Here is a 288,358-nt window from a genome sequence, read left to right as displayed (position 1 = left end):
GTATTAAATAACGAAGTCTGGATATATGGACCACATCCAGGCACATCACAGTTCAAACGCTAAAGCTAAGCATAACATTCATGTCTTCAAAGTAACGGCAGAGTGCTGAGGACACCGCTGCCTCATAGGCACCTGCTTGGCATGCATGCATCCTGATTTGCTCTCTAGTGCTCCTCCCTCCTCTCCCCTGCAGCTAATGGAAGCAGCTGCAGAAGAAGACACACTGCATGTGCTTGCAACAGCACCAGGAAATGAAGAGCTTTGGTGTACATCTAGCAAAATTTCTGGAGGATATGGGAAGGCTATAAAGTGCAACGTATTGATGAAAGCGAAGATTTTTTTTTTATTCGATATAATTTTTTATTTACATTTCAAATGATTTCCCCTTTTCTAGCCCCCCACTCCCCGAAAGTCCCATAAGCCCCTTTCTCTTCCCCTGTCCTCCCACCCACCCCTTCCCACTTCCCCGTTCTGGTTTTGCCAAATACTGCCTCACTGAGTCTTTGCAGAACAAGGGACCACTCCTCCTTTATGAAAGCAAAGATTTAAATGAATAGATATACCACGTTCATGAACTAGAATTCTCCAAAATGTCTATCACCTAATTCATTCTGTAGATTTCAGGAAATCTTCTTGAGTCCATAAAGATCAATCAGCTAATTCCAAAATTAACACTAAAATCCAAAAGAGCTAGAAAAGTCAAAACAATTCTGAGAAAAAGAACAACATGCCCAAAACTAACTATAAAGCTATAGAAACCAAGGCCATATAGGACAGGCAGAAAGGACACACTGGACAGACACTGGACACTGTGACCATCCCAGAAGTATATGTTGTGAAACCAGTTGAGCTGTCTTCAAAGTTACTCAAAAGCAATATTCAAAAGGGTGTGGGATGGCTCAGTGGATAAAGTGCTGACTCTGTGTAAGCATGAGTACCTAAGTTCTAATCCTCAGCTCCCACCTAAAAGCCAGATACTGTAACACCATGTCTGTAATACCAACACGGGGTGATGGAGACAAGTCGATCCCTGGATCTCACTGACAGCCAGTTTAGTCAATAGGTGAGCTTCAGAGTCAGTGAGAGGCTGTGTTGAAACAAGAAAGTAATAAAGTGGAAAGCAACAGATGAAAGAAAACACAGGTGTCAACCCCCTACCTCCAAACCCATGCATGCGCGCGTGCACACGCACACAGAGGGAGAGAGAGAGAGTCATGTACACACACATACACACACATATACACATATGCCCCACACACTGACACACACATAAACAAGTACCACACACAATAAACTCTTTAAGAACAATTCAATGAGAAAAGAATATAAGCTTTTCAACAAATGGCACTAGAACATGTGGAAACTCACATGCAAAAACAGTAAATGTCAACATAGGCTTTATAGATGAAAACAAACTAAGCTACAGTACCAAAAATGAGATGGCTAGTGGCCTGAGTTCAGTCCTCATAGCCTAGTTAGATTTCTTGCTGCTAAGATAAACATGACCGAAAGCAGTTGGGAAGGGAAGAGTTCATCTGACTTACACTTTCCAACTTCAGTCCATCATGGAGGGAGCCAAGGCAAGAACTGAAGCAGAGAGCACATAGGATTTGTTTGTTGGCTTGTGTCCATGGCTTTCTCAGCCTGCTTTCTATACAGCCCAGGACTACCTGCCCAGAGGTGGAAACACCCCTCCTACATCAGTCATCAGTCAAGAAAATGTCCCACAGGCTTGCTTACTGGCCAACCCGAGAGAGGAAATTCCCCAGTTGAGAGTCGTTCCTCAGGATGAGTCTAGTTAGTGTCAAACAACAACAACAACAACAACAACAACAACAGAACTAAGCAACACACCATGGAACCCAGTAAAGGATGAAGGCTAGAACCAATTCTAACTTCTACATTCACACACACACACACACACACACACACATAAACACACATAAACACACACATATACACACATAAACACAAACACACATATAAAGAGACACATGCATACACATATATACACATAAACACACATATACACACAAAAGCACATGCACATACACACATAAACACAAGCACACATGCATACCATGTATGTACTGGCTGATTTTGTGTGTCAACTTGATACAAACTGGAGACATCATAGAGGAATGAGTCTCATGAGGAAATGCCTCCATGAGATTCAGCTGTAAGACATTTTTCAATTAATGACCAATGAAGAAGGACCCAGCTCTTTGTGGGCAGTGCCATCTCTGGGCTGGTGTTTCTGGATTCTATAAGAAAGCAGACTGAGCAAGCCATGAGGAGCAAGCCCATAAGCAGCGCTCCTCCATGGCCTCTAAATCAGCTCCTGCCTCCAGGTTCCTGCCCTGCTTGAGTTCCTGTCGTGACTTCCATCAATGATGAATATCAATATGGAAATGTAAGCAAAATAAGCCTTTCCCTCCACAACTTGCTTTTGGGTCATGGTATTTCTTTGAATCAATAGAAACCCTAATTTCAATAATGTACTCACACACACTTGATAAGTTTCTAAGTTAAACCTTAAAATAGTGAAATTAAAAAAAACTTTAAAAATAAAATGAAAATCTGTATAATCTTAGGTCTAAGAATTCTTTAATACAACACCAAAAATATTGTGCGTGCTTGTGTGTAGTTTAGGTTTGATCAAAATTAAAGGCAATAGAAGCTTGCAAAGACTCGTTATGTTTTAGGAAAATATTTAGAAGTCACATACTTGGTGATGAACTATCTGTACCTTAAACATGGAAGAAACCTGTTAAAACTCAACCATTTTTAAAAACAAATTTATTCATTTACAAAAATATATTAACAGGTTCGTTGCTCCCCTTAAATTTGTTTATATGTGGTGTGGAAGATTGAACCTAGGGCCTCATCTATATAGGCAATTATGTATCACTGAGCGCTGTCACCAGCTCCCCCAAAGCTTTTTGAGAATCTTTTTATAGTTGAGTCATCTTGTGTATTATATGTGCACATGTATGTGTGGCCTCATAACTGCATTATGGAGCTGTGGGAAGATGTCTGCTGGGCTGCCTATTATAACTCTATCCTTTATCCCTTGATACAGGGTTTTCCTCAGCCATCCTCCTGCCTCTGTACCCTACAGCTCTGGGGTTAAAGGCAAGTGTGTTTCTGTCCAACTTCTTACATGGGTGCTGGGATTTGAACACAAGTCCTCCCACTAGTGCACCAAGAGCTCTTACTCCTGAGTCGAGTCCTTGGGTTCCAGCAAGAAAGCAACAGTGAAATATTCCATGTCCATTGGGATGGCTAAATTTAAACAAGACACTAAGTGCAGACAAGGAAGCATAGCAACAGGAATTCTGAATTCTTGGAGTAGTTTTAAAGTACAGACACTTTGGAAAACAACTTAGTAGCTCTTTGTTAAACTACATATATATTTCCCCCTACAAGCCAGCAAACTGATGTTCACATACTTGCCAAAGTGAACTGAAAATGAATGTTCACTGAAAAACTCATGTGTAAATGTTTCCAAAGCTTTATTACTAATCATTAGTGATTGAAAATAAGATGTCGCTCAAATGGTGAATGAATAAATGAAATGTAGTATAGCCACAGAATGGAATGTGTGAATGTATTTATCATAAAGGAGACTGAACTACTGATGCATGGAAAGTGTGAATAACTGTGTGTGTGCATGCACGTGTGTATTTATGCATGTATGTGCACATGTGTATATGCATGTGTATGTGTGTATACATGTGTATTTGTGTGTCTGCATGCCTCTGTGTATTTTTGCATATGTGTGCATGTACATATGTGTGTATGTGTGTGCATCTGTGTATGTGTGCATATATGTATTTGTGCTTATGTGTTTATGCATGTGCCTATGCTTGTGTATGTGCTTGTGTATATATGCATGTGTGCCTGCATGTGGAGGTATGTGTGCATCTGTGTGTGTATTTGTACATGTGTGTGCACATGAGTGCATCTGTGTATTTGTGCATGTTTGTGTGCATGTGAGTATCCATGTGTATATGTGTGTGCATGCATGTGTGTTTGCATTTGTGAAGGCATGTGTGCATCTGTGTGTGCATGCATATTTGCATCTATGTATATCTGTGTGTGAGTGTGTGTGTTTATGCCTGTGAGTTTGTGTGTGCAGGCATGTGTGCATCTGTGTGCATGCAAGTGTGCACGTGCATTTGTGTATTTGTGTGCGCATGCAACATGCATCCATGTGTATTTGTGCATGTATGTGTGTATGAGTGTGTGCATGTACATGCATGTGTCATGTGGTGTGCATGTGTGAGGGTCAGATGCTGATGATGAGAAGGCCTATTGCTCAGTCCGGAACTCATCTTCTAAACTAGATTGACTGTCCAAGCTCCCAGGATCTTTCTATCTTCTCTCCCTCTCTCCCTCTCTCTCTCTCTCTCTCTCTCTCTCTCTCTCTCTCTCTCTCTGTCTGCTAGGGTTACAGACTTACTGCTGCACCCAGCTTTTGTATGAGTGCTGGATAACTCAGATCCTCATACTGTACAGGAAACACTTTACAGTCTCAAATCTCCACAGCCCCAAACACAGAGATTCGAAATGTACTTCACTAAGCTCAAGAACCCAGACTGACTCAATTTATGGAGCATCTTGAAAATCCAAAACTTTAGACTAAGAAGCAGACTATAAATTGTTTCCTTGGTGCTGAGGGAGAGGAAGAGGTAGACCACACAGGGTCTGTACTGCAGACTTTTGTTCTGTTAGCTAGGATCGCACTATGTAACCCCGGCTGGCTTGGAATTCTTTATGATAACCAGACTGTACTTGGGGTCAAGAAGATCTGCCTGTTTCTGCTCCTGAATGCTAGCATTAAAGGCATGAGCTACCATACCCAGCTACAGTGGAGAAGTTTAAGGTGGTAGAACTTCAATATTTGGTACTGTGGTGGTGGGTATACTAGGCAAAAATCCAAGGACATGAGTACCAACAAAAATGGACTTTACCAAATATAAATTTAATTTAAAAACATTCAGTAGTGAAAGAGAAATCCCAGAAAGGAATGCCTGTAATTAATGTATTATTATTACAGGCAAATATATTAATAATGCATTGTGTTACCCTATTAACGGGGACGCTAGAGAGATGATTCAGCTATTAACAGCACTTACTGCTTTTCCAGAGTACCCAGGTTCTCTTCCCAGCTCCCACATGGCAGTTCACAACTATCTGTAACTCCAGTTCTAGGACATCTGAAATTCTCTTCTGGCATCCATGACATGTACATAGTGCACAGTTCATGCATACAGGCAAAGCACTGATACACATAAATTGAAATAATAAAATAATAAAAGTAAAATCAAGGAAGCAATAAAAAGACTTGATTGAAGTAACTCAGAATAAGAATATTTTGACCCCTCTGGCAATGGGCAAAGAGACATCTTGTTGGTGGTAGTGTTCTCATATCAGTTGGGGGTGGGTGGGTGTGCAGAGCAGATGGCAGTCCTTGATTCGTCCTAGTTTGATGTCTGGCTTGGTAGCCAATGCTGTTTTATGCCCAGGACTCATAAAGATCAAATAAATCAAATCAAAGCCACACAGCGCAGCACAGGAGGAGGAAGATACATAGAGACATGGGGATACCATGCCACCCTCAGACTCTCTGCACATGGCACAGGCAGGCCGTAGACCCCCATTTCCCACTACACCATGATGCTGGATGTAGGATGCTGCCCAGGGGCATGGCCAACCTGCATCGGGACCACCACAATGTGTGAGTATGTGGTGGTCAGATGGGAGAGAAAGAGAAGTGGAGGATGAGGGTGGAGAGGAATAGCCTGTTATGGATGACCAGCCCCACTCCCCGGGGCCATGGCGAGGTCCCAGCTGGAGCCGCCACTGAGGGCCATGTCTGAATCTATGCAGTGGCAGGGTTTGATGTAGCTATCCCTAGCTCATATTACTACTAGAAGACACAGAGATATACCTGATCAGGAGAGCAGGGAGAATGGCGGGGGATGGCACATAGTAGACGTCCCAGGGCTGTGCATAACAGTCCCGCCCCTCTCTGGATGCAGTGGTACTTGGGAGAACTGGCCCCATCTCTCTCTGGTGGTAGCATTCGGGAGAGCAGGCCCTGCACCTCACCTGGGCAGCACAATGGAGCTGACCCTGATGGTGAAGGCATGGGTGAGCCAGCCCTGAGTGTTTGAGAACTAGAGAGCTATCCCAGCCCCTCACAGGCTGTAGGACTTGGGAGAGTGGGCCCCCAACCTTGTCTGAGTAGCACAGTAGACCTGGCTCTGGAGACATGTGTACTGATGAGCCAGCCTGATGGTGTGAGAGCAAGAAAGCAGGAGAGTTGGCCGACCCTGCCTCCTGCTGATGGTGGCACTGGGTGGCCTAGCCAGAGCAGTGTCGGAGAGCTCACCCTGGTGGTGCAGATAACGGAGAGCTGGCAAACTGACCAACTCAGCTACTACCCAGGCCCAGATCCGGGCTCTGCGTTGGCCACCCCAACATCTACATCATCTGCAAACAGTTGGAATGTGTGAAGGGCCAGTTCTGCTGTTAAAACTGCAGGATCTCCATGACATAGGGCAACAGCAGGGTAACTGGGAGGAGTCCTGATGAGGAGTCAATATTGATGATGTCACAGAAGCCAGAGATCTTGAATCCAATGACTCATTGCAATGAACATTTGCAAGGGAAGATGTGTGGACAGAGGGATGCACTGTGGGACGCACTGTGACACACTACAACTTCCACGACAACATGTTTTCTATGCTTTGTTTTGCTTTTGTCTGTTTGCTTGCTTGCTTGCCTGTGTGTTTTATTTTGGGGAAGAGATCATAAGGGTGAAAGGCAGATACAAAGGGACAGGGAGATGAGCAGGACTGGGATGCAAGATGTGAAATCCACAAAGAAGCAATAAAAATATTTCAAAAAAAGAATACTTTGACTGGATGTCGTAAGGCCAAAAGCAGAAGAGACTGTATGTAAACATGAATCAAGCTGACAAATTTACCTCATATGGGAATATAGATTTGCAGTTCTAACACTACCCTCCAGGTGTAGTCGGGTTGAATAAATAAATCAATAAGCTGCCAATAACAGAGGCTGGTTTCTCACAGAGAGTGGGCTACAGTCAACTCTGCTATACCCTGGCTTTATGTGTTCTTTAAAAAAAAAAAAGTGCAGTGTGCAGACATGCACAACAAAAACTGTATGGGTGGCGGGGAAATGAGGTTGCAGGCACCACTCTCCACATCCTCCACAGTACACTAGACGTGACAAAACTCCCTAGAAACATCAGGTTTGCTCAGCCTAATGATTGCAGAATATTGTTCTAAAGTTTTACATTACATTATTGGGGGGGGCACACAACACAGTGTACATGTGAGGCCAAAGGTCAACTTATGAGAGCTGGTTCTCACCTTCTATTATGTGGGTCCCAGGATCAAACTCAGGTTGTCAGGCTTTTCAGCAAACACCTTCAGTAGCTAAGCCATTCCACTGGCCCCTAAACTATTATAATTAATATTATGATGTTGTAAGTCATCTGGCTTTAGAAATATGGGAAATTGGTCTTTGAACTTGGTCCTCAGAAATACTGCAACTTTTGTACCCTGGTGAAGCAATGGGCAGGCTTTGAGGACCTCTGAGGAGAAGCTGCTCCCACCACCTGTAGATGAGCATAGCTTGGAACTCAAGGCTTGCCAGCTGGACCCCACCCACAGCTCCTCCCTACCTCTCATCCCCTTGCTAGTCATACTTTCCCTCACTTTGATTGGCAGCTCTCTCAAGAAAAGCATTTAAAATAAAACTGGAATCTCAATATACCATATAGCCTTCTTCTGTTAAAATTTTAATTATGTTTATTTCTTGTTGGTCTGTGTGTGGATGCACACACTATAGCACACGTGTTAAGGGAAGAGGACAACTTGTGAGGACTGATCTGTCCTTCAACCTTGTGGGTTCCAGGGGAGGGTCAAACTCAAGACACCTGGCTTGGTGGCAAGTGCTTTTCCCCAGTGGGCCATCTCACTGGCCCTTCAACTTCAGTATCTATTTCTATTGGCAGTTCTTCAGCTACTCTGTTAGCTCTACTCTCGCTGTGCAGACAGCTAAAGGCTTTGGGCATCAGCCGTGCTTACATCCACTGACCTGGCCACTCCTCAAACTGGAAGGACCAATTCTACTGAGGTTCATAGGTGGTGTTTTCCTTCTGATAATGGAGAAGAATTCTCCTGACTTTTTCTACTTCCCTTCCATCCATTTACCTCGCCATCTTCTCATTTCCCAGCAGCCTCTAGGCCTCTTTCTCTTACAGTTTCACTACTTTCATTTGTCTTCCTGCATGAATTGTTGCCGAGGGTCCTCAAGGTAATTCACTTCGGTTTCTTGCTTGCTTGAGAGACCCCATGTTGTTTCTCCCAAAAACACTTTACTATTTCCCACAGTTTCCAGCTTGTCTTTCACATGATGTTTTCCTTTTGCATTGTTTGGTTGGTGCTTGTTAACTTGGACATACAGTTGTATTAAGAATACTGAAGGGTGTGTGTGTGTGTGTGTGTGTGTGTGAATCTGTGGGTTTAGTTTTTTAAAACACCTACTTTAATAAGTATACTTAAATGCTTTAACCTCCCTTTAAGCCCACCACCCACCAGAGGCAATGTTTCCATTAATGAATAGGGCATAGGAGGATGGGGACCTGTTTAGAAATCAGGTTTTTTTGGATCAAATCTTGTCAGGATATTAGCAGTTTAGTTCACAGTAATCAACAGTGCTTGCTTGATCCAGCAGAAACTGAGGCTCTGCTAATCAGTCTGAGTCCACAGAAGCAGAACAAACCCACCAGAACATCGTCAGAAGTTCTTTGGTGCAGTTCTCTCTACAGAATCATGACAAATGAAGACCAGCAAAAAGTGGCAAGGCAAACCAATACCACACAGCACCATCCATTGTCTCTTGGGTTATATTTATATCCTTTTCAAACATCATGTGTCTTCTCAAGTATCTGCTCTAGCAAAACATCACATGCCCTTTTTCAAGACTGCTTCTCTCAGTTTCTCTGGAATTGCTGTGCTTGGCTTCAAACTAACTCTAGCAATCTGTTCTGATCTTCTGGCTCCTTCTTATTCTCTGGCTTGTTCTGTCTTTGACTGTGTCTAGCCTGTCTCTGTACAACTGTATCAGTAAAACTGCTTCCTCTCTGTGTCTCTGCATTGCTCCCTCTTAAGAAGCTTCCCTTTCCTCTCTCTTCTTGTGAGAGTTGAGCATATCCTATTCTGTCAAATCTTTCTCTGATTCATCACTTTGTTTGCTGATCAATTAGACATCACTTTTAAATGTGGGTGTTTCCTTCACAAATTAAATTTACCTTCATTGTTTAGGATTAAAGTGTGTGCTAACCGCATGTCTATATTTCAACCAGAGGGATTAAAGGTGTGTGCTAAGGACTGAGCCACACCACAACTAGAAATGTTATTTCGGTAAATAACACAATCTCAAGGTTCATAGTGTGATCAAATATCCTGCAACAATGGATGTGACTCAGTTGGTAAGATATTGGCTTCTCAGACACTGGGTTCGACCCCCACTATAAAGCAGGCATAGTTGTGCACATCTGTAATGCTATCACATTGGGAGGTGGAAGACAGATAATCAAATCCTCAAGGTCATCTTCATCCATATAGTGAGCTTGTGCCCAACCTGAGATACATGAGACTTTGTCTAAGAAATGGAGGAGGGGAGATGAGCACTACTAGCTGAGGAGTGGCATTTAATTTTTTTTTTAATTTGGTATATGTGGGGGGCAGGTGATGTACACATGAGTGCAGTGGCTCTTGGAAGGTGGAAAGACCTGTCAGATATCCCCAGAAGCTGGAGTTAAAGGTGCTGGGAAACTCTCATTCTCTGGGAAAGGAGCACATGCTATTAACTGCCCAACTCTCTCTAACCCCCAGTTCATTTCTATTAATCTAAAAATCAGCTTTTTTTTAACATACCTTGGTGGTTTTCCTTTATTGTCATGTTAATTTGTCTTATTTAAAGCTCCTTAGAAACTAATTAATATAATATATATATATTAGTTTCTAAGGTTTTATATATATATATATATAATATTCATGTACAAACCTTACATATATCTAGATACTGAAAAAAAGACCTTGGAACTAAGTAAAATATACTATGAGCTACTTTGATAATAATTTGAGTCTCAGTAAGGTAATACACACCAATTTCTTTTCAGAACTATAGTAAGCACAGTGTGGAGCATTCATTCTTGAAATGTGTGCTGGATGTTTTCTCTATCAATTTGAAATCAAATAAGTCATTTAGTGTGGAGCCTAGAAGCATACAAGTAACATGGCAAAGGTTTATACCTTAGGATATTTTTCTGAATTAGCAGAGTCGGAAACATCAGAATTGAAGAGCTTGCCTCTGAAGCTCTTTAAAAAGCTGAGCACAGAATTCCAAAATATATAGGCACAGGTGAGAGCAAAGTTAAAGTTTATTGTGGTTAAACTGGACAAGAAGAGACAATGGGATCTCATTGCTGCCACGTAAGATGTCTTTGAAAAAGGCTTCTTTATTTTTAAGTTATTCATATGGGTCTTTTGCCTCTCTCTCTCTTCTCTCTCTCTCTCTCTCTCTCTCTCTCTCTCTCTCTCTCTCTCTCTCTCTCTCTCTGTGTGTGTGTGTGTGTGTATGCACCATGTGCTCAAGGAGGCCAGAAGAGAGGGTTGACTCTCCTGGAACTGGAACTTCCGTTGTGAGCTGGCACGTGGGTACCAGGAAGAAAACCTGGGTCCTCTGGTGGAGCATCAAGTGCTCTTTATTGCTGAGTCATCCCTCTAGCCACCTGTGAGGCTCTGTGGTGAGATTCTTAGTTTTAGCACATGGAGGGAAGAAGGAAAGATGCTTCTGAGGGACTCCTGCCATTTCAGTCTCGGAATTCTGAGGGTGGGGCTCACACCTGTCACTCTAGCACTTGGAAAGCTAAGGTGGGAAAGTTTGCAACAAGCCTGAGGCCAACTTGGGATATGTAGCAAGTTCTAAGCCAGCCTAGACTACAGAGTAAGACCTTGTCTCAAATAACAAACAAGGTAGGTATGGTGGTGGATGTATTCCTTTAATCCTAACATTCAGGAGGCAGAGGAAGGCAGAAATTGGAGATTAAGACCATCCTAGTGTTTATGGTGTATGTAGTGGGATCCTGTCTCAAAACCAAACCAAACCCTTAAGTGATTTCATAAGTCTCTCTCTCTCTCTCTCTCTCTCTCTCTCTCTCTCTCTCTCTCTCTCTCTCTCTCCCCTCTATGTGTGTGTGTCTTTCTCTGTGTCTCTCTGTGTGTATATGTGTGTGTCTCTGTCTCTGTGTGTGTGTGTGTGTGTGTGTGTGTGTGTGAGAGAGAGAGAGAGAGAGAGAGAGACAGAGACAGAGAGACAGAGAGACAGAGAGAGAGAATGGGGAGAGAGAGGGAGAAGAAGAGGAAAAGAGAATCAATGAGCAATTAATCTATTGATGGAGATCAGCAGGACATATTGACAACTTTCAATGCTTACAAAAATATTTCTGATGAACTATTAATTCCAAGTCTTTCTTTAAGAGATGGCGTGGGTGTTGGGTCTGAAAGAAACCTGGGACAAGTCTCAGAACCCGTGGTCCTTCCCAGCACTTCTTACCCCAGCCCTACCCTAAACCGCTCCAGCCCAGGGCATTGGTTCCCTCCCCCAGCCTCTGATCCCTATATAACCTGAGCCATTTTGGCTACCAGGCTCCTTGGTCTCTTGGTCTCCTGGCTTACTCTTGGCTCCTGGTTCCTCTCCTGGCTTCATTCTGTCACCTCTCCTCTCTTCTTCAAGTGTGCCCCACCCCTCCTCCAATGGCCTGTTTAGTCTGCTAGCCATGTTCAGTCTAAACCCTTCCAGATAAATCCAGCTATGTTTTCCCTCATACCTACAATAAACTCTTCCCATAAACCATACCTTGGAGCAATCATGTCTTCACATTTTAATTCAATAGGAAATTGTATTATTTGAAAACTGTGTGGCAGTTTAGCAGTATCCACTCAATAAGAACAATCTAGAATGCCATCAGCAGAAATGGACGTAACCAACCCCAGAAGCCTCCTTTTCACACAATGAGGCCGGCAGGGAAAATGGTAAAATGTTTTCCCCCAAGTATACTGGAAAATGAGCAAAAGTGTGTACCAACAGCAGCCGTGTGTTCAAGAGAACTGCCTGCACGCTGGGAAGAACAATGTGCTTTTTGACAATGTAACTCACACCACCCCAGGCCTATCTCCTTATCTCCACAGTAGCCTTCAAGGTCCTTTGGAACCACAAGCCCTAAATCACAGGGAGAGCAGCTCCTAGCTGCTCTAGAGAGCAGAGATGAGTCCCAGCTCCTCCACAACCCTTCCCAGAGCTGTGTTTAGTTGGCCTCTCCAGAGTTCGTTCATTTGAACAATCACCACAGAAACCTTTTTTTTTTAATTCAAAATCAATTGGCAGCAACATAAACATTTAGGGCAACCAAGAAGTTACCCAAATGAGTGATTGACAGGTCCAAAGTAACATACCACTCACTATATCCCTAGGAATGCAGACAGCCGAGTATAGGTATGAGGAAACTGGAAGAGGGCCTCAGGTAGAAACTTCCTGCAAGGCCTTGAGGCTCAGTGTAACTTGAAAGGAAAGATAAGGAAGGCATTATAAACAGCCACCTGAAGGTTTGGAACTCCTGGTGCAGCATACACAGAACCTCCCTGCAAAGGCTGGGAGGCAGGCTTATTGGCTTAAGTCCTGTAAGGCAGTCTTTATGATCATTAGCTGGTCAGTGAAGTAATCAAGTAGCCACTTCATCAGTCACACACTACTACAAAGAATGAAACCTGAACAGATTAAAATCAAGGATAAACAACAGTCATGAGCAGCATTAACGATAAACCCGGGAGGAACAGACAGCTTTCAGTTTCCAAACATGATAGTGAGCGATTTCATTCATGCTTATTTTGAAACGGGATCTCAGGCAGCACAAAGATGATCTTGGCTTCTGACCCTCCCATCTTAGGCATCGGCACACCTTGTTTCATACAGCGGTAGGGATGCCATGGGGAGTCATACATGCTCCACAAATGTTCAGCCTACTGAGACACATCTCCAGCTCCACACGCTTACTTTAAACCAAGCTTCAGCAAACTACTACAAGACAGTCACAAAAGGACCACACACAAGGCACAGAAACAGTCCGCATTCTGTTCCAAGAGAAAGACATTGTTGATTGTTAGCTGACAATCCAGAACATATTCAAAAAACTTAGCAGCACAGTGTCTAAAGGCATGTGTATCACCAAATACAAACTTTGAATAAGAGATAGAATTTATTAAAAGAGAACCAATAGAAATTCTGGAGTTGAAAAGCACAGAGACAAAAAAAATCTAAGCTTTAGACCCAAACTGAAGACTGAGATAAAAGAAGAGTGAACTAGCGAGCCCGGATACAGGTGTACAGTATCAAAATGGGGATGAGTAAAAACAAGCAGACACCAGGCTGTTGGAGGACACCACAGAGTCTGCATACATGTATGTTTGTGTGTGCACATGTGTGAGAGTCAGTGTGAGCCCCTAAAGGGAACTGGGCAATGTGGTGCATGCCTTCAATCCCAGCACTTGGGAGGCTGAGGCAGGAGGATTGCTGCAAGTTCTAGGTCACTCTAGGGTAACTAGTTTAAGGAAATTCTAAGCTACAGTAGCAAGTAAGACCATGGCTTTGAAGCACAGAAAAAAAAAAAAAAGAAAAGAAAAAAAAAGCCTGGCCTGGTGGTGCACACTTTTGATTTCAGCAGGCTGATTTCTATGAGTTCAAGGCCAGCGTGATGTAGTTGTAGGAGTGGTTCTGTTGCTAAGGTTCTATTCTCCAATTGGTTCATGATCTGCCAGTAAAGAAGCCATGGGCTAATTGCCGGGTGGAAGGAATAGGCGGGACTTCCGGGTCCCAGGAGGCAAGCGGGAGAGGTGAGGAGAGCAGAGACAAGAGTTCACCATGTTTCAGAGAGAAAAGCCAAACAGCCTTGTGAGATCTCCGGAGAAGTAGTGGCTGTGGCTGCTCCTACAGGCAGGTGGTCAGGGGTGTTTATCAGGGACTAGATAGAACTGAGCAACTAAAATTTAGGGCGAGTAGAGAGGCGCAGAGATAAGAATTTTGATAAGGGCATGCTTTTCTAGGTGGGAGATAGTAATGCCCAGCAATTGTGTGTGTGTGTGTGTGTGTGTGTGTGTGTGTGCCTTTTATCTATGGATTCAAGGGAAGCTGGGTGGGGGCTGGTAGCGCAGCCCATTCCCGGAGCTTAGGTGGGGTTTCAAAAGCCATACACAACAGGCACAGGCTGGAGAATCAGAAATTCAGGATCATCCTGTCGCCACATAGCAAGTCAAGAACAGCCTAAGCTAGAAACCCTGTCTCTAAAACAAACCCAAAAAAAGAATTTTGTATCCAATACAACTATCCCTTCAAAAAATGTCAGATATGTTGGGATTTCGCATGTAAGAAGCTTGGAAGTTATTCATCTATCTATGTGAACAAACTAGAAGAAAAGCTGAGACACTGAAGAAAACTTACCCTCTCGCCCCCAAATCAGTGAGCAGCAGGTAAGTAAAGAGAGTTGCTGCTGTTTATTGGAATAGAAGCAAGGAACAAGATGTCAGAGTGAAGAGCGAGATTAGGAAAACTGAAGCTGTATCTGATGAATTAATACATGAACAGCTTGAGCCTTAAAACTGCAGGTGGTGGTCTTACTGTAGCTTATGCCATGTTTGGTTGATGTCTCTGGAAGGCCTGCTCTTTTCTGATTGGGGGGGGGGAATCTGGGGAAGAGTGGGGGCAGAGGAAGGAACAGTGGTAGGGATGTAGTATATGAAGGAATAATAAATAAAAAATAATTTTTAAACAACACAATTTCTTAGGTTTGGATCCAGGAGTAATTTTTTTTTAGTTCCCTAAGTGACTGGCATGCAGACTAAAGACCAAAAACTATTGGTTTTAATTGCTCAGAATTTAACTTTTTTTAAAATCATCTTTTAAACCATTTTTAATGTACGTATGGAGAAGTGTATGTTTTACAGTATTATTTTCCTAGAAATCTATGTTCCACAAAATTCAGTGGTTTACATTAAAGAAAAGATAACTGGCAAAAACAAAACTTTAGGTAGGCCCAGTCATGGGCTAGGGGAGGGCAGCACACATGTCTTTAACTTCTGCCATTGAAAGCCCTGAAAAATTCTCACAGTAAATATTAAAAGCCCCATGCAGTTGCATCATGGGAAGCCGGGGGTAGCCATTTTGAAATACCGCCCAGCACATTCGCTTCACCTCACAAGGCTTTCCTTCAAAGGAAAGCATTTGAGCAGAGTTCAACCCACTAAGATGTGATCAGAACCCAAGTGACCAGGGAGTGGACATAGCCAACTCTGACCATGAAGAAGGGACTCAGCAGCCTCCCTTAGCATCTCACTTGAGAAAGGGAAACACTAGTCCCTTCTCATCTGTATAAGGTCATAGGCTAGAGGCACAGGGGTGCTGACAGAAGAATGCCTAATTGTAAGACTATGAAAAGTCTTCCCTCCCCCACCTGATTATCAGCACTTCTACTCCTCAGAACTCCTGAGTGTTAAGGGGTTACAGTGAGAATATTCCATGACTACTACTGAGTTAAGAAGCCTTTTGAGAAATCCATAGACATCAGAAAAGATCAAGACAAGGGCATATCCACCCTTAGCTTCAGACACATACTGCTACAGCTTCTAGTCAGACAAAGCTCCTATTAACCCCCTGATTATTCATTGTGAATATTTTAACCTACTTACTAAATGATGTTTAGCTTTGAACATAAAAAGTAACAAGGGATCAAAAGATCAAAATCCACGCATTGTAAAGAAGCAGAGTAAACATCAACTGATCCATGTGTGTGGCTTATCACACTGAGAATTCAGGTAACCCACAGGGGTGTGGGTGGGGCAAAGGGGTGTGGATGGGGCTCAAGGGTGTGGATGGGGTGCAGAGGTGTGGGTAGAGCCCAGGGTGTGGGTGGAGCCCAGGGTGTGGGTGGAGCCCAGGGATGTGGTGGAGCACAGACAATGGAGAGCACTGTAATGGTTCTCTTCATCATCAACTTGACTTGACTGGAGTCACTGGGGACACACATCTCTGTGTGTGCCTATGATGATGTTCCCAGAGAGACTTAACTAAGAAGGAAAGTCTCACCCTGATTGCTCCTGACTCTACACTGTGCGTTCAGACTTTACGTGGGAGGTGGGCAGATGAGCACCAGCATCTATTTCTTTGCTTCTTTACAGCAGACGTGGCGAAAGCAGCTGCCTTACATTCCAGTCTGCACGTGCTCCCAACTGTGATAAATTCTATCTCATAAAGTCACAAGTCGAGATAAATCCTCCTTGCTTTAGTTGCTTCTTCTCAGAGGTTGGTCACAGCAAGGAGAAAATGAATGTACACAATTGGATTTCTATGAGTGTAGACGCTGTACACAACTATAGACAGGGAGTGGTCCAATGGGAGGTGTTGAGCTATAAAATCAACGCATCTATAAACAAACCCAAATAGAAAGCACATAAATAAGACTACAGCAGTAATTCCTGGTGTATATAATTAACATATCAGTAAGATTAAGTGCCCCCCCCCCACCCCATGCGTGCTTTGGAGATGTAAACATCACCATCAATTCAATCAGACCAAACAATGGCCACAGCATAACTTACCTTGCTAAATAGAAGCTTGTATTGTTTTTCTGTCTCAGCGACTAAAACTAATCAACCCTCATTCATAAAGGGAGCATAACTCTGATTGAATATAAACTCTGGATAGGAAGGGTCTGTTATACAAGTCCCTGGCTGATTGGATACGTAGGTGCAATCTTGCTACTGACCCCTTCCCCTGGCTCACTTCATCAACAGGGAAAATGAAGACAGACCACTCACTGATTGGGGGCAAACCTGGAAAGGATTAAACACTTCGTGTGGCATTCTAAAACACTGTCATTACGGTGCAATTAACCACCCTGCATATTAACGTGCAACTCTGAAATGTGTTCAGACTCCCCAATTATAACTAGTTATTCTTCAAAGAATTTAGCCGCCCACATTGAATTTCTCTGGTGCTTCTTTGTTACAATTCAGGTGTGACAGTCACTAATATCTCTAAAAGGACAGTTAATAAAAAGTAGACATTCTTTACTGTAAACCTAACACATGCATTGCCAGGTAATACCCAGCCATTAGGGCTAATCATCATGTTTCAGACAGGCAGGTCTATTATGAAATTGGACTTTGCCCCCCCCCCTTTAAAACACACTTAATGGTCAGCTATAAAGAGACAGTGTGACTGAGGCAGGGATAAGGCCCAGATGAGAGTGTAGATGTCCATTTCTGTTCTGAATTTTCTTAACTGAGTAAGTTGCTTAGGTTGGTCTCAGTTACCTCATCAATCAATCGTGGATCAATCAGGTCTATGCATCACTTGAGGGTGGGTACTGGGAAGGTGACTTGATAGTCATGCAAGCATGAGAACCAGAGTTTGAACCCAAGAGTCCATAGGTAGATCCCTGGGACTCGCTGGCCTGTCAACCTAGCTGACAAATCCAGCAACTTCCAGGCCAGTAACCAAAAAATTAAGGGTGGCCTCTTGGGTAACAATACCTGAGCTGACTTCTATGTACAAGCACATGCACATGCATGCAATATATGCACATGCATGTGCATGCATGCATGCACAATTCCGCTCTAGTATACATGCATACGCATTACAAGAGAACTATACAAAGGTTAGTCATTATCTCAGTTTCTTTTCCGGTTATGGTGATAAAATACCCCCAACAAAAGCAACTTAAGAGAGAGAGTGTTTAGTTCAAGGTACAGGCTAGCATGGTAAGAAAGTCAATTCAGTAGGAGCTTACAGCAGCTGGTGATGTCACACCCACACTCAGGAAACAGAATAAGTCTCATGCTAGCTCACCACTGGTCAGTTTCCCTCTCCTGTTTACACAGTCCAGTATCATTGCCCCAGGGAAAGTCCAACTTACAATGAGCAGGTTTTCCCACATCAACTAACATAATCAAGATAACCCCTCATAGGCATCCTTGTACTTCATCTTCTAGGTGCTTCTAGATCCTGTCAGGTTGACAGCTTACCCCAACACCACAATCATTCCATCCAACTCTGTGGTGCAGTATTCTGTGGTAGGTGTACTGGCTGGTTTTATGTGTCAATTTGACACAGGCTGGAGTTATCACAGAGAAAGAAGCTTCAGTTGGGGAGGTGCCTCCATGAGATCCAGCTGTGGGGCATTTTCTCAATTAGTGATCAAGGGGGAGGACCCCTTGTGGGTGGTACCACCTCTGGACTGGTAGTCTTTGGTTCTATAAGAGGGCAGGCTGAGAAAGCCAGAGGAAGCAAGCCAGTAAGGGACATCTCTCCATGGCCTCTGCATCAGCTCCTGCTTCCTGGCCTCCTTGAGTTCCAGTCTTGACTTCCTTTTGTGATGAACAGCAATGTAGAAATGTAAGCTGAATAAACCCTTTCCTCCCCAACTTGCTTCTTGGTCATGATGTTTGTGCAGGAATAGAAACCCCGACTAAGACAGTAGGTATAGATTGTGCTTGAGAGATGGTGCAAAGAGCCAGAGGGGATGGATGGCATCCCAGAAACAATGTCTTCCAGACACATCAGGACTGACGTACCTATGATCTCACAGAATCTGGGTGACATACACAGGGCCTACACAGGTTCAAGCTATACAGAGTCTAAGGACTCAGGCAGGAGAAGGGGGCATTATCTCCCATTCCTAGCCAAGAAGCTATCTGCAAAGGCAGCTGCTTGCAAAGGAAAATAATCAGGTTTTACAATGGAGTCTCACTGATATATAAACCACACTCAAGAGCAGGCCCTCTGCCCAGCAGATGTCCAACAGTAGAGACTCAGCAGTAGCTAGCCAACACAAAACAAACTTGGTGGTGATTTGTAGATTTTTTTTTAATCTCATACTGCTTTGTTTGGGAATCTTGCTGGTCTTTTGGTCTTGTCTTTTTGTTTCCAATTTTGTGTTTTTATGGACTTTTTTTATATGAGTGTCTGATGTATGTTTTTCTTTTGTGCTTTTCCCCATTTTTTTCCTTATTTTAGTTTGTTTGATTCTTTTATTTGCCTATTTGTATTATGAAGAGAGAGCTGGGATATGGCGTCAGATGGGTAGGGAGATGGGGAGAGTCTTGGAGGAGATAAAGGGTAAACCATTATCAGAATATATTGTATAAGTTTTCAATTTTAAAAAAAGCAGGGATAGTCACAGAAATATTTGGTATCATAGCTCTATTAAAAATATCTGACTATAACTCAAACCAAACAGGAGAAAGGCAGTCTTAAGCAACTAATATACTCTATGTATCGATTTTAGTGGAGACCCACTAAAGGTCACCCTATGTTTCAGTTTCAGGCAGCAGAGAGATTGAAATAGGATAGAAAATAGCAGGATATATGAGAAAACGATAATAAAAATTTATGGAATTTTCACTAGCTTTCTGATAGTGGCAGGATATTTCTACAAAGACATGGGCCATGCTCACCTTTGAAATTACTGGATAAATTATGTTTTATCTTCTGCCAGACAGAGCCACAAGAAGAGATAATGTCTTGTTTTAATCATCTTCAGTAAGCACAATAATTTTTCCTTTTTCCTTTCCTTTCCTTTTTTCCTTTCTTTTTTGGGATAGGTTAAGAGGGGGGTTGAGACAGGGTTTCTCGGTGTAGCTTTGGCTGTCCTGGAACTCACTCTGTAGACCAGGCTGCCCTTAAACATATAGAGATCTACCCACTTCTGCCTCCAGGGTGCTGGTATTAAAGGTGTCCACCACCAATACCCAGCAACAATTCTTGATGTTCAGAAGTCTATGGACCCAGCTTACCTCTTTCCTTTCAACCTTGTCAGCCTTCCATTAGAGCCCATCCCCATTCCTTTGTGTCAGTATCATCTCCAAAATGGTTTCTACCAGAGACCCCCAGTGGACACACCATACTGGGAGTCTGGTAGGCAATTTTCACTATTCTTCCAAATCTCTATTACACTCTATCCAGACCTGCTCTTAGTCCTGTACTAAGGAGCCCCTCCTCTATCCACAACTCCATTCACTGGAGACCCCACTCTTGGTATAGATGCTGGGCCCTTCAGTCATTTCATCCCCTATCTCAAGACTCATTCTTTGTTCTACTGAAGTCTACTTGCCAGAGCTGCTCTTCCAACCACACTTCCACGCCCTAGGGAAACTACATCATAGCATGGACCCAGTTCCCTGATTTCTCTCCCATAGCCCCTCTCTCAGGCTTTCCTACTCGCCTGGCTCCACTCTTTTCTGCCACCCACCAACCTACAGAAGCATGCTCTACTCCAAAGCCATCACACTTGCTTAGCATCAGAGAGGACAGCAGCAGAAAAAGAATGAGGCAGCCACGATCAAAGACAATACCAGATGCCGGTGCTCACCATCAAAGACACCACCAGATACCAACACCCAGCAAAGACACCACCAGATACCAACACCCACCAGCAAAGATACCACCAGATACCAACACCCATCAAAGACAAAACCACATACCAACACCTAGAAGCATCCAACATCATAATTCCAGAGGACTAGACAGCAGCCCAAAAACATGGACATGACTAGCCAAGACAATCTGCCTCCACCAGAACCCAGTTACTCTAATGTAGTAGGTCCTGAGAAATGCAATATAGCTAAGCACAAAGCAGGGGCTTCAAAATAATTATTAAAATGTCTGAGGACCTTTAAGAGAATATGAATAAATCCCTTAATTAGGTTAATGGAAACACAGACCAGTGATTAAAACAATGAAAACAACTCAAGACACAAAGATAGAACTTAACAAAGATAGAGAATCACCAAAGGAAATCCAAACTGAAATAAAACTGAAAAATTAGGAAGTCAAACAAAAACCTCAGAGGCAAGCATCACCAATACAATACAAAACATGGAAGACAGAAGCTCTGGCTCTGAAGACAAGGTAGAAGAAATGGATCCCTCAATCACAGAGAATGTTAAATATACAAAAAAAAATTCAGGCACAAAACAAACCTGGGACACTATGAAAAGATCAAATCCATAAATAATGGGGATAGGGGAAGGAGAAGGGATCTAGGTCAAAGCATAGAAAATATTTTTAATAAAACAGAAGAAAGATTTCCTAGCCTTAAAAAAGAGGAGAGAGAGAGAGAGAGAGAGAGAGAGAGAGAGAGAGAGAGAGAGAGAGAGAGAGAGACCTATTAAGGTACAAGAAGCATACAGAACAACAAGTAGACTGGACCAGAAAAGACATTTCCCACAACACAAAATAACCAAACTGCTAAGCATGCAGAACAAAGAAATATATTAAAAGGTAAAAAGACCAAGTAACATACAAAAGTAGGCCCATTAGATTGACACCCAACTTCTCAATGAAGACTCTGAAAGCCAAAAGGGCCTAGAGAGTAAATGTTTTATAAACGTAGAGACCACAGATGCTAGCCCATACTACTAAATATCGCCATTTTAATATCTGACAAAATAGACTTCAAGCCAAACTAGTCAGAAGAGATAGGGAAGGACATTGCATAGTCGTTTAAATAAAGAAGTCCACCAAGAGAACACTGCAATTCTAAACACTTATGTACTAAACACAAGGGCATCCAAGTACATAAAAGAAACACTACAACAGATATACCCAGTTCTTGCCAATAGATAGGTCATCAAGACAAAACCTAAGCAGAGAAATGATGGGATTAAATAACATCCTGAATCAAATGGACATAGCAGATATCTACAGACAATTTCACCCAAATACAAAAGAATACATTTTCTACTCATAGGACTATTTCCAAAGCCGACCACATAATTGGACATGAAGCAAATCTCAATAGATATAAGAAAATTGAAAAAAACACCCTGAATTCTGACTACCATGGATTAAAATCAGATATCAGCAACAGAAACAACAGAAAGTATACAAACTCATGGAGACTGACTAACACATTACTGAATAAAAAATGGGTCAAGTTAGAAATCAATAAGGAAATTTAAAGCTTTTAAGAACTGAATGAAAATGAAAATACAGCATACCCAAACCTATGGGACACAATATAAACAAGTCTTATGAAGCAGAGGTATTTGAATCCAGCAGCACGGCTGCTCTGGCAAGGGATTCCAGCCAAAGACATATAGGTCTGTGTGATCTGGCTAGAATAGAGACATGCAACACACTTTTAATTTCTCTGGCTGGAACACAGCATACCTTTAGTACATACCTTTAAGGTAAAATTATTTTGTAGATGGAAATAGTCATGTTTGAAACATACATTTAACTGAGGGGCAGACAAATAAATGAATCATTGAAAGATTTGACAGAATGAGTCAGAGATAAAATATGCCCAACTCTCATGAGAACGTCACAGGAAAGAGGCTATTTAACAGCAGCTCAGGGAGAGAGAGTCAGTCAGTTGGGAGTCAGTGCGGTGAGTGCAGTGCAGTGGAGTTGAATTTATTCATGAGTTCATGCAGTTCAGTGCAGGGCAGCAGAGGCAGTTGAAGCCAAGGAATAAGAAAGACCCAAAAAGTTAGAACAAATTGTCAGAGTTACTTTGAGGCCAAGCAGAGCAATTCAGTGAAAAGATGAGAAACGCCAGATTGAATCAGTCAGCTTGAAGATGAGTTTGAGCCAGAACAACTGAGTTAAACCAACCAACCAGGGTTCAGAAAAATCTAGAAAGTGGGAGTTTATTCAGCAGTAAGCCTTTGAGATGACAATTAATTCTGGCAAAACAAAACAAAAACTTGGAGGCAAATTCATAGCCCTAAGAGCGTACATTTAAAACTGGTGAGATCTCATATTAGTAACTGAAAACTCTAGGACAAGAAGAAGAAGACATAATACCCCCAAAAAGTAGATGGCAAGGAATAAGTGTACTCAGGGCTGAAACCAATGAAATAGAGACAATACACACACACACACACATAAATAAATACATATAAAAATTAAAATTAAAAATAATGAAACAGTTGATTCTTTAAGAAACATTGACAAACTCTTAGTCAAATTAGCTAAAAGACAGAGAAAGACTATCCAAAATAATAAAATTAGAGATGAAGGAGGACAACAGACACTGAGGAAATCCAAAGAGTCATAAGGACATGTTTTAAAAATATGTATCCCACCCAACTGGAAAACTGAAAAGAAATGGATAAATTTCTTTATATACATGATATATCAAAGTTAAATCAAGATCAAATAAGACAAGGATGTTCACTCTCTCTTTACCTATTCAATACAGTACTTGAAGTCTCAGAGCAAGAGGATAAGGAAGGAGAGCAAGGGCTACAAGTGGAAAAGGGATATGTCAAATATCTTTATTTGAAGATGATAAGATTTTATACACTAAAGACCTTGAAGACTGTAGCAGCTGACAAACACTTTCAGTAAAGTATCAGCATACAAAATTAACACAGAGATACAGTATCGATCTATATAGAAATAACAAAACTGGCTGAGAATGATATCAGGAAAACACAGATACATTATCCATCTATATAGAAATAACAAAACTGGCTGAGAATGATATCAGGACAACAGATACAGTATCCACCTATTTACAAATGACAAAAGAGACTGAGAATAATATCAGGAAAACAGTAACTTTCACAATAGCCTCAAAAGAACAAAAGAATCAAGGATAGCCCTAACCAAGTGAGTGAAAGACTTGTATTATAAAAACTTTGTATTTTAAACTTTATATTATAAAAACTTGTATTATAAGACACTGAGGAAGACATCAGAAGATCTTCCATATCCACGGATCAGTAGGACTAATACTGTAAAAATGGCCATCCTACTATGGTGTTTTGAATAGGTATTGTCCCCGTAGACTGATGTGTTTAAATGCTTGGCCTATAGGGAGTGGCACTATGGGGAAGTGTGGCCTTGTTGGAGGTATGGTGTCACTGTGGAAGTGGGCTTTGAGGTCTCATATATGCCCAAGTCATGCCCAGTGAGATAGTCTCCTTCTTTTGCCTGAGGATCACGTTATTGAACTCTCAGCTCCTTCTCCAGCACCATGTCTGCCTGTATGCAGCCATGTTTTAGCCGGGACCCTAATGGACTGAACCTCTGAAACTGTAAGCCAGCTCCAATTAAATTTTTTTTAGGTTGCTGTAGTCTTGTTATCTCTTCACAGCGATATAAAGTCTGGGATACCTACCAAAAGCAATCTACAGATTAAGTTCAATAATTCTAACACAATTCTTCACAGAAATTGACAAAAAGAAAGTTTTCAACTTCACGTGGAAACACACACATACAAACAACAACAAAGATGTCTAAATCAATCCTGAAGAATACAAGGACTGTTGAAAGTTTCACCATCCAGATTTTAAGTTGCATTACAGAGCAATGATAACCAAAGCAACATGACATTGGTGTAAACACAGATGTGCTGATCAATGGAATAGATCTGAAGATCCAGACATAAGCCTTCACACCTGGTTTTTTGTTTTTGTTTTGTTTTGTTTACAAAGAAGCCAAAATTACACACTGGAGAAAAGACAGTATCTTTAACAAATTGTCCTGGCTCTTGGTGGCTGCTTGAAGAAAAATGCAGATAAATCCATATCTATCACCCTGCACAAAACTCAACTCCAAATAGATGAAAGAGCTAAACGTAAGGTCAAGTGTCATGAATCTGATAGGAGAGAAAGTGGGGAACTCATTTTTGAACTCACTGACACAGGAAAAGACTTTCTGAACAGAACATGGATAGCACAGGCACTGAGATCAATAATTAATGAGACCCCATGAAACTAGAAAGCTTCTGTACGGCAAAGGACACTATCATTTGGACAAAGTGATGGGCTATAGAATTGGAGAAATATTTACCAGTTACACATCTCACAGAGGCAATGAATGACTCCCAGGATGCAGCTTCTCCCAGACACAACAGGACTGGCTCACATAAGACCTCAGAGACTGTGGCAGCATGCACAAGGATGGCACAGGTCCAAGTCAGATGGGGTCCCAGTACTGAGAAGGGTAAGTAGACATGGGCTCCCACCTCTAGCCAAGAAGCTATGTGCCCGTGATACCACTAGCAAAGGGAAAATCAGTTCTTGCCAGTATAGTCTCACTCATTTACAATCACACCTTGGGGCAGCCCTGGTGTCTAAGAGTAGTTAGCCAACTCATTAAAAAAAAAAAAAAGTAAAAGAAAAAAACCTCAATGCTATTTCTGTGGAGATTTTGTTTTATTTTGTTTGGTTTTTAAATTAAAATAACAAATAGAGTTTAACACTCATCACATAAGCCAATATATTTATATTGATGTTTAATTGCTAAATAATCAGTACACCATTGATAACCCACCTAAGACTCAAAGACACACCACAGGAATTACAAATGTTGAGAGCTTTAAGAAAATCAATTTCCAGAATATTTCTGGATGCTAGCCAACAGGAATTCAAAATTTTGGTATGTATGAAATTTCTTTTGGTTGACACACTGTTTGGTTGTTTGCTTGGTTTTTTTTTTTTGTTTTTGTTTTTTGTTTTTGTTTTGTTTTGTTTTGTTTTGTTTTTTTAAGAAAATGGCTTCAAGGAAACATGAGGTAGTCAAAAAAAATTCTGTCTATATGTCTATACTGGGGCATCTAGCCTTCTCAGGACCGAGGGTCTCTCCTCCCTTTGATGTCCAACAAGTCCATCCTCTGCTACATATGCAGCTGGAGCCATGGGTTCCTCCATGTGTACTCTTTGGTTGGTGGTTTAGTCCCTGGGAGATCTAGGAGTACTGGTTGGTTCGTATTGTTGTTCCTCCTATGGGGCTGAAAGCTCCTTCAGCTCCTTGGGACCTTTCTCTAGCTCCTTCATTGATGACCTTGTGATCACTCCAATGGTTGGCCAAGAGCCACAGAACACTTCTAAAAGGAAATTTAAAAGAGCTAAGTGGGAAGACATCTATGTTTATGTACTGAAGCTCAATGTCCTTTAAGACCACAGCAATCCCTGGGCTATCTACATTTTGAATTGCCATTTAACTAGTTTTAAAACCCCAGATACTTCTCTCTCAGCAATGACGAAACACATCTGTATTTGTTAGTTTTTGCTCTGATATGACCTGGACAGAAACAAAGGAAGGGTTTGTTTTAGACCCATGGGGTCGAAAGTACCAGTCCATATCCACCATGGTGGGGAGAGCCGGAAGAAGCAGAGCAGATATGTGGTGAGCTGGGAGCAGAGAGAAGGGTGGGCCAGTGCTTGGATGGCTTTTTGATTTCTCCCTTTCCTTCTGCCCATGTCTTTCAGGCTTTGGGTCAGTGCTGCCCACACACAGGGTGAGTCTTTCCCATTCAGTTAATCTTCCCTGGAAATATCTTCACAACACACTCAGAGGGCAACTCTTCACTCCCCTGTGTCCCTTTAGATATGTTGACAATGTAGACTTAACCATCACACCATGAGTTTCCATGGCATTGTAGTGATCCAGTGATTCCACTTCTTTTTCTTTAAATAATTTTTATTAGATATATTCTTTATTTACATTTCAAATGATTTCCCCTTTCCTGGTTCCCCCTCCCCAAAAGTTCCATAAGCCTTCTTCCCTCCCCTTGTTCCCCAATCAACCCCCTCCTGCTTCCCTGTCCTGGTATTCCCCTACACTGCTGCATCGAGCCTTTCCAGGACCAGGGTCCTCTCCTTCCTTCTTCTTGAACATCATTTGATATGTGAATTGTGTCTTGGATATTCTGAGCTTCTGGGCTAATATCCATTTATCAGTGAATACATACCATGTGTGTTCTTTTGTGATTGGGTTACCTCATTTAGGATGATATTTTCCTGTTCCACCCATTTGCTTCTACCCATTTGCCTAAGAATTTCATGAATTCACTGTTTTTAATAGCTGAGTAGTATTCTGTAGTGTATATATACCACATTTTCTGTATCCGTTCTTCCATTGAGGGACATCTGGGTTCTTTCCAGCTTCTGGCTATTATAAATAGGGCTGCTATGAACATAGTGGAGCATGTGTCCTTATTACATGCAGGGGAATCCTCTGGGTATATGCCCAGGAGTGATATAATGGAGTCATCTGGTAGTATCCCAACTCAATTCTTCACTGAGTTAGAGCAATTCTCAAGTTCATCTGGAATAACAAAAAGCCCAGAACAGCTAAAACTATTCTCAACAGTAAAAGAACTTCTGGGGGGAATCCCTGGACCTCAAGCAATACTACAGAGCAATAGTGTTAAAACCTGCATGGTATTGGTTCAGTGACAGGCAGTTAGATCAATGGAATAGAATTGAAGACCCAGGAATGAACCCACACACCTATGGTCACTTGATCTTCAACAAAGGAGCTAAAACCATCCAGTGGAAAAAAAGACAGCCTTTTCAACAAATGGTGCTGGTTCAACTAGAGGTCAGCTTGCAGAGGAATGCAAATCGATCCATTTTTATCTCCTTGTACTAAGTTCAAGTCCAAGTGGATCAAGGACCTCCACATAAAACCAGACACACTGAAACTAATAGAAAAGAAACTGGAAAAGAGCCTTGAGCACATGGGCACAGGGGAAATTTTCCTGAACAGAACACCAATAGCTTATGCTCTAAGATCAAGAATTGACAAATGGGACCTCATAAAATCACAAAGTTTCTGTAAGGCAAAGGACACTGTCAATAGGATAAAACAGCAATCAACAAATTGGGAAAAGATCTTTACCAACCCTACATCTGACAGAGGGCTAATATCTAATATATACAAAGAACTCAAGAAGGTAGACCCCAGAGAGCCAAATAACCCTATTAAAAAATGGGGTACAGAGCTAAACAAAGAATTTTCACCTGGGGAATATCGAATGGCTGAGAAGCATCTAAAGAAATGTTCAACATCATTAGTCATCAGGGAAATGCAAATCAAAACAACCCTGAGATTTCACCTCACACCAGTTAGAATGGCTAAGATCAAAACCTCAGGAGACAGCAGGTGTTGGCGAGGATGTAGAGAAAGAGGAACACTCCTCCACTGCTGATGGGACTGCAAGCTGATACAACCACTCTGGAAATCAGTCTGGCAGTTCCTTAGAAAACTGGGCGATTCCACTTCTGATACACAACCAAGAGAGAGGAGAGTAGTGTTTCACAGAGATATTTCTAAACTCATGCACTATGTCCATGAGAGAAAAAAGGTAATCCACCTGTCCATTGGCAGATAAAGACAGTACATAAGTACTCTGGAATATCATTCCTTAGAAAGGAAAGAAGGAAAGAAGGAAGGGAGGGAGGGAGGGAGGGAGGGGGGCAGGAAGGAAAGGAAGGGAAAGGAAGAAAGTTCCAACAGGATGCTATAATACAGACAAACCTTGAGTAGCTATGCTAAGTAAAGCCAGGAAGTAAGAAGTACCATTGGTTCCACTTCTATGTGATGTCTACATAGTCCCATTCACAGATCCAAAGTAGCATGTGGTTACTACAGGCCAGAGGAAAGAATGTGTCAGCAGCTGATTAATGGATACAGAGACACAGTCTTGCTAGTTCTGAGGGTTTCATGGATCCCAGACCTACATCAAGCTCACCACACAGTCAAGGATAACCTGTATAATTCATTTTAATTCTTTGTTTTTATTTAGTGTGTGTGTGCCTGCTTGTGAGCATGTGCACTATGCGTGTGTGCCTGCTTGTGTGCATGTACCCTATATGTGCATGACTGCTTGTGAGCATGTACACTATGTGTGTTTGTTAGTGTGCATGTATATATGCGGGTATGCCTGCTTGTGAGCATATGCACTATGTGTGTGTGCCTGCTTGTGTGTATGTGCACTATGTTTGTGTACCTGCTAGTGAGCCTGTGCACTATGTGTGTGCTCCTGCTTGTGTGCATGTGCAATATGTGTGTGTGCCTGCTTGTGAGCATGTGCATTATGTAAATGCCTGCTTGTGAGCATGTGCACTCTGTGTGAGCCTGCTTGTGAGCATGTGCACTATGTGTGTGTGCCTGCTTGTGTGCATGTACAACATGTGTGTAGTTTTTGTCAAGGCCAGAAGAGGGCATCAAATACCCTGGAACTGGAGTTATAGAACTTTGTGAGGCTCCCTGGTATGAGGGCAAAACTGAACCCATACCACTATAAGAAGAACAAGTACTATATTACTCAGTGAGCCATCACTCCAGCCCCAACCATTTGAACTTCTGATCCTCCTACCTCCATTTCCCATGCTAGGATCAAAGGTATGCACCACCATGCTCAGCTAATGTGGTGCTTGAGACTGAATCCAAAGCCTCATGTAATCTTGGCAAACATCTCTTAACAACTGAGCTATATCCTGACTGCAAGATTTAGTTTTGTAAGATGAAAAGAGCTCTGGAAATGAATGCATAATGTAATAGTTGCATAACAGTGTGAGGTAATAAATACCACCAAAGAGTACTCCTATAGACAGTCAAGATGGTAAGGCCTATGTACCTAAGTAAAAAAATAAAAATAAATAAATAAATAAATAAATAAATAAATAAATAAATAAATAAATAAATAAATAAAACAGAAGAAAGGGTCTCTACCAAATAATAACGTTGAGTGCTGGTGAGGATGCAGAGAACATGGTGCCTTGTAGGTGTTGGTGGGATGGTAAACTAGTATAGCTGTGCTGAGAGGTGGCCTAGCTGCTTCTTACAAAATTATTTCAACTATCACGTAACCAAGCAATTTATACTCCTGGTATCTATTGCAGAGAAACCAAACTTACCTTTATAGAAAAAACAATTTTACTCATGACTTAGGGTTTCTATTGCTGTGAAGAGAAACATGACCAAGGCAACTCTTATAAAGGCCGACATTTAATTGGGGCTGGCTTACAGATTCAGAGGTTTGGTCCTCTATTATCACAGCAGGAAGCATGGCAGCATGCAGGCAGATATGGTGCTGGAGAAGGAGCTGAGAGTTCTGAACCTTGATTAGAAGGCAACCAGGAGAGACTGGAATCCTCAGGCAGCTAGAAGGAAGCTCTTTTCTGCGATGGGTAGAGCCTGAGCATAGGAGGAAAACTCCAAAACACCCCCCACTACCACCATGACACACTTCCTCCAACAAGGCCACATCCCCTAACAGTGTCACTCCCTATGGGCCAAGCATAGTCAAACTACCTCAGCTTAACAATGACATTTGTAATAGTAAACATAAACCCAAGCATCCATAGGTGAGATGCAGATTTAAGGAGATCTGTTTGTCCCATGGAGTGTTGCTGAGCAGTGAAAAGGAAGTGAAAAGGAGTCACATTCTATGACTCAGATGAAAAAAGCCAATCACGAATATCATACACTGTATGAGTCCATGTCTTAGTTAGGGTTTCACTGCTGTGAACAGACACCATGACCAAAGCAACTCTTATAAAGGACAACATTTAATTGGGGGCTGGCTTACAGGTTTAGTCCATCATCATCAAGGAGGGAACATGGCAACATCCAAGCAGGCATGGTGCAGGAGGAGCTGAGAGTTCTACGACTTCATCTGAAGGCTGCTTGCAGAATACTGACTTCCAGGCAGCTAGGATGAGGGTCTTATAGCCCACACCCACAGTGACACGCCTACTCCAACAAGGCCACCCCCACTCCAACAAGACCACACCTACTCCAACAGGGCCACACCTTCTCATACTGCCTCTCTCTGGACTGAGCATATATAAACCATTACAGTCCATTTATGAAGTTCCTGAAAAAATTATAGAAATGGAGGACAAATTTGTGGTTGTTAGGGACTGTGACAGAGGCAGAAGGAAAAGGGCAGTCACAAAATTGTCAGTCACCAAACTGATCTATATTTACCTATATCCACATTAGAATCCTGAATGTAATATTATATTATAGTTTTCAAAGATTAAACCATTGAGAGAAACCAGAAATATTGTTATTATTTTTACACAACACTTCAAATCTATAATTATCTTGAAATTGAAATTTTCACTTAGACCCCTGATTTATGTTTCTGTTCAGTGTGCTTATTGCTGCAATTTTCAATAAAATAAAACATAAAACAATATTTTACCTTTAAAAACGTTTAATTTCTAATCAAGTAAACATTGCTAGATAGTGTTGTGTTAGCTTTTCCTAAAGACACATGAGCAAATATCCAATTACCCAGACAGGACGTCAATGACAGACCAAAGTAATGACTCATCCAAGTCTTGCTTGGTAAACAGACAACCCTAGAAGAGCTATATCACTGAAAAGCTCACCCTCCACGGTGACTTCACCTTTGCAGAGCTCTTCATCATCCCCTGGGAGGGGACGGCACAGAACCAGGATCTCAGGTGAGCACCTTTCTATGAGAGATGCTAACAGGCCCAGTCTTAAAGATCTCTTTCAGGTCCTCACAACTGCCCTGGTTTGTGGTGACAGCTATTCTGTCATGCTCAGAGGACAGTTTTAATAACGACAACTCCCATAAAGAAAAATGGCTGTGGGTCTGAGAAGACACAGCAGGCAGGCACCTGCCACCAAGACTCACAACCTAGAGTTTAATCCTGTGTGTTGGAGAGAGAGAACCAGCTTCCACTGGTTGTCCTCTGGCCCCCACATGCATGCGCACACAAACTTAATTTAGCAATTAATTACTTTGAAAGAACTCACACGAGAGACACCATGATATTTAAGAAAGGTGTTTGGCAATATGCAGAGAAAGAGGAGGAGAGACTTTGGAGCGCTCAGCCCTAAGTGGGATGCCTTCATCAAATCCCTTTCCTCCAGGCTAAACTCGCACCAAGGGTCAGTCACGACCTAGTTTCTGACCTCCCCAGTGATTTCTGAAGCTTCTTCCTTCTTCTTCCCATTAGTCCAGCAGATACAGATGACAACATGGGCCAGGGTGTGGACTCTACTGAGAAGGCTGAAGGTGCTTCAGGATTTGTCTCTAAACCTGGAATGAGGCAGGCAGACTAATCTGGTTCTAGGAGCAGATGTCGTGCTCCCTGTGTGCTGTTAGGTTCTGTGTGGAAAAGGAGACAGAAAGATTCTAAGAGCCATAGGCGTTGTTGTTGTCGTTGTTTTTTGTTGTCGTTGTTGTTGATGATGATGATGATAATGATGATGATGATGATGATGATGATGATGATGGAACAGTACAAAATGTTATACAGCCAATGTGGTGGAGGCCACCTTGCCTGGAAGGGAAAAGAATTCTCCGGGAAGGAGAACTGAAATTCCATATTAGTCCCTATCTGACCCCTTTTTGAGGTTAATAGCTATGTAAAAGCTAAATAGTGTTTCGAAATAATTTAAATCTGAAGCAAATCTGTGAAACACCATTATATTCTCTCTACCGTTCAATTCAGAGAGAAGCAGTGCACATGCATTAGTAAGATAGTGCTGCTTGAATTGAAGCAGAAATCGTGTTGTGTAGGAGGCCAATTGGTTGGTGCTGATGGTTGTGTTTCTCTGAGACTTAAGTGGTGTGGCTTGCCCTTTCCATAGAAAACTCTATTGAAAAGAGAACGGTTATCTAGGCATAAACTTTCAGGCGATATAATAACGGGGGATTTGTCTTGAATATGCATAATAATGGTGGATTAACATAATATGAACAATGCCGGAGGACCTTGACTGTTTGTCCCTCCTTCCAAACCAGATTCCTATGCTCCTCCGGTATTTGCTGTATTTCTCATTTTTCAAAATTAGAAGTCAAGGTCTTTAGTAGAGTTGTTCTATGCAGAGGTATCTGCTTTGGGCAATGTCAGGTTGTGAAGTCAGTCCTTCTTCCTAAGGTTCTTTGCTCCTTCTCACACTATGAGAAGCAATTTAAAACGCTGCAGACCCTCTGTCCCATCAATGTCAGAGACCCCAGCTAGGTGCTGAACTTCAAGGCAGAACAGCTATCAGGAAAACAGCTCTGTCTGCTCAAGGTTTGAAGCCTTTTGTATTCCATGTTACCCACCCAAGGTGAAGTTCTTGGGTATTGTGCATGTGTCTGCTGGCTTCTTCATTGTCACCCTGCAGGTGGATGCCTTAGAGACAGACGGGGCAGGAAGCCACAACATTTCAGTTTATTAATGTTTAGAAGTCTCCTAAATTCTATGCTAAATACATGAATGTTCCCATCTTTCTACAGATGGAGAAATAATTCTAAATCCACTGGGCTGGGGCTGGGGGACAGTTCACAAATTATGTGAGGTCGTCCTCCTCCTCCTTCTCTTAATGTTTAAATCTTGGGTAGTTAATTTTTTCCACACAAAATATTTTGTTTATATTCTTGCCCCTCCTCAGCTCTTCCCAGATCTGCCTGTCCTACCTCCCCTACCCATCCAACTTTATGTTCCCTCACTTAAACAAAACAAAACAAAACAAAACGAAAACTGAAACTAAACTAAAATGAAGAAAAAAAAACCCACACAAAACCATGGTATCTGTTTTGTGTTAGCCAAACTAACTACCCCTGCACAAGGGGCCTGCCCTGGTGCATGTCTGAGTTTCCCCAGTGACCCTCCACTGGAAGAAACTGCTCTCCCTTCCCAGCAGGCATCAGTTACTGAGAGTTTCCCGGTTAGGGGTGGGACTTTGCCCACTACCTCCTCTCAGTGCTGGGATTTCTGGTTTGAATCCATGCAGGTCTCCTGTGCTCTCACAGTCTCCGTGCATCACCCGTGCATCAGTCCTGCTGTATCTGGGAGGTGCTGTTTCCTCAGAGTCCTCCTCCACCTCTGGCTCTTACAATCTTTCTGTCTCCTCTTCCACACAGAATCTAACAGCACACACAGGAAGCGACATCGGCTCCTAGAACCAGCAAAGTCTGCCCTGTTCATTCCGGGCTTGGACACAAATCCTGAAGCACCTTCAACCTTCTCACTAGAGCCTACACCCTGGCCCATGTTGTCATCTGCATCTGCTGGACTAATGGGGGGAAGAAGGAAGAAGCTTCAGAAGTCACTGTGGAGGTCATTAACTGGGTCATGACTGACCCTGGGTGCGATTTTAGCCTGGAGGAAAGGGGTTGATGAAGGCACCGCACTTAGAGCTGAGTGCTCCAAAGTGTCTCTTTCTCTGCACATCGCAAAACACCATTCTTAAATATTATTGTGGCTCTCCCATAAATTCTTTCAAGAAATTAATTACTAAATTTAGATTGTGTATACATGCATGTGGAGGCCAGAGCATAGCCAGTAAAGGGGGGGAGGCTATATTTTATGTCCTTTCTATCAGGAGAGCTAATTGATTTATAGACAAAAGTAAGAATAATGCACTTTACAGTAACAACATCCCCCCTCTGTGTTTTTAATCTTTACTTGTTTTTTAAGGGAGTAGCCCAGGCTAGCCTCCAGCTCACAGCATAGCTGAGATGACCTTGAGCCTCCTGACTCTGCCTCCTAAGTACTGATATTATTGGTGTGTGCCACTATGCCCACTTTATGTGGTACTGGAGGTCCAGCCAGGGCTTCTGTGAAGTTTTGTTGGTAGAGTGCTTGCCTCTACCAACTAGGATGCATCCTCAGTCTCTCCCTCTTCATCACCATTGGGAAAACGAAACACTGTCTGCAGTGTCTGTTCTTCAGATAACCTAAGTATGAAATTGGACATCCATGATTAACTCACATCTGGAGATTCATGTGGAAGGGCTCCCCAGCCCATATTCCAGAGCCCTGAGGTGGATGCTATGCTGGGATGGTAGAGCTTTGAATTGAAAAATACAAGATCGAAAGACAGCACCGACATGTGTACTGGTTGGTTTGTTTTGTCAACTTGGCATGGCCAGAGTTGTTTAGTAACAGGGAAGCTCGACTGAGAAACATCTCCATATGACTGACCTGTAGGCAAGTCTTTGGGGAAATCTTCTTGATTAATGATTGATGTGGGAGGTGCAACCCACTGAGAGTGGTGCTGTGCCTAGACAGGTGGTCCTGGTTCTATAGGAAAGTTGGCTGGGTTTGAGCCAGAGGGAAGCAAGCCTGTAAGCAGCATCCTTCCATGGTTTTCCCTTCGATTTCTTGTCCAAATTCTTGCTTGAGTACCTGACCTTTGAAGTCAGCCTATAACCTGTAAGATGAAATAAGCCCTTTCCTCACAAGTTTTTTTTTTGGTCATGATGTATATCACAGCCACAGACAACAAAGTGGGATGAGATCTCTACCAGCCATGTGTGGAAGGTTTAGCAGGAACCCAGAGAAAATTATTTAATCTGCCTCCTCATTCTCTATTCTCTGTCTTGGCATTGTGGGTTCTGTCTTGTTTGTCTCCCTGCTGGAGAAAAAAAGACATGAACAAACATATAAAAGAGCTACACAGAGAATTAAAATCAGCACACATGACAGCAAATAGGTGAGTACATTGGATTATATGACTAGGGAGCACCCTTAGGGAGCACCCTTCCTCAGAGGTGATAATTACACTGGAGTCTAAATCATAAGACACCAACCTGATGGTGATATAAGACAACAGACTTAGGTCCAACAGATATCAGGACACAGAACAGCACATGCACACACACACACACACACACATACACACACACACACACATACACACACACCTGCACACACACTCATGCATACACACAGGCACACATGCAGGCACACACGTGCACACATACTCACTCATGCACACATGCATCCATGCACATAGGCACATACACACATGCATGCACACTCGTGCACATACACAGGTGCACACACACACGTGCACACACCACAATCACCTTATCATTTTCAACTGTTTTTCTGAAAATGCAACTGAGTTTTATAAGGCCCAGATGCCACATGTTTGTTACATTTGCTTATTTGCTTATCTATTTATGTGTGTGTGTGCATACATGTGTATGCATGTGTTCCACCGTGAGGGAACCCTAGGATTGAACTCAGTCAGAGGCTTCAGGCATCTCTCAGGCCCTGGCTGCATTAGTAAATGAATGCTCATCATTCAAATAATAATATAATGAATATATACCATTCAAATATTTCCTAGGCTTCTCAGCAGCCATCATTCTCCTCTCTCTCTCTCTCTCTCTCTCTCTCTCTCTCTCTCTCTCTCTCTCTCTCTCTCTCTGTCTCTCTCTTTGAAAACAGATTCTTGCTCTGTAGCTCAGCCTTTCCTACAGACCAGACTGAACTTGAACTGGTGGTGATTTTACTGCCTTGGCACATTCCCAGAACTGAGATTGTAAATGTCATCCACAACACTTGGGTCAGATGCCAGTTTTGACACTAAGACAACCACCATAAATAAATCAGAAAGCAGTGAACAGTCAAGCAATTACAAACCTGTGGAAAGCAGATCACGAAAAGATATAACCAGACCCTTCCAGGTGACTCAGCATCAGGCGCCTCTCTCAGGCTTGGGGCCTAAGAAATGCTCAGGGCTGTGAGACAGGCAAGGAAGATGAGCAGGACACAAACCAACAGGGGAGGGTGAGGAAAACTGAAGGAACATTCTGCATAGGAGGAACAGCAAATGCATAAGGCCCAAGTTAAGGAAGAACACAGAGCCAGGGAGAGGGCTTTGGGTAAAGGTACCAAGCCCCGATGACCTGAGTTTAACCCCTGAGACCCGCATGACTGAAAGAAAGAACTGACTCCCAAAAGTTGTCCTTTGACTTCCACACACATGCCATGGTGCGCATGTGCCCCCCATGCATGCACATGCAGACATACACATGTGTGCACATACAAATGCACACTAAAATGTAACCAAAAATGTAAAGGAAGGAAGAAAATTCAGAACCTCACAGGTATCTGGAGGCGTCTGAGAACCTGCTCAGGTTCTGGCCACTGGAAGGCTTCATCAATTCAAGTGTGTCCTGAAGACAATAGGAGCCACTGGAGGGCTTTTAGGAGGATCTGAAAAGACCCTGTCAAATACTGGAGCTAGAGCTGGTGAAAAGACTGATCTAGAAGCAGGAGCACTTACACCAGAGGAAAAAATGGCGGCTTGAACAGTGGCTGGAACATGGAAAGAGGGACTGGACCTATGTGCAGGAGATGGAACCAATAGTACTGGGGTGATGATCTGGGTGCAGGAGATGAGGTAGAAGGAGATTAACAGATAGATGAATTCCTACTTGTAGTGCGAGAATTGGGTGGGCAAAGTGTGTTACTTGCTGAGAGGGAAGCAAAATTAAGAAGTTTCTTTGAGGCCAAAGGGAGTGAAGTTAGAGAGAGGTGCCACTGAAGCCTCTGGGACCAGCCATCAGCACTCAGATACTGGTACAGAGCCCGAGGAGGTCTGACTGGGCGAGGCTATGCATGGGGACATGCTCAAGAGGTATCAGCTCTGAGACAGGTAAGGTGTGAGTACTGGGGCGGGAAGATCTTTTTAGCTTTAGGAGTTCAAGTCCAGTATGGGGTAAAATAAGACCAAAAGATCTGACTTTAAACAAAAAGTCGTCAACCTCTTGTTCCAATCTGGATCTGATGTCATTACTTAATTATTAAGTAATTGCTGTAAATGCTGCTTAAACCCAACCTTGATATGGTCGCTCAAAAGTCCCAATGGATTGTATATTGAAGTACAGAGGGTATGTGCTATGCTGGTAAGGACTGCAGCTGAGGGAGGGGCGTAGGTACATTAATTAAACTAGCATCTCTGTTTCTCTTATGTTTGAAACCTCTAGACATTTTTTAAAAGAGCCTTTCACTACTGAAGAAAGATTGAGAGTGGTCATGACTGCTCTGGGCTGAGAAGAAAGGAAGGGAGAGAAAATGGAGTTGAAGAGATAAGCAGTCTTGAAACTTAAGGAGGGGGAGTGGCAACAGGAGTGACTGGAGGGACAGACACCGTTGGAGATGTAAAAGAACACCCAGGGAGGGTGACGTCCCAGAGACCAAAGTACAGTTTCAAGATTTTGAGATGGAATGTCATACTGCTGAGCCAAAGTGGGTCAACGAAGGGCTCCAGTGTCCACCGCACCGAGGAACCAGCTGAAGCAACAACCTTTCCTGCGGGCATCCACTGATGGTGACTCCAGGGAGCTGGGATATGAGGGGAAGGGGGATGTGAGGCTGGGAAGGGGATCTGGCTTCTTCACAGGAAGGAGATGAGTCTGATTGAAGGATAGATGGGCTAACCTCAGTAATCAGGAGCTTTGTCGTGTTACCCAAACATGCTGGTCTCAACATCCGAAATGAAAGGGAACAGGCTTGCTTCTAGAGTCAGCTTCTCGGTGGCCTTAAACAGCATGTGACAGCTTACCAGTAACATGTGTATTTCAGGCCTGTTCCCCAATAGGGGTTACTATTGTCCCCAGATATAGAAGTGCCTGCCGTGGGAAAGACAGCCAGAAGTTCAGCTGTGGAAACTCGTCCATGGAGAGACAGCTTCAGTCCTGCTGACTGCCTCGGTTTCCCCAGCTGGTTTTCACCGGATGTTGTGAGCACCGGGTTTGATGTTATGGTCTCTATCTGATACTTGTCCTTTTACTTGAAAGCCTTATGGGGTGGGCTGCTGAGAACTCTCTTGAGGGAGTTACAGATGTTTTAACTAGGCTGATATTTTGTGCCTGATGTTTATAAGTCCCTGATTGGTTCATGTTTCTTTCTCAGTCTATCTCCTGCCATAGTTTTAATTTGGTTTGCTATACACTTAATAAACTTACTCATTAACAACCAAAAGTATAACTATCATAGATTGTTCCCCACACCCTACAGAACAAGATCCCATTTGTAAAGTCGGGTGATTAATATAAAAACCTTTCAGAATTTGAACAAGATCATTCAAGGGAGGGTTCTAAATGAGCCGTCAAGCATCACCTCACTTTTAAGCTGACTGACAACCACTGTTAAATATACAAAACCCATGAAGTTCTTCACTTCCAAGCCAACTATTGATCTACTGCAATGAGGCAGGGAGAATCAGGGACCCCTCCTGGGATGCTTAGCTTCATTAACAAAATAGAAAAGGACTCAAACAGAAGCCTGAGTACAATTTTATTTATACACACACACACACCATCACCACCACCACAACCAACAACAACAACAACAATAAACAAACAAAAAATGAAGAACCTAGGACAGCAGCTTCCTAGTGGATCAGAACGGAAAAGGGAACAGAGAAGAAGCCGTGCTGTGTAAGCAGGCAGGAAGGTCAGTAGATACATGGTGGTCAAGAAGAACCTGCCCAGTGAAGAGGAGAGCAGAAGGATGGAATAAATATTGGGGAAAAGCTGAAGCGCTAGAGAAAGTGTGCTTAGGAAACGATAAAGGAAGAGAATGAATGCTTTTCTCCATAGCTACAAAGACTTGTGAAGCTGTGTGTCTGTGGCTCGGTTAGCAAAAGGGATTCTGGGAAGGGCAATACAGTACCTTATTAAGGGACCAAACATTCTTTTTAGTGTGGCAGGAGATGAACCCACCTTCCCAAGCGTGTCCTCAACCAGGTGATCTACCCGGGGCTGGATGGAATGTTAGGTCTCTACCCAGACCAAAGATTCACTCCCTTGGTCAGAGGGTTTTTTTTTTTCCTTCTTAATGGGCTTTTATTGCAACTCTAACAGTAACTAATGTAGAGGAAAGGGGGAGATCTGAGCAAAATAGCTAGTAAGTATAATCAGGAGATAATTCATGCCATTTTTCTGTTGGGCACATAGGACCTAGTGATGTCTTTAGCAAAGCAAATGTTTATTAGCAATAAACAGGAAACATATTTAAAGCTTAGTAATAGGTAGCCAACAGATTGTACATGTTACAAAGGCAAATGCAATAATAAAGGAAGGGGAGTTCTATAAAAACGAAATAATCAAAATGGTATTCAGAAACCCATTAGCAAGGAGCCAGGGTGCTAGGAAAAGTAGCGCTCTCAATGTAAGCAAAAGACCTCTGCTTTTAAAATCCGTAATGAGGATGTATCAAAAAAAAAAAAAATACTAAAAGCTTACGGGAAAGTCTTCAATATCAAACTGTCAAAAAATAAAAAAATAAAAAATTCCAGGCTGCTGCCTTGATGTCCATAATGGGCTCTGGAGTTGATCTTCTGATGCTCCTCAGCTCACCCCTCCAAGAAGGTGGAGGAGGGTGCGGAGGAGGGTGCGGAGGAGGGTGCGGAGGAGGGTGCGGAGGAGGGTGCGGAGGAGGGTGCGGTGAGTTCACGTCTGCGCAGTGGGTTCAAGCTGGTGCCCTTGGTCCCTGCGTAAGCCATAGTCAATGCTTCAAATCCCAGGTTCTGGTTCTAGTTGAAAGCCACAGTGGAAGATCTATTTCCAATTTTCTGAGGATCCTCCAGCTTGATTTCCAGAGCGGTTGTATCAGTTTGCAATCCCACCAGCAATGGAGGAGTGTTAATCTTTCTCCACATCCTCTTCAACATGTGTTGTCATCTGAGGTTTTGATCTTAGCCATTCTGATTGGTGTAAGGTGCCAAGGTCGTTTTGATTTGCATTTCTCTGATCACTAAGGACTGTGAACATTTCTTTAGGTGATCCTCAGTTGTGAAATCTCAGTTTAGTTATATACCCCATTTTTTGATTGGGTTTTTTTTATATTAATTTTGGATATTAGCCCTCTATTGGATGTGGGGTTAATGAAGATTTTTTTTCCCATTCTGTAGGTTGCATATTTGTCTTATTGACTATGTCCTTTGCCTTACAGAAGCTTTCCAGTTTTGTGAGATTCCACTTATCAACTCTTGATCGTAGAACAAGAGCCATTGGACTTGTTTAGGAAGTTTCCCTCTGTGCCAATGAGTTCAAGGGTCTTTCCCACTTTCCCGTCCACTAGATTCAGTGTATCTGGTTTTATGTTGAGGACCTGGATCCACTTGGACTTGAGCTTTGTACAAGGTGACAAATATGGATCTATTCTCATTTTTCTACATACAGACAGCCAGTTAGACCAGATGCCCCACCATGCCACAGGGGCACATGTTCCACTATGTTCATAGCAGCCTTTTTTGTGATAGCCAAAAGCTGGAAACAACCTAGATGTCCCACGACAGAAGAATGGATACAGAAAATGTGGTTCATTTACACACTGGAATACTACTCAGCTATTAAGACCAAGGATATACTGAGCTTTGTGTGCAAATGGATGGAACTAGAAAATATCATCCTGAGTGAGGTAACTCAGACCCAAAAGGACAGGCATGGTATGTACTCATTAATAAGTGGATATTAGCAAAAAAAAAAAAAAAAAAAAATACAGAGTACCCAAGATACAGTCCACAGAATTCAAAAAGGTCAACAATCTGAAGTGCCCAAGTGAGGACACCTCAGTCTCACTTGGGAGGGAGAAGAAAGCAATCACAAGTGGGGAGGGAGGGAGGGACATGGGAGGGAAAGTAAACAGGGCCAGAGAGAGTAGGGAGAGGGGAGCGAGGGGAACCCGATCTGGCACTGGGGGAGGGAAAAGTACTGAAGCCCCAAGGGCCAGCAGAAAGAAGGGAAAAACAGGCAACCTCGGAGACAGGAGGTTGGGGGGACCCTCCAGAATGCACCAGAGACTAGGGAGGTGAGAGACAGAGCTAAAAGTGAGGGATCTTAGATGAAATGCCTGACAGTAGGGAGAGAAAACTTATAAAGCCATCCTCCTACAGGAAGACAAGGCTTCAAATGAGGGAGAGGGGCCCATCCTGCAGTCATTACTCTGACCCATAATTGTTCCTGTCTGAAAGAATTACAGGGATGGAAATGGAGAGGAGCCTGAAGAATAGAAGGTCCAGCGACAGTCCCAAAGTGGGATCCAGCTCAAGGGAGGTCCCAAGGCCTGACACTATTACTGAGGTTATGGAGTGCTCACACAAAGGGACCTAGCATGACCGCATTCCAGAAGACCCATCAAGCAGCTGAAAGAGTCAGATGCAGATATTTGCACCCAACCAATGGACAGAAGCAGCTGACTCCTGATGTTGAATTAGATAAGGCTGAAAGAAGCTGAGGAGAAAGGCAATCCTGTAGGAGGACCAGCACTCTCACTTAATCTGGACCCCCGGAATCTCTCAAACACTGGACCACCAAACAGGCAGCATACACCAACTGATATGAGGCCCCCAACACACATACAACAGAGGACTGCCGGGTCTGTGTTCATCCAGGATGATGCACCTAACCCTCAAGAGACTGGAGGCCCCAGGGAGTTTAGAGGTCAGGTGAGGTGGGGGGCAGGGACATCCACATGCAGACAGGGGGAGGGGAGGAGGAATGGAATGTGGGACAGTCAGAGGGTGGACAGGGGTTGGCGGGGTGGCAAATAAAATATGGAGTGTATAAAAATAATAAACTGAAAAAAAGAAAGGCACAGTGGAGATCTTTGAGCTTCCTGTTACTGGAGGTTGCCCCGCTCTTTACTGGTTCCCAGGAGCTGCTTGGGTGCCACATGACCTCCAAAAAAAAACAAAAAAACGTAAGAGTCTCAGTCCTATCATGCTTGGTCATGATTTTTGGATGCTGAATCCTTTCTCAAGAGATGCTTGCCTTCTCCCTCCAGCAATACAGAGTCAGTATGCAGGTGATGTTCTCTCTGTCTCTGTCTCTGTCTCTGTCTCTGTCTCTGTCTCTCTCTCTCTCTCTCTCTCTCTCTGTGTGTGTGTCTGTCTCTGTGTGTGTGTCAGTCTCTGTTTCTCTGTTTCTCTGTTTCTTTCTCTCTCTCTCTCTCTCTCTCTCTCTCTCTCTGTCTCCAACCCTCCTTCCCCCTCCCTTTCTTCCCCTCTCCCTAGAGAGTTTTAGAGAAAACAGAACTATATTTGGGCTTTTTTTAAAGCATTATATTTTCATTTTCCTCTCTTCTATAACAACAAACAGCAATTATCTCTCATGAATAAAAATGTCACTTAATATAACTTCTGTTAAATGTGACATTTTACAAAAAAAAATTTAAGCAAGATGAATGTTGTAAAAATTCACTTATTTTTCAAAGTAGTCCGCTGTGCTCTCTTGGTGTCAGTTTATTGCTGTTTCTTCTTATTTAGCACTTTGCATTGATGAAATGCTTTATGTTATTGGATTTGAAAGTGTGTGCTCAGTGTCTCCTCTTTAACTATAGTCAAAACAAAATCTGTTCCATGGGGCCTGCAAGATGGCTCAGCTGGTAAAGGCCCCCAGTTCAATTCCTGGAAGCCACGTGGTGGAAGTAGAAAACTGACTCCTGTAAATTGTCCTCTGATCTCCACAAGATTCCAACACCCTCTCTTGGCCTCATCGGGTACACACACACACACACACACACACACACACACACACACACACACGCAACCCATACTCGCACGAGCAAACATAAATAAAAATATTTATTCATAAGAGAAAAAATATGCTAGGTGTGGTGGCACCTGCCTTTAATCCCTGCACCCAGGGAGGCACAGGCAGGAGGATGTCTATGAGTTGGAGACCAGCATGGCTTATGAGGCAGATTTCAAGCCTGCCAGAGCTACACAGTGAGACTCTGCCACATGATCATCATTGTAATAATAAAAAGAAGAAATACATAAATAAATGTCTTTGAGAAGCAGCTGCTTTGTGACCTTATGCATGTGGCAATGCAGTGTACCAGGCACCAGGAAGGATTTTAATAGCATTGCTCACTGGTTTTGTTTTGGGTGTAATATAGGGGCACAGAAAAAGACCATAAGTGGGGTTATCCCTCCCAGGCACACATAAGTAGTGCGTTCTGGAAGTGGGAGTATCCCTCTCCTTCCTTAAGGCCCTTCATTTTTCCACATCTATTGGTGAACTTAAGATTTGCATCATGAGAATAGGCATGGGCTTTGGGGGAACCTCAGGTAATAAAGACGGGCCAGCCTGGTGGCTCAGGCCATAGTTCCAGAGTAAGAGAATTGCAAGTTCAAGCATTGCCTGGCTACGAAGTGAGCTTAGGGCCAGCCCAGGCAATTTGGTAAGAATTTGCTTCAGAATGAATGTGTGTGTGTGTATGTGATTTGTGTATTTATTATAATACATATATTAATACATTATATTAAACATTTTATTATAATGTGTTATATATTAAATACATTGTTACATCTTTAAATTTGTTATATATGATAAATGATATAGTAATATGTTGTCATTATTAAATATGTATTAAAGTATAATATGGCCAGGGATGTAGCTCGGATGTAGAGAGTTTGCCTAGCATGTAAGAGGCCCTAAGTTCAGTCCTTAGCACACAAAAACACAGCACAAGAAAACAAGATAATAGCAACAGTCAAGTAGCCAAGCTCTTGTGATAATGTCTTACTCTTCTGCCAGAAAACGAGTGGGTTTTTATGGGACCTGAGATTTTGCATCAAAATCTACTCTTAGGGCCTGTGAAACAGCTCAGCATGTTGCCTTGGAAGCCCGGTGCTCTGATTTTAACCCCTGGGACCCATTTACTGGTAGGAGGGGAATACTGAGTCTGCAACATTGTGGCCTGACCTCCACATGCCCACACAGGCATTGTGCACACACATTGCCCACACAGGCATTGTGCACATGCATTGCCCACACAGGCATTGTGCACATGCATTGCTCACACAGGCATTGTGCACATGCATTGCTCACACAGGCATTCTGCACACACATTGCCCATACATGCATTGTGCACGCACATTGCCCACACAGGCATTCAGCACACGCATTGACCACACAGGCATTGTGCACATGCATTGACCACACAGGCATTCTGCACACACATTGCCCACACAGGCATTCGGCACACGCATTGACCACACAGGCATTGTGCACATGCATGCCCACACATGCATCATGCATACACATAAATTTTTAACAAACCTGAATATTGCACATGTCACACAATTATATCTGAGCTGATGAGATCATGGATTTCTTTACTTCAATTCTCTATGGTATTCTTTTGAAAAACCACAATGTGTCAGCTCAAGAATGATGTAAGCATGTTCCAAAGGTGTCCTTCTATGAAATTAGTGCCCACTGCTTGATTCTGGACAGAAAATCTTCAATTTCTACCTAAATGTGGATGCCCATAAGCACACCATACTTTCAGCCAACTGTGGTCACAATACACAAAGCAAACACCCATTCAAATACCTTTTATAGAACAATAGAGCCAATTAACAAACCAATCCAGCACTTATTCATATGAAAATTATCTTTTCGATCAGGCCTTATCTTCTCCTAAAGGTGTGACACACAACATGCTATAGAGTTCCCACAGGAAGCTTCGAGGGACTGGCATGTCTCTAGCTCTTGCCAGGATTAGTGCAATAATTAAGCAGTGGGACATGGAGGGAACAGCTCAGTAAAATGTTTACCTTCCAAGCATGATGACCTGAGTTCAATCCCCAGAACTTACACTAAAAATAAAAATCTAGACATGGTGATATGGTCTGGAGAGGCTGAGACTAGTGAGTCGTTGGGACCCACAGCCAGCCTAGCCCTCTTGGCAAGTTCCAGGCCGGTTAAGGACCCTCAAAACCAAACAATGATGAGAGGTTAACTGCCTGCATGTGTGTTTTTTTTCTGGCCTCTGCATATACATGTGCACATGCACATGCACACATGTACATGAAGACACACATTTGTACTTGCATACAAATTTGTACATGTACACACATGTGTACATACACACACCTATGTGTGTTCATGCACACATTTGTATATGCACACACATTTGTACAAGCACATACATTTGTACATACATCTATACACACATGTATATGTACACACATTTGGACACATATGAGTATACATGCAAACACATTTGTACAGGCACACATTTGTACATATATACATACATGTGCACATGAGCACACACAGTTTCTACAAGCATATACATGTGTACATGTACACACAATTTCAACATACACATATATTTTTACATGCATACATACATGTGTACATGCACACACATATGCACACACATATTTGTGCATGCACAAATTGCACACATGCATTTTTACGTGCATACACACATGTGTGTGCACACACACATACAAAGCAGTGAGTGGATGGACTGTCTTTTCCTTTCTCTTCCCATTTATAGCTTTTACACCAGAGAAGAATCCCTGGGTATGGACAGCCCAGAAGCCCTGCAGTCATTTCCCAGTAGATCAAAATTTGGTGATGAGGGTAGAGAAAGGTAGAGGAAGTCATAGGGTAGAGAGGGTGAAGAAGGAAGGTCACCCTACTTTTTTTTTAAGTCCTAGGGTTTGGGAAATATTAGTTTAAAGCACATAGTTCCCACTACTACCCCCCTTTAGCTCAATTTAGCTAATTCTCTCTTATTCTAATGGCACATCCATGTGCTTTCATTAGAAAGTTAATGGTCTCAAACCACTCTCCACACACACCGAATGACCTTGCTCTGCAGTCCTAACAGCCTTTGCGCTAGCAGTGTCAAAACCAGTGTCAGTGCAGACAATCAGGCTCAGGGAGGGGTGCACTCCTCGGATTTTTATTTCATTCTTAATAACAAATCCACGGATGTAAGCATCTCTCGTACTTCTTATCCTGTGGTACTCAAATCTCGGAACCGAGGAGAGTACTTTAGCAAACACAGCTAGCAGAGAGTCTTAACCCACAAGCCCTCTGGAACTGCGCGCGCATGCGCACATCTTTCTGGTGGGGGAGGACAAGGACCCATAACTTTCAACTGATCCTCAGAAACTGCAGCTCTCCCCATTCTCGAATTACTGAAGTTCTGAGACACCATTACAAGTCTTCATTTGATTCCTCCAAATATCAACCAACGAGCATGGGACACCTTCATGCCAGGTATTTACTAGACATTGAGAGCACAAGGGTGCCCAAGACAAGCACGGTCTGGCGCTTTGTGCATTTCTAGTAGGTCATACAAACTACGACACAAAATGCTAAGTACTGTTGTGGTAGTGTTTAGGAGGAACAGGGGTTAGAGGCCATATTAAAAGAGAACCTATATCTGACCTCATTGGGAGCTATCAGGAAGACAGCAGAGGAAGTGAGGGCTCAGCTAGGACCTGAGACGTGAATGGAACTTAGTCAATAAGAGCCAGAGGAAGAACGCAAGTGTAAATGGCGAATAGCAATGCTAAATGTTACAACAGTGTTGGACTACGTAGGGCTACGTAGACAGATGAAGTCCGAGAAGGCTCCGCTGTAAAGCCTGGGTGAGTCATGCTTTTGCAAGACTTCAGGCGCGGTAGGCACCGGCCACTCTACAGTTCAGAAAAGTAGCTTTGGATGCTGCAGACAAATGGGCCCAAGGGAGCCAAGAACAAAGGCAGAGTGGCCAGGAGCTAGTTAGTAGTGGGTGACAGAGTCTAGTTTGGAAATGTGATCAACAGAAGTATAGAAAGAAGCAGTCGGTGCACTCCCACAGGGAGGGCCAAGGTGCCGAGTGTCTGCTTAACTCGAAGTGTATACAGAAACAGTGAACACCATTGCCTCAAGAGAACAGAGCAGGACACCTTATGTCCCTCTTTGGCCTCCAGGGGCACATTCAGAGGTTTATGCATGTGCACACCAGGCGTGTGCCCGTACTACACGTTGATATACATTCACACATTAAAGTTCTCAAAAATACACACTCAGATACCTAAACAGAAACACATGTGAACACTCTCGCACTCAAACTACCTATTCACAGTATCATGTATACATTACACATTTACTCATATAAACACAAATATCCTACACACACTCAAATATATACACTAACACCTACTCCTACATACCCATACTCAAACTAACACACACACACACACACACACACACACACACACACACACACAGGACTTTCCCTCTCACACACACGCAAATAAAAACAGATTTTTAAAAAGTTATTTGCATGTAATACAAAATTTTCATTCAGCTACACACAATTTTATCCACATAAAATTGTACCTGGCTGTACAGTGTCATACAGGGAAGCACACAAACATGGACTGCTACCCTCAGTCAGCCAGCACAACCCTCCTCTGTGTTTTGAGTCCATTTGCATTCAGATAGGTTTCTGGAGGCTTAGATTTTTCAAAACCTACTTTAATTAGGGTTCTTAAATGCTTCAGCCTCCCTTATAGTCCACTGACCAAAGGCAGGGGAGGAAAATGGCTCATAGAACAAAGGGATGTGGACCTGTTGGGGCAATTCCAATCTTCGTTATCAGCAATCCAATCCACTAGCAAAACACCAAACACTAATCAATAGCAGCATCTCAATTCAGAAGAAACTGTGAGGCTCTGCCGACTGGCATGATTCTACTCAAGCAACAAGAAGCAACTGGAACACCACCATAAGTACTTTGGTGTGTTTCTCTCTATGAAGTCACAGCAAGGGAAGTCCAATGAAAAAACAGCAAGGTGAACCAATGCTAGGCTATCACCAGCAAAGACCAGCAGTGTCAGCAAAGCCCAAGGAAGACCAGCAAGGCGAACCAATGCCAGGCTGTCATCAGGGACATCAGCGAGGTGAACCCCAATGAAGATCAGCAAGGTGAACCAATGTCAGAACATCGTCCACTGTCTGGGTTATATTTATACTCTTTGCAAACATCTCAAGCATCCACTCCAGCAAAAGATCACATGCCCTTTCACCAGACAGCATCCAAGAAAACATCACAGGACATAACTGAGTTTCTGATGAAACTCGAAATTCCCACTTCACCTTTCTTCCACTACCACACCGAATCTTTGCTGCCCTCCAGTGCCCACTTCCACAGGCAACTGGGGTTTTGTTTTTGAGGCAGCTGAATATTGACCTTGTAATTTAGTGACTCTACTCCAGTGTAGACAGCCGAAAGAAAGCACTTTACACTTGCAGCAGGAGACTTGGTCATGAACATTGTGAGCATAAATACTTAAGGGAGGAACAGTACAAATGACAATGGCAGTGTGGTAATAAAGAAGAATATGATGTTGTGCAAAAGAATATTATACAAAAACTAAAATGAGGGCTGGAGAGATGGCTCAGAGGTTAAGAGCACCAGCTGCTCTTCCAGAAGACCTTAGTTAAATTCCCAGCACCCACACTGCAGTTCACAACTGTCTGTAATTCCATTTCCAGAGGATCTGACACCTTCAAACAGACATGAAGGCAAAACATCAATGAATATAAAAATAAATATGACTTTATGTCCTTCTTAAAGTCCTCTATCAGCATCATGAAATGATATTTTATATCCAACTCTTGCTTTTCCGGTGTGTTGGGATATCCAGGACATACTGTGGTGGGAGAACTGGGTTCTGATGTTGCCAAGTAGCCTTGGTTTCTGTTGGTAGGCTTCTTGTGCTTGCCTTTTGCCATCTGGTTATTTCTGGTGTTAGTTGGCCTTGCTGTCTCTGGTTGGAGCTTGTCCCTCCTGTGGGCCTGTAAGCTTGTGTCCATACTCCTGGGAGACCAACTCTCTTCTGGCAGGGTCTGTGCACAGAAGACTGTGGAGCTGCCTGGCTCCCTGGTGCAAATGGTTGCTGGAAGACTCCTGTCCCAGCAGCTCCGTATGCCCCATACACTAACTGTCCCTCTCCAGAGAGAAGGTAGAGATCTCACCTCAGCCCTCAGAAGTAAAAGCACTGCTGGGAGATCACTCTCTCCTGGCGGTCTGTACAGAGAAGGCTGTGGAGCCTCCTGGCTCCCTGGTGCAAATGGCAGCTGGAGGGGCTAAATATGTCTTTTAATAAATAAACAAACAAATAAACAAATAAGTGAAATGAAAAGCATGCGTTTAGGACAGAAATAAAGACAAATCACAGAATACTGTATGGAGCATATCAAAAGCATTAAATGATGCTCTGCTTAAGAGTGTGTGTGCATACATGTGTGCTATAACTTAAAGACTTTTGTTTCTTTGGTTGGTTTGATTTTTCAAGACAGGGTTTCTCTATGTAACAAAGCCCTGGCTGTCCTAGGCTCTCTTTGTAGAACAGACTAGCCTTGAACTCACAAAGATCTATCAGCCTCCACCTCCCAAGTGCTGGGATTAAAAGGTGTGCCACCATGTCCGGACAACTTAAAGACTTTTAAAAATGGTTGGTTTGGTTTTGGTGTGTGTGTGTGTGTGTGTGTACTTGGGTATGGGCACCTGATGAGGCCAGAAGAGATCATTAGATTGATTCCCTGGAGCTGGAGTTACAGACTGTTGGGAGCAGCCATATGTGGCTGCTGGATACTGATCTTGGGTCTTCTGCAAGAGAGGTACACACTCTTAACCACTGAGCCGTCTTTCTCTTCAGCTTCCATTATAACTTAAAATTTAAAAGACAAAACCTATATGAAGAAAAAAATTTAAGATGACAGTTGCCTCTGTAAAAGACAGGAAACTGGATAATGAAAACCACTCGGGCAGAGTAATCACACTCTAAGAATTTCTAACTCATACACTAAATATGCACTAAATTCATATTCATTAAACTAATCTAAGTTTGTTTACTTGAGCACAAAATACAACGAATAAGGGAAACACATTTCTTCAATAACGCTTTTACTTTAAAGGCCATTTACATTTGTATTGTTTTAAAACCATAGCTAAAGGTACTTTAAAAGAATAAAACATTGCCTTGATCCTAGTAAGATGGTAACATTGATTCATAGCTCATTAAAATTCAGGAATGCTCTATTAAAAGGAGTTGCCTAAATCTGAATGTTAGTAGAGGTGGTTCAGGTAGATGCTACTTTTTGAACTGTAGCTTCTAACTTCATTTCCCTTTAAGGAAGTTTTCAGTAGGCTGTAAGGTGAGAGAAAAGCACAAAATATGAATGCTTCCATTAGAAAAGAAACTAAAATTATAGCCTAGAGGGAAGAAGGCCCTGAGTCATTCCCAGGAAGATGAGCTATGCTTTTTTCACAGAGGCAATTTCCTTCCCCCTTAATTTGTCAATTTCATGGCCATCCATTAAGAAGTCAGAATGTCTTCGCTCAGCAAGTCCTCCAATACAGGTGTGCAGATGGTAGCACCTGTAGTGTGGATGCTGTTTACTCTGCAAGAATGCCCTGTATGGCAGTACTGCTGTGTGTCTGGAAAGTCTTTGATCAAATTCACTCAGGTATGGACTTGCTATAAGTCTGCCACTAAAACACAGATGCCGAAGGTCTACTTTTAGGCAAATTTCCTAGACCACACACACACACAGAGGTCTTGTCTGGGGCACTTTAGGTGAAGAGTACAATGGGGATGTTAATAGACCATGACAATGTAAGTACCATGTTGCTATCCGTCTCTCTGAGGTGCACATTATTGACTAGTATTGGTGTTAAAGGCACTGTGGAATTCTATCTCTGGTACACAAAGAGGATTGCATAGCTCTACAACCAATGTAGGTGGAAGGCATGAGTTCTGGACCCAACTGATCCTAAATTACTGATAGACAAGTATGTCAACCTCATCTCTTTGATGAAATAGTTGGTCTTAATCTTCACTTGAATGTCCCCAAAAGTCTAGAATTTGATGAGTTGAATCCTACTGATTTAATCAATTCCCATGAATCAGTTAACAAATTCAAAGATAGACTATACCATTTACTGTGTAGTGTCATGAACACATGGAATATGGGTTATTGTACCTACAGGACTTACAGCTCCAAGGACTACACAGAAATGTGAAGTCTCTGCAGTAGTCCATTCAATTTTGTCAGCAGAATCAGAGTTCTGTTTGTCAGAGTTCTGTTCACATAAGTCTGTAAGTCTAGAACTTCAACTTCTTAGAAGAGACTCCAAACTTACAAGTATGCACATCAATTGTGAACTAATTTTCAGCTTTTAAAAGGTAATGGCTAAAAGACAATATTTTCAAATAGCAATGAAGCATTGGATTTGGGGAGGGGACAGGGAGCAATTCCTACTTCATAATATATAGCAAAGTTTACTCAAAATAGATACAACTTAACTTTAAAGAGTTAAACAAAAATTTCTCAAAGAAACAATGTCAAGACTTTTCCCTTTAGTAGTATTATGTGGATTCATCCTTTCTCTTCCTTCCTTCCTTCCTTCTTTCCTTCCTTCCTTCTTTCCTTCCTTCCTTCCTTCCTTCTTTCCTTCCTTCCTTCTTTCCTTCCTTCTTTCCTTCCTTCCTTCCTTCCTTCCTTTCTTTCTTTCTTTCTTTCTTTCTTTCTTTCTTTCTTTCTTTCTTTCTTTCTTTCTTTCTTTCTTTCTTTCTTTCTTTCTTTCTTTCTTTCTTTCTATTTTCATTATTGAGGATTGAACTTACAGTCTATGCTCACATCCCCTTGTTAGGCTAGGAACACCAAGCACAACATTTGACCTTGTTTGTTTTCTGTTTGTTTTCATTTAGAGACAGGGACTCTTGAGTTATTCAGACTGGCCTTGAACTTGTGATCCTCCTGCCTCAGCCTCCTGAGTAGATTTCAAACCTCTCTACTTATAGTCACATCTTTTGTGAAATCAATTTTAGTTAGAAAAAAATTTTAAATGGAACAAAAAGTCACAAATCATAAAAGAAAAAAAAGTATATACAAGACATTTCTCCAAGAAAGGATAAGTAGCACTAAAAGTATTTTAGGATTTGTCATCATCTCTGCTTCTGAGGGAAATACAAACCAGAGCTACAGTCACACAAGGTATGAAAATGACTACTATTAAGCATGACACAAACAGAAAGCAACATGTTAGCAACTACAGAGAACCTGGAACCTTGGCTGCTGTTGGTGGGAATGTGAAATGGTACAGTCATCATGAAAACACGGCGGCATTGCCATTGATGTAACAGACACTGAGGCAGGAGGATCATAAATTCAAGGCCTTCCTAAGCAGCTTAACAGCATCCTATCTCAAAATAGGATGTGAAAAAGGTGAGGTGGTGTGGAAGGGGGCTGGTATGGCTCAAAGGTAGAGCACATGCTTAGCATGTACAAAGTCCTGATTTCAATCCCCAGCATCAGAATGAGTATGCTCGACATTAAGTATTAGTATGCTACGACTATTAAGCCGTAAAAATGGTTTTCAGTAAACTTTATGTATATTTTACAATTAGAACAAACACAGCTAGGCAATCCTAGTGCTTGGGAGGGGGGAATCTGGATGAACAAGTGCTCAGGGTTATCCTTGGCTGCATAGTAAGTTTAATGATAGCCTGGGAAGTATACGATCATATCTCAAATAAATTATTGATCAATTAAAACAATCACAATTAGGTATGTTCAATCAGGAGTTCAGAGTTCAGAAAAGGATAAAGGTAATCCGACATAATTGTGTCTGTTGCCTTGTCTGTTGATGAGCAAGCATGGGCTTGAGATCCCATTTACCATCTGTTCTCTAAGTACTCAACTTCAGGCAGAGTAGGACAGAGGCAGGAAAGGATGGACAGTAAGCCAGGAGAGCCAGAGGAAGAGATGGAGGAGAGGAGGGAGGACAGGTGGGTTGCCAGATGGCTCCATGGGAAGGCGTTTGCTTCTAAGCCTGTGGACCTGAGTTCAATTCTCAGGACCCATGGAGTAGAGGAAGAGATTTTGAGATGGCAATATTTATCTAGGATATTTTAGGATATAGCCAGTCTATGATGTAAAAGGAGATTCTCAAAACCCACAGTCATGTTAACTACTGACAGAGTACTCTTCTCAGCAGGAACACTGAGGAGGAGAGTTCTCCTCTATATCAAGAGTCCTGCATATTGTCCTCTGATCTCGGCATGTGCTTGGAGTGCCTGGGGTCTGTGCTTCCTTCCAAGCTACGCCATTGGCACCTGCAGCTGCAGTAGGCACTCTGAGGAAGAACAGACAGGAGCCTCAGACTGCCTTTCTCCTTCTCTCACTGGCCTCTGTCCCACAAAGGTAGCAGCCTCCAGCAAAACAATCCCACCAGTCATTTTCCGAGTGTCCCTTCGGGGGTGGGGGGGGCACTCTGATTTTAGAGCATCTCCTTCTATATCATGGACTAGATTATATCCTGAAATATCCCAAATAAATATTATAATCTCAAAATCACCACCCACCTCAGGTGTGGGGTGTGTGTGTGTGTGTGTGTGTGTGTGTGTGTGTGTGCATGTGTGTGTGTGTGTGTGTGTGTGTGTGTGTGGTGTGTGTACTTGTGGAACATATTTGGGTGTTTTCTCAATCACTTGTCCACCTTATTTTTTGAGACAGGGTCTCTCACTGAGCCTGGAGCTTGTGTATTCAGTTGGTTATCAAGAGAGCCGCTGGGGGGGCTGGAGAGATGGCTCAGTGGTTAAGAGCACTGACTGCTCTTCCAGAGGTCCTGAGTTCAATTCCCAGCAACCACATGGTGGCTCACAACCATCCATAAAGATATCTGACGCCCTTTTCTGGTGTTGGAAGACAGCTACAGTGTACTTACTTACATATAATAAATAAATAAATCTTTAAAAAAAAAAGAGAGAGAGAGAGCCGCTGGATCTATTTGTGTCTATTCTAGAGCTGGGGTCACAGGTTTGAGATTCCATGCACAACCCCTTATGAGGGAGTTTGGAATCCAAATGCAAGTCCTCATGCTTACACGCAAAAGCGTCTCTGAACCATGTCCCCAGCCTACTCTGGAGGTTTAGAAGTTCCTGTCACATGTCACTGTGCATTCCTTTGTGTTGGCCTCTTCGATGGAACACAGTACCCTTCCCCACTTTCCCCCACAGGATTCTGCTGTGGTCCTCTTCAGAAACCCTCCTTCTCTGGCTTGTGAGAAGGAGCCTAGATCACTCACTGTGTTACTTCCCCACACATCTCCCATGTTGTCCCCACACATCTCCCATGTTGTACCCACACATCTCCCATGTTATACTCAGTGCAGGAGCTTACACATGACGCACAGCACACACTGCTGACCTGATACGAAGCCATTGGCTTCAAAGTTCCATAATGCAGATTTGTGTGAGGAAGTTAGCTGGTGAGCTTGGCCTTCCCCAGCCACCAAGCTCTGTCTGTGGCAGTCACACCAGCCTGCAATGGATGCCTCTGTGAGTGAGAAGCTATGGCTCTCTTGCTTCCCATACCCCTCATCCTATGCTTAGAGTTTTCAACAAATAAGATGGTTTGTCAGAGTAAAATATTCCTTTGTCTTTAAAATAAACCAATCCATGCAAATGTAGGCACAGTATTTAAAAACTGTAAAACTTATTTCCTTTGGGGACGAATTAACTAATCAAAGGGGGAAGAGGGCATTTTCTAGGCCCATCTGGCTATGCCCAGTGTAGGATCTGCCAATCATCTGGCATCAGTTCCCAGCTGGTCTGGGGCATTGAGCAAAGATCTGCATACAGACAGCCTATACACTGGAATAAAGCAAGACAAGCAATTACCATTTTCTGGGGAAGAGTAGACTTTATTCAGGGTAAGCGTCCCCCTGTTGCTGCTTTTGGAGAAAAGAATCTTACACATGAGGATCAGACGATGGAAACACAGACTGAAGGATTTCAAAGGGCAGGGACTCATGCAAAAAATGCTCTCTAACCTCCTCCAGAGGAAAGGCCTGGCCTGGGAGCAGGTTCTTCCAGGTCCCGCAACATGACATGAAGAATTTGCTGAGCAAAAATTCAATAACTTGGAAGGTCTTACAACAAATGCATCCTTGACAGCTAACCTAAAAAGTGCTTGGGAAAGCTGGGCACAGTGGTGTTTGTTCACCTTTAATCCCAGCACTTGGGAGACAGAAGCAGGTGGATCTCTATGAGTTCAAGGTCAGACTTGTCTACATAGTATACAGCCAGGGCTATGTAAAAAGAAGAAAAAAAATTGTCTCAAAAAATTTAAAAATAAAAGAAGAAAAGAAAGAAAGAAAAAACACTGGTGTTTCTGACTCTACGTGATGTGAAGCACATAAAATAATGCACATTTTTTATTTTAAATTAAAAACATTTGTGTGTTTGTGTATGTCTGTATTTGTGTGGGTGTTGGGGTGGGGTTACCTAAATGTATGTCTGTTCATCATGTGCATGCCTAATGCTCGCAGAGAGCAGAAGAGGGTGTAAGATTCCCTGGAACTGGAGTTACACTCAGTTGTGAGCTGCCATGTGGATGCAGAGAATCAACCTGGGGTCCCCCGAAAGGGCAGTCAGTGCTCTTAACTGCTGAGCCATCTCTCCAGCCTTGATATATACACACTTTTCACACAATGCCTGCTTCTGAAATGAAACATGGGTGTTTGTTATGTGTATCATCATCGTGCTGACACTGTTGATTCATTCATTCCTCATAGTAGCACTTCGAGGACAGCCGCTATTTTCTCATGTAATATGTAGTATGTGCGGCTCCAAGCTCAGGCAGGATAGGTTTCTAGCACAAGCAGACAAAAATGCAAAACAGAGGTACTGCTGACAAACTGCTCCATGCAGCAGCCTTTTCTGTAAAACAATGGCACCCACCTAGGATACCAGATCTGCCACAATCACTGCTGTGCCATTTTACATGTGCATGTGTGTGCTTTTATGTGTATGTATGTGCACATAAAGGTATGTATATGTACTGCATGTGTGCAGATGCCCATAGACGAACAAGAGTACAAACATTGTGAGTCCCCTGATGTCAGTGCTAGGAACTCAACCCACATCCTCTGTAAGAGGAGCAAGGACTCTTAACTACTCCAAACCCACCTCATTATCTTTTTGTTTTGTTTTGTCTCTTGAAGTATGGTCTCAGACTACAGAGCCCTGACCGGCCTGGAACTCTCTCCATGTAGAGCAGGCTGGTCTCACACTCAGAGATCTACCACCCCTGCTGCCCAAGCACCAGGATTATTGTTGTTTTGTTTTGTTTGCTTCACTTTTGTTATCTTTGATGACAAATCCTGCAAACCAGTATTGCTGCCTCTTCTTAACATAAAGGTTTGGGCTGGAGAGATGGCTCAACAGTTAAGAGCATGCACTGTTCTTACATAGAACTAGAGTTTGTTTCCAAGAACTCATGTTTGGCAGCTCACAACTGCCTGTAATTCCAGCTCCAAGGGATCTGATGTCTCTAGCCTCAGTAAACACTGCACTCATAAGCACGTGGGCATGTGCACGCATGCACACACACCAACACATACACCGACACATACACACCAACATATACGCCAACACACACTGATAGACACATGCACATTCACACACACCAATACATACACAGCGACACAAACACTGACACTCAGAGACATACAGATACACACACATAAAAATAAAATAAATCTTTTTTAAAAAGCAAATACAAGGACACAGAGTTTTAAAAGAAGCTACCCAAAGTAAATATGGAGCTGAGAATAGATGCTAACTCAGATCTGACCTCAAAAGCACAATTATTTTGGGCATCTCTACAAAACCACAGTTGATGACAAACTGGGACTCATACATGTTGGGCCTTCACTGTGTGGATGCTGAGATATGATATTCTACAAATAAGAAGTGCACAGGAAGCCAAAAACTAATTATGATTTTTTTTTTTTTTTGGGATAGGGTTTCTCTGTGTAGCCCTGGCTGTCCTGGAACTCACTCTGTAGACCAGGCTGGCCTCGAACTCAGAAATCTGCCTGCCTCTACCTCCCAAGTGCTGGGATTAAAGGCGTGCACCACCACTGCCCTGCCCAATATGATTTTCTATGCATAACTATAAATCCAAAAAGCCAGTGAAACCCTGGGGTCCTCCTGTCTTCTCCCTAGCACTGGGCTTACAAGCACAGGCTGCCCAGCTCTTTGGGAGGCGGGGGTTGAGTAGTGGACTCATTCACTCCCTGCAAGCACCTTATCCACTGAGCTATCTCTCTAAGCCAGAAAGGCACTATATTTGAGACTTAAATGTTTACCACAGGGGACTGAAGTTTGAAGGCAGGACACTGTGCTTGCTAACCACACATATTTCCTCTGAGCTCTACCTGGAACTCCAGAGTCACTACTATAAGGGACTCAGGATATGTGAACTTCTCTGACCACAAATACATCACGGCCCAGACACAGCTCTGTTCTTTGACCACTCCTCTGGGGCACTCTACTGTTTCAATGGGGGAAAAGTTTACCCTCAGGGAGGGAGAAGGGGAGAGAGAGGGAGAGGGATGGTGGTGGGAGAGAGAGAAAACAAGGAAATATTCAAGAGGCCAAGCACTGCAGTTTCATCCTTGGATGACCTACATCTACATACCTTAGCTCACGTGGACACACTAGCCCTGTAAGAAATTATGGGTTTTAACTCACCAAATAATAATAATAATAATAATAATAATAATAAATAATTGAATTTCAGTCCAGTCTGTTAATTTTTCCAAGGATTAACCTTCTGCCGTGTTCCCTAGAGGAGGGGAAACCATTTCATTTTTAACCAAGTTTGGTGTTTCTCAGGGTAACCTGGTAAAACTGTATCTCTTGACACGTGTCTCTTTAGAACACGCAGGTCTGTCATCTAATTAAGAAGTTCTAATGACATTCTAAACAATTGTTCTGATGATGGCAAAACATCTCAGAAGTTTCCCCAAAGATCAGCAAAGTTTCCTAGTTTTTCTTCGGTTTGAATTCTGCAATGTAAATAAATGTAAATCATGAAGTGAGTTGTGATTTTTTTAATTACTGAAAAAAATGTGATTAATTCCGATAAGGATCACTCCAAAGGTAATAAAGATAAAAGCTGTCAGAATTAATTAAACACATATTCATTAAATCCAAGGTAGCTTTGGATTCTTTATTGCACAAATACAATTAACGCTTAATCTGAATCTTGGTGAGTTACATAATCATGTGCCTTAGAAATAAAGGGAGGGTACAACCTTGGCCTTCTCCGGTTTACATGGGAAAACATTAATGACGCTGACATCGGAGACAATTAGACAGTGTCAGCCGATTGTTTTTCGCCAGCTTTCTCTCACATCTGTGGTGTCTACAAGCAAGAAGGCTCATTGTTTGCACCGGCCTCCTTCGGGCCTTGGCTTTTTGTGTAAACCGTCAATCTCTTGGCGAGTATCAAAGCCGTGAGGAAATTAGACCGGACCAGCTCTGCTGCCCCGCACTAAAGCTTAGCAGGGAGCATCCACTATTCTTCTAATTAGGCAGTGACCAACAAAATAACCTGTCAATGTCCGCTAGCCATTTCCCACACACCTGCACTGCATACCCTAATAAGCGTTCAGCAAGAGGGAGAAAGGAGCAACTGCTGAAGGGTGAAAAATGAACAAAATATAACAATGTTTCCATTCCACCTGTGCCTCCGGCAATTTCCATGTAACATTAGGGGTACTCCGCATGTCTGAAGACTCACAATACAGTATCTGAAATCTGAGCCCAGGGGGGAAAGCCACACAGTGAGACTGTATTAAGGTTTGCTTCGAAAATATTATACCAAGAAGAATCTAGAGCTATGTATGAAACCCAGGAAACTGAAAATGACCATAATTTATATTAGGTACCAAGAGGTTGACTTAGAAAAAAAGCAAAACAAAACAAACAAAAATCATTTTCCAATGCAGTCTTTGAAGGAGAGAAATGCATGCAATTTTATTTATCTCTTCTGTTCATGAAACACAAAAGGTGACAGAGACTGAATACAGCACATCCATGTTTCCAGCCCTCCCCATCCTGACTCAGGAAGCCTGTAATCCCCAATCATCATGTGACCTACCATACATTAATTAATTTCTTTTACAGACCTCTGGATTTCCATGGGTTCCCACTGTCATCTTCTAGAGACATTTCCGCAAACAGCATACTACTACTACTGTCTACTACTGTCATTCACGGAGAAATGTCTCTGCCAGGCTGCCCAGGAAGCCACAAAGGTGCAAAATCAGACTATGGACACTCAGATTACCCTCCTGCTTTAAAATGAGCCTGAAAACTCCAACTACAGAAACATCCTGTAACAGCTTTAACAACAGTATTCTCAGAAGATGGCAACTAGATCTCAGTCTGCTTAGTTACTTGGGTCCTGACATCCTCTTTAACATTAGATTGTACTGACATCAGTATTTCTGAACACAAGATATACTATCTCGTACACACACACACATACCAAAGAGCACAGCAATTGGTAGCTCTACTTGAAATGGCAGTGGCCGTAACTCTAACTTAAGGACTATGAAGCAAGCAAAGACACTTTGTACAATACCTCTCTCTGCTTTATTCTGCCCCAAACAAAGACCTTGTGGTACAGGTACCTATGTGACAGAGTCCTTATGAAAAGGCTTTTAAGACCATATATGCTTTGCAGGAGCTCTTTTCTGTGCCTTAGAGGAGAGAGAGAGAGAGAGAGAGAGAGAGAGAGAGAGAGAGAGAGAGAACACAGAAACATAAGTACAAAATTGTTAGGGAGGGACATCTTTGCATCTCAATGCACCAAGGAACAGCTAGCTACATTGTGTCAGCATCTTCCTGGACCCCAGACAATGGAAACCAAGGTGCAATTGGCCTTTGGTAGATTCTTCTGAGCTAGACTTTGCTTTTCATTAGAATTTATCCAAAACCAGTATTTCCAATTATAAATAAAAACTTTCTCCACCTCTTCTTACTTGAAGCAAGTGCAGAAGGCCCCTGTTTAAAATGCAGCCCCTGCGCCACCACCAGCCTGCGTGTTCAGCTGCCAGTGGCTTTTGTGTACAAAGATGTTAATTGGTGCTAATCCCCTCGTAGAAGCTGTTTTGGTAGCCTGACCTGGCACCCTGAAGAAGGACACCTTGGTGTGGAAAACTAAAGGGTCCATTGAGGAGGGAGTGAAAGGCAGGAGAGCATTCCAACACATTTTAATTTTAGGAATTAAAAAAGAGGAAGATCATGATGGAGACTCTAGAGAAATTTTACAAAGCTTTAATGCTGGTCCTACAAACACCCAGGCTACACACACACACACACACACACACACAGAGAGAGAGAGAGAGAGAGAGAGAGAGAGAGAAAGCTCCTAAAATGGGGACAAAGAGGGACTCAGGATCTCAGTTTCTCCACTTTATTGTTTTAGCTTATGAATCAGTTTTCTGCAGTCAGAAAATTGAATGTCGTTTATGTAATTTACTGAAGTGTCTGGCTAGTCCCATCTTAGCTGAACAGACCAACACGCTTATGAAAATCAGATTCGGATCTTTTCCAGCTCCCAAGGACTCTGCTGGAGGCTTCTTTTGGCTGAAGGACAGCATCTAACTAAATGGCATCAGTTAAATTTGTGTGAGAAGTCCCTCTCAGGAGAAAGGTTCAGAGAAATTAGTAATTCTTAATGGCAACTTTTAACTCCCTCTACTACAGTGGCAAGGAAACTGTGTCTTGATGTAGGGCACTATTCTACACAGCAATTTAGAGATTACACACTCACACCTTGGGTGGCAAATTATGCTAATGGAATGCATGATGGACAACCGTGAGGTTGGGAGGTTTTTGACAGAGTTCATAGATCAACTTCTGGGGTGAAAGGAGCAGGTCTTTCATCTACCAAAAGCGGAAGGGCATGAAGGTGTTAGATGGCTAAAATCGCACTAAGGGCCAAACTTTCAGTCACGACCCAGTGTATAACCTCCACAGTGATTTCTGTAGCTTCTTCTTTCTTTCCCCGATTAGTCCAGCAGATGCAAATGGCAACATGGGCCAGGGTGTGGGCTCTAGTGAGAAGGTTGAAGGTGCTTCAGGATTTGTGTCCAAACCGGGAATGAGGAGGGCAGACTTTTCTGGTTCTAGGAGCCAAAATCGCTCCCTGGGTGTGCTGTGAGATTCTGCGTGGAAGAGGAGACAGAAAGATTGTAAGAGCCAGAGGTGGAGGAGGACTCCGAGGAAACAGCAGGACTGATGCACGGGTGATGCACGGAGACTGTGAGAGCACAGGAGACCTGCATGGATTCAAACCAGAAATCCTAGCACTGAGAGGAGGAAATGGGCAAAGTCCAGCCTCTAATCGGGGAAACTCTTAGTAATTGATGCTTACTGGGAAGGGAGTGCAGTTTCCTCAAGTGGAGGGTCATTGGGCACCTAAGCCACATGCCAGGGAAGGCCCCATGCGCAGAGGTAAAACTGGCCAACAAAAAATGAAATTCGTGTTGTGTGTGTGTGTGTGTGTGTGTGTGCGAGTGAATGAGTGAGTGAATGCGTGCACGCGTGTTTGTGTGTGTGTGTGTGTGTGTGTATGTGTGTGTGAGTGTGTGCGTCTGTGTTTGTTTGTGGTGTTCTGTTTTGTTTTGTTGGGTGGTTTGTTTGGGGTTTTTTTGCTTTTGTTTTTGTACTAATCTTTTTTTAGCTTGTTTTGATTTTCTTTTTTGTTACTCTTTTGGTTTTGTTTTTGAAAAAGTAAGAGAGCCAAAGAACATGAAGTTGGGTAGGTAGAGGAGGTGAAGAGGATCTGGGAGGAGCTGGGGAGGGGAAAGAACATGATCAAAATATATCATCTGAACATTTTGAGGTGATGCAGCACTCAGAAGGTATCATTTGAGTCTGGGCTGCAGCTCAGTAGTAATGCAATGAACTCCTTACCTGACATGATCAGAATCCTGGGTTCTGCCTCCAGCACCAACAACATGCTCAAATTTATTTAATTTAATTTAAACATTAAATTAAACTATTAGTAATTAAGTAATATTAATTAAATATTAAATTATTAAATATTTAAATATTTTAAAATGTATATGTGTTGCATGTGCAAGAATAAATGGGTATGCTGGGTGGTGGTGGCACACGCCTGTAATCCCAGCATTTGGGAGGCAGAGGCAGGCAGATTTCTGAGTTCGAGGCCAGCCTGGTCTACAGAGTGAGTTCCAGGACAGTCAGGGCTACACAGAGAAACCCTGTCTCGAAAAAAGCAACAACAACAAAACAAATGGGTGTATACATGAGGAAGCCGGGTATCCTTCTCGAGCACCCTCCACCTCATTGCCTTGAGAAGGGTCTCTCCGTGAACCAAAAGTTTACCTTTCTGGCTAGGCTGGCTGGTCTGGAGTTGTTTATCTTTGCCCCTCAAAGCAAGGCTTACAAATTACAGCTAGTGCTCTACTAAAACATCTCTACAGCCCTTGAGGTACTAAATTATGAAAGCAGTCCTTAATATAACAACAGTTAATTTTTAAAAATGACTATCACCTATAGTCAATACTGAGAAAACCAAACTCTACTCTAAATATGAGTCCTTCAGTATAAACTATTTCAAAATTATTTGCTGGAGGACAAGCATCATCCACACCACGTCATTTTTTTTTGTGTGTCCAATTACTAAAGACAGAATTTAAATATATTTACCAATTCAAAACATTGTTAAGTTATGAGGTAATAATTCATGTGTAACTTTAGCACTCACATTCACCATACAACCATTATAAAATCATACCAGATAATCAAAAATAAATTAAATAAAGGCTGGAGAGATGGCTCAGAGGTTAAAAGCGCTGGCTGCTCTGTTCTGAGGACCAGCGTTCTGATCCCAGCATCCCCAACAAGTAACTTAGACCTGCTTGAGACTCCAGCTCCAAGTCACTCATCAGGTGCTCTCTTCTGGCTTCCCCAGGCATCTCCACACATGTGTGGACACATGTTCACACAGGTATACACATGCTATAAATGAGAAAAATTAAAAACCAATCTTTAAATATTAAGTAAAGTATGAAGGCACTTGTGTTTTCAAATGTTTTAATCCATAGTAGATGTTCAATTAATGTTTGTTAAACTTTTGACCATTTCCTGTGTACATTAGAAGCTTAACTCTGTCCCTACACAGAAGGAAAGGCTTTGGACAGTTACTTTATCTCTCTTACCCAGCAGGTTGTTCTGAAATAAATATGCATACAGACCTGGCATACACAGGTCCAAGCCTGGGGAGGGAGATGATCAGGTAGCTGTGTCCCACCATCTTACTGTTATTTTAATCTTGCAACATCAGGGATTGAATCTAAGATCTGACACATGCTTACAGGCTAGGCAGGTGCTGTGTCTCCCACTGAGCTGTAGCCATGGCCCACATTCCTAGACATCCTTGGTTTGGAGCCTGCAGAGATAAAAAGAGTATGTTGGTTCTCATGAAGTTATAGGTGACTGTGAGCTGTACAACGTTAGTTGCTGGGAAATGAATTCTTAAGTGCTCAAGTACTCTTAACTGCTGAGCCTTCTCTCCCCCATCCCCCCAGTTCTGTTGTTTGTTTTTAAGATTTATTTATTTTATGTATGTGAGTACACTGTCACTGTCTTCAGACACACCAGAAGAGGGCACTAGATCCCATTACAGATGGTTTTGAGCCATCTTGTGGTTGCTGGGAATGGAACTCAGGACTTCTGAAAGAACAGTCAGTGCTCTTCATAGCTGAACCATCTCTCCAGCACACACACGCACACCAGCTCTGTTTTTTAATCAATAAAGTTTTATTAGATTTTCAGACTCATCTTCCATGCCTGTCTTATGGATACTTTCTTGCTACAATCAAGTCATTGCAACAGAGATGAACAGGAACTGAATCCTGAAGTAGATATCCAATTCACAGGTTTCTCTTGTTTCTTGTCCTTTGCTGACAGTGGTGGCTTTGGGTTCAATAAACCAAAAAATATTTTTCCAATGTTTTAAGCTCCAGGTGCAACACTATTAGCCAAAAGGCCTGCATGGCCAGATTGATGGACCTTACAGACCACAGAGGCAAGAGTCAGATACGAGCTATATACCCAACCTAGAGATTCAGGGTTAGCTAGGCAGAAAGTGAGACTAGAGGTTCAAGGACAAAATGTGGCTTCTGCTCAGTTCTGGCGCACAATGATATAAAGGAATGGTTACAGAGTGAGACAGGAAATGGAATGAAGGTGACTACTCCCGGGTTCCACTCCTTATCCTTATCCGGGCTCCACAATAGACTCCTCCCCTCTCCACAGGCTCCACCCCTCTCCACAGGCTCCACCCCTCTCCACACCTCCAGCCCTTGAGGCCAACTCTTCATTTCAGGAGCCAAGCATCCAACACCAGATGAGTGCAGAATGGTAACACATGAAGGGGTTTGGATAAACAGAAAGCAAGAGTAGGATTAGCGTGATGGCACCACACCCTCGGAGGCCCTTAATGCTCAGTAAAGAATTTGGATTTATACCTCGGACTAAGTAGGTAGTGAAATCACTGAAGGGTTTATAAGTAACACGATGCAATTTCTATGTAAAGACATCGGTGGCTGTTAAATAATGAAATGGGTAGAGGACTATGGGCTGGAAGGAGACGCTATGACTGAGAAAAGACTAAAATCCAGGTCTCCTAAATCTGCTGATATACTTTGTACTCTGGGCTGTTTCGAGAAGAGAAGGCGAGAAGGCAGCTTATGTAACACTGGGTCTCAGTCCTCTCCCGAGTGAGCATAGACAATTTGATCATCTGAATAAGGCTTCAGTCACAGGCAACTTCAGAGCAGTGATCCGTCATGGGGCTCACAGGCAGTCTGTGAAGGTCTTCCCTCACGGGGCTCAGGAAGTGAATTGAGTTAGAGAAATCGAGGTCAACATTTACAAGGCAGCTGGAGAGTGCACGACCTATGGAGGATAGGGGAAGCCGGCCAATAAAAGGTGTCCATTCTGTGTTTTGTTTTTTTTTTTGTGGGAGCATTTCAAGGTGCAGCGGCTGGGCCTGGAACTCAGAGAGATCTGCCCGCCTCTGCCTCCTGAGTGCACGGATGAAACTTGAGCCTCGGAACCCAGCTAATGCCTCAGCGCTTAACCCTGAGACGTGAGTGGTGAGATTCTCAAACAGAAGGGGAAGATGAACCATTGGTTAGGGTTCCAAGATGAGGGCTCAGTGGGTGACAGGCTGAGCAGGGTTCCTGGGGTAAGGAAATGTAGAAGATACAGATTTATTCCTAACATGGAGTAGAACCTACCAGAGCAGAGGGGCTTGAAGGAGGAGTGTGTTGCTGGCTCGCTGGCTGAAAGCCCTCAGCCTCATTCAGATTCAGAACTAAGCAGTAAATACAAGCAAGCTCCTCAACTCTGAACACTGAGCTCAGCGGCCACAACGCCCCTTCATGGTTATCACGAACCTGAAGATGTTCATATACCAAGGTACACCTCTCCTTCGCTTTCAGTTACAAAAACAAACAAACAAACAACAACAACAACAACAAAACTATTCTAACGCGATGGAAATAAAGCTGCCACCAGGGAAGCAGAGCATTTTCTCCTTTTTAAAAATCACACCTTGGTCTGGAGAGCCAGCCTAGTTGGCTGGCTTACAGCACAGGGATGGGAGTGTATGTAGCTCAGTGGTAGAGCACTTGCCTACCATATGTAATGCGCTGGGATTCAGTCTCCAGTTATACACACACCTACACGCGTGTGCACACACAAGACATGGATGAAAGATTGTGTTATAATCAATGTTCCTGGTATGACAATGCCCAAATACTTACATTGCTAACTGAACTTTAATACAATATCCTTTCCCTCCCATAAGCCAACTCTCAGATACCAAACATACTTCTTTATTTAGTTATTCAGTTCTGCGAATGCCGAAGCAATGCTGCTTAAATCTTCCCTGCTACAATTAATTCAGCGGAAGATTCTCACCTCAAATACCTGAGGAAATGGGCAGCGGGTGAAAAGCCCTGTATTGTTAGCAAATCCGCTGCTCCTCAGCCTGCTTCCTGGACTCTGAAAATTAGCAGGGGAGACCCCAGCTTCCTGCCCTGGTGTTCTCTTGCTTTCCCTCCCCTCCACCAGGTAGATCCAGTTACCTTTGTTCCGCCCCTCAGATATTTTGGCAATTTCCCTTTTTTTTTTCCAAGGCAAGAAGAATTGGGTGCCTTTTCTTAAGAGTCCAAGGCGAGAAGAGCAGGTGAAAAAGTTAACTAGGAAGGGAAAAAAAGGCAAAACAAAGCAGTGCCAGAATAATTACCCAAGTAGTATAAAGCTCTATTCTCTAAAGCGGGGTAGGGTATTACACATGTAACTCCCATGGACATTAATGGGACTCACCTCCAAACTCCCCAGGGCATCAGCAGGAGAATGGCCTCAGAGCGACCACTAACCCCTTTTACCCTTTCAGCTCTCCTATTATCTGTTTAAAGGGCAAGGTGACCAGAGTGCTTCCAGACCAGGGAAGCTTCTTACACGAGATTTATTCTCTCGTGCCTCCTCCCTGGCCACATTGACATCTTGCAAAAAATAAAAATAAATAAATAAATAAATCTAAACCCTCCTCCCCCTCTCCTGCTTCTGCAAAGCTGAGTTACAGGAGACTCTAGCTGGAAGGAAAGGGAGGGAGGGAGGGAAGGAGGGAGGGAGGGAGGGAGGGAGGACAGATGGGAAGGACAGACTTAAAAAAATAAAAAAGCAAAGAGCTGCATAGTAATAATGGTAGAGATGGTAGACTAGGGGCCAGATAAATCTGGATTTGACTTGTGGTTTGACCAGACATGAGCCCAGAAAGAGTCTCTGTCTTACCTCCAAATGAGAGAATAAAAATATTTCCTTCAAACACCCATTGAGAATGTAAATGTGGTCATCGAGAAAGTTGCTAAAAGCCTCAACCCCAAGCCTAGTGCTATTAATTGCTCATTAATTCCTAATTAACACTGAAACGATTTGTCATAAATAGCCTCCTAATTCTTTTCTGTTCACTAGTAGCCTGAAAGAGTTGTTATAATGAGCCTCCAGAGTAAAAGGTTGCTGTGTCTGGCAATCACATGAACTGGACTAGATTTCGGGCAGGCTCGACTCCCTTTCCTGAAACACATTTTCTCTTCTAGCTTCAGGCTTCACCATACACCTTTCTTCCAACTTCAGGAGTACGCACTTCTACACAACCAGTTTCTCTGGCCTTCACAGCCCAGATCCACATCCTGTCCCAGAGTCCACCCAAACCCACTGTGAAAGCCAAACTTCAAAGATCATCCCAGCAGATCTTGTGTTGGGTATTGTACTGACTGGTTCTGTGTGTCAACTTGACACAAGCTGGAGTTATCACAGAGATAGGAGTCTCCCTTGAGGAAATACCTCCACCAGATCCAGCTGTAAGACATTTTCTCAATTAGTGATCAAGGTGGGAGGGCCCATTGTGGGTGGTGCCATCCCTGAGCTGGTAGTCTTGGGTTCTATAAGAAAGCAAGCTGAGCAAGCCAGGGGAAGCAATCCAGTAAGCAGCGCCCCTCCATGGCCTCTGCATCAGCTCCTGCCTCCAAGTTCCTGTCTTTGTTCCCAATTTGCTTCTTGGTCATGATGCAGGAATAGAAACCCTGACTAAGATAGGTGTTATTACAGCCATGTCAATAAACCATGGCCTCAACTACACAGCCAACTCCCAGAGACAGAGCCTGGTCCTTTACCTCAGAAGCCTCAACATTACAATGTTGTCTAACAGGTGCACATAATCATACCAAGAACACATAAATGACATCATATCAAGCTAAAAAGCTCTGTATAGCTAATAAGCAGAATTCAGAGACAGTCCTTTACTAGATATTCGACGGGGATTAATATTTCAGAATATATGAAGAACTCAAAACATTAAACAAAAGAGAAAATACTCTAACCAATAAATGGGCAAATGAATGAAACTGGCCCTTCAGAAGGAAGAGCACAAATGGCTAATAAATACACAAAGTGTTTGACATCTTTAATCAGCATGGAAACACAAATCAAAGTTGCAGTGTGATATTCCATCTCACTCAGTCAGAATGTTATCATCCAGAAAACAAACACTGCTGAAATGGCTCAGGGGGTAAAAGTGTCATACAAGTCGGACAACCTGAGTTTAATCCCCAGAATCTACATGGGGGGGATGGTTCTCTGATGTATGCATGCAGGTATGTATATGAGCTAAGCATGAACGCATATTCATACACATACACAAATAAATAAATGTAAATATTTTCATAGAAATACATTACTGTGCATAACTAACCTATATACCTGTGCATTGTAACCTCCACAGGGTCGAGTATCAGATATTTACATTACAATGCATAGCAGTAGCAAAATTACAGTTGTGAATAGCAGCAAAATAATTCTATGGTTAGGAATCACCACAACACAAGGAAGTCTATTAAAGGGTCTAAGTATTAGGAAGGGTGAGAAGCTCCGATATATACTAATAAAAAACTAAAAGGTAGCAAATAAAAATTTCCTGTTGATAGGGCACAATAAGAAACTGTTATAGGGGGCTGGAGAGATAGCTCAGCAGTTAAGAAAACTGATTACTCTTCCAGAGATCCTGAGTTCAATTCCCAGCAACCACATGGTGGCTCACAACCATCTGTAATGGGATCTGATGCCCTTTTCTGGTGTGTCTGAAGACAGCTACAGCATACTCACATACATAAAGTAAATAAATATATAAATTAAAAAATTAAGAAATCTCCTTTAAAAAAAGAAAGAAAGAAACTGGTATAGAAATAATTATATCCATCTCTGCATGCTTTGTGGTAAACAAAGGGATTTAGATAGTTTAGATAGTCTTACTTAATATTCCTGATATTTGTATTAAGTAAACAAACTAAGAATTATTTTTGAGCCAAGCAGTGGTGGTGCACGCCTTTAATCCCAGCACTTGGGAAGCAGAAGCAAGTGAATCTCTGAGGACACCAGTCTGGTCTACAGAGTGAGTTAGAAGACAACCAGAGCTACACAAAGAAACCTTGTCTCGAAAAACAAAATAAATCAACCCCCCCAAAACAAAAACAACAATGAAAAATTATTTTTGAGATAAGATTCACACTGTAGCCCAGACTAGCCTTAAACTTACTTTATAGCCAAGGGTGGCCTCGAACTTCTAATCTTCCTGCCTTTGCCTCCCAAGTGCTGTTTTACAAGAATTTGTCCTGTATCCTCAGTGTATTTGAGGCTGGTAGACAAAGCCCTGCTTCTAGGGAGATACTAAGCGGCCACTCTACCAACTGAGCTACACTCAAGCCCTGCAATCATTCGTTATTCTTAGTTATGATGAAGTAACCAGAGACAGAATGGTCAAGTGGCTTGCCCAAAGTCACAGGGCTGGTGTTTAACAATCAGAATAAGACCGGTCTTTAGATTCCTAGCCTGTTCTCAGAAATCCAAGTGGGGCTCAGTTGCTCAAGTGCTTAGGAGCATGCATGAGCCCCCGGGTTTGATTCCCTAATGCTACAGAAAAGGCAGGTACTATGGATCACACCAGTCATCATCCCTACCCTAAATCAAATATTCACACTAAAGATGCCCTTAAGTATGGTACAGGAACTGAAAACTTCTCTAGCCTTGACTTATCCCTAGCAATGTGGGTGATAATCAAATTATTAATCAGTTGAGCATTGACTGTATGCTTAACATAGTACAAAACTCCCATGTCGTCCTCATACTGACTCTAAAAAGGAGATCATCAGTCTACACATTTACGTATGAGAGAGGGAACTCAGAAAGATGAGAAGATGCACCCACGCCCCGTGACTAAGTGTGGTCCAGTGAAATATGAAGTAAGACAGGCATTACCTGCCCCCCCATGTGACTTCAAATCCAGCAATAGAGTGTTTGTACTGTTATGATTTATTCTGGATATGTGGGTCAATGTATTTTCATGCGGTGTCAGAACACAGCGGGAGGCAAAGACAGAAAGTGAGTCAGAATGCTTTTGACAACAGCTGTGACTGAGGCAAACCTCTGTGCTACCACATCTCAGGAGATTTCATGGGATGCACTTAACCAGGCAACAGATAGGAAAAGTAAGCAGGAGGGTAGGGCCTCAAATTCCAATCCTGCAACATTTCAGTCCACAGCTATGAGATCACAATTATGAGTCAAAAGCAAAAGGAGTTTTTCCCTCAGCAAATCTCAGAGGTACCTTTTGATGTTGTTATTTGCTGTTTTGTTTTGTTTAAAACCAGTTCTCATGTAGTTCAAACTGGCTTCAAACTCACTACACAGCTGAGAATAATATGGAACTGTTCCTGATCCTTTTGCCTCCGCCTTCCTAGTGCTGGAATTACAGGTGTGTACCACCACATGTGGTTTTATTCAGTCATGGGGACTGAGCATCACCTCCATCTTGAGAAGAATTTCAGTGGATAGTTTCCACCTCCAGCTGCCCAATGCTGGTTACTTACAAGTAATGGGCTGAACCAGGCAAAAATCTGAATTTATGATTACTATTTTGTGGCAAAGGCTAAACCAGGAGACTTTTCCTTAATCACTGTTTGAAAGTGCTCAGAGACAGGAGGGTGTTGAGAAAGTCTGTGTTGCCATGGTTACAGCTCATTTCAAATGGATGGGCATAAATCTAGTGGCACTGACTAAACTGGAGGAATGGAAAAGTTTAGGCGTTGGGTGGACACAGATTCACATCCTGGCTCTGCATGCCTTGGGGTTTTTACCTCGGCCAAATTACTGAACCTGAGTCTTATTATTTTCTTTCCCACATGTAGAAAGCCGTCTCTATATAATCTCCCCCTATATTAGCCAGAGTTCTCTAGAGTCACAGAACTTATGGGTAGTCTCCATATAGTAAGGGAATTTGTTGGTGACTTACAATCTGTAGTCCAACACCCAACAATGGTCAGCAGCAATTATGAATGGAAGTTCAAGGATCTAGCACTTGCTCAATCCCACAAGGTAAGCAGGCGAAGAAGAAAGAGGGCGGAATCTTCCTTCTTCCAATGTCCTCATGTAGGTCTCCAGCAGAAGGTGTGGTCCAGATTAAAGGTGTGTGCCACCATGCCCAGATCTGGGACTTGCTTTGTCCCAGGTGACCTTGGACTCAGAGATCTCCCTGTCTTAATCTTCTGAGATTCATAGCCACCATGCCTCAATATCTCCAAGCCAAGATCCAGGTCAGAGTTCATTCCAGATATAGTCAAGTTGACAACCAGGAATAGCCACTACACCATCCAAATAATTCTTAAGGTTTCCTAAATCAATGGCATCCTTATACCCAGGTACTTGATGGGATTACAGTTTCTCAGACTCTACTGCAGACTACAAAGTGAGGGACTCTAGGGGAGCTCCCAGCTATTTGTGTTTCCATTATGTGCCCTGCTGATAGTGGTGACACCAACGTTTGAGAGCCATTGGCCTGCTGCAGATCTAGCTTAGTTGATAGAGTGCTTGTCTACCATACATAAAATACTGGATTCTATCCCTAATACCAAATAAACCCAAGTGGTAGTGCATACCTGCAATCCCACCACTGGGGAGGTGGAGGATCTGGGGTTTAAAGTCACTGAGGTTACGGTGGGATACATGAGATCACAGAAAGAGGGCACAGACCAGGTTCTACCTCATGACAAATGTTTAGCTTTTGACTGTGTTTTCTTCTCATCTGGACAACACCGATGTCTTAGTCCTTGATGCATACATCATGACGTAATTAATTTGGAGGCATGGCCTTCCAATTTCTAAATCATATCTCTAAAGATGTACTCTAAAGATGCACACCTTTAATCCCAGTCCTCAGGAGGTAGAGGCAAGTGAGTCTCTGAGTTCAAGGCAAGTTGGGTCTACATGGTGAGTTCTAGGTTAGCCTGGGCTACCTAACAAGACACAGTATCAAACAAAAGTGATGCTCCCAGTGCCTCCGGGATGTAGTCAAGCTTGAAGTCCGTATGCCACACACAGTGTTGTTCAGGACCAGCTGAGGTAATGTGTCTCCGGGGATTAGCACAGGCACCAATAGGCACAGCACACAGAACACGAGTGCATGTGTGCCTCCTCCAACTGATGGTAGCTTTGAGACTGAGCTGTTTTCATTACAGTTTAAGGCCACATGGAATTTCACCCGCACCCTGACTTAAGTGGTTTTCTCCACATGGCACAATTATGCTTGGCTTTTAAATGTTTTCCTTTGCTTATCCTGCTTTGAAGATTGGGCACATATTACATCTAAATTACAAAACTCAATGAAGCTAAATCTTTGTTTTTCACTTTAATTTTTTAATTAATTATTAATTATTGCATATGCACATGATGTAGCATGCTTGTGAAGATCAGAGGACAACTTGTGGAGTTGACACTGTCTTTCTACCACTGGGGTTCTGGGAATCAAATTTGAATTGTCGGGCTTGGCAGCAAGCATCCTGACTTGAAGAGCCACCCCACTAACCCTGACTGCAAACCTTAATAGAGAAAAAAAAAAAACTTTCCTCTGAGGTTCTCAGCTTGTGATTATCTTAACTTGTGCAATCACCATGGAAATCACATTATTTTCACTTAACAGATGAAGGGACTAAATGGGAGGCATCTACTACACCTGAGTTTGTTCTGAGTTCTATGTGACTATGACCATCGTGATAGGCATCTTGGATGGAGTGTCTCTCGTGTCCTCAGGAGAACAGAGTCCATCTGCCCCCTCAGAGCTACCTTGAGCTACTTCAGAGAGAGGAACAGTGAAGTAGCCATGCATTCATGCTCCTCTCTCACCAGTGCCTGCAGTTCTCCAACTGCCCAACTTCCAAGTGAGGCATGCAAGATATCTGATTTATTCTGATATATGTGCCATTCTATTTTCACACAGGACAAACACTGGGAACCAATCAGACTCCAAACACACTTCAAAGCGCCTACCAGCCACTGTCATCACATTGATGCCTCAGGGAAAGAGCAAACCTTACCATGCAGCTCAGATTTATTTACATATCTACTCTGTGTGTGGGTGTGGTATATGCATGTTCCTGTGTTATGAACATGATCTTATGCAGTTATATCTGCACATGTGTGTGCATGTAGAAGCCAAGTCGGCATTGGGTCACCATCATTCTCCACCTTATTTTTGAGGCAAGGTCTCTCACTAGTTTTTCAAGGCAAACAGCCAGTGAGCTACAGGAGATCATTCTGTCTTTCTGTCTCTATCTCTGCAGCACTGGGATTGTGGTTGAATGCCAGCATGCTCATCTTGTTACTTGGGGGCTCAGGATTTGAACCTGAGTTGTCATGCTCAGGACGAAGATATGCCTCCACCCCCATTCATTGATTTATTTAGAGACAGGGTCTCATGTGATCCAGACTGATCTCAAACTAGCTATGCAATCCAGAACAACTTTGAATTTCTGGTCCACCTGCCACTATCTTCTGAATGCTGGCATGATAGGTATACACCACCACACCAGGTTTGTGGAGTACTGGGGATCAAACCCAAAGCTTCCAACATGCTAGACAAACATTCTATCTACTGAGCTATAGCCCCAGCCTGCACCTTATATTTTTAAAATTTAAGTGCTTAAATTAGTGTACAGAGAATTATATATAAAGGCATTGCATTTTTTCAAAATGTTAGTGTGTGTGTGTGTGTGTGTGTGTGTGTGAGAGAGAGAGAGAGAGAGAGAGAGAGAGAGAGAGAGAGAGAGAGAGAGGAATCCCCCTAGAGCTAGCTAGAGGTGCAAGCAGTACATGTTCTTAACCACTGAGCAGTCTCTCCAGGAGTGTACTAACATTTTCAAACCTTATATGTTGATTTTCCTCCTGCATATCCCCTCTTCTGCCCCCTTGTATCCTTCCTGACTTTCTTTCTTTTTTTAAAGATTTATTTTATATATGTGAGTATGCTGTCACTGCCTTCAGACACACCTGAAAAGGGTGTCAGATCTCATTACAAATGGTTGTAAGCCATTATGTGGTTGCTGGGAATTGAACTCAGGACTTATGGAAGAGCAGTCAGTGCTCTAAACTGCTAAGCCATCTCTCCATCCCCCTTCCTGAGTTTCATATCCATGCATTTTTTACACTGTGTGTGTGTGTGTGTGTGTGTGTGTGTGTGTCTGTGTGGTGTGAACAACAGTGTGTCTTGGTGTACTCATGTGGTCTAAGACTACTTGTGGTAGTCAGTTTGCTCCTTTGCCATCTGGGTCTTAGGGGTAGAACTCAGGTTGTTATGTCTGATGGCAAGCACCTTTAATAGCTGAGCTGTCTTGCCAGACTATGTTGCCTGTATTTTTAAGGACTGCTGAAAGGTGTGTACCACAGAAAAAGTAGCCACCACTATGAAGTCTGATTCTGCTTTTAGAGTAGCAGTGTTCTAGAACAACTGTTTTAGGGGTTATTGTGGTTAGCAACAGGCTGGCCTTGAGGTAATGGTGAAGTCAGAAACTTAGAAATGAACCAAACAAGACTGGCAAAGAAGAAGAGGAGAAAGAAAAGGAGGAAGAGGAGGAAGAGAGGGAGGAGGGGAAGAAAGATGGATCAAATGATTCCTAATGATAATTTGCTATACTTATAGATCAGTGCTTTGTCGAGTATCATCTCTGAGTAGCTTCATCCAGCAGTAAATGGGAACAGGTGCAGAGTTCCTCAACCAGACATTATGCAGAATCTAAATTGGAGATCTCCATTGGGTTCCTCCCCTCAGAGCTCCAGGAAAGATGGTAGAAAGTCAGAAGGGATGGAGGACACCAAGAGAACATGGCCCACTAGACCAACTAAGCATGCTCATATGTGCTCATAGAGACCAAATCACTCCCACCTGTGGCCAGATCCTGCTTCTAGAGTAACTGTGGTCACAGACACACTGCTTGTCATACACGCATGCTGACTTGCCATTTCGCAAGGTTGAAAACAGACTCTGAAAGACCACTGTTGCCTCAAGGCCAGAGTTGCTAACCACTGTGATCCCCAAAAGTGTTCGACAATACTGCAACACTCAAACACTGTCCTGCTGGCCATGAAAGCAGGCATTTCACAGGCCGGGAAGATAGACCACCACCAAGATGGACAGTCCATGCTTTATCTGTGGGACCTCATCATGGAAGGAGAGAACTGACTTACACAAGATACCCTCTTGTCTCCACACTCACATGATGGTACATGCCCCAGATAGATTTAATTTAAAAAAAATTAAACAGTCCCTTTAAATGCCTGCAAGTCTTGTCGCTCCACTTCTTGCCTATCGTGGCTGAACTACAGTGCATTACATAGACTCTGCTCTGCCTCTTCCTGTCCCAAGCATTCTTCCACCATCCGCATTGCCAGCCTATCTCTGCCATTCCATGTGCCACTGTCAGTCAAATCACAGACTGGTCCAGCACACTTCTCTGGTTCTCTACAGTTTTTACTCTGTGTCTCACAGAGGCTGACATTGTATTCTAAAGTCTTTTCCTCCTTCCGCCGACAGAACACCTGATCTGCAACAAGCTGAGAGTCCTGTGAGTGAAGATAAGGGATTGGCACTGGTTTAAGATTTACAAAATGCTGCCACATCCCAGCTTTTGCCATGGCTTTAGGATGGACTCTAAGAGACAGCACCTTTTTGCCCGACCAATGACACAATGGTTCAATTAAGCACGGCTGATTCAGCAAAAGCCCCAAAGTTTGTGAGCAACTCAACTTTAGCACTAACTCTTACTGGGATCTCCAGATGCCCAACCTAGACTCTACCACCTCTTGATCCAACTCACAGAAAACTCCAAATTAAAATTTTTCTCCTTGACTCCCTTCTGTACTTAGCATATTAGGAGGAATGGTTCATTATGAGTAAGTAGACGACGAACTTAATTACAGGGCTCTGAGTAGGAATGTTTAATTACATAGCTACACTCATGATTTATCAACCAGTTTTGATCGTTGGCAATTCCCTTTAAAGAATTCTTTCCCCCTAAAAATTAAAATAATGTATTTTTTAATCGGCCCTGGCATGCTTTGTTTTCATCCTAATAAAGAGCTGACTGTTTCTTATAAGTGTCATGGTATGGAGGCAATTGGTCTAATGTCAGACAGGCATTCACTCCCTGGCAGATTGCTCATGGTTCTGTCTGAAACTTCGGTGGCTTATCTATAAGCAATAACATTTTCTAGACTAAGTCATAGAACCTTGGGAGGGGCCAACCTTTAAGAAACTCCTGACCTCTTGACATCACTCTCTTTGGGGAGGAACCTGATAAAAGTACTCAGAGAATCATAGTGACACAGACCTGGCCTTGCCTTATGGAAGGAAAATCTGAGGGCCATTGAGCGAGACAGGCCAAGAATGAGGAAGAAGTCCAATGTTTCTGACTCAAAGGTCTGAATTAGACTGGGTTTCAGAAACACAAGCCACCCGTAGAAGCAGGCTGGACCAGAGCTATCACTAAGGTACTGAGTTTCCCCACGAGTGCCAGCCAACTCCAGATAATCCTTTCTCCTGGGCCTGAGAGGATCTATCTTGACCATCATTGGAACCTGCTGTTTTCCATTTTATAGCTAGTATACCTATTACTGCTCAGAGAGGTTAGGTGTATGTGTTTATGTGTGTGTATGTGTGCATGTGTGTATGTGTGTATGTGTGCATGTGTGAATATGTATGTGTATGTGTATATTGTGCATGTGTGTATAAATATGTGTATGTGTGTTTGTGTATGTATTTGTGTGTATGTATGTTTATGTATGTTTGTGTGTATGCATGTATATGTCTATGTATGTGTGTATATGTATGTATGTGTGTTTATGTGTGTATATTGTGTGCATATATATGTGCATGTGTGTATGTATGTGTATTTGTGTATGTTTGTATGTGTATGTGTATATGTGTTTATATGTGTTTGTGTGTATGCATGTATATGTGTGTTTGTGTATATGTGTGTATATGTGCGTATGTATGTTTGTATGTGTATATGTGTGTATATGTGCATGTGTGGATATATGTGGATGCATGTTTATGTATATATGTGTTTGTGTATATGTGTGTATACATGTGTGTATATGTGAATATGTGTATTATGTGGATGTGTGTTTGTATATATGTGTGTGTGTTTATGTGTATGTGTGTGTATTTGTGTGTAAGCATGTGTATGTGCATGTATGTATGTGTATGTGTGTGTTTGTGTGTAAGCATGTGTGTGCATGTATGTATGTATGTGCGTTTGTGTATATATGCATGTGTATGTCTGTGTATGTGTGTATGTGTGTGTATGCATGTGTATGTGTGTATATGCATGTGTATGTCTGTATATGTGTGTCTGTGTGTGTATGCATGTGTATGTCTGTATATATTTGTATGTATATGTATGTTTGTGTGTATATGTGTGTGTATGTCTGTATATATTTGTATGTGTATGTATGTTTGTGTGTGTATGTCTGTATATATTTGTATGTGTATATATGTTTGTGTGTGTATGTGTGTATATGCATGTTTATGTATGTGTATGTCCATTTGTGTGTGTGTGTGTGTGTGTGTGAGAAAGAGAGAGAGAGAGAGAGAGAGCGATACCAGTACAGCCTATAAATGGTAGAAACCAAGATTTGACACCGAGTAGAATTTTGTTAATTTAGTCAATAAATATTGATGCAGAGACAGTAGGATGCCAACTATAAAAAAGGATCAAGAGTGTAAGTATGGTCTGGGAGTGTAGCAGAGTGGTAGAGCACTTGCCTAGGATGCATGAGGTCCTAAGTTCAGTCCTCAGTACTGGGCAGAACACTACTGAGGCTAAGGTGAGGGGCTGAGGGGAGGGAGGGTATCCTGCAAAGCTTCACAGGAGATAAAATATGCAGAGGAAGAAAGTGAGTCACAGCTAGGCTTCCTTCTATGCCAGTCCCTTCTGTGCCCAGTCAGGGCCTTGGCTGGTCCTCCTAGCATCTGTCCCTACCCTCCCACTTCCTGGATGAACTCCTCAAAGGAAAGGTGACTTACAAAACCATGTACAGTTTCTTGTGTCTGGGAAGGACACACACTAAGGGCTGTTTGGGCCAGTGCTATGGCAGCTCACTGTGAAACATGACATGGATGGAGCCCTACAGTGGAAATCATTTACCAATGGGCACTAGTTTAAACTTGGTCTTAGAAGAGGGAGCTAGTCAGCTCCCTGCCAATATGGCCTCACTGGAGATTCCATCCAAGGCTGTATGATGTTCTGGGCTGCTGCAGATCACCCTCCACCCACCTTCGCATCAGTAAAGAAGACACAATGACTATAGGATCAGGAAGACTGAGCCCCAGTGCTGGCCCAGCCTCTGTGTCTCTGGAGCAGCTCTGTCCCTCTGCTGTGCTGTGTGCCTTTGGTGTCTCAGGTTCTTCTATAAGTTCAAGACACAATAGCTCTTCTTTCCTTTGGGATCACAGATTCTCTGAGAATCTGCTCTGAGTGACCATCTTCTCCAATTGCTGTGATTTTTTTTTTAAAGAGAATTCATGGAAATCCTAAATTTCAAACCAAGATTGTTAGTTCAAAATGAAATTAGCCAGATCTAAAATAAAACCCCAGACTCCTCCTACCTCCCTCTCCTTCTCTTTCCTTCTCTCTCTTCCCCCACCCCTCTCCTTCTCTCTTACCTTTGAGTCTTGTGAAAATAAAGTATCATACCAATGCCACCTATCTTTGAGTCTTGTGAGGGCAAAAGACTGGCTCTGTGATGCAGATTGCTAGAGGATGCAGTGGGTTCTGTGAGAGTAGAGAAGGCGATGTCACCTGCCACATTCAGGACACTCCTTGTCTGTTTTCCTACCCTAAGCAGATATTTGTGCACTTCAGGTGTCCCATAAGATCTTCCATTGACTGTGAGACCTGTCAGGCAATCCTCTCTGGTGATGGGACCACTTGTCCCACTTAGAGGGACTATGGCCAGACCCCACGGCATCTGCCTTCTCCCTCCCATTTTGGTGCCAGGGAAATGGTTTCAAAGTTACACTTGGACCCAATCCTGAGATCTGTCAATACTACCACCAGTCACCCACTGTCCTCAGTAAAATGCCTTGAATCCATCTCTCTGTTGCCTCTGGACCGGCTGACCCTCAGCAACAGAGCAGCACTTCCTCTTCCTCGTGTCTCTGTAGGAGTGGACTCCCCAATGGACCTCTGCCCCAAAACTCTTGCCCTGATGTTCTCACACCAATTCCCCTGGACTTCTCCCCAAACTGTCAGAAAGGTCTTTGTGAAGGCAAGACTCAGCTTCCACCATATCCTCGGAAGGACTTTGCAATGGATCCTCGTCCACCTTTAAGGTAAATTCGGAAGGTTACTTCTGTGGTGGTCCTCCTCTGTCTGTAGGTCTGCTACCATCCACTATTGGCTGTCCTCTATCCTACATTCTAAGCCACTGAGGCTTGCTTGCTGCTGCCTCCTACATGTTCTTTCCAACATGGGTTCTCCAGTTGACTGCCCCAAGAGTGTAAGAGATGAGCACGCAGTAAGGTTGCTCCACAGCGATTCAAGTTGAGCAACAATGGAAGATAGGGAAGGAAGCAGGCTCAGCTGGGGGTCAAACATTGCTGGACTCTCAACAGAAACCTCATCCAACACTTCAGGGAGTTTGAAAGAAAGGACGATCCTGGGAAACCACTGAAAGTTGAAGTGTGAGGTCCACACATATGCACTGCGCCTGCAAGTCTCCTCAGAAGTGGAGCGTGGCTTGGCAAGATGCTCTTTTAGTGAAGGCAATCAGTCACCAAAGGGCAAATAGTTAAGGGTCTCAAGCTGAGGTCCGTCTGCCAAGTCACTGCCACAATTATCCATAATTTGGAGTAGAAAAAGGCTGTGCTCACTAATGTGTGTGGAATTCACTCTAAAAGCAGAAGTGAAATAGCTTATGAATAGGCCAACCATACTCTATGCCCTCACTTATTCTACAGACGGGTAAACTGAAGCCAAGATAGAGTCACCCAGGCTTTTTAAAAATTGCTAGTATTTGAGTATAGGCTTTTTAAACTCCTTTATTTCTTGTTTTTAAGTTTTGTTTATTTTTTATTTTGTATATATGAGTGTTTTGCCCTGTATATCTATGTACCATGTATATGCTTGGGCCCCACAAAGGTTAAAAGAAGGTATTGAATCCTCTGGAGCTGAAGTTATAAACGGTTGTTAGTCACAACTGTACCCAGATCCTGTGCAAGAGCAGCAAGGGGTTTAAACGGAGAAGTCATTTCTCCAGCCTTGAGTGGAGGTTTTGCTGGAGGATTTTACTAGATATGTTCCCTGTCTTCAGCAATCACCCAGGACAATGCTGAGCTGTAAGGACTGTTATTGTCTTCATGTTAGGGTACAGAGACATGTGCTTTGAACAGCTGTCTGAGTACTCCGTCTGAGTTCTAACTGTTCACTGATAAGCCTGAAACTTGAATCCAAGCCTTCCGACTCCAGAGTCACAAATAGTAATCACCAACACACATTGCTTTTCCTTTGTGTGTCAGGTCAGACTCATCAGCTTTGGGATATACACACATCTGTGTTCTTGTTTGTTGCCTTTTACAGTTTTATATGCACATCAGACATTTTCAATGAAAGTTTTTCATATACGGTATTATATAAAGAAAAAAACCTTTATATTAAAATTTTATTCATATGCAATGTGGTTTATTTTATCCAAGAATAGGTAAGCACTACCACAGCCAGCACAATAATTTCTGTTTTCTGGATAAGGGAAAAGGCTGGAACAGAACTCAGGGCTAGGATATTTACTTTGTATGGATGATATACTAGGCATGGCACAGACCTTCCAGGAAGCTCCAGGTTGGAATAGAGGGATATAAGCTGATGTGCCTCATCAGAATTTCTGTTCTGGAAGCCAGAGTCTCTGGTGTCAGCTCAACAAGGGCAAGTTCAACAGACCTAAGGGGTTCCTGTTCTATTTTTTTTAAATCACCAGGCCTGGAAGAGAGCAGGGATGTGTCCAGTAAGGTGGTCAGAGCTGAGCTTACAAAAGACCCTTGCAGAGGGCTGGGAGTCCAGCAAAGGTGGCTCCTCATTCCTCTCCTGCTCCATCGACATGACGATAATTTAAGTAAAAATGCTGTGACACGTAATGATTTCCATGTATAAAATGGTATTACATTACAGTGGGTAGCCCAAGAAACTCTATACTGGGTCAGAAAGGGCGGATTAATTTGTTTAACAAACATTCATTGTATTTGTACCAGATCCTACTCCCTGAGCCACATGCTGGAGACCGTGGTGGTGAGGGTCTGTCATTTAATGCAGTGGTTCTCAAATGTTAGTATGGGTGAGTAAGAATTTCAGTGGAAGCTTGTTTAAAGTGCACAACTGAGGAGATGGTTCAGTGGTAAAGGAACCTCAGTCTGAATCCCCAGGACCGGAGTAAAAAGTCTAGTTTGATGACAACCATCTACAACTCTAGCACTTCGGAGGCAGAGACAAGAAGATCTCTGGAGCACCCTCATTTTCAAATCTTGTTGAATCTATAACCTCCAGGCTCAGTAAGAAATCCTGTCTCAAAAAAGTTCGGTAGAAAGCAAGAAAGGAAGATACTTAACATTGACCTCTGGCCGGCATGTGTGATCTGTGATCGCGCATGCGCAGACACACACACACACACACACACACGCACACGCACACGCACACGCACACGCACGTGCACACGCACGTGCACACGCACGCACTTACAAAGCCCACCCCCCAAGCTTCTGACTCTCCAAATAGGGAAAGAGTTAAAGAATTTTCACTATAAGAGGTTGAAACGGGTGGTATTGAAGTTAAATCTTGGAAAAATTTGACCTAGTCAAGTGTTTAAGTTCTGATCAGCTGTGCAATCCAATCAAGTTCCTGAGACTTGGGATATCAGGGAGTTAGAAGTATGCGCCTTGCCAGGCACTGGTGGCGCACGCTTTTAATCCCAGAACTAAGGAGGCAGAGGCAGGCAGATTTCTGAGTTGGAAGTCAGCCTGGTCTACAAAGTGAGTTTCAGGACAGCCAGGGCTACACAGAGAAACCCTGTCTCAAAAAACCAAAAGAAAAAAGAAAGAAAGAAGTATGTGCCTTAAAAATCCTTCAGAGAACCTTAGAAAGACATTTTTAGAATGGACAGGCTACATAGCAATAAGAGCTAAGGGCTCCTTCCAATCAGGAAAAAGATACAGTGTTCACAAATGATCCGAGTCAGAAGAGAAATAGAGCAAAGAGGTTTCACTGGAACAAGTAAGGAGTGTGTGTGTGTGTGTGTGTGTGTGTGTACAATTCATCCAAATTATATACTCAAGCTACATGTATAGGTGTCTAACTATAATTTTAAAACAAATTTTAAAAGAAAGTTTAAGACCAGTGCCATCGAAGGTATTCCAGAGAGAAAGAGAGGAACAGTTGATATACTGCCATACAAGAACACAGAAAGGAGGAAAAATCCAGGCCCTTCCTTCATTAAGAGCACCTCAGCTGCAACACTGGAAATGGGAGGGGACAAATAGGCTGCAAATTCCAGGTAACAGGAGAGGAAGAAGGGGGCCTGTGAAGGCTGAAGGAAGCTGAGGGAAACTAAAGGATAGAAAAGAAGGCTGGTCCCTAGGAGGAGCTGCGATCTGCTGGTTCTGAGGAAGTCATTTGTTCCAGCCCTGTTTGAATCTTTAAAATAGGGCTGAACCTCCCTCCAAAAATTACCCTTAGGAATAAAAGAACAGTGTGTGTGTGTGTGTGTGTGTGTGTGTGTGTGTGTACACGCACGTGCTTGGGCAACATATCTGGCTGGGGTTAGGCATACTGCAAGAGTGGACGAGTCTGTGGACAACCAAAAGTGGACAATTCCCCAAGCGCCTTACCAGACCCAACCAGCAAACCAGCAAACACAGCTGGTTGGAGGAAGGCTTTCTTCCCTTCCTGTCTGTGAATGATGTGGTGTGCAGGCTTGAGAATGACACCCCTCTTAGTGGCCCTCACCCCAGCTGTTCCTTTACTCCCAGGAGGCCTCCCACCTCTCCCAAGTGGAGCCAGCTGTCACAGAAGCCCCTTGCCTCTTCCCTGGCCTATGTATCTCCGGTTCCAGAGGCCTCCGGAAAGTAAGGCAGCTTGCTGGAGGCCCTTGCAGAAGGAGGGAAAACAAGACAGGAACTAAAATTAAATGGATTGTCTGCAAACGTTTTTTAATTAAAATTGTGATTCATTTTCAGGGGAGAAGAGGCCCTCTAAGAACAATTGTGCTTCCTAAGTGGCGGGCACCAAGCTTAGCAGCTTTGCCCAGAGCCAAAGAGGGAAGGGAGGTGACAGGGAGAGGCATGGGTGGGAGTACTTCCCCTTCTAGGGAGAAGAAAGCAAAGTGGGAAGAAGGGGTGGGGCTGGAAGGAGGGAGCTGGGAAGAAACCTCCCAGGCCTCTGCTGCAGAGGGGCCAAGCATGATGGGGACCCTAAGGCTGGAATTTTGAGTTTTCTTTTGTTCTGTAAGATTATGCCACCTTCTCTCCCCCTTTCCTATCCTAGAAGGGCCCCAACCTCCAGCTTTGAAAGAGAAGACAGAGCAACCCACCCACACAGCCTTGGCTTTGGGGCAGCCAGGGTAGGGGAAGAAATAGAATCTGGGTGAAAGAGGGAGGAAGAGGGGAGGAGTGGAGAGAGAGAGAGACAGAGAGAGACAGAGAGACAGAAGAGAGAGAACTGAGGGTGTGAGGTCTACTTGAAAAGCAAAGAGTGACTGTGTGTGTGGGGGGGGGGGGGGGCTGCTGCTCTGACATCAGCAGAACCCAGAGCTTGAGACACCCCAGGCCCCCACCCCCATCCCCAGGCCTTCCTAGTCACTTCAGTGATCTGTTGTCCATGCCAACATCTCTCCCTGCCTTTGAATTTTTCCACTGGGGAATATAGACACAGCACATGAATTGGGGTTCAGGGACTGGCTTGCACCACCCAGGAACTGTGATCCATGCACTAGTGACACCCACTTGTGGAGGTGCCACCCTGTGTCCACTGCTTGAACTTTTGAGAAAGCCTTGTCCACTGCCACCATTTTCCAGGGCACTCCCACTTTCCCCCAAGTCCAGACTGCCATGCCTTCTTCCAGAGCCACAGCCTATGACCTGGAGGAAGGATGAAGGAGAGACAAACACACTCAGAGAGAGAAATTAATATCTAGTTCGTTTTCTTTTGCCCTGAAAGGTTCTGTTTAGCAGTCAAGAGAATTTTTTTAAGTCAAAAGAAATTAATTAAAATTTAGTTTGTTCAGGACTGCATATTTTCACAGAATCCCAAAGTAGATACAGCTGGAAAATTCTAGAAACAGAGAGCATTAGGAAACAGAAACTTGTGCGGGACAGAGAGGATGACCCTGAGGAATCTGTACTTTTGACAAAGAAGGGGGAAGCCAAAAAGAACTCAAGACCAAATGCAAGTTTCCTTAGGGACAAAACCCACCCCCAACCCTGGCGCCACAAGGTGTGCCCACCCTCCCTCCCTGCACTTCTGGATTCAAACCCTAACCCTGAGACTCACCATTTGTTGGGCCTTCTCTTTTTTGGTAGAGGTGGGGTGGGAGGGTGATATGTGTGTGTGATTTTTTTGAATCTTTCAAATATAAGACAAAAATACACTTTATCGTCATAGATATATATATTTCACTCTCACCACATAAATACAAAAACATCCAAAGAGCCAAGACGTCCAGAACACAATTAGTAGCCAGGATTCAGTGACACCTACCCCGTTTGAATCGTTCGTTATTTTCTTAGCTATTTGCTGAGAGAGAGAGAGAGAGAGAGAGAGAGAGAGAGAGAGAGAACGAAACAAGCTATGGGAAAAAGAAAGATGAAAAAACTTCAGATGTAAATAATTTACAATAAAGTTACTTTGTTCTTTAAAATGTTTTGCGCTTGTTTCAGATGGGTGAATACATTCTAGACACTGAGGCACCTCACTCTCTGGGCCTGTGGTTTTGGTTAAATTGCGAGTGCCCATGGCTCTGGGGGCTGCCGTTGCTGGGAGGACTGGGGCTGCACCCGCGCGGTGGTAAGGGTTTTAACTCGGGATGGGAGGTCTGACACCCTAGGGATGAGACGGGAGAGGAAGTGCTTGTCCTGCCTGCCATACTAGGAATCACTGGCACCAAGAAACTAGGAACCGTGAAGGCCAAGCTGGGAATCCCAAAATCCCTGCCCTTCCTGTTGGGTGAAAAGCCTTTGTAGATATAGGAGTTTAGAAGCCAATATAATGGATGCTGATTTACTTCCAACCCCAGCGATTTTGCTGTAGCTTCGCTTCGGGGAGCCTCTAGAAAGAAGCTCCCGAGACAGAAGACTGATACCAGCCACCCCGCTCTCTCCTGAGAGAAGCAGGAAACTGTGAGGCACCTCCCTGAACAGTCCCAACAAAGATTCTCAGTCTGTCATTGGTTTTTCTTTGCGTTTTCCTCTTTATATTCCTATCTAAAGTCACAGCACTTTAATTTTAATTTCGCACGTCCCGGTAGTGCGTTCCCTAGACCGAATTTTGTACATCTTGCAAAGTCAACTATTTATGAGTATTTAAAAACAGGTGACAGTTCATCTGGTTTTATGTAAAATTACTCTTGCTTTATTGCTGTTAGATCAAATTTATTAACACCTTTGCCTAACAGGACGTTTGCTTGATCGCTTCTCGGGGTCGGGGAGACTGCGATCGTTTTTTTCCTAAAGGGAATAAAACTCATCAGCTCTGTTCTGGACAGGAACTGAGTATGCACCAATTATCCTGAGAGGTCTAAAAATCGGGGCCAGAAATTCTCCCAAAGCCCTGGTTTCCCTGACAAGAGGGTATAGGCCCTTCTATTTGGGTCTAGAAAACCAAGAAGCCTTTCCGGTCCCTGGCGCCCTAAGAACATGTTGCGAATACTCATAGGAGCACTGTGCGGTGCCCCCTCCAGAGCAGGTGTCGGGCCTCCACTTAGGCTCAGTCTGTTCCTTCCTTGGCTAGCAGGGTGGGGGTTCGCTAATTCGGGTATTTCTCCCCAATTCTTTGGATCATTCCTGGATTCAGAAAGAAGCCTGGGTTGGAGGGAAGAAGGAAAAGTAGAGAGAACAAAACAGCCCGAATGAGTTGAAACCAGTAGCTTGTGCGGGGTGGGGTGGGGTGGGGTGCGGGGGGGGCAGTCAGAGGCCTAGTGGGGGCCAGGAAGGCCAGCGCAGGAGCACTGGGCGCCTAACGCGCGCGAGTTCATAAATATCAGCACAAGAGATGTTATAAATATAAATACAGGGTAACACTTAAAATCAGTCCAGCGCTTTTTTCTCGGCCCCTTCTTTATTGTTGGTCCGGGAGTATGGCTCGAAAGCCGAGGAGCTCAGGTAACGGGCTGAGAGTTCTTGCAAATTCCCGGCTAGAGAACCAGCCATCGTTAACGGGGCGGAGGACAGGCGGCTGGCGACAGAGCCTAGCAGCGACGGCACTGGCAGGCTGAAGAGACCATGGCTGGCAGTCGGTGCTCCCGCATGTAGTCCTCCCGGCCCTGAAGGCCCCGGGCCGGGAGCGCCGCCCACGGCTGGTTGGTGCTGGGTCGCCGCGCCCGCGGGACCCGGTGCAGTGGCGGCGGCGGCGGCGGCGGAGCCCGCGGCAGCGCCCGCACCCAGGGCCGGGAGGCTGGGCCCGCGCAACGCCGAGCCCAGAGCGCCGGTGGCACAGGGCGGCAGCAGAGCAGGCAGCCCGGGAGGCGACAACAGGCGACCTTGCTCTAACAGCCGCAGCACGCTGCACGTGGCGGCGGTCTCCGACACCACTGAGCGCAGCTCTGAGTCCTTGCCCTGGTCCTTCTTCTGCTTGGTCCGCCGATTCTGGAACCAGACCTTCACCTGCGCGCAGAGAGGCAGGAGGAAAAGTGGGAGAGAGCAACAGAAAAAAGCAGAGTCAAAAGCTGCAGGGTTTGGGGGGGCGGGAGGGGGTGCCTGGGCTACTGAGACCCTCCCCCAACCTCAGCCCTTGCCGCAGCCCCACCCCGCAGCAGAGGGTCCCAGCTCCTAAGCAGCTAGCGGCTAGCGGAGCAACAGCCACCACGAGGGGGACACCACCGCACTGGGCTAAGCTTCCGGGTCATGCAAGTAGGCCCAGGCCAGCGCGGGTTACAAAAGCAAAGTAGTAAAAATGTCCACGCCACTAGGGAAGAAAGACAGAGCTGTTTCAGTGTGCTGCTGCGGTACCGGTGGAGGAGTTGCGGGTTCATAAACTGGTGAATCGGCACAGGCTGAGAGCTTAATGCCTGAGCAAAGCTGTGCAGGAAGCTGAAGTGGCTAGGGAACAGTGTCTCAGGCTTCCCAGATCCAGATCCTAGATCACCGGCTTCAAATTTAGCACCAGAAAATCTATTTGTGCCTCTTGGAGGCTCCGAGGAACTGCTTGCTCCCTGTTTGTTGGGCCAAAGACTGACAGCTGCAGACAGGGAAAGTCTGGGTGGAAAGCAGACATTTGTGCAGGGTGGACTTCCCATCACCATTCTTCACTAACTGGTTTCAAGGGTCTAAACGTTTCTTTTAATTTATCCCTCCCTCTGCACTCCATTGGAAACTTAGGAATCATGGGAGGAAGGTAGGAGGCTGAGGAAGGCTAAATAAATTCCAACACCGCCTCCTCTTCCTCTTTATGCCTCTTCCCGCCTAGAATGGAGGGTAGTGGCTCTATGGAAAAAAACATACTATTTAGGTTTTGAAAGCTAAACGGGGGTTAATACAGACAATAAAAAACAAAAAACAAAAAACGTTAGGATGCCAACTTAAACTCAGATTTCCCCATCTGTTTTGCCCTCAGTTCTCAGTATTCAGTCCAGATTTTAGGCCTAAAATGCTCTCCACCTGCTTCAGGGATGGGTATAGGAAAAGAAACTAGAAAGAGAATTGACCAAACCCTCAAAAGCAAGGAAGGGGGAAAACCTCTCTCTAGTGCTCTGGGCCCTTAGCTCACAGGGTCAGCTCCAAAGCAGCATGGGACATTATGGTAAGGAGAAGACCTAAAATGCAAAAAACACAATATACACGATAGGCACCAGATTTGTTGTCCTTCTATCCGACAGACACACCCTGTCACTGGCACAGAGGACAGTGCTTCTTAGGATCCCAGAGTGGTGCTCAAAACCGGCTGTCTAAGGGGTGGGGGGCTGCTAGATTTACACAGGCAGGTTTCTGAAAGTTGGCACCGCTTTCTAATCCTCCTTCCTGCAGAATTGATCTAGGTGCTGAGTAAAGCTAAAAGACCCAAAATGGGGTGTTACTGGGAATATAGCCAAGATGGTATGTATCCAAATTGGGGAAACCAGCCTTTTAAAAATTAGAAGCCATCCAAAAATTCCTAAGAGCCCAAAAGAATTCCAGAAGGACAGAATATGGAGCCCCTGGGCCAAGTCAAGATATGCAGAAATTAGACTATGGCAGATTTGTGAACCAGGACAATTTAAAAAAGAGGAGGGAGCCTACGACTTTCGTCCCCATTTATTCCATCTCTTCCAGGACCCTGGGAGGTTCGGTCCAAAGCAAGGTAGACAGTGAGGAAAGGCAAGCTGCCTTGCTGGGGAGGGGGAGAGGAAGCCTGGTGGTATGAGCACCTGGCAGCTGGGTACCTGGGTCTCAGAAAGATTGAGCTGCCGAGCCAGCTCGGTTCTCTCCCGGCCCACCACATATTGGCAGCGCTGGAACTCCATCTCCAGCCGGTAGAGCTGCTCCGCCGTGAAGGACGTGCGTGTCCTCTTGGGCCGGTCCAGGTCCAAGCCCTTGGGCAGGATGATTTCTCGGATAGACCCCTTGGCATCTAGGAAAGGGTAGATGTCAGCCACCAGACGCCCCGCTCCCGGTTTTCTCTGTCCTCTTGGCCCGAGCTAGCTAGGAAAGTCTCCCATGGGCTGCGGCCAGTGTATGGGGGTGGCCACAGCCATAAAGCCGAGACACTCTGGGCTAACTTCATACTATTTACTGGGAGAGTAACCAGACAGTCTTTGAAGAGTTCTCCCAGACACCGGAGGAAGAAAAAAGAAACAGACAACAACAAAAAAACAAGAACAAAAACAAAACACCAAAAATGAATTCCAAATAGGTAGATGCTCCTTCCGTTCTAGGGGGCCTCCGGTGTGTGATCCGAGTCCCCAGTACCCCAAAGGGGTTCTTACTGATAACCCCAGCCCCACGTATGGTCCCAGATTGCAGGGCAGCTTGCACTCCTGTGGTTCCCACCCCTATCCTGGGTCTCCGGCCCACTCCACTCAAGGCAGCGGAAGGAGGAGGGACCGATTGTCGGCTTGCTGGGCCTGGCTATCTCCTAGCGGGGGCGGCGCCGGCTAAAGCCGGGCCTCGGCGCCACCAATGCCCGGGAGGAGCGCATGCCGTTCCTTGAGCAAGGACGAGCGAAGCAAAGAGGTGGCATCCGCAGTCCTGCGATCCAGATCTGCGGTCTCTCTAGGCCACAGCGGCCAGGCCACGAGCGCAGCGCTAGGGCCCTCAGCCCCACCAGCTAAATGGTCGGCGCTGACCCGCGGCGGGAGGCTACAGGTCCTAGCCCAGAGATCCATCGGGTGCGCTCTGCCCTCCACGGCGCTGACGCCTGCAGGCCGGAGGACGCGCTCACATCCCCCTAGAGGAGCCGGGTCCGAGCCCCAGCTTGGTGGCCAGTTCAGAGCGTCTGGGTTCCTCCCCGCAGCCGTCCTGCGGGGCCCCTCTGGGCTGCTAGGACCCAGGCTCAGAGAGAGAGAGAGCGCTTTGAGAGGAGCCCCAGGCACAGGTCCCCGCGGCCTATCGGACCCAAGAAAGAAAGGGCTAACAACAACTTTCTCCCAAGTCCTCGCCAGCCCTAGGCGGCGGCGCGAAGCTGCGGCAGGGGAATTACCCCCATAAGAACGCGTCCCAAAGCCCTGCCCAATCCCTACCTCGGACTAGGATCCGGCGGCAATAATCTGGGTCCGCTGAGGAATTGGATTTACTTTTGTTACAATCTTCCGAAGCGCCAGACGCGGAAAAGGCGCCCTGCGGCTCCTTGAGGAAGGCGGCCGGAAGGCTCCCCTCGGCGCCCTTGATCTCCCGGCTCTCCTTGTGAGTGTTCTTCGAGACCCTGGCGGCCTCGGTGTCCGAGTGGCACCGGACGTCCATTTTGTCTGGTTTCCCGAACATAGGCAAAAAGAAACAAAAAACAAAAAACAAAAAAACACAGAAAAGAAGGAGGGTAGGAAAAAAAGAGGCAGAAAGGGGACAAAACCCCTACAACAACAGCACCTAAGCTTGGTCGCCCGCCAGAATGAATGTCCCCGCGGGGTGGCTTCGGCGGCCGCGGAGGGTCAGCGTAGACAGGAAAGTGGCGCGCTGGTAGAGAGGCGGCTGGTCTTGTCCAGGATCTCGGTGGAGCAGTGGCGAGGCCGCCTCGTCAGCACCCGCGTCCTCTGAGCACGTCCAGTGTCCCCAGCCTGGCGATCAGGTAGCGAACAGCGCAACTCCGAAACGCTGCGGCTCCGCCTGTTACTGAGACGGCGGAGTTGTGGTTGTCCGACACCCGGGGGGGACGCACACTCGCTGTTGCAATTGATTACGGGTAATTTCGCAGCCCCCACGTTTCAGTTACCTCACGAATACACTAAATTGTTTGGATAATATATCAGATCGTAATGGATGGTTTCTGTCCTTGTTCCCAATCAAGTAGGGGTTTAGCCAGTGAATAAACGGAAATGATTGGTCTTGCTTTCGGGAAACACAATCAAAGACCCACACTTCCAGAAAAACTTTTGACAAGATTCATCCTGAATTGTTAGCGCCATTAACAGGCATTACTAACTTTCTCTTTGCCTTTGACCATCCTGCTCACATACTGGCTAAAGGGGGCTTCCTCTAGACTCGCCAGATTGAGCCGGATGGGGGGGGGGGTTACCCCCTCAGTCCCTGTAGCTGAAGAAAGCAGTTGCCTCTGGGTGGGGAAAGAAGTGGGGAGGAGAAAAGTTTTCCCCTACAGTCTCTCCCCAGCACTCCAAAAAAGCCAAGCTTTCTCCCCAAGCGACTCCTTAACACACCTCGACGCTGACAGCCATCTTAAACTGCCGCCCCTCTTCCTGTAGCCCCAGTTGGATTTTTTTCATGCCTGCACCTCCAGCAGCCCTGAGGCAGCCCATTCAAAGGGCAGCTTTGTACTCAGAGTGGGGGGGTGGGGTGGGGAGGGAGGAATAAGAGAGAGAGAGAGAGAGAGAGAGAGAGAGAGAGAGAGAGAGCAAAAAATCTCAACTGTGAGATCTGCTTCAAAAAAAAAAAGTTTCCCCCTAGCTATTTCATTGTCTTGCTACAATGTCTTTGAGAAAAGCAACAGCCAGTAATCCAATAACAGCATTGATTAGGCCACAATGATTCAATTCAAGCGCATGGCCTTGTGCAAGGAGCTTGCTCCAGCCCTTCTCGTCACCTTGTCGGGGCAGAAGCCCTCTCCACGCCGCTCTCCCCATTCATTCCTTTATGGGAAATGCGGAGCAAAAGGAGTGAAAGATGGCAATTATCTAATTGGACTATTAACAAACAGTCCTCTGAGTGCGGCGGTCTGGCGTGGCTCCTGGGCGGGGGAAGGGCAGTATTCCCGGCCCTCATTCACAAAGAGTGCAGGGGCCGCGGAGGAAAGGGGGTTTTTAAAAGGGAGTTGGGGGGGGGGCGAGGAGAGGTGGGAGGTTTGGCTGAGAATTTTTCCTCACAATTCCAAGAATGGGGCGGAGGCGGGCGGGGGAGGGGCGGGGGTCTGGGCGAGAGGGTGGGAGGCACAGAGTGAGTGGGGAGGACAGCTAGTGTGTGTGGCGGCCTCCGAGGGGCTCTGCGCCCGCCCCACCGTCGGGCTGTCACCTCCCGGCCACCACCGCGGTCCCTCGAGACTGTTGGACGTGGAGGGGGTGGGCCGAGCCGGGTAACCGCACTCCTCTCCAAGCCTCCTCCAGCCAGTCTCTTAGGGGCAACCGCGTTTGGTCGGTTCCCAGGGTATCTGTCGCACCCAGGCAGACCCCGGGCGTTGACTTTATATGATTGGGGATACTTGGGGTGATTGTATGGAGTGATGTTCATTGAGTGGGGAGTATCCCGGGGGCAGATTGAGAGCCCAAAGATATAGATCTCTGCGGGAGCTGTCCTCAGGCCGGACGCCTCCGTGCGACCCAGCGGCAAGGGCCTAGAACGTCCACCCACAGGAACATCGCAAGTAAGCTGAAGGAAGAAAAGGGTCTCTCCTTGGCCCGCCAGCCCGCCATTGGCCCCAATTACTACACCTGTGAAGGAGCATTCCTGAGGCTTCGGATGGGTGCCCTTGCTGAGATCCTTCGGAGTACTGCTCCGGGTACAGGTCCGGAATTCCAGCCTAAACACACACACACACACACACACACACACACACCACACCACACCACACACACACACACACACACACACACACACACATACCAGGCAGGTGGGCAAAAATGACTCCAGCGTGAGGAGTCAAAGCTCCTGCTTAGGGGCAAGTTGGAAGTTGTAGTCCCCACTCTGACTTTTAAAACCTTGGAGAATCATTGAGAACCCAACAACAGCCCAGACAGAACTGGTTAACCTTATATGGTTCCAGGACCTTAGGACTCTGCAGCCTCCTAGTTACCAGGAGGGCACCTACTACTCTACTACTCGTGGAAGTCAAAGGCCTGGAAGGAAGTCTTTTTTAAAAATAAAAGTGGCCAGCTCGTTTCTTTTAGATTTCTGGGGAGCTGGCCCTGCTCCTTCACTTGAACCGGGGAGCAGTTGATTGTTTTTGGTACTCGCATGTTGGGTGTCTAATCACATTTAATATTGTTGACCCCTTTCTTGGGAAGGTAACAACATCCCAGGTTAGGGCTAAATGTGTAGAGGACCCAATTACTTGTCCAAATCTTAGGTTAGTGAATACAAAATTTGAACTTCTTTCTGGCTAACCTCAGAAGAGTTCCAGGTCGTTATCAGTTTCTTGGCGCTCTGGCTTAGTTCCCAACTACTCCCTGCTTTGAGTTTCCCAGGTATCCCTGAGGGATGCGGAGTGTTCAGAGACACATGGCTGTGCCCTTAATGTTAATACTAAAACATTTTGAGTATTTAATATTTGTTTTCACTTAATGCCCAAATAACATGCAATGGAAGCAGAAGCATTAAGTCTTGCTTCTGGCCATGCTATTTATTACTAGCCAGGATCATTTCTTAGAAGCCTATCATCCTGCACCAGCCTGATTTGGGGGGTGAACAAAATCCAGTTCTTTGTGTCTTAAAGTTGTCTAATGACTGACTGGGATCAAAGTTCAGGAATTCACATTTCTGCTGGCTAGGGGAGGGGGTGAGTCTTTTAACAACTTTGTTGGAGAAAATGTATCTTTTAAAGTTGGGGGACTCTAAGTCCTGAGAGCAGAGACTCACTACCATCTAATGCTTATTGAATCTACAAATGCTTGCTTGAGAAAGGGAAACAGTGGGACTTTCTCTCTGGCTTGAGGGTGTAGAGATCTATCAAGGTCTGGAAATGTCAAAAGCAAGGTAGCACTCAGGAGGTCTCCAGCACACTTGCAGGCTGTCTTCTACATGATCTAGAACAAAATAATCAGCTATGTGATTTGGCTTTAACGTAGCTCCATTTTGAAAGTACTGATGACACTGTTGCCAGATGCCCATCTAGGCTCCAGGTACTTGAAATAACAAAATTAAGTAAAAGTCACTCATAACTACCAACTACACTTGCTTTTGGTTATGTGCCCCTCCCCTCTTTCTCCCCTCTCCTCTCTACTCCGCCTCCCTCTCCCCCCTCCCTCCCTTTCCTCCTCTCTCTCTCTCTCTCTCTCTCTCTCTCTCTCTCTCACTCTCTCTCTCCCTCCTTCTCCCTCTCCTCCCTCTTCTCCCTCCCTCCTCTCTCTCTCTCTCTCTCTCCCTCCTTCTCCCTCTCCTCCCTCCTTCTCCCTCTCCTCCCTCTTCTCCCTCCCTCCTCCCCCCCCCCCCCCCTCTCTCTCTCTCTCTCTCTCGTCTCTCTCTCTCTCTCTCTCTCTCTCTCTCTCTCTCTCGTTTAAAATTCTGTGGGCATCCATCCAGAAAAACCATGACAGGTTTCCCAGAGGACACAGTGGAGGATGGAAGCCCTGTATGAAAATTTCAGAAAAGCAGCTGCTGCCGCTGCTCCCAGCCAAACGAAAGCTGTGTGTCCATTGGCAAAAGAAAGGGGAGGGGGATCTGCTCAATTATTTGGATAATCTGAGACAAGCGTGTGCTGTGCAGCACACATGAGGACAGAGGGCTGCTCCAGGTGAAAGTGCTTTACTCCCCTACTTGCAGTCTTCTCCCGCCCAGTGCCCCTCCTGCCCCCACATGCCTGTCTGCAGGTGCAGAGAGACCCAGAATAGAACTGTAGAGCTGGAAGGACTTTTAGAGATCATCCATTCCAGAACCTTCATTTGACTTGACAGATGAGGAAAATGAGCCGGGAAAGACAAAGCAACTTATTAAGGATTAGACAACTAGTTGGGTGGGAGGCGAGCTCTGGGCTGCAGTCCTGGTCTCCCCCACCGACTCAAAGCTGCATTCCCATCTCAGTTGACAATGCACTCTTTGGGACATGGTGAGATGATGCTGCAGAAATGAAGTAAACGTTGACCTGAGCCATGGGGATACCTTTCATGGTCTATGCCTCTGCCCATGTTCTCTCACTTGGGGTGTTAGAAAGCAAGATGAAGATGGTGCTGAGCACAGTCCTCCAGCACCCCTTCCTTTTTTTATTTCCAGAAAAAATAGGAGGTGAAAGTTCATTGCCTCAGGAAAAGGTGAGGCAGGAAGTCTTTCTGTGAGTAGGGTACTCAATATAATTAACAACCAGGATAACTGGCATTTGTACCAACTTTCATCTGCAAAGTTGCCGGAGGTGGAAGCTCGAGCTTGTCTAGTTGCTAGTGCCCCCATTCTGCCGGAAGTCATTGAGGTAATGGAAAAATAAATGAACCACAAGCTTCTATTGAACATCTAAAATGGAGAATGTAGCCGTCCATCCAGGTATTTCTGTGTTGTTTCCCAGGAAACAGACAGTGTGCAGAAAGCCAAAATCTTTACTCTACTTACATGTGTAGCAATTGGTTCCACTGGATTCCACGTCTTAGCCTTGCATGTTGTATCAAGAAACTAAGTTTTGTCAGTGAATTAATAGTTTAAATACAAAGCATTCAATTAAAAAAATCTTAGAATGATATTGCTCAGTAACTCTATAGGTTCATTTAAAAAATGGAAGAAAACAAAACAAAGAAATGGAGGGAATATGGACTCTGTAGCCCATCAGGTTACATAATTCATGTGTGCAACTTCCAGCTGCATTTCTTATTAGACACTCATCTTTAAACATTCACATTCTTTCTCTGTGTCTCAATGTTTTGTCTGAAAGAGAAGTTTAGCTGAATGTAGCACCTTTAAGTATTAGATGACTAAAATAAAGTTCTTTAAATGATGCCTGGCAGATGGTGAGCACTGTCAATAAATATTTGCTATCAGTGTCCTTATTTGTGCATCTCAGGGTTGCTGGAACAAGAGATACCAAGAAAGAACCAGGAGCCAGCCAGGATAAGTGTCTGGTTCTGGGAATGGGTAGTGAAGGTGGGTCGTTTGAACACCACATAATAATGAGCATCCAGGATTAAAGACTGACATGATCCCATTAAACTCTCCTAGCCATAAGTGTGCTACCATTCCTCCCATAAAGAGTTGTGGTCTATCCCATCTTTGCTAAGTTTTGGTAGCTTTGTCATGTGCCTTATTCAACAAAATCATATGGAAGTGGTCTTGTGCTCCTTGGGGGTCTTAAAGCAATGTGGTCAGCTTCTGAACCCACCTGCCCTGCTGAAAGGAAGTCAGCCTGGGGGAAAGGAGAGTACTGGAGACTGCAGTGTTTGGACTATAATATACATGTCAATGAGCAGGGAGGTGAGCTTGTAAGGCCATGTGATACTCATGGTAGCTTTATGAGAGATCTTGACATGAACCATTGATGCTGAATCCTGTCCAAAAGCACAGTCTTCAGAAAATAGACAGTGGTAGTTGCTTTAAACTGCTAAGTCTTGGGTGTGTTTGCTATGCTTCAGTAGGTAACTGAAACCCCATATTATGGAGGGAAAAATGAGGCTCAGCCATTTGTCCATAGTTTAAGCTAAAGAGCCCCATAGACTAGAGCCAACCAGAACCATCCAACTCCAAAATCTGTGGTGGTGGTAATCAAGGGACTCTAGCGACTCCCTCAGAGTCACCCAATTCTAAGGGATAGTTGAACATTTCTTTTTTTATCCTTCCATATTTCAGAGTGACCTCCTTAATATGGACTAATGAAGAACTAGTTTGTTAGCCTGATGATGAAAAGAACAAAGATTTTAAATATAACAAAAGTGGTATCTGCCAAGATATTTCTCTTGAGAAGTGAAGGAGGGCATCTCTCCTTGGATCCCAGACCCCCAATTCTGCATTCTCTCTCTCTCTTTTTAAAGACATTTTAAAATGGATAGATAGATAAATAAATAAATAAACAAATAAATGCTTTTATTTTGTGTATGGATGTTTTGCCTATAATCCATGTATGTGTGACACATGCCTGCAAGGGTCAGAATAGGGTGGCAGATCCGCTAGGACTGAAGTTACAGATGGTTCCGCTTTGGACAGGATTCAGCATCAATGGTTCATGTCAAGATCTCTCATAAAGCTACCATGAGTATCACATGGCCTTACAAGCTCACCTCCCTGCTCATCGATATATGTACAATAGTCCAAACACTGCACTGTCTCCTGTAGTCTCCTTTCCCCCAGGCTGACTGAAGTTACAGATGGTTACAAGCCTGGGAATGGAAGAGAAGCCAGTGCTCTTGACCACTGAGCCATCTGCCTAGCTTTCTCTTTAAACAAGTAACGGTACAAAGGAGCAGGTTGGGCTCTCACCTTTAAGAGATAAGAGGCACACTAACTATAAATGGGAAGGGATAGCAGGTGGTTATTTGGCTCCTTGAAATTCTCCAGGTGAAGCATTCTGGGAGAAGGAAAAGAAAGGCTGATTTTTACTAAACATTTTCTAGGTCACAAAGAACTTAAAAGTTTTCCAAGAAGCCTGGTTATAAATTCATATCTTTCTAACAGGGTACATTTGTGTCTCAAAGCATTTTTAAACCCATAATTTTCTAAAATACCTTATGGCCTGAAAAACAGCTGGAGCTGTTTATTCAGCAAGTAGACAGTAACACCTTCTCCAGGAAAGGCTCCTAGATCATAGGAGCTTGCAAAGGTCCCTGCATCAAAAGTGTGAAGTGCTTTCACATGAAGGGTCAGGACAGCTCCTCACCTAGAGTCTCTTATTCTATAAAGCTCACCCCATTCAGCTGTAACTGGAAAAGGAGGAAGGTGCTTCCTGGGCCATGTGCTCAGACAATACCATCTCAGCTCCCCACTCATAGCCTGCAATGCTTATTGTTTTTGTTTTACTGTTATTTATTTACTTATTTTGCAACAAAGTCTCATCTATCCCAGACTGACCATGAACTCACTATGAAACAGAGTATGCTTCCCTTGAAGTTGCAATGTTTGAGCTTCTACCTCTCCTATGCTGGAAATACGGGTGGACAACACTACAAGCAATCCTGGATTTTGTGCATACCGGGCAAGCACTCTATCAAGCAGACACCTATTTAATTTTTTAACTTTTTTTTTTTTTTTTTTTTTTTTGCTGTTGTCGTTTTGTTCTTTTTGTTTTTCTGAGACAGGGTTTCTCTGTGTAGCCCTCCCTGGCTGTCTTGGAACTCACTCTGTAGACCAGACTGGCCTCGAACTCAGAAATCCCCCTGTCTCTGCCTCCCAAGTGCTGGGATTAAAGGCAAGCGCCACCACTGCCTGGCAATTTTTTTTTCTTTTTAAGAGAGTGTCTCACTATGTAATCCAGACTGGCATCCAACATCTGAGCATTGAGATTTTGCACAGAACCAACACATTCTTCCCATAAACCTAATTCTAATGAATGTATCCCTCTGAGCCATCAGATATTTAGAGACAGTATAGGGAAATGGGATTATAGGCTCAGGCAGGAACATTGATGATGGAGAGTGCCCGCAAACAACAAGCCTTGGAGAAGGATAGAAAGTAAACCTGATAATTCTATAAACACCAAAGCCTCAAGTCAAGTCATGACAACCTCAGGTGCTTTTGAGGACCCGAAGGCAGTAGATATCCAGGCCGATAGCCTTCTGGGATTAAGTTAAATTTTGTTTGAAAAGGCAAAGAAGCCCAAACAATATTTGAGAAATACTTTGATTTAAAATAAATACACAAAATCGCTCCCATGCCATAGCTCATTTCTCTAAAATAAGGGAGAAGTCACTGTAGCTGTAGAGGCCCAAACTGCTCCAGCGTGGAAGCAGAACACGTGACACTAGAGGACATACTTCCTTTGACACATAGAGATGATAGGTCGGTGGTTGGAGCTACGGAACTGAGTGTGAGAAGGCTTTTGTCCCTAACAATTTTCTGTGAGCTGTTTTGTAAGAGAGACCAAAAGAATGAAGGAAAGGAAAGTGGAGTGGGGAAGGGAAGAAAAGTGAGCCTAGTGCATTATGGGTTATTAAATTTGCATAGGGAAGGAAAAAAAGTGGGAAGACACACAGTTATTTGTGAGAGTTATTGTGAGTTATTTGTTTTGTTTTCCTGGCAATTCTCTCCTGTAAAAGAAATGGAGGGTTTTGGCCCTAGAGCCACCAAGGACTGTAAGTGACCCTGTGACCCCATGTGACCATAACGAGGCAGAACTAGTCTCCATGGAATGAAGGCCCAGGAAATAAGGGAGATGATCTGGATATATTTTGTTGCACCGCGTTCTTTACATCATGCTCCCTCTTAAAAAAAAAATGCTTTGCAAACATTGACTAAACCAGCACGGCTTCTCAAAGGGAAAATTCAGCTCTTTTAATCTGTTGGAAATTTCTGAAAAAAAAGCTAACAAAGTTAAGGTATAATGTTCTCGAAGAGGAGTAGATAGGACCATAAACAGCATTTGTGAAGGATTAAAAATATTCAAGGGAGGCTGTGGCATTTGATGTCTGTAGACACTGTAGATGGAGACATTCACCCACCTCCGCAGTATGAACCACTGAAGACCAAGACTGAGTTGCAAAGACCCTGGGGAGTCTCTCTGCAAGCAGCCTGTTCTGCTTCCCTGTCCATGAGGCTTTTCTAAACCCTGGAATAAGGAAGGAGCAGGAGGCTACCTCATGAGTCAGTCAGATTCTTCCAGCATCTTGACTGTGAATGTTCTCCTGGGGCATCCGCCAGTCACCAAACATCTGGTACAGAGCATGAAATCCTTGGAACACAGTGTTTAAAAACTGTGTATTTAAACCCATGGCTCTAGGGTCAGAGCCCTAACCCCAACCCATGGCTCAGTTGAGGCTCTGCCATAAATCCCTCAATGACTTAGCCCCCACACTCCATAGTTCTGGGGTCTCAAGCCTGCTATGCCAGCACTTCACCATCAAGATGCACACCCAGCACTCTATACTGTTTTATTTTGAGACACCAACTTTCCTAGGCAGGTTTTCAACTTCCAATCCTCCTGTCTCAGCCTCCTTAATACCTATAGGCTTTTGTCTCCAGGGCCCAGCTTCTGACTGCTCATTCTTTTTTGTCCCTTTTTAAATGTTAATTTTGGGACTCAGTGGTTAAGAGCATAGACTGGTCTTCCAGAGGATCCAGGTTTGATTCCCAGCACCCACGTGGCAGTCCTAGGGGATCCATCCAATACTCTGACCTCTATGGACACACACACACACACAAATCAGTACTTTAAAAAAAAGTTAATTCATTTAAAGATTTACATTTATTTATATGAGAAGGCAGGCAAACCATGTATTCATGTGGGAGGTCAGAGGACAACTTCTGAAGGCACTGTCATTTCTGGTGATAAAACTTGGGCTGCCAGGGTTGAGGGCATGGCTGCCACCACTGGAGCCATCTCACCTGCTGTTTCAATTGGTTTACTTGTTTATTTACTCATTTACTTTGAGACATGGTCTCATGTATCCTAGGCTGGTCTTGAACTCAGAAGAGTATGACCTTGAGGTTCTTCTTGGCTCCACCTTGCATGCTTTATACAGTGCTGGGGGTGGGTTCCAGGCCCTTGTGCAGTCATATTAGGCACTCTACCAACTAGGCTACACCCCTAGCTTCCTCAGAAAACATCAACAACAGAACAGCAAAAGGGGATGTGAAATTGGGTGTGAGTGGAAAGACAGTCAGTGGGCCTGGGAGGAGTTAAAGTAGAAATGGGAGGTGAGGATCAGAATAGCATGTATCGAATTCTCAAAGAATTAATTAAAACATTATACATATGTGAATGTATATACATTTATATACAGACACATATACATTGTAGCAGTTCACAACCTGTGTGCTCTGGCCCCTTTGGCAAACCTCTATCTCAAAAAATAATTACATTATGATACATAATAGTAGCAAGATTACAGTTATGAAGTAGCAATGAAAATAATTTTATGGTTGTAGGTTACTATACCGTGAAGAACTGTAATAAAGGACTGCAGCACTAGGAAGACTGGGAACCACTGAGCTAGAGAGATATCTCAGGGGGTAAGAACACTTGCTTTGCAATCATGAGAACCTGAGTTCAATTCCCCAGCACCCGTGTGAAAAGCAGTGTGGCTATGTAAGCACCGTAAACCCAGGACCATGATGGGAAGAGGGAAGAGGAGTGCTGGGACTTGCCAGCTGCCAGTCTGGCTCCAGGTTCAGTGAGAGAGTCTCACATCCTGTGGCTGAGCCTGGGAAGCTGGCTGCTGAGGTATGGACTACTTACTTGTTTTACTTGTAGTGGTCAGACTACTCTCTCACTCAGACAAGTCTGGCCGGAAGTGTGATAAATAATGTTCCCTCCCTGGGCTGTGGCCAATAGCATCTTCCCTTCTACACTCCAGAACACTTTCTGTGAGTGCCACACTGAGACCACTGGGCTCCAGTAGAGATTCAAGTCAGTTCCAAATAGCTGTAACATCAGACATCTACCACCCACTATGTATCCTTTAAAGCAGAGGCTGGAAACCTGAACCTAAGCTATTCTGTGGCTTTTGGATTTTTCTCGAGTCCAGTTTTTTTTATTTCTCACTTAATTATCAAGGTCGTGTGTGTGTGTGATGCTGTGTGTGTGTGTGTGTATGTGTGTGTGCGTGTGTGTGTGTGTGTGTGTGTGTGTGAGAGAGAGAGAGAGAGAGAGAGAGAGAGAGAAGAGAGAGAGAGAGAGAGAGAGAGAGAGAGAGAGAGAGAGAGAGATGGTATGAGTATGTGTGTGATTGTGTGTGTGTTGATGTGTGTATGTGATGGTGTGATGGTGTGGCCAGAGGAGGATGGTGGATGTCCTGCTTTAAGACAGGGTCTCTCAGCCAGGTGGTGGTGGCACACTCCTGAAATCCCAGCACTTGGGAGGCAGAGGCAGGCGGATTTCCAAGTTTGAGGCCAGCCTGGTCTACAGAGTGAGTTCAAGGACAGCCAGGGCTACACAGAGAAACCCTGTCTCAAAAAAAAAAAAAAATCCAAAAACCAAAACAAAACAAAAAGACAGGGCTAGAACTAGAACCATCTCCCCTCCTCCTCCTTCACAGTGCTGGGAATTCTATCTCCAGCTTTAATGCTCAGTGAGTGTTCTTATCCACCAAGCCATCTTCCCAGCTACCTACTTTCCAAAATTTTTTATAGGTTTTACCTTGAAACATTGAAGTAGATAATCTGGTTGCCCTCATTTCAGTAGCTAGCAGGAGCAGAGAAGTGACAGACGCCTCTGGAGGGGCTGGTCCTGGAGCCTGGCTGTCGGTTGCGCGTGGCTCATTCCCCAGAGGTTTAATACAGGAAATGTGGTCCTATGTTACCTGTTCAGAGGTAGCAGAACCTTAAAGAGGTTGGGGTCTGGGCACTGATAAGTAGGCCACTGGAGCAGAATGCTTTGGTTATTCTGAGGACTGGCTGGTCCCTCCTGCTCTCTGGCTTCCTGTCTCACCTTCACAGCTCACCATCCTGACTCCATCTGTCACAGGCTCTCCCCTGAGCAGGGTCTGTGTTGTTGTCTGTTAGGTTCATGATCTTGAGCCTCAAAACTGGGAGCTCGATAACCCACTTCTCTTTGTAAGTTAGCCAGACTTGGATAATTTATTATGGCAACAGAAAATAGATTAATGCAGACCAGGAAAGTATTTGAACGTAAGACAATACTGAGAAGGGCAGTCACTCTAGATATGTCTGTCAGGTTGAGCACACAAAAACCTGGGACTGGAAGGTGCCTTTCCTCCGGGAAGCTGACAAAGGGCATGCCAGCGTCTGCTGGGGTTCTCTGGGCTTGCGGTTCCATGTGACGTCTTCTCCAGGTTAACCACCTGGGCTTGGGCTGTCCATGAAGTATGTAAACCCATGCTTTATCAGGGAGACACTGTACTTTAGAGAAACCTGAAGCCAACTGAAACTCAAACTGTGTGTGTGTGTGTGTGTGTGTGTGTGTGTGTGTGTGTCTTTGCATCACCATGGGATCAGGGAGAGGATGACTGTAAGAAGTTCCCAACAGGCTCGTGCATCTCAACGCCTGGCTGGTGGACTGATTTTGAGAGGTTGTAGAAGCTTTAGGGGCAGAGCCTACCTGGAAGAAGTGGGGGATGCAGGAAAAACAAAACAAAGCAAAACTGAGAGCCTCTCCTCTCTCCAAAATCCTGGCCCAAGCTGAAAGACTCTGCTTGCTGAGCACACTGTGTGCCCTGTGCCCCTGTGTGCCCACCTCTCTAGAAATGTCTGTCTCTTATCCTCATGCTTTGCCTGTTAGATCAGCATTACCCCATCCCACTTCCCTCCCAGGCGCGGCTTTCTCCTCAAGCTTCTTACTCAGGAGTTCTCATCCTTCGCTCTGACATTAGCTAAGTGTGACTGGACCTGTTCCACGTATGCTGATATAAATAGCTAATATTAGTACAATATCATAAGGGCTGTGTGCATATTAACTCAGTCCTTGGCTATATTCTATGAGCACAGACTTTTTTAGCTTCAGGAGAAGGCAGGCAGGCAGGGGCTCAGTGACCCGTTCAAGGCCAGCCAACTGGTTGGTGATTGGCACCTGTCCCAGTCTGCAGGGCTGTGAAATACCACAGACTTAGAAGTCCAAGATCAAGGTGCCCTCAGGTTGGGGACTCTCTTCTTGACCTTAAATGGCTGCCTCTGGCTGTGTGCTCTCCTGACTTTCCTCTGTGCTCGAGTAGAACATGGGCCTTCTTCTCACCCCATACTTTATTTTGTATTTGCTTCTTCTATTTTTCTTTTTCCTGTTTCTCTTCTTTTTCTTTTCTTTTCACTCTCTCTTTCTTTCTCTCTTTCTTTCTCTCTTTCTTTCTCTCTCTCTTTCTTTCTTCTCTCTCTCTCTCTTTCTTTCTTTCTTTCTTTCTTTCTTTCTTTCTTTCTTTCTTTCTTTCTTTCTTTCTTTCTTTCTTTCTTTCTTTCTTTCTTTCTGAAGCAGGGCAAACAGGGACCTCAGCAGAGAGGTGTTTCATTCACTTCACAAATATTTACTGAGCATCTGTCTGACAGTCGATGTGTAGACACCTGTTTTCATGGATCACAGAACCTTCAGAATCATAAGAGGAGCCTCTGAGGCATTGTGGTCCCAATATAGGATGCTTGTAATGTGCCTTAGTACATCTGTGGGTCAAGACCTCCCCAGAGGCTGAACTTTGTGGTCTAGGCTTCAGGTGGGTTCAAATTTCAGAACACAGGGCAGGCTGACTGGAGCAAGAAGAGTTGGTATATGAAGTGTGGCTTCTATGAATATACAGGATTCACTCTGGAAACGCAAGGCCAGCATAGGTGACCTCCACCCTTCATCCTGAGGGAATGGAAAAGAGTGGCAATGAGGATTTGATCCAAATTTGGGCAAAAGTCTCCTCAAGACTCAAGCATTGCCAGGGTGTATCTTCTGCCTAGCAGTTCAAGCTCTGTAGTGGACCAGAAGAAAAACCAGTCTCAGTTCCACTGTCAGGCAGCTTCTGCCCAGCCAGGAGGGTCAGGGAGGAGTGTGTGAACCATCACACCGCAGACAGTGAAGCTTTCCATAAGAGATTCACAATAAACACTTGGGGACCGGAGAGGAGGGCCTGTGTCTGCTGTGTGTAATAATAGCTATAGGAGGCAATGTGTACACCCACCTCCTAAGTGTGCATGCATGCCTGAAGAACACTTCATATGCTAGAGTACCTTCTTTTAAGTGCCCTGTGAGATATCTGTGATAGAGGTAAAGCTTTCTTAGGCTTGCCTCCTAAAGACATACTCCCTCAGGGAAGTCCCAACCAGGAAACCTAGCCCTCAACCTTGTACATCTCTACGCTTACCCTTCTACCCAAGACCAGGAGTTGCTAAGGAGATGCAGTGGCGCATCAGTCACAGCACAGGGAGAAATGGGCAGACTTTAGACACACTTAGAAGGCATTACTGGCAGAATCTGCTATTAAAGAGAGGAAGCTAGAAGGAGAGGAATCAAGGATGGCCAGGAGACAGAAAAAATAAAAAGATGAAGACAAGGTTTTTTAGTTACTTTCCTATTGCTGTGATAAGACATCACAACCAAGGCAACTTATACAATGATTTATTGGGGGATTGCAGTTTCAGAGGGTTGTAGGTCGTGACCATCATGGTGGGGAGTATGGCAACAGGCAGATAGGCATGGTGCTGGAGCAACAGCTGAGAGCTGACATCTTGAGACACAAACCCAAGGCAGAGGAGGAACAATGGGAATAGGATGAATCTTTTGAAACCTTAAAGCTGGCCTTAGTGACACACCTCCCCCAATAAGGCTACCTCTTCTAGTCCTTCCCAGACAGTCCCACCAATTTGGAACCAAACATCCCAATATGAGCTTACAGGAGCTGTCTTCATTCAAACCACCACAAGGATGGGGAAGACATTCAAAGGGAACATGAGACTAGTTCCCAATATGTCATTTGATTCTCTGCATTCATTTTCCCCCATTGACCTCAGTTTTATCTGCAAAAGAAAGCTTTAAGGATGACTCCAAAGTAACACCATATCTGCGTGTGTGTCACAATATTTAATGAGTAATAGACTAACACTCGCCAAATGAAATGAATGTTTGTATAGTCACCACAGAGCAGCAGCAGAGCACACAGCAGCATCACAGACAGCCAGGCCCATTATGCTATGCGCCTGCACTTTTGCATTCACCTTCCTCCTCGCCAAGCCACCATGCTGCAGAACATACTCTTCTTCATCATGCTGAAGTATTTCTTTCTTTTCTCCCTTAGACTTTTTAAAGGCTGTTTTAAAGTATGTGCCTGTACCTGTGTCTGTGTCCGTCTGTGTCTGTGTCTGTGTGCACGCATGCATCCATAGTGCAGGTGCCTACAGAGACCAGAGGAGTCAGATCTCCCTGGAGCTGGGTTACAGGCAGTCGTGAGATGCCTGTTGCAGGTGCAGGGAACCAAACTCCATTCCTCTTGAAAAGCAGCATGATTCAACTGAACCATCTCCCTGCCCCGTGCTACTCTGTTTCTGAGTTAAATCATTTTGTTACTTTCTTGCATCTTATGATTTAACAAGGCCACCTACTTGTATGTATGTTTAGCAGTGTGTATATTCAAACAGGTTTGTGTGTGTGGTTGCGTGTGTGTATAAATGTGGAGGTCAGAGGTTGATGCTCGGTGTTTTCTTTATGCTCCCCACCTTAGTTAGTTAGTTGGGGTTTTTTGTTTGTTTGTTTGTTTGTTTGTTTGAGACAGGGTTTCTCTGTATAGCCCCGGCTATCCTGGAACTCACTCTGAAGACCAGACTGGCTTTGAACTCACAGAGATCCATCTGCCTCTGCCTCCTAAGTGCTGGCACTAAAGGTGTGCACCAACACACTCAACTCCACCTTACTTTTCTTTTTTAGGTGACTCCCCCTGAACCTAGAGCTCATTGATTTGGTAAGATTAGCTGTCTATCAAAACTTGGGGATCCTTCTCTCTTCACTGTCCACCAGCCTAAGACTTCCACATTGCCTAGCTTTTTGTGGGGTGGGGGTCCAAACTCAGGTCATCATGAAAGCACTTTATTGATTGAGGCACCTCTCTGACTCATTATTCTTATGAGGTTTTTGGTAGGCTTTGTTTGAGTTGGAATTGACAAAAAAACAATCAAATCAAAACAAAACAAACAAACAAACAAAAATCTCTGCATGCCATCTCATGTGATGGTCCCTACCGGTAGGGACTGAATCTCATTTGATCATCACTGTGGATGGAGACTAAATGTGATGTTCAACAGGTGTGCAGTATGGTGTCATCTTACCCTTTCTATCACCTGGCACACTTGCTTTCTGTTAGTCACTCTTCAGGCATCATGCATGTTTTTTACCCCTAGCTAGTGTGGCAGCCTTCGAGAGCCCACTTCTCGTCCTAAATGCACGATCAGTGTGGTAAAGTCACAGGGCGTGGGTGTCAGTCCAAGAAATAGGATGTGGGGCCAGCAACCATGTGACCCGGAGGAGGCTTCTGCTGTCTCTGGTCATAGACACCCAGAACAAAGGATGGAGGGATTGGCTCTAAAAAGTGGGCTCTGCTTAAAAAGATTGCCCTGATTTCAAGTATCCGTTGTGACAGGTTTGGCATAGTTTTGTTTTGGTTGGTTGTTTTGAAGCAAGGTCTCATGTAGCCCAGGCTAACTCATTAGGTAGCAGAGGTGACCTTACCACTCTAGTTTCCATGTACAGGTTTACTGGCTTGTGCAGTGCTGGGGCTCTAAGGCAATGCATCCAGATAAGTATTTCACCAAACTGCAGCCCCCCAGCCTCGTGTTTAATAGTTTTGAAAAACTGTTTCCTTTCAAAGTTGTACTTACTATTTTCATTGTTTGGACTTTCGAATGTGGTGTATACAATGTGTTTTGATCAGATCCACTTCTCCATTCTCTCTTCAGCCCCCCTTCACTCCCCGACCCCCAACTTTTCCCTCCTAACTTCTCATCCGGGTTCTGTTTTGTTTTCCCCACAGAATTCATTCAATTGTGCCCATATGTTCTCTGGTGTGAAACCTCTCAAGATCTGAATCCCTGGAAAATGACTGACCCTCCCCCTAAAAGCCATCCACTGTCAATAGCTTCTCAAACCAGGGAGAGACTTCTTGAGCCCAGCCCCCATCCATGCTGGGATTTCAGCTGGCTTGATCTTTAAGGAAAAAAAATAAAATATGGTAGGCTCCTTAATCTCAACATCTTAGTGGTCAGACTTACTTGGAGCACTTGAGTACTTCAGGGTATTTCTTACAAAAAAGACTTAGGCAAAGATGGAGACCACCGTGACTTGCAATGTGTATTATCAATGTAGCTCTGATCAACTAAGTGAATGTCTCTCGTGCAGAACTATGATTGTCCCAAGATTTAAGAGTAAACTCTGCAACCCATATCCACAGGGTGGACATCGCAGTAAGAGGACTTGAGGGTGGGGTGAGGGTGGGGGTGGGAGACTGGAGGAGCTGCCATCTTCCTTGAGAATTCAGTTCATGTATACACAAATCATGCCCCAGATCATCTCTGAGTAGTGGATGCTGTCCACACACTTTCTAACAAAGCAATGGAACATTGTTAACCTTTCTTTGAGCGATTGAGAGCAAGGCAACGGAAACTCAGAGACACTGATCAGTTGCTCAGCTTCATTCACACCGAGCAGGGTTTCAAACACAGGTCTGTCCAATTCCCTAACCCTGGAACTTCAGCCTTTTGCCATCTCTATCTACTCTCAGACTTCCCAGTGGGACCTGAGCAGTGAACTGTTCTCTGCTGGCCATGTAGGGGTAGGATTGAGCCAGGGCCAATCAACGTAGACCTTGGCCTCATTAGCATAGGACTTAATCGCCTCAGGTAGCCAATTACACTTTTATTATACACAGCTGTTACAGTCAGACTTCTCAAGTTACTCAGAGCTAAACAGGGTAATAAAGTGATGGCAGCAACTGCACTTCGGGTGGCCAACTCTTTTGCCTCAAGTTCAAGGGCAAAACAGTGTCCTACTGACTCTTCAACTGTAGGACAAAAACAGCTTTCAGTTGCTAATGTTGTTCAAACTAGGAAACATTTTCTAGGAGACTCTCACAGAAGGTTGGAACCCTGACCCTCCTGCTTTTTTATAAAACCTTGTGTTTATTAACACCTGTATGAATGTTAGTGATTGACAGGGTATCTATCTATCTATCTATCTATCTATCTATCTATCTGTCTGTCTGTCTGTCTGTCTGTCTGTCTATCAATCTTCTATCTTAGCATCTATCTAATTTACAACCTTTTAATTTAATCCAGCTATCTAGTCTATTATTTACTTAGCTATTATGTATCTATTAATCTAACCTCATTCTATCAATTGATCAATCTATTTATCCATTCATCATGTAATCTATCATATAGCTAGCTTACAATCTAATCTATTATTTATTTGATTTATCCCCTATTAATCTAACCTATCATCACTAATCTAATCTAGTTATCTACTCTATCACATATCTATCTAATGTCATGTATCTATTAATCTAATTAGTTATTCTATTCTCTATCTTCCTATCATCTATTTAATTTATCATTTAATATCATCTAGCTACCTAGTCATCTAATATAATCAATATCTAGCTAATCTATCATCTATTAATAGAATCTTACCTATCTACTCTACAACGTACTTTGATCAAATCCATCCTCATTTCTAACTTCTCTCCCATAATCTACCAATCTAACCTATCATTTATCTGTGTTCCTATTTAATTCACATATATATTTAAAAAGACAGAAAGACCAAGGTCTAATGGAAAATTCTGAGACCTTAAGGTTTCTAAATTTTAGGATCAAATATTCAGCAACACGGTATTACAAACCCTTTTAGCTTTGCTATTCAATAGCACCAAACAAAATAAAAACTAAGACAACTACAAATAAATCCCATCTAGCTGATTTAAACGAAAGGGCCCATGCTGCTTGAGCAGAACCTCTCCCTGACAACAGTGAGACTCCTCTTGATTCAGAATCGAGTTTCTGAGCTGTTTCTCAGAGAATGAAATAACAAAACACAAGATAGTAGATTTAAAAATATATATATTGTCACCAGGTATCTCTGTAGGATGTCCAAGTGACAGGGGTCAGAAACTCAGCCGGCAACTCTGCTTAAGCAGAGTCAGAACAACCCCCCCTGCCTGGGAGGCCAAACAGTGCATTGTTTTAGTTCTGTGGGGGATAATGATGATGGGATAGAACGGTGTCCCGGGTAATGGTCTCCTGCTGGTAGGGAAATGCTGAGGGAAAAACAAACAGGGACTCGAAGGAAAAGCTACCTTCTTTTTGAAGCAAAAGCAAAAGATATTTCTCCTTCTAGCAGCTTTCACTTTGTTGTAGATGTCTTACTTTGGAGGTGCTCTGAGCTGAGGTGTCCTGAGCCCCAAAAGGCTTAGGGTACAAGCTGCACCCTCAGAGAGCAGCTTATGAGTTAAGCTTAGGGAACCATTGTGAATTTCAGCAGCTTCTCACAAAAAAACACAATTGCAGCCTCAGGCTTTGGTCTCAGCCAGAGCTTCCTTCTGCTACAACCCACGCTCATTTCATATCAGCCAGACTCACCTGCTTTTTACCACCTGCACTTTGTACAACAGAGAAACCTGTATTTTACTGCTTTTTGGAAACTAGCAAGTCCTTCAAATCAGCAAATCAGAGCCTTTCTGTTTTCTCTTTTCTCTGGACCGCAGAAGAAAATTTAAATCAGATAGAAAGTGAGAACTTATTTTAAATCCAGATCTGTGGGTGAAATCACAGATGTGTTTTAAACAAACATTTGTTAAGACAAAACAAAATAAAAATTCAGGGCCAAAGTGATCCTTCAATCATCTGCAGCATTGGAGAAGATCCAGTGTAACCTACCACATAGACAGAAAATAGTCCAAACAAGGGCTGGCAGAGTTCTTTCATGACTGGGTAGAGCCAGATCATCCAAAAGTTCAGGTCCAATTTAGTTTTTTTAGGTAATGAGACATTAGGCAAGTTTGTTTCCTCTTGGGAAACATTTTTTGAATGCCATAAAACAAATAGGAAGTGAGTTTAAATAACAGCAGTGTCCTGTGTGGGCTACTGACTAACTTGCTTAAAATTCTCTGGGTGAGCATTTAGTTTTTTAGTAATTGTTATTTCCCCTTGCACTTCTGAGTCTGACTGCTTGGGGGCTGCAGTCTGACCTGCACGGAGCACTCACCACCATATATTGCACCTTGACATTCCCTTTAAGGTCCTGCCATCTGCAAAGAAGGATCCAGGGGCTGGCCATACAGACCTTGGATGATTTATAAGCTTCAGACATCCAGTGGAGCAGCAGCCTGGTCTGGACACTTGTTAGAGGTTGACAACTTACATTTTTATTACAATAATTAATTTGGAATTTCTAATGTAAAAACACACTTGAAAGAAAAAACAAATCCCCAGTTGTCAGACAAAAATGATGTTGTTTTTTTTCTTTTAATACCTGTATTTATATTCTGAAAATCCACCCTTCCCCTTTCTGGACTGACTTAATGGTTCTTTGGTTAAAAGCTACCCCTGTAGGTGAACAGCTGCTGCTGAACTTGCTTTGGAGATTTGGTCAGTAATGGACATTGCTGTCATAGAAATCCTTAGTGGTTGACAGAAAAAGAAGCTAAACGAGGATCCAGTTTATAGATAAAATTAAGGCAGAAAAAGTTTTATGTATATACATACATATATATATATATATATATATATATATATATATATATATACAGAGAGAGAGAGAAAGAGAGAGAGAGAGAGAGAGAGAGAGAGAGAGAGAGAGAGAGAGAAACCTCAACTGGAAAAGCTAGCTGCTAAACAACAGGATGAAAGTAAAATAATTTGGATTTCAGCATCGGTTCAAATTATTACTAAAAACCTTGGGAAGAATTCAAAGCAAATAATTCCTTACAAAGAATTCCAAATGCTGAAGCAGTTGTCCTTGGCGAACCCTCGGGTATCTAGAGATAGCCATGGAAAAGCCCCGACCAACAAATGTGAAAGGGCACAAGTCTTCAAACAATTCTGATCCCAATGCCCACCCCCTTCTCAGACGAAGTAAATGTTCTCCGAGATGACGAACAGCTTTGGATTTTGTCTCCCACCTCTATGATCCTGGCCAGGAGTTTTTACATCCTCCTTAGTATACCCAGTCTGGACCCTCCAAATCCCAGCCACCCACATACACAAGGGACGCTTGAACCTGTGTTAATTCAGTATGTGTCTTAAATCAGAGTTCTTCAGGAATGCACGCTCAGCACACCCTCCCCCCCCCAGACACATCTACCTACACCAGATTAAAATATGGGCACATAAGGAGAAATTCAGTTCTAAGAAGCCGGTGTGAAAATTGATGTCTGTGGTTCTAACCTCTCTTTTTATTTTTAAGAGGAGTCTTAGAAACATACGAATAATGTGAAATTTCTCCAAGAAAAAGTTCAAGGGAACCACGTTCAAGCAGCAGCAAAAGTCTATTTGTAAAGGTTAGAAAGTGCACAACTTCAGAGACTGTTTTTTCTTTAAAAAAAAAAAAAGAACAAAATTTCAATCACTTTAATACACACTTTAAGGGTGATTTATGGTAACTGTAGCCTGCAGTGACTAAGGCTATACTGAACGTTCAGAGCTGAAACATTCAGTCTGTTGTATTCAAGGAAAGTCCTCTCTACAATTTTGGGGAAAAATATTAAAAAACGCGGAAGCAATTGTCAAATCTCTTTCACCTGTGCAATATCGTTTTGTTGTTGTTGATGATGATAAATGTGTCCAATTGCATAGCTAGGGTTACAGATGGCCACAAACAGTTTCATTTTTGATGGTTCGGTGGCTGTAATTCCAGGCTGCGATTTCACTGTATTGAAAGGCACGTGGTTATCTTTGCCCCTTTCTTCTTCCTGACGCTTAAACCACCACCACCCCCCAAAAAACACTTCAAGAAACCAAATAATCAAGGAAAACAAGAGGCAGTGTTTGTGTTCTAAATGCTGAAATCCTCCACATAAGTAAAGGGACGTTTCTGACGTTGGGGGTTACCTCCCAGATTCAGGTCTTGCATCTGTGAAATGGGCTTGGGTTGGGGGCTTCGCGGCAGGACGGTGTTCCCAGGTATCAACAGCCCATTGTTTCCTGGGTGTTTGAAAGATCTCTGGCCTTTGCGGGGAAGCAGGTCCAAACCCTTCCCGGGTCAATTTACCTTCTAGAAGCCACAGGAGACGCACACACATGCACACACGTGCATCTGGCATTTTGGTTTATTGCCTTTACAAAGGTTTTTGGAGGTCTTCTTAGACTTAAAGTAAAGAGCGGTGTCAGGGGAAGGCGGCGGGAGGGGGGGCGTGTGACAAAGTAGAGGGGGAAAGGGTCGGGGAAGGGGGTGGAGAGGGGAGCTGCAGGGTTGACACCAAGAGAAGGAAAGAAAATGACACGGATAAGAATCCTGCCGCTGGAAAAACTGAGGGAAGAAAAGAGAGGAGAGATTGCTTCAGGAGGCACCGGGGCCACCAGGCTTATAGAGGGACTGGGCCTGAAACTAGGCCACCTCCTCCGGGCCCTGCTCCGGGCCCTGCTCCGGGTGTCCCGGGTGGGAGGGTGGGCGGGTAAAAACCGGACCGGACTCATCTAGAGACCGAGCAGAGTTAGGTCGCAGCCCGAAGCTCGTCCGGGCGGGTTAGGGTGGGCACATTTCTCCAGTAGTAGCCTTTGCGGGGGGAGGGAGGAGGTAGCTGGGGAGCGATAGCGCCACCCGGAGCCTCGCGGAGTCCCTGTGGTCCGGCTGGAAGCTGCGGGCCCGGGTACCGACCGCTCTGCGCTCTGCATTAGGCAGCGGCTGAGTCGGGAGCACACCGGTAAGGGCCCCCGAGGTTTTTCCTTGTCTCTCTCCTGGAGATAGTTGAGGCGCTGGTGGCCCGCGCACCGACAAGACCTCCGTGTCACCACCTGGGTCCTGATGGCCTAGGGACCTTACCTCGGCAACTGGCCCAGCCTCAGGACTCAAGTCTAGATGCGCCTTCAAGCCTTTTTCTCCCAGTACAGGGACTTCAAACACCCCGAAATCCCGAGATAGAGCAAAAAGACACTACCTATGCATTCCCGCGCTGGAGGAGGGTCCCTGGGGAGCGCTCTCCAGGCCCTAGGGGCGAGCGGGTTACCTCCCCAGTACCTTTCGAGGGTGGGTACTAGTCTGGGCTCTATAACACCGTCACTGCTTAATTTCTTCGCTTTGCCCCTCCCTTTGGAGAAAGAGGCAGTTTTACCCAAAGATAGCGCTGGATGAGCCGTGGCCTCTGACAGTTAGAGAGGGTCTTCCGCCCCAGAGGAACTTCGCAGCGCCAAAATACCTCCAGGCCTACATCTATTTAAAAAACAAACAAACAAACAAAATAGATTATTTTGAGATTCATTCTCTCTCTCTCTCTCTCTCTCTCTCTCTCTCTCTCTCTCTCTCTCTCTCTCTCTCTCTCATATCGATACTTTGATGATCCCTCAGTGGTACAGAGGGGAAAGGGATTTCTCTGGGTTGGTGTCTAGTTTGCCTAGTTTCATCCTACACGGTCCAAGAGCAGCCAAATGAAATGTGTTTTTTTTTTTTTCCGAACTCTTGCGATAAAATTCAATGCTCCTCTCTGGACGGTTCACGTCCAAGGAGGCAGCTGCGGCAGATTCTGCCAAGGACTGAAGGACAAGAGGGGACATTATCTACACGGGGCACTCTCTACTACTGTTCACAAGCACCGGTGGTGTCCAGCTCTGTGTCTCCAGCTACTTGCACACTTTCTCCGAAGATTATGGCAACAACAGCGTGACAAAGGCCATGAAACAAACAGCTCTTGAGTAGTCATTTGTACCAACCTGTGCTTGGAGGTGAGGCATGTACATAAACAACCCTTTCCGCTCCACTTTTAATTTTTGTCAGAGGAGGTCAGAATTGGCCGATTTAAAAAAAAAAAAAGATACTATTTACAGAGTTATGAATGTCTCCGCAGAAACTATTTTTATCAGACCACTAGTTGTGACAGGGCTAGGAAACCAGTTTAAACTGTTAATCAGCCTCAAAAAGGGCCCCAGATTGACACCTTTCATTGTAAGGCTGTAAAAGCTGTGCTGTACATCGAGATGAAATTAGACAGTGACAAAACCATTACCTTGACTTCCCACAATAAGACAACCTTAAGAGGGGCTATTGATGGTTTCAAATTACATCAAGGCAGTTTGTGGGTTCTTCCTCTAAGCTCATGAAATACAATTTTAAAATGTGGATTCTTCAAAGAGCCGTCGCCAGCATTCACACACGGACAGGCAGCTACCCTTTGATTTTATTTATTGCAAAGTGGAAGTGAAGGGAGGAAAACAAAGACAAACAACCAGAACAAGAAGTTAAAAAAGAATCATGTCCGGTTTATATTTCCCAAGCTTTCTGTGCTCTTTCTTGCAGGGAGACTCAGGATGGTGAGACTGAAAATTGAGGTTTCAGCCCTTGGGAGGGAAACCCCTGTGCATCACCTGATCCCATCTGCCCTCTGCTTTTGAAGATTCTGCGCTCAGACTCTTGGGCTAAAATTTGGGAAAGGCATTTTCCCAAACATGATTCCAGGGCCAGAGTCATTCCGAAACTCGGTTGGCTGAAACTCGGTTGGCCGATGGGCCTGTGCCTTCCACCAGAAGATTCATCCGATGGAGCCTGTACATTGATTAAAAAAAAAAAATCACCAAAATCAGGTGGCCCACCCTCCTCTTTTACTCTCAAAAGCGGTCTCTGCATTTTCAGGAATTTCAAAAAGAGAAAGTCCCTCTCAACTGCCATTCTTAATGTCACCTTACTGTACTCGCAAGGTCTATAAAAAACCAGGGTACCCTGTCACCTCAGTTGGCGCTTCTCTAGGGGCCAAGTTAGCAGCGGAAATCCACGCGGTGTCTGCTATTTTTATCCACTAAGGACAGCCGAGCTGAGTTCTTCGAGCAAAGGGATCATGGCGGGGGTTTGTGCCTGTGCTGGGGCGAATGGGGCTGTTGGGGTCAGGAGAGCCCTGGGGGGAACCTATGCAGCTTCTTTGAGAGAGTAGCCCGGTGTAGGTAGCCGCCGCATTCGCTGCACAGCACTGCCCCCTAGCAACCGGCGCCCAAACCGCTCCCCTCAACCTCAGGGTTTCTTTCCTGAGCACTGGGTGAACTCTGCCTTATCTTTCCAGATCACATTTCTCCCAGCTAAGCCATTTCAGGGGCCTGAAGAAGGTCCTGAACTCAGTTCTGTCCTCCCCAAAGGGATCAAGAATCCAGCTGGAGACGAGGGGCTGCAGGGAGCCAATGATCTCTGTCCAGGAGGGGACAGGAGCACAGGCCCTTGGTGACCCAGTCGAAATGTACCTAAGGAAGGAGAACAAACTTGACGGGAGCTCAGACTTCTAGTTGGAAGCTGCCACAGAGGCTGTGTTCCCTGTCCCCAGCACGACTTAAACACACAGTAGGTCTACCACTGGCTTCGTGGAAGGGCCAGGTGCAAGGGCTTTTGTTAGTTCAGCCCTACTGGATAGTTTGTTTGTTCCAAGCTTTGGGACTGGCCTGTTAAGAGAAGTGTGTTGAGACCAGGAGAGACAGGTTGGCTTTGTGTGTTACTTCGCCTTCCTGTGTACAGGTTTCCTTGTGTGGTTTTCTCTAGTGGTGATGAAGATTAAGTGATATAACATCTTTAAGGGGTACAAGTCACCCTGGTGTCTTTCTTCTTTGCCTGAGGCTGTAGGAACATCTCTCAGGAGTCACCCAGTGGGTGGCTGCATGCAGGACAGCCTAGCTATGGGAGTACCCTGTTCAACAATTATCTCCTGACTAAGAGCTAACTGTACACACAGCCGAGGATTACCATGGGCAACCTCACTTCATCTAATGGTGTCCACACAGAAGTAGAGGTTGGGCTGGGTTTTTTTTTTTAAAGCATTTATTTATTTATTTATTTATTTATTTATTTATTTATTAGATTTGTTTTATTTCATGTGTATGCATGTTTTGCCTGCATATATCTCTGTGCACCACATGCATGCCTGGTGCCTGAGGCTGAGGAAGGGGCAAACCTCAATGTACGTACGTGCTGGGAATCAGACCCTGGTTCTTTGCAAGAACAAGTGCTCTTAACCACTGAGCCATCTCTCCAGCCCCTAAGGTTTTTGTTTTTGTTTTTTTGTAAGATGTATTTTTAACTTGTGTGTGGATACATGTGCACAAGTGTGCAAATGAGTACATGCCCAGGAAGCCAAGAGGAGGGCATCAGATCCCCTGAAGTGGAGTTAGAGGCAATTGTGAGTCCCTTGATGCTAGTTCCAGGAACTGAACTCAGATCCTCTGCAAGAGCAGTACATGCTCCTCACCTCTGAACCCTTTCCAGGACAGAATTTTTCAAGTTTCCTGTTATAAAACAAGCAACAGGCTCAGCAATCAGATTTCTCAAGATTATACAGCTGGAACATGGTGGAGGACGGCTTGAAACCAACCCCTGCTTGAAAAACCAAAGCTCCGAGCCACCAAGTTGTGTAACATTTTAAAGTGGCCAGCATTTTCTGCTTCCCACCTCTTCTACTTTTGTTAAAACTGCAGTGGAGATCTCCAGCACTCAGGAACTCCCGGAACTCCCGGGTGTTTGAAGCCCTCTTGCTGAGACCCCCCTTCTCTGACCCCCCAAGGTGTACTTAGGTTGGGAACCCTTGCTTTCTCCTCTGCAGAGGCTGCTCCTGCAGCCAGTTATGAAATCCTGAGTCCTGTGGAAGACTGAAGAGGTGGAGAGGGGACTTGAGGAAGTTCCCTCGTGGGGACCCTTTCTTGGACCCTCACAGCATAAAACCCGATCATCTCCTATCATAAACTGAGGTCTAGGTCACTGAACTAAAATGCCACTAGCTAGTAGGCTTGGTTGGGGTTCCCCAGAGACTGGCTCCCTGCAGTTACCTCTGGTTTCCTCTGCAGGTGGTTGTAAACCCAGGAGCCAGGCTCTGTACCCACACAGCCCTCCCTCCAGGCACTATCCACACTGTGGGTAGACTTAAGAACCTAAGGATTGAGCACTTGGCCCTAACTCTGATCCAAGACATTTTCATTATGGAGCTAGGGTAAACACTGGATGGAGTTGTCTAGGTTTAGTGAGAAGCACGTGCAAGGGACTCAGCGCCCCCTGGTGGCAGGATTTAGAACTCACCCCTCTTCTTATCACCTTTATCACCAGATACATTTGTTTGGAGATTCCAGGGGTAAATGTCAGTCTGAGAAAAGGAACATGGGCCTCACATGTACAAACATGTACACACACATGCTTCCCTTTACATAACCCTTCCCCCAAGTCAGAAATTAATAAGAAATGTTTACATTTATCTGGATTGTTAAAGAGACTGTGTCACCACCGCTCACTGGTCCATCTGTATTTCTTAGACCTGATTTATGAAATGGGGAGGCAAGTGTGCTACATGAACCTCTCTGCCACGCAGTGTTCCCAGGTGCCTAAAGCTACACGAATAGTGCTATTTATGCTTTGAAAACCCCTTTGGAGAGAGAGAGAGGGTTCCTCTAAACCAAAACCAAGGGGAAAATAGTACTGAGAGTGTTTGAAAATGGGAAATGGTGGATTGACACCTGCCTTGCCTGCAGAGAAGGAAGAGGCTTGGCCACTTTTCTGCTACAAAGTTAGAAAGTCAGTGGGGCTGGGGTCCACTGCAGTCTTGAGGGCGTGATGACTGGTAGGACTGTCCCAGGGAGCACATTGCCTTGAAATTTGATACAGTGACCCAACTGGATAAAACATACTCGATGCCTGGTAATCTGGCTTCACTTCTCATATTTCCAGTTCTCAAAGCTGACCCTCAAATCATCTAATTATGGAGATGAGCTTCTCTGAGAGCTGGGGATAAGGAAACTGATCACAGAGCCTAGCCCAGTACTTGTTTCAGAAAATGTTTTATGAGTTGTTTCAAATGTTACCAGAATGCAAAACAGGATTATAATGATGGGTGTCAAATAACAAAATCATGGCTAATCTGTTCCCAAAAGACAACCCCCTCACCAAAACTTTAGTGCCACTTGTTGTATAGCAGTTTCCTGACTTGATCCATAGAACCTGGAAGGAAGCTCACCAAGACTCTTGATGTTTTAAAGGGAGGTTCCTTAAGACTAAGGGAGTATACAACTCAGAAGCTCTAGGAAGTCCCTGAAACCAACCAGATTCACTAGCTCCTCTCTACCAAGCTTATATAAGCAGGGTGGACTGCTGAGAGACATTGTCAGACACGAGGAACTGCCTGCAACAGGCTCAAACTAGATAAGGTGTCTAAAAAGGCAAAGAACAGAGAAGCTGCCAGGAAGAGATACCCTCTAACTTGTTGAGCTGCCTGCAGGCTATACAGTCTGCTCCAGGTTTCCATCTTTCATTAACAGTCACACGTGCTAGGTGCGCTTAAATGACAGAAGCCAGCTGTCTTTGAGTCATTTGTGCTCCTGCAAGAAACCCCTTGCCCATACTCCTGTAAGTAACCTCAAAAAAACTCATGGATTCACCAAGTTTGAACTTTGGTGGTATCTATACTTCAGTCTGTCTTGGGTTCCCTATCTTGTCTTGGGTAAGTAAATACTTGTTCATATCCTCCTCAGGGATAGCTCAAATGTCAACAACACATCCTTAGACCTGAGACTGATATGCCTAAGTGTCATGGATGTCTACCCAATTCACTAAAGCGTTGTCTGCACCCAGATAACTGGAGAATTCCTTGGTTTTTATGGGAGTTAAGTTGGAGGCTTGAATTCTCTCACTTAGCTGGATGACTTGGGCATGGTAGTCATCTGCTTCTCTGAGTACTAATGTTACTCCATGTGGTTGTTATGAAGATGAGAAATACTTCCTGCAGAGTTCACCATAGGACAATGAAGAAAGAGTATCTTGACTGTTTCTCTCAGGGCTGGAATTCAGTGAGGTGTTTAAATAAATTGTGAAGATTTGAAAACTGGGTTTGAGTTATTTCTTTTGAATTTTGAATTAGTTCTAGGAGAAGACTGGAACCAGAGAAAGGTTTTGCCCATCTTTTGCAGTTCTGGGGGCCAAACTTAGGGCCACCATCTATTATTGAGAAATAGTCCTAGGCATGTGTGGTCAGCCTCTTATCCTGAGTCCCTGGTGCCTTTAGCATATTCCGAAGCCAAAGATAGTCAGAATGAAACAAAGTCACTTAGTTAGGACCCCAAGTTTCTCCAAGGATACACCTGACTTCTCTGTGTTTGGTTGGTTTTTCTGTCTTTGTCAAGGGTCAGGCCTATATTTCTGCATCCAACGTGGAACTACCAGCATAGAAACCAGAGCTGATGGAAGTTGACATTGCCAGATCACATGGCCTTTGCACGGACCCTCCATCTACAGCACCTATAGCTTTCACTTGGTTCAGCTCTCACTGACTTTGAATGGCTCAAGTTTCCACGTCACCCAAGACTTGCCATTGTTCAGACTTTGTTTCCTGGTGTTTTGTTTTCCCCCACTGCCTTTCTGCCTCTGTAAGCTGCATGGGGTCAAAGGCCACAGCTGCTTTCTCATCAGTGTATTCTTAGCCCATAACACAATGAATAATTGTCAAATGATTTGTTTTTATTGGAAGCTGGATTTAGAAACTAGTTCAACCCTAACTTCACCCTAACCAGTAGCTCCTGCAAAGAATTCACAATGCATCATTTCATTGTGTTGTATGTGAAACTGACCTCTGTGTGCCCCACCGGATGAGCTGTTCTAGAGGTGATGGGATAGAAGGGCTCAGATCAAGTTTGAATCACTAGATGCTTGAATTGTATGGTGTTAACGAATAAATTTAAAAACATACGATGTGAGGGAAAAGAGATGGTCCCTAAGTTTGGGGTTATGCAATACTTGATTCTTTCTCCCTCCCCTCTCCCTCTTTTCTCCTCTCCCCCCTCCCTCTCTTGACCTCTCATTTTCTCTCTTATCTGTCTTCATCTTGATTCTAGCATTGTGATTGTTTTATCATATTGGTGGGATTCAGAATTATGGCGTGAACAACCCTGGGCAAGACTGTGAGGGACTGACTACATTAGATTAATTAAGGAGTTATCTTTCCTTGGCCTGGAGTTACAGACAAAATGAAAAGGAGGAGCAAGATGAACACAGCACTCATCACCGTGTGCTTTCTGACTGTGGGTGTCATGTGACGAGCTGCTGGAGCTCCTGCCACCACGCTGGACCCTCAGACTATGAGCCAGAATAAACCCATCTGTAAGTTAGGTTTGTCGGGATATTTTACTGAAACAATAGGACAGGTAGTTAATCTAATCACGCATTATCTCCAATCTCTGTCACAACTTTCTCCACATTAATTTTCCCCTTAGTGATGTGATTACTATAGAAGCCATATCTGAGGGAGAATGAGGGGACCCAGTTGACAGAGGGATTCTGTGGCAATGACACCCACTTTACTTTAGATATCTGTTCCCCTGCTTTGGTGAAAGCATGCCCAGGACTGGATACACACAAGCTTTCTCTTGCTTTTTCCATAGTATGCATTTGGGACCACCATGGGCATCACCAAACGATTGACTGCATTAGGGGATAACATGGCGGTCAGCCTAATGCAGGTGTTTGCACCTTACAACACTGTCTCTTCCTCTTCCTGTACAGTGTGTTCTGATCTGAACTACCATGCATTCTGTCCAATTTGTCTGTCTTTCCCAGTGAGGTCCACTGTATTTCCTGAGCTCTACTGTACACACCCTACACATTTTCCTTATGTCTCATGACCTTCTGACTTGCTTCCTGTTTTTCTTGACTTCTGTATCATAATTAACTCCTATCAAATACAGCGTGTATGATGCAATACACTAATTAAGCACCTACTGTGCACTGCACATTGTGCTAAGCATTGACAGCTCCAACATGACTTCTCTGAAGACTTCCATGGCTCAGCGGTTAAGAGCACTGACTGCTCTTCCAGAGGTCATGAGTTCAATTCCCAGCAACCACATGGTGGCTCACAACCATCTATAATGGGATCTGATGCCCTATTCTGGTGTGTCTGAAGATAGCTACAGCGTACTCACTCATATACATAAGATAAATAAATTGGTTTTTTTTATTCGATATATTTTTTATGCGAATTGATCCATCCTTGTCTCCTTGTACTAAGCTCAACTTCAAATGGATCAAGGACCTACATATAAAGCCAGACACTCTGAAGCTAATAGAAAAGAAACTGGGGAAGACCCTTGAGGACATTGGTACAGGGGGAAAGTTTCTGAAAAGATCACCAATAGGGTATGCTCTAAGAGCAAGAATTGACAAGTGGGACCTCATTAAATTACAAAGTTTCTGTAAGGCAAAGAACACCATCAAAAGGACAAATCAGCAACCAACAAATTGGGAAAAGATCTTCACCAACCCTACATCAGATAGAGGCCTAATATCCAATATATACAAAGAACTCAAGAAGGTAGACCCCAGAAAACCAAATAACCCTATTAAAAATGGGGTACAGAGTTAAACAAAGAATTTTCACCTGAAGAACTTAAGATGGCGGAGAAGCATCTTAAAAAATGCTCAACTTCATTAGTCATTAGGGAAATGCAAATCAAATAAATAGTTTTTAAAAACAAACAAACAAAACAAACAATAATCTCTACAGCTCCATCTAGTGCTCAACAGGGACAATTACAGTGAAAGCTGTAGGAATCTCCAGACTTGGCATGCATAGTGTCCCGAGAAGCTGTCAACTTCTCTGAGACCTAGAAGAGCAGAGGGCTCCAGAAATTTCTCCCAGGTAAACACTAAAATGAAGTAGACTTTTTTTCTTTGCCCCCTCTCAGTTCTGAGTCATATTTCACCCATTTCACCTCCAACAGATTAGAGAACACTCACCTGCTCTGGCCCTTCAAATGCGCAAACATGTTTTATACAATAACAACAGAGAAAACACACCTATTGGCAAAAGACCTGAGAGCAACAGCATTTAGGCTTACAAACGCCTCTAACAGGGACCAACAGCCTATAATTAGAATTTAACAATTCAAGAGAGGAGTAATATGCACCCTGCAGGACAGATTGGAGTCTTTTTCTTTAGTTCTGCAGGTTCGGTGGGTAGATTGGCCCCCAACTCGCCTCCTACAATAACTGCCCTACTGAGGTAAACATGTCACAAACAAGAACAATGAGATCACCAATAATATAACACTAATACTATAAACAAAAGAAACGCCACCTTTGGCTCCAGTGGAATGAGAAACACAGTGCACACTGGCTCACAGAGCTTTTTTTTTTAAAAACAAACAGCTCACGGCCAATCGCCAGGAGCGATTTTCTAAAAACCCAGGTATGGGGAGAAGTCTTTTCCTGAAACGCACTTGATTTTGCATTTTGGATGGAGTTTACACAGAAACAATGAATGTCACAGAGTCCTCGGACACAGCTTCATCAAAGCTGTTCTTCCAAAACCTCAGACTTTACAAACCACAAAGGCTCTGGGATCTCAGGTCACATATCCTTGATAAGTCTTTCTGTATTTTGTTGAAGAATGAACGGGTAGGTGGATGACAAAATGTTAGGGTGTAGATGTTTGGGGATGGCACGTTTTGAGCCCATGATCTTACAGATGAGGAATGAGTGTGCAGGAGAGTTACTTCAGAGGCACTGTGAAAACATACACACATTATGTAAACACACAGACAGACCCGGACATCAGCAAGAGACCTGACTGCTTTCTGATGCTTTTTGTTTTTTGTTTTTGTTTTTGTTTTGTTTTTGTTTTTTTGTTTTGTTTTGTTTTTTTTTTTTTTTTGGTTCATCACTATCAAGTTGATAGAATATGGGGCTGGAGAGATGGCTCAGTGGGTAAGAGCACCGACTGCTCTTCCAAAGGTCATGAGTTCAAATCCCAGCAACCACATGGTGGCTCACAACCACCCGAAAAGAGATCTGAGGCCCTCTTCCGGTGTCTGAAAACAGCTACAGTGTACTTACATATAATAAATAAATAAATCTTTAAAAAAAAAGTTGATAGAATATGGAATTATCCTAGAGAACTAACAGCTCTGGAGATGTCTGTGAAAATGTTTCTAAAGAGGTTTAACATAGGTGGGGAGACCTACTTTAAATGTGGGCGCACCAACCCATGGAATGGGATCCTGGACTGAATTAAAAGGGAACTGAGCACAACACACCTCTCTCTGTGTGTCTTGCCTGAGGATACAATGTGACTAGCTGCCTCACACTCCTTCCATCTTCCTCACCCGGATGGACTGTGGGCAAAAATAAACTCTTCTTTCCATAAATTGTCTTGTCAGGTATTTTGTTGCAACGAGAAACATAACAAATGCAACATTTGTGACATGCAGGGATCAACTTGTCTGTACAAGAGAAAAGCCAGAGTCTGGGACTGGCCTCTAGAGATGCTAAAACAAAGACTAAGTCCACATGGAAAAGGTTGAGGGGCTTCATAACAGGATAGCTGGTGGTGATGGAGAACAGATGTGACAGGGCTTAGGACCTTGCAGCCACTTAAGAACGGCTCCAGAGGAAAGAATGCCTCAGTTGGATGAGCCCCTGACTTCAAGCCCAGCTGAGTCCAGGCACTGATGGAGTCATCCATGCAGTCTCTGTCTTTTAACTCACAGTGACAAAACCGCTCCTCCGAGGTGCAAGCACTGAAACACAGCACTTGTTTCTGAGCATTCCCAGCAGGAATGATTCTGACTGTCTTGAGCCGTTGTTTTATGCTTGTTAATCTTGGTTGTCAACTCGAAAGGCTCTAGAGTCCCTTAAGAAACAAACTCTGGGTGTGTCTGTGGGGAAGTTTCCAGACTGGTCTGCTAGGAAGACCTATCCTAATTGCAAGTGGCTTGATTCCAATTCCGTGGGCTCCAGTCCTGGAATGAATAAAGGCAAGAGGAGCTAAGCACCAGCTCTCTCTCTCTCTCTCTCTCTCTCTCTCTCTCTCTCTCTCTCTCTCTCTCTCTCTCTCTCTCTCTCTCTCTCTCTCTCTCTCTCTCCCTCTCCTTCCAGACTGTGGGAGACCCAGAACATTGCTTAGAGTTTCCCCACCAGAGGCACCTCCTCGATAAAGTTCTGGAATGTAGATACTTACATAAATATCCTCAGAGCCCAAGTTCAGCACTCTGGTCAATTCAGAGTGCCCAAGCCTTGCACCATCTGCCTGGTGGTGCCCTTGGCTCATGAACTCACTGGTTTGGTCTTGGGATTGTCAGTACTGTAGATTTGGAGTCTGGTTCCCGGTTCAGTAAAGACTCTGAGAAGCTTCCGCATCTGAGTAAAAGCAATGGTACTCAATCCGAAGCACTGCACTGGTCTTCCTGGGACAGGGAAATTCAGCCTTGAGGAGAGAAAAAAAGAGAAACAGCTCTCTGGAGCTGTGAACTCTCTCTCTCTGGATGGAAGCCAGTGCTTCCCTCAGATTCTACTGTCAAGCACTGTTTTACTGTTGCTTGTCACCTGCGGACAAGAAAGATGTTTTTGTCCATGGCAACATGTTCATTCTCCCTGAGGTCAGTTGGCTGCCTCCAAGTTTGGGGCCCCATAGCAGACGATCTTAGCTGAACTCCCAATTAATCTCCTCTGCCTACTCTAGTAGATCAAGACCAGAGCTCTGCATGAAAACCAAAGGCCAATGAACTTGGAAACATCCTGATTTCACAGCTATCTGCAACAACAACAAAGGGGCATTTTTGTCTGGGAAGATAGAAAAGTCTTACAATCCAAGAATGAGGACTTGAATTAGATTCCCCCAAAACACACACACACACACACTACACACACACACACACACACTACACACACAAACACACACACACACCCCAAACCAACCAACCAAATACCAAATAAAATTAAAATCAGCCACAATACTTCATGAACCAAAAAAATCACAGCAGTTCATGCTTGTGATTCCAATCCAAGAATATCAAGACAAAAGAATCTTGCTGGCTAGCCCATCTTACCAAATGAATGAACTCCAGGGCTAATACAAGACCCTGTCTCAAAATATAAGATGAGACAGGCTTGTTGGTGCTTGTCTTTAATTCCAGCACTTGGGAGGCAGAGACAAGCGTATTGCTGTAAGTTCAGCCTGGGCTACAAAGAGAGTTCTATACCAGTTAGAGCTGCATAGTGAGACCCTTTCAGCTTCCTTGTATGATAATGAGCGTGAAAAACTGTTGAGTCCCAGTGATGTAGAAATTTCTGGCTGTGTCACATGATGCAGACTTGAGTGATGTTTTGCTGAAGCAGGCCGGTGAGAGGACATGTGATGTTTGGAGAAAGGATAAGTAGAACTTGACAGACATTGACGGCATGCTTGCATAGCCAGCCTTGCAATGCTTTGTTGGTTTCTCATCTACACTGATCTTCACTTCATTGAACAAGGCATGGCATCTCCTGGCATTCCTGTTGGTCCTGGTCACTTCTGCTGACTCATGCCAATTGATGGAGGCCTGGCAGTTTCTGCTGGATCGTGCCACTGCTGCTGATTAATGTTTGGTGTCCCAACACTACTACACTAGAATGCTAGTATCCTAACAATGGAGATTTGAATCTCCCCCAGAGAGCTATTTCTATACAGATTTACTTCCCGATTGTCCCGTTACCCATTTTTCCCCCTACCTTTGGACAGTGGGCTAGAAGCGGGATGGGGGAGCGGAAGCATTCAAGAACCCTTATTAAAGTAGGTTTAAAAAATCTAACCTACATCCCAGCTATCATAATGAATCATCCAGGGTGGGATTTGTTGGGGTTTTACAAAACGCTGATGTGTCTACTTGCAGGACCACACCATCTTCACATCCTTGGCAGCAGGTCATTTCCATATCCATCCCATCCATTCTTGATTTGCTTCTGTTGCTGTGACCAAAAGAAGCAGGGGAGAGAGCTGAGGTTTACTTGGGTCACAGTCCAGGTTACAGTCCATCACTGAGGGAAAGCCAAGCCAGGCACATCATATCCACAGTCAAGAGCAGAGAGAAACAAATGTGCATGTCCTTGCTTGGCTGCTTGCTTGCTTTCAGTTAGCTTCCTCTTGTAGTACTCAGGACCCCTCACCTATGGGATGATGTTACCCACAATGGGCTGGGTCTTCCTGCATCAATTAGCAATCAAGATAACTCCACAGGCATGCCCACAGCTGGCCTGAGCTTGGTTCCTCATTAAGACTCTCTTCCCAAGAGAGTCTAGATAAAAGTAAGCACCATACCATCCCACACCCAGATGAGGGTCTGCAGTCAAAGAGGGATGTACAATCCAGCAGTTGGAAGCTGCTTCTACTTAATTTCATAGCTTATCTGGGGTTACCTGTGGGAGCCAGATCTCCTTTAATGTTTGTAGGTGGCAGGAAGTGGGCTTTAGCTCTGGTTGGAAGAACAGTTCTCAGCCTAGGAGTCCTAGCCAGAGAAGGGAGATAGAATTATGGGACCAAATTCCCTGGAAAGAACATAGGAGACAGAACTTAAAGACAGACAGAGAGACAGAAACAAACACTGGAGGGCAGCTATCCTGTAATCTTGAAGACTCAACAGTACTTCACCATATACCTCTCACAAGCCAGAAGTGATACCAAAATGCTGGGCAATTCTAACTGGAGTTTTGGTCTGTTGGCCACAGAGAACACTGTGGGTACCACCTCCCTTTAACTTAGAGGAAGCAAGGCCCAGACCTGTTCTTGGAGCTCCCTCTGGTGGAAAAGATGGAAATGATCCGGTTCTGGGTTTGGTGGAAGTTCATCTTGCTAGAGGCCTTCTGGGGACTCTAGGGAACAAGAGGAAGACTCTCTTGCCTTTGAAGGGTATGGCATGGGGCAAGCTCTCCCCTCTGTAAAGCAGCTGCCTGCTCAGATTCTAAAGAACTGAAGTCCTCCGATGTCTGACTGCTGATGCCTGTGTGCTTGTGTGTGTGCATGCACGTGCATGTGCATGTGTTCCCCCTTCCTGGATTAGCCTCAGCACTATAATCACATCGTCACACTCAGCACAATGGGAAGGTCCTTAGTTATTTTTGAAGGATACTCCTATTCCTTTCTTTGATCAGTCCAGCATCCGACCAGGCTTGAGACTCCAGACTGACGGCGGCTCACCATGTGAAGCACAGGTCACTTCTGAAGCTGACAGTGGGTGACCAGCTGTTCTAATCACCTCTCCTAACCAGACCAGTGTGTTCTCATAGCCTTCCAGACAATGGCAGCTCTGATCACCCGTCAGCCCTGTGTGGATGCACACTTGCCACACTGCTCTCAGGGGATCAGCTGTAATTTGAAGGTCCAAGCTCAGAGGAGCAAAGGCTCTTGACTGGGAGATGGGGGCTGGCAGTAGGGGAATAGCAGTAAGGGCTGGAGCTTCAGGAGTAGCAGACAGCTGTGCTGCTTAGGCCCGAAGCTTCTCTTGTCTAAAAGCTCAGAGAACCCAAAGGAAGCAAGCGGCTAGTCACAGACAACAGTTGGGCAAGTGCCAGGCCTAGGTCTCCAGAAGGGCTCTGTGGCTCTGGGTTTGTGTAGATCTCTCTGATCTCCTTTCTATATTTGTATAATAGACTGTCTGGAAATGTGGTTTTCCAAACATCGTTTTCCACTTTTATTATCTTTAATACACAAATAGAGACAGACATACACATAGACACATGTATAGACATACACATACATATACACACACCTATAAACACATACACACATGCGCACATATATACAAATACACACATGCACATATAGACACAAATACATGGAGACATACAAATATTCATATATACACCTGACACCCAAACACAGATATACATATGGACAAACACACTTATATACACATAGACACACATGCATAAGCACACATTCCAACTAGCTGATGGTTCTTCTTCATTGTCAACTTCAGTAGATTAAGAATCACTATGGAGAGCCACCCCTGTCTGTAAAAAGTGTTTCTAAAGAGCTTTAACTGAGTATCCTGCCTGCAGGAAAAACATTTGTGGACACTGGGCTCCCACCTGGTGGAAAAATCCAGGTTCCTTCACTTCTGCCTCTTAAAGAGTGTGAATCAGGGTCACTTATGTTACCATCTGTGAATAGTGATACTTTGACTTCTTCCTTTCCAATTTGTATCCCCTTGATCTCCTTTAGTTGTCTTATTGCTCTAGCTAGAACTTGAAGTATTATACTGAATATAAACTGAAAGAGTGGGTAGCTTCGTCCTGTCCCTGATTTTAGTGGGATTGCTTTAAGTTTCTCTCCATTTAATTTGGTGTTGACTATTGGCTTGTTGACTATTGCCTTTATTGTGTTTAGGTATTCTCCTTGTATCTAAGGCTTTTGACATGAAGGCGTGTTGGATTTTGTTCAAGGCTTTTTCAGTATCTAATGAGATGATGCTGATTTTTTCCTTTCAGTTTGATTATATGGTAGATTGCATTGATGGATTTTCCTATATTGAACCAACCCTGCATCCCTGGGATGAAGCCTACTTGATCATGGTGGATGTTTTTTTTTTTTTGTTTGTTTGTTTGTTTTTTTATGTGTCTTGTATTCAGGATAAAGAAGGAGCTGAGATTGAGAGAATGACCAATCAATTACTGACCCAACTTGAGACCCATCCCATGGGAGAGAGCCAACCCCTGACACTATTAATGATGCTCTAATATGCTTGCAGACAGGAGCCTAGCATAACTATCTTCTGAGAGGCCTCGCCCATTAGCAAATGGAAACAGATGCAGAGACTCACAGACAAACATTAGGTGGAACTTGGGGAGTCTTGTGGAAGAGTGGGGGAAAGTCTTGAGGGAGCTGGAGGGGTCAAGGACACCACAAAAAGACCTACAGAGCCAACTAACCTGGGCCTATGGAGACTCAGAGACTAAATCACCAACCAAAGAGCATGCAGGAGCTGGACATAGACCCCCTACATATTTGTAGCAGATGCGCAGCTTGGTCTTCATGTGGATCCCCTGACAATTGGAGTGGGGACTGTCTCTAACTCTAATCTTTGGAGCCTCTTCCTGTAGCTGGGCTGCTTTGTCTGACCTAGATGGGAGAGAATGCACTAAGTCCTGCTGTGACTTGATGTGGCAGGTTGAGGTGGTACCCGTGGGGCCTTCCCCTTCTCCTCAGAGAAGGAGAGAGGGTAGTTGGGGGAGGGTGTGAGGGTAAGACTGGGAGGAGAGGAGGAAATGAAGGCTTCGGTCAGGATGTAAAGCAAATGCGGTTAAAAAAAGAGTGTGAATCAGTGCACGGCATCAGTTATCCAGGCTCTGAAGTGGACAATGGCCTGGAGAAATGGCAATAGCCTATTCAGCCTGTCCAGGCCTTGCATGTTGGCTTGCCTCCTCAACAACTGGGTCTCTCTCACTAATATGAAAACATTAAATATTTAGGATTTGGAGGACAACTTGTAGGAACTGGTTCTTTCCTTCCAACCCGTGGGTCCTAGAGATCAAACTTAGGTGGCTAGGCCAGGTAGCAGCAGCTGTATTCTCTGAGCATCTAATTGGTCCTTGATTTATTTTTAAGATGTATTTTCAGTGCACAGAAAAGCTAAGCAGAAGGCAGACTGTTCAGTTACACTCCATTCCTTACTGTGGAGACATGACCAACGTTCTGCACCCGTGACAGTTGCTGAGCCTGACACACCTCTGCCATGTAGAATCCACAGCAGGGTTCACATATGTTCTGTAGAGTTCATGAGTTTAGAGAAGCAAACTGTGACATGCACATACCATGCAGTACCATGTAAAATAGTTCCAGTTAAAAAAAAAAAAAAAAGAAATCTCTGTGCTCCAGGCTAGAGAGATGGCTCAATGGTTAAGAGCACATATTGCTTTCTTCATAACTACCTGTAATTCCAGCTCTATGGGATCCAACACCTTCTTCTGGCCTCCTCAGGCACTGTAGACACATGACCATGTCCACACAGGACTCAAAAAATGTAAATATATTTTTAAAAAACCTCTGTGCTTTACTCTCCTTTCCCGTCTCCTCTGTTAGTCCTAGAAACCAGTTATCTCTTATGATTCTACAGCATTGCCTTTTCTAGAGTGCCACCCGCTTCTGCTGCATAGTATGCCTGTTCATTGTGAAGCTTGTCAGCATTTTTGGTGCTAAATAATCTTCTACTAACTGGATGTAGCCATATTCATTTATTCATTCACCTATTGAAGGACTTCCTGATTGCTTTCAAGTTTTGGCAATTATGTAAAGTTATTGTGGACATTTGTTTATTTTTAATATGCATATATGTATGTGTGTACAAATGTATATATTTATGTATGTATGTAACCCTAACCTTAGTATGTATGTATGTATGTATGTATGTGTGTGTGTATGTATGTATGTATGTATGTATGTATGTATCTATCTATCTATCTATCTATCTATTTATCATCTATCTATTTGTACATGTGTGCACATGTATAAGTGTACCTGTGTGCCTTAGCATATGTGGGGCTTCTGAAGAAAACTTTTGGAAGTCAATACACTCCTTCAGTCTTGTGGGGTCCTGGGTATTGAACTCAAGTGGTCAGGCTTGGTGGCAAGTGCCTTTAACTACTGACCCAAACTTCAGGCCCCTAAAGCAATCTGTTTATAAGATTCTGTGTGGATAAAGGTTTTCAATTTATTTGAATAAATATCAAGAGAGAGAGAGAGAGAGAGAGAGAGAGAGAGAGAGAGAACAAGAGAGAGAGAACAAGAGAGAACAAGAGAGAGAGGAGAGAGAGAGAGAGAGAGAATGAGAGAGAGAGAGAACGAGAGAGAGAGAGAGAGAGAGAGAGAGAGAGAGAGAGAGAGAGAGAGACATGGACATCACTCCAGCCACAAAACCTTTGACTTGCAACCTGTCCTGCCTGAAAGATATGCTAGGACACTAGTGGCGCAGAACTTATGGGAGCAGTCAAGCAATGTCTGATTTGACTTAAAGCCCACTTCCACAAGACAGAAGTCATACCCGACACTCTTGATAACCAAGAACCAGAGACCAGATTGCCCAGAGACCTAGAGTAAAACCAAAGTGCTAGAACACATGAGCTCTGGGACACATTTCATATTCAAACCCCATGACCTACATTATTCTCTGAGTACACTGGCTGGTACCGGAGGCTGCCCATGTGTGCATTTTTGGCCTGATTTTCCCATCTAGCAGCATAGGTCTAGGGAAGGAACTGGTATTCATGTGCAAAGGTTGTCAGTGACTGCCTTAGTTTTCCTTTCTGGAAGGTGTCATGTCTTAAATTTAAGTATTGTTAATTGAGACAGGATCCTGTAGTCTGGGCTGGCCCTAAGCTCACTAGGTAACTAGGGATGATCTTGAATCTATTCTTTTATTCTCCTCACCAGTGCTGAGATTATGAGCCAGGACATAATGTTTTTGCAAGGCTGGAAACAGGACCCGGGGCTTATCCCCGGCAAGCTTCCTGCCATCTGGGCTACATCTCCAGCCTTGCATGTCTCTTCTGGAAGAACTGTCCTTATCTTGTTAAGCCTGTGGCAGACCACATGACCTCTCCTCAGGGCAGAATCAGAGGGCTACAAGTAGAAATTTAAGCAAGTAGTTCTCCGGAGGCTGCCCATGTGGGTAGGTGGGGTCAAATAAGCCAGCCTCGGAGGTCTGGTTTTCTCTCCCACCCTCTTCCTGCCAACCTTTTATATAAAGACTTTCTTCCTTCCATTCCCACACCCTCCCCTGCAATGATTAAACCTGCAGGATACAAATATAAAGTTGGCTGTACAACTTGATTGTAACACAGCAATTTGATCTTTAAGAATCAATGCCGTGCTTACTGTGGGCGTGTAATTGGCTTCTCATTATTTGTAAAAGAATTTGTGTGTTATTTGTACTTGAGCAGCCTGGCCCCTGGATGCCTATAAAGAGGTGGGAGGGCTGGCGGGGAGAGTGGAGAAGAATATGGAGGCCAGGGTCTTCAGGAGAACTGTGCTATTCCTCCCGTCTTGGTCCATTCACATTAACTCTATCAAAAGCCACATGTTGGATAATTTATAAAGAACAGAAGTTAATTTCATGCAATTCTGGAGCTAGAGGTCCACCTTGACACTAGTCAAGGTGTCGGTATCTGGTGAGGGCCTACTCTGCTGACCACATCTTGTGACATCATCCTCACGTCGTAGCTGCTTATTTCACCATCTGAGTTAGTTCTTCCAAGCTATATATAATGGCAACTAGTTATTTTACTGAGAATTAATAAACTCTAAAAGCTCTTTTTAAAATAGTTTTTTATTATTACATTGTGTATACAGATGTTTTTGCCTGCATATAAGTCTACGTACCATGAGTTGTGGTGGAGCCCAGAAGATTCACTGGATCCCTTGAAGTTACAGACAGCTGTGAGTCCTAGGAATCGAACCCAGGTGCTCTGGAAGAGCAGCCAGTGGTCTTAACTATTCAGCCACCATCTCTCTCCAACCCTGGGAGTTTATTTCTTCATAATTTTTATATTTATTTGTTAGTGTGTGTGTGTGTGTGTGTGTGTGTGTGTGTGTGTACTCGTGCACATTTGTCACATCCCAGGGAACACACATGGAAGTCAGAGGGCAGCTTGCAGAAGCCAGCTTTCTCATTTCACTCTTGGATTTGGAGGATGGAACTCAGGTAGTCAAGCCTGGTGGCATGCACCCTTACTGCTGGGCCAAGAGAGGCTCTCTTTCTAGTCACCTCAGATAGAAGGACAGTGACTCAGTGGAGAGACAGTTCTACCCAAATCCAGCTTGGTGAACCAAGTCTCTTGGAGTCACTCAGAGGTGAATGGGCAGGTCACAGACAGCTACATCACCCAAGAAGAGTCCCTCTCCCCAGCCTCTGACGTATCCTCAGAATTGGGAGGGATCTTGCGGATGTCTTACGTGGGTAATCACAGATGCTCTGATTTCCAGCTAGCAATAGCCACATAGGGCCCAAAAGACAGAGTTCCCCAACAGAGAATTTGGGAAGACAACTATATTCAAGCCATAGCACTTCACTTACCCTGGATTAGAAAGATTTACTTTCCTCTAGAGGAGGAAGAACTCAAATAGTAATTTCAGGCTAGGTAGATGACTTAGTGAAGAATATGCCTTACCAATATTAGTTCCATCCCCAAAATCATCATTTGAAAACAAAGAAAAGGGCAGGGCCTCATCACATCTGTTTATAATCCCAGGACTGGGGGCGGGGCCTAGGCGGGGCCTGGGTGGGGCTTGGGGAGGTGGAGACAGGTGAATGGGTTTCCAGATCAACCAGCCTGGTCTATTTGGCAAGTTCCAGGCCACTGAGAGACCCAGACAGATTCCAGCATTTTGGAAACAGTGGTCCTAGGCTGTGCTAATTCTTATTCCTGTTGCCCAGTATTCCAGGTATGCCAGGGTAAGAGGAGCTTGGACAGTGTTCAGAAAAAACAGTCATTTGATTAAGTACTGCATACCAGATTTGGTACCTGGAAGCTGAAGCTGCAGTTTCAGAATGTGAAAGGCAGAACAAAGTACAAGACAATCTCTGAGGTCCTCCCAAAGCTCCCACCAGAAACTCTGGCGCTGGTCGGGAGAATCAATAACAATTTGGGGCGCTAGCAGGGGCGCCATCCCTGTTGTTTGGATGAGCCGAACATGATGGGTTCCGGCTGCTTCCGAGTCCTCTGGGAAGCTCACGCACCATCCACTTAAGGCTGGAGCCTGGCCATTCTCCGGCCACTCCCACCTTCCTCTCCCAGGCTGTATGCTCAACCTCCTCTACACATTCCTCCTGTCCTGCCTTCAGCTGCTCCAGGAGGATGGAGGCTGAGAAGCCACCTGAAACCAGGGGATGCTGCCCCGAGGCCCTGGGGCAGGCCAGGGGATGCTGTCCTGAAGCCCTGGGCAAGCTTCTGCCGGGCCTTTGCTTCCTTTGCTGCCTGGTGACCTATGCGCTGGTGGGTGCTGCTCTCTTCTCCGCTGTCGAGGGCCGTCCTGACCCAGAAGCAGAGGAGAACCCGGAGTTGAAGAAGTTCCTGGATGATCTGTGCAACATCCTGAAATGTAACCTGACAGGTAGGTGCCAAGGAGCTGTTGCCATCTCAGAGGTGCCCTGGCAGGAGGCTGTGAACAACTTGCCTGTAACATTCTCACTCCTGACAGAATTTAGGCAAATGATTTCTTTGAGTCTCACTTCAGTTCTCTGAGCAGTGGGGAGATGAACAGGCACCCTCCCAGGGGTGCAGTGAGGATAGATAGAGCTATAAGCAGATACTCTTAAGACCCAGCTTTCCCTTCCCAGCTGTGCCTCAGGCTCCCATTAGCCCCACCCGGCCCCCAGGGCTTAGGAGAGGCTTAGTCACTGGAGATTTGGTGGGGTGGGCTGGATCAGCCGTGCAACTCTGAGACTTCAAGAAACCATCCAGACTGGGTTTGGATTCCCCGGGATGAACAACTGATTCCTATTTCAGTCTCTTTGCAGTGGGCTTGTGGGGGGTAGGGTCAGGGGCTGGGACTGGTGATGGCCGGGTTGTTGTTTTAGCTGAGTGTGTGAGCTCTATGCCAGCAGGACCATACTGGAGGGAAGGGGGACCAACCTTCCGAGTCCCACCAATAGTAAGAACCCTTTTAAAGCGGAGATGAGATGCACTAGGTCTCTGCAAGGCAGGAGATGCTCAGCAGGCATCTTTAATGCCTGTCCATCTGTAGTGCATCCCTCCGTTTGGTCCTGCAAAGGTATAATCAACAGAGCACAAGAAGACCAGAGATGAAAGACAGTTAGCAGAACAAGAGAAAACAAAAGAGAAGATGAGATAAACCAAACCAAAACAAAACACAAGAGACACAGGAGTGAGAGACTGCTTCCCTCTGCTCATGGTCCTGCACAGCCTTTGCTGGTGCTCCCCGGGGACATGGTTTGGGAGCAGCTGGGACTGTGTGAAAGCTGGTCCAGAGAAACAGAGTCTGGCTCTGTGGAAGGCACCTCTTCTCGCATCTTTGTCACAGTGATGGTTCTACTCAGTGGCCAGGGAGATGCTTGAGGTGCTATTGGGACACTTGGGGGGGGGTGTCATAAGACTCCCATCTCCATCAAGTTCAGGACTCCCCGAACCAGCCCCCACCTTGGACTCACCCAGAGGATCTGTTTAAAGCATCTCCAAACTTTGTTCTAGATCTACACAACCAGGATCCTTGGGGACTGGAAATTTCATTTGTAAAGGGGATGATCCTGGACACACACCAGCAGAGTGTGCAGTCACAGGGCACCAGGAGTCAAGGGATAATAAGTGTTAGTTAGATGCCGTCATGCATTTTCTCACTTAATACACACACACACACACACACACACACAGGCACCCTGACCTTGGGTAAGAATTGTCTCCTTTTAGATAGAGGCCCTGGAAGGTTACATAACTTTCACATACAAGCCAACGAGATATTCTATCCCAGGCATTTGCGCTGTAGAGTCTGAGCTTCTTACTACCAAGTTACACTGCTGAGGCTCAGAAAGCAGCCTTTCGTCTGCAGCTTTAAGTAGTTAAGGTGAGTCTAGATGCCAGAGTCCCAGGCTGGTACCATTCAATTAAAATGAGTAGTGGCTTCCACCGTGGACCAGGCTCTGTGCCATGCTCTGAGCCCAGGGACCAAGGCTTTCCATCCCAAGAGACAGCTGCAGGTTGAGCTGGGAGCTCTGGGAGCTCATCAAGCCGGTGGCTCCGTGGATTGCAGGAGCCAGGGCGTCTTAACACAGTCAGCCTTGCTGAAAGCACTTTGCTTCCAGTCTAGAACTCTGCAAGAGAGTTCCTTTTTTAAAATGAATAAAGAAGGCCGGACGTGGTGGCACATGACTGTAATCTGGGCACCCACCAGGCAAAGATGGGAGGATTGGTACGATCTGAAGCCAGCCTGTCCCACATAGCAAGTTCTAGGCCAACCAAGGGAATGTAGCCAAGATCCTGCCTCAAAAGATAACAACAGCAACAAAACTCCAAAGACACAAACAGTAATAAAACGAACAAAGCCAAAGGTGAAACAAGGCTTCAAATATTAAGAAATCCTTCAGAGGGTTGAGGCTGCAGCTCTGTCAGTAGAGGGCTTGGCTACCATGCATAAAACCCCAGTGCCGAATAAGCCAGCCTTGATGGCCCATGCCCATAATCCCCACACTTGGGAGCTAGAATCATGAAGATTAGAAACTCAGGGATATATTTGGTTATTATAGCATTGGGGTGGTCAGCCTGGGCCCTCTTTTTCTTTAAAAAAATAAATTAGTTTGGGGCTGTGGAAGGAAGGAAGGAAGGAAGGAAGGAAGGAAGGAAGGAAGGAAAAAGGAAGAAATGAATGCCCCAAGGATGCTGAGCTCACACCCAGACTCCCATGGAACTATCTGACCTCTCAGTCTCCATAGGCACCAGCAGCTGGATCTAAGGTGTTCTAAGGATGGCTTTGATGGCCAGGCTATGGTGTTGCTGGGGACAGTGGGGGTGGGGTGGGGATGCTGCTGGCCCCTGTCCTCTCACTGGGCAGCACTGTCTGGACAGATGGCCCTTTCATCACTCTGGTCTCTCCCCAGTGGTTGAAGGTAGCAGGAAGGACCTGTGTGCGCATCTGCAGCAGCTAAAGCCCCAGTGGTTCAAGGTGCCTGAGGACTGGTCCTTCCTGAGCGCTCTCTTCTTCTGCTGCACAGTGTTCAGCACAGTGGGTAAGTGCAGGGGCTTGTCCTGCTGTGTGGGAAAGAGACATGGGGGCATGTGCTAGCAGGTATGCTGAGACATCCTTGTATCTAGTATAAGGAACTGGTGTCAGGAGCTTCTCCTACACTAGGGGTGTAAGGAGTGAATCCCCAGAGTTGGGGGCAAATCAGAAGATGGCATTCTTCCTTCTTTAGTGGGTGCAGCCTCGTGAAGGGGTAAGGTGAGCAAGGTACAGGCCAGACTGTGGTCGTTCTTGAACCATTCACTGAGTGCTCATGTGAAGCAGTTGACCCACCGTCCATGCCTACATCAGCTGGGAAGAGGGCAGACACAGCTCCGGCCCACAGGCTCCTGGGCATGTTAGACATGCTCACAGGTGATCAAATGGGACTTGTGCTTGACAGTGATGTGCTCAAGGGGTCCTTAAAGTCGAGAACAGAAACAGCTGTGTCAGCCTTGGGTGGGGGGAGGTGCATCCAACCATGAGAATGTTTTAAAGGCATCTTAGGGGTCACATTCTACTGAGCCTGCTGGAGTTCCTGGGTGGAAGGGCAGAGAGGTGGGTGGCTGGTGATGAGGACATTCTAGTGCAATCACATAGTGGAGTCAAAGGCCTGAGAACAAACTAAATACCTGGTGCTATAAGGAGGCACATCAGGAATTAAGAGAAAAAGAAGGGAGGAAGGGAGCGAAGGAAGGGGGAGGGAGAGGGAGAGGGAGGGAGGGAGGGACAGAGGGAGGGAGGGAGAGAGAGAGAGAGAGAGAGAGAGAGAGAGAGAGAGAGAGAGAGAGAGAGAATAAATGCCTGGGGCTATAAGAAAGTATGTTAAGAGGAAGAGAGAAGGGAGGGAGGAAGAGAGAAAGAGAGAATATGCAAAATAAATGCCTGGGGCTATAAGGAGGTATTTGAGGAGTGAAGAGAGATCAGGAGAGAGAGAAGAGAAGAGAGAGAGAGACAGACAGACAGACAGAGATAGGCAAAGACAGAGACAGAGAGAAAGACAGAGAGAGAGAGAGAGAGAGAGAGAGAGAGAGAGAGAGAGAGAGAGAGAGAGGGAGAGAGAGAGACTGAGGCCAGGTCATGGGGCTGAAAAGGCTCCTTATCCTTAGGACCTGGGCCTGTGTTGCAGACTTCCAGCAGGGAAATAGTTGGTAGCTCAGCCTCCCAGAGACCCCTACAGCTTCGGCACGGGACCAGGAAGGAAAATAGCCACATGAAGCCTCTTCAGAAGCCTACGTGAGCAATAATGACAACCTAAGTTAGGACAACTGTGATTGGAGGGCAGGGAAGGCCAACTGGAGGAAGATCTGGAACACAGGGCCACGTGGAGACTCCAGGCTAGCATCCGGGTTTCGGCTTTTATGGATAGGATGGGCAGGCTGGGACAGTAGAGGAGGATGGGGGCTGGATGGCCAGGGCTGCTGAGAACGTGGGCTTGGTTGGAGCTCAGAGCTGGGACTGGAGAGTGGGCTTCAGACCCTTGGCACCTAAGTGGCAGGTGATTTGTTGGGAATGACAGGAGCTACAGAGGAAGGTGTGGTGTGGATGTGGAACGAAGCGGAGTGTGAGTACTGCAGTCCAAACACTATAGTGTGCTTTCTGTAGCTGCAGAAGTTTTTACACAATCCAGGCCACGCCCATGTCTTATGCTCACAGAGGCCCTAGGAATGGGGTGATTTGAGCTCCACATTCTGAGCCCAGTGAGGTGATGTCACAGGCTGAGGTCAGACAGTGAGTGGAATTGGTGCCCACAAATGGACTTTAAGGCTTCATCTTCCACTGTTCCCTCAAGGGGGAGGGGCTGACCTTGTGGGTCTGTGAGGTGCTTCGACCTTTGTTGTCTGCTCAGGAAGCTGTGCTTATGCAGCAGGTTAGCTCAGATTCCTGAGCCCCTCTATGGAGCCTGGAGCACGTAGTGGCCCTAGGAAGGGCAGAGTTCCCAGAGAGGACAGAACTGGCCATATCTGGTCTTTGTACTTGACGTGCACATTCCCTGGATAAGAAGTGATTCCTTGTATGACAGTCATCTAGGGGAGGCTTTTTATAACCAGGGAGGGGTAGGGGCTTGAAAAAGGGATGCCTGTATTGGGAAAGAAGTGCCATAAATAGTCACCCTAGGTGTTCGGGTCTGAGCACCCTCAAAGCCATATGCTCTCTTCTCAGAAGTCACACAAAGGTCAGGATCTTGAATGATAGATGGTCACGGGAGCGGGGACGTGTACACGGTCTTTCCTCTGTCACACCTTTCTTCCTGTTGTCCCACAAATGCTTGGATGCGATTATGACATCCTTGTTCCTCTTTGTGTATGTGCGCGCGTGCGCGTGCACAAGTATAGTTAGACAAGCCCACAGCTTGCTCAGGTGAGGCAAGTACTGCACCACTGAACTCCATCCCCAGCCCTAACATCTTCATGAATATAGTTCTTCTCATGCCCAAACCAGACAGGTACAGTTATCATCCCCATACTCCAGATGGAGAAACTGAGGCTCACTCACACAACTCATGTACACTTGAGCCCACTCCACTCTCTCTCTCTGTAAACCACTTGTCTCCCCAGCACACAGGGACAGGTTGCACGTTCCTGCCCTGGGAAGCCTGTCTGATGGCAGACAGGACAATAGACAACAACCCATGGTCCACTGAGCACTAAGAAACACACAGAGGAACAGCCAAAAAAGGGGCAGGTCACACCGAGGGGACAGGCCTTGGCTTGTTTTGGGAAGGGTGAAGGCTTCTTGTGGACATGACCTGTGAGTTGGAGTCTGGCAGATCAAAGGGAGCTTCCAGGAAGGAGCAGTGATCCCTAGAAAACCTCAACCTTAGTGGCCCTGTTATAGAAAAAATTCCTCTAGGAGAAGGGTGTTGGAGACTTTCTATAGAGCTAGCCTCCAGGGTTATGGGAGAGCTACTTGGAGCCTATGTCCTAGGCCAACTCTGAGAGAACTTTAGTAATGAGGGCAGGTTCCAGGTTAGACAGCCTCTGGTCTGGCCATGTAGCAGATAGGCCTGCTGGGAAGGCCAAGCCAGGAGCTCTTAGGTCAGTCAGAGTTCTCATGAAGAACACGGCCTCTTGCTTAGTCCCTACCTTTCTTGGAGAGCCAAAGGCTTGATGTCCTTGTCCTTTAGATGAGCAGATCCCCATCCTAGGAGGGTTGGGCCTACAGGACCCACAGATATGCTATTGAGTTCTGTCCCTCAGGTCACAGGGTGGTAGACTGCAGTGGTCAGCTGTTCATTTTGGAGCCTGGTCACCAGGACTCAGAGCTGGGTAACCTCTAAAGAGATTTGGCCCTCTGAGCCTGATACCAGGACTCATAGATTTCCCCCAGACCCCCACCAGACTTATCTCTAGAGCATTTGGAAGGTTAGGCTGAGACCATATGCCAATGGCAGTCACAGTGCTTTCAGCAGCTGCCTGACCACCTGATTCAACCTGTGAGCAAGAAGATGACGTCATCCCCTTGCCCCCATACATACCAGGGAGAGACTGGTGGGAGTACGCACAGTTCTGAGCAGATGTTCAGCTCTCATGGCGCTAAATATCAAGCTTCCTTCACCCTCTTGCTCGGTAGGTCCCAAGAGGCCCACATGGTCCACATTACTTCTAGACCTGAAATTTGAAAAGGCCTGACTATCCCTTTCCTTCCCTGAGTTCCCTATAAACAGCAGAGATCTTGTTCTAGAAGCTTCCTGTTTATCTCTTCCTGTCTCCCAAATGACTTTAGCAAGAGATGAACTCACTGGGTGACCAATATCTAATGGATCTACACCTAAGTGGGAGAGGGCAGTTTGAGAAGAACCAGGGCGAGCAGCTGCTCACTGAGACCTCAGCATCTGTCTCTATACCTCAGGCAACTCACAAGCTCCAAGAGAGTTCTCGCAGCCATGGGTCTGGCTGGAGACAGGCAGGGTGGGTAATGTAGGTAACAGTAGAAGCATCGGAACCATAGCTGTACAGCAAGAACCAAGTGATCAATAACCTCCACTAGTTCTTACAAGGGCCCAGGAGTGGGGCCCGTGACTGTTCCTGACCTCAGGATGGCCAGGGCAGGCAGGGCAGTGATCAGTTCCGCTCTTCGTTACCTCTTCTGTCGCTGAAAGGAAATGCCAGACAAGAGCTGCTTAGCGAAGGAAGAACAGGTTAGGGATCATGGGTAGAAGGCGCAGTCAGTCTGTCCTGGTGGGGATGGTGTGTCAGCAGGAGCAGGAGGCAGAGGACGATGTGCATCCAGTCAGGAAGCAGAGAGCAACAGAAGCTGCCGTGCGTGCGGCTCACTGCCTCTGTTCAGTGAGGGAGCCCAGCTTAGAGAATTTAGGGTGAACCTTTAGTCTAGGAAATCACTCGGCCAGGCTCAGAAACTTGTTTCCATGGTGATCCTGAAACACTGACAACTGAGATTAACCATCACAAGGCCCAAGCTAAATCCAGGGACCAGAGTGAAAGAATTGTGGTACAGGGGAGAAGCCATCTTGAGTAAGATGTTGGAGGGAAGCTGAGGGCTGAGAGAACAAACTTAGGTTGTCTTTTTATCCCTCCTTCAAGAACTTAGTCAGAGCTAGCCCACAAGTGGCCCTATGGCTACTGTGACTGGCTAATTCTCTGTCATAGGAGCCCAGCCCATTCACTGTAGGAAGCTATGCAGTATCTCTGTCCTCTACCTGTTTTGACCCAGGAGCACAATTCATGCTGCCCCCCACGCCATCTCCAGGCTTTTCCAGATGGAGTCTGCTGAGAACCACACCAGCCTAATGTAAGGGATCAAGGCATGTTGGACCCGTGGAGTCCGCACAACTGAGGAGTGTGTGAGGAGTGCAGATTAGCGTTCAGCGCCATCAAGTAGGGCATCTGCAGAGTCTTAACCCCGTGGTTCTTAACCTTCTAACACTGTGACTCTTTAATACAGTTCCTCATTGTGGAACTCTAAAATTACTTTCATCGCTACTTTGTAACTGTTAATTTCCATACCGCTAAGGATCAAATGTAAATGTCTGTGCTTTCCAGCGGTCTTAGGTGACCCCTGTGAAAGGGTCATCCTACCCCAAAAAAGGGTCGCAACCCACAGGCTGAGAAACTCCCATCTTAGCCAGCCAGCCTTTCTAGAACCTTGAGCTCTCATCATCTTGCCTCTGCTGTCCGAGTGCTCTGACTCCAGGCATGTGCCACAGTGCTTATACAGTGTGCATATTGATCCCAGAGCTTTGTGTGCGCTACACAAGCACGCTATCAGCTAAGTCACATCCCTGCCCCCTCTGATATACACTAACATTGGAAACCTCGTGCACACAGGCTCTCAGCCCAGCTGCATACTCTAACCTCCTCCCTATCTCCCATAAGCCCCCATGAGCCCTGCCCCAGACCTATTGGAATCCAGGCTCAGGCAGCCGTATGAGCCCTCCAGGTGTCTCTAATGGGAGTCAAGGTCTCGAATCCCTGATGTAGTTGAAATACATTAGCTTGGTTTAAATCTCAGGAACATCAAACCACTCCCTATTGTGTGAGTCAATTAGGGAAGCCTGTGCCTAAAAGTGCCCTGGAAGAGGCTGGGGGGCAGTGTATGTCAGTAGTGCCTGTGACCACTGCTGGGTACAACAGCCTCTCTGCAATGCTTCTTCAGCTCTGCCTCTCCAACTCACCTGAAAGACACCTGGCCCTGGTGCTACAGAAGAGACACCTGGTAGGTGTGAGGCTGATTAGTTCTCACCTGGCTCAGCCCCCTGGAATCAGGAAGAGAAATGCTTGGGCTATTAAATACTTGGCAAGCTAAGTGCAGTGGAGTGATTGTATCGGAATAACGAATGCATTATAGGAAGTGATAGTTTTCCATTCTGCGTTTCAGCATTCGGTAATTGGGGCAGAGAGCTCATTCCCTGCACAGGGCTGTGCTCCCTCAGAGACCTGTTTCCTGGGGTTCTTTTCTGGAAAACAGCAGATTTTCTGGTCTGTAAACACATCTCACTCAGAGGGTGAAGAGGAAGCCCACCTTGGGTTGGACATGTTCCTGGGCAAGGTCTTCAGGTGAAAGGTTCAGGTTCTTGTGGGATGCAGCTATGTGACCCTCCAGAGGTCATCTGCCTTATCTGTTTATTGTTATTAGATGTGGGCAGTAATGGAGATTGCCAGAAGTTCTGCTGTGCAGAGGATTTTGATCCTAAAAGGCACTTTGCAGACTGTGCAAGCAATATTAGATTTGATTCTTTAAATTGAAATAAATTTGGGAGGTGGCTTGTAAGAGAACAACAAAGAGTGAGACTGAATGTTTTGCTTGATATTTATAATTATTGTATCAACTTTGAAGAAGATGACCTTATGTTACTCTTTTTCCAAGATGAATGCTTTTCAAAATCATCACAGCCAATGAACCAGAATCTTACCCTCACCTAGTGTCTGTGCCATCCTCCGAGCAGAACCATTGTTCACTGAAACAGTTGATGAATGACTTCATGGATAGACCATTTAATACACACACCATTTCTTTTTTTTTTTTTTAAGATTTATTTATTAAATGTAAGTACACTGTAGCTGTTTTCAGACACCCCAGAAGGAGTCAGATCTTGTTATGGATGGTTGTGAGCCACCATGTGGTTGCTGGGATTTGAACTCAGGACCTTCAGAAGAGTAGACAGTGCTCTTAACCACTGAGCCATCTCTCCAGCCCCACACACCATTTCTTACATGAATGTAACCTGTTCCCTGTGGACTGAGAATGATGACAATCACTCAAGTCAAATAGCTTTGACCAATGCAGGAAACCTGTACACAAATAATTGTCCCTACAATTCATTCCTTGGTGCAGCAGAACTGTCAACTCTTTGCTTAGCTACTATGGAGGTAAAATCCTTTGGTGATGTGAGGGACATTGAAGTACATCCTTATTACAATAAAGTCCAATGTCTAAAAATTGTTCTTATTTTGGGTTTCTACCACAATAAGAGCCAAGATTTTAAGCTTTACTAAAAACAAAACAAACAAACAAAAAGACTTTATCTTTTTATGCTTATTTAATAATATGTCCATTATTTTTATGATTGGTAGAAAAAGATATATTGTGATGAATATAATAACATAAATAAATAAAAAGAAGTTCTGCTGTGTGGGCAGAACACTAAAAGGTACTTTATAGACTGTAAATTAGATTTGATTCTTAAAATTGAAATAAATTTAACTCCATGCCCTGACCTTGGAAGCTGCGGAGGGGTGACAGTTACTTCTGAAGAGCCTTCTCTTAGCTTCCTGAAGTGCATGAGAATATGGCACTTTTACCCTATCTGGAAAATGAGGTGCTTCTTGTGTGGGCAACTTGTTCATAGCCTGTGACATCCTTAAGAGCTGATGACTCTGAGGAGCCCACGTAACGCTTGGGCATAGGGTCTTTACTGATGTTCCAGGCTCTGAGTCAGCTTTGAACTTCCTATCCTCCTGCCTCAGCCTCCCAAATAATGGAGATTCCAGGCCCTGCTCCAGTACCTTGGGGATTAAGTGCTGCCCTTTGATTTTGCACGGAGGAAATAGAGGCAGCAATTCAGAAACTGCTTTGGCTCAGGTCACAGAGCTGGTGAGTCAGAGTAAAGTGGCCCATTCCCTCACCTCGACTACTTGATCCTCTGTGCCTGTTAACTCTGCCAGACTTCTCTGAATGGGAGCTCACTCAACAATCAGCCTATCTGAGAGGATTCAGATATGCTAGCTCTGGGTTCCAATTCCTAGCACTTTTCATATACTCCAAGGTATCTCCCCCAACTGAGACAGTGTTTCTCTGTGCAGCCCTGGCTCTCCTGAAACTTGACCTGTAGACCAGGCTGGCCTTGAACTCACAAAGATCCACCTGTCTCTGACTCCTAAGTGCTGGGATTAAAGATGTGCACCACCACCGCCCCAGCTGGTATCCCTCCTTTAAGTTCTTAGATCCCTCTTCTCTTCAGAATCACCCCACTACCCTCCCTCTGATCAATGTCTGCTAGCCGCACTAGCTGCCCCAGACCCTGTTCTATTGCTGTGAAGAGACACTGTACCAAGGAGACTCTTAAAAAAAAAAGAAAGCATTTAATTGGAGGTTTGCTTACAGTTTTAGAGGGTCAGTCCATTATCATGGTGGGAACATGACAGTGTCCAGGCAGACACTGAAGTAGCTGAGAGTTCTTTCTACATTAGGATCTTCAGGCAGCAAGGAGAGGGAAGGAGGAAGGAGGAAGGAAGAGAGGGAGAGGGATTCAGAGAAAGAGAGAAACAGAGAGAAACAGAGAGAAACAGAGAAACAGAGACAGAGTGTCTAGCCCTGATTTGGACCTCTGAAACCTGAAAGCCCACCCCTAGTGACACACCCCTCCAACAAGGCCACACCTAATCCTTCTAATCCTATCAAAAAGCTCTATTCCCTGGTGAGCAAGCATTAAATACTTAACAGGGCCATTCTTATTCAGTCGCCACACTGGCCTGTTTTTGATACCTCTGGAGACACTTTGGTTAAAATTCAGAATCCTCTCTAGGGAGACAGCGTCCTGAGCTCGTAGCTTGTTGATTGCACGGCAGGCTGGATTTCAGCTTCCTTGTCACACTTTCGATGTATGTGCAGTACACAAACTATATCAGCTGTGTGGGCTTGCTCTGGGAGCATCGCACATGGCCAGTTTTTGGTCCCTGGGCTAGCTAATCTTGATTGTCAATGTGACACACCGGGGAAGAGAACACCTCAATTGCAAAATATCCTCCATCAGATAATTAACACAAGGGCATGATTATGTATAGAAGTTATGGCTCTATTCTTCCTCCTAGCCCCATGCTTCCAGAAACAAGACTCAGACTCAAAATGCATTTACAATACAATATATTTACATACCCTTGATCATGTAGCTAGGTTCCACTCTGATTAGGTCACAACTAAAGATAACCCATTTATTTTAACCTACATTCTGTCATGTGGATGGTTACCAGTTCTCAGGTATCATGTGACTGTCTCCTTCCATCTTCCCACACCTGCATCTATCCCAGGTACCATGCAGCTGTCTCCTCCTATCCTCCCATAGAGCCTGGCTGGATCCCAGAATTCTTTCTCCTCCTAGATGTCCCATCTCCCATTTCCTGACTAAGCTATAGGCTGTAGGCTTTTTAATTGACAGGTGATGTAGCCATACAATACACAAGATATCCTCTCTACAATTATGGGGCCTTTTCTTGACTGCTGATTGAGGGCCTAGCCCACTGTGGACAGTGCCATCCTCAGGAACCTGTGTAAGGAAAGTGCTGAACGTGAACAGGGAACAAGTCAGTAAGAAGGTTCCCCCATGGCCTCTGCTTCAGTTTCTGCCTCTAGGTTCCTGCTCTGGTTTCCCTCAGCAATGTAACCTCCCGCAGTGGGTTTGGCCAGTGTTTAGTCACAGCAGCAAAAGTAAATGAGGATAGCTCCCCTTTCCATCTCTGCTCAAGTCACCTCACCAAGAAATCTTCCCTGAGCCTAAATCCCAGATGCAGGCCTTCGTTTTAATTATGTTTATAATAGTTGCTGTATTCCTTCGGTGACTGGGCCTCATTTCAAACAGAAACAGTCACTCACAGTCACATTTGATTGACATCTGCTTCCCCTGAACCAGAGGCTCAGCGAGGTCGGATCGTGCAAATGCTCACGTGTCCCCAGGCAGGTGTACACTAAGCACACCGTGACTACTCACTGGATGAATAAACACACGAGTTAACTGTTCTTGCTTGCTACCATGTGGCCCCTGCCCTGCCCCCAGCCTGGGGGTATGTGGTGCTTAGAGACAGATGAAAGGGGTCTGATAAGAACCTTTGAGGACCACAGCTCCCTGCCCTCCCTCCCTAGGTGAGGTGGGCATCCTATGGTCTGCACTTGGGAGACCAGATTTCTAATGGGGAGCCATAAGCAGAGAGACGTGTTCAGCCTGCTAAGAATCACCTTCAATTCAATTTACATAGTTGGTGTATTCTTCTGTATTAATCAAAGATTAAACGCAAGTACCCACAACAAAGTTTTTTCCTTTGTTTGTCAATAGCTATAGAAGCTCCAGTTGCCTATTCTGAGGGGCTGCTGGAAGCTCCTGTCTCCTACAGAAGGGAACACCCTTCTGTGAGTATGTTAGAAAAACAGACCCGGGTGGGCCCTGGCCAGCCAGGTCTCAATGGATGAGATTTCTGTCCTGAGTCTCCTAGCATTTCTGCAGCCTGAAAGACCGTGTAAACTAGACTCCCCAAATGCAGTATTTATCAGACATATGTACTGGGCCAAGCTACTTCAATCCCGCTTGCCTCGGTTTCACCATCTGTAAATAATGAGAACACCTCTCCGGGAAAGCTGGCCACTCGCCACCCACAGCAGGTGCTCACTAAGTGGATGTTAGCTCTCAGGGCATCACATATACTAGCCTACAACATCACAGGTCCCAGCCTGGGAGGATCTTCCCAGCTAGTCGCTTAAAAGAAGGACTGCCCCTTCTCCAAGGTGAAGTGCAGAACATGTAAGCAGTCAGACAGAGGGCTGCAGGGTTCAGGGCTGGGCTGTAAACCCAGGAGGCTCTTTGTGAGTGCTTCATGATGACAGCCTTCCTGTCACTCATGGTCAGCTCCCTCATCTGAATCTCCACAGCTCTGACAACAGTGATTGGTTGTTACTGCTTTCTATTTCTCCTTAATGCAATACACACCACTGCTGTCCACACCACTGGCATATAATAAATGCTTGTTACATAAAGGCAAATATACCAAGTGGTCCAGACACCCTTAAAAGGGCAAAGGGAGGATGCTTTGGGAAGATGAAAAATGCAGTGTGAACTACTACTTCACATCTGTGCTCCTCCAGGTGAGATGACCCTAGCTTCGGGGGAACACACCAAGATAGTTGCAGTAAAATGGGGGACAATTGATTTGTCCCTAGCATGTCCCCTGCCAAAGACATTTTCAGTCTGGATATGAGCTGCCTCGCCTCTCTTCTTTCTTATCTGCCCCTCTGTCAAAATACATGTCGAACACACGGTGGATGCTTTGAGATAAATATTTATTTATTCATGTATCCGTTTATTTTCAGCACTTGGGGGGATTAAACTTGCAGCCTTATGCTTGCTAAGCACAAACTTCCCTGTGCACCTCATCGAGGATGAATTTTTTTTTTCCGTGTAAAGTTTCATGCTAAGGAGAAGAAACAGTAGGTCTCTTTTGAGCCTCTGGTGTATGATGGGAAACTGATACCAACACCAGACTGTCTTGTTTCTCAGGTTACGGCCACATGTACCCTGTCACCAGGCTCGGTAGGTTCCTGTGCATGCTGTATGCGCTCTTTGGAATCCCTCTCATGTTCCTGGTCCTCACAGACATAGGAGACATCCTGGCGGCCATCTTATCCAGGGCTTACAGTCGGTTCCAGGCTCTCCTTTGCCTCCGCCATGATATCTCCAAGTGGTGCTCCCTTCCGCTCTGCCGGAAGCAGCCTGACAGCAAACCTGTGGATGAAGCTATCCCTCAGATCATCATCGATGCTGGTGTGGATGAGCTCCTGGACTCACAGCCCAGCAGGGAGCCCGTGTCTCCGAGCTGCAATGTGGAGCTGTTTGAGAGACTAGTTGCCCGAGAGAAACAGAACGAGCTACAACCACCCATGCGGCCCGTGGAGAGGAGCAACTCGTGTCCCGAGCTGGTGCTGGGGCGACTGTCCTGTTCTATTCTCAGCAATCTGGATGAAGTGGGTCAGCAGGTGGAGAGGCTGGACATTCCTCTCCCCGTCATCGCCATGGTCATCTTTGCGTACATCTCCTGTGCGGCTGCTATCCTCCCCTTCTGGGAGACTGAGCTAGGCTTTGAGGAGGCTTTCTACTTCTGCTTTGTGACACTGACCACCATCGGGTTCGGGGACATCATGCTGGTGCACCCTCATTTCTTCCTCTTCTTCTCCATCTACATCATTGTGGGCATGGAGATCCTGTTCATCGCCTTCAAACTGATGCAGAATCGGCTCCTGCACACCTACAAAACCCTCATGCTGTTTGTTTGCCAAAGGGAAGTTTCACTACCTTGCTAAAAGGCAAGTGCTCTGGCATCTCTAAAAGGTGAGGGCTCCAGCATCTCTGTGACCAACATGAGTCCCGCAGGCCTTCCCCGCCCAGTTTTTGTACAGAGTTAGAACCTGGGCTTTGATAATCTGCCATCCGAGCTATTGGGGTGGGGGAGGACAATTTCAGTGGCGAGGTCCCTCAGAAACCTGGCCACACTGTTACAAAGGACAAAAGGAAAGGTCATCTTCATTGTTCCCAGTCTAATCAGCATCCCTGTCTTCCTGAAAGGCACCATTTTAAACATATGAAAGAACCAACAATATCACTGCTTTGTGTGTGTGTGTGTGTGTGTGTGTGTGTGTGTGTGTGTGATGGGAAGAAAAAAAATGACCGTTGTCTTTGGCATTTGTACTTGGGGGAAATTAAAATCTTCCTAAGTGGCCCCAGCCTCCCCTGATGAGTTGAAGTGAATCTAGGTAACCCGTTTCCCTGAATGACTGCGTGGATGCACTTGTCACCTGCCCCAGCCTGGGCTGCTGGCATCGCGAAGCAGAGTTGTTACCTGGGAGAAGTCTTCACAGCCAGATTCTAGTAGAGTGCCTGTCTCACTGCTTAGCCCATGGATGGTGCGACCTGTATGAATTCGATGGTGACACCGTTGTCACATCAGGGATGGATTGGTCCCCCCTGGACAGAGACACTTGAGAGCTGCCCCTGAGTGACTGATGTGGAGTAGATACACCACCTGTGTCTTGGAAACTTATTCTGTGGACTGTCATCGGCCAGTGAGGTATAAGCCTGTGTTGGACCAACTAGAAATGTCACAGAGGGAGCTGTGACAATGGGTGGACAGATGGCACTGGCTGCCCTGCCTTTCCTATGCAATAGCTCTGGGCTATGCTATATACCATCTCCCCTCTTTCCGGCCAGTTTCAGGTGATCATTATCACACTCTGAAATGGCCTTTCTAGTTTCCGGTTCTCATCGTCCACCCTTCCCCCATCAGGCTCTCTGGGGTCCCTTCCTATAGAACATACCCTAATTCACATCTGTCTCCAAGCAGCTTTTGAGTGACAGATGACACGGAGTCCTGGTCGGCAAGGTTGGGGAAGAACACACATCCCATTTCCTTTATTTGAAGGTTTTCGGAAATACCTCATGGCTGCATCTTGTCTCCATGAGATGCTTGGCTTGCAAGCTCAGGAACCTGAGTCCTGCAATTAGCAAAATTAGTTCCTGGGTAAGTGCTGGCTGGTGTTACAGTAGGGAGCCACAGGGAAGGGTGTGAGGCGGTAGTCTGAAAAGAAAGTACCTGGCTCTCAGGGCTCACTGTTCTCTTAGCCAAAGGCAACTTCTCAGAGGGTCTTTAGTTTCTCCTTCTGGATCCCTCTCCCTCTTCCCTGCTAGGATTAAATTCTAAATTCCTTCAATCCTTGAAGATCTACCTCAGGCAATAGAATCCACTAGGCGTAAGCAAGAACCACTACAAAGTGCCCCAGGGTGAAATTTCACTGGCCAGTGCTCCTGGTTTTGCCAACTGACATTTCCCAAGTTTTGTTAGTACTGGTAAAGTGTGGCAAAACCCTGCAAACCCAAATTCATTGACAACTGCCCCCTCCAAGGGGCTCGTGCTGGGGCTGGAGGTGCCTAGGGGGTCCACAGAAACCCACCAAACACGGGCTGCTTATCCAGAGCAGCACAAGCAGAGCAGAACCAAGTGAATCCTCAGAGCATGAGTGACTTCATGAAAGGTAGCATGAACTCCTTGGTAACCTTTTCTTCTCGGTTATCATCTCTGTCCATCCGTCCATCTATCTGTCTGTCTGTCCGTGTGCATGTGCACATGTGCTGAGTTGTGTATGGGAGGCAGGTGGCAGAGGATAATCTGTGGAGTTGTTCGCCTTCTGTCATGTGGGTTTTGGGGATGTCAATCTCAGTGGCCATTACTTTTGCCCACTGAGACATCTCATCCGCCGTCTGTTGTTTCTGAGACAAGGTCTCATCTAGTCCACAGCAGCTTCGGATATGGCTCATAGTCAGTGATAGCCCTGAACTTTCCATTCTGCCTCTACCTCCTAAAGTGCTAGGATCGTAGGAGTCTGCCACTACACCTAGCTCACACCACGCCGAGGACACAACCCAGGGCTTCCCGCATGCTAGGCAAACACCTTACCTACTGAGCTATGCCCCCAGCCCTGCCTCCTTCTTCTCGGGGCAAGACAGACGTGGAGGCTATCAGGAATGCACATTATGCAAATTAAATAAATGACATGTCTGCTAGCAACAAAACTTTCATGGTTCCGAAGACGTGTATCTGTGTGTCTTCCTGCCCCTCACTTCCTACCCTTGTGTCATGCAGCCCACAGGCAGCGGTGTATCTCTACAGGTGTACTCCAGAAAATAGACTCTCCGAGTTCAAGAATATGAGTTCACAACGCCAAGCCTTCCCTCAACAGCTCCACTCCTTGCTTCAAGCACTTTCTGTTGTCCCTTGGACCCTACTGTCTTATCAGTCTAGACTATGTATTATATTTTATATTGCCATGACAAATACCTAAGAAGGCAAAAAGGCGGAAAGGTTTGCTTGGGTCATGGTTTTGGAGGGCACAGTTACTGGGCTCTTGGCTGTGTGTTTTTGGAATTGTGATGAAGCAGAATAATGTGACAGAAAGGAAGAGGTAGCCAGGGGAGGAGGAAGGAGAAGAAGAGGAGGAGGAGGGAGAAGAAGAGGAGGAGGAGGAGGGGAAAGAAGAGGAGGAGAAGGAGTCAGGGACAAGATATACCTTTCAAAGGCACGCCCCCGTCCCCCAGAGACTTACTTCCTCTCATCAGGCCTTATTACCTAATAGCGCACTCACCCATGGGTTAATTGATGAAATCAGAGCCTTAGGACCCAGTCACCTCTGCACAGAGCTACCAGCTGGAGTCCAGCTAGGATCCAGTCACCTCTGCACAGAGCTACCAGCTGGAGTCCAGCTAGGATCCAGTTACCTCTGCACAGAGCTACCAGCTGGAGTCCAGCCTTCGACACATGAATCTGTGGGGAGACAGTTCAGCTGCACACCACAGCCGCATCCTGAATGACCTAATCACACATTGATCTCTCACCAGTCTGGAGCATGAAGTCTGCACACAGAATGGTAGCATTTTTGAGGGATGCCCTGTCTTGGTTGATGGACACACAGAGATCTCGTGTGGCTTCTTCTGTTCATAAGTGCATTGATGCCCGTCCTGACTGTTCCGCCCTCCTGACCTCATTTAACCCCTAACAGCCTCATCTCTACTGGAAGTTAGATTCAAAACGTGACTCTGGGTGACACATTCAGTCCTTATCACTCAACCCTCAGGGGCCACTGGTCTTGGCAGTGGTGTTTTCAAACATCTCTGATGGGTGCAGTTTGCAGCCAGAGTTGGGGTCAGGCCGTTTGCTCTCTTGGAGCTTTAAATGTCCCTTTCCCCGTGATTTGGGTGAAGATTTGCTCTCTCGGCTCAGTTCTGTATAGTTTCCTCGGAGTGCCCAGATTACCAGAAGTGTTTGTTCGTATCCCCTGCGTGTTCCCACTGCATCCCGTCACCAGAATATAATGAGATTCTAGTTCTCTATTCCCTGTCAAAACGTGGAACCACCTGAGTAAAACCAGAGTGTCCTTTGCACTATCTGCCATGTACAGAGAGCTCAGGGGGTCTCTCTAAGATTGCTATGTGGGAGCCGTGAGGGGTCTCAACTTACCCATAAATTCCTGGGCCCTGGAGCGGAGGAGCACTTGCTCTATCTCTCGCCCTGCCTCCCCTATACCAGGACCAATGGCGTGAGTGCCACACTAGTCCAGAGGCTGTGCCCAGCTTCCGGCAGCCTGACACTGTTTAACTAAAGGATTACGTTCGGGTGAGTTCAGAGGTGGGTGTAAATGGCACAGCCAGTGAAGTAGGGTGAGGAAACAGATGGCAACAACTCGAAAGATCCAGTCCCGGGGGACTCTGAAGACTGCAGAGCTGGCTTGCTACCCTTGGAATCAAGAACAAACCAGGAACAGAATGCGAGCGAGTCCTCAAGTGGCCACCAGGTGGCGCGCTAGACCGTGTCGACCTCGCGCTCTAGGACCAGCAGGTGGCGCGTTTGCCTTTTGGAGCCTCTTGGCTGCTTCAGGTGCCTGGAAAAGCTTCAGGTGGGAGAAGTGCAGCCTCCTGGCCTCGGAGTGTTCTTGATCTCAAATCTTGCAGTCAACTGAAGGAAAAGAGGCCCTCTCACCCAATTTCCGCTGTTCCACCCAGCACATTACCCAGACTTGAAAGACATGTAGTCCTGATTTTAAGTTCTCTGTTGACCCAGCATGTAATAACTGCTTGAAAAGAACTCTCCTCTTGGCTTGTGGGATATGTACCCTTCAAAAGCATGCCCCATCCCCCCCTCCGCCCAGTGACCCCAGTGGGTCCAGGAAGCACTGTTTCACTGTCCTGGTGGAGAAGAAAGGGGAAAGATTGCAAGGTATGAGCCCGAATTTAGTAAAGGCCACCAGAACTCTCCAAGGCCTCAATCCCCACAGCCTGGGCAGCGCGGACAAGCAAGGTGAGATGCCATAGCACCCCGGCACACTTGCTCCCCATTTATGTGGCTCTCTACCATCAGCTTTGTTTGCCTGCCGTCTCCCCTCTGCCTTATGTTGGGTGCGTCAAGCCTGTACCCTGGAACCAATGCACCCATTCTGCCCTCATGGCATGAGAGGAGGATACACAGCCTCCTGCATCCCTCACTCCCACCCCGCATTCTAGGCTCCACCCTCAGCACCCCCCACAACGCCTCCTGACCCCTACGTTCCTCTCATCTCCATCTGAATGCAGATCCAGCATGCCAGCAGCCTAAGCGGTCTCCCTTGGTTCTCTTCCGCTTCCACAGGGTCACGTGTGTTCTGATGTGAGGTCCTGGCTTCAGTTGCTCTCATGAAACTCCCAACAGCTGGCTCCAAGCACATGTGGCATCTGTTCATCTCAAAAGCTCGGGGTTAGTCTGGCAGCATCGACTCGCTCCTCGGGCCCTGGAACACAGCCCTAAGGGAGGGAGGGAGGGAGCTTGGAATGCTCAGCATATAGGACCTGCAGTTATATTATGTCTGCCGGGGAACGGCACAGCCTTTTAGGACAGTGACACAAGGCTCTTTTCCTACAGAACCAGAGCCTTTGAGATAAACTGCATGACTTAGGAGCAATGCAGGGCCCACTGTGACCACTATGTCTCCCACCAGCTCTCTGGAATCTGACACCCAACCAGGCAGGCAGCAGTCATATCTAGGGTGGGGTAGCCTGAGAACCTTGGTTGTTGTCATGGTGATGGATACTCATCGCTAGTCAATGGAAGCTGAAGTGGGTGCAGGACAACAAAGAGCATCCCTGTCTTGGATGCAAATTATGGCTTCTTTTCATCCTCCTTTAACAGCCTCGCTCTGAGCCTTGTAATCTAGATCACAGAATAAAACCCTTTCAAGTACTATAAATTAAAATCATAGGCCATTAAAGAGCCTTTCTGAGGTTTGAGCCCAGCTTGGTCTCTTCAAAAGTTTCTGTAGGAAAGCACAGAGGACTGGGTGAAGTAATCAGTATGTTGCTGAGCCAACACGGATTTACTGAACAGTGATTACTTGCTAGGACGACTGAGGACTTACAGTCAGGACTGTGTCTCCATATCTCAGTTTCCCTAGTGTGCTAGCTGGTTTTATGTCAACTTGGTATAAGCTACAGTCATCTGAAAGGAAGGAACCTCAATTGAGAGAATGCCTCCATAAGATCAGGCTGTAGACAAGCCTATAGGTAATTTTCTTAATTAGCTACCCTTTGTGGGAGGTGCCACCATTGGCCTGGTGGTCCTGGGTTCTACAAGGAAGCAGGCTGAACAAGCCATGATGAGCAAGCCAGTAAGCAGCACTCCTCCATGGCCTCTGCATCAGTTCCTGCCTCCAGTTCCTGCACTATTTGAGTTTCTACCTTGACTTCCCTCTGTGATGGATTATGATGTGGAAGTGTAACACAAATAAGTGGTTTCCTCCACCTCTTGCTTTTGGCAACAATGTTTCATCGCAGTAATAGCAATGGTAACAGTAAGACTGTGGCAGGGGCCCATGTGGTTTTCATGTGTGAAGAGCTTCCTTTCCCATTCCTGTTTCACTTTGTTCTATTTTATATGTTCAGCTACACTGTAACACTTGGTTTGCAAAAAGGAGCCCATGTGTGTGTGTGTGTGTGTACATGCAAGTGTGCATGTGTGTTGATTACAGGAAAACAATGGGAGTTCCCTCTCCCATCCTTTGTGCAGCAAGATCCTATGAATTCAAGGTGCCACTTTCCCCTTAGGGTTTGGTCTGAACTTCAAATGTTTAGTTGAGGTGAGCATCCTTCTCTCTTTGAAGGTCCAGTTTATTCAGTCTGAATGGAAATAGCCCTTATCCAACATTCTGAACATGGCTCTAAGATTTTTCTCCTCTGGCCGTTTGAAGGAACCAAGGCCCCGCACCCCACATGTTTGTGTATGCCCTTCAGCCCCTGGACACCCTAGTTTCAGAGGCAAGCAGCCACTGGAGGTGATGACAGATCCGAGGAGCCTGGGCAGCTATCTTCATGCCAGCTGCTGGCTTTCTGGGCCAGGCAGGCATCAGTGACCTTGGCTGTGGCAGCCTCTGTCTGATGGTACCAGACAGCCCCATAACACTAAAAGTTCAAGGTTTCTGCTTCCCACTTGTCTTGCACAATGTGTACAAGCATGTATTAGTGTCCCAAGCCCCACTCACTCTCTGTCCCTCTCTAAGTGCCACCTAGGTGTGTGGACTTGGACGTCAGACTTTCCTAGACTCCGTTCTAATTATACCTTGTTTAGTGGCCAGGTCTGATGCCTGTCTCCTCCATAGGGTAGAGTAACTGATCCACTCACCACTGTGTCCTCCAAAGCTGGCACAGCTCCTAGCACACAGTATATGCTCAGCAAATGCTGATTAATAGATATCAGACAACACAAGAGAGGTCCTAATTACAAGCCTGATCATGGGACACAAGAAAGCCTCCAAGAACTAGGTACATCTCTATGTCTGGGCTGAAGGCCGGGCCAGCGTTGGGGTTGGAAGGACCCACTCTATTCCTGGGGAAAGGCCTGGGTGAGGACACCTTTGAGAGGAGACCAGTCAGAACAGACCTGTGTTGGGGCAGACATTCTCCTAAGTCTCAGTGTTTCTCTAGAGCAGTGGTTATCAATCTTCCTAATGCTGTGACCCTTTAATGCAATTCCATATGTTATGGTGACACCCTCCCCCCAACCTTAAAATTATTTTCATTGCTACTTCATTATTGTAATTTTGCTATGGTTATGAATTGTAACGTAAATATCTGTGCTTTCTGATGATCTTAGGTGACTCTGTGAAGGGGTCCTTTTACCCACAAAGGGGTGGTGACCCACAGGTTAAGAACCACTGCTGTAGACCCATCAAAGCTGAGCTCCTCCAGGCTCAGAAACCGTGGGTGGCTACAGTGGAGACTGCTCTCCAGCAGGGGGCTCCAGGACCTGTACATTGTGCCACTGTGACAACTACATTTTCTTTTGTTTTGAAACAGAGTCTAATGTAGCTCAGGTGGGCCCTCAGTTGGCTGAGGCTGAGATACTGAAGAATCCTGACCCTCCAGATCCTGCCTCTAGAGTGGCTGAGATTACAGGCCTGTGTGTTTCTAACAACCCTGTTTTGGAAGGTGCTGGGGATTGAGCCAGAGCCTCCGGCATGCTCAGCCTACCCCCAGCCACCGAGCTGCACCCCCAACCACCAAGCTGCACCCCCAGCCACTGAGCTGCACCCCCAGCACCTGAGCTGCATTCCCAACCACCGAGCTGCACCCCCCAGCACCCGGGACAGGGTTTGAGCCATCACATCCTTTTGAGAGGCCAAAACCCGAAAGCTCAAGGGTCGGAGAGAAGTGACAGTTTATTGATCTTGGATCTAATAGTCGGGAGCAGACACTCTGGTCAGTGCCTCCACAGGTCCTGCCAATCATGGCTCTGGGAGTCAGGGAGACAGGCCTTTGGAATGGGCTCCATCCATTACAGAAGGTCTTCTGTTCTCTGATGCAATGTACCACTCCCAGTTGATCACTGATCCTTAGAGTGCACAGGCGTGCACAGGCGTGCTCAGAGGGCCACAGGGCATGGTCACAGGGCCTGATCACTGCTATGTTATCTGTGAGGGGAGCACATAGGGCATGCTCACTGTGGTATTGTCTATGAAGACCAAATAATGGGAATGCCTGTCAAGAGAACAAGGCAGATCAGTGAGACTCATACAGGGCTCTGTATCACTGAAAGTGAAATAAAATTGTTAATATTGCATGATATGTATGTGTATGGGTATTACAGCACGAAGGTAGAGGTCAGAGAACAACTTTCAGGAGTTAATTCTCTTTGTCCGCTGTGTGTTCCAGGGACATGAACCAGGGTTTTGGGCTTGTATGAGCCATTTTGAGGATCCAAACTGTTTTAATTGTCTGATTTTATGCTACTTAGGATAGAAAGAAGCCAGGTCCTCATCCAAGCAAAAACAAGTATTCTACCACTGAGGCACACTGCCCCACCCATGAAAGTTAAACATTTACAACCAACACAAATCATTTTGCAGTGGAAAAGGAACAATAAAAATATTTGGGCTGGAGAGATTGCTCAGTGGTTAAGAGCACTGGCTGCTCTTCCAGAGGTCCTGAGTTCAAATCCCAACAAGCCACATAGTGGCTTACAACCATTTGTGATGGAATCTGATGCCCTCTTCTGGTGTGTTTGAACAACAACTACAGTGCACTCAGATAAATAAAATAAATCTTTAAAAAATATATTTAAGTAGTGGTGGCACATGCCTTTAATCACAGCACTTGGGAGGCAGAGGCAGGCAGGCAAATTTCAAAGTTTGAGGCCAGCCTAGTCTACAGAGTGAGTTCCAGGACAGCTAGGGCTATACAGAGAAACCCTGTTTAGAAAAAAAAACAAAAAATAAACAAATAAATAAATACATTTTAATTCGTAGGCTTATATTTTTCAAAGCCTACTTTAATAAAGTTTCTTAAATGCTTCAAGCATCCTTCTAGCCCACTGACCAAAGATACTGGAGGAAAATGGCTAATAGGACAAGGGGGATGTGGGCCTGTTTAGAAGTAGTTGTTTGGGGTGTGATAACAATCTTCTTTGTCAGCAGTCCAGTCCACTGGAAGCAGCAGCAGTGGCTAGATCTAGAAGAAGCTTCAAGGCTCTGCAGATCAGCAAGAGTCTGCTGAAGCCGCAAGAAGCAGCCAGAATACCTCCAGAAGTTCTTTGGTGTGTTTCTTTCTATGAAGTCATGACAAGGACTTCACAGATCAGTGAAGAAAGTAAGGTGAAGAAATGTCATAGTGTTGTCAGCAGAAAAACCAGCATCAGCAAAGCCCAATGAAAATACGCAAGGCGAACCAATGCCAGAGTGTCATCCGCTGTCTGTTGGGCTATACTTATACTCTTTCCAAATATCACATGTCCTCTTATGTGTCCACTCCAACAAAACGTCACCTGCCCTTTCACTGGGCAGCTTCCAGAAAAACACCACTTGTCTGTTCTGAGCAAAACACCCTATCGCATGTCTGCTTCAGCAAAACACCCTCTCATAAGAAAGCTTCCAGAAAAATGTCATGTGACACAACTGAGTCTCAGACAAAAATTTCCCACTCCATTAATTATTGGATGGTTTGCTGGGGAAGTATGGCATTACCATACTCAACTCCGTGGGTACCAGACAGGAGTAGTCACAAGGGTGACTATGGTAAGAAAGATGCCCTAAGGTCCCCATGGGGCTTTTGCTGGAGGTTGTACCTTGAGCTGGGGAGGGGTCACCTGGCACTTATGGCAACTTATTCTTCACATGGTCAAGATGCATTTGCTGTTTTCTGTAATCACAATCTACCTCGAAGGAGAAATATGAAACATTGCACATGAATCTGCTGCAGACACGTCTTTACAGCGACAAATGGCAAGTAGCAGTCTATCTTCCCACATGCTCTCATGAAGTCACCGCTCAGTTCCCCAGAATGAGTAGCTGTTGGCTCCCTCTAATGAGCTGGTGGGGTCCTTTGAGACCTCACCTGCCTGTGCTTTGTGGCAGCTGTGAGACCTTTGAATGAAGTGGGTAGGTTCACTGAAAGTGGGTCTGTTTTGGCATGCTGTCCTGTGAGCTCTGGGTTCATTCTAGTCTCTAGTTTTTCCATACTGAATGCAGAGATATCTGGGCCTCTCCAGTAGTTCCTCGTGTCCCCAGTGCAGGTGGCCACTGTGGACTGTAGAGGTTCTCCCATACAGATGGCTGGGAGGCTCCCAGGTTGCCCCACTGTCATTTGGAAGTCCTGTGTTTGATGTACAGATACCTGCAAGAATTTTCAAGTGATTTCTCATGCTAAAGTATTGTCTCTTATTTGGGGGCTCTGCTAAGAGTCTGGGTGGGATCAAAGGAGATAGTGAGTCTACTGTCTTCTTTGGGGATTCGAGTTCTGTGCTTTTTCTGAGGATCTGGGAAACCTAGAAGTTTAAGATGAAACTAGGCGAATCACATGTCTGTAATCCAGTGTTGGGAGGCAGAGGTAAGAGGATTACTAGGAGGTCAAGGTCTGTGTGGGCGACACAGTAAGTTCCAGGTAAGCCTAGGCTTATATGGAGTACAGGCCAGTTAGGACCACACAGCAAGGTCCTGTTCTGAAAGAAAACGAATTTTGGATGAAGCACAGGAAGTCAGCCTGTCAATTACAGACTCTCAGGCTGCATACGTGAGAGGGGTGACATAAATGTCCCAGCAAATAAGAGCTGTGCTCATGTGTGCCTGCACGGCCCTGCTGCCCCCAGACAATAGAAGACAGTCAATATAAATCCAATTGGGCATAATGACCGGCTTTCTCTCCCACTCAGAGATGGTGACAGTGATTTCTCAGACGCCTTTTAGTTACAGACAAGTTTCTGAACAACATAATTGGGTTTGGGTCGTGCAGCCTGCTGTACCGGGACTATTGATTGTTTGTAACCATCTCCTGCCCTGAAGATGTCTGGTGTGTGGTCAGCATAGCAAGTGGGTGAAGACAGGCAGTGCTGAGAGGGGGGATGTAGGACAAGCTCTGAGCAGGGCAGAGGGCGGGTGGGGCCTGTCTGAGTGGGGGTGTGGTCGTGGGAGCCTCAGCATAGGAGGGACCCGAAGCTGACATCTACCTGCTGACACCTTCCAAAAGGCACCAATGATGTAAGACTTAAGAGCTGCCAGGCCACCGAGGCCCAGGAGTCAGTCAGAGCACTGGCTATGACCACCCTGCATTCACCAGGACCCAGAACTCTTCTTTCTGGGTCTGCATTTTTGTGGTCAAAAATAATGATGGAACCTCATAGCTTTGTCTAATGGAAGTATACTGTGAATTACAAACACAAACCATGGAGAACTTTCTAGAATCCACATTTAAAAAAATTAAAAAGAGCACAGCATGTAGTTCAGTTGTAGAGCATTTTCCAACATGGGCAAAGTATTGGCTTTAAGCCTGAGCATTTTGAGGAAAAAAAAAAACAAAAAACAAAAAGCGAAAAGAAACTGCTGAAACTAGTTTTAATAATATTTTGCCTAACTCAACTCAATATTATTGAAGCATGAGTAACATAAAAAATAATTATTTTACAATTTTTTACTAAGTCATTGAAGTCTAGCCATTTTCATTCCTGGTACACCTCGAGCCACCCTCTTGTACATCAAGGGCTTCTTGGTCACAAGGCCAAGTTGCTCCTGTTCTGGCCTGTGCAGGTGTGCCAAGCCTACAGACAGGTTCTCTGTGTCCCACGGTTGCACCAGCCTGCCCACGCTGAACCTATAGATCTGCGTGTCTACTCTGCGGGCACCACAGCCTGCAGTCTCAGGAGAGGCTCAGCGGGTAGGCACCGGTTCCTCTGCCTGCGGGGAACAAGGCTGGTCCAGAGAGTTGGCGAAGATGGGAAAGGTGTGCCCAGATGCCCCTATGGTAAGCAGTGCCAGGTGCTTAGTGCCACACGCCCAGGCAGACCTGTAATAGCTTTGAGTTTTGCAGCTGAGCTGGACTCTAGAGTCAGGAATAGGATTTGTAGGGGGCAGGTGGGATGGGAGGAGGAAAATCACAAGAATGAGGATTGTTCCCTGGGTGTCAGGGGTCCAGTCTGATAGAGCTGACATTATATATTCGGAGTGAGTGCATGAAGGTAATATTGAAATCCAGCTAGAAGAATTTACATGAGATATCAGGAAGCTGTATCAGGCTCTCAAACTGGAGTCCACTGCAGGAAATGTACAGGGTTCCTGCATCTCTGATGGGTTAGAGACAGCAGCTATGTTTAGAGGCCAGTGCTATGGGAGGAGGTGACCCAGATGGAGGAAGGGAGGGGTCATTCAGCATGGCAGACACTGGGATGGCTGCTGTGACCCTTTCTTTGACAAGGAAACTATGATCAGGAGATGGCATCCAGGACTTTGCCTCAGGCAGTGCTCCTGCAACCCAGAGCAGAAAGACATCTTGGAAGGCAGTCAGTTCACCCCCAACCCAGAGTCAGGAAGGATTCAGTAGGCAGGGCAAGGCTGCCCGGACCTGCAGCCTGCAGAAAGGGTTGGTAGGCTACTCCACTATTGCATGGCTTTAACAAACAGGACTGGAAATGCTGGGAGCATCAGCCACTGACAGCAGCGGGGTAGGAGATGTTTTCTAAGACCAAACAAAACCAAGTGAGGGTGGAAAACAGGAGATAGAGTGGATATGGCAGGCTCCGAGAGAGGAGGGGCCCATGGGGCCAGCAATCCTGTGAGTCACCCTCAGATGGCAAATGTCTTGCCTAAGCGAGCAGGGAACTTGAGTCATTAGTGACATTTAGCATCCTTACTCTGTCCCTGGTATCCTAAGGCCCTGGGAACAAAGCTGTGAACAGGACACAGGAGGCCAGGCCCCCACTGAGCCAGGCGAAGGGTGAGGAACCCAAACATTAAGTCGGTTTAGTAGTTTCAGGGCATGTCAACACAGTCCAGGATGCATGCGGAGAGGGCAGGGAACACTTCACTGGGAAGAAATACATGTCCACCGTTTTCTCTCAACCTATCTGCGTTTTAATCTAGGGCAGAAGTGATAAGGGCGGGTCAGTTTGGCAAGGAGGAAACAAGACTGACACCACCGGAAGTCACAAGGCTGTGAAAAAAGGTCTGGGGGTGCAGAAAAGCACAGGGTTCAGTGCAGGAGTGAGAACAGGGTAAGCAGAGAACAAGAGCCTACAAGCCAAAGGCATAGGCAGGAGTTGGGGAAGGGAGGGTGCAGGAGGTGATGAAGGCTGTCACCCTTGAGCTCCTCATGCTAAGGTGCTGGGGTTTGTACAGACATCTGAAGCCCTGTGAGTGCCCAAGGAGCTGATCGTAGTTGAGACAGGGACAGGTGACAGTTTAAGATGGACAGTGGACAGGCCTGGAGTTCTAACACTGTCCCAGGTGAAGCCATTGAAAGGGTTTTGACAGTGGCTTCGCCACCAGAGGTCATGCTGCATAAGCATGGGTGGCTGGCGCTGGGACGACTGTGGCGGCTTCTGGAGAGCAGAGGAGGGAGCAAACAGCCCAGGGGGTGTTGTGTGGGCCCTCACAGATCTCAATTCCAGCAAATATCCTCAGACAGGTTAGCGATGCTATTAAAGTCACCAAACCCAGAGACCCTGGTTTGCAGATAATGCTGCACGAAGCAAGTGGATTCAGTGATTGGATTATTAAGTTATAGCATCCGTGACTTAATTTCATTGGCCGTCAGCGAGGCATCCGTCAAGCAAATTGACATTTGCTTTGCCAGTCCCTCTTAACGTCAGAACAATTGATTTGGTTACATTTTCTACACAAACTTTGCTTTCCCTGTGTAAAGGCCTCAGAAAAGCAGAAGGACCTGAAATACACTCTTTTAAAGTTTTAAGTCACCTTATTTATGTGAAACAACTGCTAGAGCTAGTATCATAAGACAAAACAAACAAAACAACAAATACCTTCTTATTAAACAGGGCCGAACCTGGCTGAGACCGACTGATGCCTTGGAAGGAAAGTGAAGTTGGCTACTGTGAGAAGTAAATAAACTCCTCCAAGCTGAGGAAGTTGATACTGTTGTTTCTATTCACATCTGTTGATCGCATGATCTATGATTTTTGAGAACCAACTCCTGGAAGGGGTTCTATGATCTCCACACATGCTTCATACATGCAAAATAAATAAAGTATAAAGCAATTATTTAAAAGATTGTTTCCTAGAGACAGCATAATATTAACATCATTTTGAAAACACTCTCTATTGTTGTACTCTATATTTTAAATTATATGGCTACTGAGTTACATAAGATACTTTCATACAAGTATTTAATGTGCTTTGAACAGTTTTTCCCCACAACACACATTTCCTTTCCCATTCATTCCTCCTCTCATTAGTGGAAGAGGAAATCCCTTTGTCCTCCTAGACAGTTTGGCCTCTACCTGCGCCCAGGTGGCTTCTATACTCAGTGAGATGCTATATGTAACCATGACTGCATGGTGGAAGGCTGAGAACAGAGAACACAGTTCCTAGAGCATTTAGCATAAGCAAATTGTGCAACCAGAGAGTCTGATGTGGAGGTCAGAAAGCACTTACCATGCAAGAGTGAGTCTGGATCTGGATCTTTGGAAGCCACTTAACCAGCTGTGTACAGTGGCTAACACCTGTAAACTCAGGCCACAGCAAGAGACAGCTGGATCCTGGAAGCTCATGGACCAGCTAGGCTGGCCTATGGTCAAAACTCCAAGCTTGTGAGAGACTTTGTCCCAAATGAGAGTAGAAGGTCCCTGAAGACTGGTTGACACTTCAGGTTGTTTTCCTGTCTCCTCAAATGCACCATCTACACATGTTCCCATACCCATGCATGTTCCTGTATCCACACACGTACCCAATCCCATTCATGCACCCTCACCTACACATACACCCACATTTGCACCCATACCTACACCTATGTGCAGGTATGTCTATGCACAGACATACCTATGCATACACACATATATACCTATACATACAGATATACATTCATACCTACACATGTACCCATACCCACACAGTAAACCACATCCACTCATACACATGCAAGAGAAACACGGCCACCTCCCAGCCCATAATATTCTCCTTTAATTTTTATTCTTCTCTCATATATTATATTCCAACTAGAGTTTTCCCTCTTTCCCTTCCTTCCAGTCCATCCTCTCCCAGATCCTCCCTTCTGCCTCCCCTCAGAAAAGAGCAGGCCTCCCAGAGATGTCAACCAAACATGGCCTAATAAGCTGCAATAAGACTGGGTACATACTATCACACCAAGAGGAGGCAATCCAGTAGGAGGAACAGGGTCACACAAGCATACCGAAGAGGCAGAGAGAGACAGCCCCCACTTGCACTATAAGCAATCCCACAAGAACGCCAAGCTACTCAGACATAACTTATGTCAAGGACCTAGGTCAGACTTCTACAGGCACCCTGATGTCTGCAAGCCCCCATGAGAGTCCCAGCCAGTTTGATAGAGTCTCCTTCTTCAAATTGTCCTTTCTCTATTCAGACAGCTGCCTAGTGTAGAATTTTCCAGATAATGACAGAATATCTATTCTAAACAGTAAAGGTTTATAAAGCAAGCAAAGCAAAGAAAAAAATCTACCTGAGTCTTTTGCCTTTGGCCAGATACAGACCTAATTTTGCTTGCGATCCTTCTCACTGGTCTGACTAGACCCCTCGAGGCCTATTTGCGCCTTGGAGATTTCCCTCTGTGTTTCCTGTGTTTAGCACCACCCACTCTGCACATAACACCCTTCAGGGTATCCAGAGTTGAGGGCTCTTTTGGAGGAAGCATTGTGGGCTGTCTTCACAGACAGACAGCTGAGTGCACCACCTGCCTTCCTCCTAAGCCCACCATGACCAAGGCCTGCTTCTTCATTTGCATTCATTCCTTCTCACACTCAAAACTCTCATCCTGCTGCCCCTCCTATACAAACAGGCTCCCTTGAGCTCACTCCATCTGTGCAGCGGTACTCTGTGTGTGTCGCAGGTGCCTGCCGGCCTGGAGACTCTGGGGAGGCTCCCACTGGGCTCCTCTCCCTGACGTGTAAGAACTTGTCCCTTCCTCTCCCTTCATACTCAAATTTAAACTGCAGCAGAGACTTGTGGGTCCAGCATGTCACTTCTGACTTCTCAGTGAGCATCTCGTTTCATTCCCAAGAGTCCCCTCTCTTGCAAAGGTCACATCCCCAAATCTATGTCTTCCCCTCAAACTGTGACCCAGAATAAATTCTTCCTCCCTTAAGCTGTCAGTGTTTGGTCACGAGGTAAGACAAGAAGTAGGTAGGAAAGACATATGCTCTGTATACAGTCTTTTCTTCTCCATGTGTAACTACGATAAGGTTTAATTTTTTATAAATTAAGCATAGTAAGATATTAACAGCATTACCTCATGAGAAATAGAAACATTAAGACAAATGACATCATACATCATCTCAAAAATATCTTATTGCAGGTTCACGTCCTTCTTATGACGATGGTAGTTGCTGCTGCAGGGGAGAGCCTGGTGGCTTCTCTGTGGCATATTTGAATCCCCAGTACTTCTGCTCTTGGACCCTGAGGCCATTAAATACACATGCTATGAGGCTGCTTCTGTCCATTTGATGACTGAGATGTCTATTATGTGGTTGACCATCTGGTGGACAGTGTACACACATAAACACGCTGGGCAAAAGATGACTCAGACCTCGGGCTAGATAAGACTTCATCAAACTTCTCGGAATTGTGGACAACTGAAAACTTATGAGTTGCTTATTTCTGGAAATTTCCACTGAACTTTTCTTTCCAGACCACAGTTGGCTGCTGATAATTAAAACCCCACAAAAGAAGCTTGCATTTGGAGGGACCCCTGCATGTATGGTCATGGAAACTAAAATTAGCTCAGCTCTCCATTTACATAGATACACACACACACACACACACACACACACACACACAATGTCCCCTATGGTATCCTGAACATAAAATGCTCCCCTGGCTCCCAGGCTTGTGCATGTGAACCCTTGGTCTCTAGGTGGCGACACTGTTTTGTGGAACTTTGAGGTGCTAGAGCCTGTCTGGTATATAATGTGTCCCTGGGAGCCAGCCTTGGGGTTTTGTAGCTTGGCCTGACTTTCTGTCTCACTTTACTTGTGAGATACCTGATTTGTAAAATTAAGCAAGTAGACTGACGCTCCCATGCCTTGAACTGCCCACTGCCATGATGAACTGTATGCCTTCAAACTGTGTGCTGAAATAAATATCTCATCCTCCAAGTTGCTTCTTTTTATTTATTGGTCACAGCATGAGGAAAATGACTAATATACCATGGGAGCCTGTAGGTATTTTGGCGGACACAAGTGGGAGAACATTTCTGCTCAGATCTCTGCAGTTCTGTCAGTTTTGAGCAGGAGCAGATGAGAAACTGAGGCACATAAAAATTAGGTAGCACGTGCAAGTTCATTCGTATACATTGAAGCACCAGCTTTAAGTTGGTTCAGCAGATCTCAAATACTGTCTGATTAAAAAAACAAATAAACATACTGTCCCAGTCGGCAATATAATTTACTATCTCTAAATCTTGGGACTTAATGGAAAAGCCAACCCTAGTGGGACTTCTGTGCCCTCTTAATCTCCTGGTAAGAAAATGAGAGGGTTGATAGAAGTTGGAGTGGAAGTGGGGTGCTGAGCCAACCTCTTTGTGGGTGCTGAAGAAGCCAGGACTGTGCTCTGGAACATCGGAGGTGAAAAGGCAAAGTGTCCCCTGGCATGACATCTGAGAAGACATAGGGAGAGTTCATCATGATCATTCATCCTGAGCAGAAGCGCTTGAGAGGAAGGAGCAGCATTGTAAGGGTTTCTCACAGAGGCGGCCTTTATTCAGTACTGTCTGTGAACACATAGCTTCCCAGAGAAGTGGCATTAGGGCTGGTAACAGAGAGCTGGAAGGCAACTAGGAAAAGGGGAAGAACTTCCCAGAAAGAGGGAAAGGAAGAATGTGCAAAGGCCTAAGGCAGAGACACAGGAGAACCAGGGGGCTTGGAGGTAAGTCACCCTTCCTATAGTTCCACAAAATGTCTGAAACAGGAATTTAAACATGTGTAATGGCTATTCCTGGTTGTCAACTTGACTATATCTGGAATGAATTACAATCCAGAATTGGAAGACTCGCCTGTGATTCAGAGCTTGAGGCTGGGAGATACAAGTTTCTGTCCTGGATCTTGGCATAAAAATATTAAGGCACAGTGGCTATGAATTGCAGGAATCTAAGGCAAGGAGATCTCTGAGTTTGAGGTCAGCCTGGGACAAAACAAGTCCCAGATCTGGGCATGGTGGTACACACCTTTAATCCGGGCCACACCTGTTAGAAACCTACACGAGGATATTGGAAGAAGGAAGATTCGCTCTTCGTCACCTGCTTGCATTTACTTGCCAGCACATCTGTTGGAGTCTACTAGCCTCGTGGGACTGAGCAACTGCTAGACCCTTGGACTTCCTGTTCATAGCTGACCATCATTGGGAAGTTGGACAACAGAGTGTAAGTCACCATAGCAAATTCCCTTACTATACAGAGACTATCCATAAGTTCTGTGACTCTAGAGAACCCCAACTAATACAGAATGAAAAGGTTTATTTTGAATCTCTGTCCAGAGGAACGGAGTCCACCATGATAAGAAAGGTGGCGGGAACATGGAGTGTCTATTCACATTGCATCCGTAGATAGGAAGACACGAGATGACCATTGATATTTGCCTTCTACTTATTCAGGACGTCATTGCCATTGATGGTGCCATCCAAGCTCAGGGTAGGGCCTTCTGGGAATGAAATGTCTCTAGACGCCCTCCCAGACTCTCCCAGAGGTGTGCTTCCCAGGTGACACTAAATCCATCAAGGTTCACAATGAAGTTTTGCTTTTGCCGTCACAGCTTGACTTCTTGTCAACTCGGTACCAGATACATCACTTTTAAAATCATGACATTCCACCTTTTGTATGGGGCTCATATACATCTTCTAATAAAAAATATGCATTTGGTTTTCCTACAAATCTCCAAATTGTAGTTGTTTGAATATGATTGGCCTAGGGAGTGCGTTATTAGAAGGTGTTGAGTATTGGAGTAGGAATGGCCTTGTTGGAGTAGGTATGATCTTGTCGGAGGAAGTGTGTCATTATGGGGGTGGGCTTTGAGATCTTCCTCCTAGCTGCCTGGAAGCCAGTCTTCCCCTAGCATCAGATGAAGATATAGAACACTCAACGCCTCCTGCACCATGCCTACCTGGACATGGCCATACTCCTGCCTAGATGATAATGGACTATCAGCCAGCTGCAATGAAATGTTGTTGTAAGAGTTGCCTTGGTCATGGTGTCTCTTCACAACAATGGAAACCCTAATGAACACAAAGTCTTAACAGTTCTAATGTTGTTCAAAAGCCCAAACCCCAAATCTCTTTCAAAACTCAAGGAAAATATTGGGGCCCCTACAAAATTACAAACAAGATGGAGATGATGTAGTGTGTAAACACACTTGCTGCCAAGCCTAATGACCCATCTCCAGAACCCACATGGCAGAAGAAGAAAACAGAATTCCACAAATAGGCCTCTGTCCTTCACATGTACACTGTGGCTGCATGTGTACCTCTATATGTACACTAACTAAATAACTAACCAGCTAAATGCAATGTAAAAAAAAAAAAACCTCTGGGCATGGTGGTACATGCCTTTAATCCCAGTATTTGGGAGGCAGACAGATCTCAAGGCCAGCTTTGCCTGTGTAATAAGTTCTAGGCCAGACAGAGGTGCCTGCCTTTAGAAAAAATTATAAAACAAGTTACATACTTCCAATCTACAATGGCACAGAATAAGCATTTCCATCCAACCAGAGATGAATGGGGCATAGGAAGGAAAGATTGGCCTTTTCCACCCAAAGCAGGACAAGCCATAGCTTGTAGCTGCCACCATGCCTTCCCCACCATGGTGAACTGAATCTAAAAGTGGCCGGTTGTCTCTAAGACAAACACTAAACCCCAAGGCTCCATGAACAATATCTGGGACACTAGTTGGCATTGTCTGGGCTCTGATAGCCTTGGGCGGTCCCTCCCTTCTATTTCTGCCTCCTATAGCACATGAGACTTCTTTCTTAAGACAGCCCAATTCCATGTTTGCAGCTTTTCTTTGTGAACATTGTCCGGGCATCTTCAACATCCAGAAATCCTTATCACAATTTAGACTTAGTGTCCTTTCAAGGCCTCCTTGCAGGCTACACATTGCCTTCCACAATGCTACCTTGTATGACACTGTTAGATTATATTGCTGGTTCAGGGTGCTACCTGGCCCTTCTATCACAGTTGTAGTAGACTCTGTGTGCCTGAAGGCTTGCGATGGCTGAAAATGGGAAAGCACTTGCTTAAATGGTCATTTTGGAACTGGAAACTCTTTGGTCTTAGCTTAGGCCCTCTCTTTTGAAATTAACTTCCTTGTTTACAAGTTACAGCTTTGGTGGGGATGCCTGCCTTCAAGGTACCTCTCCTGTTATCCCAGTGAGGAGCTCTGGGTCAATCTCTAACTTGTAGCCATTTGTCTGAGCCCTCATCATCAGCAACTTCAAATTCAGTCACACTCCTTTCCTTGCTAAGTTTCACATTTCTGGGTCTTTCTGTTCCACTTGCTCCCCTCTCCAAGTGAAACCCAGATACAAGCAAGAAGTAGTAACCATAAAAAATTAGCCCATTGTGATAAAATTTGGCCTCAGTCAATTCCTTAGGACATGGAAAGAACATATCCAGATTCTTTGCCAGAATATAACATGAATGTTCCCTAGTCTCTTATCTAGTAGAATCATTCTTTCAAAAAGTGCCCAAGTCTCCCTGTCACTTGTCTACATTTCCCTGTTCTGGTCTTCTGGGCTCCCACCAGAACGGACCCTGAAGTTCTGCTTATAGGATTCTAGGACTTTACTGGTATGAAATTCAAACTCTTTCACATTTTTCCTGCAAAGGTTTCCAAAAGCTTAAGAACCACATCATCCTGGTTTATAACAGAAATAACCCCACTTCTGATACTAATTTCCTGATACCCATTAGTATTTGCTTTCCCATGACTGTGATAAAACACCTGACAAAAGTGACTTCAGGAAGGAAGGCTTGTCTGGGTTCACAGTTAAAAGTCACACATACAGACCATCATGGTGGGAAGGCATGGTGGCAGAGGAAGAAGCAGTTGGTCTTGGTCATGGTGTGTCCACAGACAGGGAATCCTGGTGCTCCATTCACTTTCCTTTTTAAATTTAGTTTGTGGCTCCAACTCATGGGTTAGTATCACCCACACTGAGGCTGTATCATTCATTCCTAGTTAAAAATCTCTCTGGAAACCTCACACACCGAGGTGTGCCATGGACCTAACTAAACATTCATCCATCCACTGTCTCCCCTGAATGAAATAAAGGTTTACCCCCCACACCCTATATAACTCTGACCATCTTACTATCAAAGTGCTCTAAGTCATAAAAGAACTATGGATATTAAACAAAAAGGACAATATTGGTGTCTCGTTAATCAAGACAACACATGTTATTTATTTAATTATTGCCATGATTTTATTTTGCTTTGGGTTTTGAGGTAGGAATCTCACAAGTTGGCAAGGGTTGCTACTGAACTCTTGATCTTCTTGCATCAATATCCCAAGTCCTGGGAGTTCAGAGCTGCACCACCACATATGCCTAGAGTAATATACTTCTAGTTCAGTTTTTCTTTCTATGTTTAATAATTATTTGTTAAATTTGCGTTATATGCAGGATGCCATTGATAATCAGTAACCACTAATAATTGTAATCACATCATCCTGAAGGGAACTGATATGCTTAGACCCTTATGGCCATAAGAAAAAAATTAAAGTTAATGCATTATTCATATATTTCAGTTTGTATAATAGATAAACAAAGGAATTAAATTACAGAAACATCAAAGTAGGATATGATTTTGTTGGGAGCTAAGCAAGAACACTTTGAAGTTGTAAAGCATATGCTGTCTTAGTTTCCCTTTTGTCACAGAGTGCCATGACAAAGCACTCTGACAAAGGCAACTTAAGGCTTATGGTTTACCCTGTGGGGATGTCAAGGCAGAGGGATGTGAATCAACTGTCACACGACATTGTCATTGTAACTGTCATTGTGACAGTTAAGAGCAAAGAGCAATGAATCCAGGATCCCAACATAGGGAATGGTGCTGCCCACACTGGGTGAATCTTCTCACCTCAGTTAACACAACCAAGACAATCCTTACACACATGCCAACAAGGCCAACAAAATTTACATTTTTTTTTATTGTGATTCCCTTCAGGAGTGATTTTACATTGTCTCAAGCTTACAAAAGTAACCAGCACAGAACACAATGTACATTTTTTTAACTGCTAAAGGGAAGCATGTTTGCTTTTTAAAAACCTATTGAGTGGTTTTGCAGTTTTCATAATATTTATATTCCACTGGATACATTTTTTAAAAATCAGTATGATAGTTTTATATATACATGCTAATATTTATAATATATCCTGAAATATTTTTATTTGTGATTACAGAAACCATTTCAGATACTGACTTAAAAATGGATAAGACAACTTTATTCTTTTAAAGGATTTACTTGGGGTTCCTTTGGAGAGAGCTCAGCAGCTGAGAACACTTGGTTCAGTCCCCAGCTCCTATGTGGAGGCTCACTTTCCAAGAGATCAGCTGCTCTCTTCTGGCCACCTACAGGACCACAGGTGTGTGTGGTACACATATGTAGACAAAACACGCATACACAGAAAAAAACATTTTAAATATTTAAACACAGATTTTGGGGGATATCAGAAAAGTTTGAAACCCCCATGTAGGTGGACCCCTGTGGGTCTGGTGTGCTCCCGGGAGCCACATCTCTCCAGTTCGCTGGGCTGGAGTTTTGTGCGTGTTTTGTGCCTCCTCCCCCTTTATGAAGTGGCTACTAGTTGTAAATGTTTGAATGGGAAGATGTGGCCTCCTGGTTATTAATGTTTCATGAGCACCCACCATGGTGCTGGCTGGAGTTGGTAGTACTCAACTGGCTGAATGGATGCTTGGGCCCTCTCCACGTGTTCCACACACTGTGCTGGGGGCTATTCAGACTAATTCTTGCTGCAACCCAGCAGGAGATCCACTGGATATCCACATTTCAGAGCTAGGAGAAACAACAGCGTGAGGAAAGCCTATATAACTCACCAGAGTTCAGTAATCAAGGAAATATCAGATTGGGGTCAGAAGAGAGTGCTTCTGTGCCATAAATCACTGATTCTGTGGCTCAAGTCAGAGCCTTTGGGTTCTGAAGCTCCAAAGTCAATGGGCTGGGGCAGCAGCCCATTAATTCCACCTCTCCACAGCCACCTTGGTTTTCTGCCATCTGCTTTCTCCTCCTAAGTGGGTCCCTCTCCCTCCCCGTTTAATATTTAAGATACACACATTCCGAGATATCAGAGACCCGTGTCACTGACCTACTTTTCCCATCCACACGTCTTTTATCATGGGGGAGAGGAACGGTGGGAAGCGCAGGGGGTCTCTCTCTAAAGGAAAGAGAAGCAGAGCAGGGAGGAGCACACACCACAAAGCTGCTTCTAGCAGGCTCCTGCTGACAACAGGAGAGCATTAATAAAACAAGGCCAGACCCCTCTGCTGAGAGCCTGCGACAGTAACAGGGATGCTAAGTGGCTAAGAACACAGCTCTGACCCCTCTGACCCCACAGAAGGGCCTCAGAAAGCACTCCTCCTACGTGCATGTGTGTGTGTGCGGGTGTGTGTGTGTGTGTGTGTGTTTCTCTACTGTCCTAACAGAAAATATTGTGCAGGGAAAGTCGGTTGCTCAGGTGCTCTGCCTCTCTTAACCAACTCATTCACACCCTAGACATAGCACGGAGGGCAGAAAGCTCCTTTAATAAGGCGTCCTGGACACGTTGCCCCACACTCGCCTAGTTACAGGCTTTCCTGCCCACCCACAGGTGCTCTCGGTCCCAAGCAGGCTTCTCTCAACTCTGAGAGTCTTCACTCCCCCCTTCCGGTTCATCTTTGTCCCCTTTCCCCTGTTCCCTTCTCATCTGAAGGTTCCCAGAGCTCTAGCCTCCCAGCTGCATTCTGACCCTGGATCAGTCTATAGAGTGGGAAAATGGAGCGTGGTGAGATGCAAGTGTCTGTCCTGGTTCCCAACGTTTTCCTGGGGCACACCTGCAGCCTTCATTCATGTCTTCTTGGGCCGCTTTATGAATATGACAGCTCAGAGACCCACACATTTTCTTCTGAGCATTCTGGCCAGCCTGAGCATGGAATAAAGCCCCAGTGCCTGCACACCCTTGTCTTTGATTCGTGTTAGGACATTTGATTCCTTGTCCTGGGCTCCTGTAGCTGTGTTCTAGAGCCCCTGCGGCTTCCTTCTCAACTCCCCTTCCCCCTCCTCCCCTGCAGAAGTCCCCAGAGTCCGATAGGGTGGGCTCCTGACGACGGCAGCCCGAACTGGGACCCAGAGGCGGCTCTGGGTGGGCGGAGGCCAGTGTCCCAGCTCCCCCTCCTCCGCCCCCTCTCAGCGCTGTCAGTGACGTCAGAGCCGGACTGGGTAAACTGAGCAGGGCTCTGGGGCGCTGGGGCGGAGAAGGCGACCTGGAGCAGCGGGGACGCACGGACTGAGACCCGGGCAGTGTGGCGCTATAACCCCGCAGGCAGTCGCAAGCAAGCCGGAGGTACGAGAGGTTGGGGAGGACAGAGAACCCTCGGGGATCCTCTAAGGCAGTGGGAGGGCTCTGGGGATCCCGGGACTCAGGGCGCGGCTGGGAGGGGCAGCATTCCCGAGTCCCAGGTCTGGTCCCCGACGGCAATAGAGACGCGCTTGTGGTGACTCTGGGACGCTATCCTGGCCCTTGAGGGGAGCGGGACACTCCCTGTCATCCCGGGCAGATGGTCGAGAGACTCCTTGTGCTCCCGGTGGCCGGTGACTCCTGTCAGTCCCAGCCACTGACCGCACCTGCTCCCTCAGCTCAGCAGAGCTATGGCCCTGAGCGATCTGGTGCTGCTGCGGTGGCTGCGGGACAGCCGCCACTCGCGCAAGCTGATCCTGTTCATCGTGTTCCTCGCGCTGCTGCTGGACAACATGCTGCTCACCGTCGTAGGTATGTATGGCTCGGGAGTGTCAGCCCTCGATCTCTGTCTGTGACACTGGGTTCCTAGCACCTCGTCCTCAGCACCAGGCACAGGTCCTCAGGAGCCCTGGCACTGGGTCCCCAATACGTTGTCCTCATCGTCTAGAGCCCAGGCGCCAGCATCCCTGGCCGAGCCTAGGACCATGTACCTCCTCCCGGGAAACCTGTCCTCCGCACCCCATTTACCCCATTTTATCTGAGCAGCTCTGTCTGCCCAAAAAGTTGAAGAACGCACTGTGTAGAGAACAAAACAAAAACCATCCTTGAACACAAGCCCTTCTCGCCTCTACTCCTGGGAGCTGCAACTTGTGGGTTCGTTTTCCTGGAGGTCAGGTCAGCCCCTGTGACATCCGATAAGGCCCAGAAGTTGTGTTTCCTCTTGATAACTGACTGCTTCCCTTTGCCCACTTTCACTGAGATGAAAAAGATTTCTGTAAAAATGGACCTGTGTGCTGAGTTGCTGCTGCCCTTTAGCACCTTGTCTAGGCCACTGAAAGGTGGCTAACAGTCGATGGACCACCGAATGAGCAAGTCGCCATCTACCCCGGAGGTAAAGCAACTTACATCTAAGGGTGTTTGTTCTGAGACTGTTTTGTGATGGAACTGGGAACCAGTGACAGCACAAATCTCCCAAAATGAGAAGTTAGGCCAGGTGGCTCAAAAACAAGCCCCTTAATCTCTCAAACTGAAAGGTATTCCACGCACTCTTTTTGAAAACCAAATTTTCAATGAACAACAACAAAAATATATTGGTTTCCCTCAGACCCCTAAGTGGTGAGTCTTTTCCTCCTTCCCACTTGCAGAGTATAAGAACATCTTACTGTTATTTTCAGCTCTGGAGAGTCAACTGCAGGTTCACATGCAGCTGGGGATCCCAGTTGGCCTTTGTGTTCCTCATGTGCCCAAGTTCCTATAATGTTACCACTTTGCTTTGCTGTGATAGAAGTCCGCGGGATCCTCAAGGAGTGCCGTGAAATCTGCAGGTCACATTCACATAGAGTTGCTCTGTTGAGAATGTCCAGTTTATCACAGGCTGCATGGGTTGGATTCCCCCCCCCCTCAAGTACATAATGGAACTTAGATGTCCACTTCCTTGCTTTATCCATTTAGAAGGTAGTTGAGCCTCTCTGACCCCAGGTCAGCACTGACTTACTTCAGCCAGTGTTTGGCCTTCTATCATACTCCTCTGAAGGAATGCTATAATGAGAAACCCTATAAATGACAGATTTCTCTGTGACCAGTCATGTGTGTACAGCTGCTACTCCATGGGCATGGTAGTACCCTTGGCATCCTCTCTCTCTCTCTCTCTCTCTCTCTCTCTCTCTCTCTCTCTCTCTCTCTCTCTCTCTCTCTCTCTCTCTTTCCCTCCCTGTGTGTGTGTGTGTGTGTCTGTCTGTCTGTCTGTCTGTCTGTCTCTTTCTTACACTAAGCAGTGTGAAACTGTTGCAGCATGTTTCATCTTCTAGGTTTCATTTGGCTTTTCACACAACCTCACTTTTGATGGCTTTTGTCAGAGAAGGTTCTGATGTGCCTCTTTTCTCCCCGCCCTTGTCCCCAGTTCCCATCATTCCCAGCTACCTGTACAGCATTAAGCACGAGAAAAATACTACAGAAATCCAGACCACCAGGCCAGCGCTCACAGCTTCCACCTCTGAAAACTTCCACAGCATCTTCTCTTACTATAACAACTCTACCATATTCACCGGGAATGCCACAGGGGACCTTCCAGGAGGGCAGTCATACAAGGCTACCACCACACAGCACACTGTGATCAACACGACTGTCCCTTCTGACTGTCCCAGTGAAGACAAAGACCTTCTAAATGAGAATGTGCAAGTTGGGCTGCTGTTCGCCTCCAAAGCCACTGTCCAGCTCCTCACCAACCCATTCATAGGACTCCTGACCAACAGGTAGGCTGTTTCTCAGATGGAAAGTCCACACCCGTGTTTCCTGCTGCTTGCCCATCTGTCAGAGTGTGGAGACGGGGAAGCCCATCACCTGAGTCTGATATCTTCATCCTCAATAACAGAATTCCATATTAACTCCATCTGTCCTTCCCTCTGTTGCCTTGAGGGTCTAAGATAGGAAATGTGAGCGAAGAGGGAAGAATGCATAGGTTCTTCTAAATGTTTGACTTATAAGTGCATTTGCAATGGTTGCTCTTGGGTAGCAGAAGCCCTTCAGTGATCCCAGCTATCAAAGTCTGGTGGCTTTCCACCTCTGCTATTGCTAAGAGAAAACTAAGGTTGGGACATGTGTGTGTGTGTGTGTGTGTGTGTGCATACTTGCCTGGCATATACGAAGAAGCCCTGGTTTCAGTATCCAATGCTACATAAACTGGGCACTCTTGACTATAATCTCAGCACTCAGGAGAGAGAGGCAGGAGGATAATACATTCCAGGTCATCTTTTTGACATAGCAAGTTTAAGGCCACCCTCAGCTACATGTGACCCTATTGCACGCGCGCACGCGCACGTACACACACACACACACACACACACACTAGCTGAAAGCGAAGATGCTTTGTTTTGGGACTAGTGTGATGAAGGACCTGCCCTGGTACGGGCATAATGTGGCAGAGATCAGTGACCCTGCTGAGTGGATGAAGCTCTGAGCTGATGTGGAGATTCAGGGCTAGGACCTCTCCCCACTGTTGGTCACTCCATCTTATCCACATGCTCCGAGGAAAGAGAATGGAGACTGTTGTCTGAGAACCCAAGAGGTTCTAACCTGGAGGCTGTGAATTGCTTGGCATCTTTGCCTCTATTGCTGGCAGCTATCCCAGCCAAGGTGGCCTGGGTCTGCCTTGTGCTTGCAGACTCACGGGCAATTCCTGAAGATGTCAGCTGTGAGGAGTGAGAGCTAACGGAGTTGGGTCGTAATTCCATCATTGAGGAGGCTGATGCAGGAGGAGATGAAGACAAGTCTAGGATACATATAGTAAATAGTAGTCTAGCCTGAGCTACATAAGTAAGATTCTGTCTCTTCTTTAAAATGGTAGACAAGGGAGTGGCCATCATTTCAGGACCATAGCTGTAACACAGACCAGAAAAGGCAAGGACAAGAGATTGGAGAATGAGGTGATGCTAAGAGCAGGGGCTGTGGGCAGTGGTGGCGCACGCCTTTAATCCCAGCACTTGGGCAGAGGCAGGTGGATTTCTGAGTTTGAGGCCAGCCTGGTCTACAGAGTGAGTTCCAGGACAGCCAGGGCTACACAGAGAAACCCTGTCTCGGAAAAAAAATAAAAGAGCAGGGGCTGGGATGTGGTCAGTAAGGGGTCCCTAGGTGAAATACAAGGACCCCAGGGCTAGGCCAGAGACAACTGGGTTTGACCGTGGGGCCAGTGAGTTATTTCAGATCCTAGAGGCACAATGGAGAGTCTGAGAGCCCAGCAGTGTGGAGCAGGAGTGGTCAGATAGTTTGTGGGATACTTTGTAAGTGGAAAATGTGGACTCCGTGCTGAAATGTTACAAAACCTCAAAGATATCAACTATAGCACAGAACTAAGCAAGGCCCAGAGAGAGAGGAGCCCTGTGCTTCTTTCTGGTTCAGGGTTTGTGCACTAAGGAGCCCTGGGGTGACCTCAGAGCGATCAGGGAGGGTATGGCAAGTCGTAGTGTACCCCCAGCACCAGCTGTGCTTGGGCATGTAGGCTGCTGCTGCTCTACTCACAGGGGGTCACAGGGCACTCCCTCCTTGTGGACTGGGTACTGCCACTGAGCCTGTGGTAGCAGCCCCAGGCTTCAGACAGCCCTCCTGTCCTCTGAGCAATATGGCTCTCGGCTTCCATGCAAAGCGTGGCGAGCAAATGAACCGGGCATGGCTGATTGTGCGCCCACAGAGCAGCCCCATGATGGAGGTGACATTCTGCTGCTCCTCTGTTCTCCCGCACAAAACCAAACAGAGCTCAGGAGTCAACGGCTTGTTTCTTTTCTTTCTTTCTTTTTTTTCTGAGACTGAGAGCACTTCTTTAAATGCATCTGGTATAATTACGGAAAAACGGCTCGGGGTTTTGTGCTCTGACAGAGCAAACAGCTCGAATGCTATATGGGAAAATTGAGGACATTATCGTAATAATGCCCTGCCAATCACTTGGGTGGGAACGTGACTAGGCACTGGGTAATACTTAGCCAACTTGCTGAAATGAGGTGAATATTCCAGCCTTCCAAATGGGAGCCACAGGCAACTCACTCTTTCAAAATCCCAATCTTGTTTTTAATGTTTTACTTGCATCTCTGGGAAGCAGCTTGTTAAAGTCAGTGAGACCTTTCCCTCTTAAATATTCCCTGCAGATGTACGGCTGAGGCTTCTTACGCTTGTGTCTCAGACTTGCTCCCAAGAAAAGCCTAATTTTGCTTTGGGGTTTGTGAACTGTAGCCTATAATCTTAGGGTGAGCGATCCAGTTTGAAAATGAGCTGGAACATCATCCCTGTTTGCCCTAGCTATACATTAAACTTAAAAAGGTGATTATTTATTTATTTATTTTCATTTCTGGTGTTGCCTGGAAACACAGAAATGCAAATGTTTTTAATATTGACAGATGCAGAACAATCAGGTGAACTCTGTCCTCCCTTCAAAATGATTGTGGTTTGTACTGTCTAAGCTTGGTTTGGAGGTACGGTTTAGAGACTTGCTGCTGTTCCTCAGGCCACTCACAGGCTCTGCTCTGCTCCATGGTTCTGAAGGAGACTAACAAAGAGGAAGACGTTCATTGGTGGCTCTCCCAGCCTCCCTGGAAGGTGCTACAGACAGTTTCCATGTGATTTGTTAAGATTTCAGTTACCAGCAAGAAAAATGAGTCACACTTTCAGTATTGTAAACAAATGTGTCTAATCCCTCATTTTACTATTGACAGACATGTGTCTGACTAAATGTCATGCATAACTCATTTTGTGTTGTAAGCACACACGCCTAAATGGCATTGAACGCCGGTCCAGTATTCCTGGTTAGAAGGCCATGAAAACAGTCTATAGAGTTTATCAGAAGCCTTTGTGCTTCTCCTAGGATTTTAGAGGTAAAGAGGGTTATGGCACAGCAGGAAACAGTACTCACACACAACTATGGTGTGAGCAGCATGCTGGTCAGACACAGACAGATTTCATTTCTAAGATGTCCTGTTTCCTCCTCCAATTCTTTCCTGCTGGCTATGATACAGTTTGTAGTTTTAGCTACTAAAAAGAAACAACGCAGATATAAAATTGTTACTCTTAATCGGTAATTGTTACTCTTGTTACTCTTGATCGCACATTTTTAAATCTGTGGGTAGAGAACTTAAATACTAAGACAGCCTGAATCTTTCCCACCTAGACCTACCGCAGCTCTGGAAAAATAGTTTCTTTTCAGCTTCCAGTGTGAGCTGGTCCAGGCTTAGACATTCCCAAAGATGTGGGGGCCCACTCAAGCCTGGCTGGCAGGAGCCCTCCTCTCTAATACCTACCCATGTTAGCTTAAGATGGACCTACTGTGAGCCCAGATAACTACATTGCACAGAGTCCACTCACACTTCTGTATTCAAGACCAAAACTGTTTTTGCAAACTGTTTGTGCAAAACTTTGCACAGTGGCTTTTATGTGCAAGATAACAAGCTGCTTGGCTATTGCCTGAAGTCATGGGATACTGTCTCACATTGAACTTTAAGAACACTTTAAGGTGACCATTTGGGGCAAGCCTTGGCTACACTTTTTTTTCCGTTTTATTTATACTCGGGCTACTGTATGTTCACTGCAGTCTTGTGACAGGATGGTAAGGGAAGGATGCTTTATTTTGGAACATGTACTTAGTTTTGCATATCCAGTAACGTTGTCAACATCTCAGGGGCTTGGTCCATTTCTCTCATGGAGGCTCATCTGGTTTATTTTATAATTCCAGTTGAACTACTCATTCCATAGTAGGAGCTGTGTATCGAAGGAGACAGCAGGATTCTGAGAGTGAGTTCTGTCGTCCTTTGTGCTAAGTGACTTCTACGCATGAGAAGGTTTACGTTCAGATGCTAAGCCTGAGTGGCCATTCAGCTTCATCCTCAGTCCAAGCGTAGCTGGTCTGTCTTCACATGCTCAGCATCTGGTTTAAGTAATAGTTACATCTTTAGAACCAAGCACTGTTTCAAGCCAGCAGATGGCCTGGGAGCAGCACCTCCGTGCCTGGGAGGGGCTCCCTTCACTTCCTTCATAGCCTGGCATTGTCTGGGTGGTCTGCTTTATTTCAAGCTAGTGTCAGCGGCTTAATTTATTTCCATAGTTACCTAGTATATTTGAAAGCGGTTGTTTTTCCTCCCAGATCTTAGCTAACCCTGAATGACAAGCAGGAAGCCACAGGGCATGAAAGCTTTCTGAAATCTTCTAGTTCCTTTCTGTTTTTTTTTTTTTTTCCTTTAGCTTCAGCCACTTGGTCTGAAGAAGGCTTTGTAGAAAGCGCTGACCTTTTCAGCTCATCTGCAGACAGGGAAACCAGCTGTTTGGGAAAGGGATCTCCCATTCTAGACATCACTGGCATGGGTAGGGAGCGGGGACAATGAGCTCACAGTGGGCTTCTCACACGGAAACCAGAGGGAACCAGGGATGGGAGCATTCCCCTGTGAGCACAGGGACTCACACATAGGCAGGTCTGGTGACCACACAGGTCCTCGAACACATGTAGCCCAAACTCCAGCTGACGCAAAGGCTGGACTTAAGAATTTCATTTCATTTCCTAAATACTGAATAAACTTCCTGCTATAGCAGAGTGGATTTGAGATGTTCCTGTTTCTTGACATTAATTTCCTGTTGTACCTTTTAGGGGTGTGCAGAGATTATTATAAGGGAGGCTGAGCCGCTGCTGGTGACAGATAGAGCCCTACAGCATCCGGTTTATATCTTATTCTTATTTATATCTGTCTACTCTGTCGTTTACAGTGACTGAGGAGGCTATGCTATCACCTCAGCAAACCGAGAAGAGGGCCTGTGGTAGTTTTTCTGGTAAAAAAGGAATTTAGTAGCATTACAGTATATGTATCAACTGTCAGAGAGATGTGCTAGTTAGTTTTTTTGTCAATTTGATACAAACTAGGGTTACCTTGGAAAAGGGAAAGTAGGTAGAACTGTCTCCACCAGAACAGTCTGTGATCATTGCTGTGGGGGCATTTTCTTGATAAGTGATTAATGTGGGAGGACCCAGCTCAGGGCGGGTCATGCCACCTCTGGCCCTGGGTTGGATGTGAAAGCAGGCTGAGCAAGCCATGGACAGCAAGTCAGTAAGCTGTGTCCTACATGGTTTCTGTCTCTGCTCCTGCTTGAGTTCCTGCCCTGACATACCTCCATGGTGGATGATTATTGAGACCTGTAAGCCAAATGAACCCTTTCCTCCACAAGCTACTTTTCATCGTAGTTTCACACAGCTCTAGAAAGCAAGCTAGGCCATTGGGGTTTCTCTGCTCACTAGCTCTGACAGCCAGGATCATACCTATTGTTCTAAATGCTTTCTGAGGGAATCAATATATGATTTTTCAGTCACTTTCAAATTGGATTAATTGTTCCCTGGTGCTATGTAGATGATGACTGTGGTATGGCGTGACTCACAAGGGGTTGATAGCAGGCCATTGGATATAGGCTTGCTGAATCAGATCTAGTCCTGTTAGCAATGCTTTAATTGAGATGGCATTGAGTGCAGACAAGGGAGCAAACTCAGCCAGTTATGACTCATGCTGCTCGAGTCCCTGTCCATTTCAGAGACAACGTGGGGAAGGAGGAAGGCTCTTGTGTCCCCTTCCTCTGCTCAGTGCCATGGACACAGAAAATCTCTTATCCTGAGAGTGTGTGTGTGTGTGTAAAGGGAGGGCTAAAATGTCTGAGGGCGGAGGCCCATCCATGACTTGGATGCCATGAGGCGCTCATTCACGTGTTCAGTCTTCTTTAACTTGGGACTGAGCACCAGCAAAGGGTGTTGCCAAGGTGACCACTTGGCCTCTCTGCCAGCAGCTTGGCCAGTGCAGACTGTGGAGCACATGCATATTGGGCAGAGACAGAAGAGCACCCCGGCCCAGGTGTGTGCACAGCTTCTGGAGTGTATAACTGGCTTTTGTGATTCCCTCCAGCTTGACCATTCTGTCATCCACTACTGCTTTGCTAAAATCTCAAAAGAATTTTAAATAGACAGTAGCTGCTAAAAACAAAAGTAACATCATAATAACTTCAAGCTTGGTGAAAAGACCAAGGTATAGGCACAAAGCTCTGAGTGAGGTTTGTAATGAGACCCTGTGCCCTTCATCCACTAATAATCATTGTCCCTAGGACTTAGGTGCACAGCAGAAAGGTTGTCAGCAGCAGCAGGCTGGGGGCAGACACCACTAAGTCTTATCTTAGCATCATGGGCAAGAGCTGCCCAGGTGTTTACTCAGGAGGGGTTAGGACTCTCGACTTGGATGCAGAAAAGAATTTCAGAATGAGCTAGTATAGATCAGAACTGGGAATTATTAAGAAGAATTTGTAACATAGATTTAAACTTAGTAGGAAGAGAAGTCGTCAGAGAAGAGATAAAATACACCTAAATGGGGGTGATAGGTTGGTTCCTCGGGTACCCTGGCTAGGGTGAGAGCTGATAGGGCAAGAGCTCACTAGTGTCGCATAGGAAGGTAAGATGTTTACACTGGGGACAAAAGTTTATCACCTTTTGTGCGTGTGAGGTTCCCAGACAATGTGAGGCTTATGTCTGGAAAAGGAGTAAGATCACTGCTGCTTGCAAATTCTTGTTTGACAGTCCTTTTTTAAAAAGAGCATTTTCTCTATGTAAGCGGCCTTCAGGGCAAACGTTAATCGTGGTGGAATTGAATCGTGGTGAGAGACTTCAACTGGACTCTGCCATTGGCAGTTCCTTTCCCATCCCACTTCTCTGTAATCTCCCCTGTCCTCCTAACTTACCTCAGTATCCCCATCACATCAATGTAGGCCTGTTTCCTAGCTTCCCTGGGCCAGTGTTGGCTACCCAAGAAGCATATTTACAAATCAGCTGTTTGAGGAATGCACTGAGAACCTCAGGCCACCAGATGTCTGGTTCCCTGGGTGCAATCACCAGAAGACAGATCTCTTAGGCTCCCATCCCCTGAAAGGTGACCTTGGTGACTGGATAGACTATAGACTAGTGCGATATCACTAGTGGTCCAATGGTCACAGAAAGGGCTGTTGTGTTTTCTCAAGTTTTGTCCTAAAACTACCAAGAGCTTCTATTGTAGTCAGTAGAGGGGCCACAGATGTCTTAAGTGGTTGCAGAGATGCTCATGGGGCCCAAGGTCTCCATTAAAAACGCAGTTAGATCCTAGGAGCTCATTGGCAGAACACCTTAACAGAGATGCTGAACATTAAGTTTTGTGAGAGACTCTGTCTCAAGGAAATACAGCAGAAAACGATAGAACAAGACACCTGACATCTTCCTCTGGGCCCTCTGTGGGCACACACATATACCCACATGCATACTCACTCACACACACACACACAAATTGTGCATGCGCACACACACATACTACATACAATCACACATATATATATATACACATACGGGCACAAATTTCACAAACATACACATACCACACACACATCATAGGCACATACACACACAGAGATCACATGCACATACACACATAAATCACAAACACACAAACCACACACAAACACATACACATGTGAGGGAGCAAATGAAGCATTTTTTTTTTTTTTTTTTTTTAGGTTCCCTGGTAGACAGGTCCATATGGATACCTTTCTATATTCAAGTTCAAGGAGTAGCCTTTGTCTCTCTTTGGAGACCAAAGGAGACTTGCCTGGGGCTCGGGGGGTGAAGAAGGGTGGGTATCTAACCAGATACATGCCTTCCTGATACAACATGGCCTGGTACCATAATCCACAGCAAACAATAGGGCTACAAAGCACCTTGGACTTAGACATTTGGTATAAGGCACAAGGCCTTCTAGTATGGTCAACAGGAAGGTAGGCTTTAACATTTTGATTTCTAATACATCTTAGACATGGTGCTGCTGTGTTTCCTGCCTGGTGACTCACTTGATGGCCTTTTATCAAAGCTATTTAAACTGCAATTGTCCCTTGGGGGAACTTCTAGCAAATACTACACTAATGATAACAATAATGGCAGAAGTGGGTTTTTTGTCTTTTAGATATGTTTGGGGTTACTTGCCAATATTGTGTTAACATTTATTCCAGAGAAATTTTCATTCAGAGTGGAGGCCCATAAGTGTATTCATATTCTAAGACAGTCAAACACAAAAAGGTCACGTAGGAAGCACTGAGTATATGAATTTTCAGACGAGTCGGCAGAACACTTATCCAGCTGATCCCAAACGGATCACGGCTGGAAAATCAATATAAATCCTTACAAAAACAGCCAGCCGTCACCAGACTCGCTTTGTGTCTGTGTCTTTCAGAATTGGCTATCCAATTCCCATGTTTGCTGGATTCTGCATTATGTTTATCTCAACAGTTAGTAAGTATCTGCTGTTTGCCCTCTGCATGCGGGTCTCGGAAGGAGCCCTGTCTCCAGTGAGCTGGGAATCAGACTGGATCTGGGGGAGAGGAGGATGTACTAGCAATTGTATAGGGAGGGAGGCCCATGAATCAGCCCATAACGTCAAGCACAGATACACCCATGAGTTTAAGGGAGGGTTCCAGAGTCACACAGTGTTGGGACAGCCCTGTCCTGTGGGCAGGGGCATGGCCTTGATATGAGGGCCTGGCCTGTTCTCTTGGCAGTGTTTGCCTTCTCCAGCAGCTATGCCTTCCTGCTGATCGCCAGGTCCCTGCAGGGAATCGGCTCCTCTTGCTCATCTGTGGCTGGTAGGCATGAAGACATCAGTGGGTAGGGAGCCCAGCTGGGGACTTATGTGGACTGATGCAGGGACTGGAGGGAGATGGGGTGGAGGGAGACTTCTGCAGACTGTGCTCACCTTCCTCTCGGGTTCTCCTTAGCCTCATATTTCAGTAAGTTTCATTGGCTCAGGAAGATAGCCTGCTTGGGGTCTGGGGGGGGACATCATGCGTGATGTTCTTGGTGCTCCCCAGAGCATGGGCACTAACTGGATCTTCTTCTGTTTAGGGATGGGCATGCTGGCCAGCGTGTACACAGATGATGAAGAGAGGGGCAACGCCATGGGGATCGCTTTGGGGGGCCTGGCCATGGGGGTCTTAGGTATGTATTACTCACTGTGCAGGTAAGACCTGTTTGGCATTGAGTTACAATGCTCCTTGCCCATTAGTCCTGGCCATACTGAGCCCATGTCCACATTCCTGTGAACACACATCCAGCCCTCCTCTCTGATTTTTGTCCTCATGGAGCCTTTGGGAATTGGTGGGCAGAGTGTCCTACATGGAGGATCTGGTCTCCAAACCTCCTAGGCTTCCCAGCCTCTGTCTCCAAACTTCCTAGACCCAAGTGTAAAACACAGGATTGGGTAGGATGGTCTGTCAGATCTCTTCCTCTAAAAATTCTGAGTTATAATAAACAAACTTGTAGCTTTCTGTGTCTGCCCTGATACCTATCCCAGCTGACATCCCAGGCCAGGGGACAGGCACTTTCCCTGAAGGTTACCTGGGCCTTTTCCCTTTCTTTCACATTTTCCCATTCATTGCTCTGGAACCCATGGTTCCCATGTCTACTGGCAGCAAAGCAGTGGACCCTCCTGTACAGAACACAGCTGTTGGGCTACATCTTCTGCTTCAGGCCTTTGTTCTTTGCGGATGCTTTTGTGTGTTTTTCCCATTTCTTAGTTGAAAACATTCCTGGGGAGAAGCTCAGCATATTAAGCTGAATGTAGAGTGGGCACCCCAGATATTTTAAGGAACAAAGCATAAGAATCGAATGATGGTTTTCCTATGGGGAGAGACACCCATCGACCATGACTGTCTTGCGGATCTTTCTCTTCCTGTAGTGGGACCTCCCTTCGGGAGTGTACTCTATGAGTTTGTGGGGAAGACAGCTCCCTTCCTGGTGCTAGCTGCCTTGGTGCTCTTGGATGGAGGTAGGTGGCTCTGGCCTTGGACTCTGCAATGGCATGGGCTCAGGCCACATCTGCTTTCCAGAAGGCTCATCCTGTGTTTTCCCTTGTAGCCATTCAGCTCTTTGTGCTGCAGCCATCCCGAGTGCAGCCAGAGGTGAGCAGCTGGGAGGTGAGGGCCCAAGATTGGCTCAGGTAACTCTTTCTAACTCCCTGTTTTTGCCTCACAGAGTCAGAAAGGTACACCTCTAACGACATTGCTGAAGGACCCATACATCCTCATCGCTGCAGGTGGGGGCTCCTGAATTCTTGAAGTTAAGGGTAGTTCTAAGGGGATAGGTGAAAAGACATGGTCAGAGACATGAGATGTCCTGTATCATTCTCTCTTGTTTCTTGCCCTTGTTGTAAAGGCCATCACTACTTGGCCTTGAACTTTCTGGAAGGACCAGAAAGAACTTTCAGATGTCTCGGGTGGGTGTTTGGCCTGTGGGAGTTGGGACTGAGAACCGAGCCCTAGAGGACATCTCTGCTTGCAGAGCCAGAGTCATGACTTTAACTTGGGGTCTAGATGGACTAAAAGAAAACTTTGGAGTTCCATGGCTCTGTCCCAGAGGAGGCAGTTCACTTCCCTGCTGGGCCTCGGCCTCTTTTCCCAGTGCCTAGATACAAGGCCGAGAGTAGCTCTAGTGCCAGGCAGGGAACGGACCTGGCTTCCTGTCGTGCGCGCGCACACAAGCCTGCAGAGTAGCTCAACCCTGGAGGGGAAGATTTGTCTAAGCAGGGCTCCCAGACTACAGGAAAGCTGTAAAAGTATCTGAGACGACTGGGTCTCGCCTTCCGTACATTTGTATTCAGACCTTTTCAGGGCTCCAAGTTGGGGCTGCTGATGTCGCTCAGTGGATAGAGCTTATGTGCTGCACACAAATCCTGGGTTCATTCCCCAAATCTCGGTAAAAGGTAGGAAAAACCAGCCTAGGCTACACAACACTGTGTCAATAAAAAAATAAAATAAAATAATCAATCAAAGCTCCGGGCTGTTCTTGTTGAACCCTCCTGCTGTGGGATTTAGCCAGGGCAGCACACAGGCTAAAGTCTGGGAAGCTAGTGCCCCAACCTCTTCATGCACTGGGCTCTACAGGTGCAAGGAAAAGTCTAGAGCCAAAAGAGCTGGGAAATAGGGGTGTGGGAGGGTGGGGTTGTAACCCCCTGAACTTTGAGCACATTTGGGCCAAGCAGTGTACCCTAGGCCCTTCCTGCTTCTTGGAACCTCAGTGATGCGAAGACAATCAAAGATATACCCAATGCTATTAGACCAGCCATTTTCTGTGTTACCGGGGGTGGTGGTGGTGGAGTTAGGAGTGAGGCAAATGGGAAGAGAGTCCAATCACTCACATGTTCCGCTGTTAAATGTCACCAGGAATGAAGCACGCACACTGTCATCATCATGATTGCACAGCTTTCTTAGAATTTGTTTTAGCAAACTGCAGGCTCTGCAGAGCCCAGCACAGGAAGCTCCTAGAATGATGGAGGACCATTCTGTGTGTCCCTTTTCTAGATGGTTCTATATTTAAAGAGTTTGGTTAGCAGATCAATGATGAAGATTTATATGGATGCTCTATATGTATATGGCTAAAAAACAAAAAAAAAACACTCCCCAGCATGTTTGTATGGGGTGTACCATGACACCTTAAGAATTCTGAAAAATATCCATCCATTGTGCAATAAAAACCACTTACAAGAGTGTGGTCTGTTAGTTTCCTGGCTGCTGGTTGCTTCATGCAACCTTTCTTCCTTAGTAAATCGGAATGCTTTTTCTTCATTTGTAAGGTGGATGGGTTTAAGCCAAAAGAGCTTGTTTTCTCCCTCCAGTTACAGACTGGATGACTTGGGACTGGTCTTGTATAAAACTAAACATTCCTTGCCATCCTCTTGGCTTGTTGTTTAGCTTCTAGTCCTATGGGAGAGAGTCTTTGAGCTGGGACACACAGGGTCTGCGTTTTAAGTGAGCGAAGACACTCAGTATGAAGGCCCAAGCACACTAACACTCTTCCTCCTACACAGGCTCCATCTGCTTTGCAAACATGGGGATAGCCATGCTGGAGCCTGCCCTGCCCATCTGGATGATGGAGACCATGTGTTCCCGAAAGTGGCAGCTGGGTAAGGACCAGGGTGGGTTCCATCTGTGTGCCTGCCCCACCAAACCACCCACAGCAAGGCGATGAGGTGACCACTTCTGTTTGCCTCTTCGTGGAGTCTGTGCCTGAAGTGGACTCAGAGTCGGTTTCAGCTCCAGGTTTTCTTTTGTTTTTAATCATTCCCGACAGAGACTTCAAGTGAAAGGGCAAAGTACAATTAGATATTGAGGATGGAGAGGAAATACATTAATCTTGTTACAAGGCATTGTTAGAATTGTTATATTTCATTGTTATGTTAGTCTCTTCATGTCTGCTTTATAAAATATATATTATCATAGGTCCATACATATAGAGTTTGGTACTATCTCCAGCCTCAGACATCTACTGAGATCTTGGAATGTATCTTCCACAGTTTCTGGGAGACTCGCACTGACATTCTTCAGTGGGCTGGCATTTACTATTGATATTACTGTGACTGCGGTTATTGTCTCCAAGTTGAACTCTGTGTCGAACTATGATTATCTTTTTTCCTTGAGTTAGTCATTGCCTTGTCCTTCTCTTAGTTTTCTGTGTAGCGTCTATGAATGTATTCCTTGGGTCTCTGGCAGAGATGAATGATGCTCCCGGGGTGTGCTTGCAGCTATCATCTGAACAGAGCTTTCTGTGGTTTTGCTCACTGTGGACATTTGTCCTAACTCTCCAATCTGACGTGGCACAGTCTAGGTCACACAGGGACTTCATCATCTTGGTATCTGCTTTGACTCCCTCTCTTTGCCCTTCTGCCCTGTGCAGACATTTGAACACATGTGTGCATGTGAAGGCAAGAGGTCAGTGCCACGGAGATAGAGCTGCTCTCTGAGCTCAGAGCTCGTCGGGTCAGCTGGGCTGGCTCCACCTTCCCAGCGCTAGGATTTCAGGTGTAACCCACCACGCCCACCTTTTTGTGTGGATCCTGGTGACTGAGTTCAGAACCTCGTGCTTGTGCACTAAGTACCCTATGGCTTGATCCATGACCCCACCCCAGTGATATGTATTTTCAAGCAGCCCCTATTGAAGGGTGTGATAGTTTATTTTGCCACTGATCCATATCACAGAATGTGCACGCCTCTCACTCATGTCGACACATATCTGTAGAGCGCCTTCCCAAAGTCAAGCTACTGTTTTCATCCCTGGTGTGCTTTTTTTTTTTTTCCAGTAACATGAGTACTAGAATCAAATAGGTAGGAATGGAATGGAGCCTCTTTTCATAGATTTAATTTTGTGTGTGTGTGTGTGTATGTGTGTGTGTGTGTGTATGTATGTGTGTGTGTGTGTGTGTGTGTGTTTGAGGGGGAGAGAGAGAGAGAGAGAGAGAGAGAGAGAGAGAGAGAGAGAGAGAGAGATATCTATGTAACCCGCACTGGCCTTAAATTCTTGATCCTCCTGCCTTCTGCTGATTACCAGGATCAGAGATGTGTACCACACTTGGCTAGTGCAAAGTTCTAGCTGATATTCCCTATTAATTTTTGTATAGAATTGTTTACCCTTTTCTTACTGATTAAGTGTTTTTATATCTCTTATGAGAAATTTTGCAAACAGTGCCCCCACTTTGCTGTGTCCTCTTACTTTACAGATGATGCTTTACCTCTCAGAACATTTAAAACAATGCTTGTCAGATGTCGTTGTCTAGCTCAGAGAGGTGGTTTCTTTGCCAAGATCATTTAGAAATTAAGTAGCCAGTTTTCCTTTAATGAATTTACATTTTTTCCTTAAAATGCTAGGTTTGCATGGAATTAATTTTGCTGTAATTTTTAGAAGGAGGTGTGATTTTTTTACATTTTTTCCTCTGCGACCAACCATCATCCCTGGGCCATGTCTTTAGGGGTGTCTCTCCATTTCTCTCTGAATGGCCATGTGTTCTTAGGCCCGTGCCTGGATTCTCTCTTCTCTTTCACAGATCTGCCATTGTCCCTGTGTCATGAACCCCTCTTGAATCACTGTACCTTTAGAGCATTCTCAAAAGCTAGTCCCCATCCATTAAGAATTTATTATCTGTCTTAGAGATTTATTTTCATAATTCCCTCAACTCACATGGATAACTTCATATAGAGATGCTTAGTTCTGATTTCATTATACCAACTCTACGTGTGTGCATGTGTGTGTATGCGCACACTCATGCATGCACGTGTATGAATTCACACACACACACACACACACACACAGAGGCCATAGTGCACTTGAGAAGGTTAGGGGACAGCTTGCCTCCTTCCACCATGTAGATTTATGGGATCAAACTCAGGCCATCAGGCTTGGCAGCACATGCCTTTAGCCACTGGGCCATCTATGCAGTACTTGGTTCTGACTTCAGTGGACATTTTCTGTATCCTCAGCCTTTCTTCAGGTACCTTTACTGCCTGTCAGACATCCATCCCTCAACCCAACCCTCCCGTTGCCCTTGCTTTGCTTGCCTCAGGACACTTGTCTCAACAAAGTACCAGCCCCTTCAGGTTCTGTACTAAATGCTTGTATCCGTCCATCAAGCAGTCCCTAAAAGTCTTCAAACAACCCAGGGTGGAGTAAGGGTGTGGAGGATCTCCTAGCAGGTGGGAGGTTTCTTTTTGGGAAAGATGGCCTGGATTCTGCTCATGATAATGGCTTGTGAATATACTGAAGACTACCCAACTGGAAACATAAGACACAGACAACCTGTTTTTTAGGGAAGGAAGGATTCTTGGAGCTAAACTAATTACATTGAAGCTGTAATTCTGACCTTCCTGGTCGGGACAGAAGAGGAAGTCCAAGGGAGCTTCAGGCTCCTGGAGGAAGCCACTGCTAGGTGTTCTTTTTCCCACTCAATAGTGAACAGGCAAAAGATAGTGACACTCCTGCCTTGTGTGGAGATTATAGCCAACACCTTTGGAAGATTCTGACTTCTCCTTCCCTTCGGTCCTTGGCACCCTGCATCTCGGGTGTCCTCAGGACCATTTATCCACTTGGAGACTGCATGGTTTTGTCAAACACCAGGCATTTCCTTCCCATTTCAGCTGAGAAGCTTTCCGACGTTGTCAGTGTCTCCACTTATCTGGCTTATGACTCTAATTGAATGTGTCCTGGCCATGTGCTGGGCACTTAGGCTGCTCTGCTCATGTCCACTCCAGACAGAGCCTGAGGCTTTCTTTTTAAAAAGTCTTTAAGGTCAGCCAGGAGCCCCAGGACCACATGAGATAGAGTTCAGGCTCTGTTGATGTCAGCGAAAGATCATTTCCTGCAGGCTTGTCATTTGTGTAGTGTTTAGCTGACCTACACTGCACATTTCTGCCTGAGGCTTTACCTGCCATTCACGTCAAAGATATGTTTGTCTGTCTGGAGGGAATTTAATTTTAGCTCTTGCCTCAGCTTCAGTGTGAGAGGAAAGATCCTCTTAGTGGTCTCCATAGCTCCTGCAACCACCATGACCTTGAACAAAGGTACCATGGATAAGTAGTGTGGAGTATATTGTGTCTGGAGCCAGTGGCCCTTGTCCTGGAGCTGCGTCAGAAATCTGTCTGCTGGTGGCCAAAGATTTGTGCTATTTCCCTGTCATCTTTAGAGAAAGACTGTGTCTTAGGATTTCATTGCTGTGAAGGGACACCTACCAAGTTAACTCTTATACAAGAAAACATTTCATTGGGACTGGCTTATAGTTTCAGTGGTTAGGTCTATTATCATCATAGCAGGAAGCAAGGCAGCATTCAGGCAGGCATCGTGCTGGAGACGGAGCTGAGAGTTCTACATCTTGATCAGATAGCAGCAAGGAGAGACTACCTATTCTGCAGTGGGTGGAGCTTAAGCTTAGGGCCTCAAAGCCCACCCCTACAGTGACATGCTTCCTCCAACAAGACCACACCTACTCCAATGAGGACACACCTCCCAAAAGTGCCATTCCCTGGGCCAAGCATATTCAAGCCACCACAGACTGGAAGTCAGAGCCAAGCAGTCCTATTAGCTATGTGAGTGACATATGATTGCTTTCATGAAAAAGTTTTGGCTGTCGCTTTAGGGAAGGAAGAGATGGCAGATGCTCCTGTTCCAGAGGCATTGGTTTGAATCTGTTCCCAGCACCTCCTCTATCACATGTTGAACAGGTCTTAAGTTGGAGCTGTTGAGTTGAGGAATCTGTTGTGACCTTTTTACATCAAACTCAAAGGCAAATGATTCTTTTGGACAGCTTTGTGCTTGGGAAGAGAGTTCAGGGTGAGGTCTAACCCCCAAAAGGAAACAACCCTGGTTAATAGCCCCCAGACAAGGCTAGAACCAAACTCTTCTTGCTGGTTATTCTGGAATGTCTGTTTTGAACATGATATGATGATACAGAAGGGAGGGAGGGACATGGGTTTGCCAGGCAGGGAGTCCATCCAGTCCTAGTCAGTTGTGACTTTATAGGACATCCTGTGCTAGCCTGGTAAACAGATATGGAACACATGGATTCCTGACCACCAGTGGTTCTCAGAAACCAGGACTTGAGCCAGCAGGCTTCTCTTGGGTCAGGGCAACATGGGCCTACTGTCTCACTCTAGTTTCAGGATCAGCCATGAGAAACAATCAGACAAGGATCACTTGAGGCCCAGAAGAATTTCCTACTTGCTCCTCAGGCCAAATGTCCAGTATCAACTTCTTTGATGCCGCATGGTAGCACAAGGCTTTCCCTGCTTAGCTGCTCAGAGCTGAGGTGTGCTAGCCCCTGTGGTGGATTTTTCTGGTGTGACAGAAGATGGGAGCATGTGGAGACTCCTGTCAGAGTGACATGCATGGCACTGGATGCTGTGTATAGGCCAGGTGAAACCAATTCATTCAGGTGAGGAGAGTTCTAGAATGAATTGTCACTCTTGCTGATGATAGAAATTTGTGAGGTATAAAGCCAGCTGCCACCTGTGACGTCCCTGTGAAAACCTGTTTTTAAGGAACAGTGTTATCGCTCCAGACACCTAGATCAGACTGGCCTTTAAATCACTGAGCTATTCTTTACTTTGCCTTCGGAGTGTTGGCATTACAGGCATTCACTACCACATCCACCTAAAATCTTTTTCTTTTGATGGCCAGCCATGCTTTGGGGCACCTTGTGCCTGCCACAGAGCTAAGCTATGGGAAAACAAAGGTAGTTCCTGCTTGCTGGGTACTCTTTGTTTATAGTGTGGAGAAGGCCAGCAGGTCAGGGAAGAGATGGGGACATGGGATTTGCATGGAGTCATGTCACTGAAATTAGTCTGGAAAAGCTGTTCTCAGCCAAATGATATAATGTGCCATCCGAGACTCACATCCAACCAGAGAATACAGAACAAGAGCAATGGCTTTTCATGATGCTTTAAAATGATTTGAACCTTGCTACGTTAGGTAGCAAGTTTTAAGTTCAAGCAAATACCTTGTGCATTTTTGCTTGAAAATCATGATGCAGTTTGTCAGTGTAGAGGCCTTGCTTCCATGGGAAACAAGGTCACCACGTTTCTCGATCTTGTGTGAGACTGGCACCTTCTGTCAAGTTGAGAAGGTAAAGCTGCTCACTGGCTTTTAAGGAGTCTGTGTATGTCCCACTTGGGGTTCTAGATCAAGCAGGATATATTAGAATCCTTGGATCCTAGCTGGGCCCTCTGAGATATCTTCTATGACTAGCATCATCAACGGCTGTCTGTGGGCCAAGATCAAGTGGATTATTTGATTGACTGGTACAGTCAGCAATGAGATAAATGAGGATTTTGGTTTTGCTCTTTAACATTTAACATCTCTTCTTAATGAAATAATACTAAAAAAAAGTCATGTAGAAATCTGTTTCATCATTTCTACAAAGAATCGCCTCTAACATCAGGACTGCAGTCCTTCAGGGCAGTGATGTTAGTGGCAGCTACCTTGTCATATGGGATCTGGTCCTCAGTTCCCATAGAACATTCCTTTCAGTTTTGCTTCTCTGACCCGGAGGCCATGGCTGTTTATCCTGCTGCTATTTTTCTCACAGTTTGCATTTATATCCCCATGGACTTTGGTTCCAACTGATCCTGAGGGCAAAGTCAACACAGTTTCTATTTCCAAGTCCAACCTGGTCTGCAGAGGGTGGGCCAGGATTTAATACTGCCTGCTTTGGACAATATGACCAGCTGCAGGTTCAGGGTTCTCGGAACAGTATCTTATGTTCTCAGAACGCTACGTCACAAATCAAACACCATCTTATTCTTTCCTTCAACAACACCATGGTGACAGGACCCATGTTGTCTTTCTTTGGTGCAGGCTGTTGTTGTACTGGGCACATGGCTGTCAGTAAATATTTGCTAGATCAGATTACACTGAATGACTAACTGTTTGGCTTCTGCACATTGCTAGGTGTGATAGAAATACTCCTAGCTAGTTCTGGCATGATTTTGTTTTGTATTTTGATCATAGAATCCATTAACCTGATATTCCTATTATGTTAGAGGCTCAGGGTCTGACAGCGTCTCACACGGTTTACTGGCTTAGTGTCTCATTCTTAAACAGACATACCCATGCTTGCCCATTCCAGAACTTATTGACCATCCACCATGCATAGCTAGCTGGAATACACAGAGACAGATGATTGAGAACAATATGGCTCTTAATATTTAAGAGCAAAGCTTGGAATTAAGTCTAGTATATCTAATTTCAAGGAAACCATGAAATTGAAAAGTAGTCTCTTGTCAAGAGATCATCCCAGTGACAGGCAGTGGAGTCTAGATGTACACCGTTCCCCTGTGCACACATATAGCTTGCCTTGATGGATCTTTTGTTCAGCACTGGCCATGTTCAAGCAACTTCTGTCCTTGTCGGCTGAAAATGGCTCCTACTGCATTGTCTCCTCTTGGAGAGCCATTAATTCCTGGACAAGAAGTATCTGTCAGTCATATTTTACCATGAAAAATGAGCAAGTAGTTTTTTTTAAGATAGTAAGATTTCACAGTTGAGAAAAGCAGAGTGTGGAGCCAAAGGTGTAATGCAGTCATGCTTGTGTGACAGAGCCTTGTGTGCATACATACGTGCGTGTAAACTTACAAGGAAAAGTAACTGTAGTCTTTGAATAGTTCCAATGGCCTTCTTTCTTTTGGTCCAAGTTTTCTCTAATTCTTTCTTGCACTGGCTGTGCCACGTGTGAAAAATTGCGGAGGTGATCGGGACACCTATGTGAATGCCCAGACCGGATGGGTGACCATCGCTAGGCCCCCATGGCTGAGGATTGTCTCTCCAGGTCCACCTGTAATGGTGCCATCAGACTCAGATGGAAATGAGATGCAGTCATTGACAGAGAAATGGTTTCCATTTCTGGAGCATCTAGGCAGCTTTCTGGGATGGATAAGCCACGTGGGGTCCAGACTAAAACCGGATATTAGCTGCTCGGGTGCAGGCCCCAGACTTCCTTTCATCTTCTTGAATCAGCACCGTGGTGTCTGTGATTATTAGTTTTTCTGGTGTGTGACTCCCACAGCACTGATAAGGTGTCCTTTTCATAAATCCACAGGCGTTGCTTTCCTGCCAGCGAGCATCTCTTATCTCATTGGAACCAATATTTTTGGGATACTTGCACACAAAATGGGAAGGTAAGATTAAATAAAAGCATCCAATTATTATGAGAATGATGTGGTTCTTTGAAGAAATTCAGTGTTTCTGTCTTAGCTATTACAAGTAACTGTTGTGATTTTCACTGAAGGTGTCTTGGGAAACACAGTGTGAGTGTTCATTTATTGATGAGTCCTCTCTTTGATAGGTGGCTGTGTGCTCTTCTGGGAATGGTAATTGTTGGAATCAGCATTATATGTGTGAGTAAAAGATTGACCCTGACAGGTGGTTGCGGGGTGGGAGTGTGTAGGACAGAAGCTCTTGTCTTGGGTGAGACTCAAGCCATGTTTTAAAACCATTTGAGTTTCTTAATAATTTGGTTTTACTGTGTCCTTCATTTTACTCCAATTTTTAAAAGTCAATTTAAGCATTTCTGAAAAGACTCCAGTGGATATATTATTTAATTTTAGGTCAGATGCTATTTAAGATATTTTATTATGTAGTTTACCAAGTTATTTTCTTACTATTACCTTATTTTTTTAAAGTTTTATTTTTTAAATTTTTTTCTTAAGGCCTCATTATGTAACTCAGGCTGACCTAGAACTCAAAACAATTTCCTTCACCTCATTCTTGCAAGTGCTGAGATTTACAGGCATGGATGACGAAACATTACAGTGTCTTAAATACTTAATGGCAACTACCCCTAACAACAGCAAGATGTTACCCCAGGATAAACATCGTTTAGTGGTCAATGTCTCCTCAGATATGGCTGTCAAAGCTGAAGGTGGATGAAGCAGTCTACGTGCAGCCATGTAATTAAGTTCACACAGCAGTCAGAGTTTGCATTTCAGGCTTTAACAGACATTTATTGGCTGGTTGCCCTGGACATCAAACCCAGGGTCTCATGCATGGTAGGCAAGTAATTGCCACTGAACACCCTCAATCAAGGTTTTTGCTTCTTTTAAAGATTAGGGTGGCAGCCCCCCTCCTTTCTCTGCTCCCATTTCTTTCAAAGGGGGATAGGTTCTTTAGGCCCAGATAAAAGATATTTTAAGGCTTTTCCCAAGTTGATTTATTAGAGTCTACATCTTTTATTTTAGCACATTAACTTCCTCTTACAGATTCCTTTTGCAAAAAATATCTATGGACTCATCGCTCCCAACTTTGGAGTTGGTTTTGCAATTGGTAAGTCACTCAGGCCCTGTACCTCAGTCTGGAACTGCCTTCTCTCTAGTGGAGATTCTCTTCATGAAGAGTGAACAGACAATAGACAGGTTCAGAGCCTGGGTTTCCAGAAGCTGCTGTGGAGGCTGCCATGAGACCAGCTAAGAACGCCCCATAGTCCAAGTCCATGAAGATGCTTGCTGGAACTCAGGTGGTATTAGCTACACAGCCATGCTCTAGCAAACACACAGCTTCCTTAATATAACACATTTGATTGAGTTCAAACTTGAGAGCAAACCTTCCCAAATGAGACTGGGGACAGACTTCCCATGTTTTGTTTTGGTCTTTTTTAAAAGAACATGCAGGCAGGTGAGGTACCTACCATGCTATGCACTTGTGCCCTGAAGGGATTTTTCACAGGCCAAGGAATATAAAACATTAGAGGAAGTTTGTACTGATGGTATTCTTTCGTTTCTCACTTATAAATCCTGATAGATCATGATCAAAGTAAAGGCCAAATCCATTAGGCCATATTGTCAGGAATTTAGTCTTTGAGTGGGATAGCAGAAAGAACGAATGGAGTATTTTATGACCTTCCAGAGGAGGTTAGGTGGCCCTGGCATCTTATGTCCCCTCATGGACCTTCACAGTAACAGTCCAGTATAATTCCGTCTTCAACTCTTTGCTTAATATCCAACTCTTATGTTTTGCTCCATCTATTCTTTCTCTACAGAAGGCTGCACAAGCCAGATGATCAGCCAATATGAGAGAGAGAGAGAGAGAGAGAGAGAGAGAGAGAGAGAGATTTCTCTTATCTACCTGCTGCTGTGTGCCAAAAGGCACTGGTTTACTATGTTCAGCCACCAAAACCACTTTCAAATCACCCCATTTAGACAGAGGAAAACAGTACTCAGGCATTACATGCTCGCTCATTTAGGATTTGCACCCAGAATTCTGACCACATGTGCTCTTTCTGGTCCATTTCCTTTCCTAGTCAAGAGAAAGCTTGTCATACTGGTGTTAGTTGTCAGTTTCACTAACTAATGAGTCATGCTCTTCAGGTTTTAATTTTCTGAGCAGGAATAGACACACTCTCACCCTTCTTTGAATTCTAATACTCTGGCCCGCTTGGGCACTTTTCTACTTGGTAACTCTCATGGTCTACAGCCTAGTGTTGGGGTGAGTAGGAAAGAGATTGGCTGAGATGTGTGTGTGTGTGTGTGTGTGTGTGTGTGTGTGTGTGTGTGTGTGTGCTAAATGGCAAGGGAAAAGCAATCAAGTAAATAGTGGATCATGAAGGCATCAGCTAGTAGGTCAAGTTCCAGTGGCCTGTAATCTACTAGATCTGAAAAGTGGTAGGTGCGCTGCCAGAGGACTGGGTACCATCCTGTTCCCTTACCCCAAAGATATGACAAGGTGAGGCCAGGGTAGCCTAACAAGGACTCAGAATCCTGAATTCCAGTCCTGTCTGAACCCTTCTGCTGACTATCCACAATGAAAGGTTTGCTGTCAGGAGTGTTGTCATGGAAAAGCATGTGACAAGGACAGAGGGAAAGAGCTGGCAATGTACTGAGTTTAGGACACAGTCACTGACATCCAGCCTGCTTCTGGTTCATACATACCACTTTTTCATACACTTATCCTTGACTATTCACAGGGATGGTGGACTCCTCCATGATGCCTATCATGGGCTACCTGGTTGACCTGCGGCACGTGTCTGTCTATGGGAGTGTATATGCCATTGCAGATGTGGCCTTTTGTATGGGGTATGCTATTGGTAAGAATGCTGGCTTTCAAGAAAACCTTTGCCTTAATGTAGTATAGATAAAACCTCCCAGAAAATACAGAAATCTTTACATTTTCTTGCAATAAGATGTTTGGAGAAAGGGCTGATTTTCTGTTTCCCCAAAGGTCCCTCTGCTGGCGGTGCCATTGCAAAGGCAATTGGCTTTCCTTGGCTCATGACAATTATTGGGATAATTGATATTGTTTTTGCTCCACTCTGCTTTTTTCTTCGAAGTCCACCTGCTAAGGAAGAAAAAATGGTAAGAAAGCCTCCATTTTTTATCATTTCACTATGGCCATCTGGATAGTTTCTGCATAGTTCAATTCTAAAATAATTTCTTCTCTTCAATAGAAACCTCCAAAGAGAAGCAGCAGCATTTCCTTTTCAGTTACTAACACAAGACAGTAACTTCTTTTATTATTGTTACTTACACAGCCATTTCTTTCAAGCCTCATGTTCATAAATTTGAAGAATAAAATTATTCTTGTACATAAATAGTATAAATCTTGTCAATCAAAGTGAACCCTGGAATAAGTCAATCTAATTGTCTATGGTTCTGGAAAGTTGTCCTGACTCCCAGGATATGGTACCAGTTACTTTTAGTCTTACTTCGTTCAGTGATAGTTGCTGTCTTGGTCCTACAGACATATAATTCTAGAAATACTTTTAAGAGTCTTTCCTGGGGCACACATGTGAGCAAATAGAACTATTTATTTTCATGACTAGAAGTGCAGCCATAGACAAGCTATAAAGAATAAGATGTTTTGTTTTTGAACAAATTCAAATTGTTGGCTCTAAATTTGAAGTGAGAGCTGTATGAGTCTTGTGCCCTTTCTAAGGTGTTTACCTTATTCAACAAAAGAGCCCACTGCTGCTGCTCATAGTCTGTCCTGGTAGCAGTGCCTCAGACTAAAAGATCAGATGCTGATATTGTTCAGCTGAAAGGAGACAGTCTGGACAGGATGAAGAAGAGCCCAGGGGATGTGGTAGTCTGTTCAGGGACAGATCTAAGAGCTTCTTTGTTGTGTTCTTTTGGAGTAGATCAGAAGTCATTTCTGTAGGTTTCCCCTCTCTCATAATGTGGATTGTGTGCACCAGGCAAAGCACTCTATTACTGAGTTACATTTCTAGCCCTCTTTTTACCTTTAAAAATGTTTTATTTTGAAACAAGTTCTCATTAAGTTGCCCAGGCTGGCCTTGAATTTACTCTGTAAGAGAACAAACAGCCCTTGAAGTTAGGATCTTCTCTTTCAGCCTCAGAAGCAGCTGGCATTACAGGCATGTACCATAAGCTCAGCACAATGGTGCTTTCTGACATTGGACACTTCTTAAAACTTTATCATTTCTTGAACTACTCTTTGAGATGGTTTTCCTCTAAAGATGGTTTTTCCCATAAAAACAGAACCAAAATTTAGATTCTATAACTTACATTTCTCTGAGGCATTTTACACTCACCTATCTATTTACTGTAATTTAGAGACGCATTGAACTCTGGCCCACTGGCTTTGTGCCCTGAACTATACAAGATAATGACAAGAGACTTCAGGGTTTCTCATGGCCGGGCTCCTAGGAAAGGAGGCAGATGCCTTGGAGGTCCTTGGGTGGAAGCACCTCCCTTTCCTTCTCTGACTTCCTACTCCAGCCTGGTTGTGTGCATCACTGCTGCATTACTGTTTGGCTGACCTGAACCCATATCCCTCAGAGGCAGATAGACTCTCAGCACAGCACTGGAAAGCTATCCTTTTATAGCCATATTATCAATAATTTAATTAAGGCTGAATGAAGGTTATTCCCAAACCTTTTTGACCAGAGAAATTGAATTACCAGTAAATGTTTCTGTCACCCAGGAGACCATTATAAACTCTTAGGGCTGGTGAAGGGCTGGCATGGGCCTGGGGGCAGCTATATTGTCTCCCCACAGAGGACTATGCAATTCTCAGTTTTCTCCATTGCATTTGGAAACGATGACACTTCACAATACTGTAAGAGTTAAAAGAGAGTCCAAGCAGTAACCCAGTAAATGAGTCACCCACACATCCTTCCTGCTTTATCTAAAGTACTAGACGATTATGTCCACCCAGTAGCCCCCAAGCATCTTTACTCTTTAAGGTAAGAGATTCCTTATGCTAGCAAGACTCTGCTGGGTGAACATTGCCTACCAAGACAGCAGATGTTAGTGACTGTTGTATTATCTGCTGGGTGACAGCATCAGGTAGTAGAGGAAATGAAAGAGGTCAGATGACTAGCTGAGATGGTAGTCAGCTGCCACAATGTTTTGAAAAATGATGGTAGAAAACCAGTCTTTCTTCTTCATGTAAGCCACTGCTTTAGTTCATTAAAATAAAACAAAAACAAATAAATAAAAAATGAAGGAAGTAGAGGAAAGAACCCTGGAAGGCAAAGAATGACCGGTTTACAGAAAGTCACTTTACTATAAAATGTCACAATCCTTAAACAGGGCCTGTTGAGATAAATTAGTAAATCTTGAGGTGTGCATTTCTCTGCCTATAATTGATGCCCATAATTGGAGAAATGCCATTTAACTGGCACAGTGGTGACAATTGAGGTGGCACCCAGCAGCTGATGCTTGTTTGTTATGCAAGCAGAGATGTGGGTGGAAGCCGATAGCCTCTAATGATAAAGGTGCATGAGGCAGGATGTCTGCCTTAAGGAAGAATCAGCACTCACATGAGAAACACCAGAACAGTACAAGCACTGAGGTAGAACTTCATCAGCCATCTTACATAGGAAACATGAGGGGCATTCCTGGTGACAGGGTCCTCACCCTGCTGCTGTGTGAAGGAAAGTGGTTTATGTTTTCTGGAGTATGAGTCACAGTTGGTAATGAACTCTTGGTGACCTATGCAATGGTGTTTTCTGTATTGTAAGTCACAGCTAGCTGTGAACTGCTTTTCTTCTGGTCAGATTTCTTTTTAAAATAATGTTACTGATAAAGGCAAAGGAAACATTCTTAGAGGAAGGCATATTGACACTGCCATTTGAGGAACAATGCTCCCTGAGACATTGACACAGCCACTGGCCTCTCAAAATACCCAGGTGAGAACAGAAGCATTCTAAGATAGGTTTTGCTTTTTAAAGGTTTAAATAATTAACTTTCGTGAAGCCAGGGCATTTTGGTCTTACTAAGTTTCTGTTGCCAAGGCAAGAAAGAAGGTGATCTGTGGATAGCATACTCCTATAAGTGTGGCTATATAAAGTCCTTCTAGCTTAGACCCCAGTTCAATGATGAGCCAGGTCAATAGAAAAAAGTACTTGCCTCAAGACGATCTGTGTTCAGACCCCCAGCTCCTATGTAAATGTCAAGCAGGTGTGGTGGTCCACCTATAGTCTCAGCAAGGAAGGACGAGACAGAAGATTCCTGGAGCAAGCTGACTGTAGTAGCCAAATTGGCTAGCTCTGGGTTCAAGTGAGACCCTTCCTCAATATATAAAGTATTGGTCAACCTCTGGCCTGTACACGTACACACACACACACACACACACTCTCTCTCTCTCTCATACCACCTCATCACACATAAAATACATCAAAAGGACTCATTCTTGGGGGTCATGGGCTGGGTAAAGATGGAGCAGCTGTGGCAAGAATATAGTGTACATCATAATCTACTTGTAGACACCTGTTCCTTTTCCAGGTACTTACATAGTGAATTGCTGTTTTTGTTGTTTTTTCTAGTTGTTAAAAAGAGCAGAGCTTTTCTACCAGGATGCATGTCTTCTCACATCTGAGATTGTTGAGCCTACTCTCTATGTGCATTTACTGTCTCACTAACCCAGCACTGACTTTTTTTTTTTTTTAACTTTTCAATGTCATTTGATCTGGTATTTTTACTACCCTGGAATACTACCTCTGTGTACGGTGATGGGAGCTAGGTATTTAGCAGGGGACTGGCTTTGACTTTGGTGCCAGTCACTCCTCTTTCCAGTTCTGCTCTACAGCAGTATGTAGAGAGCTAGCATGAATTCCCTGCCTGCCTCGTGGGCCACTGGGTACTTGTCTTCCATGCACTTGCCTTACCTGCTCAGGGCTGTGTGCCTCTTTTTTCATGGCACGCCATCTAACTTACTGAACCATTTAGAGCTTTAAGTAAAACTAACAGCTTTTGGGAGATGCTTACAAGGCAAACATTTTCTTTACCCATTATGCTATCTCACTGAGTGAGTCTTATCACATCTGGAGGACAAGAGCTGAGAATAACTAGCAGACATCAACAGACTGTCACAGGCAGTATCAGAACATTTTAATCCGTTCAGATTTGCAGACTGCACAGAAAGAAAAATTTTGCTGGATTCCGATGTGTTGCAGGATTTTCCCTGTCCAATTACATTACTCCAGAGAAGGTCTGTGATTGGACAGGGAAAAGGGGAGCAGAGCTAAGGGTTGTAGAGAGAGGGAGTGTCCCAGAGGGGAGAAGAACCACGGCTGCAGATGTGAACCTGCATGGCAATTACTGGCCACAAGGAACTTAAGTTTTCACAAGGTTAGAAATGTTGGGATAAAGCTTTTATCATCAATTGACTCTAATATTATTGTATTGACATCTTGTAAATTGCGATATTATACATAAATCTGATTCATTAATTAAGCCTTGAGAGTCTTGATTCTACCGGGTAATAGGTGGTGAGATGGCTGACCCCGGGGTGCGTGGGGCATTGCGTGGTAGCGAGAGGAACTTGGGATCTCCCCAAGAGAGATGGCAGGCAGAGGGACCGCCGAGTGAGATGCACTGGGCAGGAGCCCTGTGGCCCTGCATGAGGGAATGTGCTGGCCTTCTTTTTTTAATATTTCCCCACAACACTGATGAAGGAGGAAAACTGCCCAGCGATACCTAACTCATTTGGTTTGCACATGCCTCCCACTGCACTTCTCTAGCTGCTCTGGGATGTGTAAAAAGTACAGTCTGTCCTGAGGCTGCCTGGGTTTCTTCCTCTGCACATGACACACAATTTTGCTCTCTGTACTCACCAGTTCTAGCTGTGTAGATTCAACCAAAATGAATCAAAAACCAAAAACAATTATCTACACTAATTTGTAATCACCCCTTAGCTACACTGTGCATTTACATTGTGTTCAGTACTGTGATCTAAAGTTGATTAAAATACACATGGATCTAAATTCTACATAAAGTACTTAACCATCTGCAGATTTTGATGGCCAGGGTATATATTGCTTGGTCAAGTTCTTTTCTTTTCATTTTCTTTTCTTTTTTTATTTCCCTATATATGTCTGTTAGATTGTCAGGTTCCTTAGAAATGGAGTTACCGCTGTGAGCTGCTATGTGGATATTGGGAATTGAATCTGGGTCCATTGGAAGGGGAGCCAAAGTTCTTAACCACTGACCCAGGTCCCCAGCTCTCCCCGATCAAGTTCTTTAAGCCTCTACCCATTCTTGCAACTTCCCATCTAGACTCATTGTGAAAGCTAAGGCTTTAGTCTACTTGTAGCCATGTTCTTGGCAGGGTGTCAGCTGTATTCAGATGACTGGTTAGTTAGGCACTGTCAGAAGGAATGACTGTAAGTACTTCTAGTTAAGGATGCTCTGAAATGAAAGCATCATTTTTGATTTTTTTCTTTGGCAGTTACACTTAGTTTAATTTTCAGAAATAGAAGAGGGCAGAGGAACTTTATACATACACGTGGCTATAAAGTGGGATCTAAAGGGAGATGTCTGATCATCACATTTGTGAACAAAGCACAGGGATGTTTGACCTAAGAAACTAAGGGGCCAAGGCAGAATGTGGTCTTAACATATTGTAAAACAGTCTGTGTAGAAAATAGTCTGTGTAGACAGCTATCACCAGAGCAAGGTCCATGACTAAAACTAATGGAGTGGATCCCAGTTCAGATGTCCCTATACTTCCAACAAGAGCTCTCTTCAAACACCTTCATGAAGTTCCCTGTTGTTGCAGTCTATAAAAATGGAAGTTGGATATAATAAGGTCCACAATTCCACCCTGTACAAAATTCTCAGTTTAACTTTTCTAAAACTTAACCTATCTCTGAATCACAAAACTCAATGTCTATCTCCAACAGATACAATGAAAACCTAGATGGTTTACTTCTTGCCTATTACCCAAAACTTCCAACTGCATGAAGAATGACAGACCTTCAAGGTCAAGGCATGGCAATTGCTCTGAATGACTGTTTAATAGGTTATACAGCTTTCAGAATAGTAATCCTTAACAACAGTAGGTTAAGACCACCTTATCTTTATAAAACAGGAAGTTAATGTACTTGCATTTTGCTTTCAGGCTATCCTCATGGACCACAACTGCCCCGTTAAAACAAAGATGTACACTCAGAATAATGTGCAGTCATATCCCATCGGTGATGATGAAGAATCTGAAAGTGACTGAGTCCCTCTAACGTTGCCAAATGTTTAACTGTGTAGAAGTGTTTCCAGTGAGATGACTCATGCAGAGCTGTCTTAGTCACACCATCCATTGCTGGCAAAGAGTAAAACAACCAAAGGTGATACTTTCTTTTCCATCTGGTTATGATTGACTGCCAACAGCCTTATAAAGAAAAAGCAGCTTTTCTAGGGGTTTGTATAAATAGTGTTGAAAACTTTATTTTATGTATTTGATTTTATTAATATTATACAATATATTTTGACGAAATAGGTATACTGTAAATGTATAAATATTTGAATCCAAATTTAATATAATTTTTAACTTACATTCATCAACACTTGGACAAAAGAAAAATCTTGTATTTTTTTCTGAATACTGGTAATGAGTGTTTAAAGCACACATTATCTGAGATTCTCCAACAAAAAACTAGCAGTCTGAGAAACAAAATCATGTAAGAGAGCGCATTATGTATCAACACTGAATGTGTTATTTAACTTAAAACGAATACAAATGTATTTATAAATTAAAAGCTATTCATCTTAAGTGCAAAGGACAAGAAACTTTATCAGCCATCTTTCAGACTTATTCATAAACCTTTGCTGGCATTAGTTTTCTGTTATAACTACCCACCTGGAAAGGGGTGGCTGTAAATGGTTTTCTGTGTCATATCATTGGCAGCAGTCATTAAAGCCAACAATGGGTAAAAAGTGAATGTTCTGAAAGCAGAGGAAAGAACCCAAATGCTGCTTTGTTTTATATATACTTGATGGTCTTATTGGGTGAGAATAAAACTATGCACTTTAACAGTCAAGGTTAAATATGATATGGTTTATCAAATCCAGTTCAGGTTCTGGAAAAGGAAACAAGGTTATCAAGCTGCTATAATGTGAAAAATCACATCTCTCACCTGCTTACAGGTTATCCAAGTGTTTTTCTAGAGATGTTAATTTTGAGTTGCTGTTATTTTTTAGACTCCTAAAAGTTGTTTATATCAATGTAGAAATGAATTCAAGCAAAGATGAAGAAATGAAATTGTTCATGTCTAACATGATTATGTTGAGAAAGATAATAGAGTGGTCAGGACACCTTCCCTTTCTGAAGTAGGAAAAAAAATCTACAAATGTGTATGTGTTACTGTATCATCTTGTGTGCTGGGTAGAATAATTTTTCTAAGCATGACAACGCTGATATATCTTTTCAGTGTGCCAGCTAATACTGTTAGTGAACACTATAATTGCTTTGTATGAGATTATAATCTTCAGGGATGCAAACACAGTATAGAATATGTCTAAAATAGTATCAATTCTGCAGTTCTGTAATCATTAAAAAAAAAAAAAACCAACTGTCATTTTTGTTAAGCTGAATTGTTTGTGTGACCTTGGAGATTAAGAGAACTTTAGGATACCACCACCTCAAATCTGATTGGCTATTACACATTCTTCAGAAAAGTGGCAAATTTTTCTTTTGTCTTATGAAGCTTTCTGTGGGGCCTTGGGGGATCTGAATTCTGGTGTTTGGGGGACAATTGGGTTCCTACTTACTAAACCATTGGGCAGTCATGGGTCTACAACTCTGAAAGATGGCTGCTCTTACATGAATAAAAGGTCAAGGCTTAATCTTCTCCAGGATGCCTTGTGATGTGATGTGGGAAAGGCCTTGTAGTTGTCCTTGCCCACAATACCATACACAATAACTGATCCCTGTCATTTCTGCTTTTGAGGATTCAGCCTCAGTAAAAACTACCAGCAAAGGCATGCCTGTTACTGCTCTCCAGAGAAGAGATAAAAGAAAAATTGCAGAACTACTTGCAGAGGAAAGCATAAGTTTTCTGTAAGGGGAAAGGAAAGACATTTATATGACTAATATCCTGGGTACACAAGACTGAAAATGGTGTTTTAAAAAAGACTGTGCATGTACTAGAACAAAGAACTTACAGCTTTCTGAACATTTTTTTTTTTTAAAGTAGAGGTGGCTTTTGTTTGCACTTGGTAATTCAGACACACAAATCTTAGTGAGGTAGTAGTAATGAATACTCAACTTCCTTTTGACTGCTACGTGTATCTGTGCTGGTTGCACTTTAGTGAGATTACTTAATAAATCTTCTAGAACACTGTGCCATGCCTGCCTGTATTCTTTTATAAACCATTTCATCAACATTGTTGCTGGAATAAGATACATACACTGTTTTGGCTGTAGGCATTTAATAAGCAATCTCTGTGTTTGCAGGCATCAGGCAAGCTACTCCAGGCTAGGGTAAACCATCCTCTTTGACTTCCCACTGCTTCCTTTAAATGAAATACAAGACTTGTTATACCCTATCAGTGTGGAAAAACAGTGAGTTTCCCTGGACTTTAACTCAAATGAATTGTTCTAATTGCTGTGAACAGGTAACTGTCTGATGAAGAGAATGGTAATACCTAGCCACATGACAGAACAGGCTCTAAAAGACCTAGACATAAGGATCATGTTGAATGTGATATACATAGTAGTTTCCAGGATTAGGGAGGCCTGGTTTACTCAGACCTTAAGGAGCATTAAGAGATCAAAAAGAATGAAGGCAACCCCCCTTTCCACCTTTGTTTGCCTTTTGAGGGGAAGGTAAGGAAAGCCATCACTTCAATTTAAAAATTGAAATAATATTTTAAAAAAAAATTGAAGCAATTTCAAAACTTTAGGGAACTTAAAAATTTGAACTGTACTGTCTTACTTATTAGAGCCAAGTATATTTAAAATGTGTTTATAGTTTTGTTTTGTTTTGTTTTTTTAAGGTAAACTTTACTCTCAAAGTTTTTGGCTGTTCTTAGAATGAGACACAGTAAGTTCTAGTATTATTGAATGAAGTCTGATGCTAAGAAAAACATTTACAGCTTGGCATGGTGGTACTTGCCTTTAATCCCAGCACTCTAGAAGAGAGGCAGGCAGATCTCTATTGAGTTTGAGGCCAGAGAGACTCTGTCTCAAAAACGCAACACAATAAATAAAAAAGAAATATAGCATATTATGATTACAAAATAATAGTAAAATGTTATTCATTTTGCCTAACCCAATCATTCAACTTACTAACAATGAAGAGAGTACACTTTAAATAGTTTAATTTTTCTTCTTTTCTGAGTCAGGTCTCACTATGAATAATAATCTATTTATTACTATATAGCATTAGAAGAAAATGTACATATCTGTCTCAAAAGGTAAGGAAGCAACAGTAAAAATTTGAATGCTTTTACATATTTGTTTAGTAAAAGTGGATTTATGTCTGCATGGCCAAATTATACCAGGTAATAATGCCAGACAAGAACCAATCACCTGTTTTTAGATGTCATCAAATGAAGATATTCTTATTTTTCGTGGTAGTCTTTATTATTATTTTAGCTATTGATAACATAGCATGGCAGCAAGATTACATGAGTAATGTAATATAACACAATCTTTTAAATTGAAGCCTTATACCTTACTATGCTTAAGGGTATTTGAAGTTCCTAACTGTGATGCCTCTACTGTCTCTCCCAATAGAAAAATATTGCACTACATTAAAGATATATTTTACAAACATAATTAGCAGCACTGTTGAGCTTTCCATGATTGTGGTTCTACAAAGATAAATACTTTAAAGCATGAGTAGATTCTTAGAACTAAAGCTTTGCACTATTTCTACAGCTCTTTCAAATGCATCAGTGCAGGAGCATGCTTGGGCACCAAAAAAACTTCCATGGTTTGATCCATCAGCACACCAGCCACTTACAGCCATGCCACCTTCTGAGTAGCAATGGCAAGTTATTGTTTACAAGATGAAATATGGCTATACACTGGGCAGATTGTTTCAAGCATAAGATGTGGGACACTTTAGTTTCTGGGATTTGTTGTGGAAAGTCCTTCTATTGTGGTGTTCTTTTAAATTGTGAACATGCTTAAATAAACAGTAAAAGAATGGGGGTGGGATTATACAGATATAGCCTTGCTATAAACCTGACAAAGGTAAGTCTGTGCCCCAATATTTCACTTAATAATGTGAGAGTTAGCTATTGAGTTTATGACTGGAATAACTTTTTTATATTCAACAATGTTTTCTCATGTAAGTAATATCTCTTATTTTTACAGCATTTACTGTTCAAAGCGCCTTTACAGTTGTGCTCCTGCCCTCCTCACAACAGTCCTATAAGGACTTTTGGAGCTGTGGAAGCTGCAGGACCCTTTGTGACCTGCCTGTGGCTGTACAGCTCACCAAAGAGCTTGACCTGAACCTCCTGTTGGAATTTGGGCTACAGACTGTGCAAGTCTTTTTAGTATTATACTATGCATTTTTCTGCAGCCAAAGAGCTATTCCATATATTTTAAAATTTAGTTGGTTTATGTGTTATCATAGTAGTTACCTGTAAAGGGGGAAAACACTTTTCTATTCTATAGGTATAACAAGCTTACACTTTTAAGATATAACAATAGGGGTCAAGCTCATATATTTCAGTTGTTCATTACCAGCATCCACTAGATGGGCCCAATAGCACAGCAGGCCTTCATTTTTAGCAAACTATGCACACTGTCTATTTTTAGTTTTCTTTACAATGAATGAAGATGATCTGAACTACTAAAGTGTTCAGAATGACCAACATTCCTTTAAGGCCACAAGACACCAGATGATGTAGTAAACATAGTCTGTATAATTGCCCTCCACATCATACAAACAAAGCCAGTTATCAATACAGTCATTTTCAGAATAAGTCCTGTGAGATTGTAAATGTCCTTGCACATGCTTTATTTCCTCCGGGAGAACCAAAGATGAAAAGTCATCACGACTGTCCATAACTTCCACTTAAAAGGAAAGCATCAACATTTGAAAGATATTTCAAAATCCTACTGTTTACTGTTCTTCAGTAATGAAATCTTGTTATCCTCTCTACAAAATTCTTGACCAACTGGACTTTGCATTTATTCTCTATTCAATGCAACCTCTAGTTAATCACTGTAATTTTACTATACTTCAACTGCATAAAAGCTTTAAAAATATCGCAGAAGCATTTAAGAAGCAAGCAATATATGTAAAAAAAAATTAAACTATATAAGCATAACAAATTAAAGCTGTAGGGTCTGCTTTCATTTACATTTGGCAACAACAACAAAAGCAAAATAAAATAAAACAAAAATCCCCCAAGCCCCGTATAACAAAAACATCAAGGAAGTACAGCTGACAAACCTCAAAACATAGAAGGAAGAAGACTCAAACCTGTTCCCTCAATGATTATTGTCAATTTAGGCATGCAACAAATTTGTTGTTATAACCGTGATAAAAATGAAAGATAATATTTCAGGAATCTGGACAGAATCTTATTTACCACTAATTCAAAAAACAGGAGGAAAGAAAAGAATGACAGTGAGACATCACACATACACAAAGTTAGCTTACATAATTAGAAAAGGTTAAAAATAAATTAATAAAACCCAATTCTCAGTATAAATCCAAAAAAGCCATAGCTATAAGCACAACTCCAAACAACCAATTTGATGAGCTGGTCATGTTTCTGTTGGAAACTACCTTTTCTTTCTCATACAAGCAAGTAACTATAGAAGCAGGCCAACGTGCACCAGGAGAGAACTGAACATGGCTGTACCCGTGGCACTTCAGATACATCTTGTCCCCAACCATGTGAAAGTTGAAACAGTTAGTTACACGGACTCAGACGGACCAAACAAGTCATCGGAGATGTTGCTGAATGGCTGAGAGTCTATCAACTGGCTTATCTCACTATCGAGGTCTTCTTCTGTATCATCTGTGTACTTGTTCATCTTTTTTGAGTGATGGTCTAAAGACAAGTTTTCTAACGTTTCAATATCTTCAATGCCCGCTCTGTAGTGGATCATCAGAAGTGTCAGAGCTTGTAGTCTTTCTCCTGATTTAGCCAAAGCAGCAGAAAGAACTGATTTTTTCCTTGTATCATTTGTTTCTTTTTCTTCTCTAACAAGGGAGTTATTGTGTTCTAGCTCCTGATCAATTTCATTCTGTAGCTTATCCAACATGAACTCTAGCTTCTGGATCCTCTCTTCTGTCGGCAAGCCTCTGTACAGATCACGACCAATTTCTTTAACTGCAATGAAAACACTGTCATCCAGTCCTCCTTCCTTTCTCATAAGCTTTATTCCTGCAGTGTTTCCTCGTTTGGAAGGACTGTTTGGACCACAGACCTCTGTGTCGCTGCCTTCATTGTCTGACGTATTGGGTGTGTGTTTTGGTGATGGTTCTACAAGATCTGTTCCTGGTTCAGAAAGGCGAGTTTTAGAGACTTGACGCAAATTTAGTAAACGAGAGCTAGTATTAATGATGTGCCTTGTCAATCCTGTTGTTTTATTGACTGACTTGTTAGCTTCCATCTCAACACGAGGAGGAAGGCCCAAAAGTGGGTCCTGTCCTTCCAGCCTGAGGTTTTTCAGGGTCCGGTCTATTCGCCTCTCAGTTGTTCCACAAAGAGGTGTCTCAGCTAGACACTTTTCCTGACATTTTTTATGACAAACATAAGCACAGAACATACACTGGGAAGCAGCTTTTGTCCAAACTTTTTTCTTACAGTAATCACACCAAGTTGGGTTTTGGAACTGAGTATCTTGGAAACTATGTTTATTTTCTGACAAACTCGTCTGTCCCACAAAATGCTCCTCTTTAGGGAGTGTAGAAACTTCCTCAACCAAATGGAGTTCTTTTTCTTTCTCTACATTAGGAACTATGTGGTGGTCTGGTTCTCCTTCCTTCAAATACTTGAAATGAATAGTAATGTCACCAAAACAAAATTTGTCATTGAAGCCCTTTTGCATACTCAGATTTCGTAGTGCAGTTCTAGTGACCATGGCCTTAGGTGTAGGGGGTTCCAGTCTGAACTTTGAAAGGTATTCCATGTTTGATGTAGCTAGGCATCCTAAAGCCACTTCCTCAAGTTTTAAACTAACATGCCCCAAACAGATGAGACCTCCTAACTTGAAAGGATCCCTGCACCACAGTGCAATGTTCAGGTACCTGTGGCAGGCTTCTATGTCAAACATACAAGATGCTCTGGTTCTTGACCACTTTCCTACCTTATTACGATAGAGAACCTCTGATGATTCCCACATCTGATGGTCATCTGAAGTGTCTCTAGTAGGAGCAGAACTTTCTGAAGGAAGATCTTTCACTACTTCCTGCTTTGCTGAAGACTGCTTACCTGCTGCCACATCTTCTCCTTGATCCACACTCTTCACTTGCTTCTCAGCAGGTTTATCTGCAGGAGGAGGAGGGAGAAGCACCTTGTCTGGCTTTTCTGGGGCTTCCGGGTCTGCCTGAGCTGAGGTGTCAGTGGGAGGCAGAGGCACTCTCCCCTGTGGTCGTGGGGGCACAGGTGGTTTGAAAGTGGGTCCTTGGGGTTTGGACACTTGTGCTGCTTCTGTGGCCTCTGAAGTTTTTAGAGTTGATACTTTATTTCCTTCTTTAGATGGAAGTTTTTGTGGTTGTGGGTGGATTCCTGAAATTAATTTACGATTTAAAACTGGGGATATAGCGCCAAGAGGTTTAATAGAAAGTGTTGTTGGAGTACGTTTGGGACTGTGACTCGACGGCTGTGTCTCCTCTTTCAACTCCGTTTGTACTCTGACATCACTTGCCAAGTCTTCAAATTCTGAATCTAGGTCTCTATTTTCAGTATCCACTGGCAACCCAGCAGCTTCCTCTTCATAACCTGGCTGGCAGGAGCTTGACAAGAAGCTTTCTTCCAGCTGGCCCAGACTGTCTTGCAGCACCGCCCCCTGGTTACTCTGCCCAACAGGTCTCTGGTAGTACACCAGCACTCGGTCACCAGCCTGCTTGATGAGTTTTAACACTTGCAGTGTCGACGTGATTTTCACACCTGGTTTAAGATTCAAAAGGGGAAGCATGTAAACTCAGCTACTGTTATCACCCCATGATTATTTAGTAAAAGAGCAATGGGAAGCCTCAAAAAATACTTTATTTAAATTTCAAATTAATTAGCACATGGTACTATGGAAATACTGTTATCTATGTGATATAAAACCCTGAGCCACTTCTAATTTCTAATGGCTTCTATTCCCTCTTCACATAAACAACCTCATGTCTGGCTGAACTATGGAAGTGAGCAGAGTGAGACCTATTTAAACAGGTTTACTAATGGTTAAACCACACTCATGATGAAAGCTGACATTTTATTGAAGGAAGTTTTCAAATAAGTCCAGGGCTGGCAAGCAAATGATTTAAATTTAGAAACCAATGTCAGACCCTTTCATAGATCCTGTTCATTAGCCATAAATGAGCAACCATTTTAAGAATGAAAAGTATAAGAGGTAAGTTGCTTTAAAGTTACAAGTTGAATACAATACACATTGTCTTCTCCTGACTATAAATCAACTTGCTACCTCTTAATGCAATCCTGGAGATAGGTTGTTACCCAGGTGTCAGTCCCAAGTCAGAGTTTTGTACCTTTGGTTATTGATGTTCCAATCTTCCTCCTGACCACTGGTCTTTAACTTCAGTCACAAGTACCTTTAACTATCTCTCATCAGACTGTGCAGCTTTGATGCCCACATGGTCACATTTTCCAGTTTCAGCTCAAAACATCAGTGGAATTCTGAGCTTCTTCACAGGGATCTTCCTGACTCATGTGACCTAATAACTTCTACTACTTGTTTAAGAGTAATATGCCCCAGGAGCACTATAGCACGGCATATGCACAGATCAAGTATCATCTACTGAACTCTAGTTCTTGGGCAAAAGCCTCACCCCAACCCCACCTCGTTTTATTTGTGATGTGGGAAACTTGCCCTCATCTCAGGTGCTCTGGAGATAGTCACTATACCAGCATTTGCCGGAATCTAGATTTTTCTTTCAGAATATTTCAAACATATTCAGAGATTTAGAAAATAGTAAAATTAACTCTATTATTGAAATTGAATGTATTTTGCCAATCTTCTTTCTACTACTACTACCAATTTCCTATTACTAAAACTTTTGTAAATCCAAATGCCACAACTATAATTTACTTAAGAAAAACCTATGAACATTGGGCAAAGTTTATTAAAAGAAATGAGTTATTAAAAATATATCGTAGGTCTTGAATTTGTGTCCCAGAGTTGGGCAAGGGATATATTTATTAATATAGGAAGAGGGGCGCTAGGAAACAAATGTGGTGCTGAGAAGACAGCTTCAGCAGTTAGGAGCACTGCTCCTCTTTCAGAGGATGGGATTTGATTCCTAGCATCCACATGGTGGCTTATAATCCTCTACTTCCTATCCCAGGAAAAGTTACTACTTCTGCAGACACAGCATGCATGTGGTGCATGCAAACTTAACAGAAATAAAACATACATACTCATTAATTAAAGTTTTACTATTATATAGGAAACTTGTATACAATCTCTGAGTTTCTTTTTTTTTGGGGGGTGGGGGTTGGGGATTTTTGTGTGTGTGTAGGGCGGTGGGTGAGACAGGGTTTCTCTGTGTAGCCCTGGCTGTCCTCGAACTCACTTTGTAGACCAGGCTGACTGCGAACTCAGAAATCCACCTGCCTCTGCCTCCCAAGTGCTGGGATTAAAGGCATGCGCAACCACTGCCCGGCTAATATCTGAATCAATAAAACTTGTTAGTACTTTTATAAATATTGGATATCTTGAAATGGTTAACTTTTGCTTTTTTCTCTATAAAGATTTATATAATTTGGACTTTTATTTATTTTGGGTAATAGGTATTTGCTACTTGTGTAATTGAAAACAGAACTTAAAAGGTATATTTTGGACTGAGTGTGGGGTCCCCAGTGGAGGAGTTAGAAAAGGGACTAAAGGAGCATGAGTTTGCAGCCCCATAGGGGGAGCAACAGTGTAAACCGGCCAGATCCCCTGAAGCTCCAGAGGACTGGACCTCCAACCAAAGAGTATACATGGAGGGACCCACGGCTCTGGCCACAAATGTGGCAGAGGATGGCCTTGCTGCACATCAGTGGGAAGAACAGATGTTGGGCCTGAGGGTGTTCGATGCCCTGGGAAGACAGGAGCGGGTGGGTGGGGGAGCACCCTCATAGAGGCAGTGGGAGAGGAGATGGGATAGGGGGTTTCCAAAGGGGAGACCTGGAAAGGGGGAAACATTTGAAATGTAAACAAAGAAAACATCCAATAAAAAAAAGAAAAAAAGTTAAAATAATAATAATAATAAAAAATAACCTATTTGTAAGACCAAAACAGGTTATGTACTAATGCAAAACCATTGATATTGAACCATGGTTTTGGGTAAAGGAGACAAAATTTTCATATTTATGTACAGAGGTGTGAAATGGATGAGGCTTACTTTATGTCCTCCTCTGTGTCCATGAACCAGGAAAACTAGCATGACCTGAGGAGCTTGTTAGAAATGCAGATTCTTGCCTGGTAATGTGGTCTACATAGTGTGTTCCAGGACAGCTAGTGCTACACAGAGAAACCCTGCCTCAATAAAACTAAAACCAAAACCAAAACCAACCAACCAACCAAACAAACAAACAAAGCAAACTCAAGACTTCACCCCATTTTTTCTAAATCAGAATGACTTTTGAACATTATTGCAAGTGACTATGGAATGAAAATGATCCTGTGTATACACAATCAGAGAGATTTCCAAATTAAAATGCTAATTTAATTCCAGGTGCTTAACTAAATTGTTTTCATTATCTTAATGTCAAAATGTATTGGAATCAAAAACAGAGTCTAACATACTGAGTGATAACTCCTTTTTGGGGGAACTGCTTTACCTTATTGTCTTAGCTATAAAAGAACACACAATACTCTTCTGAAGAAAAGATTAAGATAAATTATAGCCAGTTTTATGTGTTCAAAGTCTATACCAGGTGGGCCAGGTACTATGAAGTCTTAAAAGGGCTTGGATTACTTCTGTGCTGTTGTGTACAGTTGAGTTTGGCTATTATATACTCAAGCAGATAACTTAGTTTTATTTTTATTATTTACAACAATCCAGCTGACAGGAAGGTATGCAGTATTTGCCATAGAGATTTGGGTTGGATTCTGAATAATAGCATACTGACAAACCACAGGCCTTTCCCATAATATGGAGCCTCAGAATTGGGTTAGGTGTATTGTCCCTCGAACAGCGAATATTCATTTGCCTCTCTCCTGTTCATTTCTAATACTACAACATGATGAGAGTCATGCTAATATTAGCACATTTAGGGTCATGTGGTAATGCACATGCGGGAAAGCACTATTATCTGGCTTTTAATTTTGTATTTAATAACACATAGAGGAGAAGGTGGGAAGGGAAAGGAAATTAGAAAATTCTAGTGAAGTGGTTTAAAGATGAAATATGTTTAAACATCAGGACTAAACTGGCACTTGTTTTTTACAAGCATGCTAAGGCCTCTTTAATGATTTTCCGTTATAAAATTAACAGATGCTTCTTTCAAAAATAGGGAGAATAGAGAAAAAAAAAAACTCTCCAACCAATTTTGTAGTTTCTCTATACACATAAGTTATACTACACAGTGTGTAATTACCTCCAATAGCAATGAGCCGATCTCCCCGTTGAAGATCTGCAATGGCAGCAGGTGAGTTTGGGGCCACTGTTTCAATTATGACATGCCCAGCATAACCATCAGTTGACTGAACAAGACGAAGTGTAAGTCCGACACTTTGTAAATTTCCTTTTATTAATTCAACCTTTGATAAAGAATTAAAAAGAAAGAAAACATTGAGATAATAGTAATACAGATAAGAACATCACAGTAAGTCATGACTTTTAAATCATTGTAACTATAATTACAGATAAATGACAGATGAAGGCATTACTAACAATATAAATTAATATACTTTCAGATTATGATGACTTAAATGTAGTCAAAAAAACAACAAAAAAGGTGGCCTGCCTATGCTCCCATGTGTGGCCTCATACCCATGTGCATCCAGGCAACACCAACTGGACCACATGTGTTCTTACAAGGAAGAGAAACAAGAGATAATAATGGAATAAGGAAAGGAACATGTTCTGGGAGCAATCTGGCTGAGGAGCTATTGGCTGCTGTAGGAAGAGAAAGTTATTTTTCTTTGGATGTGTGGCTCCCTACCATCTGTAATGGGATCCGATGCCCTCTTCTGGTGTGTCTGAAAACAGCTACAATGTATTCACATACATATAAAATCTTTACAAAAAATTAAGAATTGAGTCAGAATTCGTATTTGTTTATATTTTAATATAATTGAGACTTGTATCAATCCTGAGACATGGATTCATTTACCATCTATGGATTCCTTCATTGTTGCTTTTCTCAAATTCGGTAGGAATAATTTATGTCACCAGATGGTATTTTTATTTTATTTAGGACCTCTGAAAGAGCTGTCAGTGCTCTTAATCAATGAGCCATCTCTCCAGCCCCTGGAACTTTTTGTTGTTGTTGTTGTTGTTGAATGGTATTGCAATTGGACTTCTTTCAAGCAACATTGTAACAAAAATACTAAGGGGGCTGAAGAGTTGACTCCATGGTTAAGAGCACTGGCTACTTTCCCACAGGACCAAGGTTTGACTTCTAGTACCTATATGGTGGCTTACAACTGTCTAGAATTAGTTCCAGGACACCTAATGTCCCCTTCTGGTCTCTGCAGACAATTTAGAAATGTTGTACACAGACCTATGTATGTGCAGGCTAATCACCTATACACATAAAATAAAATCTTTAAAGATATTTAAAGCTGGGCATGTCCCAGTACCGGGAGACAGAGGGCAAGTGGATCTCTCTGATTTTGAGACCAACCTAGTGGACCTAGTGAGTTCCAGGACAGCCAAGGCTACATAGAGATACCCAGTTGCAGGAGGGAGGGAGGGAGCAAGAAATTTAAAAGATATTAAGAAAAACACTGCATCTGTACTGATGGTATACATAGTTACTTCCTCATCATTATTCCTTAAACAACATTATAATGATTATTTTAAGTAACATAGAAGAAGTTAAAGTATATAGAGGGATATGTATAGGTTAAATGTAGATGTGATACCATTTATATTAAGGGATTTGGGTATTTGTAGGGGAGGAGTTAGAGGCAAGAACAAGTTTGCTGCAGAGTGATGAGTGTACTGAATTTTCTTTTCTGTACAGATACAAAGGAAGTTTACAAATATATTTTACTAAGACATTGATAAATGAAATGCCATTTATCCCATTTAGAACATTTTGTTAACTAAATCTGTCACTTGTCATTCAATTTATCAGGAATAAATACAGCAGATTAACATCACTTATGAATTAAAATAACAGTATATTCAACGTGTTCCCATTCAACTTGCTTATTAAAAAAAGTAAAAAGAAAAAGAACATAAGATACCACATCCCTCCAGATGACAGTAATTCAAGTTTGCTCAATGAGAAATCAGAATGTAACATGAATTCCCAAACACAGAAAAAGACAAATCAAGAAAACAAAACTATTAACCAGTTCTATAATATTCAAACATGGATAAAAAAATTAAACCCACATCAGTAATATAACTATATATTAGTTATAATATAGCTGTACATAATATAAAAGTATAATAATCATAAATGGAATTTGAAGTTGGTCATCACTCAGGAATCAATTAGTTTACTACAGTAATAAAATAAGAAAAAGCCATAAATACTTTAACAACTACAAAAAAAAAGTATCTCTCACTCTCTTCTCTGTTACCACATGTTCCCTGCCAACCTTTCTCTTCCCCCTTTTGTTTTCTGTAGTTCATCGTCCCTTCTTCTTTGCCCACATAGCTCTGCCTCTGGCTGCCTGCGCCTCTAGGTCCTCACTCTCCTCCCTTTCCCCAAATAAACCTCCCTTATATCCCCACCCCCAAAAAAGGAAAGAAAGAAAAGTTTAGTCCAATGTCTATTTATATTAAAATACTCCTAGCTAGCTAGAATTCAAGGGAACTTCCTAAGTCTGATTATGAGGAACTATAAAAACCTATAAATAACACTAAGCTCAAAGATGAGAGAATTTCTTTCCTGCCTGAATGACAAAACATTCCTGCTCCCCTTCAACACTATGTTGGAGGGCTACACAGAACAAAGAGAAGGGGGAGTCAGCTTGAGAAGGCAGGAGAGAAACCTGTCATGTGCAGGTAGCAAGATCTTATACATAAGTAATTCCCCAAATGTCCCAATTTTGTCTTAAAATACCCAATTCACAGAGCACTGTTTAAGATGAGCCCTAGATTTTTAATTTACTTATTTAATTTGTGCTGGATTAAACCAGATACAGCTAGAAAAAAATACTGTACCCAAAGCAAAAAATCCACAAGAATACATTCCAAGTTTTTATTTTATTACTATGAAAATAATCGGACTAAACTTCCAAATTTCTAAGAATTTATTTTAACTTATGTATGTATATCTATAAGACATCTACATGTGGTTAACATAAATATTTCACACACACAAGCACATGTACACACATGTGCGCGTGCACCTATGAGGCTGGGAGTGAGCTCAATCAAATTACTCACTTTGTAAACACGATGACCTAAATTCAACCCCCAGAACATTGAAAAAAAAAAAAAGATGAAGCATGGTGGTGTGGCTTGTAATTCCAGTCTTGGGTAGGCAAGAGGCAGGGTTAATGCGGTTTGAGAGCTGACTAGTCTAACCCAATTGAGTTTTAGGGCAGACAAGGAGGAAAAAAAGAGATAAAACTAAAAACAAGGCAGCAAGGCAGTTAACTCAGTATCGCTTTGGACTGTGCAAGTTTGCCTTTTATGTTTCTCTTAGAAAACTATGGAGACCAAGTTTCTTCTCTGTCTCGAGCAAGTATCAGAACACATGCATCAGGAAGTTATAAATGAGGGTTACACACATCTGTCTTTTGACTAGTACCACATCATGGAATTTATCTGAAAATTTTGGGATAAACCCCTCAAGATCAATTCTGTGATGACAGAAGACATATAAACTCTAGGGCCTTAGGCCTCAAGTCCCTGTTTGTCAGAGAGTTGGCAACATGAAAGCCTAAACCTAAATAGTGGTTCCTTACTTTAAGACTACGCTACATTCCAACAATAAAGCGCAATGTGGCAGAGACATGCACAGGTAACATGGGACAGGGATGCTTGGGAGGAAGTGACTGCCTCTGGGTCTAGGGAAGAAATCAATCACACGAGGGCATGATACTTGGCTATCTATGTCTTAAAAGCATAAGAAACTAGAATGGGTAAGGCTGCCACTGAGGATTACAGGTGATAGCACTATTGGAGGGAAGAGATGATGACAGAGGCGCAATGTGAAATTAGAACTGTCCAGATGATATAAGCTGACTTAACTAAAACTGTAATCCTGACTATGAGAGTTTGTCTGACTAGAAAACAGCTACAGCACTTCATGGACATATCAAAGAACTCTAAAATTCTGTTTATCTAATACCAGATCCTTTAATAAATATATGGAATATATAAAATCTACTTATTTTCTCTAAGCATGTTTTTGAAATATTACTTTGTGATATTTTTAAAGGAAAAATAAGAATAAAATTAATAATATTAAATGTTCATTCAATGCCTATTGTGGATACTAATATTTTCCAATCCTCCCTGCTTAAGGAAATATCACACATGAATAAGGAGGAGCCAGGACAAGACTAGACTGGCAAGCAATGGGGTATCTGTCTATGTATCAGCAGCCCTAGAATAGCTCAAAATCTGCCCAGCCTAGGCTTGTTAATAAACTTAATAGGTCTTTGTGTCAATTATTTGGTAGCTAAAATGTAAACAGATAAGGCTTCCCTCCCTAAAATACTACTAAAACTTCTAACAGAATCACATTTCTTATATATCTTATACCTGTATACTGGGGATACAGAAAATGAACACAGACAAGAACATGTTTCTCTTTATGATTTGTACTAACAGAGTTAGTGGGTTCACCAATTATGGCTGTGACTTTTAAATTCAATGGATGATTGAAAAAAATCATCATATCATATAGATCTTTCAGCAGGCATGTTGCTTTCTATTTGGATAGACAGTAAGCAGTTAGTTCTGTAATCTGAGCTCTGTAATCAGAAGCAAATTAAACTGACAATTCAGTAAAACAGTTACATTTCTAACATGCTTGTCTGCCAAGTACATAAAAGTTTACCTTGCAAACAGCTAAATTTATGTATTATAAAAGTTATTCTAATTTTCCTAGTTTTAGAAATCTTGACCTCTCAATTTTAATCCAGAGCTTGGAAATAAATACTGAATATACTGATGATAACTGTCTGAGTCCCTGATATCCAGAATTAAATTGCCCATGGAGGTTTCAAAGACCTGTCATTACAGTTTAGCCTATTTACAAATTTTTATGTCCTTGTCTCATTGATGGTGATAATCTGTCTCCTCCCCCCCCTCTCTCTCTCCTCCTCTCTTCTCTCATGCACACACACCATGCTCACATGCCATGGTACTTAAATGGGTATATATATATATATATAGGATCAAGAATGAATTCTAAATTAACTTCTTTTATATGGACTCTACAGGTAAATATTTTCCTTACGTGTCTACAGGTAAATATTTTCCTTACGTGAGCGGTGCTTGCCTATTTAGCAGTTAACTTCCAATGAGCAGGTAAAAACCCACCAAAAATTGATTATTCTCCCAAATCCCAATAGTTATGGCATATTGAAAAAACAATTTGAAGGACAATTGTTAGTTGAGATCCTTTTGTACTCAGTGGGGTCTGAATTTCTGGCTCTATATATTAGTTTTACCAAACTTTTTTCCTTCCTTCCTTCCTTCCTTCCTTCCTTCCTTCCTTCCTTCCTTCCTTCCTTCCTTCCTTCCTTCCTAGGGTCTCATTATATAGCCCTGACTGTCCAAGAACTCACTATGTAAACCAAGCTGACCTCAAATTCACAGAGATCTGCCTGCTTCTGCCTCCAGTGCTGGACTAAGTGCTGTCACATTTGGCTTGAAGGATTTATTTATAAAGAGAATACATTAGTTCATTTTTGTTACAACCAAAAAATGCCTGGAGCAGAATGTTTGTGAAGAAAGAGGTTTTGGGGGCTCACTGGTATGGCACAGGTCAGCCTTTCTGAGAATCTCATAAAAAGGAGCCATGTTTGCCTACTACAGTGGTAACAGTATAAGAGAAAGCACACAATATTGCAGGAAGCCAGAGGAACTCAACTGGGCTCCTTCACAATGCTCTTTAGAAAGCTCCAAGGATTCTATGAGAGCTACTTTAACTTTTCTGAGAATAGCTCTGGGACCCAAGGACTTTCCTCAAGGCTTCTCTGGCTTAAAGGTTCTACACTGCTAAACTGGAACAAGTTTCTAACACATGAACCTTTAGGAGAAACAAACCATATCTAAGTCGCAGAGAAGAGACCACTATCTTAGTACACTGGGTGGGTTGTTGTCACGATTAAATGAAACTGAGCATAAATATCAAACATAAATCAGTCACCTCCATAATCTTTCCTCAGAAAGACTTTCTTTTGGATGAAAAACAAGGCCTCTCAAAACAGAACACTAGCTTGGCAATCAGATAACTTAGTTTCTAAAGGAACTAAATGGTAAATTAGGACTGCATCTTTCAGTTACAGAGAAAACAAAGGCATAGAAATACAAAAATTTCATTATATAAATACAAATGACCTAAGATATCTAAGGAATAAAAAAAAGGTCTTCTGCTTAGATTCAAAAGGATATTAAAATAATTCCATCTGAATAATCAATATACTTAAGTTTTCTTCTTTTTCAATTTGATTAAAGCCTTTGTTAATGCTTTGATCTGAAACAAATTTAAATTTTATATAACCATTCAAGTGAAATAAAAAGGTAAGAAAAGTAGGCAAAGGCTGGGGTTGTTATGGAAACAACAGCATAGAATACTCACATCCTTTTAAATTCTTGTCAAAGAAAAACAGCTCTTAATCAGAGTCACCAAATTAACCTTCACCTTTACATAGTAGCAATATACTCTGCAAAGTGATTCATATATTACAAAGTCTGTGGGGGAGCCTTAGGGAAAGATATTTTTAAATATACTTTTCTAAAAATAATGTTTTATCTTGAAATAATTTCAGTAATAACAGATGAGTTACAATTTTTTCCTACTTATCCTGAGCCATATTTCCTGACTAGAGTTTCAGCACATTTACTCTTCCTTGAATATTTTTTCCTGAATCATCTGGAAATAAGGCACAGATATGATTCCCTTTTTCATTAGCTACCTAAGTATTCCCTAACAAGGACATTCTCTCAAATCATCCTCCTTATTATAGCAAACCTGCTTATATGCTTATGTTAGAGTAACCACTTGGCTTTCTTATCTTTTGTTTGTTTATTTGTTTTATTTTTTTGAGAGAGGGTTTCTCTGTGTAGCTCTAGCTTGTATTGGAACTCACTTTGTATACCAGGCTATCTTTGAACTCAGACATCCACCTGGCTCTGCCTACTGAGTACTGGAATTAAAGGTATGCATTACCACACCCTGCTTGACTTTCTCATCTTTAAAAATAGTTTTAAATTTAAACTCAAGTTTAAAATTATATTTTATGAATATTTTACCTGCATATATGTATCATAACCAATGTTTATGCCCTGTTACTCTCAGAAAGCAGAACAGGGTTGTCTGACATACACACCTGGAACTGGAACTGGAGTTATGGATAGTTTTAAGCCATCACATAGCTATCGGGTGCTGGGAACTGAACCTAGGTTCTCTCTAAGAATAGCAAGTGCTCTTAACCACTGAGTCATCTCTCCAGCCCTAGCTCTCTTATCTCAAAAACAGACAAAAGCACCACTTTCTTTCACAGCCCAAGAAACTATTTTACTTGCCCTCCTTACCTTGTTATAGGAATTTGAAGGCAAGGGCCAAGGGACTAAGGAAGATGTATATTCCATAACCTCAACCTTTGCCTACTTTTCTTACCTTTTTATTTCACAAGATTGGGTATATAAAATTTAAATTTGTTTCAGATCAAAGCATTAATAAAGGCTTTAATCAAACTTAAAAAGAAGAAAACTTTGTGTACTGATTTTTCAGATGGAGTTATTTTAAAAGCTTTTTGATCTAAACAGGTCACTTTATTTCTCCTCTCTAGGTGATGGAAGTATTCACCATCACACAACTAGAGGAGAAGAATGTGGACTTGAACCCAGGCACACTGGATACCATCAGTGGAGATGATATAATAGTGTGAAATGATATTCTCTGAAGATGCTGCATCTATATTATACATCCCACAGAATACTTGCTTGACTAACCTAACTATTGGAGGAAATGTTGCAATCTACAACTAAAACTCTATGGATGTTACAAACCCCTTTTAGCCAACTGTCTTAATTTCTATATCTGGCTTAATAGTCTCCTGACTATTATATCAATTTTAAACTTCTCAGAATGTTTATGTTTAGTAGAAGTCTATCAACCAGCCTAAAAGCCAAGTATACTATAACATCTAAAATCTACAGAGGAAAGTTCCCCCTAACTTGTGGTCTACTTGCCTGATGTTTCTCCTACCAATGGTATCTATGCTAATTTGACTTTTTCTTTTTGTTCTGTAACTGTAAAAGTTTGCATAACTACTTCCAAGACAGAATATATTCGAGTAACCTGAACTCATGTTTCCTGGTCATGGTCTATATTTGATCCAGAATAAGCTGAACAGGATTATTATATCAATAGCAAAAGAGAGTATTAGCTGAAACACACTCAATCTGGGTTTGTATTATGCCTCTGATACCTGCTAATGGAGCATTATTCTATCTTTTGTACCTCGTTTTCCTCATATATAAATATATGTGTATTTATGTATATACATATGTATACATATGTATATATATATATGTACATGTATAGGTATATATACATATACATGTACTTGTATATATGTATTATGTATGTATGCATATATAATATAAAATGAAGATGATGATATGCCTATTCTTATGGGGCCAATAAGAATTATATGGTTAATGTATGTAAGGACTTTAAATTTGGCAGCCACCCACAATAGTACCATGTGAGTGCTTATTTGACTAAGTACATGTGGGCAATGAGGTGGATTCCACCTACTTACTCCACAAGGCCTGGCAACACCTTTGATACATTCCTGAATCGTCTACGGCCAGTTATGCATTCAGCATCTGTGTATGACTGAGAAAGTGAGTTCTCTGGTAAAGGACAATTTTGAGAAGGTATTACTATGCTTTGAAAAGGTTAGTTTCTGAAAAAGTATAGATTAAGCTAGTCAGTTTTTCTTGGCTCATAGTGAAGTAAAATGGCTTAAGAAATAAAACCTAAAGTAATGCTTATGTTTTGTGACTATTAGCTCCTTAATTTTCTCTCAGCAGCTCTTTTTTGCATGTGTTTGTGTGTACATGTTTGTGTATGTGCAAGCCAGAGGTCACATGGGTGTCTTCAGTTGTTCTTCATCTTCACCTTACTTTCTGAGATAGGTTCTTTCACTGAACCTGGATCTCATCATTTGTTCAGAGACGGATGTTAGTGAGTTCTAGGGGTCAGTTGTCAACTCTACTCCTGACAACTTGCTACTGAGGTTACAGATTTCCACCACCACCATTGGCTTTTACACACTCAGATTTTCTCACTTGCGTGGCAAGCACTTTACCCACTGAGGCATTTTCCAAGCCCCTTCAACAGCCCTTAAAAACAAAACAAAACAAACAAACTAGAGTTGGGGAGGCAGATCACTGTTAGAACACTTGCTTATTAGCATGTGCAAGGAAGGTCGTCCTGGGTTTGATCCCTAGCACTGCCAAAATACAAAATCAATTTTAATTTTTTATCACTATATTATAAAATCACAATTTCTCCTATCTATTTGAAACCTAAAAAAGAGGGCATAAAGTACAAATAAATGGTTCAATTTTAAAAGTTCACTCAAAGCTGAACTAATAAAACTGAACATGTAAAAACAAAATAAACAGAAAATCAAAAAAAAAAAAAAAAAAACTCAGCACCAGGGAGCTGGGCAACTCCACAGCCTTCTGTGCACAGCCCACCAGGAAAGAGTGATCTCTCAGCAGTGCTTTGGCTTCTGAGTGTGGTGGTGAGACCTCCACCTCCTCTCTGGAGGGGAACAGCTAGGAGCGCACAGGACATATGATCAGTGGAGTGGCTGAGACAGAGGTCTTCAGGCTGCCAGGGAGCCAGGTGCCCCCACCACTGTCTGTGTGCAGACCCTGACAGAAGAAAGTTGGTCTCCCAGGAGTACTGACACAGGTTTACAGGCCCACAGGAGAGACAAGCTCCTGCCAGAGACAGCAAGAAAAACTAGCACCAGAGATAACCAACTGGTGAAAGGCAAGCACAAGAACCCTACCAACAGAAACCAAGGCTACTTGGCAACATCAGAACCCAGTTCTCCCACCACAGCAAGTCCCAGATGCACTGGAAAAGCAAGAGTTGGATTTAAAATTGTATCTCATGATGCTGATAGTGAGCTTCAAGGAGGACTTAACTCCCTTAAAGATAACATGGATCAACAGGTGAAAGCCCTTAAAGAGGAAACACAAAAAATCCCTTAAAGAAATACAGGACAGCTGGGCGGTGGTGGCACACGCCTGTAATCCCAGCACTCTGGGAGGCAGAGGCAGGTGGATTTCTGAGTTCGAGGCCAGCCTGGTCTACAGAGTGAGTTCCAGGACAGCCAGGGCTACACAGAGAAACCCTGTCTCGAAAAAAACCAAATCCAAATAAATAAACAAACAAACAAACAAACACAGGAGATCATGTCAACAGACAGAAACCCTTAATGAGGAAATACAAAAATCCCTTAAAGAATTACAGGAAAACATAATCAAGTGAAGGAACTGAACAAAACCACCCAGGATCTAAAAGTGTAAGTAGAAACAATAAAGAAATAAAAAAAATGAGACATCTCTGGAGATAGGAAATCTTGAAAAGACTTCAGGAGTCATAGATGCAAGCATCAACAACAGAATACAAGAGATAGAAGAATCTCAGGTGCTGAGGATAACCATAGAAAACATTGACTCAACAGTCAAAGAAAATGCAAAATGCATAAAGCTTGTAACCCAAAACATCCAGGAAATCCAGGACACAATAAGAAGACCAAACCTAAGGATTATAGGTATAGAAGAGAGCGAAGATTTCCAACTTAAAGAGCCAGTAAATATCTTCAACAAAATTATAGAAGAACACTTCCTTAACCTAAAGAAAGAGATGCCCGTGAACATACAAGAAGCCTTCAGAACTGCAAACAGAATGGACCAAAACAGAAAGTCCTCCTGGCACATAATAATCATAAACATTAATAAAAAACATTATTGATGACCTACTTTATGCCAAGTGCTAAGCCAGTTGATTTACAGAATAAGCAAGTACTTATAGATGAGATGGATTTATACCTTGAAATGGCCATGCTGTCAAAAATGCCTGGCTAAAATTCAAGTGCCACTCTTCATCTCCCTGAGAGAGAGAGAGAGAGAGAGAGAGAGAGAGAGAGAGAGAGAGAGCGAGAGAGAGCGAGAGAGAGAGAGAGAGAGAGAGAGCGAGAGAGAGCGAGAGAGAGAGAGAGAGAGAGAGAGAGAGAGAGAGAGAGAGAGAGAGAGAGAGAGAGAGCTGGGCTGTAGTAGTGCACAGCTTTGATCCTGTTTGAGGCTAACCTGGTCTACAGAGTGAGTTCCAGGACAGTCAGGGCTACAGAGAGGAACCCTATCTCGAAGGGAAAAACCAACCAACCAACAAAACAAACCAAAAAAAAAACCAAAAAACAAAAAACAAAAAACAAAACAAAACAAAACAAAAAACAAACATATTCTGATTAAAATAGTTTATGGGATGGAGAGATGGCTCAGAGGTTAAGAGCACTGCCTGCTCTTCCAAGAGGTCCTGAGTTCAATTCCCAGCAACCACATGGTGGCTCACAACCATCTATAATGAGATCTAGTGCCCTCTTCTGGCCTGCAGGCATACATGCAGGCAGAAAGCTGTATGCTGTATACATAATAAATATTAAAAAAAATAGTCTTATTCTAAAAGCCTCCATAGTTTCTACTGTCTTGAAAGTAATAGCTACATTTCTCAGATTCCATGTAAAGCTTTTATTCTTGTTTTGAATAATTTTCCTGTATTACCATATCCACTTAGTGATCTTGGACAGCTCACTCTAGCCACTCAATACACTCAGATACCCTCTCTGTGGGGTCTTACATTATGTCTTCCACCCTGAAATGTTCTCTGTGCTCTCTCAAAAGGACACTGTGATGCTTCTTCCATATGCCACCTTTTTAACACATTATTTTCTAACTTTGACCAATGAATGCTACTTTCCTTTATCAGAAGTACTTTTTATCACCAGTATCAGTACTTTTGCTCTGAAATCTGACATGTTTCTAACAGCTACTAACAGCTATACATGATGCACACAGAAATGCTGAACTCTTTGTCTTTTCAAGAAGGATAATAGCACAGACCACACCTCATATCATTTCTTAGTGTCTTAGATTACTTTGATTTAAAGTTAACAATATTTTAACATAAATTCTTACTCGTTCCCAGAATTTCATAACCATACCAGAGTATAAAAAGCTGAGACAGGGAATCTCAATCCTTATTTTTAATTAAGATGAATTGTTAAGAGTGGAAATGTTATATAGAACTATTAGAGCTGAAATGCATTTGCCTTATTTAAGAAACCAATTATTAAACATTACATATGGTTAAAATTTCGAGTCCCTACTGTATTCTCAAATGTTATCAAGCTAAACTAAACCAAAGTTTTCATAAAAGACTGACATTTTCAAAAAAAAAAGCTTTATTTACTTTAATCTTCCTCTTCCTTTTGATAAGATTAAGACTGCAAATGGCAAATGGTTAAATAGGCACACCAAAATTCGACCTGCCAGGCATGTGGCCTTAAGTAAACACACCAAAATGCCAAGTCCTAGGCATCTGGCCTAATGTATTTAGAAATGTTCTTACTTAAAATTACAATTTTTCAGAAAGCCCTTTAAAATCATTTGTAGGAACTGTCAGTAATACGTAGAGAAATCTGGAAATGTAGATTTTTATTCATTATTACCCAACAAGGTTTTTAAAATTGTCCAAAACTAAAAACAAATTGAAGATAATTCAATTTTAAATCATATCAAGCCATTTACTTCAGCTATGCTGAATTACACTCATGAGGCATTCTTTTGAGTCCTGCCAGAAAGAAAATACATCACTGGGTACTACAATTGTAAACTAAGATTCTCACACCGAAGAAACAGCTCTTAACAGAAGCAATATTGATGAATAAATCTCATTTGGTAGACTTCCTCATCCAAAATATTTGTATTTCCTTAAAAGAGATGGGATATACTCAGGGAAGGAGAGAGGAAATCAAGGTATGACTAAAAGTCATGCTGAAGCCATGGCAGTCTGGAAGAAAAATTGTAAGGTACTTGGAGATTGATGTGTAGATAGTTAGACTTAGTCTTCCCAGAATACTTACTGAATATGCAGAACCAGATCTATCAAGGTACTTACTATAACAGAATATTCTGCTGGTGACACCACAGATCAAGTTATACAATTATACAAATATAACTAATAATCCAACTATGACAAGTACTTAACATACAAGTCTGTGCCAGTTAGGAAAGGTCCCCAGATGTGATTATGGTAGGTAGATGACACTGATATGGCAAGTGAAAAATTTTAAATATCTGAAACTAAGAGCAAATGGGAGTAACTTGTAGGTAAGAGAAAAACTGAATTCCAAACAGGATAAAACTCAGATACACGCAAAAGTAAGAGGTCACTATCAACCTTAGACTGAAAGACAGACATAAGTGATTATTGGGGCTGAACATCAAGTGGAAACTGGAATGGTGGCTTTTCCTGTGAGAAGAGTGGGCCAAGAAGGATGAACCAGCTGCCAGGAGGAAGACTACTCTGGTTTCTCCAGTTTCCCATAAGTGTTTCACATCCGTCAACTACAGTTGAAAGTTACTGACACTGAGAACTTGAAATAACAAGGGACTCTCCAGGAATGGAACAGGAAAGAAGTCCATGAATATATCTGAACAAGGGCAAACAAGCCAAGACCTGGCACAAGCAGAACTTTGGAGAATATAGATGTATGTGGAGAAACAAGCTGGGTTAGCACAGGCCTAAAGTTAGTTTTCAAGAAAGAACTTTAGGACAATTTAGGAAGGCCAGTAAGAAGTACTGAATGCTAACATGACTAAAGCTGAGAATGGGAGGGAATATGAAGGGATCAGGCTTACTAGGTTCCTTTCCTGACCATATCAAACAGCCTGTCCTTATCTTTGGGGCAGTAAGGAATCACTCAGGGATTTAATCAAGCAACAGGGCATGATAATTTTTGTCAATCAGATCCTAAAGATCACTAGCCTTCTCTTTCCCTAAAGAATATTCAACCACTGAATTGCAAAATAGCCTAAGAAGCTTATTAATACTTGTGTAGCTGACAGCAATACTTCTCAAGCTTTCTATTACCGCTAATCATCAGTGGTATGAGGTCTCTTCTCAGTGCTACAGACTGAGTTTCCTACCCAGTAGGATTTACCACTTACCTCACCATCCTATCAGCTGGTAACACTAATATTTTCCCCATCCATGTATCTTTATATGACTTTTTCATGGAGGAAGAGTTGTGGCATGAGTAGGAACTACAGAAAGCAGCATCAAGATTAGCCTATGAAAGAAGACTGTGGCAGATGACAGGAAACATTTCCCCACATGGACTACATGCAAGAAACACAGTAGGCATAAAAGCAGCCTAGGACTGACAAATGCTAGAGAAGACAGTATCGAGTAACCTACAAAGGGCCTTAAGACTGCTGGCCCAGTGCTTTGGGTATATGCCATTCCCATCACACACTTATTTCAGGAGTGCTTCCCTTACTTCCTCTATTTCTAGTAACTTAAAAAAAAAAAAAAAAACAACAACCAAAAAAACAACTATCAAGCAAGTTTGTTTTCTTGTGAACTAGCCATCTAAAAGCTGCTCACAATTCTATTCTCCAGTTGGTAAAGTGCTTGTTGTGAAAACATAGGGGATCTGAGAATTTGACACCCATTACCCACATTAAAAAACAAAATAAACAAAAACCCCACCACACCTGAGCATTGTGGCACAAGCTTTGTATTCCAGTGCTAGAGACAGAGACAAGATCTCTGGAACTCGATGCTGTGGTGAGAAAGTTCGTGCCCCCAGGTCAGGTGACATCTTGACCATGACAGTCTGAAAGTCTGTCAAATGACATTTGGCAAATGGATGTCTTCCATTTTAGAGAGTTTGGCAAACTGAAATATGTGCACCACACTATAGACACATATTTAGGATTTCAATGGGCAACTGAATTACCATCAGAAAAAGCTGATTCTGTAATTACACATTTGTTAGACGTTATAGCCATTATGTGAATACCAACACAAATTAAAACGGACAATGGGCCAGTTTTAATAAGATGAAACAGTTTTTTGAATATAACAATATAAAAAATGTTAAAGGCATACCACATAATCCTACAGGAGAAGCAATTGTGGAGAGATCAAATCGAACTCTAAAGGAGATGCTTAATAGGCAAAAAGGATCAATGAGAACCCCCAAAGATAGATTACATAGTGCTTTATTAACCTTAAATTTTTTAAATGCCAATGAACAAAACACTACAGCTGCTGAAAGACATTGGACTGTGAAAAGAACTGTTGAACTAAACCAGCCTGTTTACATTATAGGTATTCTAACATCAGAATGGAGAATGGGTAATGTGTTACGCTGGGGAAGGGGCTATGCCTATGTTTCCACAGGAAAAGAAAAGCTGTGGGTTCCTTCCAGGTTGATAAAAATCAGACATGACAAAGGGAGACCTCCCAAAGACCTTGGGACAGAGAAGAAAAGAGAGACTAGCACAATCAACAAAATAGGTGATGCATATGTGGTGATGTTTATGTCTCTGTATATGGAGACAGTTCTGGAACTGGCTGAGACTAAAATGTCTATATACAGCCATTAACACTTATTGGATATTACATATCATCCTTTACAAGGACATATATACACAATTACGTTGTAGTTTGACTAGGTGATCAAGCTAACCTGAGGAAAGGCAGTCACTCATCTTTCTTTAATGATCTTCGTTGGCCAATCTGTGCCCCCTGCATGCTCTGTGTGAATGTCTTTACCTGTTCATTTGTTGCTTTTAAGTTTTGTATACTACAGGGATGAAAGAAGAGAAAGATAGCCCTGAAAAGATTCACACTCCAGGATGCTGAGATTTCGGGACCTTCCATTCCAGCTTCGCACTTGACTCTACTTCAACTACATCAAAACGGATTCTTTTAAAGACTTGCTTCCAGAACTTTACTTGCCTCTCAAGCTTTTCGGAATGTCATGGTCAAGATGTCATCTGACCTGGAGGCATGAACTTTCTCACCACACAGTGACTAGAAGGCAAATGATGCCAGCTAGTTCTCAAAATTTATTTCCCTTTGGGCCCCCAGATGGAAATTCTTCTCCCCAATTCAGCTGGAAGCAGACAGAAGACACCCCAGTTCCTCATATGGGGTAGATGGTTCTAATTATTTTAGGAATTATAGATATGTTATCATTTTAGGGTTATTTTACAAATGTAGCTTTGGACAGGGAGGGAACTAAAGAACTTAAACTGGGGGATTTCTACCTTTCCTTTCCTCTTCTGTATCCTTCTTTCTTAGATAAAGGAGAAGTGGGTGGAAAAGAAAAGGGGGGATATAGTAATATCATAGAAATTATAGAAATAGACAAATAGGAATAGGTTAGCAAATGTACTTTTAAGCAAAACATTATATAGCCAGATCTTACATTGGTGAAGTCTTTATAATTGATACAAAGTTGAGGTTATAATCTCTTATATTGGTTCAGGATTTATTTGATGCAAATTTAAGGTTTTCATTGGTATAAATTTATTATTGATATAAAACTGGGATTAATATTGTTGCTCCCATGTAGGCATTGTGCCTATATAACACATTTAAGAATACAAGGCTTAGACCCAGTCCTTCTATAACTGCTAGTATAAACTGCTTTTAGATGATTAAGTAATACAAGTTAAGGGCCAGATACCAAACTAGTGGTTGTGAGTTAGTTAAAAGGGTGTTCCTGAGTTATTTCAATTAGAAACTGAATAGTCAAGGCTTAACAGTTCAGAGATGTTTTATGTAGACAGATGGTCTTCAAAGGAGTCAACAGTCCACAGAATATGTTTATTGACATTTCTTTATTAAAGATCATTTGACTGGGGACCTGCCTGCTCCTGACAGCACCCCTTTCTTGAATTCAAAGAAGAACCTGAGCATCAATGGAGTTGCTTCAGTTGTGGTGAGACAGTCACCAGGCAAGAATTGCCTCATTTCATCTACAAACAAATACTGTCAAAAAAAAAAAAAAAAAAAAAAAAAAAAGGACACACTATGCGGAATAGTTGACTGATAATCTCTGCCAGACAGAGTAATCAGCCCTTCAAAATTCTGCATTACCAAGGTCTGTCAGATGATCCTGGGCCAGAAGGCTGAAGACTGATGCTCCAATGTTTTGGTGTATAGAGCCTGTCCAGGTGATCAACGGTCTCTATAAATTGGCTAAGTTTTAGAAGCTATATTTTGTGCTTCTCATACTTTCAGGTAATATTAGTCATTCTTGGATTTCTGATGAGGTTGAAGACTAATAGTCTTATAGCCAGTCCAAGCTGTTTAGCATTTAGAAAGATGATACAAATTTGAGAGGATGGGTTCCAGATGAGTTACAGTATAAACCCAGGACTTGAGTCAGGTATAGAATAATAAGTCTTTTAAGTTCGAGTAGATGACAGGGGTACTACTTAATTGATAAAAAATGATTGACTGGGTGTTAGGTCTATCCTGTACGTTATAAGTTACAAAATGGTAATAATTGTGCTCAATTGATGTCTGATATAAAAGAGTCTTTTAATTGGACAGAAAGGGAGAAGTGTTGTGTATAGCCCTTGGCTTGTATTTTGATGCTAATTCCACTCCTCAGAGGGGCTGCAGATGAGGAGTTGCCTAGTGAACCTTCTCCCCACCTTAACTTTTCAAATAAAGGCTTGAGCCAATGATTGGGCAGGAGGAAGTGGGAGGAGCTAAGAGTTGAGGGGAGGAGTGACAGGAAAACTGGAGGGGAAGGAGCTACAGGGGAGAAATGGAGAGGCATGGGAGGGAGAGAAGCTCGTGGCCTGGAGAAACTGCAAGTTATATAGGATAATACAGATGGAATAGAGTAGTGTAGTGGGAGGTTGCCCAATCTAGGCTTGTAGCTTGTTTTGTTAATTGATTTGAGTTGAGCTTTCTTTTACTGGGAAACTGGGTTGGAAACAAAGTAGCAATACGATGTTCATTGGCTAACAGGTTAGTTTAGCCTATTCAGTGAGTTCCAGATCAGTGAAAGATCTGATCTGAACAAAAAGAAGGTTTTGTTTTGTTTTGTTTCTTGGAATAATGATCGAGGTTTTTTCCAGCCCTGGAATAATAATAGAGGTTGGCCTTTAGCTTCCACAAGCATATGCACATATGTGTGTGTACGTATACATACATACACACACACACACACACACAAACTTCTCATACTATGTGACTCAATTCTGCCAATGTAATTTGTCTTCCTAGAATTATTAAATTCACAAAATTTCAGTTTATTGGTTGTTGACATTTTAAACACCTTGTAAAATTATTCTTTCTTGACAACTACCTGTGACATATTCTAGGAATTACAGTAATAATTCAAAATTAAAAGACTTACTAACCTTTGCTGTAAAATATTAAATCGGTCTAATCTCATCCTTGAAGAAAACTGAAAATGCCAGCAGCAATGGCAAGTTATAAGCAACTCAAAGTGAAGCCAAAATTTAACCAGACCAAAAAAAATAATCTTTTTCATAGAATTATGTATTTTTGCATAAACTCTAAAACTAATTATTTCATTCCTTGGAGAAGCTATTTCAAATTGATTGAAAATGTAAACTTAAAGTTGGTACAGGAATAACAACCAGGAAGAAAGAGGGAGAGGAAGGGAGGGAGGAAAAGAGAGAGGGGCAGAGACAGACAGACTGACTGACTTACTTCTATCTGCCTACCTACCTTGGCCTAGAGAGATAGTTAATTGGATAACTGTACAAACATAAGGACTTGACTTTAGGTTTCCAGCACCCACATAAATGCTCTGCATAGCTGGCTGGAAGTGGGAGCACATACCTTTAATCCCAGCTACTTGGGAGGCAGAGGCAGGCAGATCTCTATGAGTTCAAGCCAGTCTGGTCTATATTAACAAGTTCCAGGCTAGCCAGGTGACACTGTGAAACTATCTCAAGAAAAAAAAGCAACTGGCTTTTGCATGTGGGTTCACACATGTGCATCTGCACATATGCACAAATTATAACCTTTGATTCCTTAATTGAAAGGCTGACATTTTGAAAAGAAAGCAGAACAGACTGCTTCTTATGCAGTCTGCTCATTACCAGTTCCAGGTGATCTATTTTATTACCGATGTTGTTCTGTTAGCACAAAAGATAATAACTGCTTACTTATTACTAACAATGAACCTAGAAATACAGAAATACTAATAAAGGCATACTTATAGAATAAATCTTACACAAATGTAAAACTATTCATTTTACCGTCTTAATAGAACTCCTTTGTTTTTCTTCCCAAACGCCACTACTCAGTTCAAGTGTACAATGAACATTTGCTTCTCTGTCATAGGATCCAAAGATGAATAACCTGCAGAAAAAGACAAAACAGATAGGGTACTATACCAATTATATGCAATAGATATTTCCTTTCTGATAATTATAAGGAAAGTAAACACATTGTATTTTAATAGCAATAATAAAAAGAAACATCTGTTACACCCTCTAGTGGAAAAGCCAAGAAAGGCTCAAGTTAGAGGTTTCCTAGGCAGTCGGTTTTCAGTAGCCAAGTTAAATTAACAGAAACATATACTCCTGAGATAAAACAATTGGCCAAATTATCTCTATATAGTAGTAATCACAAAGATTTTTCAAAATACTGTTGTATTTAAAACCAAAGCAAGTTACAGTGATGCATATAGGTATATCATTTCTGTAAAATGTAATATGCAGGATATTGCCATCAAATATGACCACACATTTTGACTTCACCACCTAATATGAGCCTAGTTAAATTTTTACTTTCCTAATGTGTTTTCTCCTCTCTGGAAACTGTAGGAAAAAAACAGTATTACTTTTCAGTAAGAACTATTTTTAAAATTAGAAGACAATATACATAAAGTACTTATTAGCATAGTGGTAAACAAAACAAATGTTCAATATCTTATTTCCTTCCTTTAAAAATGTGTATGAATAGCTGGGCGGTGGTGGCGCACGCCTGTAATCCCAGCACTCTGGGAGGCAGAGGCAGGGGGATTTCTGAGTTCGAGGCCAGCCTGGTCTACAGAGTGAGCTCCAGGACAGCCAGGGCTATACAGAGAAACCCTGTCTCGAAAAAAAACAAATTAAAAAAAAATGTGTATGAATGTTTTGCCTGTATGTCTGTGTACCACATGCATGTCTGGAGCCAAGAGGGCATCAGATCCTCTGGAAGTATAGTTATAGATAGGTGTAGGTGTTGGGAATCAAACCAGGCCCTCTGGAAGAATAGCCTGTACTCTTAACCATTGATCTATCTCTCCAGACTGTCTTTCCTTATGTTGAAAAGGACCATAACAGAATAAAAGAAACAATCTATGCTTAACACTCAGTTCTATAAAGAACACCAGGTATAATTCTGAGATGACATAAAAATTCTAATTATTGAAGAAAAGAAAGGATATTAACCATGCATCCAACTTCTATATTATCCACCCTTATAATGAGACTGAAACCTGCCAGTTTGTCTTTAGAATAAGCGAAGGAACAGTTTAAGCATTTACTAGCATATTAGGTGTTACTCTATTACTTTATCATTATTTAAAGAGCCCAGGTAACAATAAAATAATGAAAATAATGGAAAAATAGAAAAATGCACCATGGAAATTTGAGAAAATCAAGTCCTAAGTTTGGAGACACTGATGCCCAGATCATATTCACATCTTGTGAACTGGGACCATAAACTGAGAAACCTGAATAATTTATGAGGGTAGAGAAAAAAAAGTCCCTAAATTTAAATACTAAATAATCTATAAAAAGACTTTAAATTTAGTGCCTAATAACCTATCATCACCCAAAAGACAGGTTAAATACATTAAGAAAATCTATAACTTTAAAATGCTGTTTTTAGAATAGTAAAAATTCTCATTCACTAAAGCACTACTGCCCTCATCTGCTTAGGGACTGAACTGCCTCAGGCTTCCTGGCAAGCAGAGAAACTGTACCAGTTGGAGACCCAGACTCTAAGCAGGTATGTGAATGATCGGATCAGGAGTCAAACATCAGAAAGCAGAGCTCTTAGAAAATCTTCCTGAAATCATTCTATATTTTTTCATAGTGACTTCAAAATGTTTTTAAAATAACACAAACCAAAACATATAACCAAAAAATTAAGTCAAAACAGTCACATTATTAAATGTGTCATATGAAAAACAAAACCTATAAAACTCAAAAGTAAAAACTAAGTCTTGCCCTAGATTAAATTGTACTTTATTATGATACAAAGTGTCGAGTATCAAAAGAAAAATTAGACCCACAAAAAGCTGACCTCTAGCTCAGTGGCAGAGCATTTGTCTAATTGGTATAGGTCCTGAGATAGGTCCCAGCACAGAGATAAAACAAACAAAACCCCCAAAAGAATTAATTACTTTTATATTTCAAAGGGTACCATGACATAAATGAAACATTCCTCAGAATGAAAGGAAATATTTTCAAATGTATTTAATAGGATACATTTAAATACATTAAATACATTGATAGAATGTATTTAAGAGGATGAAAAGTTACAATATAACAATAAAACATAAAATAATACAACTTTAAAATAGGCAAAAGCTATTTTTTTTGCCTATTTTAGGCTAGAGAGGTGGATCAGAAATTAAGAACATTTACTGCTCTTGCAGAAGACCTGAGTTCGGTTCCCAACACTCACACAGAGGCTTAAAACTATTTGCAACTCCAATTGCAAAGGATCAAGTCTTCTCTGACTTCCGTGAGCACCATGTGCACATTGCTGCACTTGTTATTAACCACAAAATTAATACAAACCCAAACCACTTCAGGTCCACTCACTACACTGTCTATAATCTTTAAAAAGAACATTTTAAGGGTTACAGAGAAATTGGGATTTTCATGCATTACTATTAAAATATAAAATGGTACAGTCACTTGGAGAATAGTTTGTTAGTTGCTTTAAAAGTTAAAATATGAAGTATATCTTAGCAATTATGTTCCAGGAGTATTATTTGACAACACAATGAAGTATTTACTAGAACATTCTGCAATATGGGTGAAATATAAAAACTTGCTGAGTCAAAAAAAGCCAGTCACAAAGAAGCACATAATTCCATTCACATTAAATTTTTAGAATAAGTAAACTTATAGACAAAAAACAGAATCATTATAGGAGGCTATTGTTTTGAAATGAGTTCTTTTACTGGACCCCAAAAGAACAGACTACAAAACCAAAATAAAGTCACTACTGTTAAATGCCACATCATCCAGGCTAAAGAGACAGACCATGGTAAGTTGCTTGCTACATAAGCACAAGAATTTGAGTTTGGGGCCAGGCGGTGGTGGTGCATGCCTGTAATCCCAGGCAGAGGCAGGCGGATTTCTGAGTTTGAGGCCAGCCTGGTCTACAGAGTGAGTTCCAGGACAGCCAGGGCTATACAGAGAAACCCTGTCTCAGGGGAAAAAAAAAAAAAAAAGATTTTGAGTTTGGATTCCTATCACTCACATAAAAAGTCAGGGATGGAGGGGCATGTGCCTATATCACTAGTGCTGGGATGGAGAAAGGGAGACAGGCGGCACCTCAGGACTTACTGGCTCTAGGTGAACTGATGAGCCCAGGTTAAATAAGTTGGAGTAATAGAGGAAGACACCCAACATCTACCCAACCCCCTGCCATTTACACAATGTCACATAATCAATTTGAAACTTTAAGGAAAGAAGTGTCCAAACAGACAGACCAATCTGTCCTGAAATCAGATTTCAACCTATCTCTGTCAGAATAAGCAAATCCGTTGTGCTTTAACCTTTATAGAAGAGTAACCTGGTGCTGGAGAAATGGTTTCAGGGGTTAACAGTACTTGATGCTCTTCCACAGGACCTAAGTTCATTTTTCAGCACCTACATCAAGTAACCCCGGCTCCAGGGGATCTATCACCCTCTTTGAGCCTCCATGAAGTACCAATGAGCTTCCATGAAGTACCAATTCTTTTGTCTCTCTCCTCTACCCTCTCCTTCCTCTTTCCTCTTTCTCCCCCTCCTTCTCTCTCCCCCCCTCTCTCTCTCCTCTCTCTCTCTCTCTCTCTCTCTCTCTCTCTCTCTCTCTCTCTCTCTCTCTCTCTCTCTCTCACACACACACACACACACACACACACACACACACACACACACACACCACATACTGACAAAAGAAACTTTAAAAAAAAAATGTAACCTGATGTTAACTCATCAGCTTTTTTCAGTATTGTTGTTTGGCTAATGGCCAGTGGGCACGCTCATGCATTTTATAGAAATGTGGGGGTTAAAGAATTGCAAATTAAAGCTAACTGGATCTGTAACTACATTTCGCATACTTCTGTTTTCTGACAAGTAATTGCTTGGAGTTAGGAAAGAGTAAAACTAGAGAAGAGTGAAGATGGACTGCATAATGAGGTTATGGGAGAATGAGTGGAAATATGCAGCTGCCAGGGATGGGAGCTTGGGAGAACCTCTAAAAAGTCCCAGAGATCTGGGATGAAGGAGACTCCCACGACTCAATGTGAGTGACCTTAGCCAAAATGCCCAACAGTAGGGAGATGGAACTTGAAGAGACCACCTCCAGTGGTCAGACAGGACCAGGACCGCCCCCCGCCCCAGTGGAGAGATGAGGACAACAACCCACCTAACAAAACTTTCCACCCAAAGTTACTCCTGTCTAAAAGAAATGCAGGGACAGAAATGGAGCAGAGATTGAACAAATGGCCAACTAGTGACCAACCCAACTTGGGATCCATCCCATGGATGGGCACCAATCCCTGGTACTATTCCTGATGTCATGTTGTGCTTGCATACAGGAGCCTAGCATGGCTGTCCTCTGAGAGGATCTACCAGCAGCTGACTGAGACAGATGCAGATATAGCCAACCATTTGACTTAAGTTGGAGACCCCATGGAAGAGTTGGGGGAAGGATTAAAAGAACTGAAGAGGATGACAACCCCATAGGAAGACCAACAATGTCAACTAACCTGGACTCTGAGGAGCTCCCAGAGATGAAGCCACCTATCAAAGAGCATACATGGCTGGTCCATGGCCCCTGGCACATATACAGGAGAAGACTGACTTGTCTGGCCTCAGTGGGAGAGGATGGGTCTAATCCTATAGATTTGATACTTCAGGGAGAGGGGATTACAGTGGGGGGTTCTCAGAGGCAAAGTTGGGGAGAACTCTGGGAGAGGGGATTGGGAGAAGGGATAACATTTGGGATGTAAATAAATAATAATTTAAGAAAGAATACCAAGTGAAGTTATGATGGATGTAAAATAGCTAAGAGTCTGAACTGTATATTCTGAATGATAAATTGCATGAGATCTGGATTATATCTCAATAAAGCTGTTTTAAAGAAAATAAATAATGGGAAATTATAACAACCAACTTTTCTGAGACAGGATAAGATGTGTCAAGTATTGAAAAGATATATTCCATTAGTATTGAGACAAGATAAATTTCAATAAAATATAAAGTGATACTTTATCTGATATAGATAAAAGACTAATTTAAAAGTACAAAACTAAATAAATGTCAAATAAAGATCATTAAAATATTGAAAGATATTACCATAAGCATTCAAAATCATTCATAAAAATAAAAAATTTAACCATAAAAGTTGCTATTTTTTTCTATTTAACAATCTTGGGAGAGTCACAAACACAAAATAGAATTTTAACACTTAAACCAGCACCTCTTATAAGTGGACTTTGAAATTCTATATGAGTAGGCTTCCACAAAGAACTAAACAAATATTTTACCATAAATATATAAATGCTAAACAAATATTTTACCATAAATATAGACATAATACTATCTGTGGTGGTTTGATAATGTGTAGCCCATGGGAAGTGGCTCTACTAAGAGGTGTAGCCTTGTTAGAGGAAGTGTGTAACTGTAGAGGTGGGACCTTGAGGTCTCATTTATAAACTCAAGTGTGATCCAGACACTCCTCCTGGTTGCCTGCCAAAGTCAAGCCTACTCCTAGCTACCTTCAGATTAAGATATAGAACTCTTGGCTCCTCCAGTGCCATGTCTGCCTGCATGATGCCATGCTTCCCACCATGATGATAATGGACAGAATCACTGAAACTGTAAGCCAGCACCAATTAAATATTTGCCTTTATAAGTGTTTCGTTTCTTGGTCATGGTGTCTCTTCACAGTAATGGAAATCCTAAGATACTATCCAAAGAATAAATTGTCTCTCCTGTCTCCTTTATATATTTTTGAAGATAAATTGGCTCATATTTATGTACACATTTACTTACTTTATAAATTTTATTATAAAAAACACTTGCAAACAAATGAAAAACAACACACATCCTTTCTATTAAATTTTTATCTTAGAAACTGCTTCCCAAAATATGTGAAACAAAAACCATGTAATACAATTTTAAAAAACTTTACTCACATAATTAATAAAAAGCAAAACAGGCAACTACTGGTTCTAGGAAGCTGTCAAAGAGTGTCAGCATGGCTTGACTCTAAATCTCTTCATAAAAGCATGAAATGTAACCAGGAAACAAAAGCAAACACATCAACAGCTCCAACAAAACTAATGCGCAAGTTATGTGAGAGCATTGGGACTCTAATGCTGCAGTGGTTAAAAACTAGTACAAAGAATGTGAGAACATGCTTACAATGAGAACTAAGCCTGCTTCGACATGGTTAATCTTTAAAATGCTAGTTTTTGTTTTTCAAGTCCATGAGCACTGTGATGGCTATTCTTGGTTATTAACTTGACTACAACTGGAATGAACTACAATCCAGAATGGAGAAAAGCCTGGAAAACACAGGCTTTTGACCTGGATCTTTACACAGGATAACACATGCTTTTGATCCAGATCTTGGGGCATAGTGGCCATGAAAAATTTAGACTCATGCAGGGTAATATACACCTTTAATCCCAGGAGACTAAGGCAAGCAGATCTCTAAATTCAAGGCCAACCTGGGACAGAACAAGTTCCAAACCCAGGCATGGTGCTACACACTTTTAATCTGGGCCATACCTTCTGCGGGAGGCCTAAATAAGGACAATGGGAAAAGGAAGGGTTCATTCTTCTTCGCCTGATTGCACTTACTTGCCAGCACATCTGTTGGAACCTACTTCTTCAGGATTCCAGCTTATGCAGAAGACCAGCTGAAACACCTAGTCTTGTGGGACTGAGCAACTACTAGATGCTTGAACTTCTCATTCACAGCTAGCCATTGTTAGACTAGTTGAACTGTAGACTCTTATATAGAGAGACATTTGATAAGTTCTGTGACTAGAGAATCCTGACTAATACAGGCACCATCCAACCAGACCCTAATTCAGGACTATGGCTGCAGAAAAATTGTGACACAGAGTAAGCAGAAGTAATCTGAAGTTTTAAGAATTATAAGGAGAGAGTGTAAAATCCAGCAAAGAGAACTGATAAACACAGCACTTACAACACACCTTCAAACTTGGATAGTGCCAGGAGAATTGCAAATGACTCTAGACTCTTTGAAGTATGCTTTTGTGTTTATATAATAATAAAGCAAGCCTGCAACTATATGAAATCTATTACTAGACTAAACAAATGAATCAAAGTGTTGATGCTATTGAGAGTTATGAAATATAACATAGGGGAAGAGCCAAGGAAAGGAACAATTTCATGAGGACAGACTAGAACTGGACATACCAGAGAATCCATGACTTATAAGTTCTTTATATTTATGTATTACATTTACATATGGACACTATATCATGATGCACTGTGTCCTCAAACTGTGAGCCACGTAGCTTTTATCAGGTATTTTATCAGAGCATCAGGAAACTAATTCAGAAAACTGGTACCAAAAAGTGAGGTTGTTGCTCTGATACACTTGACTATAAGGTTCACAGGCCTTTGTAACTGGCTTAAAGAAGGAATGTGGAGGAGTTTGAAACACTGGGTTAGAAAAGTCTCAGGGTTCAATAAGCAGAGATAAATGGGCCATTCTGAAAGTAATCTGGAAGATCGGAATACTGAGGAAAATGTAGACATAGAGGCCCAGATCACAAGGTTTCAGAAGGAAGCAAAGACACTATTAGCGACCAGGCTAGATATCATACATCTTAGGGTCTGGTAAAGAGATTGCATTCCAGGGGAATGTAAAACCAGGCAGTGTGTAATCCACATGAAAATTGCAAGATTGCCAGGTAGTGGTGGTGCACACCTTTAATCCCAACACTTGGGAGGCAGAAGCAGGTACAGAGTGAGTTCCAGGACAACCAGGGATACACAGAGAAAGCCTGTCTCGAAAAACTGAAGAAAGAAAGAAAGAAAGAAAGAAAGAAAGAAAGAAAGAAAGAAAGAAAGAAAGAAAGAAAGAAAGAAAGAAAGAAAGAAGGAAGGAAGGAAGGAAGGAAGGAAGGAAGGAAGGAAGGAAGGAAGGAAGGAAGGAAGGAAGGAAAGAAAGACACAAAAAGAAAAGAAAGGAAAAGAAAAGAAAAGTTGTAAGATTAAGGGGAATGGGAAGGTATAGAACTTGCACCATGGTGACTTGCAGAGGACAGACAATGTGTAGCAGTGAGTATCTGCCAAGAGGACACTGCCTGAAGGTATGAAGGGGAAGCCTAAATTGTACACTCCAGAAAGTTGGAAATGCCAGAGCCATATGCCATCTGCTGAGAAAAGCTGCAGTCAAGTAGAGCTGGTCCAAGAGAGAAACTATATGTGTCAGGTAGCAGAACTCAAAGGATGGAGCTACCCACACCCTTTGGAGCCAGAAAGAATAAGGGATAACCTGACCAAAGCAAGAAATACCCAGCATGTTTAGCACTTGGGACTTGGTGAATTTGTATGGGCTTTTCGTATTTTCTCCCTTTTTGTGTATGCTGCACAGATGTGAGCATGCAGATGCTTATACTCAGGAACATGCATGTGAAGGCTGGAGGATGACATGAATGCTCTACTGCTCTCATTTAAAACAAACAAACAAACAAACAAACAAAAAAACGAACAAACAAAACAGTCTCTCATTGAACCTGAGCATGGGAGTCAGCAAACTCTCAGGATCTGCTTGTCTTCACCCAGCGATGCTGGGTTCATGAAGCTATGCCCAGTCTTTACGTGGTTGCTAAGGATTAAAACTTTATCTTTTTGCTTGATTACCAATTACTTAGAAGAAAATTTGACTTTGGACATGTAAACAGTGTTCCAAGTGTTAAAGACTAGCAGGACTTTTGAAGTTGGACTGAATACATTTGCACAGATGACCAGGAACTTATGTAGATCAGAAGTGGAAGATAGCCTAAAAGTGTTGTGCTTGGGCTGGGCAGTGGTGGTGCATGCCTTTAACCCCAGCACTCGGGAGGCAGAGGCAGGCAGATTTCTGAGTTTGAGATCAGCCTGGTCTACAAAATGAGTTCCAGGACAGCCAGGGTTACACAGAGAAACCCTGTCTCAAAAAAACAAAAACAAAACAACAACAACCAAAAAAGTGTTGTGCTTCAGTGGCAAGTTGACAAGTAGATTTCTAATTATTAATCTTGATTGTTAGATTGGACAGGATTTAGAATCATCATGGAAACAAACCTCTGGCCACATCTATACAGGAGTTTCTAGGTTAGGTTAACTGATAAGGGAAAACCCACCCTAAATATGAGCAGCACTAACCAATAGATCAAGGTACCTAGATAAGAGAAAAGGAACTGAGCAATTTTGTTCCTCTCTCTGCATGTTCCTCCTGTCGATGAGACTGTACTCTCAAACTATGAACCAAATTACCACCTTCCTTCCCGAAGTTACTTCTGTCAGGCATCCTACTACAGCAACAAGAAAGGTAAGTGATACAGACAATAAGGAACTGTAATTGCTAGAAGCCATGAGGCTACAATTACAAGAAATAAATGGGGGAAAGGAGATGACTTGGGGTTGAGCATGTCAACGCCTGTGTATTTCTGTATATTATACTTAACACTGAAAGCAAAACAAGAACTTTTAAAGATGTATTTTTAGATCTCTATAAAACAAAACAACACCCTAAAAGCTGCTGAGAAAATAAATGTGACTCAGTGAAGATGTGACCTGAATCAGCATCACCTACCTACAGTGAACACACACTACACTGAATATACTGCTTTGGAGCACAGAACCCAATTAACAAAACTTTATGACCCCCCCCCCCAACGCTTTACTGGTCATGTTCTTAATTTGTTGATAAAATCAGCCCCTCAATATATCCATTACAACACCCAAGTCTTTCACATAACAATATAAATCCCTCTTAGAATTTAGAGCCAAAACCATTTTCTAATCAACATGTATAATTTATCAGAAAATATATGAACCATAGAAAAATGATGACTACCTGGATTTTGTAACTTTATAATGTATGCATATTTTAAAGCATACTATACAAGATAAACACATTTTGTCAGTTAAAATATAAGTTAAATTTAAAAAAATTAGTGTAAACTAAGAATTTCACTAAGTTTTGTTTGGTGTGGAAAATTGATCTCAACAGAGTTGTTTTGAGTTATCTTTTTACTATAACTACACTTAAGGTTTACAACCATCTGTGACTCTGGTTTCATAGGGATTGGATGTTCTCTTCTGACTTCTGCAGGTACCAGGCACACACATACTGCAAGCAAAACACACTCATACACATAAAAAATAAATATATCTAAAAAATTCATTTATTTCATTAGTAAAATACACACTCAAAATCTTTTAACATTAGTTTGATTTTTTAAAAAAACCTTCATGGGGCTAGAGAGATGGCTCAGTGGTTAAGAGCACACTGACTCCTCTTCCAAAGGTCCTTAGTTCAAATCCCAGCAACCACATGGTGGCTCACAACCATCCGTAACAAGATCTGACTCCCTCTTCTGGAGTGTCTGAAGACAGCTATAGTGTGTACTTACATATAATAAATAAATCTTTAAAAAAACAATCAAAATACCACTTCATTACACATAAAACTTAACTGAAAGTGACCAAGTTCCAGGTCAAAGCCAAGCTGTTTATTTATGCACTGCCTGTGCCTCTGTAGTACACACCAGAGTTGGGGAGACATGGCAAACACCAGGGGAAGTCAGCATGTCTGTATTTGCTACCTGGCTTTTTGGAAGCTATCTTGTCAGACCCTCTCTTAGGAAGGCCTGTGTAGCTGACACACTATGAGAACTGAACAGAGGCAGTAAAAAAGAAGCTGAATAAAAAGACACTCATAGGTCAGAGGAAGATCTGGATGCCATTCTGGGAATAAAGAGGAAGTCACTGAGCTTTAAGAAGGAGAATGACAGCTAAATTGCATTTTAAAGGTCATTCTGCCTGTTAATTTAGGCAAGAAATGAACACAGCAAGGACTTCAATGGTGAAATAGTGAGCCTAGGAAAGACTACTTCCAAATGCAGTGTTCATAGTCTGATTTAGTCACTTAGTGAGCATTTTTAATAATCATAACTCACAAAACTACTATGCTAGGAATGCTCTCCAGTAGGCAAAGTTAAGATAAAAATGTCAGCACAGCACTATTCATCTGAAAAAACTGGGAAATAAATGCTTCCAAGTGACTTTCTAAATATGATTATTTTTGCAAACTGGAAAAGACAGTTTTCATTAAATTTATGTATAAAGTATTTATAGGTAGAAATAATGCAACATAAACTAACATTATAGCAGAATAAACATAAACAGTTCTTAATGTATTTCTATCATACTTTCTTGGCCACATAAAGTAAAGAGAAAACAAAGAACATACCTGCTACATTCTAACAATGTAACTTTAAGCCGGCCTTCCGTAAGTGCCCATTGTTGAATATGGATAAGTTCTTCATCTTCTTCAAATCTTTGCAAGGCTTGGTAAGGAAAAAACGGCTTAAACCTGATAAAAGTAAAGATAAGTCTAAATTTCTGAATAATGATCATTGTTTAGAGCAAACTAAATACCTACCTGCTTAACAAAAGACTCGAAACATTTAATAATGTGTTTGGCTCTACAAAACTGAAACATAGCACAACTGGAAGGTAATGGTGCCTTCTCTGGATACCCTATTGACAAGCCCAAGACACTTAGAATACAGAAAAGGGAACCCCAGAGAATCCAGGAGGCCCTAAAGTTTGGATGGAGACAGATTCTTTGGACCAGATAAAAAGCATCTCCTACAGTACCTGATCAAAATTTAGAATGTACTGTTAGTGGACACAAAATGATAGTGATTGGTACATAATAATGATAATAGCATAAACATCAGCAAAGATAACTACTGAAGAATTATTTGTTAGCAATGGGAATTGCTTTATCTGAGTTTTCTTAATGCTCACACTCCAGACTGGGTGCTGCTGTGTACTTCCCCTTCTCCAGATAGCACTGAAGTTTACAAAGGTTACTAAAGGTTTGATTCAACTTTACACAGCAGTGGACCAACCAGAATTCAAGCTATACTGACTTCATCACTGCCCAAACTATGCAACAACTCAACTATCTATGACTTACTGGAGCACTGTGTGGCTATTATTAAAATAGCCTTTTTCTTATGGAGATGCCTGTGCTGAGTTATAAATTGTAGGAATTTAAAAAGAGCAAAACTTTAACTTAACTCAATCACAACTACTACTCCTTCATTAAAGCAAAGGACAAAGAATATGAGATAACCTGTGCTTTGAAGCATTATGATTCTCAATCTACATGAGCCATGATATTTGCCTGTGCAGGAAAGTTTATGGTTTAAGACAAAAACCAGAAATATCTGAGTGTAGTGACCGAAATCTGTGATCCCAGCTACTAAAGAAGTTAAGGCTTCTTGATCATTTGAACCCAGGAGCTTCAAATCCAGACTAGGTGACTTATCATTGATTCTAAGAAAAATTTTGAGACTGAGATTCTCGGTTTCACACACAAAGGCCATCGCAGTTCATCTTTCTAATCCTCTCTCTCTCTCTCTCTCTCTCTCTCTCTCTCTCTCTCTCTCTCTCTCTCTCTCTCTCTCTCTCTCTCTCTCTTTCTCTCTCTCTCTCTCTCGGTTTTTTTTCCGAGACAGGGTTTCTCTGTGTAGCCCTGGCTGTCCTGGAACTCACTTTGTAGACCAGGCTGGCCTCGAACTCTGAAATCCGCCTGCCTCTGCCTCCCAAGTGCTGGGATTAAAGGCATGTGTCACCACCACCCAGCTAATCATACATCTCAATATAACAAGCCTTTCTGTCTAGAAAGACCATATTCCTGAAGTTAGCGTATACATGAGGATTACTTTCCTGGCTCCTTAAGAGAGTAGTTCTCATGCTTCCTTTTCCTACTTGACTTTAGATCTTGAATCATAGCAAACTAAACACACTGGCTTCTTTCCTCTTTATTGGCTAGTCATTTAAAATGCTGGCCACTGAAGCCTTACAGTCTCCATATGGCCTCATCTCACAATACCTGTGCCTCTCACTAACCAGCCAGGTTGTCTCACATCCAGTACTTCAGTACTGTTGAGCAGATTTATAAAAATCAAACACTAAAAATTAAATATGTGGAAGATAACAAGAGTATGCTATGGTTTATTTTGAAGGATGCTGATACAGGAGGGAAAGCCCTGTTTTACAGTAAATATAAATAAAGGAAAATCTACTGGACAAAGTAGAAGTAGGAACAAACAATGCTCATTGTTTTCTCCTGGTTTTAAACTAGTACAGAAAGCAGAAAGTACCCCAGATTTGCCACAATGTTATACTGATTTGCTTCTGAAGCCATTTAACTCAGACTTGCTCTAAATTTTTGGAGATTAAAAGAAGATCAGAAACTATTTTTATGATATTAACATAATAATTTATCTCAGAGCTTTGAAAATACAAGCCTTTTAAGTTTCTTAAGAACATACAAGAATCTATTAACTTTAAAATTATAAAGATCACTATATATACTTATATAAGTGATATGTTATATGTATATGAAACTTAGAAGTGTTATATGTACTTATACATAAGTGATATATACACACACATATATATATATAAACATCAGCATTAATACTCTAAGATATTTAGCTAAATCACAGCTGCTCTAACAACCAGTTCTTGTTAAAACATGTCACAATTCTCAAAGGAGCACCACTTACACAGTGTATGATATATAGTCTAATATGTAGTGAGTTAAATCTTCAATTAATGTTTAAGGACAAGAAACAAATTTGATATTTATGTATTTATTTATGTATTTATTTATAGGTTTATTTATTGGTTTTTCGAGACAGAGTTTCCCTGTGTAGCCCTGGCTATCCTGGAACTCACTCTGTAGACCAGGCTGGCCTCGAACTCAGAAATCCGCCTGCCTCTGCCTCCCAAGTACTAGGATTTAAAGGCATGTGCCACCACCACATGGCTTACAAATTTGATTTTTAAATTTGTGTTACTTTAGTATATTAAGTATATATTAAAATTTATAATTAAAATTTTACACCTACAGAAGAAGTGAAACCTCTTTCTTATATTGGATGACAGCATCTTCTGTAACATTAAAATATGTTTTTACTCTAAGATGTCTTTTCAAGATTGTTCTGTAAAACACCCTGAATGCCAGCTGGTGACATCTCCATCACATGGCAGCAGTAAAACTGTTTGCAAACACTGTGATCCTTAGAGAAGGGTTTACTACAAACCCAGTATAAAAATATGCTGAGGTCTAAAGCTACTCGACTTCAAACAGCTTCTTCAATGAGTTCTTTCCTGGATGATTAATTTACTAGAGTTTTCAGCCCAGTAAAAGGCAAACTAACCATTAGTTTTTAAAAGGACACACCCCTTCAATACAGAGCTAGAATTCTTTTTTTTTTTTTTTGCCCCCTTCCCTCCCCCTGTTCTCCCACCCACCCCTTCCCACTTCCCTGTTGTGGTTTTGCCTTATACTGCTACACTGAGTCTTTCCAGAACCAGGGGCAACTTCTCTGTTCTTCTTGTACCTCATTTGATGTGTGGATTATGTTTTGGGTATTCCAGTTTTCCAGGCTAATATCTACTTATTAGTGAGTGTATACCATGATTGATCTTTTGAGACTGGGTTACCTCACTTAGTATGATGTTCTCCAGCTCCATCCATTTGCCTAAGAACTTCATGAATTCATTGTTTCTAATGGCTGAATAGTACTCCATTGTGTATATATACCACATTTTTTGCATCCATTCTCCTGTTGAGGGATACCTGTGTTCTTTCCAGCTTCCCTGGCTATTATAAATAGGGCTGCTATGAACATAGTGGAGCATATATCCTTATTACATGCTGGGGAGTCCTCTGGATATATGCCCAGGAGTGGTATAGCAGGTTCTTTCAGAAGTGACGTGCCCAGTTTTCTGAGGAACCGCCAGACTGATTTCCAGAGTGGTTGTACCAATTTGCAACCCCACCAGCAGTGGAGTAGTGTTCCTCTTTCTCCACATCCTCTCCAACATCTGCTGTCTCCTGAGTTTTTAATCTTAGCCATTCTGACTGGTGTAAGGTGAAATCTCAGGGTTGTTTTGATTTGCATTTTCCTGATGAAGTTGAGCATTTTTTAAGATGTTTCTCTGCCATCCGATGTTCTTCAGGTGAGAATTCTTTGTTTAACTATGTACCCCATTTTTTAATAAGGTTATTTGGTTTTCTGGGGTCTAACTTCTTGAGTTCTTTGTATATATTGGATATTAGCCCTCTATCTGATATAGGGTTGGTGAAGATCTTTTCCCAATTTGTTGGTTGCCGATTTGTCCTTTTGATGGTGTCCTTTGCTTTACAGAAACTTTGTAATTTTATGAGGTCCCATTTTGCAAATCAGTAGCCTTCCTATACTCAAAGGATAAGCAGGCTGAGAAAGAAATTAGGGAAATAACACCCTTCACAATAGCCACAAACAGTATAAAGTACCTTGGGGTGACTATTACCAAACATGTGAAAGATCTGTATGACAAGAACTTCAAGACTCTGAAGAAGGAAATAGAAGAAGACCTCAAAAAATGGAAAAACCTCCCATACTCATGGATTGGCAGAATTAATATAGTTAAAATGGCCATTTTGCCAAAAGCAATATACAGATCAAATATACCCATCAAAATCCCAACTCAATTCTTCATAGAGTTAGAAAGAGTAATTCTCAAATTCATCTGGAATAACAAAAAACCCAGGATAGCTAAAACTATTCTGAACAACAAAAGAAATTCTGGGGGAATCAGTATCCCTGACCTCAAGCAATACTACCAAGCAGTAGTATTAAAAACTGCATGGTATTGGTACAGTGACAGGCAGGAGGATCAATGGAACAGGATTGAAGATCCAGAAATGAACCCACACATCTATGGCCACTTGATCCTTGACAAAGGAGCTGAAAACATCCAATGGAAAAAAGATAGCCTTTTCAACAAATGGTGCTGATTCAACTGGAGGTCAGCATGCAGAAGAATGCGAATTGATCCATCCTTGTCTCCTTGTACTAAGCTCAACTCCAAATGGATCAAGGACCCCCACATAAAGCCAGACACTCTGAAGCTAATAGAAAAGAAACTGGGGAAGACCCTTGAGGACATCGGTACAGGGGGAAAGTTCCTGAACAGAACACCAATAGGGTATGCTCTAAGATCAGAGCTAGAATTCTATCTCTAGATATATACAGGCAAGATAGATGGAGGACTTGTCAAGGAGGCAAAGTATTATGAAAGGAACATATAATTTAAAGCAATAATAGATAGCACTCTCGACTCCATTATGTAACAAAGTATTTGATTTCAGTAAGGTTTTTCATCTCTTGTTTCTTGTTTAAAAGTCAGAGAGGTCGTATTCTTTGTAAGATGAATTTTTTTTAAAAATGCTAGCACTTTCTAAACTGCAAGGTATCATAAGCATTACCTGCTAAACATAGAATTCTTCAAGTGTTTATTTATGTCACCTCTAAAGTACCTGCCCTCAATGTTTAAAAGTCTGTTCCATATTTATGAAGGATACATGCTCTGTCTTTTACACCCATATACTGAGATCTCAGTGCATGACTGTAAGAAAGCACACTTTAAGAGCAACATTTTCTTACTAAATGATAACCAAAAATACTATGAACACTATCAGTCAAAAAACAGGAGAGATGTTTAAACCTTAAACATTATCTGTAGTAACCTCCATGTTTTCTCAAGGAAGCAAAGGCACTGAGAAATACAATGGCCTGCCTCAACAACTAGCTCATTAGAACTATTATCACAACAACGAGGCCTCCCACTTCTTATCCAGCTAGCATTTATGTGGGAGGCACTGTTCTAGGAGCTCTGTCTATATTATTAACTTATTTAACTCTTAAACACACATGTGACAGCATTTCTTCCTTTCATTTTAACTGGTTAAAAACACGGCATGTATTACGTGTAACAATTCAAAGAGTAACAAGAAAATAATAAAAACACTTTCAAATATTTATTCTATACAACACTGTATATAAATGTACAAATATCCTATAATATAAAGGAGAAAATTAGAAACTAAAGAGAACAGAGATACTGCCAATATAAGCAGAGGCGCACTCACACCCAAGGCCAGTGCTCCTTTCAAAATAAAGTTGTATTTGAACCTGATGATCTTGCCCACATTAGATGGCATTGGCAAAAGCTGTTAAACTAGTGTGATAACAAAATGATATGTACTCTATCATTAATGTACTCTTAGGATAGGTATCTGGGAAGTAGAGGTAAGAATGAGGAAGAAACAAAAGACAAGGAAAAAACTTAGATATAGCTCAGATATCTTTCATTGGGGTTAATAATCTCATGTCAGCTTCATTTAATGAAGAATAGTTCTCTACTCATAGCGGTCCCCTACTCCTCGCTGATGCATTCCACATCCATTTTAATGCCCATAATTTCTTTCTTTGTAGAACTCTGAATTCCTTCGCTCAGATTTTCTATGATTTCCCTATGACTTTCCAGTTTTTGTTTTTTGGGTTTTTTAAATAAGGTAATTTAAAGTAGTACTGTTTACTTGATCTCAGACTTTGGCTTTAATAATTACTAGGTTTTAGACCTTTTAGGCAAGTTACTTCAGCTTTTGAGAGGCCCAGTTTCTTCATTTGAAAAGAGAGCAATAGTGTTCATCTTGTACAAGTGTTTTAAGACTTAGATGCGTAGTTTCTTGTAAACCATGTGACACAGGGATATACTCTAGAAATACTTCATATCAAACTTTGTGTACCTGTATTAAGGCTGGCCTTCAATAGCCATATCAGAAAGCAAACATCCTCCTTCATCCTCCACAATGAAGCATTTCAGAACCTCTACTGACTCAAATTTTACATTCATGGCTAGTTCTCTTCCCTCAGCTTTAGATTTCAGGTGGCCCTGAGTTCAGTGCCTAGAATTGTTTTAAAACTGTACCTTGCATGGACATATCAACTAGCAATTACAGATAACAAATCAACAATAGCCAGCATCCCTCCCCATTTTAGTATTTTTAGCCATTAAAATTTAAAACTTCTGTAAGTCATACTATATTTTCACATGTATCCTTGATTCTGGCAACACATAACAATGTATGGAACTTAATAAGCCCCATTTTCTATAGGTGGAGATTAAAAATGAAACACTCAACTTCAGCAAAGTGGCTGGATATAAAATTAACTCAAACAAATCAGTGGCCTTCCTCTACTCAAAGGATAAACAGGCTGAGAAAGAAATTAGAGAAACAACTCCCTTCACAATATTCACAAATAATATAAAATATCTTGGTGTGACTCTAAACAAGTGAAAGATCTGTATGACAAGAACTTCAAGTCTCTAAAGAAAGAAATCTAAGAAGATCTCAGAAGATGGAAAGATCTCCCATGCTCATGGATTGGCAGGATGGCCATCTTGCTGAAAGCAATCTACAGATTCAATGCAATCCCCATCAAAATTCCAACACAATTCTTCATAGAGCTAGAAATAGCAATTTGAAAATTCATCTGGAATAACAACAACAACAACAAACAGGACAGCAAAAACTATTCTCAACAATAAAAGAACCTCTGGCGGAATCACCATCCCTGACCTCAAGCTATACTACAGAGCAATAGTGATAAAAACTACATGGTATTGGTACAGTGTGACAGTCAGGTAGATCAATGGAATAGAATTGAAGAACCAGAAACGAACCCACACAGCTATGGTCACTTGATCTTTGACAAAGGAGCTAAAACCATGCAGTGGAAAAAAGACATTTTCAACAAATGGTGCTGGTTCAACTGGTGATTAGCATGTAAAAGAATGCAAATTGATCCATTCTTATCTCCCTGTACAAAGCTCAAGTTCAAGTGGATCAAGGACCTCCATGTAAAACCAGATATACTGAATCTAATAGAAAAGAAAGTGGGGAAGACCCTCGAGCACATGGGCACAGGGGAAAAGTTCCTGGACAGAATACCAATAGCTTAGGCTCTAAGATCAAGAACTGACAAATGGGAACTCATAAAATTGCAAAACTTCTGTAAGGTAAAGGACACTGTCAATAGGACAAAAACTGCAACCAACAGATTGATCTTTACCAATCCTACATCCAATAGAGAACCAATATCCAATAAATACAAAGAACTCAAGAAGTTAGACTCTAGAGGACCAAATAACCCTATTTAAAAAATGGGGTACAGAGCTAAACAAAGAATTCTCAACTGAGGAATACCGAATAGCTGAGAAGCACCTAAAGAAATGTTCAACATCCTTAGTCATCAGGGAAATGCAAATCAAAACAACCTTGAGATTCCACCTCACAGCAGTGTCAGAATGGCTAAATTCAAAAATTCAGGTGACAGCAGATGCTGGCAGAGAATGTGGAGAAAGAGGAACGAACACTCCTCTATTGATGGAGGGATTGCAAGCTGGTAAAACCACTCTGAAAATCAGTTTGGTGGTTCCTCAGAAAATTGGACATAGTACTACCCGAGGACCCAGCTATACTACTCCTAGGCATAAACCCAGAAGATGCTCCAACACGTAATAAGAACACATGCTCCATTATGTTCATAGCAGCCTTATTTATAACAGCCAGAAGCTGGAAACAACCCAAACGTCCCTCAACAGAGGCATAGATACAGAAACTGGTACATTTACTCAATGGAGTACTACTCGGCTATTAAAAACAACGAATTCATGAAATTCTCAGGCAAATGGATGGAACTAGAAAATATTATCCTGAGTAAGGTAACACAATCACAAAAGAAGACACATAGTATGTACTCACTGATAAGTGGATATTAGCCCAGAAGCTCAGAATACCCAAGATATAATTCACAGACCATATGAAGCTCAAGAAGGAAGACCAAAGTGTGGATACTTTGGTCCTTCTTAGAAGAGGGAACAGAGTGCCCATGGGAGGAAATACAGAGACAAAGTGTGGAATAGAGACTGAAGGAAAGGCCATCCAGCGACTGCCCCACTAGGGGATACATCTCATATACAGTTACCAAACCCAGAAACTATTGTGAATGCCGGCAAGTGCTTGCTGATACGAGCCTGATATAGCAGTCTCCTGAAAAGCCCTGCCAGTGCCTGACAAATACAGAGGGGGGGTGCTCTCAGCCAACCATTGAACTGAGCACAGGGTCCCCAATGAAGGAACTAGAGAAAGGATCCAAGGAGCTGAAGGGGTTTGCATCCCCATAGGAGGAACAACAATATGAACCAACTAGTACTTCCAGAGCTCCCAGGGACGTAATCATCAACCAAAAAGTATACATGGAGGGATCCATGGCTCTATATATAGCAGAGGGTGGCCTTGTCAGACATCAAAGAGAGGAAAGGCCCTTGGACCTATGAAGGCTCATTGTCCCAGGGTAGGGCAATGCCAGGACAGGATGGATTAGTGAGCAGGGAGAGGGGAGATGGGATAGGGATTTTCAGAGGGGAAACAAGGAAAGAGGAAAACATTCAAAATGTAAATAAAGAAAATATATAATAATAACAACAATAATAATATAATAAAGAATAAGTTGTGACAAGATGTTTAAAGAGTCTAGAAAACACAGGTTAGCAGAAATGTTTAGGTTAGATTTGGTCTAAGAATAAAGAATCAACTGGCTATCTTCTGTTCTGAAATCTCCAGTACCTCAAATAAACTACATACATTTGTTGAGCAAAATAAATAAATAAGTAACTCAAATATCTTGTTTGGTACTACACAATAAATGGCAAAGTCGAAACTGCTTCAGATCCATTCTTACTCCTGTATGTCTTGCATCATCCGCATGGTCTAGCAGTTCTAAATCGCAATTGAAAATAATATCTATATCCAATATTCATCAAAGGTGACTCACAAAGGACAAACAAGAATAGTTCCTTTATATATAGTGAAAATAAACATTAGGTTAAATTAGTGGTTTGCAAACACTTTGTTCTTGGGATCCTCACATGGGTTTATCAATTACTGAGGATTCCAAAGAGGTGTTGTTTCTAGGGATGATGTCCATTAATATTCCCCATGAGAAATTAGGCTTACATTCCATTAGCTGTCAGTAATGACATAATATGTCATATGACTTCTTGAAAACTCCACTGTAAATAACTAAATGGGAAAGGCAAATTACATTTTTATACTTTACATCACTAGGAGTATAATTTGACTTGATAGGGCTCCCTTATAAAGATTGAAAATACCCAGTCAAAAGGGTGCCTCAACTACATTTTAAAAAGAGTTAAAGATTATAACTCTTGTGTGTTAGAGTTTGTATACAGGTATACACAATTGTGGAGACCAGAGGTCAATGTTAGGTGTCTTCTATCAAACTCCACCTTACTTTTTTAATCGTTTAATTTTATTTTATGTGTATGGGTATTTTGTCTTCATGTATGTCTATACATCATGTACATGCCTAATGCCTGCAGAGACCAGCAAGGGCCTGGATCAGATCCAATGGAACTAGAGTTACAGTCAGTTATGAGTCACTATGAGGGTGCTGAGAATCAAACCCAGGTTCTCTGGAAAAACAGACAATGTCCTTAACTGCTGAGCCATCTCTCTAGTCCCTCCACCTTATCTTTTCAGACAGTGTCTCTCATTAGCTAGATCTGTAACTCATTGATCCAGTCAGGTTAGCTAACCAATGAGCTCTAAGGATCCAGCTTTTCTTGGTCCTGTCCACACATCTCATGACCAGAACTAGAATTACAGGTACTTGAATACTACACTCAGGTTTTACATGGATGTGGGGAATCCCAACTCAGGTCCACATGCTTGCACTAGACAGGTACTTAACCTAGCTACATTGTTTCTCATTACTAGACTTAAAGCAAAGCAAAAACAAAAACCACTTCGAAAAGGGGACTATTTTGATTTAGTCCCTTTACCACAAATTTATTTCTGGACTTTACAGTACTCCTGACAAGGTATTAAATTTTATTGAATAAACTGTTCTTGTGGACTGGGGGAGAGAAAACAACCTAAGGTAAAATTATCACCTCCCAACTGTGGAAAAGGCAGGAACCATTATGTATGACTATGGCAGTTTTGTCTGGTCACATCAAGTCACAAAACAAGCCATACTTCACACAGGAAGTAGAGCAGAGTAGGGAGTAGAGCAGGGGGAGGAAATCATACTCAAATGTTCTAACTGTTCTCTCTCAAATAAAAGCAAAATATTTTCTGAAGTATAAATAATTTTAATATTACCTATACCTCTATGTTTATAATAATCACATTCAACTAGTAAGTGACTAAACAATACTTGTAAGATGAATGACTCTAGGGAGATGGCTCAGCGGTTAAGATCACCAACTGCTCTTCCAGAGGTCCTGAGTTCAATTCCCAGCAACCACATGGTGGCTCACAACCATCTGTAATGGGTTATGATGTCCCCTGGTCTGTCTGAAGACAGCTACAGTGTACTCACATACATTAAAAATAAATAATACATACATACAATACATACATACATACATACATATATATATATATATATATATATATATATATTTAAAAACAAAAAAAGATTAATGACTCTCCCTGTCTATCCTTTGAGAAATATACATAAAATCTATTCTAAGAGAAGATTCACCCTACAGAACAGGGAAGCAATTGCTAAATCACATATTCATATAATTATTTTTCTCTCTCAACCTTAAACTCTAGATTTTCTTTTAATTGGTCTCAGAAGCAGCATGATTTGTCCTAGGATAAACTAAACCAGAACACAAATTCCATATCTGCTAATGCTACTATTTATTTCAGAGAGAGGCTAAGTTACTTTTCAAGAAAAACCTTATGAACATAGATATTTCCTAAGTCCCAACAATTATTACCAGAGTCCAGTTCAATAACTTCTCATAGCCTCCAAGACGCTCAGAATCGAGTTCAAATCCTAACTCTAAAATTATTAAAAAGTTCAAGTTTTCAGTAATTTACTCAGTTGTCTATTCAAATTTTAAAGTGTTATTTAGATATTTTCAGTAAGTAATTTACTTTTTTAAAAAGGCTGTAACTTAGATACACTGTGCTTAGTAAAGTTTATTACAAACTAAGATCATCAATTTTTTTCTCTTTATTCATCTCCAAATATTCTGAACTGTATACTCCTTACCACATCAAAACAAAAAGAAACATTTCACTGCAAATATTTAACTTAATTCCTCCATATCAAAAGTTTGCTATTGTGGCCTGTTTAAAAACCAAAAAAGTTGCCAGGCAGTGGTGAAGCATGCCTTTAATCCCAGTACTTGGCAGGCAGAAATAGGCAGATCTCTGAGTTCAAGGTTAGCCTGATCTATAGAGTTCCAGGACAGCCAGGGCTACAGACAAACCCTGTCTCAAAAAAAAAAAAAAAAAAAAAAAAAAAAAAAAAAAAAAAAGAATGAATAAACAAATAAACAAACAAACTTTCCAAATATTGATGTGCTAAATTTTACAGAGAAGTTGTATCTGTCAATAACAGTAAGAACAAGAGACTTTCAGTGCCTTCTAAAAATAATTTTCATAAAGCTATATAAGAATACCTTACTCTAGCAAGTTACAGAGAACTAAAAGACCTGAATGAGTTATTCATGTTATCAAATGACTAAGGTAAGACTATATGTAGTCTAGTCAGCAACTATAATCATCATATGGGGAATGGGAAAGGGAAATGGCTCAGTGTGTAAAACACTTGGCATGCAAGGGTAAGGACCCCAAGTTTGGTTCTCCAGCACTCATGTAAAGCTGAATGTAGTAGCACCTGTCTATAATCCCATGTTCCTATGGTACACACACACATACAGAGAGAGAGAGAGAGAGAGAGAGAGAGAGAGAGAGAGAGAGAGAGAGAGAGAGAGGAATGGGGGAGATGGATGACTTTTAAAAAACACATTTGTGAAACAGACAAAACATTAGCATATAACACAAACACTAGATATGTAATTTGCTAGATACTTATATCTACATGCATGAACTGTCTTAAGAACAGAGCACAATTTTCAAGATAGAGATTCCTGATCCTTAATGTTGTAGTCACAGTCTGTCTGTCTGCCTCTCTCTCTCTCTCTCTCTCTCTCTCTCTCTCTCTCTCTCTCTCTCTCTCTCTCTCTCTCTCTCCTCCCTCCCTCTCTCTCTCAATTTCAGCTACTAAGCAGAAAAAAAATCAGCTCATTCAGGCTCACTATGGTTTGATTTTTTTTTTTTTTTGAGATATGGTCTCATGTGGCCTAGACTCGATATGTAGCTGAGGATGGCCTCCTCCTCTTCCTGCTCCTCCTCCTTCTCCTCCATCTCCCAAGTGGCCTCCTCCTCCATCTCCCAAGTGCTAGGATTGCATATGTGTAAGACAGAGTTACTACTGCTACAAAAAAACTTTCCAGCAAAAACTTGTAGTCACAAAACTGTGCAGAGGTAATTACAGATATGACCCTAGGAACAACATCCTTCCTTAATATCATTCCTAAGTCACAACTGCCTATTTAACTGGTAAATATCTTAGCAGTGACTCAAGAAAATAAAAAAAGTACTTGTGGCAGTTTCAATGAGAATGGACCCCATAAGCTCATACTTTGAATACTTGTTTTCCAGTTAATAGAACTGTCTGGGAAAGATTAGGAGGTGTGGTCGTGTGGTTGTGTTATCTGTTTATGTATCAATACTTGAGCTCTCAGCTACTGCTTCAGGGCCATGTATGCCATGCTGCTTGCCATGATGCTCATGGACTCTAACCCTCTGAAACTGTAAGCCTTTGGACATGGTGTCTTTATCTTAGCAATAGAAAAGTCATGAAAACAGTACTTAATGCAAAAGAATAAAGCCTCCTGGCTTATTTTTACTACAGTAGCCACAGTATTTTTTAGTATACAACAAAAAGAATGAATTATGTTGGGGAGAAAGAGGTTGTTCAGCTCTGTTACTAAAACAAATCAGAGCCCAGCTATTTCAGTATCCTTCTCACCACAGAATCAGTCTCACTCTTCCCATATGAAGAATTTATGGTGCCCAATGTGCTGACTACAGAATAAAGAGACACATTCTGCTGATTTTGCAAAAATTGACAATTATGCACCAAACTAATAAAAATGAACTGTATTGTTATTCTATATTAGTTCAAGGAAAGAATAATCTACAGTTAATTAATATTGACATTTTTAGGAATGTAAAATTAAAAAAAAAAAAAGGCTTTGGAATGTAGAGAAGGCTGCAAAAGCACCCACATTTGGCTTTTAGTTGTGCAGAAAAGAGGAACTATATCCAATACAGGGCTAGGATTGACATCAAAGTTCTTGTAATGAACTGCTATCTGCAGGGAGAGGAGGCACACATCTCTAGAGACTATACAAAAGTGTTTGTTTTTTAAATCATCAGTCATCAATAATCTTTAACCATTAAGGAAAAAAAATCAAGTTAGAGCTGAAACAATTGCTCTGTCAGTAAAGTGCTTGTGCAAGCATGGGGAAATGAGTTTGATCCCCTAGAACCACATCTAGGAGACCAAGGGCCTGTAATCCTGAGGCTAGGAGGCAGAGACAGGACAAACCCCAGAGTTGGCTGGCTAGCCAGTCCAGCTGAATTTGCAAGCTTCAAGTTCAGTAAGAGGACTTGTCTCTAAAAGTAAAGTGGAGAGCAGCTGAGTCAGAAACCCATCACCAAATTCTAGACTGTACACACACAGGCATATGAGTGCACATGTGCATGCACATGTAGACACATACACACACACCCTCCTTAAAAGGGGTGGGTGAGCGGGGCGGTAGTGGTGCATGCCTGTAATCCCAGCACTTGGGAGGCAGAGGCAGGTGGATTTCTGAGTTCGAGGCCAGCCTGGTCTACACAGTGAGTTCCAGAGCAGCCAGGGCTATATAGAGAAACACTGTCTCGAAAAAACAAAAAAACAAAACAAAACAAACAAAAAAAAAGGGTGGGCGGTAAACACTCCATATTACTCTGTTTAAGAAATCCAAAGAAAAACAGAGAATAATCAAGAATGAAGAATAATCTTTTTCCCCTTTTGTGGCCATCATGGGACTGTGAGCCACCAAAATGTAGTTCAGTCCCTTTTTGACTTCTGACCAAAGCAAGAACTACAAACAGTATTTCAATGCATCTTCTTCTTCTAGGAGAGATCATGTCTTCCCTTCTTCCCCTCTTCCAAAGAGCTGAGACAGAAGTGTAATGTTCAATCTGTGTCCAATAGAAAGGATGATGAAATTCAGACTGTCTCAGGAAATTACAAAGGCCAGTGTATAGGAAGAATATGTCATCTACATGAGCAAAAACGGCAAGAAAAGGCTAATGGCATAACTGTCCATGTGAGCATCCACCCAGCAATGTGGTTATCACCAGGCTAAAGCTGGACAAGAAGGTCCTGAAGAGGAAAGCCAAGTCTTAATAATAAGCAGCGAAGAAGAAGAAGGGTAAACACAAGAAAACAACTAAGGAGATGCAGGAGTAGTAGAATCTCATTAAAGACTGCTTAAATTATTTTTATAAAGGGATAAAGAAGAAGAGTTGGATCCACACATACTGTTGGGAGGGATATCTTACTACTTGCAAATGCATCCGTGGGTCACAAAGAGGAGAAAGAACCGAGAGGCATGTACTCAGTGTATAAAATGACTGCACATGTTTGATCATTTACGTATACTCCAAAATAACACTGGGAATAGCAGGAATAGATTTTTAACTACTCAACACTATTTGAATACCTGTAAAAGACTGGCAAAATACTGTAAAAAAAAAAAAAAATTCAGCATTTACTCAATGAGATTGGTGGAAGGAAGATAATGGTATATCATTTGTGTTGAAAGAGTTGAAACTTGGACTTCAGATATCAATGTTGAACTATTATTGCATCAGATGCCTCAAAGAAGCTAGAGAAATCTCACCAAGAGGGAAGAGAGAAAGAGACAGAGAAACAAAGAAACTGGTGGGGGGGCGGGGGAGGAGAAAGAAAGGGAGGAGAGGTGGAGAGAAAACAGAAGTCTGTTTAGAAATATCTGAGCCATACATTCTTGGGCACATTATAAGAAAGTATGCTATGAAGTGTCTGCTCTGTGCTAGCTTATTAGTATTAGTTGAATTTGTGACAACAAAACTGTCTCCTGTCAGTGTTTAGTTTTCAGCCTGATGTCTAAAATCCCTACGTATGTTTCAAGGTAACTAATTAATTTCATGAAATTAGCCAGGCAGTGGTGGCGCACGCTTTTAATCCCAGCACTTGGGAGGCAGAGGCAGGTGGATTTCTGAGTTCAAGGCCAGCCTGGTCTACAGAGTAAGTTCCAGGACAGCCAGGGCTATACATAGAAACCCTGTCTCGGAAAAAAAAAAAATCATGAAATTAAACAAAAATCTGTTTTTCTATTTTTCTACAGAAATTATCCACATTCTCCATTAGCTTCCCATAAAACAAAACTCAAAAGACCCTTTAAAAAGCTGAGAAGCATTTTGTTTTTTGTTTTTGGGCAGGCTAGAATCATGTGAGTTTTGTCTTTTTTGAGGGTAAAGATCTGAAAAAGGCCAGGCAGTTAAGAGTTCAGAATTTTCAGGTGCAGAGAGTTTCATCATCCTTTAAAATTTAAAAATACAAAAAAAAAAAAAAAAAACAATTGAAGCTTACAGGCCTAAAAGCACCTAGCCTACACAGCCCTCTGAACTTGGAGTAAGATTGTTTATTGCTACTGAAACAGCATGGGACTTTGGGATTCCTGGATTTTTCCTATTACTTCACTTATTTATTTATTTAGGACTCTGAGAAAGTTACCGATCCCTTCTAAGCCTGAGTTTCTGTATCCATAAAAACAAGATGTCTCTCTTGCTTGAGAGAGAGACAGCAAGTGTGTGGATTGCTTACAGTGCCTGCCAGACACCCATAGGAGAGTCCTCCAACATGATATGCTTTATTTCAGGAATAAACTGTGGTTCTCTGAGATAGCCAATACACATATACATTACTGATTAAAGCCTAACTTCTTCCTCATACACATTTACCCTCAGATTTCTAAAGCAGTTTATCAATGCATTTCAATAACAATAGCATCTTCAGGAAACCCAATGTGCCAGAAGTAAAGCTATCATTAAACCAGAGACTTTTAACTCTAGCTTTACTTTTTGCAGTGGATATGTGGAGCTGAGTAATACTGAACCCTATATATAGTGTTTTTCCCTAGATATACATACTATATATAACAAGTAATCATCTGATTGCTTTAGCAGAGATATTGATCTATTCGTGTTCCTCACAAACTGAAGTCTTAAGTATATCCAAATGCCACTATTATTAACTTGATTATTTGTTTGCCCTAGAAAACAAATAGCATGACAGCATGAATTCCTTATGACTATTTTTATCACCGGCATACCCAGCAAAGAACTAGATATATGCAGTATGCAATCAGCACTTACTGAAAAATAAATTACTTTCTAAAATAACTATGAAATAGTATGAAAGAATAAGTACAATACATCACACTGTCCAAAAAGTTTTGTCATTTTTTTGTGTGTGTGAATTTACTTTGGATGTTTCTAAGAGAAAATGGATTACTTAAAATCATCTTTGCCTCAAATAATCAGGGAAAAAATTTAAATGTAACTGACATTAAGAACAAATGCTCTTCTTCCTTATCTCATTAGACCAAGAAATAAATTATGTATAAACTACATTATAAAACAGGAGGTTTTACAGACCAAGTCTAATTTAGTTCTTGGAAATCAATGGTGTGTACATTAATATAATGGTGTTATTGTCCTGTCTCTCAACCTTAGCAGAATAATATAGTGCAATCTTCCTTGCTTTCAAGTCACTGAGAATATCTAAAAATTCCTACAAATATATTTCATGATGTTTATAGTAATAAAAAAACAGGACAAAACAATTACAGTAAAAACGAATGCTCAAAAGATGTTCTATACCCATAAATACCTATGATTTCCCTACATGTTCCATCTTTAATAAACTCAAATACAATGCCAATCAAGTAACTGTTTCCTCTTTTGTAGCCAAGAATTGTTTAGTTACCAACCAAACTCAAACAAAAGGCAGACCCTGCTGTTTTCAACTACTACCCAACAAGCCAAGTGGAAATATTTCAAGATTTTTACTTTTAATTTGTGGCAGAATGACTTTTTAAAATTCAACACTATATAGATTCTGTTATAAGTAAATTTGCTCAATGGTAGTTCTCTCAAAAATATAAAGTTTAAAACAAGTAAAACAATCACCAGCCAAGTCAACCAGGGACCAGCTAAATGAGGCAGGTGATTAGGAACTACGAAATACAGGATAGGCCTTACACAGTTTTACCCCAGGGATGCTACTACAGGTTCTTTTGCTTGTTATGTGGAATGCATATGTGGAAATAAAAGTCAGAAGCCAGAAGTTGACTTCAAGTAAAATCTCACCTTTCAGCACTGGGAAATCAGTACAGTACAGGCCAAATAGTGCCTGGAAACTCAATTTGTTCTTTGCATGAGCAATCAGTGCTGACCACAGGACAACACCACCCTAAAAAGGGGGAAGTTGTTGCTGAAAGACCTTTTTACAGGAGTCACCTAAGACCATTGAAAAACACAGATATTTACATTACAATTCATAACAGTAGCAAAATTACACTTATGAATTAGCAATGAAAATGATTTTATGTTTGGGGTTACCAGAACATGAGAAACTGTATTAAAAGTCACAGCCTTAGGAAAGTTGAGAACCGCTGCTCTTAAAGCAGATATATTAATAAGAATCTCAACACTTGGGAGGCAGAGGCAGGCAGATTTCTGAGTTCGAGGCCAGCCTGGTCTACACAGTGAGTTCCAGAACAGCCAGGGCTATACAGAGAAACCCTATCTCAAGAGAGAGAAAAAAAAAAAAAGGAATCTCAAATATGTGACTCCTAAACCCAAGATATCCCTGCCCTGCCACCCCACAATTATAACTCAAACTTCACAGTGAAGAGAGACTCTCCATGTATGAGAGATCAGTGATAAAGACTAATTTGGAAGTTTTATAAATATTTCTACTTTATGCACAATTTTGAAGTACACATTTTAAGGTGAAAAAAGATTAAAACAATGAGGGGACTGAATAAAGAAACTCCTAACCTCAATACAAGAGGGAACACAGTTTTAGCATATTACAATTCATTTTTAAAATCCAGTGTTTTATAAAAGACTGCTTTAGTTGGTAAATTTAAACATCTATCATGAGTCCTTAGGAAGCTTGACTATTTCTAGGTCAAAGCCTAGGACCTGGTTAGTTGCAAAAGCCTACTTCATTTTAGCAATATGAAAAGGGAAAACAGGAACTTAGAGGTGACAACAGTGTTCCCCAACAAGACAATTACATAATGATTAAAGCAGCAAAGAGCCCAAAGGCTTAGTATAATTTTCTTTTACTATTTTAGCTCCTACTAAGAAGATTAGATGTTCAAATGGATAAACACATCTGGAGGACTAAAAACGAAATGTTGAAGTAACACCCAAAGGTTTATTTAGCCTTACAAAAAACTTATTTAAAAGATCCTCTTGAAGTTTCTAGTTTAAGTCAGGAAGTTTTATAGCTACAGTTCACTGGGAGTTCTAGGTTAATTTGAAAAGATATCTAATTTACTTTTGTAATACTTTGAAAAAAAATCACTTAAGAACCAGAAAAAGGTGGAGCTGGATGGAAGTACTGTGGTGAAGCTCAGTATCAGATGGCTTTCCTAGCATGCTACAGGTTCCATTCCCAGCACCATGGGTAGTAATGTTAACAATTATCAGGATCAAAACTCTGTGTGCCCAAAGACGACAACCTCTTCCATTTCCTAGTCTGTTCTGCTTTAGGAACCATTTATATTTATATTTATTTATTTGCATTAATAATAATCAAGATAATTAAATGGAAGTCGGGCAGTGGTGGCGCATGCCTGTAATCCCAGCACTGGGGAGGCAGAGGCAGGTGGATTTCTGAGTTCCAGGACAGCCGGGGCTACACAGAGAAACCTTGTCTCAAAAAACCCAAAAGAAAAAAAAAAAAAAAGATAATTAAATGGAGTCATCCTAATGTACTTAAGGGACTTCTTTCTGGATTTGGGGTTAAAGACTTGGGCTGTGTAAAATGTTACTTTTAATTCTAAAAGCCAAAGAAACTTTGTTGTGTAGTTTTCTTCATCCAATCAGAATGATTTATAAGTTTTTTTGCAAACAGGAAAGCAAAAATTTAAACCATTAAGCATTTATTGGTAGATAATTCCCAGTCCAAAAATAAAAGAGTGAAGTTGAAATAAATTCCTTTAGTTACAAAAAATTAAAAAGGCAGCCCCACTTTCCCAAGCTGCACTTCAGTTCGTGTGGCTTAAGCAGGTTGTTTAACTGCCAGGTGCTTTGTTTATTGCTTCATCAGCAATAAAGCAGGAGTGATACTAGCTACTTTCTCTTTGTGAGAATGGTGATATGTCAGGGACGTGCTATAAAATCCTCTGAAGTCAGGCCCACACTATCACCAGTGTAGCACACTTCTGGATAAGTGCTGCGCAATCAAGACATGCTAGCACTTCCTCAGCCAGTGTTCCCATCCCCACTTTTCTAGTTCTGTTTACCAACCCAAAAGCAGCTTTCTAGTAATTTCAACCTTCCATAAACTCCACCTGAGTCTAAATGTTATGAAGTAGATAATAAATTCTCACTCAACTCTGAACTTTATGAAGGTGGAACTTTATATCTGATCAGTATTGATTCCTGAGCACTGAGAATAGTAACAAGGATATAATAATGTCCAAAAACTCTACATATTGAGTGATGCACTCTGCAGTGGTTTCTGATTGATCAAGAGTTGTGATTATTAAAATTTGTAACTTTTGCTTACGACTTTCTTAGCAACACTGCTATAAATACATCACTGCTTAAAAACTACAACTCATAATGTAGTCATGTAAAAGTAGGTTTCATAAACTATCTACTTTACAGAACTAGAAATCCTGCAGAGTAAATGACCAATTCACCATCCCCTATAAATCCATTGAAATATGTACTCCACACAATAGTTCTCTTGCCCAAAAGTTTAGACTGTTGTTTATACTATTAGCCTAACAAAACATAGTGAAGTCCAAACTCCTCAAATCAAAAATCATGCCAAATATGCACTACTTCTGCATTATGTGCCTTAGACTGTGGGAGAAAATAACGTCCAGGGATATTCAATCTCCACAAAAGAGCAGTAGTAACGTAAGGCAATAAGAGACTGATAATTTCAGATTAAACAACAAAATCTAAAATTTTTCTATTTAGTGAACCCAAAGTTAAAGAAGGATAGAAAGAGAAGTTAAAGATTTGGTCATTTTAAAAGAAACATGAGCCTTTCTACTCCAACAAGCCTTCCAAGTCCCACATATGACACCATTAATCCTCCAAATACTCATTTCCCCTTCCACTTCCAATTTAGCAAAAGAAAACTCATGCATTAATTAATCAAGTGCAATGCCATAAAGCTAGGTCACCAGATACTACAGAGGAACTTTTAAAAACTCCAAATCACTGTCTTTAAGATATTACTCCCCAAGGTGACTTGGGAGCATTGGGTTAAGGAACAGCCACAGGGAGTAGACACCTGAAAAGTCTGGGTCTGTCTGTGGTGCTGAACCTACTTCCCAAGGGCAGAAGACAGTTACCCCAAATTAACAAAGACCACCTGGCACGGGACTCAAGTCCTCCAAGTCACGCCCCTCTACAACAATCCCTGCCTCTGCCCGGAGAGCTGCCAAGGCCCGTGCCACACAGAACGCACCCGGGCTGTGAGCACGCCCTTCAGGTCTGCAGTGTGTCCAGAACAACTTCTCCACGTGGTGGAGATGCTGCAAAGGCAGAGACACAGCCGCTGCCCCTAGGCTGCAGCAACCACACACAAGTGCGTCTCAACAGGCCCAAGAGAGGCACTCACTGACTGGACAGGGACAAGGGGTCAGGCTTCCAGCTCCCTGTGCTGCCTTGGCAGCATGGGAAGAGCCCACTACCCGCTTTTCTTTACTTGGGAGCCTCCAGTCCAGGTGGAAGCAAACTTCAGGCCAGGGTCGTGCTGGGAATCCGCCTTGGCCCTTCCCAGGCTACCGCCCCCCGGGTAGCCTCCCTCCACTCCTCTGACCCCCTCTCTCACCTGATCTTGTAACTGGGCAGGGTGTGCTTGCGTTTGATGATCTTCTTGAGCTGGTTGACGATGATGGAGGTGAGCTGGGGCATGGGCCGCCCCTCGAACTGGGAGCGTACCTCGAAGTCAATCAGCGGGTCCTCCACGAAGGAGAAGAACCAGTGGGTGAAGGGCACGCGGGTGAGGACGAAGCGCAGCCTCCCCACGACGCGCGACAGCTTCACGAACAGGTAAGCGGACTTGCCGAATACCAGGTCCACGTCGATGGCCAGGTGGAAGCCGCCGTTGTACTCCACCTCCGCCTCAAAGGCCAGCTCCTCCGGGCAGGTGGCGGGCAGCGCATCCCCGTCGGGGTCGTCGGGTTCGCCGGTGCCTGAGGCCACCACCGGCCGCACCAGCCGGATGGTCTTGATGAAGGGCACCGTGTCGCCCAGAAACACGTCGCGCAGACTCAGCCCCTCCAGCAGGCGGCCGGCCGTCTTGGTCTGCAGCAGCTCTTCGAACTCCACCTTGATCTTCTTGGTGACCCAGCGGCGGGCGAGCGCGGTGTCCCGCAGCTCCCGGAACAGGAACAGGATGGTGGCGTTAAGGAAGTAGCAGGTCTCCAGCGTCGGTGGGGCCGGGCTGTCGGGGGTCGAGGTCGGGCTAGCGCCGGCCTCGGAAGATCCAGCAGCGGACTCCTCGCCGCCGCCGCCATAGAGGTACTCCCTGAGGGGCAGGCCAGGCACCGGCTTAAGGTAGCGGAAGCCGTCGCCCGCGCGGGCCGCTTCGTCCGCCCGCGGCTCGGGCTGTCTGCGGTAGAGCAGCAGGAACTGTGTGAGCAGCGTGAGGAATGAGCCCAGCACGGCCGACGCCAGGATCATGAGCAGCAGCCCCATCCCGCCGCCCCCGCCGCCCCCGCCGCCCCTCGGCCTGCTCCCGCGCTCTCCGCGCCGCCCTCCTCCTCACGCCGTCGCCCCCGCCGCCTCCATCTTGAGGACATCGGTCGTGGATGAGCTGCAGCCTGGGCCCGAACCGAGCGTCCGCAGTCGGACGCTGCCTTGCGGCGCTTTAGCCCGCCGCGGCCCCGCGCCTCCTCAGACGCTCCCCCGGGGGCGGCCGGAGCGGCCGACCGGCGGCGGGCGAGGGCGGGAACGGCGCCTCCCCGCAGAGCCTGCGCTCATTGGGCGAGCTGCGCGTGACGTCGGAGCGTGCGCGCCCCCGGCGCCGGGCGCGCTTGAACGCGGGTCCTTCCCCGCCTCTCGGCGCGCCTCCAGCGCAGCTCCCCCCCCCCCCCCTCCAGCATTCCGCCGCCGGCTGGGCGGCGATCAGTGCATCAGTGGTCTCAGGAACGCGGGAAGTAATGGAGGGAGACTTGGAGAAGTCCGGCTGACGGGGCCCTGCGCGGCCGTCCGTTATTCTGCGCCCATCCCCCGCGTTGGCCGTGGGTCCTGCCCGATATCTCTGCGGCGACCGCCCAGCATCCCGCAGTGGGTTGCAGCCTCCCCTGCAGGGCAGCGACGCAGAGAGCCCGAGCGCAGGCGTTTGGACACTGCCCAAGCCGGCCAGAGGGCGGACTGCATCAAGGACTGCCATCTCTGGCCCACACCGACCAGCAGACCTGCATCCGCAGAGAATGAGCCCCGAGAAGGGACCAAGCGGAAACGCGAGAAAGGGGACTAACTTTCCTACCTTGGGGAATTTCATTTTAAATGAGAAAAGTTTATTTGAGGACCGGGAGGAGTGGGCAGCTGAAGTGAATTTGCTAGGGTATTGGAAGGTGCCTTAGCGACTACATTCAGATTGTCTGTTCATGCCCCCCTCCTCTCTCCTTTCCTCTCTGAGGGCATTATCACGGAGTCCATCACTCAAGCCTTGTAGTGCCCACCCATTTCACAGAATACTAGTGGCATAGTAAAGAAATTGCTTAGGGTCACATTGTAGGACCCTGAGTTCTTGGTTTGTACTTGGCATAATAACATAGAGAATGCTGGAGTTGGTTTAGAAAGAAAAAAGAAAAAGAAAGGAAAGAGAGAGAGGAAGGGAGGGAGGGAGAGAGAGAAAAAGAGAGAAAGAAAGACGACAAAAAAATCCTGATGGGGATCAGACCCCAGGTGCTCCATAAAGGAGAGTTGGAGATGCAGAGACTGGAAAGCACAAGAATTTTGCACAGGGTACTAATAGAGCAAGAAGCCTTTGCGTTCCCTGGCAACAGTGTTTCCTCTGGTGCTTTCTGACTACTCAGTTGTTACATCATAGCTTATATCCGTCCTCGTGGACACAACCTTTCTAGTCCTAGAGAGGTCAGGCAGCCCACTACTAAAACTCTTGTGGATTCAGGCTGGCTCTTGAGACATCAGTGCAGGGATCCTTTCTGGTCTTGACTGGGTGATTGGAGCCTTAAACCTGACCCAGCTGAGCCAGGTATAGAACTTTGGAATCAAATTGATCTTATCTTTCTTAGTCATGGCCTAAGGTCTGAGACCAGAATGGCATTTGAAACAGGAAGACATCTGTGAGAACAGATGTTTGCTAAGCAACCTAACTGACATTTCTAGAAGTTTTCAGATAACATCTGTGTTCATGGTCACCTTCTGCTTCTGCTTCTGCTTCTGCTTCTGCTTCTGCTTCTGCTTCTGCTTCTGCTTCTGGGTTGCTTTTATATATATATATATACATATATATATATATATATATATATATATATATTGGTTAAACCCAAGTGAGAGCTGTAAACCCTTTCTCAGTTTTCACCAGAAATGCTACACCACTGTCCCAAACATTGCACAAGAGAATGGGGTGGGGAGTTCTTCACTAAAGTATTAAATTTTGCAACAGGGAGTCGGGAGATAATGGCTCTATAAATAGTGTGGTTGCCATTCAAATGTGGAGCTGAGGTTGGATTCCCAGCATCCACTCACAAAGCTGAGTATATCACCATAATCTCATAATCGCAACACTTGGGAAGCAGACACAGGAGGTTTCTGGGACTTATTGAGCTCCAGGTTCAGCAAGAGACATTGAATCAAGAACTAAAGTGTGTGATTGAGAAAGACACCCGATGTCAACATCAGGCCCCCTACAAACACACACGTGTATGTGATCACACTGCGTACACACATGCGCAGCATCAAAGCTAAGAAAACCTCTGTTGATCTATCATGGTTCTTAAATCATCCCACACCTAGTACCCTCCTCTTACTAGCAAAGGTGGTGAGTTCCACAGGATGAGCCTTCAACTCCACTCCATCTCCACATCTTCCTAGGACCTCTTGGAACCCCAAATCGTCTCAAGACTATTAGTCACTCAATTCTCTAGTAACTGTTGCCCTCAAAGGGCACAGTCCAATCTGCAAAGGAGTTCAGCAAACTGTGAGGGAAGAGGAAGGGGAAAAAAACAAAAAACAAGGCTAACATGCAAAACACTAGTAAGAACAATACAGATGTGATAGTTTGATTGTAAAATGACTACCACGGGCTTATGTTTGGAACACTGATCCCCAGGTTTATAAACTATTATTTCGAAGGCTTGGAGTTTTTTAGGAGATCAGCCTGGCTTGTAGAAGTAGATCATTGGGGCAGGACCCTGATTTCTGTCCAGTGTCTGTGCTTCCTGCCAATGGCCAGGCGGTGGTGGCACACACCTTTACTTCCAGTGCTTCGGAGGCAGAGGCAGGCAGACTTCTGAGTTCAAGGCCAGCCTGGTCTACAAACTGAGTTCCAGGACATCCAGGGCTACACAGAGAAACCCTGTCTTGAAAAAACAAAAACAAAAAACACCAACAACAAAAAGTTTAAGCCAGGCAGTGGTGGCGCACGCCTTTAATCCCAGCACTTGGGAGGCAGAGGCAGGCGGATTTCTGAGTTTGAGGCCAGCCTAGTCTACAGAGGGAGTTCCAGGACAGCCAGGGCCACACAAAGAAACCCTGTCTCGAAAAAACAAAACTGTGCTTCCTGCCAGCCACCATAAGAATAAGCCACATTCACCTCTGCTCTTAAAGACTGAGCCACTCTGCATTCTCAGCCATGCCTTCTCCACCATGACAGGTGGGGACCCTCTGAAACAGTAACAAAAATAATCTTTACTCCTCTGTCAGATGTTTTGATATAGGGCCATAATAGTAACTAACTCATTGAAGCACTGACATCATGTCAGGCATAATATTAAATGCTTTTATCATTTTAAAATATATATAAAGTTTATAAATCAAAATGTTTTTGTAGTCAAATGTATTTGATATTTAGCTAGTAGTGCTCACAATAACGTGGTCATATTATGCCCTTTTTATAAAACAGTGCTGAATTAAGAGAAGCTTGGTGCTTTTTAATATTCTTAAAAGAGGATAAATCCAGCAATCTGCATCTTAATGGTAATTCTGGTTCATAGGCGCTCAGTGGTCCTCAGACTTCTGAGAATCTGATTCTGAATAGGCAGGAAGGAGATGCACTGTTGACTAGCTGATGTGTTTCCTATGACATCACTGAAATTAAGCTGTCCTGTGGTGACACAGAATGAGTGGGAGTAGCCAAGCAATTTCTGCTTTGACTTAAGGCCTACTCCATGAGAAGGAACCTATACTTGGCCCTGCTTGGGTAACCAAAAATCATAGACTAGATAGCCCAGAGACCTAGGGTAAAAAACAGACACTACTGGCCTTAAAAATAAAAAAGTATCGCAGGGCAGTGGTGGCACACACCTTTAATCCCAGCACTTGGGAAGCAGAGGAAGGCAGATTTCTGAGTTCAAGACCAACCTGGTCTATAGAGTGAGTTCCAGGACAGCCAGGCAGGGCTCCACAGAGAAATCCTGTCTCCAAAAACCAAAAGTATTAACAAATGACTCTTAATGATATTCCTCTATACTCACAGATCAGTGTCTTATTCAGTCACCATCAGAAAAGCTTCCTCCAGCAGCATATGGGAACAAAGGCAGAAACCCACAACCAGACATTAGAGAGTCTAAGTGGGAAGTCTTACCCTCAGAGTTCAGGGAAACCCACTGAGGAGGAGGCAAAGAGAGTGTACAAGCTCAAAAGAATGGAGAATACAAGGAGAACAACGCCCTGCTTGTGAACTAAGCAAGGCCCATAAGAGCTTACACAGACTGAAGCAGCAGGCCCAGGCCCTGGGTCTGAGCTAGGTCCTCCACATATATACTACAGCTTTTAGCTCAGTATTTTGACATGACTTCTTAGTGTGAAAGGGACTGGGTCTCTGGTGCTTGTGCCTGTTCTTTTCCTTCTGTTGCCTTGTCTGACTTCGATATGACTGTTTTTGCTTTATCTTATATTTTATTTAGTCACATTGGGTTATCTTTGAAGCCTGTTCTTTTCTAATGAAAGACAGAAAGGGGGTGTATCCAGAGGCCAGGGGAGGTGGGGAAGAACTGGGGGGAGTAGAGGAGGGAAACTATAATCAGAACATATTGTATGAGAAAAGAATTCTTTCTTTCTTTCTTTCTTTCTTTCTTTCTTTCTTTCTTTCTTTCTTTCTTTCTTTCTTTTTTTGTTTTTTGTTTGTTTGTTTGTTTTGTTTTGTTTTTTTCGAGACAAGGTTTCTCTGTGTAGCCCTGGATGTCCTGGAACTCACTCTTGTAGACCAGGCTGGCCTCAAACTCAGAAATCCGCCTGCCTCAACCTCCAAGTGCTAGGATGATTAAAGGCATGTGCCACCACCGCCCGGCGAAAAGAATCTATTTTCAATAAAAGAAAAAAAGGAAGGAGAAAAAGAAATTAAGGTGCTCCAACAGCTTTCCTGAGAAATGTCCATCTCAAAGGTAAAGACATTTAGACAGGTTTTCTATTAAGACCAACCAAATAGAGGTGGGCCTTCTAATACATTAATGCAATACAATACAATACAATACAATACAATACAATACAATACATACAATAATATATTCTGAATCCTTTATATTGAACTCAAATAGGAGAAACTCAAAGCCTATGAAATGTGGTGGGGTAGGGGTCAGGTAGGGCAGATCACATAAAAGCCAATTTGATGAAAAATGTGTAAAATGAAATCTTGTCCACTAGATTGACTAAGAAACACCTAGGGAGGCCTATGTCTGGGAGTGTCTTTGAGGGCATTTGCAGAAATGATTTAGGGCCTGAGGACTCTGGCCTAAGGAGTGGAGGTTTTATGGGTTCATAATATGATGCCATTATTGGAAGGTGGTGAAAAGCAGGGAGGACCTGGCTGGTAGAAGCAGGTTGGTAGGGGATCATCCTTGGGGATAGGCCCCGGCCTCTTTTTACATTCTTCTTCCCAATTTCTGTTGGTTGGGAGGGATATGAGCTTACCTCTGCTTTGCCACTCTCTCCCTGAGATGATTGACACCTCTGAAACCATAAGCTAAAATTAATCTTCTTAGGTTGCTTATATCTGGTCTTTGTCACAAACTTAGGAAAATAATACAGAAGCAAAACTGAGGGCAAAGCAGAAAGAAGTTTAGAATATTTGCTAAGAAATGATGAATTGAATCGTTTTGTGAACTGGGAAGATAAAATCCAACATACACCTGAAACAAATGAGCAGAACAGAGTCCCTGCCCTCGGGGATGCCAGACCCAGGCAGACAGTCACACAGGTAACTAAGAAGACATAAGAAGGCCACTGCTCTAGCAGAGGCATACTGGAGATTCTGCAGTAGCAGTCTTCTAGTTCAGGGGCAGAGAGAAGAAACTGTAGCTAATGTCATTGCCATGTGTTTTCTGGTAATGGCAGTGGAATATCTCCCCTGATCTCAGCTGCAAGATATTCCTTTCAGCCTTGCATAGAACCCTGGGTTGAGAAGATTGTTTCTGCCTCATTTCTTCTCCCCTTGTCCTTACGTGTTATCTTGTCACTGTCTGTTCCTAGTTTCTGTGCCTCCCTGCACTCAGGCAAAGAGCTTAGAAAGCATCAACCCTGGACCCAAATCTACATCTGTGGCCCTCTAGCTCAAGCTTAGATGTTAGGAGGGAATCTTTGATCGGCCACACTAAATTAATCATCTGTGCCCCTGGGCTTGCCAATGCAGAGTGGAACAACTTCTCTCATGAGGGATTAAGAAAATGATGTTTTGCCGGGGTGTGATGGCTCAACCTTTAATCCAACACTCAGGAGGCGGAGTCAGGAAGACCTCTGTGAGTTCAAGGCTAACCTGTTCTACAAATCGAATTCCAGGACATCCAGGCTCTGTTACACAAATTCTGTCTTAACCCAACCCCCAACAAAAAAAGAAAATGATGAGCCATTGTCGTTTGATGGAAAATGAGAAATGGATTCTCTCTGGGGAATATGGGGGTTTCGGGTCAATAGAATTTCTTTTGATACTTGGAGGAGTTTTCTTATCAGAAAGAAGCAAAAACTTGCACATTGAAAATGCCATGTAATTTAGGGAAATTGGGGCAGGATGACTGGAAGAGGGTGAAATGAGTAAGATGAGGCTGGCCAGATTGAAAGAAGACCAAGGCCAGGTAGGAAAGTGATGTAAACTGAGTTAGAGAGCCATGGAACATCAGTAAGAGGACCAGTTCTATTTTGCCAACTTGTGGTGATGAAATGGGTTTAGGCAAGAGCATAACACATTTCCTTCCATCCCCCAACAGCAAAATGTCCATACCAGAGCAGTCCAACCAACCGTCATCCCAAGCTCCATTCTGTTTCCGTACACTAATGGTCCTTACACACATTACAGCTACCACGTCTCCTCCCACACTTTTCTCCATTATCCTAGTCAGCATCTCTTCTCATTTCCCGCAAAGTGTCCTCAAATCTTGACCAGCCTCTCACTTACCTTTCACTCTGTCTTTTTTCCTACCATGTTCAAGGGTAGACATAGCCATTCATTTCAGGGAAAAAAAAGAGGCTAACCTCACCCATGTTTCTTCTGTAAGAAGGAACCAAACTGAAGCCACTGTGAATAAAACGTCTATTTTAAATAGTGGTCAAATAAAGTTTAAGTTCCCAAGACTTCCCTGGGTAACCAATATCCTAGTTGGCAAGTTGAGACATGGATGCTAGTCAAGTTAACCTGCCAGAGTTGAATAACCTAACCAAAGGGTATAGGATACATGTTACCACAAAGACATGTTCAGAAGGAAGTCCCCCACCCCTAAATCCTGATTAGTGGGATAACTTGGCACAGATGTTTGTGGTTTAGAAGCTTAAAAGCTTTTAACATTTGGACTCGAGGTGGCAGTTCTGCTCCCAAGTCTGTTCTGTGGCCCTGATAGATCTTTTTATCATCTACTTAAATACTAAGATGAATGTTTAAAAACACAGTCCACTCCCCAGTCTGTGCTGTTGTTCAGTTTTTGCTGCCTGGTTCAAATAAAGATCTTGCTTTGCTGGACTCTTGTGACTGCTTGGGTTGTTTTGGATGTTCAGATCCTAACACTTCCCTGTCAACAAACTCACAGATAGAAACCTCTCTTCTGTGACAACAGTCACACTAAAGATATAGATGCAGGACAGATGCTCAGTTGGTAACATCCTGCCTTGCCAGCATGAGGACTTAAGTTCATCTCCCAGAACACAGGTTTAAAAAAGCAGTTGATCATGGTGGGTACATGATTGTGATCCCAGCCATGAGGAGACAGACACCAGATCCATGGGGCTCACTAGCCAGTTAGCCCAGCCTACTAGGCCAGCTTCAGGACAGTAAAAGATCTTGTCTCAAAAACTACAAGGTATAGGGGTATAGGGCCAGTGAGAAGGCTCATACGTAGAAGGAGAGAACCAATTGGTGTTTTGTTTTGTTTTGTTAGGGTTTTTTTTGTTTTTATTTTTTATTTTTAATTTTTCAAGGACAGTTTCTCTGTGTAGCCCTGGCTGTCCTGGAACTCACTTCATAGACCCGGCTGGCCTCAAATTCCTGCCTGCCACTGCCTCCTGAGTACTGGGATTAGAATCATGAGCCACTACCAACCCACGTGACCGAAGTGAGAGAACTGACTCCCAGGTCTGACAAGCTGTCCTCTGACTTCTACACTCCTGCTGTGGCACCTACACCCCCTACCACTAACACACACACACACACACACACACACACACACACACACACACACACACACAGAGTTTTGGAAATCTTGAGAGTTCCTGAAAAATGAAACCTGGGGTGTCTTCTGGCCTCTATACGTATGTACCCATATGTGCACCTGCATGCAGATGAACATGCCCATGTACCACAACCCCGATTCAGCGCACAAAACAAACAGTAAAGCAAAACTATGCTCCTGCTGTGGCTCCTGCCTCTGCAGGTCCATCTCCTCACCTTCAGCACATACACCACTTCCTCCATGCTTACAAAACACAAGAAAACCCTAAAGACTACCCACCTTCAACTCTCCAGCTTCCTTCTTGGCCTCTCTTACCTACAGTCAAGTCTTATAAAAGGACCAGAAAGTTCACTCCGATTACAGCTCCCCTTACTCTCTTCATCCACTATGGTTCCCCTTCCATCTGAACAGTAACCCTCATGTGCTAGCCAGTTTTTACACAATCCACAATCACCAGGCTGAAGAGAGTCTCCATGACCAATTATCTAGAATGGGTTGCCCTGTGGGTATGTTGTGGAAGGTGTGTGTGTGTGTGTGTCTCAGGTATTTCTTAATTATTGATGTAAGAAGTCTCAGCCCACTGTATGAAGTACCATGTCCCTGGTTTGGGGCCCTAGACTGTAAAAGTTGGGGCTTCTCGAAGCACATTCTTGTGCTGAATAATAACATGGAGACCTTTGTATTTATTCATTCATTCATTCATTTTGTGTTTCTCTGTGTAGCCCTGGCTGTCCTGGAACTCACACTGTAGACCAGGCTGGCCTCAAACTCAGAAATCTGCCTGCCTCTGCCTCCCAAGTGCTGGGATTAAAGGCGTGTGCCACCACTGCCGGCTGACCTTTATATTTATTAAAAGCTTCAGGCACTATGGCAGGGCAGATACCCACTATTCTAACCCGACAATGCTGGCTTACTTCCCAGCCATGTGGCCTGTCACCTGCCATCTTAGTCTTGTCCTGGCACCACCTCCTTGATCCATGTCCTGATGGTGACTCCACGGTTCCCACCTGAGACCCTCTCCCCCCTCCTCCTCACTCCCAACCACCAACCCCAAGTCTTGCCTTTTCCTCTCCTGCACAGCTATCGGCTGTTTAGCCCTTTATTTAACCAATCAGAAGGTGATGGAGAACAATGTTTTACCAAATAATGAGTTAGGAGATAATCCATAATAACGATAATACCAAAGTCGACTGCGACCAGATCTCTGGGACAGAAACTTGCATTGAATACCCAGCTCACAAAAATATCCTCTAATACTGGACTGTATGACTGTACAGATTAGGCTCAGTGGCAGCAAGCTAGAAAGCAGGGATCCGTTTATTATCTTAACTCTTGACAGAGATGTGATGGGACCAGTTCCTGCCCTGCCTGGATTTTCTCAAAATGACAGACTGTGATTTGGAATTAAAGCCAAACGAACCCTTCTTCCCCTGAAATGGTTTTCATCAGGGTAGTTTTTCATAGCAACAGAAATGAAACTGGGACAGCCCGCCTCCAGGAACCCATTCTTGGAGACGCTTCGTAACTGCACCCGTCAGAGTTCTGAGGACCCTCTGACAGTATGGCCCCTTTTCCTGAATTCTTTCCTTCCCTAAACAAGACAGTGCAGAATACCAAGGTCAGACTTCAGACATACTTCCTCTACTTGGTTATTAGCAAGAGAAACTGTTGTTGAACATTTTTGTAGCCAGAGAGAGTAACAGAAAGCAGTCTTTCCTGAACAGAGTCCTGAATGTGAGGTACCCAGCTTTCCAGTGTGCTCTGAGGATTTCTTGGAGTAAGCTCTTCAGTGGTAAAATAAGATAAAATTAAATAAATAAATAAAACCAACAAAACCTTCTGTGCAAACTATGATAAGTTTGTCAACTTCAATAGTTTTATAGATAAAAATAAAGGTGATTTGATCCTCCCCCCTCAATCTCTGGGAACCACAGGATGCTTCAAGGAACTGTGTAGGAACAGGATTGTTTCCTCCTGTTAGAGGAAATGAAAAACTAGTTCTGATAATATATTTAAATGAGTCTAACAATACCACTAAATTCTGTCTGACTTGCACTTTAACTACTACACTACCCAAGTTCCAAATTTCTTTAATTTGAGGCTGTGGAATGAATCTTTCATTTTATTACTGTTTAGAAACAGAAATGATTACTGAGTTATGAGACTTCTAGAGTCGACTTCGGTGTCCTCTACCTCAGACACCTCTAAGATCCTTTTTAAACAGGCAAAGGCTTCCTACTTAGAAGGGAGAACAATATAATCAAGGGAAGTAGAGGGTGGGAGGGACTCAGGAGGAAGAGAAGGGGGAGAGGAGAGGAGAGGCAGAATCAGGTATGGGAGGAGATGGAGGAGATTTACAGAGGGGCAGGAAACTGAACAGAGGTATGTAGCAATATGGGATGGGGAACTGGGATGGCAAGCAGAGAAATGCCAGGAAAGCAAGAGCCTCCCGGGACCCCACGGGATGACATTAGCTGAAATACCCCACAAAGGGGAGGGAGGACCTGTTGAGACCATATCCAGAAGTTAAGCATACCCCCATCCCCTGTTGAGGGATGGAGCCACCCACCCATCTCCAAAATTTTAACCCATAATTACTCTTGTCTAAAGGAAATACAGGGACAAAGAATGGAGCAGAGACTGAAGGAAAGCCATCCAGAGACTGCCCCACCTGGGGATCCATCCCACATGCAGACACCAAACCCAGACACTATTGGGATGCCAAGAAGTGCTTGCTGACAGGAACCTGATACAGCTGTCTCCTGAGAGGCTCTGCCAGATCCTGACCAATACAGATGAGGATGCTTGCAGCCTACTAAACACAGGGTCCCCAATGGAGGAGCTAGGGGAAGGACTGAAGGAGATAAAGGGGCCATATCTGGCATCAATAGGAGAGGCCCTTGGTCCCGTGAAGGCTTGATGCCCCAGTGTAGAGGAATGCTAGGGCAGTGAGGCAGGAGTGGGTGGGATGGTGGGGGAGCACCCTCTTAGAAGCAGGGTAAGGGAGGGTGGCATAGGGGGTTTGCAGAGGGGAAACCAGGAAAGGAGATAACATTTGAAATGTAAACAAATAATATATCCAATTTAAAGAAAAAGAAAGGAAAAAAACACAGACAAGGGCTTAACTAGCGTTTGTATATTTCTTTAACCGCTCTCCAAGCAGGTCCACTTCTGTCCATGCCCTGATGCTATACCAGTCTGGGCCAGTCCATCTTACCCCTAAATTCTTACTGACTCTCCTAATCGGTCCAGTCACCTTCAATGTTTCTCTCATCCTTTCCAGCTTTGTTGCCAAGTAAAAGTGTGCTTTTGAAATCTTGCTCCAACAGAACATAGCTGGTCAGGCAGAAGTTGATCAGGGCCACTTTCACACACAAGGAAGCACTAAGAGGCCATTCCTACAAGGATTAGCAACACTGTTGCTTTGCAGAAGTTTTTTGTTTTGTTTGTTTGTTTGTTTGTTTGTTTGAGGCAGGATGTCTTTGTTAACAGCCCTGACTGTCCTGGACTGCTCTGTAGACTAGATCCACTGGCCTCTGCTTCCTGAGTATTCTTTGCAGGAGTGTTTGAGGCACCTTACCTGGGATAGCCTTCCAACATCTTCCAGCATACCTGTCTCTTAGAAGTTCCTTGTGAATCTGGGCCACTTTATTCCCTGTCCTCTTCCATCTCCAAATAGACTTGCAGATCTGTCTCTTGCTAAGCTAAGGCCACAGGCCTTGATAGGCCTTCAACATCTGACTAATACTGCTTGGTCTGGGGTCTCCCATTTCCATAGCAACTATTCAATCTGACTGTTATTGGTTATTGCTAGCACAGGAAGCAACAGTTATTGGTAGAATATAATAAATAAGGTACAGCAATGTTCTAACAAAATATTATTTACCAAATATAGGCTGTGTGTTGGAGGTGGCTAGAGAAAGGCCTGGACTCTTATTCCCAAATGCATGTTTAGCCTCACTCACCTCCTCTCAGAATCGTCAAGCTCCAAACCACTGGTTCTCTCATCCCTCAGCAGGCGTGATCTCCCAACATGTGTGCAGGTTACCCTAACTGAATACTCAGAACACAGTTCTGCCATGTTGTCACAATCCTTCCTTGGCTTCTGCATCCCAGCCAAATTCCCCTAGAGAGCACATTCCAAGCACTATCTTCCTCTCCTTTACAGCATTCCCCATAGCTCTCTGCACCTTTGCATCGGTTTGTCATCTCCTGCTAGATAATAAACTCCTGGCCTGTAGTGCTACCTGTAGGGTAGCAGCTCAGTTTTACTTGAAGGAGGGAGAAGGAAGGAAGGAAGGAAGGAAGGAAGGAAGGAAGGAAGGAGGAAGGAGGAAGGAAGGGAAGGAAGGAAGAAGGAAGCAAAAGGGGAAAGAGGGAAGGAAGGAGGGAGGGAGGAAATGGAGGAGGCAGGATAGGAAAGGACTGGGTGACATCTGTCCCTTTGCCTGTTAAGAAGACTGAGGTGACTGAATGTCCAAGAGCAGCAACAACAATATGCATTTTCCCTGCTTGCCCATCTTGGAAATGAAAAGACAACAAGGACTGCATAAACTGTCACCTTATCCTCGCCTTGTGCGATACTTCAGTTTGGCACCTGGGCAGTGTTCTTTGGAGGTGAGAGCAGGTCTCTGGTCACCGTGTGGGTAAGGACAGGGTGTAGGCAGCCCCTTACAGCAGTTTTTCCAAGCCCATGATCTCAAACATTTCTCCACGGTAACAGTTCTCCACTGAGGTGACTGCTGAGGCCGTCTTTCTCCAGGGTCCTTGCTCAGAGATAGTCAGTTTTCAGGGGTCGGAACCAGATCTTGGACTTGCTGGTTGTACAACCTAGGGCAAGTTACAGAGGTGCTTAAGGCTCAGTTTCCTTCATATAAAGTGGGGTAGTGTCTTGAGGCTCTTGGGAGGGTTTGATAACACAGCGAAGGAGCTTAACATGTAGCCTGGCAAGTGTCAACTGTCAATAGAGTGGTTATTGTTAACTAGGTTTTTAGGAACAGAACAATCAGATGGTTTGGTTAAAGCATTGGGCTTCGTGTTTAACATGTAGGGTTAGAGTTGTTTCCTCAGCCTGGAATATTTTATGTGCCTCAGTGTTTTAGAGTTTGTAAATCAAACTGTTAAGCTCTTGTGTGTGTGTGTGTGTGTGTGTGTGTGTGTGTGTGTAGGCTTTGTTCCTCCTGCTTTCATGTTTGTTTGAGATAAAGTTTCTCTGTGTGGCCCTGGCTGTCCTGGAACTCACTTTGTAGACCGGGCTGGCCTCGAACTCAGAGCTCCACCTGCCTCTGTTTGAATAAAGTTGTGGGCTTTAGTTCAACTTAAAATGCTTAGTTTAGGCTGGGGGGTGGTGGTGGCGCACACCTGTAGTCCCAGAACTTGGGAGGCAGAGGCAGGCAGATTTCTGAGTTCGAGGCCAGAACTCTACAGAGTGAATTCCAGGACAGCCAGGGCTACACAGAGAAACCCTGTCTCGAAAAAACAAAACAAAACAAAAATGTTTAGTTTATTTTTACAATGTTAGCTATTATTATGTTATTATGTATGTATGTATATGTTCAGCGCACACATCCACCATACGTGTGTGAGCGGGCATGCTCTCCATGACCCACTGTGGTGGTTTGAGGACAACTTAGTGAAGTTAAGTTTTTCCTTTCCTTTTTAACATGGGCTCTGGGTATCAAACTCAGGTCACCAGGCTCATGTGCTAAGTGCTGCTGAGCCATCTTGGGGCCCATTTCTTGGGTTTCTGACAATGGAATAAAATCTAGCACTTAGGAGACCAGGTGATGGAGGATTGCAAGTTTGTAGCCAATTTGGACTATGGGATAAGACTTAGGCTCCAGAAAAAGGAAAAATAATGTCATTTCTAGCATACATTTTCTTCATTTAATTGCCAATTTAAATAACCAGTATTGTGTTGAGCTTAGACTTATCTATATTAAATAAAATGGATTTTAAAAATAGCATTGTATTTATTTCTTAGCTGCTCATATGTACCTTATGTGGATATGCTAATTCCTAAATACACTAGGAACTGCAAAAAGAGCACACATATAGGGGGAAATTTTTCAGAATTACACGGAATAATACTGGACCTTACTAAAATTTGCCTGGCTGGGCTCTGGGATGAACTGACAGGATGTTTATCTTGTCTCTCTTCTCCCTAAGGGTGCCTAACTTTCCAGCCCTGTGTCCTCTCGCAGTGTCCAGCTGCAACAGTAGCAGGACTAACAGACCTTTGTGGAATTTGTGTCTGATGGACAAGATGTGGGAGTTCCACTAGGGGCCCAAGCAGTGTGCATCCAAGAATGCTGAGAGACGTATACAAATGTGTGTGCGTATGTGTGAAAGAGAGGGAGTCAGAGAGACAGAGAGATTGTGGAGTCCCAGAGTGTGAGTGAGATCCCTCTTTCCCTCTCTTGCCTGAGGAAACCTACAAAGGAACTCCCTGAGTGGGCAGGTAGGCAGTCAGGGTGGCCACTGAGGTGTCTACTTGCACTGTAAGCAAACACTCCTGAGCCTCCAAGACTCCCTGGGATGGACAGAGACTTTGAGGCAATTTGGAAGAGATGAACACCTCTTGCTTCCCCTTGCTCCTTCCACTGGATACAACACACACCCAGGCAAGTTGGTTCAGCATCTGAGCAGCTCCAGCTGACTCTGCACTTGATATACTCTTGCTAGGCAGTCCAGCCACACTTAATAAGAAAAGCACTTGGCAGTGAAGTACTTGAGTCCTTAACTTCCCGACCTATTGATAACTGTTTCAGATGAGTACTTTAACAAGCAACTTAATAATAATACACATCAAATGAAACCAAACTAATAGAAAAATTGTGTTCTGCAGAAAACACTAACTCTGTCAGGCAGTGGTGGCGCATGCCTGTAATCCCAGCACTTGGGAGGCAGAGGCAGGCAGATTTCTGAGTTCGAGGCCAGCCTGGTCTACAGAGTGAGTTCCAGGACAGCCAGGGCTATACAGAGAAACCCTGTCTTGAAAAAACATAAACAAAAAACAACAACAACAAAAAAAACCCCACCAACTCTGTGTGTGTGTGTATATGTATGTGTGTGTGTGTGTGTGTGTGTGTGTGTGTGCATGCATGCATGCATCTGGTTGTCCATGAACATACCCCCTCCCATGTCTGGAGAGAGTGTGTGGACGTCAAAGGACTTTGGGTGTGGCCTTCCACCTTGTTTGAGACGGAGTCACTTATTACTCACTGCTGTGCAGACCAGGTTAGCAGGTCTGCAAGCTTCCAGGGATTCTCCTGCCTCTACCTCCCGCCTCCTGGTAGTAGTTGAGGTATTACAGACACACACTAAGGAATTCAGGTTTTCCGTGTAGGTTCTGGGGGGTTTAACTGAGTTTGTCACACGTGTATGGCAAGCACTTTGCCCACTGAGCTTTCTCCCTTACTCGGGCATTATGTTTTCTTGAGATTAGGCCTTTCATTGAGACCTGGAGCTCACCTAGTATACTAGGCTAGGGCAGCCCTAAGGATCCACCTGTCTCTGGCTCCCCTGCACTGGAGTTATAGCACATGCACTTGCACACGCACCCAAGCTCGCTCGCTCTCTCTCTCTCTCTCTCTCTCTCTCTCTCTCTCTCTCCCTATCGCCCCCCTCCCCCCAGTAACTGAACTCTGGCTCTCGTGCTTGTGTAGCAAGCACTTTACCGACTGATTATTTCCTATCCCAAACTTTTCCTTTAAAGTCAAGGAAAAAAAAAAAAACCCAACAAGATAGACAACTCATCAATACCCGTGAAGAGCCTTTTAAAAATAAAAAAAAAAATATTTGTAGGTGCATGACAACAGGTTAAGCTGTCATTTAAAAAAAAAAATGGAGTAAGTATGGAATAGAATTCCTGTTTTACAGAGAAGGAAACGGATCTGCGGAGTGGTTTGGTGGCTAGCATAGGTCACACAGCTGAATGGTGGGAGGAGCCTCCCAAGCCGGGTGCCCTGTCCTCCTGTGCACACACACTGGCTTTGCCCTCAGTGTGGCACATCAGTTCCTTATTCCCTTGTATCTCACTTTTGAAGGAACAAGATAATCAACATTACCAAACTCTCCCTGGGACCACTGGCCAGTCAACTCTCTCCTGCCTATTCTTCAAGTTCACCCTAAGAGACAAAATAAATCATAGTAACTCCAGGTGAACAGTTAATAAGCATGCATGATGGAGACAGGCCAGAAGACATCATAAAGCAATGTTTGCTGACCTACTTCTCAGGCTGAGTAAAAAACCGACTGCTAAACTTCAGAGAACCTCTAATTACAAAGTGCTGGCTTGTTTCATCTCTTCAAGACCAGCATACCTTGTAGGGTTACTTCGAGTTAAAAAAAAAAAAAAAAAGTACCCAAGGGTCTTGAGTCATAAGTTGAGAAAATGTGCTGTGGTGTTGCAAAATATTAAGAGCAGCTCTGTTTTACCAATATCTTCCTTATGGATGAGATTTCTAAACAGTTTTGTTGAGACTTTTTATGTACCATAAAACTCACCCATTTAACATGTACAGTTCATTAATATTTAATATATTCAGAGTTGTATCCCCAGTTTAAATTTAGAAACACATTTAACACCCTAAAAAGAAACCCAGATACATTGTCACTTCTTAGTTTCTCCCAACCTAGAAAGTACTTCAATACTTTCTGTCTGTCTGTGTTTCTGAATCTAGATGCTTCCTGTAAAATGCACCGCCTATGTGGTTGTTTGCGACTGTCTTCTTGGGCTGAGCTCAGTGTTTTCAAGGTTCACCACATTGTACAAGTATCACATTCCTTTTATGGCCCAATATACTCTACCATATGTAAATATTCAATTTGTATATCATTCATTGAAGGAAAATTAGGTTCATGAGACCAATCTTTACCTAGGAATCTTATGACTATTTATTTTTAAAATACAGAGTAAAATATTTCATTATCCTTTCCCCACTGGTTCCTTCTACTGTGTGTGTGTGTGTGTGTGTGTGTGTGTATAAGAAAGACAGAGAGACAGAGACAAATACAAAGACACACACACACACACACACACACACACACCACAGAAAGACAGACACACATACACAGAGAGAAAGAAAAGCAAGTAGTTTCCTGATGAAGCTATCTTCTCATTCCCAGTCTCTGAGGAGGCTATGCCCCATTCATGCATTCTGACTGCCCCTCCTGTGGATCTGATCTTTCTGTGTGAGCTTCTGCTCTTACCTCTGTCACTCCACAGGACTCTCTTGTTTGCTAATATGCTTGTCACTTCAACTAGATTATGCTCCTCAGGTCAGGGCCAATAAACTTATCTGTTCTAAGCCCTGTACATTCAGCCTGGGACACAGAAGACTGTATCTTAAAACAAATAAACAAGCAATCAAGGAAAAAAAATAATGTTGCATGTATAATCTGGGCACTTTGATATATGGGACCTACAGAAAGAAGATACTCTCAAAGTTTTTAAACATTGATCATAAAAGGTACTTACTTTGGCGGGCAAATTTGCTTTTAAAAACTTAAGAACTGGTGACCATTATCAGGCATTGGTTTGTCAAGAACAGTTTCATGAAGCTGAGCACATACATACTTAAAAGAAATGTATTCCATGATCTGAATTTCTGGAATGTTTGGATTCATTGAACAGATAGACCATGCTCTTCTCCTGAATCTCTATAGGAATCGATCGAGCCTCGCATGCATCCCCCAGATGGTTTCTGTCTCCTCTACACAAAGCCAACTCTCCTGAAGCCACACTGGACTCTTTATGCCCTCTGCTACTTCTGGGTCATTCGCTGAAGATACTTGAGGGTACCGGAGATTTTACTCACACAGTCTCTCTTTCTGGCATAGACCAAAATATCTTTGGGCTAAAAAGATATTTTTAGAGAAGATCGATCCTGCCTGCTTTAGATCAGGTGCCTTTTTATAGGCATCCCCATCATCAGCGTGGGAATAATTACGAGTGTCCCCGGGCTGGTGGGTGTTGGGGCTTGTCCACAAAAGTGCTTAGTGAGGCAGTCTTTTCTTATTTGTGTTTTTCAACTGACCTCAATGTCCATGGCAATGAGTGACACCCATGGGCTCCTTTCCTGCCTGTCTTTTTGACAAAGGGCAATTATGCGGTTGCTACCATACTTTATGCACAGTTGGTTCATTCTAATGAACACACTTCCAGTGACAGGTGAAAGTCAGGCATTTTCTGCTTGCTTTGCAAAGGCCCTTCAGAGGCTACTAAAAAGCCACCACAAATGGCTTTATCTCAGAGTTCAGAGATCATATGCTAAGCTTGTATGAATAGTGCTTAGTCTGAGAAAACAATAGCTCCTTTCTCTCTACTTTAGCCATA

At 43.5% G+C, this 288,358-nt stretch overlaps 4 protein-coding genes and 1 pseudogene across 4 annotated transcripts; 3 read left to right on the top strand and 2 right to left on the bottom strand.

Moving 5' to 3' along the window:
- Positions 1–86,554: 86,554 nt before the first annotated feature.
- Vax1 (ventral anterior homeobox 1) lies at positions 86,555–90,421 on the bottom strand. Its single transcript, XM_052171951.1, has 3 exons — positions 90,181–90,421; positions 88,885–89,072; positions 86,555–87,130 (listed from the first exon to the last, which is right to left on the bottom strand). The coding sequence occupies exons 1-3, from the start codon at positions 90,419–90,421 to the stop codon at positions 86,555–86,557; spliced, it is 1,005 nt and encodes a 334-aa protein (XP_052027911.1).
- A 43,681-nt stretch (positions 90,422–134,102) lies between these two features.
- Positions 134,103–148,998, top strand: Kcnk18 (potassium two pore domain channel subfamily K member 18). Its single transcript, XM_052171853.1, has 3 exons — positions 134,103–134,358; positions 136,856–136,984; positions 148,199–148,998. Exons 1-3 carry the CDS (start codon positions 134,103–134,105, stop codon positions 148,996–148,998), a joined length of 1,185 nt encoding a protein of 394 aa, XP_052027813.1.
- A 24,557-nt stretch (positions 148,999–173,555) lies between these two features.
- On the top strand, positions 173,556–207,372 carry Slc18a2 (solute carrier family 18 member A2). Its single transcript, XM_052182542.1, has 16 exons — positions 173,556–173,779; positions 174,073–174,205; positions 175,794–176,145; positions 184,639–184,697; positions 184,964–185,047; positions 185,307–185,399; positions 186,139–186,228; positions 186,318–186,361; positions 186,435–186,495; positions 188,266–188,361; positions 195,814–195,892; positions 196,060–196,111; positions 196,973–197,036; positions 198,673–198,792; positions 198,927–199,060; positions 205,071–207,372. Exons 2-16 carry the CDS (start codon positions 174,085–174,087, stop codon positions 205,173–205,175), a joined length of 1,554 nt encoding a protein of 517 aa, XP_052038502.1. The 5' UTR covers positions 173,556–173,779; positions 174,073–174,084; the 3' UTR covers positions 205,176–207,372.
- Positions 207,373–208,476: 1,104 nt separating this feature from the next.
- On the bottom strand, positions 208,477–270,143 carry Pdzd8 (PDZ domain containing 8). Its single transcript, XM_052182527.1, has 5 exons — positions 269,007–270,143; positions 247,256–247,378; positions 235,795–235,897; positions 216,671–216,833; positions 208,477–213,028 (listed from the first exon to the last, which is right to left on the bottom strand). Exons 1-5 carry the CDS (start codon positions 269,873–269,875, stop codon positions 210,828–210,830), a joined length of 3,459 nt encoding a protein of 1,152 aa, XP_052038487.1. The 5' UTR covers positions 269,876–270,143; the 3' UTR covers positions 208,477–210,827.
- LOC127685393 (60S ribosomal protein L26-like) lies at positions 261,929–262,340 on the top strand (annotated as a pseudogene).
- Positions 270,144–288,358: the final 18,215 nt, after the last annotated feature.

Source organism: Apodemus sylvaticus, chromosome 1 (genome assembly GCF_947179515.1).
Source record: "Apodemus sylvaticus chromosome 1, mApoSyl1.1, whole genome shotgun sequence".
NCBI classification, from domain to species: domain Eukaryota; kingdom Metazoa; phylum Chordata; class Mammalia; order Rodentia; family Muridae; genus Apodemus; species Apodemus sylvaticus.
Note: the sequence above shows the minus strand (reverse complement) of the source record. Positions and strands in the feature narration are given on the sequence as shown.

Excerpts from the sequence above, each read along its gene's own strand:
- Slc18a2 (XM_052182542.1), top strand. The coding sequence starts at position 174,085 with ATGGCCCTGAGCGATCTGGTGCTGCTGCGGTGGCTGCGGGACAGCCGC. Across the intron at positions 186,362-186,434 it reads CATCCCGAGTGCAGCCAGAG|AGTCAGAAAGGTACACCTCT; the intron begins GTGAGCAGCTGG and ends TTTGCCTCACAG. Across the intron at positions 196,112-196,972 it reads TTGGAATCAGCATTATATGT|ATTCCTTTTGCAAAAAATAT; the intron begins GTGAGTAAAAGA and ends TTCCTCTTACAG.
- Pdzd8 (XM_052182527.1), bottom strand. The coding sequence starts at position 269,875 with ATGGGGCTGCTGCTCATGATCCTGGCGTCGGCCGTGCTGGGCTCATTC. Across the intron at positions 247,379-269,006 it reads CTGCCCAGTTACAAGATCAG|GTTTAAGCCGTTTTTTCCTT; the intron begins GTGAGAGAGGGG and ends TACTTTTATCAG. Across the intron at positions 235,898-247,255 it reads ACATTGTTAGAATGTAGCAG|GTTATTCATCTTTGGATCCT; the intron begins GTATGTTCTTTG and ends CTTTTTCTGCAG.
- Vax1 (XM_052171951.1), bottom strand. The coding sequence starts at position 90,421 with ATGTTCGGGAAACCAGACAAAATGGACGTCCGGTGCCACTCGGACACC. Across the intron at positions 89,073-90,180 it reads CCGCCGGATCCTAGTCCGAG|ATGCCAAGGGGTCTATCCGA; the intron begins GTAGGGATTGGG and ends ACCCTTTCCTAG. Across the intron at positions 87,131-88,884 it reads TCAATCTTTCTGAGACCCAG|GTGAAGGTCTGGTTCCAGAA; the intron begins GTACCCAGCTGC and ends CTCTGCGCGCAG.
- Kcnk18 (XM_052171853.1), top strand. The coding sequence starts at position 134,103 with ATGGAGGCTGAGAAGCCACCTGAAACCAGGGGATGCTGCCCCGAGGCC. Across the intron at positions 134,359-136,855 it reads CCTGAAATGTAACCTGACAG|TGGTTGAAGGTAGCAGGAAG; the intron begins GTAGGTGCCAAG and ends GTCTCTCCCCAG. Across the intron at positions 136,985-148,198 it reads CACAGTGTTCAGCACAGTGG|GTTACGGCCACATGTACCCT; the intron begins GTAAGTGCAGGG and ends CTTGTTTCTCAG.